Source organism: Girardinichthys multiradiatus, chromosome 20 (assembly GCF_021462225.1).
Source record: "Girardinichthys multiradiatus isolate DD_20200921_A chromosome 20, DD_fGirMul_XY1, whole genome shotgun sequence".
Taxonomy (NCBI): Eukaryota; Metazoa; Chordata; class Actinopteri; order Cyprinodontiformes; family Goodeidae; genus Girardinichthys; species Girardinichthys multiradiatus.
The window spans coordinates 42,821,574-43,109,931 of NC_061812.1; the positions used below are offsets into that span (position 1 = coordinate 42,821,574).

Below are 288,358 nucleotides of genomic sequence, written 5' to 3' on the forward strand. Positions count from 1 at the left end.
TGTGTGTGTGTGTGTGTGTGTGTTTGGATTGGCTATAATCTGCCCTGCAACTGTGAAGATATTTCTGTACATGTCTGTAGAATAACAGGAATGTTGTGAAGGTCCAAAAGTAGAATAGCAGGAATGTTGGGAAGGTCGAACAGACAGCTGAATGCCAGGTGTAAGAGTTCAACTGACACTCGCTAAAAATATGTATTTTTTCTTTGTAATTGTACACGCCTTGCTTTTGAATAAAAACCCTGTCTTTGGGGAGGAAAAGTCAGAAGTGGTCTGGTGACTCAGCTGACACGTCTCCCCGGCCGGGGGAAAGAAACTGTGTTTCCTTTTATTATTTAGTTTTACTAAAACAGTATAGCATAGGACTTAGCTTTACCAAAACAAACGAGCACGCAGGAGTTTCTGGGAACAACTCCATCAACTTGGTGACTCCCGACGTGATTTTGGGAAAAGCAGAGAGATTCGGATAAAACAGAGATCCACGAACGGACATCTGACACCAAGGGTACCCGACAAAACAACATACGGTAAGCAGGAACCTGTTTAAATCAAATTCTGCTTTGCATGAGTTTTAACCATTAAACTTCTGATAATGGCTTTTACAGCTTCCTCCTCTAATACAGATGTTCTGAGGAGTGAGGTAACCTAAAAGTCATACACTTTGGAACACTTAAGAAAATAATTTCCATTACAGCTCCTTTCTTCTGATTACAAGATAATCACAACTAAAGGAAAATTCTTCAAAACCATCACCCCTCTCAGCTAACAGACAAATCATAAGTTGTGACCGTAGGTAGTAAATGAGCTAGATAAAATACTCCAGACTAATTAGCAGGCAGATAGAAATATAATCTATTTCCACACATCCAAACCATGTTCTTAGGATATGAGTACCCATCTCATAAAGGAAAAGTAACAAAAACCCTGGTTCATTTACCTGCCTGGCCATACAATTTACCTCCATCCGGTAAGGCTGTCAGATTAAGAGTTAACACAAAGGGATCGGGGACCAAAGTTCCTGAAATAGTATAAGGATCAGTTCTGATAGGACATGACTCAAATTTATGTCTGTTGATTAAAGCACATAAAACAGATATAATAGCTTCGCAACCTACTGTCTTCCCAAGGAAATAAGGTCTACTTTCCTCCTGTGTAATACAAATATCTGAATGTTTAATTGGATTTCTATTACCCCGAATTCTATAAAGAGTTCCCGTAGACGCACATGTTAAATTAGTCTCACTAGAAAATCTACTAACATTTCTGCTTTCCCTTACACCCAAGGAAAAATGACCTCCACCTACTGGTTGTCTGGAAAGAAAGTAGCTAGGGTATAAGCAGTATCAATAGGAACAGGTACTAAAAATGGTTGATCATTAATAACACGTGGAATCAAACAACAAACATAGCAACTATCATTTCTTATCTTCCTCACAGTTTGATGCATCCGTTACCACCAGACATTATCAGTATGATCACGGTAGTCAGGAAAGTGATGAATCTCTCTTCGAATCCGCTGATGAGTATTATTAGCATAATTCCTCAGATTAGCCTTACATTATCTTTGCTGTACCTTTTCCCACATGAACACAAGAGTTATAAAAATACTTGCAATACCAATCATTAGCATCAGAACAGAACATCTTCCATATAGCTGCATCGTGACCTTGAAGTGGAATGTCCTTTCTTCTGGTACTGAAAGCAAACAGTTTTTTCCAAAGAAAACAAATTATAAACAAAACTTTAAAATCCTGCTGCCTCTCCTGAGTGGCTTCAAGCTGCCCTGTTACCAGTCTGGATCAGGTGGGCGGTCGTAGGAAGCTCCTCTAGAAATATGTTTAGAAACAGGAACTCTAACCTGCTGGAAGTTAGGCTTCCATAGTCCAACTAAACAACGGTGGAAATGAACACATTCAAATTTGTAATAATACCATAATGATAGATATCAAGCAATAACCATGAAAGTTAGATAAAAGCATCCGAGATTTCCTCCTCAGAGTCAGTTTCGCTGTCAAAGTGGGAGAAAAGAATTTGGCTAACCCTCGCTGTCCAGGCAAAGGAGCCTGGTAGCCACCAAATGTTAAGAAATTAAGGAGAATAAGCATCATGGCACATGTTTGACTATCTTTCTGTTGCAGACGTCGCCAGTCCATCATCCAGAGAAAGGTTATGTGCAAATGTGTAGAGGTCTTCCCTGTATGTTTCCTATGTGTCTCTCACTGTGGTGTGTGTGCAGTGAGGCAAATGACCTTATGATTTCTAACTTTCAGGCAATGCAATGGCCTTAAGTAGATTCTGAAATAACGTGGCACTGCCCAAGGGATTATTGTGCCCTTGTAAGAACAGTGTTCTTCAACCACCTCTTCAATCACTCGCCAGTGATCAGCTTACAGTTCTTTGTCTTGTGGTGGTCCGCTGTCCTCACACCTTTCAGGCCGTGGATGATCCAGTTGGAAGATGACTTGTGTCCTGGAAGCCAGATGAAGCTGGAGGAGCTTTCCTGCAGCTTTCCTGGGCGTCTAGTACGATCTGATATGGGCCATTCCAGCCCTGGACTTCCTGTGTTTTCTCCTAAATTCTCTGACCAGAATCCAGTCACCAGGAATAAAGGACTGGAGGGTGGAAGTGGCTGTTTCTGGTAATGCAGCCTTCACCGTCTGTTAAACTTGAGAAAACACAGTGGACAGGTTTTGACAGTAAAACAACATCCTATCTTCACACCAAGATGTGGAAGAAAATGATCTTGGCAATATCCCCATGTCCAAATTAGGAGACCTGCCACACAGCACTTCAAAAGGACTGAGATTTGCCTGTGTCCTTTGTCTCAATCTCATATAAGTGAGAACAGGGCCTTCACAACACTTGGCTAATTTTCAATTCAAAGTCCCATTCTCAAACCTAAGTGCTTAACTACATGAACTTCATCAAAACATCCAACAAAATCAAAAGAATTGATCTTCTGACTTCAGCTGATATACTAGCAGTGACCATCAGCTAAATATTCTGAATATCAAAAATGTGACCTGATGTTTGTGGAAGGCCTGATTACAGGTCAATATTCCCATAGTTTCAGAATACCCAAAAATAATTTCAAAAATGGTCTAATCTGTAGAGATGTAAAATTTCACAAAAGAATCAACACCATAATTTCAGACAGGTTTTCAGAATGTGGTCTTAGGGAGCTATGCACCATTTATATAAACAAAGTACAACGTCTCTCTCGCATTGTCACTAAGTCCTCACTGGAGGTCTGAGCTACCCTTTTTCCCATGAGTGCTAAAACTTTTGGAACCCCATGTTACTTTATTCTGACATTCCCCTCTCCTGGCGCAGGGTCCAACCCATGCGACAATCCAGCAAAAGTTTGTACAAAAATGTTCTAGTAACCAAGATCACATTACCTAGAACCAAAGAAATGAATTCTGACATAACTATGTGTCACTATGAATTTAACGAAAGCAACATAAAGAAAATCCAGATGTTTTTAACTGCAATTCAGTTCCATTAACAACAAAACACAAACTTTAGTTATTCAGTTCATCAATGTCTCACTTAGAAATTAGTCACATATCATCCTGATTTGTCTTGTATGAAGATGAGTATTAGATTAATGGACATCTAATGTAATTCAGATGCATAAATCCTACAAATTCTAATCTAATAAATAATTCCCACCAAGTATAAAGTCATGACTCAGATTCTTTATCAAAAATATATTCCTTACTTTTGCATATCTTGAACTGTCAGCTAGCATAATGGCACCAGGTAAACTTTCAATCTAATAAATCACCAATGATTCTGCATGCAAAACTAATTCTTCAAACTAGTTTAAACTATTTCATTAACCTTTTAATGGTAAAACACATAAATCTAAAAGTCATGCTACATCCAAAAAAACATGTTATTAAGGCAACAATCACTACAAGCATTTTGATTCTATTGTCTCTTAAACAGTGTTAAAACTCAGGAAGGGAGGTACTGAGCGTTACCATGGGAGCAAAGGTGTGAACCAACCTGGTAGGTGGGCGGAGTCAGGCAGAACTAACCTCTGATGGGCATTATGGGCGGACCCACAGTTTCTCCATTCAAACCCATCTTAGTGTACCTTAAACTGCAAAACTGTTAACATGCACCTACCTCAGAAACAAGCTGCTTCTTAACTCTCCTGAAAACTCAAAGTTTAATCAATCTGGGATTTAGAAACATTATTCTAAACATGGATTATTGTGTCATGCAACATATAAACAAACATTAATTCCGACAAAACAAACACAAAACATCAAAGACAGACAAATGGCCAAATTTGAAGCTTCAAGAATTCAAATAAATTTTTAACAATCTCTTTTCAGAATATGTTTTCTCAACCATATATTTTAATGCTATAATTGATCAATTTTGTTATGACAATCTTCAGGATCCTTTTTTCAGATGAGTGCACATGTGCACAATGTTTGGACCATGTAGAACCCTCTTTTGTACATGGCCCCTTCTCCGGATGAAGATGGGGCTGGTTGGGGTCAGGGGGGGTTCGGGTAAGGGGCCGGGGTCGCTCAGGTTCAGCAGGCATGAGCCTGGGCTAGCCCGGACCAGGTTCAAGTGCTGGGTGGTCTGCCTGTCTCCACCCCCGGAGGGAAGGGGACTACCTACTGGGTCCGGGGGCTGGTTGTCCCTATGGGGTATCAGGCACCTGGACCTGGGAGTATAGAGTATGTATGGAGAGTTTGAGTGAGTGTACGACGTCCATTGTTGTTTGTCTTTACGTTGGGTACGTGGGTGTGAGTGTTTTTATGTGTACGCATGAGGGTGGGATTGTGTGATTGTGATTGTGTGCCTGTTTTTTTGTGTCAGGTTGAGTCTTGGGCTGCTCCCTCTCCTGGATCAGTTTAGGCCCCCATCAAATCTGGGGCCTGTTCCCTCCTCGCCACATTACTTGTTGGTGTCTCTGCCCACCGATGTACTTGTGGTTCTCTGTATCCGGGGCTGGGTGCTTTGGTGTGTGTTGGCTAACTCCCGGTGGCTGCTTGGCCACCTGGACCCCTGGGCTCAGTCGGGCCTCTGCTTAGGGAGTGATATGTCCCAGGGTCTCGGGTCCATGGCTGGATCTGCTCGGGCGTAGACGGCTGCCGGCGGGGCCTGTGGGCTCGTCATTGCAGCTCCCTGGGGCTTCTGCACTGTGGCTGCTGAATGGTTCCCCTGGGATTCTCCCCTGCTCCTCTCTGGGGGGTTACTGTAGTCCCGGCGGTGGTTCTCCTGGGGTTCCTGTGCTCTGGGGGGCCTTTGGATGTCTGTGGCTCAGATCTCCTCCGTATCTGTCCCGGGTCCAGGGGGCTCTTGTGGCTCCTCACACTCACTATTGCATATTTTTATGGAAAAACCTTGTATACACAAGCGCGCTCACACTCGGACCCACAGGTGTATAGATTCACGTGTTAACCAGTGGTGATTGCTCTAAGACTGCAAATGAAGCTCAGCTTCTCCTAAAGTGTCAAAAAAATAGGTGATCAAATATATACTGTTGTGTGTACATGTCATTGACTAAATATGCGCTACAATGCGCTCAACTTTTGTTCAGAATCAGCTTCTTATCACTGGTAACGACGCATTATTACTGGTAACGACGCAGCTTTCCTCTCACTCATTCCGCAGCTTCACAGTGCTTTAAACAGTGAGTTCAATAGCGAAGCAAAAATGCTGGGCTTTGTCCCACCCATCGGAAACTCAGCGTCTCTGGGGGTCTATGGGGCAGTGGACTGGCCCCGGCTGGCTTGGACGCTCAGCTTCTGCATGATGATTGGATGATCTGTCTGAGGCTGAATCCCTTTTTGATTGAAAGCGAAATGAGCAAATCAGCGATCTTGAAATTGAGCTTCCCCTCCTTGAAAGACCAGCATCCGCCACTGGTGTTTACAGATAAAGAAATGTTCTATATTATGCCGCATTTACCACTAGATACATCTTGCGTTCATAAGTACCGTGCACTTTTTGGTAAAAAAGCTGGTATGGAATGTTTCTGCAGGTGTAGAAGCAAGCAGGGTGTTATCCTGTATTCTCTTCATCCTTCTTTCTTTCCTCCATTCTATTCTTCTTCTCTTCCCTTTTCCTTTTTGCCCCCTTTCTCTCTTTCGTGCTTCTATTTTTCCTTTTCATTTCTGTCTCCAAGTCCGTAACAATTGAAATAATCCCAAAGCAGTTTCTAATAAAGTTTCTTTTTATGAATATCAAGCAGAGCTTTAAAGCGTTAGCTGTAATGCTCCACTTGTGAAAGTAAATCTGTTGGGCTTTTTCTTGGCACTCAGACAACAATTGTGACACGGTTCAGGACACGGTTAACAATAAATAAAAATAAAAAAATAAACAAATTCATAAACCCAGCGGAGCAAAACAATCCAGCAGAGAATCAGTTTCAGGACAACCTGCAAGGATGCTGACCTCCCAATAAACTTGGATTATGTTTATTTTTTTGATGTCTTCATAAGTAAATTGGTCGTCACTTTTACAATACAGGAGTTCTTATCCTCTTAGTCTCAAGAAAAGTATTTCTTGCAGCCAGTTTTTGAGAGCTGGAAAAACTATCATTTTTATTTAAATGTAGATTAGGAGATAGGACATATGATGACCAAACAGAGAAGAGGGGCTTTGGTAAGGTAAAAACTGAACAGGGATCATGTATTTGCCTCTAAATTTCCCTCTAGTAGGGACTGAAATTGGTATTTTATTGTCCTTATTATCTAAACAGATTAAAATATGTGTTACTTAACATTGGCATGTGTTACCCCTCTGTGGTCCCTGTACTGGCCATAATTATTTAAATAGCAAGAAATATGCTTTTAAAAATGTTATGAAAATTATTATTTGTGGAACTAAGTATGTGGTTTATTCAATAAAAATGCTTTTGTGGTATATCTTATCTTGTTTTAGTGTAGATTAGCGCAATTTTAATATCACACTACTATATAATTTATTAGGTAAATCAGTCTCATATATTTCACCAATAATAACACTATTTATCAATGTGATATGATCCTTTCGCATTGAACGATCAGTTAATATACATTAGTTAATCTAAGTGTCAGCACTGAAACCTATTCCTGTCACAGATAATGTCAAGTCACCCAAAGCCTAGGAGAAAAAAAATTTTTTTTTAAATCACATAAAATGTTGCCTTAATATTTCCAAATAATGTTCTTTCCTCCTGATGCAATCTATTCTGTCAAGTGTACCAATCCCTTCATCAGTAAAACATCCCCACAACATGAAGTTGCTACCCGTGTACTTCACACCTGGGATAGTGTCCTCAGGCTTACAAGCGTCCCACTTTCTACTCTAAATGTGTTGGTTTCATCAAACCACAGGGTATGTCACCAAAAATGTAATTGCATTTGCACTGTAAGCTGGTTTTATTGGATGCTTTTGAACTAACGGCTTCCTCCTCGCTGAGAGGCCTTTCAGTCCATGTTGGTGTAGTAGTTGTTTCAAGTCATAACATCTTAAACTGGACTCTCATGGACTGCTTCAAGGCATCAACAGTCTCTCCTGCTTATTGTTTTGGCATTTAGCCACCAGAAAGCATGTTGGTTTTCTTAAAGGGAAAAAGCCTAATTCAAGGTTCTATTTACCTCATCTGAACATAAGTGATGTACATCATGTAACATTTCATAGTCTTTATGGAAGAGCCCTTCTATTATTCAGATTTATCAGAGTATAATAAAATATTGCTTGAGTTGATCGAGTGTACAATTGTTTGTTGCAGGGATGAGAAGCTTAGAAGCTGTACTGTAACTAACCTTGATGTCCCAATTAGATCCAGTGTTTGCTTTTTTAAACACAGAGTGCACTGTTAGTGATGTTTTATACTTGTTAAACTTATCCATGATGACATTCATTAATATGAAATAAATGTAAAATAAACAAGAAAGAGCATATCAGTTTTAGATTAAAAGAGAATTAAAGGATTTAGTCATAAAATCAAAGGATGGATTTAATAACAAATATGTTTTATGTTTCAGTGCTCAGTAATCATTTAATACAACATATGATGACTTCTTAAAGAGTCCAGTTTGTAGCGTTCTGTTTTGAGGTGAGCAGATGGAAATGATTATCTTGGCAGGATGTAAGACAAAATGCCTGATCAGTCAAAGACCAGCAGAAATGATGAACCACGCCTTAACATACATTTAAAAAGAACCAGAGATGTGCCATGGCATATCAATCAGGGTGAACATCGTGATGATTTTTAAATTACTCTGATGTTCATGTATCAACTGCAATTGACTTTTTCTTTCCTCTTTTTTTTTGGTACTATGTATTTATCGGTTAAATGTCTTTCATGAACTCACTTTGACCTTAAGTGAAAAAAGAAAACAGGCCAAGTTAGAATTCCTTTAAAAAGTTTTTGTCACTCTATTCCTGCAGTTAAAACTCTTTTTATTGGGATTCTTGAGACATTGGGGGGCTATCTCCTGTTTAATGGGCTCTCCCCTACCTGTTGCTGCATAACTTTCCAGCAGCTGTTTTCATCCATCCATCCATCCATCCATCCATCCATCCATCCATCCATCTTCGTTACCTGCTTCTTTTGTACAGGGGAGCTGGTGCCTATCTCCAGTGGTCTACAGGCAAGAGGTACACCCTGGACAGGTTGTCAGTCCATTGCAGAGAAATAGAAACATTTCCAGAAAGTATTACCTCATTGAAAATGAAAATTCTAATCAGGGACATCACTGGGATAGAATGTCGGACCAGGAGAAATGTTCGTCCTCATTCGATTCAAAGAATTTTCAGGCTATATTAATTCTTTTAGTCAACAAATTTTAAAGACTTATTTAGCAGAACAGTGTCATTGTTTTAATTAGGTTTCATGTTTTCAGTTTATGTAGTGTGGGGAACCAGCCATGTGAACAAGCAAAAGACTGTGTCATTTTAAATGCCTGACTGCATGGCATCAGAACAAAGGAACTGGTCAAATACTCCTGATCCTTTGCTGAAAGCCCTAAATTGGGTTCCCTCGTGACATCATAAAGGTATAAAAGTGCAGCACTTCACTTAACACTTGTCATGTGAGGACGTTTAGAACTACATTGCAAAAATCTAGGTAGATAATTATCCTGAACTTGCTAGCCAAGTGAAACACCTCCCTGTTTTTAATTAACTTTTCAGCCGAATCAAGATCAGCTGTTTGTGTACCCGGTGATCTTGAAAACCATCTCTAGATAAACCCAGATCATCAAAGGAGAATCTCTGTGGCTGTCTCCTGTCAACATATACTTTCCCTGCTGTCTGGGAAACGAGCTACCCTGGAACCACAGATGGCGTCCTGTCTCGGTCCATACACCTCCAGCCAGTCTACCCGGAGTCTATTCCTGAGGAACCACAAGCTTCAATGTCTAGCAGGAGCGATCACAAGATGAAGGCTTTGTTTCTGGACAAAGACATTAGCTTAGAAAAAACAAAACACAATGAGCTATAGATATTTTTGATTTCCTGAGTTCCTTGTTTTCTATGTTGTTGCTTAAAGTGCTTCTATTTTACTAAACAGGACCGCCCACAAGGCGAAGTATGATAAGATACTGTACTCTTGCTCTACATTATCTGTTAGTTATTGGTAGTTTTAATGCTCATTGAGTTTGTTCTTTTTTGTGTTTTAATTTGTTCTGTCGCAGCATTTCAGGCAGACCAAATGGAGCAGATGGTTGCCTACATGTGCCATGGCAGTTTTTGTAATTGTATGAATAAATGATTAATTCCAGATTCAACCCAGCATCAGAGTAGGCAGGTCACATTGGTGTTATAGTAACCTTTGCTTGTGTGACCTTCAACTATTTAAGTAATTGTGTGTGTGTGTGTGTGTGTGTGTGTGTGTGTGTGTGTGTGTGTGTGTGTGTGTGTGTGTGTGTGTGTGTGTGTGTGTGTGTGTGTGTGTGTGTGTGTGTGTGTGAGAGAGTGATTTGGTGAATATGGCTCTAGATGCTTGTGGTCGTATGACTAGAAAAGTGCTTTTATCTCCAAATGGAATTTAAGGCTTACATTATGGAACTTGTGATGGAAAAATGTTGCTGTTATTCAGTCTGCTACCCCATTGTGTTTTCTGTGGCTGATGTTAATTTCAGTTACCTATATGTTTATTTAGTTATGTCTTTCAACATGTTCTTAGTAGCATGATTACTCAGTGTAGATATTGTTCTTCATCTGTGTGTCTCACCTAACTCACTGATTTTGTCCACCATCTTGTCTTTCAGCTAGCATACAGAACGCCGGTGCTCGGATTCACTTCTTCATTCATTGCTCTATAATAGCGCACCTCATCCAGGCTGGGGCCTACTGCACAATTAACTACATACTCTCATCGTGTTGGCTGTTGATTCCTAATAAGGAGGTGGTCATGATAAGAAAGAAAGTCCAACTTTTTTCAATTCTGTGGTTTTTGCACTTGGACACATTTAAAAAAGATTTTCTTTACAGGTTCTAAAATTATTTAATTGTAACCGCAACTGAAAAAAAGTACTGTACAGATCCCAAACTTTCATTATTAAACAACAATGAAGCCAAAATGAAAAAGCTGGGTGTGGAAAAACTCAATACACCCTTGCTGCTTCCTGCTTTGAGAGGGATAAAAAGAGTCGGGTGCTGCTCCTCAAGGCACTTCCATAACTTGATCATCCTCAGAGAGTGCATCTTTGTTAAAGCAGAAGTATAACAGTGATGCAAGGGGTAATTTCAGCAAACTACCACAATGGTCCAGTTCAGGTCCAGACCCTTACCTGACTGAAATACTGTGATGGAACCTGTGTTGGATCATGGGGTGGAAGGTTTTCTTTTGTAGCTTTCCATATTGGCATCATTTTTGAGTAATAAACAATGACAGAGATAAATCTCTTGTGGATTTTTACATTTCAGGTTAGATTTAAACAACTGTTGACCAGTTAAAATTCTGATTGCTATTATTCGGTTCTAATATATAAATTTCTAGCAGGGTGTGTTTACTTTTTGTCATTATTGTATGACTTGTTACTAAACTTAATTTGGTTTTATTTGCTTGCAGTTGGTCAGTTGAATATGACATATTTTTGGGCTTTGGTGACCAGACTCTAAAATTCAACATTTTAGAAAAAAAAACACACTCACAATTGCCATCCTGTAGAGCTCTACTGTCCTCCATCATGCAACCTCCATCAGCATTAACTGCTCTGTCCGCCTCCAGCCTCTGCCTCAGTCTTAGAAGCATTCTTAAGACTTAGGGAGGGATTGCTTAAAGGTCTGAGCTGCCTGCCGGTTGGCACCTGCAAGGCTGTGAAAAGTCTTCAGCTGTATTTCATCAGATTTATGGCGAGCGAGAGAGGTGTAACATAAATTTAACAATTAGTTTAAATACTTATTTTTGGTTTGCTAGATAAAAAAGTAAGCACTTTATAAATGTGTTAAACTGCAGGAAGTGATTGGATTTATTTGGTTTAAAACAAATGTGTGACCTGAAACATATATTTGCTTCTCCACTCTTAAAAATGAGGGAGCAGCTGCTCCACCCGCTCTGTAGTTCCAGTACTCAGGAAACTGTCAGGAATACTCACAGTTTCACTTTGTGTTTTGTTCAGTAGAAAGTCATTCTCGTGTTCAGTTACTGCTGACCGTTCTGCAATGTTACACAGCTTCTGCCTGGTTCCTAATGTCCACCTTCACAACAAGCCCCACAAGAAAATGACCAGAACCAGATATTCAATCTAATTATACAGCAGCCAGTTAAAATAATTTTTAAAAATCTTGTATTATTATTCAGTTGATTTATAGCCTTGCTGCTTCATATAAGTTACATGACTGCACTGGTTTCTTGCTTGACAGAAATATTACTGGTAGAATTATAGGGGCGCTTCGGAACATTTGAGAAATGCTGAAGCCTCCCCTAAATCAGACCTAATTTTGTCCATGATTTCTCATGTTTTTTGCAATTTTCTAGTAGCGATAAAGAGCAACAGTCAACCTCCAGAGGAGTGACAGATCAGCCCTTTAAAAGGTAGCAGTGTCTTGAAAGGCATGTTTAGCCCTTGTGCAAAAAAAGTTCAGTTCCTAAGAAATGCTATGAAAATATTATATATCAATAAATTTTTTTAGTTTCACTACATTAAATCTTTTGGCCATGTCAGGTAGCGAAGGACCCCAGAATGCAGACGAGCAGGAAGCAACCTAGCGAGGTAAAAGAAAAGATTTAATAAATGCAACTCACTTCGTCAGGTGGTGGCAAAAACAGGCATGAACCGACAAGCAAGACAGGCTTGGCATGAACAGGACTTGACAGGAATCGAAATAACAGAGTGATGTGATCTGAAATGTTTCTGGGAAGAATGAACAGAATGAGGGTGTATATGTATGGCAAGACACAGGTGAAAAACAAAATCTGATTGATATGGTGCAGGTGGGCCGAATGAAGCTGACTGCTTAACAGCAGTGATGTCAAAATGAGGCTTTTTGAAGCATAGAATCATTTGTAACCATTGTGTCATAAAGTGGTTCACTACCCGAAGCTTCATTCAATTCCTTTAAGTGACATCTACTCGCAGTAGTTATTGTTGCACCAAATGAAACCCTGCAAATGTGATGCACCTCTTGTGTGAATAATAGCACTTATGTATGTATATATGCGTGTTGTACATATGTGTTTTTGGTCTGGCCTCCCCGGTGGCCCCGCGCCGTTCCGGACCCTTTGTGGGGTGCCTTGAGACGACTTTGTTGTAAATAAGCGCTATATAAATAAATAAACTGAAACTGAAACTATCTCTGTAGTTATGCTGCTATAGGCTTAGGCTGCTGGAGGACATAATGACCACTTTCACCCTCTTCGCTACATTCTCACACTACTCTCCAATTTTGCATTATATGTTGTTATTTCAGTTTTTAACTTTATGTTTTCTCTTTTCTCTTTCTAGAAGCTACACCTGGCCTGACTCTGTGTCTACCTGTGACAACTTTCTGGAGAGGGGCATCGTCCAAGCATCTGCTGGCAACTACTTAATGCTCACCTTCTACAGATGATCCACATAGCCCTCTCTTTCAGTGTTTAACCCTTTCTCTCTCCTAGATATAGCAATTGACTGAGCTTTTACTGTAACTAATTATATGTGCTCTCTTTCAGACTCTATCCTTGAAAACTGGCTCAAAGTTTATCTGTCCTTTCTTTCTAGATGAAACGCCTAAAGGAGCTACATCCACTAACATTTACTTTTCCTTCCCATTGAAAGTACTCCTGGATCAGTGCTTCTGTATTCTTTGTGTGTCTCTGCTCTGTTCTCTCAAACCCCCAGTCGGTCATAGCAGATGGCCGCTCACACTGAGCCTGGTTCTGCTGGAGGTTTCTTCCTGTTAAAAGGGAGTTTTTCCTCTCCACTGTCGCTACATGCGTGCTCAGTATGAGGGATTGCTGCAAAGTCAACGCCAGTGACTGTCCACTGTCTCTACATGCTCATCCAGGAGGAGTGACTGCTACAAGTCTCTGACTCGATGCAATCTGCTGGGTTTCCTTAGATAGAAAAACGTTTTATCCAATTTGAATAAATAACTGAATCTGACGGCACTGTTCAATGGTTAGGATTAATTGGAATGTATGTACCTGACTTTTGTGAAGTGCCTTGAGACGACATGTGTTGTGAATTAGCGCTATATAAATAAACTGAATTGAATTGAATTGAATTAAACTAACCCATTAAAGATTCTGAGTAAATAACTCATTAAAAACAACGTGAACTGTAGGGGATTAAGGATAAAAAATAGCCATTAGGCTAATTCTGGATTCTTTAAATTGAATTTTCATTTGTTATATGAAATTCCACTGTCCCATTTTAAATAAATAACTAAACAAAATAAATGAAGTGAAAATTTTTGATTTGTCATTCATATTTTCTTTGGGATTGTGCTTGGTGTACTGAGTGTTTTTGGACATTGTGCTTGGTGAAATAAAGAGGGTGTTTGTGTTACTTCAGGTGTTTGTATTCAAGAAAAGTAATTTTTGCACAGTAGAAGGGCTCAAACGGTTTCTTTTTTTCAGAACATTTCTCCAGCTTTGGAAAATACTCTTTCACAGGGAACAGAGGAGGCTGGTGTGACAAGGAACTGTTTGGCTGGGTGGTATAGGTTTGGATACAGTGAAAGGCTGGGAGTCCTTCACCATGAAGTCCACAAGAGCTTCATCAGACTCTTGCTTCTAAAATAATAAATAAAGAAAAGTAACTTGAATTTAACTTACAACCATTTAACTGTCATTCTTTCTAATTCTGTATGTATGTCTATGTTATGCTGACCTTGATTGGTGGCACAAGGCTGAGTGTTCTCGTGTTTGGCTCTATAATGCCTCAGCTTTGATGACGTATTATTATTATATGTCAGCAGCTGCAGGCAAAGCAAACACTGCACCTGTAAAACCAAGATAACAACCCGTTACCGCACCTCTTGCATAACATGATACCATGACTATGACACCACTGCATAGTATAGGCTATAGGCTTTCTAATAAACAATTTGAATGTACATTACCTTATTAGGTGGCACCAAATCGAAATATTCCCACACTTGGGAACACTTCTTAGATGGTTGCTCCATGACAGAATAATCCACCAAAACTCCAAATATCCAAAAACGAGAGCTGTTCGTAACGTATAACACGTGTAGAACGGGGATGTGAACTGGGGCTTGAGCCATCATAAATACACTGAATCGCGCCAAATGTTTGAAACTGACTCGGTCTGAATGAAGCAGTGAAGTGGTTCACACGTCATCGGGGACGTCACATGAAGCGAGCTCCGACCCACTCTTTCACCATAACTACCCTGTAGAGTTTGAAGCGTGCTTTGAAGCCTTGATGTTAGAGGTAACATCACTAGTAACAGCTAGACCTCTGCTTCTATGCAGTCCTGCTTCCAAGCAGTTTTTCTGATCTCCTTGTTTTTCTCCCCCAGCCTTGCAGATCGCCTTTTGCTGAAGGAAGTCGTGGAACCTTTCTGGTCTTAGTTTTCACTCGTGTCATGTTCAAAGAAGTTTGGGAACTCCAGCCTTGACACCTCAGCCCTTAGCCTCCTCTCTGCATTAATACTTTAGTAATACAGCTGCAAGTCTTTTTGAGTGTATCTCTACAAGCTTTACATGTCTAGAAGATATTGTTCATTCTTCTTTGCCTAAATGGCTCAAACTCAGTGGGACTTGCTGGAAATCATTTGTGAACATCAGTTTTCAAGTCACCGTAGCAACAGCTTCTCTATTGGATGTACAGGGGTTGGACAATGAAACTGAAACACCTGGTTTTAGACCACAATAATTTATTAGTATGGTGTAGGGCCTCCCTTTGTGGCCAATACAGCGTCAATTCGTCTTGGGAATGACATATACAAGTCCTGCACAGTGGTCAGAGGGATTTTAAGCCATTCTTCTTGCAGCAGAGTGGCCAGGTCACTACGTGATACTGGTGGAGGAAAACGTTTCCTGACTCGCTCCTCCAAAACACCCCAAAGTGGCTAAATAATATTTAGTCTGGTGACTGTGCAGGCCATGGGAGATGTTCAACTTCACTTTCATGTTCATCAAACCAATCTTTCACCAGTCTTGCTGTGTGTATTGGTGCATTGTCATCCTGATACACGGCACCGCCTTCAGGATACAATGTTTCAACCATTGGATGCACATGGTCCTCAAGAATGGTTCAGTAGTCCTTGGCAGTGATGCGCCCATCTAGCACAAGTATTGGGCCAAGGGAATACCATGATATGGCAGCCCAAACATCACTGATCCACCCCCATGCTTCACTCTGGGCATGCAACAGTCTGGGTGCTACGCTTCTTTGGGGCTTCTCCACACCGTAACTCTCCTGGATGTGGGGAAAACAGTAAAGGTGGACTCATCAGAGAACAATACATGTTTCACATTGTCCACAACTCAATATTTGCACTCCTTGCACCATTGAAACCGACGTTTGGCATTGGCATGAGTGACCAAAGGTTTGGCAATAGCAGCCCAGCCATGTATATTGACCCTGTGGAGCTCCTGATGGACAGTTCTGGTGGAAACAGGAGAGTTGAGGTGCACATTTAATTCTGCCGTGATTTGGGCAGCCGTGGTTTTATGTTTTTTGGATATAATCCGGGTTAGCACCCAAACATCCCTTTCAGACAGCTTGCGTCCACAGTTAATCCTGTTGGATGTGGTTCGTCCTTCTTGGTGGTATGCTGACATTACCCTGGATACCGTGGCTCTTGATACATCACAAAGACTTGCTGTCTTGGTCACAGATGCGCCAGCAAGACGTGCACCAACAATTTGTCCTCTTGTCACCCATAATGTTGTGTGCATTTCAATATTTTGAGCAAAACTGTGCTCTTACCCTGCTAATTGAACCTTCACTCTCTGTTCTTACTGGTGCAATGTGCAATCAATGAAGATTGGCTACCAGGCTGGTCCAATTTAGCCATGAAACCTCCCACACTAAAATGACAGGTGTTTCAGTTTCATTGTCCAACCCCTATAGGTCTGGACTTTGTTTGTGACATTCTAACACATGCTTTGAACTAAGCCGCTCCATTACAGCTCTGGCTGTGTGTTTAGTCTTGTTGTTCTGCTGGAAGACAAAACTCTGCTTCAGTCTCAAGTCTACCAGCAGCTTCCCAGTCCCTGCTATGGAAACATATCTCTGCAACATAATGCTGCCACCATCGTGTTTCACTGTGAGAATGATGTGTTCAGGGTGATGTGCATTGTTAGTTTTCCTCCACTCGTTGTGTTTTATGTGTAGGCCACACCATTCAAATTTAGTCACATCTTACCAGACAGCCCACATCCACATGTTTGCTATGTCCCCAGCATTGCATTTCCATTAGATTTAGTTCTGGATTCATGTTGATTCTGAAGTCTTCCGCATCTTGAGCTTTCAAACAAAAAAGCCTAGGGCTTCCTTTAGGGCCAAAACTGACTGATATTTAAAACTCTTCCGTATCCATCCGCCTTGACAAGCAGTCTTGCTTCAGCTGAAGAAAAGTAACCCCAGAGCATGATGCTGCCACAACCACATTTCAGCAGTTGTGTTGTTTTGGTCATATGCTGCAATGATTTTCTGCCCATTCATTTTAGAATTATGACCCAAAGTTACAACTTGTTTCTTTCAGACCATAAGACATTATTCCACTAGATTTCAGAAGATTTTTATTCACTTTTAGGTTGTCTCTTCAGACTTTCTATATGATATCATGCAAAGTGTGTGAAGATGAGTGTTAACCTTTCTATTGTTTTCAGTTTAGCTAAATAACGCTAACAACTACCTTTTGCTACCCTAAGGAGCTGAAGTCAGTATACAATTTGTAGGCCTCTTCACCAGCTAGATGAAAGTCCGCTACTCTAACTCGACTGCTTGCATGGTAACTTGAAATCAGAGGCTAACCTCACTGTCATGTTTCTTGCTAAAATAGCTATGAACTCATTATAGGGCATCCTTCCAGGAGTTTTCAATTCAAGGTTGGATTATTTTTCCTCTGTTAGAAATGCCAAGGAGAACACTTTCTAGGTTAAAAATAAGTAAATGATGTTTTTTTCAAAGGTTATAACTTTCTATTTACTCTAGCTAAGACCCATCATTATTTGCATTTTGTAGCTTCTATTAGTCATAATAATTGGATCTATCTGTCTGTCTGTCTGTCTGTCTGTCTGTCTGTCTAGACATGAAATCACTGGACAATGACTGTATTGATAGTGAGGAACAGAGCTGCTGTGATGGCTGTTTAGTAGGAACATCTCAGTCTGTCATGTTGATGGAGACTTTTTGATGTAGGACATACATCTGCTCTTTTTGTCTGTTCTGGGTCTGTTTTTCCCTCATTATCATTATTAGTAAGCGACGTCTGAATACAAAGGTTATTGTATTGTTCATGCCCTCTGTACTGCTGGGCTGAATATAATAACAAATATAAATGTCAAACGTCCTGTTAAAACAACCCTCCTGATTGTTTTGGAGCACTCAGCCTGTGTTTAAGGTTCAGGCAATCACTTGAAAAATAAAAATGAATGTGACGGTGACATCTCAGCAAAAGTAGACCTGGGTACAGCAGCTCCGCTGTTCCCTATCAACACAGACATTGTCCAATAAGACTGACACACATACTTTATATACATTTAGGCCCATATAAATTTAATTTTCATGTATGCCAACGTGTTGCAAGATAAGAAATGAGGAGATGGCCAGTTTTAGTTTCTCTTGACTTATTTATATATAATTTTATGATTGCTCCGTCCCGCTACCTTCTCCTCTCTACTGAACGTCAAACACCTCGGATATTCTGCCGCTCCGTCAGGTGACTGAGGTCATAGCCGTGTCTCAGTTGGCTGCCAAACACACAGCTAATAAAAAGGTAAAGATTCTTTTAAGGGAAAATTTCACTCAATTGTGCAGAGTTATGAAAGCATAGAGGCGGTTTTTCATGCCAATGCCTAAAATGATGTTGCAGAGCCATTTCACAGAAATATGGTGTTCTTCCTTCAGACAGAAAATAACCAGGAGGTTATTTTAATCAAAGCATGCAAAAATTGTATCCTTTCATGTCTGAGTGGTCTGCAATGAACCATGTTTTTTTCTAATATTTTTTAGCTGCTCCTACAGGCTTTTTGAATTACTGCATGCAGGAGACAAAATATCACAGTTTTGCACTTAGCAACATGACAATACAGAGAGTGATGTGTTTATTTTACAAGAAAATAAAAAGGCTTCTGAGGTTCTAAAACAAGTTTTACAAAAAGCTCATAGGCAAGACAACAGCAGCTCAGAATAACAGTAGTTACACAATAACACAAACCATAGTCACAAAATACAGAGCAAATATGTATTTGCAGAAAATATTCAAACAAAATATTTTGCCATTGTCAGCTAAGAGAACAATATTTCATTTAGGTTCTGAATTATGTCATTAATCAGTGACAGCCTCAGAGGAAATCATATGTCTGATACAGATATGTACATTTATGTAATTTATATATAATTTGTATAATAATAATTTGTATATAATAAAGTTTAAAATACAGAAAATGACAGGTAATGACTGTTAACAACTACAGGGGTTGGACAATGAAACTGAAACACCTGTCATTTTAATGTGGGAGGTTTCATGGCTAAATTGGACCAGCCTGGTAGCCAGTCTTCATTGATTGCACATTGCACCAGTAAAAGCACAATGTGAAGGTTCAATTAGCAGGGTAAGAGCACAGTTTTGCTCAAAATATTGAAATGCACACAACATTATGGGTGACAAGAGGACAAATTGTTGGTGCACGTCTTGCTGGCGCATCTGTGACTAAGACAGCAAGTCTTTGTGATGTATCAAGAGCCACGGTATCCAGGGTAATGTCAGCATACCACCAAGAAGGACGAACCACATCCAACAGGATTAACTGTGGATGCAAGAGGAAGCTGTCTGAAAGGGATGTTCGGGTGCTAACCCGGATTGTATCCAAAAAACATAAAATCACGGCACAATTAAATGTGCACCTCAACTCTCTTGTTTGCACAAGAACTGTCTGTCGGGAGCTCCACAGGGTCAATATACATGGTCAGGCTGCTATTGCCAAACCTTTGGTCTCTCATGCCAATGTCAAACGTCAGTTTCAATGGTGCAAGGAGCGCAAATCTTGGGCTGTGGACAATGTGAAACATGTATTGTTCTCTGATGAGTCCACCTTTACTGTTTTACCCACATCTGGGAGAGTTACGGTGTGGAGAAGCCCCAAAGAAGCGTACCACCCAGACTGTTGCATGCCCAGAGTGAAGCATGGGGGTGGATCAGTGATGGTTTGGGCTGCCATATCATGGTATTCCCTTGGCCCAATACTTGTGCTAGATGGGCACATCACTGCCAAGGACTACCGAACCATTCTTGAGGACCATGTGCATCCAATGGTTCAAACATTGTATCCTGAAGACGGTGCCGTCTATCAGGATGACAATGCACCAATACACACAGCAAGACTGGTGAAAGATTGGTTTGATGAACATGAAAGTGAAGTTGAACATCTCCCATGGCCTGCACAGTCACCAGATCTAAATACAGGTCCTTCTCAAAAAATTAGCATATTGCGATTAAGTTTATTATTTTCCATAATGTCATGATGAAAATTTAACATTCATATATTTTAGATTCATTGCACACTAACTGAAATATTTCAGGTCTTTTATTGTCTTAATACAGATGATTTTGGCATACAGCTCATGAAAACCCAAAATTCCTATCTCACAAAATTAGCATATTTCATCCAACCAATAAAAGAAAAGTGTTTTTAATACAAGAAACGTCAACCTTCAAATAATCATGTACAGTTATGCACTCAATACTTGGTCGGGAATCCTTTTGCAGAAATGACTGCTTCAATGCGGCGTGGCATGGAGGCAATCAGCCTGTGGCACTGCTGAGGTCTTATGGAGGCCCAGGATGCTTCGATAGCGGCCTTTAGCTCATCCAGAGTGTTGGGTCTTGAGTCTCTCAACGTTCTCTTCACAATATCCCACAGATTCTCTATGGGGTTCAGGTCAGGAGAGTTGGCAGACCAATTGAGCACAGTGATACCATGGTCAGTAAACCATTTACCAGTGGTTTTGGCACTGTGAGCAGGTGCCAAGTCGTGCCGAAAAATTAAATCTTCATCTCCATAAAGCTTTTCAGCAGATGGAAGCATGAAGTGCTCCAAAATCTCCTGATAGCTAGCTGCATTGACCCTGCCCTTGATAAAACACAGTGGACCAACACCAGCAGCTGACACGGCACCCCAGACCATCACTGACTGTGGGTACTTGACACTGGACTTCGGGCATTTTGGCATTTCCTTCTCCCCAGTCTTCCTCCAGACTCTGGCACCTTGATTTCAGAATGACATGCAGAATTTGCTTTCATCCGAAAAAAGTACTTTGGACCACTGAGCAACAGTCCAGTGCTGCTTCTCTGTAGCCCAGGTCAGGTGCTTCTGCCGCTGTTTCTGCTTCAAAAGTGGCTTGACCTGGGGAATGCGGCACCTGTAGCCCATTTCCTGCACACGCCTGTGCACGGTGGCTCTGGATGTTTCTACTCCAGACTCAGTCCACTGCTTCCGCAGGTCCCCCAAGGTCTGGAATCGGCCCTTCTCCACAATCTTCCTCAGGGTCCGGTCACCTCTTCTCGTTGTGCAGCGTTTTCTGCCACACTTTTTCCTTCCCACAGACTTCCCACTGAGGTGCCTTGATACAGCACTCTGGGAACAGCCTATTCGTTCAGAAATTTCTTTCTGTGTCTTACCCTCTTGCTTGAGGGTGTCAATAGTGGCCTTCTGGACAGCAGTCAGGTCGGCAGTCTTACCCATGATTGGGGTTTTGAGTGATGAACCAGGCTGGGAGTTTTAAAGGCCTCAGGAATCTTTTGCAGGTGTTTAGAGTTAACTCGTTGATTCAGATGATTAGGTTCATAGCTCGTTTAGAGACCCTTTTAATGATATGCTAATTTTGTGAGATAGGAATTTTGGGTTTTCATGAGCTGTATGCCAAAATCATCCGTATTAAGACAATAAAAGACCTGAAATATTTCAGTTAGTGTGCAATGAATCTAAAATATATGAATGTTACATTTTCATCATTACATTATGGAAAATAATGAACTTTATCACAATATGCTAATATTTTGAGAAGGACCTGTATTATTGAGCCACTTTGGGGTGTTTTGGAGGAGCGAGTCAGGAAACGTTTTCCTCCACCAGTATCACGAAATGACCTGGCCACTATCCTGCAAGAAGAATGGCTTAAAATCCCTCTGACCACTGTGCAGGACTTGTATATGTCATTCCCAAGATGAATTGATGCTGTATTAGCCACAAAAGGAGGCCCTACACCATACTAATAAATTATTGTGGTCTAAAACCAGATGTTTCAGTTTCATTGTCCAACCTCTGTACAACACAAATATACTGTTTATAAGTACATAAAAATACAATGTAAATCCATATCACAAACACTTTGAAGACAGAATAAAGACAACCATCTTATAACACTCAGTCATCTAAAAGCAAAAACATTCCTGCAGAGAAAACCTTATGCAGATGGAGCTGCTTAATGACACTGATTGATGACATTTGGTTCATTCCTCTTATGGAATAAGCTGATCTAATCAGCATGTCCCAGTCAAATCCTGGGGTGTGTAGAAATATAAATGCCTTATCATTAGTAGCTAAAGCTAAGATATATTTGAGATTTGCTGCTTATAGATTGATTATTATTAGGAGTTTTTAGTTATGCTTTTGAGAGTTAGAAAAATCCTTAAACAGTAGCTTCTAATGTGGTCACACAATGAGTGTTTATTATTCAAGGTTAAAGCTTGCAGGTGTTTTCTGTCTGTATCGTGAGAAGCCAGCAGTGTATTGGGGAGGCATGGTACTCCTCTCCCTGAAGATTCCTGAAGACGTGTGTGAAACAATTCTTTAATTAAATGATGAAATGTATCTCTGTTTCTTTTATACTGTTGCTGGGGAGACATCCACAGACAGAATGATTGTGTATGTGTACTGCATAGCAGCGGGGGGCATAAAATGTAATGTAACGCAGCCCCCAGTGAGACAACACAGACATTTCCAGGTACCCGTGTGTGTGTCTCCCTCTCTGAATTCAGATTGGTTTTAATAAACTTGTGGAAACGTACAACTGATCTCTGACTGAGGATTGTCCTTTGGGGTGCCAAATAAAAAGAATCGATGAGAGGTGAGGAGTAATGTAAGAGTTAACTGACGGCCAGTAACGTTTTCCTACCTCGACAGGTCCTAATAGAAGCATGTTTAAATGAATGGTGTCAAAATGTCTGACTAAACTACTTTACACTCTGATATCTATTGTTTATGTATTCTTTCAGGCGTTTTTTCAGCAGCACCTGCAGTCATGCAAACACATATATGCCAGTGCCAATTTTTCTAAATCACGCTCTGTTTTGTGTGTATAGCTTGCAAAACTGTTTGGGCCCAATGCACATGTATTTTGTTAATCTCCCTAGGGTTGTCAACCAATTCTAGAAAAATCGTAGTAATCAATATGTCATCTATCTCATCTTTTTAGACAAAATATGTAGCTCTAGCACTTCAAAGTTAGATTTATTATCCACAAATGTAGAAAAATGAAACAGTGGCCGGTCTACCAACATTACTTCAAGAGAGCATTAACGACTCATTCAGGAGGACACAAAATAATCCAAAACAACTAAAGCTCTGCTGGTCTTACTTTAGATAAGGTCAGCGTTCATGATTCAACATTAAGAAAGAAACTTTGCAAAAATAGCGTCCATGGGTTAGTTTCAACGTCAAAACCAAAACACAAAGACATGTCTCACATTTCCCAAAAGCATCTTGGTGAAACCCAAGAACGTTGGAAAACCATTTAATGGACCGACATCACAAAAAAAAGTTTTAAAACGTGTGCGTCCAGTTACATCACACAGAAAACTTACACTTACAAGAACCAACACGAACATCATACAAACAGTTAAACACTGTTGTGGTTGTGTGATGGTCTGGGGTTGCTTTGCTGCTTCGAGGCCTGAACAACTTGCTGTGAGTAATGGCACCACGAATTCTGCTCTCTACCAGGAGAATGTCCGGCCATTCGTTTCTGACATTAAAGTGGAACCAAACCCGATGTAAAAGCACAAACATACCCCCAGACAAATGTTGAAAAATGCCACAAAAGTGGGCAGTGCCAAAAGAGACTGAGGGTTACGGCCGGGAGTGGGGATGAGCGGAGGGGGTTAAACAGGGTCAGGAGGACGAGGGAAAGTGGCCGCTAGCTTCATTTGACATATTGAAACATGGAGAGTGAGCAGAGTGGCGCTGGTAGTTTTCGTCACGGATAGATCTTTTGAGGCGGACGATTTTTCACTCCTCTCATCATCGGAAGTTAAAGGAGGCTGTGTGAAGCCCAGCAGGCCTGAGCCTTATCAGTTCGAGCTGCTGGCTCAAGGCGCTGACTCAGTGATGCCCAAAGCTGGTGCTGTCGAGGCAGTGCTGGACAGAATAGCTCCAATTTCTGAATGGTAAAGTGATGTTAGCAGCCTCGTTGCAAACATGGGGTACTGTTCAAAACCGTAACCGTTTACATTTACATGTAGATTTAAATTTAAATGATCTTGCAATGCAACTCAGAAAAATTCAAGTGCAGTAGCCACCCTCAAAACCAAAGAGGGCAGCACTAAGACGGTTTTGGGACAAAAATTGCAGAATTAAACAAGTTTACACAAAAATTTCAAAATCTACTCAGAAACATAAGAATAGCAGGATTAAAGCCCAATTTATAAAGTATATCTGCAAAAGACGTTGATTTGGAGTTTAGCTACACTTTAGGCTCAGTCTCACTTGGTTTATGCAGCAGAACAATCCAAATCCAAACTGGGTGGTACAATCAGTTATTCACTTTTATTTGGCAAATACTTCATACATATCACCAGATTGGCTTGGAGAGCTTTTTCCCCTAATAAATGAATTCATCATTTGAAAACTCTTTTTGAATAAACGCAGGTCATCTTTGTCAGACATAAAAATTCATTTAATAATTTGAAAAATGTAGGTGTGACAAACAAAGCCAAAAGAAAAGAAAGTGTGAGGAGGGGGGGGGGGGGGAAGTACTTTTTCACGGCACTGGACTGGAACTCTTTTTGCACACCCCAAAACTGTTATATGTAAAATAAATAAAGTAAATAAAAAACAGACTGCATATAAAAGGCTCTTGTTTTATGATAAATATGCAATAAAAATACTCAAAGCTTTGGAGTGGAGTAAATTATAGGGTATGAGAGTGATTTTCTTCTGCAAATCTTCATTTAATGCACACATTTATCATTCCCATTTTTAATATATGGTTGTTGCTGTCAAAATTATGTTTCTGATTAAACAATAAAAACAAAAAGAAGTAAAAAGTCATTTTTGTAGTTTTTCTAAGGCCCAAAGCCTTTTTCAAAGATTTGTTGTCCCAGCAGTTTCTAATTATCCTTTTCTAACCAAACACACTACAAAGGATTTATTCATCTTGGAAGTCCGATCTGAATGTTTGTTTAATTCACAACCTGTTTTTGTTCATAACATAGGGGAGACATTTTCTGTTGTTCTATGCAGTTTTTCAGCTTCAAATAGCTCTGCAATACAGCTTGTCAGACAGCAACATTAAAAAGGACAAATCAAAATGAAACGTTTTAATTGATTTAAAGCAGAAACGAAGATTTCCTTGTGATCTGAATGTTAAGGTATAAAATGGGCTTGTTTAAATAAGCAGCGTATCTTGATACTGGATGTTGGTGCCACCTGCCACATATTTGTGCTGAGAACTATAAAGCTGCAGACTGTAAATTTGCTTCTCTGTTCTGCAGGAGCATTTATCTCGCCCCTTCTTCAACTATTGTTGCACATAACCAGTCAGCTGGCTGAAAGGAAGGCTACCACACTTTCCCTGGCTTAGAAGAAAGAAAACTCACTGTGATGATGAAAACCAAGGGGAGCTGCACTTCTGCAGGCTTGCTACCTGAGCAGATACCCTGACTAACAGCTAGTATCAGTTGTATTCACAGGATTGTTGTATAAAGGTCAAAACAATAAGCATGTTTACCTGAAAACATTTGCAGAATGTTGCAGGTGTTTATTCTATATTTTAGCAAATGTCTATGTTCTAAAATAACAAATACAAATAAGATACTTTATTGAAACAGCTGCTGGAAAAATATTCGTTTTAAATAAAAGCAATTAGTGGTGAAATGTTTTTATTTTTTCTTTTGGTACCGTTTTACTGAAGTATTTTTCTGAAAATGCTGTCAAACCTTGAAATTCTCATACTGGCGTGCCGGCAAAACATACCCCGCTCACATGAAATTGTGTCAGCTTCTTTTAGCACCACTATTTTGCTGCTCCAACAAAAACTGATTGGGAATCTAGAGATTTTAGTTAAAAATATTTTTTGCAGCAGATTCACAGATTTACTTGACCCCAACTACCTGATGAAAAGACGAGCCTAATGACTAATACATTTACATTTCCAATTAAACACAAAGGACAACTGAAACAGACAAAAACTCCATCGGTCTCTCAGTAACGCTTTAAAAGCCAAGCTATCAGAGAAGTGAAAATTCAGTGCAACAGTTTCTTTGAAGAAAAAGCTTTTAGAAATTGACTACATTTATCTGCATGAGCCATAATTTATTACTCTTTTATTTAATAAGCAAATTGCCAGGAATTTCCATGTAACAGTGCAAAGATAGACTTTGGTAGTAAAGGCTCTATAGAACTGATTTTTTTTTGGAGACAACCAATGTCTAAATGTGTCAACTTTATTCTTATTTGTAAAATACATGAAGTAGTCAAGTTTACGAACCTGAATGTTAAACTCTTTCTGTGAAAGGTTTGGGGACGCCAACTCATTCGGTTTGACTGATTTCTGTCTCAGATGGTACCTTAGGGGCCTCTCTGCTCAAAACATTAGTTGTTCTCTTCCCAACTCATGTTGAACATCAATCATTTGTACAGCAGAGACCCTCCTGCTGAAGTATCATCACACCTTTTAGGAGATTTTGCCTGGTCCTGCCCCTCAACATGCAACAGGCAGCCATGAGGTACAAATAAAAAAAAATGGGATGTCTCTTGAACTTCTATCTGCAGTCTGACAGGCCTTTGAGGCTGATGTACAGGGAGCTGACCATGGTGGCCTCCTCCTGCATGGACTCCTTCAGATCAGGTTCATCCACACACATGAGGGCGACAAGCCTCTCAGGGAGCTTCCCGCTGAAAACCAAGTAAATGCAGGGGTTCGCGCAGCTGTTCAGGCTGGAAAGCAGCATCAGGACTGTGAAGGTGGCCGCTGGAAAGAGATGGGAGGGAATACTGAATGTAAGGTTGTCACACCACGTTATTATTTTTAAGAAATCTGAAGGTTTAAAAGCTTTATATGTTTTAGACATCTTAAGGGGATTACATTCAAATTAATAATGCATCTATTGCAGAGAAAGTGTTACGTAAAAATACCTCTGTGACATTTAACATGAACAATTTACTTTGCAGGTAAATCTGGATCCCACCGCTGCATAAATCAAATATATTTCAAGGGACATGCAGAGAAAGTCTGCTATATGCAGTGACTTGTAAAGTATATGTACCCCTTTAACTTTTCTACACTTCTACTTTGGGATTTTAAGTCATCTGCTACATTAAGGAAGTGCATAATGTGCAAAAATTGAGTTCTGGCTTTCATATTTTAAAACAAAATATACCCCCTAAATAAAATCCAATGTAACTAATTGCTTTTAAAATTTAGGTAATAATTAAAGAGAAGCCATGTGTAAATTTCTTCTAAGAATATATCCAGCTGTTCTGTGAATGCCTCATAGGTTTGGTAGGAAAACCTCAGTGAAGATAAAAGCATAATGAAACCAATGAACACAGCAGACGGGTCCATAGATCTAGCTGTAGGGAAGCATTGAAACTGGAAGGCCGGGTAATAAAGGAATAAATCATAGAAGGAGCCAAGAGTAGTATGGTAACTGTGGAGGAGCTCCAGAGATCTACGGCTCAGGGAAGAAAATTGGCTGGCGAAAACTATTTGTAATACACCCCACAACCTTGGCCTTTATGGAAGAATTGCAACAAAAAAGCCATTGTTGAAAGAACATCTTGAGAAGTTCCATTTCCAGTTGGCAACAAGTCAGTGGGGAAGACAGAAGCTCTGGTTGGGGGAGACCAGATCTGAACTTTTTGAGTATGGGCAAAATACACCATCCTCATAGTGGTGGCAGCATCATACTATGGGGATGCTTTTCTTCAATGGGGACACATGAGCTGGTTAGAGGTGATGGGAAGATGGATGGAGATAAATGCAAGTCAAACCTGGAAACAAAATACAGTCAGAATTAACATGAACTGGTTAGATTAAAGTAGGCCCAGAAGTCCAGGCTTAAATCCAGAGTTTGTGAGAATGTTTAGCAAGATATCACAGCAGCTGTTTACATATGCTCTCCAACCGATCTGACAGAGCTTGAGCCACATCGCAGAGAATGGGGAAATGTCTGCATCTAGATTTACTGTCTGGGGGGGACTGAATACAGATGCATGCCACACTTCTAAGATTTTTATTTATTTTCTTTTTAATCAGGTTTCATTCTCATTCTGCTTTATTATGCACTACTTTGTGTTGGCTTATTATATAAAACACTGAGGTTTGAGAATGTGATGTGAGCAAAAGTGGTTCAGTTCAAGGCATAACAAGATACTGCATTGGATTTTATTGTCGGCTCGGTAACATCTTACACTGGGTGGGCGCTTCTACGTCCCAGACAGACCACAGCTGCACGGTGAAGAATGGCGCCCAGCAGAGGATGTAGGCCATCACGATGACCACAGTCATCTTCACCGTCTTCACCCTCGCCTTCGACAGTCCTGCCACGCAGCTGGCCCGGGAAGACAGCGGCTTAGTCACCGCCTCCCCGGCGTGGTGCGTCTTCATGTGGATGCTGGTGTGCACGGCGCGGCAGATACGCACCTGGCACACGATCACGATGAGAATCGGCAAGACGAAAATCACCATAGTCGTCCAGGTCACGTAGGCTCTCAGACCCCACGGCATGACGAACTGACCCCAACAATCGTACACGCCAGGAGCGACCTCGACCCGGGAGAAGATGAAGACCTGCGGGAGGCTGCCGATGAAGGAGACGCACCAGGCGGCGCACACCGGACCGTTCCAGCGCGCTCTCCTTCTCTGAAAAGTCACCATGGGGTTGCAGATGGCTTGATATCTGTCGATGGTCATCACCACGATCATGTAAGTGGAGGCGAACATACCGACCACCTGCAGGTACTTCACCAGGCGACACAGTATGTCCGGACCAACGAATCTGTCCGTGATGTCCCACATGAGCTGGGGACACACTTGAAAGAATGTGACCACCAGATCTGCGACGCACAGGTGGAAGACGAAGACGCGCATCCTGGAGAGCTGCTTCCTGCGCTTCCACAACACCAAAAGGAGCCCAAAGTTGAGGAACCCTGCGGCGATGAAGATGATGGACAGCAGAGATATTTCCAGGCGAGCTAGGCGCTCATCACGGGGCTCATCCCCTGGCAGGACAGTCTCCAAACTGGTGTTACTGGTGTTCACACTGGACAAAGCCATGCCGTTACTGCAAATGCTTCCCAGAGGGGCTCAACACCATTGCACAGCAAGCACAGATGAAGCGGAGAGGAAACATGTGAATATTATAAACACAAAACAGACAGAATGAAACTCAACAAGGACATTAAAAAGTCAAAAGATGGCTGTAGGAGATTACAGATGATTTTTCCAATAACTGGCGAGCTGATCCGAACAAACTGGAGAGCTGAGAGGGGTGAACAGATGGCTTTATATCTCATCTGTGCAGGAGGGAGGAGCAACCTCTCAGAATGCAGTAGTCATCTCCAACAACAGAAGAGAGTATGGACACTAAGCATGGACCCAGCAAAAAAAAACCAGCAAAGTATGACCTTTTTATAGAACTTAAGGAAATAAGACTTTCTGTACAGAAAGCAAATAAGCTATGCTGCTCTAACTTCTGTTAAACTTTGAAAGTAACTCGTAGTGCCTTGCAGACGTGTCTGGGACCTTTATCCTAATTTGTCACATTACAAACACAAACCAATGTATTTTATTAGGATTTGTTGTGATAGATCAACACAAAGTAGCACACAATCCATTTGTATTCAGTCCTCTTTTACCCTGATGTCCCCAAATAAAATCACAGTTACTAATTAAGTATTTCATTTGATTAGCAATTAGAGCCCACCCGTGTGTAATTAAACCTCTGCGTAAATTCAAAGACTTTAAATCACAGTCGTCATCCCGTTAATGCTTGGAATATCACATTTGAAAATGACTTCTTGGATGCAATATTTGGTGTGATATTAGATTTTAAATGTCATGCATGACATTGATATTCTTTGGCCTGTTGGATGGACTTTTATGCTCACATTAAATGTATATTTTTATTGGCCAAAATGATAAATCTCAGAGTGGTGGGAACATAGTACCAAATAAAAAGTCAGAAAATAATGGGTTATCAGTAATCGATATTGTCATTGCAATAATCAGCAAGAGCATTGCAACTGCATGTTTTCCTGACATCTATGAATACAACTGTTCTGTGCCAGGCCTCATAAAAATCTCAAAAATGTAGCATGCATATGCTTTCTGCCATATTTTCTCTGATTCCCTTAAATAAAATCCAGGGCAACAAATTAACTATGGGTAATCTAATCTCAGTATGCATGCAGCTCCTAAGCTGGTCAGTTGATGGGTAAATGGATGGAAGTAAACACAATCAAATCCTGGAAGAAAACATGAGAGGCTGCAATAAACTTAAGACTGGAGCAGAGGTTCATTTTCCAGGAGAATAACCGTTTTAAGCATACAGCAAGAGTTACAATGGAACGGCTCAGATCAAACCTGGATCAAAGTTCAGAGCTAAAGATTCAACAGAGACTCCGAAGGCAGACTGATGAACAGACGCTCTCCATCCCATCTAGAGACTGATAGGTCATGAGATTGACCTATTTTACAAAGACGAATGGACAAGAATGTCACTCTTTAGATTAAAGCTGGTAGAGACATACTCTAAAAGACTTCCTGCTAGAATAACAAAGTGTTGACACAGGGGGCTAAATACACATGCATGACACACTTTTCAGGTTTTTCATTTCCTTCCACTCTATTATGCACAATTATGATGTTGGCCTATCACATGAAATCCTATTAAGGTCAATCAGTTTGTAGTTGTAATGTGACAAAATGTAAAAAACAAACAGAACAAAAAAAAACAAACTCAAATGGGGTGTGCATACTTTTGCAAGGCATGGTATCTGACATGGCATTTTAATCCACTAGCAAAAACCCTTTTCCTCTCCCATGTTTTGTCTTCCTATAGCATTTGGTCAGAAAGGAGTTTAATCATCAGCCTTTTCTAACCAAACTTTAAAGTTGATTCACATGTCACAAAGTTGCTGCTGTCGCACGTTTTCCCAATCAGACTGCTGCGATGCTGAGGCCACCTGGGAAAAGTGCTGCCTCTGCTGTTTTCCACTGAAGTGTGGATGAACAAAAGCGGTTAAAAGGTAATAAGTGCTTCCGCATTTCTTATTTCAGTAGTGTCCTTTTTTTCACAATATACACGAGATGCTTCATCCATATCTGGTAGCAGTGCAATTATAAAGTAGCGCAAAAACCCTTCTCTCATGTGATCTTTTAAATTATTTTTTTCATCTAAAATAAAAAGAACAATCTAAGTAACAATTGGGTACAGCTATTTAAATTAACATCAAACACCAGCTGCTGCTTTATTTGGTTGATTTAAGGTTTCACATGACTCAGCAGTTCATCTTTGTCCATTTGGTATCGACTTTTCTTCCAGACGTCCCGGAGCTTCTGCAGAGTGGCACCGATATCCTTCCCTGAGGTGATGCCCATCTTCCTCAGATCATGGCCGCTGATGGGGAAGCGAGGAACGGACCATCTTAGGAGGTCCGACAGCAGCTTCTCTTCACCTTGATACTTCAGTAATTCGCACACTTTACCCTGAGAGTCCGGCTCTCTGCTCTGAGGAGACACAATATGTTTGACATTTCAGTCCAGCTGAGACTGGCCCCCCCACAGGTGGCACAATAATTACTCCCCCCACTGGCAATACTACACAGCTATTCTATTGAACGTAGGTCTAGAGACTGAGATGGTACAAGGTGAATTTGTCTCTGGGGAACCTTTTCTATGTTGATTTGGCCAAATGTTTTTGATCATTATCCTGTTAAGTGACTAATGACGACCCATTTTCAATTTACTGGTAGAGGCCAGCAGATTTTTATTTCAAATGTAATATTTCCAAGAGCCGATGCTATGCACTTTAACAAGATTCCCAGGGCCTTTGGAAAAAAAATCAGGCCCACAGCATCACAAATCCTCCACCATGACCAACAGTAAGCACGAGTTACTTTTCCACAGAGGTGCCATCCTCCTTGGCTTTACACCTAACTCACCAGGAATGTTTGTTGTTGAATTGCTGTATCTTATTCTACTCTGACGAAAGCACATAGTTTCAGACAGAGTCCCAGTAGAGTAAAGAAAACTCCACATGTTGACATTAGATTGTGGTTGGATGAAAACATTTTTATGGTGGCATCCCTCGCAAACAACCATTTGGCCTGTAGATGGCATCAAATACTTGTTATGGAGACCTACTGACCCCAAGATTTATTTACATCCCTTGGCATCCTGCTCCCTGCACATGGTGGCAGGATTAATATTGGTCATCATCCAGCTTAAGGACAGTGGCTAAAAGGAATAGGCCTGTGTGTCGGGTCATATTTATACCCAGAGGGAAGTCAAGGATTACTAATTTAAAGTTTCTAGAAACTCTGATCAGCTTTAAAATAGTAGAAATAATAAAAAACACTTTGGTTATAATTATTTCAAAGGGATTATTAGGGGTGCTAATAACCATATGTGAATACGTTGTAATTATTTTTGAAACATTACCTAAAAATAGTCATATATAAGAAATTCAACGGTCTAAATTTCCTCCAAAACTTGCAACGAAATCAACAGAATATTTGCCCGTTTTGTGTCATTTGTGTTAATGAATTATAATAAAAACCCTAAGCAGATGAAAACAAAATCTGACATTTAAATAACAGCAAAGGCGTCTTACCAATCTGTGAATCAACCTTTCAAGGCACTAAATGGCTGCAATCATCCGCACAACAAATGTAGAACATTCACCAGAAAAAAGGATTGTAATTGTGAAATTGATGTCCTATTCAGAAAGAAATCATCACCTGTCTGCGTCTGACTAGCAAACTTACATCGATAATAAAGTCAGTGAAAGGTTTGAGCCTGTCTGGCTCTTCGTCGCTCTTGCAGAGCCCCCTGTGTTTGACCAGGAACAGAGCCAGGGTCTTCTCCTCTCTGGACACCTTCAGTCGGAGGTCCATCTTTTCCACGTCATCCGGGCTGTGGAACAGAGCCGCCAGGATGGTCATGGGTTTGGGAGAGTGAGTTTTGGCGTTCTGCCACACGCGCTTCATCTCGGCAACGTCGCCATTTGGAGGCAAACCTGAGATGTAGTAGGAGGACGAGCAGAACGGACGTAAATGGAAACTCAATAAGGAGGATTTGGTGCATGTTTGAAGTAAATCTGAAGAGCTGTGTAAAAAAAACTGAGACTTCAATTACTTGACAACAGCTGTCAATCTCATATTAATATATAAAATTACACACATTTACCGAGTCTCCCACTCATTACTTGATGGAGAAACAAAAGCACAGATGGAAGACCACACAAGCTGCCGAACTTATGAATGGAAAAGTAGGGATGGAACCTTTAGACAGCAGGATAACAAATGTTTTTCCATATTTCATTTTCTTTTCCCATACTTGAATCCAGATGAAGAAAATAAATTCCCAACTTTTTTTAGACTTTTCCAAACTACATAGGAACTCTGCGTTTAGAGCTCTGAAATGTAGTTTTTTTTTGCTAGTTTCTACACCAAAAGGAAAATGTGTTTTATGATGCCGGGCAACAAGAGGAAAACGCAAACTCTGCAAAACTATAATTCGGACAAAGTGACACTTAGGTACCAGTTCAATTTTTAACATAGAACATAATGGCATAAAGTGTGCTAAATATTGTGCTTCAAAACCTGCTGGAATTACTTCAAAAATCTTTTTAGAAAAAGGTCCAACAAAAAGTAGTTAGAAGCTGCTTTGATAGTGAACTGCATTTTTACAGTCACTTTAACTCAGACATAATAAAAAGAAATGTCTGTATCAAAACATGCTCTTGTATTAATACACTGCCTGGCCAAAAAAAAGTCATCACCAAAAAAAAAAAAAAAAGCTTTCATTACGGCACGCATTCTCTGTGGCATTGTTTTGAGAAGCCTCTGTAACGTCATAAGATTTATTTTCACCCAGTGTGGCATTAAGTTTTCACCAAGATCTTGCATTGATGATGGTAGATTCTGACCGCTGCTCAAAGCCTTCTCCAGCACATCTCAAAGATTCTTAATGGGGTTAAGGTCTGGACTCTGTGGTGGCCAATCCATACATGAGAATGATGTCTCATGCTCCCTGAACCACTCTTTCACAATTCAAGCCTGATGAATCCTGGCATTGTCATCTTGGAATATGCTCATACCCTCAGGAAGAAAAAATCCATTGATGGAATAACCTGGTCATTCAGTATATTCAGGTAGTCAGTTGACCTCGTTCTTTGAACACATGATGTTGCTGAACCCAGACCTGACCAACTGCAGCATTCCCAGATCATAGCACTGCCCCCACAGGCTGGTACAGTAGGCACTAGGCATGATGGGGGCATCACTTCACCTGCCTCTCTTCTTACCCTGATGCGCCAATCACTCTGAAACTGGGTAAATCTGGACTCATCAGTTTATATGACCTTCTTCCATTGCTCCAGAGTCCAATCTTTATGCTCCATAGCAAATGGAAGCCTTTATTTTCGGTTAGCCTCACTGATTAGTGGTTTTCTTGAGGCTACACAGCTGTTCAGTCCCAATCCCTTGAGTTCCCTTCGCATTGTGCGTGTGGAAATGCTCTTACTTTTACTATTAGACATAGCCCAGAGCTCTACTGTTGTTTTTCTTTGATTTGATTTCACCAAACATTTAAGTGATTGCTGATCATGATCATTCAGGCCAAATTTTCCGGCCACATTTCTTCCTCGAAGACAATGGGTCCCCACAATCCTTCCAGTTTTTAATAATGCGTTGGACAGTTCTTAACACAATTTTGGTAGTTTCTGCAATCTCCTTAGATGTTTTCTCTGATTGCTGCATGCCAATGATTTGACCCTTCTGAAACAGACTGACATTTTTTCCACGACCAAGGGATGTGTCTTTCAACATGGTTGTTTAAGAAATGAGAAGCAACTCATTGCACCAGTTGGGGTTAAATAACTTGTTGCCAGCTGAAACATAATCGCCCATGCAGTAATTATCCAAAGGGAGGCTCGTATATATATGCTTAGTTAAATCCAGGTGGCGACTTTTTTGTGGTCAGGCAGTGTATTTTCTAAAGCCCATCCCCGCCATGTCTCTCACCTATGTACTGAGCCAAGTCCAGATTATAGACGAGCTCCAGCAGATGAGCAGCATGGTTACCAACCACCATCTTCCTTAGTTCCACCCAGATTCTTTCTCCCGATATAGCTGCCAGACCTCTGCCATTTTCCCTGATGGCGGCCAGAGTCTCAGGCTCGTGCTCCTCTGGTCTTATAGCCACCCTGCCATAAAACCTGGGATGAAACAACAGGGCTGATGATCAATGGCTCCACTTCTAAATAACCACACACGCTCTCACTCTTTGCAGAAGTAAGGATGCCTACCTGAAATATCTCAGTATTCTCAGGTAGTCCTCTTGTATCCTCTGTTCAGCGCTACCAACGAACCGGACTTTATGGTTCTGCAGGTCTTCATAGCCTTTAAAATAGTCGTATAACGTTCCATCAAGCCCTGCGTGACAAAAATTGAAGAATTTGGGTATGTCTTTTATTTCCAGGGATCAATAAATGATCAATATCCACCAACAGAGTTGGTTTTCCGTCGGAGTGGAGTCACCTAAAAACATCGAGTTAATGGTGAGGTCTCTCCGCTCGGCGTCTTTCTGCCAGTCGGTGGTGAACTCTACCTCTGCATGTCGTCCATCTGTCTGAACATCAACTCGTAGTGTGGTCACCTCAAAGTTCTCATTGTGCAGCTGAAGAAGACAAAAGGTTAATGGACTAAAGGCACAAGAACATCTGCCCACTAATTGAAACCCAAATTTCAGTTGATCGGAAAATTGAAATCTAAGATCAATTAGTGATGTTATGTCCATATTATAGCCTACACAACTGTGGGAATGCCTGCTTCATTCTATGACTTTCACTCTTTGAATTGACTTACTAATAAAGCAATAACATTCCAAGTTATTAAGAACTGAATAAACAGCAGCTCTGTCACCATCTGTGTCATTACATGGATTAATTTAACATCTTCCAGGAATAAATGGTTCAACAAGTAGTGGAGCCTCGTGTTATGTGTCTGCTCATCACCGACTCCATCCCATCATCACGATGCACCAAACAGAACTCATTTTCAAACCTCATCATGTCCAGATTTTATGTTGTGTTGCAACAAACTTTTAAAAGAGCTCAAAGTTGGACTTTATTGTCATCCTCTTCTGAAACATTATTTTACTTCATTTCCTAAACCCTGATTGCTTTTCTGTTGTCCCATAACTTCAAACCAATGTTCAGAACTCTTCAAGCTGGCTGCTGTTTGGATTAGATGAGCTGAGGACAAAAATCAAAGTCCTCATGAGGCAGCACACACACACGCACGCACACACACACACACACACACACACACACAGTGTTATAGGCTACAATGATGCTGCTCAATTTTTCTGAGAACATCAGCTCAGCAAGGAAGCTGTCTGCGGCCGAAAAGCGAGATGAAACCAAATGTCATAAATGGAAGTGGAAGAAATGAAGCTGTACCACCAATGATCCAACTCCTGATTACTCCCAGATTTTACTCCAGTCCCTCTTTTGATTTCTCACATTCCTCCCCCCATAGCTTGAGCTGGAGTCAATTTAACAAAAAGGAAAAATAAGCAGGAGAGTAGAACTGCTTAAGATATTTAACAAAATGACTCTTCTGCCACTGAGCTTTCGTTTTAAAAGAATGTTCATTAAATATCATCTACAGGGGTTGGACAATGAAACTGAAACACCTGGTTTTAGACCACAATAATTTATTAGTATGGTGTAGGGCCACCATTTGCGGCTAATACAGCATCAATTCGTCTTGGGAATGACATATACCAGTCCTGCACAGTGGTCAGAGGGATTTTAAGCCATTCTTCTTGCAGGATAGTGGCCAGGTCACTACATGATACTGGTGGAGGAAAACGTTTCCTGACTCGCTCCTCCAAAACACCCCAAAGTGGCTCAATAATATTTAGATCTGGTGACTGTGCAGGCCATGGGAGATTTTCAACTTCGCTTTCATGTTCATCAAACCAATCTTTCACCAGTCTTGCGGTGTGTTTTGGTTCATTGTCATCCTGATACACGGCACCACCTTCAGGATACAATGTTTGAACCATTGGATGCACATGGTCCTCAAGAATGGTTCGGTAGTCCTTGGCCCATCTAGCACAAGTATTGGGCCAAGGGAATACCATGATATGGCAGCCCAAACCATCACTGATCCACCCCCATGCTTCACTCTGGGCATGCAACAGTCTGGTTGGTACGCTTCTTTGGGGCTTCTCCACACCGTAACTCTCTCGGATGTGGGGAAAACAGTAAAGTTGGACTCATCAGAGAACAATACATGTTTCACATTGTCCACAGCCCAAGATTTGCGCTCCTTGCACCATTGAAACCGACGTTTGGCATTGGCATGGAGTGACCAAAGGTTTGGCTATAGCAGCCCGGCCGTGTATATTGACCCTGTGGAGCTCCTGACGGACAGTTCTGGTGGAAACAGGAGAGTTGAGGTGCACATTTAATTCTGCCGTGATTTGGGCAGCCGTGGTTTTATGTTTTTTGGATATAATCCGGGTTAGCACCCGAACATCCCTTTCAGACAGCTTCCTCTTGCGTCCACAGTTAATCCTGTTGGATGTGGTTCGTCCTTCTTGGTGGTATGCTGACATTACCCTGGATACCGTGGCTCTTGATACATCACAAAGACTTGCTGTCTTGGTCACAGATGCGCCAGCAAGACGTGCACCAACAATTTGTCCTCTTTTGAACTCTGGTATGTCACCCATAATGTGTGCATTTCAATATTTTGAGCAAAACTGTGCTCTTACCCTGCTAATTGAACCTTCACACTCTGCTCTTACTGGTGCAATGTGCAATCAATGAAGACTGGCTACCAGGTTGGTCCAATTTAGCCATGAAACCTCCCACACTAAAATGACAGGTGTTTCAGTTTCATTGTACAACCCCTGTAGAGACCGACCTTTATTGTTGTAGAACCTGCTGCTGTTAGGTATGATTATGGCTGAATTAACAACAATGATGATTCTGGTTAAAGAAATAAGTTACCTACAGTTCACTAACTTTTCTAACATATTTAAACTTAATATGTTAATGGGATCAATTTCCTATCAAGTCAAACTGCAAAGGGAGGTTCTAAAGGCAGTTATAGGCAGTTAATACACTAGCTACAGTAGATGGTTCTCCGGATGGCTACATTTACTATGAAACCAGATTGGTTGGTCCAGCAGGCTGGAGCTAAAAGCTGGTCTAAGATCAGCCAAGACTAAAATAGACACTTAGGGTAATACAATCTCAAACTTGTTTTAGGGGATACTGCAAACATTAATGACGTTTACATGAGGCAGTTATTTAGGCAGAAGCAGATGATTATTTATGCAGGAAATTGAGGTAGACTGTGGTGTGCCCCAAGTGATGTACCTGTGCAAAACATGCGAAGTACAGAACATGTTAAATGTTTCCGGGTCTGTACAGAATGAAAAATCAATAAACAAGCGAGCTAAAAATTGCAAAAAGCTGGTCAGCAGTTATAAGAAGAGTCTGATTGCTGGAATACCAACAAAACTTTTTCCATTGGCTTTTAGTTGAATTAAAATAACTAAATGTTAATCTGCAATGGGACAGAAACACATGGTTATTTACATCCAAATTATGTGAATGATTTTGGCCGAACTGTAATCTGAATGTAAGCTCAATAAAGACGCCAAGAGATTTAATTCTGCAGGTCAGATAATAACTTGCTTATAAACCTCCAACAGTTTCGATACACTTTCGATTTGTCGAACTGGTTCTTTAACTATTTATACCAAAGTCTTCATACAACAATTTGCTGAGTACTTTTTGCTTCACCATATTTTTAGCTGTCCATCAACTAAAGCTTGAGGCGAGGGACACATGCTGACATCTACAAATCTTATATTAAAGATGTTTAATCAAACTGTCGAGAGTTTTACTCCTCAAACAAACTATATTTACAGGACAATGGATCCTTGGGTTCTTTAACACTAAAGAAAAAATTATTCTGCATTAATGTCAGTCAGTCAGTCATTTCTACCGCTTATTCCATAGTGGGTCACGGGGAAGTTGGTGCCTATCTCCAGCAGTCTATGGGCGAGAGGCTGGGTACACCCTGGACAGTTCACCAGTCTATCGCAGGGCAACACACATGCACACACTCATTCATACACCTAAGGCCAATTTAGAGTGACCAATTAACCTAACAGGCATGTCTTTGGACTGTGGGAGGAAGCCAGAGTACCTGGTGAGAGCCCACGCATGCACGGGGAGAACATGCAAACTCCATGCAGAAAGACCCCTGGCTGGGAATCAAACCCAGGACCTTCTTGCTGCAAGGCAACAGTGCTACCAACTGCTCCACCATGCAGCCCAATGGATCCTTGGGTTCTTTAACACTAAAGAAAAAATGATTCTGCATTAATGTTAAAGTTTTCTTAAAGAAACAGAAGACAAGAAGTCAGCGTCTATATGTTGAGGACAGTTGTTGCACAGTCAGATATTTTTAATCTAAAGCCATCTGGTTGTGCAACATTCCTGATGATGCTCTCATCTGCAGACACTTTCAGCTTCACGGTGTTGCTGTTCAAATAAACAGCATCATTCACCCGTTTACCTTTGTAAAGAAAAACGAAACTGATGCACACAATTCCAGTGAAATTTCATTAGAATCCAAATTTGATAACAACTCTTCTTTTATCACTGATGAAGGTTATGTTATGGAAACATTGCTTTATCAATGCTTCACTGTGATTTTAACACTATGGCGGTTCCTTTTGTTTCCTTGATGCAATTTGGTCTTTTGACCTATTTACCTTTATGTATCGTTGTTAAGGTATTTAGTCTAGCACTTTAGACTAAAGTAGGGGAGCTGGTATTAGGACGCCTTAAAGCAACTTTCAAATGCTCAGTAAAAATTCACATTTTTTTTGAGTATTCATGGTCACCAAGGATCAATGTGCCCTGAATCTTACTCGTGCAGTAATGGTCCCGTGCTTCTCTCCTTTATTGTTGATCATCCTGATTCCTGCAGCTTGGAACATGCACTTCATCTCCTCTGGAGTGGCTGTGGTGGCAAAGTCTACGTCCTCAGGCCGCTTCCCAGCAAGCAGATCCCGCACAGCGCCGCCAGCGATCCGGAGCTCATGCTTATGCTTCTCAAACAATTCTGGACAAACCAAAAACACGTTTAGTTGATTTAAACAAACTGTTCATTATTTTGTTTAACATATTTAGTAAAACATTTTGTTTACTGGTCAATATAACCTCATAATTAGCTTTAACTAGGCAGTATTCACAGGGTTAACATTTTTACTATTTTAGCAGGTAAATCATCCATATGCATAATTTACAACTCAGAGTTGTTGGTTTCACAAAGCCTTTATACAGACTTTATATAATAGATCAACAAAAAGTAGTGTGTTATTTTCTTAAATATACTCTTAAAAGTGTGGTGTGTATTTACATTCAGGCCCATTGATTCAGTACCTTGTAAACCCACAACTTACTGTAATTACAGCTGCAAGTCTGGTGGGGTATACGTCTCTAGCTGCTCTGGACATCCAGATAAAAGACGTTTTTGCCCATTTGTTGCTAAATAGATCAACCTCAGGCAGACTGGATAAAGAGCCTCTATGAACACAGTCCCGGACTCTCAAATGGATTTAGTTCTGGGCTTCGGGTGGTTCTAACATGTGGACATGAGGTAAGTCTCTGTCATTAAATCTAGTGTTTTTAAGTATCTAACAGGTTTTATTTCCAGGACTGGCCCTGTTTTTAGCTCCATCAATTTTCCTTCTCTGAGCAGCTTCCCTGTCGCTCCTGATGAAAAGCATCCCACACCATGATGCTGCCATCACCATGTTCCCCACATGTTTTTGCCACACACAGTAGGCCAGAACGTTTAATTTTTATCTCATCTGACTAGAGAACCTTCTTCCACTAGTGTGCTGTGTTTCATAAATGGCAAACATTAAAAGGTACTGCCTATCGCTTTCTGAATGTGAAAATATTCAAGAGGTACAAGGTACAGAAGCTGTAAATGTCAGCAGAACAGGCTGCGTAGGTGAGGGTTCAAGGAAGTGCAGCTGAACAATACAATCATTAAATTCGAGGGGAAAACAATTTTCTTTTGTGAACAGCATAAAAGAATGTGTGATGGATCATGGAAAGATGCCAAGATAAAAAGATTTTCCAGCTCTGTAACTGTAATATGAAGTAGGACAGGAGGTTAATTCTGTGCAGTTGATTCAGACTTGTCCTTAGGCAGCCAGCTTCAAAGTAAGATGAGCAAATTACCATCATGCAATATTATCCAATGAGAGGTCAAGGTAACCCTAACCCCAACCCTAAAGAAATGAAATGCTGTATAATGTCTTTTGCAAATGCACACAAAGAGAAAGGTCTTTAAAAGTGAAAGAGTTGCTTACTGTGAGTGCTTCAAGATCACTGGAGATCAGCAGAGGAATGTTGGTATTTATTGGGAGAAAATGGTGAAAGGCAAAGGAAAATGATTGGCTAGCCAGACATTATCCGCCTAGTAAAATTCCTCCTGTTGTCTTCAGACTGATGATATAATGTGCACAAAATAATAACCAAGCTCTATTCCAAGTCTTTTACTCCCACTCCTATTCGGCAACAAAACACGGATAATACTGATGTTAAATTGTTGATGCAAACATTTAGGATTTAGAAGGCATTTATATCTATTTAACATAAAGTGTGGATGTCCCTTTAACATTTCAAAATTTTGGCACGTTACAATTTAAATAATTTAAATGTACTGTAACTGAATTCTATGAGATAGATCAACAGAAAGAAGAACATAATTGTTCAGAGCTCAGTCAGATTGGATGGAGAGCATCTGTAAACATGAGTTTTCAAGTCTTGCCATAGAATGTTAGTTGGATTTGGCTTTGAACTGACTTTGACTGAGCCATCCCATTTTTGCTCTAGCTGTCTCTTTGGAGTGTACAGCTACAATGTGAACCTTAGCCCCAGTCTATTGTTAGGAATAACCTTAATTAATATGCTCATAGCTGTTTTTCCCATTTATACTACACTGAAATAAAATATAAGTTCTAATGTTTCCCTTTTGTTACAAGAGGCTAAGAATGCTCATAGACATACAGTACAAAGATAAATGGCCCAAGGGTTGTCATAAATGACCTGAAGCTGGGGCACTGGGGTAGATAGTGGAGCAGCTGGTATAACTGGGTTGATTAGAAACCTACAGCACACTTAGATTAAGGATGGACACCCGCTACTACACAATCTACCAGATAAACACCACAATGGTGACACAGTCTACTGATAATCACTGAGGAAGGGAACATCCATTGCATTGGAGTGCCAGATATAAAACTACATGTGACCTTCTATCGAGGCTCTTTGTCATCCTCTAACAGACGGCGACGGTCCGAGACGGGAGCCTCAGCGCTGATCTCTGTAATCATTCCTCTGCCTTAATTTAGATTAAAAGAACTAAAAGTTAGAAACTGGTTGACAGTCGTTCCTTTAAGAGTCTTTAGATAGAGTGGTGACTGTTTCCGGGGTCCAAGGACCAGTGGAGCTCCAAGGCATCTGACCGCCAACAGGGTGCGGTCGCTTTGGACACTATTCTTGGGCTTTTATTTCTTTCCATCCACTCTGACTACTACTTCTGTTCCTGCTTGGAGTAAACCACCCCCACAGCATGATGCTGCCACCACCATGTGTCACAATGGAGACAGTGTGCCCTGGGAAGCCTAACATTGCCTAACTCAACATTGCTTCTGAACCATTTGTTGTGTTTCTTGAAGTTTAAAATGTTTGTTCACTAATGTTCTCCAACAAACCTCTGAGGTCTTCGTTGAAATGCTATATAAATGCTGATTTTAAATTGCATATAGGAAAACTAAAGATGTTACTTCTCAAGGCAATTGGTTAGGGGCAGACTAAAGGGGACCGATTATACATACACGGCAAACAACCAAGAAATGAAGAGTGGCTGATATATACCGGTCTTGTATCCAGCTGCGTGTACTCACCCGCTATTCCATTCAGCCCATCAGTGAAGAGACACTGGAACTCGTTGGTCTTCAGCCTCATGGTGAACAGACTCCTCCATACACTTGAACTAATCACAGCAGGTCTAACTAATCTGCTCCACATCTACACACACAGAGAGAACAGAAATGGTCAGGTACTTCTGTTTGGGTCCGTTTGCTGTAACTGAGGAGCTAGCTGGCTAACACGTCACTGGACAACTGTTAACTGCGGTAAATAACGGTCTCCTGATAGTCAGTACATCAACGCTTTATCGAAAAAAATAACAAACAGAAACACTTTACAACTTTAAGGGACACTTTATGACCAAACAACATAGTTTTCACCGAAAATTATCCTTGTGTCATTTCGACTCCCCAAGAAGCGATACAAGAGTTTTACAAAACGTGCGCTCTTTGACCAATGGCGTGGGATTTCGTCAGCAACGTAAGGCGAGGTTTAAAATGTCTCTCGCGAGATTCTCATCTTTAAAGTTCCAGGCGTTGCCGCTGTCACAGAAATAAGTTCCAGGATGTCACTGCTCAGACATTGGAGTGACTTCTTTCCCGGCTGAAAAAGATTCGCCAGACCCACTGATTTCAGGAACTTTAACGACAGATTAATCAGCAATCTGCTTTATTATCAGACTAATTATCTGGTACTAAGTACTGTTGTTTTCGTCATTGCAGGGTTTTGTCATGCTGCTGTTGCAAAGCAGGATTTAACTTTTATGAGTAACATTTAAAAACTTTTAGAAAGATATGAGGAAGCTAAGACGAGCAGACAGATTTGTTTAAAATTGTATAATACAGGTTTAACGTTACATTGTTGATATTAACAAAAATTTTTTTCAAGAGGTCAATAAATACAAACATGATTTTGGAAAATTATTTTGTTTTTACAGCTAGTTTTGATGCTTGAAGTACAACAGGAAAACCAACTGGAGTGGAAAGACAGATTGTTTAGTTCTGAGGAAATCCTTCAGTTTGAAGAACTGGTCTGTTATCTAATAACATCAAAAAGAATGTGTTAATGCCACTGGAACAACCACACCCTTTAATGTGTCTGACTGGGTTTTTATATAAAAGGCCAACACAAAGTAGTGCAGAACTGTGGTCTTCAAATCTTTTTTGCAAATAAAAATATGAAGAGTGTAAAGTGCATACAAAGGGTATCTAAATTATATATGCCACTGTTTAAATTCCAGTGTTTTTTTGTTGTTGTTTTTTTTTAAGTCTTGAGGCCACGGTTAATGCACATTACAAAGAAAAAATAAGTTGAGATTATTATTCCAAATTGGTTAAAAAAAACTTGTTTACCTAAGGAAATCGACCCGATTGCATTCAGTCACTGACTTTGCAGCAATCACTCCTACTGAGCGATCACCTAGCGACAGTGGACAGCCAATTACATTGGGTCATTATCTTTGCAGCCGCCCCTCATAACAACAACAAGCATGAACAAGCATGCTGCCATTGTCATGGCATGCAAGGATTAAATATTTGCTCCATTTAAAGGCCAGACTAAAGTTTGCCAGAGAGAACATAAACATTGAACAGGACTTCTACAACAACATCCTTTGTACAAATGATTCTGACATTAAATTATTTGGACACCAGGGGAAAAAAATGTTTATTGGCATAAACCAAACAAATAACCTCTTATCAACTGTGAAACATGGAGGTTGTCATGGGGATAGTATGACCTGTCCAGAAACAGGCTGATCTCAGCAGGTTCTCCTTAATCACTGTGGCCCCCTTGGCTGCTTCTCTGATTAATACCAACCATGCCTGACCTGTCAATTAGTTGGACGACCACGTATTGGCGGGGTGTGCAGTTCTGTCATACTGTTTCCATTTTTGTATAATGGAAATGTGCTATGTCGGAAACCTTAGATATGATTTTATAACCTAACTACATTTTAAACTTCTCCACAACTATATGATACTTTTTGTTCACTAATGTTCTCTAACAAACCTCTGAGGCCTTCACAGAAAAGCTGGATTTATACTGAGATTAAATTACATATAGTCTGGACACAGTTTGTGGTGACCACAAGCTAGTGGCTTCTGGAGGCAGTTGGTTGTACTAGATTTTTGATGGGTATGAGAGCAAAGGGGCCTAAGAACATACACACCACACTTTTCACATTTTATTTGTAAAAGTAAAAACATCTGAAAACCATGTCTCATTTTCCATCAACTTCACGAAACACAGTTTGTGTTGCTTCACTACATAAAATCTTCAGCGGTTTTAAAGATGGCACCAGGAGAAACACTGGTATGTTTCGATGTCCCTTCACTGTTTACCTGTATACTCAGACCGGATGCAGTGGAAACAATCCGAAAAACAACTTCATGGGGCACAGCTGTGGCACAAGGTGAAAAGTAAGTAAAGCGTACCCATGTACGGAGGCCTTAGTCCTCGACACAGGCTGTCGCAGGTTCAAATTGCGGCCCGTTGATGTTTACTGGATGTCTTCCCACCATCTCTCCACCCAATTTCCTGTCAGCTCACTTTCAACTAAGAAAAATAAAGGCCAATAGCTCCTTAAAATAGAAAACAACTTAATCAAATGTGAACCTCAACAACAGGACCAGTTTCACCCCAGATGAAATCTGCACGCTGCTGAGCCGTTGCCTGTCTGCCACTTATTTTAAGTATAATGACAGTTTTACAGACAGAAGCATTGCTGTGCCATGGGATCTTCAGTGTCACAGATAGTGGTCAATTGAACACCACCGAGCCATTGGTTTCAGTATGTGGATGATACTTGGGTCAAAATCCAAGCAAAAGGACGTAGAAACGTTCTAACTCAGTAGACAACATCATGTTCCCAAGAGAGGACAACAACAACAAGCTGCCTTTTTTGGACCATTTGGTGCACATGGAAAGAGATGGAAGCCTCAACATTGAGATTTACAGGAAACCAACCCAAACAGATCACTACCTTCTGTTTGACTTTCACCACCCACTGGAACACAACCTTTCTGTCATCAGACCGCCACAACATGGGGCTGATCTACTCTCAGTTGCTGCTTCAAACATTTGTTTTCAGCAAGCGGTGCAGAGACCTCTGGAAGCAGAAAAGATGCACTGCATTAAAACAATTATTTAAACACTGATGGAAAAATGCATTACAGATCTAACTGCTCTTTACTTTATCTTTTGCAGTTGCGTGATTTAGAGTTCCGAAGGCAGCTGGATATTGGGAACCTCAGTATTGTAATTAGTGATGAACTTGCCACCAAAACTTAAATGCAAAATGGCATACGGACAGAAAAAAACTAATTATGGTGTCATATTTAGGTCAAATAATGGGGTTGAGATGGTGGGATCAGCAGAAACAGGATTTGAGCATGTGTCTGTTGGCTTGCCTTAAGGAAAACGCTTGAAAACGAACAACAAAATAGTTGCTCACATATCTCAAAATACTCACAGCAGTATATATAGCCAAGTAGATTTCGTGCCGCCATCGAGCAACCCATGGCAAGAATTTACGGATAAATATAGTATGTATTAGGAGTATAAATAATACATTAGCTACGTTTTAAACCCTTTGTGTAAAATCGGTATAGTGTTAACTGATCACAGCAAAGACTAAACTTACGCAACCAGAAGTTGCAATATACAAAACACACAAAATAAAGCACAACTAGCGTTAAACATTAACTTTTAATTTAGTCATATAATGTAATTGTGACAAAATTGCAGATTCGTTTGCAGTTAACTTCGTAAATCCCGACAATGTTGTCGGAAGAAAAGGGACTGCAATTCTTGCAGTCTCCAATGACAGCTTGGCACTCACAACATGGCGGACGCGCTGTAGTATAGTTTCTGCGGGGAAAAGAAACGCGTATGTCTTGACAAAACATAAGCCCCGCAGAAATTATTATTATTTAATTTAGAGGTATTCTGTGTGTCAAGGAAATACCTTAAAATACAAAGCAAACCACGTGTGCTTGCTATCCAATAGTGTGAGGTCTCCCCAGCTACCTCACGACTGGAGCAAGTCAACTCAATCTCGCGAGATTGATTTTGAAGCGTTGTCTGTTTATTTTCCTTGAGGTGGTGGTGAGCTCTGTGTGCTGTCAGAGAAAAAGTTACAGAACTCTGATGGCTAAACTAGAGCTGGTACCGCTGAGATCGTGGGATGACTTTTTCCCCGGCTCGGAAAGGTTCGCCAAACCGGACTTTGCAGATATGACGAGATGGAACAACCGAGTTGTCAGCAACCTGCTTTATTATCAGACTAATTACCTGGTACTCGCCATCGCCGTTTTCTTTATTGTCGGGTAAGAAATGTCATACGGTAAAAGCTTGAGTCCTTTTTCTTCTTATCCACGCAGTCTGGTCGCCTTGTTGACATAAATAAGGGTTTAACCTACTTTTAGGAAGATCAGCGGAAGCACAAACGGGGAGTTAACTCCGCTACAGCTGTTGCACCGAAAGGGTTGGCACAAAAACGAAGAAAAAAATTGCACAGGTTAAATGGTTAGTATGATCATTTTGGGAACTGGTCATGTGCTTAATATGACAATGGATGATTGATACAGACACTGGGATACAGTGCGAAATCCAGGAAACGGGCTGAACCAACTGGGCATGCCCAGACGTAAACCTGTAGGTGAGAATGCGGACTAATACTATCTGATGTCACCAAACACCAAAAGATCAGAGATTAATTGTCCTGTGTGTAAGATATTAGTTGTTACTTTGTATCAGTTAAAAATTGATAAACTAACAATAAACTTTTCAAAGCCGTGTTCATTGAGACTTGATAACATGTTTGTTTATTCAGCCAAGGAAAATGCCATATTAATGATAAACCGGCTGCCTCTGCGTTTCTGATTGGAGTCCAAAACCAGCAGTGGAAAATTGCATAGTGACTTCATCTTGACTCATCATCCCTGTAACAGCAAACCTGAACTTTGACGCTTTTTTGTTACTGGTTTGAGGAAGTCATGTGATGTTATCTTCATCCAGTGAGACAGCCTTTCAGAGTCCCTTAGTTAAGTACATTAACAGCATGTTGCAGTGAGCTTGTAGAGGTGTCCTGCATGCTTTGGATGTTTCCCTGCTTTAACACACCTAATTCAGGTGATTGCAGTTCAGCAAAAGCCTGTTAATCAGCCATGAATGGAAATCTGGGGAGCTAAAGCAGGAACACATCTAAAACATGCAGGACTCTGGCCTTTGAGGACAGACTGAACAACCCTGATATAAGACAACCCAGATATCCTGATCATTTAACCAAATCTACAGTGTACACTGAATATTTACCACGCTCACTGGATCAGGCAGTGTATGAGACAAGTTATAGTTTTCCTAACAAAATGTTCAAGCTTGCGAAGTACACAGTAATTATGAAAAAACAACTAAATACCAGTGTACCAATCAATTGACCACAGATCCAAATCAGCCAATTTTCACTTGATTGGCTCTGACTAATAATTGGCAAGTCAAATACTGATAATTCAGATTATTTTTATTCCCCTGCTCATTAAATCCATCTTAACTAAAAACCTACGCTAGCAGTGGATCTCTGCAGCTCTTCCAGAGTCACTATGGGGCTTTGGGCTGCTTCTCCAATTAATGCTCTTCCTGTCTCCTTGTCTTGTCAGTTAAGGTAGACAGCCATCTATTGGTAGTTTTTAGTTGTGTCCATGTCCAGATGATAGTATTTTCTAACCTAAATCTACTTTAAACTTCCTCACAACATTATTCCTGACCTGTCTGCTGTGGTCTTTGGTATTTATGATGCTCTGAAAACAGCTGTAGAGTTGATAGCTGGACTCTCTCATGTTATTAGACAACATCTAAATGCAGATGGTCACGGCTCTTTATTCAGAGGTATCAGAGTAAAGAGGATTGATTACATCCACCCACCACACTTTTCAGACTTTTATTTGTAGAAAAAAAGTTAAATCCACATTACTTTTTCTTTTCTACTGTATTCTTGTACCTTAGAAATTATAAATATCTTTATATTCTATGAACATTTGTGGAATCTTGTTGCCTTGAGCTTTTAGTTGCCAGAAGTGCAAATGCTCCCTCCAAGCAGTCATTACATAGTTGATGTTGTTTTTGTAGGTCGCACTTCTAACCACTAGGTGGAGCCAGTGGCTACAGCATAACCTGTACAATAAATCTTCGGGAGCCTAAGAACTCTTTTAAACTAACTTGTGTTGCCTCGCTGTGGTCCTACAGGTTCCTCAACCCTCTGGGAATGTTCACAGCCATGGTTGTGGTGTCGGCCGTCTTCCTGGGCTCGGTTTGGGCCGGAGAAAACCGAGCCGTAATCAAGAACTTCAAGAGGCAGAACCCCACAGTTTTTGTGATTGCCGTCATGGTGGCCAGTTACATGCTAATCTCTCTGCTGGGGAGTGTCATGACATTTATGACAGCAATCACTTTACCTTTGACTTGTAAGTTAAATACAGGTCCTTCTCAAAAAATTAGCATATTGTGATAAAGTTCATTATTTTCCATAATGTCATGATGAAAATTTAACATTCATATATTTTAGATTCATTGCACACTAACTGAAATATTTCAGGTCTTTTATTGTCTTAATACGGATGATTTTGGCATACAGCTCATGAAAACCCAAAATTCCTATCTCACAAAATTAGCATATTTCATCCGACCAATAAAAGAAAAGTGTTTTTAATACAAAAAACGTCAACCTTCAAATAATCATGTACAGTTATGCACTCAATACTTGGTCGGGAATCCTTTTGCAGAAATGACTGCTTCAATGCGGCGTGGCATGGAGGCAATCAGCCTGTGGCACTGCTGAGGTCTTATGGAGGCCCAGGATGCTTTGATAGCGGCCTTTAGCTCATCCAGAGTGTTGGGTCTTGAGTCTCTCAACGTTCTCTTCACAATATCCCACAGATTCTCTATGGGGTTCAGGTCAGGAGAGTTGGCAGGCCAATTGAGCACAGTGATACCATGGTCAGTAAACCATTTACCAGTGGTTTTGGCACTGTGAGCAGGTGCCAGGTCATGCTGAAAAATGAAATCTTCATCTCCATAAAGCTTTTCAGCAGATGGAAGCATGAAGTGCTCCAAAATCTCCTGATAGCTAGCTGCATTGACCCTGCCCTTGATAAAACACAGTGGACCAACACCAGCAGCTGACACGGCACCCCAGACCATCACTGACTGTGGGTACTTGACACTGGACTTCTGGCATTTTGGCATTTCCTTCTCCCCAGTCTTCCTCCAGACTCTGGCACCTTGATTTCCAAATGACATGCAGAATTTGCTTTCATCCGAAAAAAGTACTTTGGACCACTGAGCAACAGTCCAGTGCTGCTTCTCTGTAGCCCAGGTCAGGCGCTTCTGTCGCTGTTTCTGGTTCAAAAGTGGCTTGACCTGGGGAATGCGGCACCTGTAGCCCATTTCCTTCACACGCCTGTGCACGGTGGCTCTAGATGTTTCTACTCCAGACTCAGTCCACTGCTTCCGCAGGTCCCCCAAGGTCTGGAATCGGCCCTTCTCCACAATCTTCCTCAGGGTCCGGTCACCTCTTCTCGTTGTGCAGCGTTTTCTGCCACACTTTTTCCTTCCCACAGACTTCCCACTGAGGTGCCTTGATACAGCACTCTGGGAACAGCCTATTTGTTCAGAAATGTATTTCTGTGTCTTACCCTCTTGCTTGAGGGTGTCAATAGTGGCCTTCTGGACAGCAGTCAGGTCGGCAGTCTTACCCATGATTGGGGTTTTGAGTGATGAACCAGGCTGGGAGTTTTAAAGGCCTCAGGAATCTTTTGCAGGTGTTTAGAGTTAACTCGTTTATTCAGATGATTAGGTTCAAAGCTTGTTTAGAGACCCTTTTAATGATATGCTAATTTTGTGAGATAGGAATTTTGGGTTTTCATGAGCTGTATGCCACAATCATCCGTATTAAGACAATAAAAGACCTGAAATATTTCAGTTAGTGTGCAATGAATCTAAAATATATGAGTGTTAAATTTTCATCATGACATTATGGAAAATAATGAACTTTATCACAATATGCTAATTTTTTGAGAAGGACCTGTACAAAGTCTTCATGTGACACACAAATTCATGAAGGCTTCCCGGGGTTATGATTTATGGCTTAGCTGGTTGATTTATTGCATTTTAAAGGGAAGTGATCTGTACATTTGAAGTCTTATGAAATATTGTGAATTCTCACAGAATCAGAGCATGGTTTGAGTTTATTTCTGAATATGTTGTTGCCAAATGTATAAACCTTAACATTTGCTTTTCCATCTGCATTGCAGTGATAGTCGCACACGCTTCGTTTCGCCTCCGCAACATGAAGAACAAACTGGAAAACAAAATGGAAGGCGCAGGGCTGAAGAGGTCTCCGATGGGCATTTTTCTTGAGGCTCTGGGACAGCAAGAGGAAAGCCTTCAAAAGATTCAGACTTTTCTGGAGGGAAAAGTGAAGGAGTAACTGCCTTTTTCTCCAAAATGCAACCACTTTGAGTTTCTCTGTTGTCTGACATGTGGTGTTAAAGAAAGGACTGCAAACCAACAAATGTTATCTCCTCCTCAGGGTATCTTGTGTTATTCCAATCAGAACTTGTCAGGGCGCTTTCCCCCCACAGCGATCAGGGCATGCCTCACGTCTCTGCTGTGCAGCTCATCATATTGTGTCCTGTGCAGCTGTAGGCTTCTTGTTTATGAAATCTGGGTTTAATCAGTCTCAGAAAGTCCTCAGTTTGCACTTGAGTGAAATTGTGAAAGCAGCGCAAGTGTTGCCTTTTAACAGAGGCTGAAAAGTGCACACTCAACATGCATCGCTGCCAAGACCAGAGCGTTTCAAGTTCATGAGGGAAATCTCTTCACATTCAGAGTAACTGTTTACTTCAGTGCAGAGTTGCTCTTGCAAATAAAGAGAATCATGCAAAAGAGTGAGTCCTGCTTTGACTCCAGTCTGATCATTTTGTCAATATATGAAAGGAAAACTTGAAAGGCAAGCCATGCCTATCAGGACCTCTCCTGTTTATCTTGACAGTGCCTCCTGGGTGATGGATTGGCTAATTGTGCTTTCCCTTCCACTTATCCAACATACTAACCAATGGCCATGCAGCAGATTATAGTGCAGAGGTTGACCTTTTGACAGAGGGGATTCATCTGCAGTCAATAAGGCCCTGAACTCGGATCAGATACTTTGATGCTGCTTCATTTGATAACATCTGAAATGGACTCCAGATAACAAGAGTACACTGTTAACAAAACTGTAATTTTAGAGAGGTGTAAAGAAGAAATATAAGTGTTAAAACATGGCTTTCAGATGGCTAAAACGGTTTTTAAAATGGGCAAATGTTGCAAGTTTATATACAAAGTTTGGTTTCAGGGATTGGGGTGCGCTAATCTCTACAGCCAGCTTTTTAGAGCTCTACGTCCTGTGAAATCGACCTTATTGTGCGTTCTGTTTATCCTTGGAAGATGATTGGCCGTTTGACAGAAAAGATTCATCTGCATTCAAGATTATATACTCGTTCTGCTGGTTTGGTGCTTAAAAAAAATGTATACTGTTTGCAACTGACAGCAGATGTCAGGAATACAGGCTGAACATAAAAACAAAAACAACAAAGATAAAAGTGTTAAAAGTTTAAATAGCTAAATAACGTCTTCAGCATAATGGTCAGTTATTTAGGTCCAGTGGAACAAATGTGTTCATTAGCTGGCAAAATGTGGTGTACACTGAAAAAAATAATGTTCTGCACAGATATATGTTAATGAGATGTCTGTGTACAAGAGTTTAGAATTTCACTCAGTTGTACCTAAAATTAAAATTTGCATTGAAGTTTTCTGTTATTGGTTGCTTAAAAAAGGTTTATTTCATATTTAAGTCCAGCTGACATGTTGCTAGTTGTTGAAAAAGTACATCCATTGAAGTGTTTGTTGGAACCTAATGGTCATTCATCCAACATCAGTGGAACAAAACTAAAAGAATTAAAACAAAGCGTTAACACATGGCATTTAAAAGGGTTAAAATTAGTTTGAAGATTACAGTACCACAGCACTCCTCCCTAACCGGTCTTTGCAGCTGCGTCTACAGTGGCTGGTTTCTCCACCCTCACCTTGCTGGGGTCTGTCTCTTTTGAGGTCCTCCTTACAGCTTTGTACTTCTGTACCAGTTTTTCTACAAATTTTCTTTAAAACATTTTAAAGTTCATCTTTGGGTTTTTTCAGTGGCAAACAAGAACTATCCAACAAAATTATATGAAATCATAAAACGTATAAAGTGCCACAGTGTAATAAGTAAATAATTATTTCTATATGTAATGACAAAAATTACATGCAAAATGAATTATTCTTAATTGTTTAAATGTATCAAGCTATTAGATACAGAACTAAATAAATGTTAATTAAAACTTGACTTTATACCATTAAAACCGTATGTATTAAAATTGTTTTACATGTCACTATGTACACTAGCTACATATGTTTAATTGGATTAACCTGCAATAACAATAACATTGACCATAGCAGCCAGTAACCATTCATTCTGTTCAATGACTAAAACAATAAGTATGTATTAGTTTTTTTTTTTTTATTCAGTGCATATTTTCAGTGACTTTGATATATTTATTTGGATTTTGCATTTGTATTGAATATTAAAATATAATAATAAAATGTTAAAATTTTGCATTAAGGAAATAATTTTAGGATGTGTTTATTTATTCAACAGTGGGATTTTTGGACCTCCATAAATAAGAAGATGGATTTCCTAATTGTTTTATAATAAGTTAGAAAAAATTCTGAAAAACTAAACCCAACATCTGAGGTCCAGCTAATGGAACAGGATTTAATGTTGGGAGGAAATCGAAATGGAAAGGCTGGATAGTGCTTCTCTTAACTGGTCCTGTGATGCAAAATGGGTCGACCAAATCAGAACGGCTCACCAGCTCTTCACATGTAGCGGTTAGTCTTTTTTTAATCAACACATTGTGATTTCTGTGTAAAACCTAGAACACACGACACCCAGACTCACCTTTAGTCCAGTTAGTCCTCCTCTGAGCTACAGCAGTGATTTACGTCCCCTGCTGCCTCATCCCGTCCATATTGGGAAACTTGGAATGAACACAAGCACCGTTGGCAACAAGTTCAAGTAAAGTCATGTCTCAGGACGTCTTTGCTCTTCCCGGAGCAGCAGCTGCACGTATCCCCTCAACACGTGCGCCGCCCACTGCTCACTCAACAGGTGTGTGTCATTGGTGATGTCGACTCAGCAGAAGAGAAAGGAGAAAAAACGTCAGAATTCTGATATGCATTCGGGTTCCGACGGCAGGATTGAGTGAAGCACCAAAATGTGCTACATGTACAACACAAACTTGTTATTAGGGCCTTGCAAAAGTATTCCCCTTCCTATTCTGAAAAACGTCAATGTTTTATGTGACAGACTATTCGTTGCAAAACAGTTCACCCTCAATCCAGCTGGATGGAGATCATCTGTAAACAATCATTTTCAAGTCTCGCCACACATTCTCAATTAGATTTAGCTCTGGACTTTGACTAGATCTAACACACAAATAAGCTTTGATCTACACCATTATATTGTAGATCTGGCTGCATGTTGAGTGTTGTTCTGCTGGAAGGTGAACCTTTGCCCCCGCCCTAAGTCTTTTTTTTAGGTTTTCTTTCAGGACTGCCATGTACTTCCAGTATTTAGCTCTACTGATCTCCCAATCAACTCTGACCAGCATCTCTGTCCCTGCTGAAGAAAAGCAACCCCACAGGATGATACTGGCACTACCATGGTTGGCCATGAGGATGATGTGTTCATGGCAATGAGCAGTGACAGTTTTCTGCCAAACAGCATTTCACATAAAGAGTAGCTTTTCCTTCTTTGTCACGATTTTGTTCTGTTGGTCTATCACATAAAATCCTAATAAAATAAATGCATTGAAGTTTGTGGTTGTTAAGGGTCAAATGTGAAATTTCAAGGGGTGAAAATGCTGCTGCAAGCCAATGTCGCTCATCGTGAAAGCCCCCCTTAACTCCTTTATGTGTTTATGAGCAAATAACTCTATTAGCTTCTGAAGAGATTTTTTATAGGAAACTGCTAGTTATAAGGTTGACTCAAACATTTAACTTGTGAGGTTGTCACATACAGGTCCTTCTAAAAAAATTAGCATATTGTGATAAAGTTCATTATTTTCCATAATGTCATGATGAAAATTTAACATTCATATATTTTAGATTCATTGCAGACTAACTGAAATATTTCAGGTCTTTTATTGTCTTAATGCGGATGATTTTGGCATACAGCTCATGAAAACCCAAAATTCCTATCTCACAAAATTAGCATATCATTAAAAGGGTCTCTAAACGAGCTATGAACCTAATCATCTGAATCAACGAGTTAACTCTAAACACCTGCAAAAGATTCCTGAGGCCTTTAAAACTCCCAGCCTGGTTCATCACTCAAAACCCCAATCATGGGTAAGACTGCCGACCTGACTGCTGTCCAGAAGGCCACTATTGACACCCTCAAGCAAGAGGGTAAGACACAGAAAGAAATTTCTGAACGAATAGGCTGTTCCCAGAGTGCTGTATCAAGGCACCTCAGTGGGAAGTCTGTGGGAAGGAAAAAGTGTGGCAGAAAACGCTGCACAACGAGAAGAGGTGACCGGACCCTGAGGAAGATTGTGGAGAAGGGCCGATTCCAGACCTTGGGGGACCTGCGGAAGCAGTGGACTGAGTCTGGAGTAGAAACATCCAGAGCCACCGTGCACAGGCGTGTGCAGGAAATGGGCTACAGGTGCCACATTCCCCAGTCCTGGGCTACAGAGAAGCAGCACTGGACTGTTGCTCAGTGGTCCAAAGTACTTTTTTCGGATGAAAGCAAATTCTGCATGTCATTCGGAAATCAAGGTGCCAGAGTCTGGAGGAAGACTGGGGAGAAGGAAATGCCAAAATGCCAGAAGTCCAGTGTCAAGTACCCACAGTGATGGTCTGGGGTGCCGTGTCAGCTGCTGGTGTTGGTCCACTGTGTTTTATCAAGGGCAGGGTCAATGCAGCTAGCTATCAGGAGATTTTGGAGCACATCATGCTTCCATCTGCTAAAAAGCTTTATGGAGATGAAGATTTCATTTTTCTGCAGGACCTGGCACCTGCTCACAGTGCCAAAACCACTGGTAAATGGTTTACTGACCATGGTATCAATGTGCTCAATTGGCCTGCCAACTCTCCTGACCTGAACCCCATAGAGAATCTGTGGGATATTGTGAAGAGAACGTTGAGAGACTCAAGACCCAACACTCTGGATGAGCTAAAGGCCGCTATCGAAGCATCCTGGGCCTCCATAAGACCTCAGCAGTGCCACAGGCTGATTGCCTCCATGCCACGCCGCATAGAAGCAGTCATTTCTGCAAAAGGATTCCCGACCAAGTATTGAGTGCATAACTGTACATGATTATTTGAAGGTTGACGTTTTTTGTATTAAAAACACTTTTCTTTTATTCTTTGGATGAAATATGCTAATTTTGTGAGATAGGAATTTTGGGTTTTCATGAGCTGTATGCCAAAATCATCCGTATTAAGACAATAAAAGACCTGAAATATTTCAGTTAGTGTGCAATGAATCTAAAATATATGAATGTTAAATTTTCATCATTACATTATAGAAAATAATGAACTTTATCACAATATGCTAATTTTTTGAGAAGGACCTGTACAATAAGGACCTAAAATACTCCCCAAAGGTAAGGGGGCAGCGGAGTTTTGTGATTTTCTTTGTGGTGCTCATACCTGATGAACAATAGGTACTGAGTGCACCATCAGACATTTGATGCGAGTGCTTCAGTTCTTTGTGTGGTGGAGACATCTCTGTCTGAATCCAAATTACTGTGGTTGACACCAAGCCTTATTCCACTCTCCACATTAGAGTTCTGTCTGCGCTGTGAAATGAAGGGTAAGTACATAGGGGGGCTTTGTTTTTGTAGTGGAACGTCAGCTGGAACAGCCCCCCGCCCCGATGTCTGGCTGCAGCTGATGTGAAGCAGCAGAGATAGAGGGAGACAGCTGGATGAGATGCTCTCAACCTTCGGTCACTGCCGAAGTCCTGAAGGCATCCAAGACCTCCCCTGAGCTTGCCTATGACGCACATCACCAAGAGGCGCTGTGAATCAATAAATCTGCTCAGTGGCAGGAAAGTGTGCGTTCTGAGGAAGGAAGGAAGGAAGGAAGGAAGGAATGGAGGGAAAGGAGGTAAAGGCTTGTAGTACAGTGCTGTTCGTGGGATTTATGGACAACATGTGTACAACAGGCTCCTCTTACAGAAAGGCCTGCAGGGAGGACTGTGCTGTAAACTCGTTTGTCATTTACAGGGTTGACAGGAGAGGTTATATAGGGTGTGGTGGGTTTTAAATACTGGTTTGGTTGGTTTACAGCTTCAGAACGCACAAAACCCGCCCGACAACTCAGCACAGCAATGAGAAAACACCTGAGCACCAGGTCTCAGTGTTTACAATACTCTTTTAGTCATACTTGTATTACTTGACAATGGTACTCATACGCCTTGAACCTTTCCACATTTTGCAATCTTCCAACCATAAACTTCAATGACTTTATGTTTAACTAACACAAAATAGTTATTTAATACTATCCCAAGCTTTGACCACCTTACAGAGCACCGTTGAACTGATCAGTTGAAGTGGAAATAGTACGGCACAACTGCAAACCTACCATCCACCAAAACAGACCAGCAGGCCAAGGAGGACATTAATCAGAGAAGCAGCCAAGAGGCCCATGGTAGCTGTGGAGGAGCTGCTGAGTTCCCCAGCTCAAGTGGCAGTAAATCTGTGGCAGAAAACTAACACTACACATCACCCTGAAGACACCATCTCCAATGAGGAGGATTTTCTTCTACAGCTGGTCAGAGTTCATGGGAAAACAGATGGTGTTAAACACGAGGCAACCCTGGGGAAAAGCCTGTTAAAACCTGCAAAAGACTAAATGACAATGACCATAAACACACCGAACCATATGGAAATGGCTTAAATCAAAGTTTGTTCATTTGTTAGAATGGCCTAGTCACATTCGAACTAATAGTAATTTTTAAGCTTCGAAAATTGATGTTCACACACGCTCCATCCAATATGACCGAGTTAAAGCTATGTTGCTAAGAATCGGCATAAATGTCAGTCTGTAGATGTGCAAAACTAGTAGAAACATACAGGTCCTTCTCAAAAAATTAGCATATTGTGATAAAGTTCATTATTTTCCATAATGTCATGATGAAAATTTAACATTCATATATTTTAGATTCATTGCACACTAACTGAAATATTTCAGGTCTTTTATTGTCTTAATACGGATGATTTTGGCATACAGCTCATGAAAACCCAAAATTCCTATCTCACAAAATTAGCATATCATTAAAAGGGTCTCTAAACGAGCTATGAACCTAATCATCTGAATCAACGAGTTAACTCTAAACACCTGCAAAAGATTCCTGAGGCCTTTAAAACTCCCAGCCTGGTTCATCACTCAAAACCCCAATCATGGGTAAGACTGCCGACCTGACTGCTGTCCAGAAGGCCACTATTGACACCCTCAAGCAAGAGGGTAAGACACAGAAAGAAATTTCTGAACGACTAGGCTGTTCCCAGAGTGCTGTATCAAGGCACCTCAGTGGGAAGTCTGTGGGAAGGAAAAAGTGTGGCAGAAAACGCTGCACAACGAGAAGAGGTGACCGGACCCTGAGGAAGATTGTGGAGAAGGGCCGATTCCAGACCTTGGGGGACCTGCGGAAGCAGTGGACTGAGTCTGGAGTAGAAACATCCAGAGCCAGCGTGCACAGGCGTGTGCAGGAAATGGGCTACAGGTGCCACATTCCCCAGTCCTGGGCTACAGAGAAGCAGCACTGGACTGTTGCTCAGTGGTCCAAAGTACTTTTTTCAGATGAAAGCAAATTCTGCATGTCATTCGGAAATCAAGGTGCCAGAGCCTGGAGGAAGACTGGGGAGAAGGAAATGCCAAAATGCCAGAAGTCCAGTATCAAGTACCCACAGTCAGTGATGGTCTGGGGTGCCGTGTCAGCTGCTGGTGTTGGTCCACTGTGTTTTATCAAGGGCAGGGTCAATGCAGCTAGCTATCAGGAGATTTTGGAGCACTTCATGCTTCCATCTGCTGAAAAGCTTTATGGAGATGAAGATTTCATTTTTCAGCACGACCTGGCACCTGCTCACAGTGCCAAAACCACTGGTAAATGGTTTACTGACCATGGTATCACTGTGCTTAATTGGCCTGCCAACTCTCCTGACCTGAACCCCACAGAGAATCTGTGGGATATTGTGAAGAGAACGTTGAGAGACTCAAGACCCAACACTCTGGATGAGCTAAAGGCCGCCATCGAAGCATCCTGGGCCTCCATAAGACCTCAGCAGTGCCACAGGCTGGTTGCCTCCATGCCACGCCGCATTGAAGCAGTCATTTCTGCAAAAGGATTCCCGACCAAGTATTGAGTGCATAACTGTACATGATTATTTGAAGGTTGACGTTTTTTGTATTAAAAACACTTTTCTTTTTTTGGTCGGATGAAATATGCTAATTTTGTGAGATAGGAATTTTGGGTTTTCATGAGCTGTATGCCAAAATCATCCGTATTAAGACAATAAAAGACCTGAAATATTTCAGTTAGTGTGCAATGAATCTAAAATATATGAATGTTAAATTTTCATCATTACATTATGGAAAATAATGAACTTTATCACAATATGCTAATATTTTGAGAAGGACCTGTATTACTAAAGGCCTGCAGTCATAAATGCAGTGAAAGATGAAACTACAAGACATTGACTTAAGGAGGCGGAATATAAATGTACGCCACGCTTTCCAGATTGTTATCCGTAAAAGAAAATTATTTTTCCTCAACTTCACAATAATGCACTACTTTGTCACATAAAATTTCAATTAAAAAATTAAAAATGTTTTCTGTCTACTTTAAATACATAAGTGACAAAAACACTGGCTCAAATACCTTTTATTGCAAACAAATGCACAATTATACAAATAACTAAGAACCAGCTTAACAATTATTGTTCACTATATATTACATGTGCCTTTTTGTCAAATATACAAAAAAACGCTCTACAAAGGAGAGAACAACTCTATTTACAATAACAACACTTACATACGGGTTCATTCTCTAGTGAGAAAAGACAAGCACCGGCCCATGATTTCCAGCATGGATCAAATAACCATGTTATAACAAACACAAAACAGTAGTGGCAGTAATCTCAAACCTATTACCTGCTGTAATACTCACATGGTGCTACAAATAAGGATTTGGCTCTTTTATTTTGTATTTAGTGATAAATGGAACGACTAAATGGGTAGTGGAGGAGATGCTGTGATAATCTGCATTAAGTATCGTTTTTATTAACTCATCTTGAGTTTAATCCTTTATCTCGATACATGAAGGATTCGTGTATCAACATGAACGCTGAAGATGATCGTGAACGCTGGAACCTCCTTTGTGGTTCCAGCGTTCATACAAGACAGTCAGGAAGAGAAACGGGTCAGTCATTCATGTTGTTCGTCATCGTTCAGGTTCCTTTTTGCAGAGACAGACTCAGTTCTGTGTGAAGGCTTGTATCTCTGGAGGTAAACATCGTCAAAGTGTATTCTGATTTCCGTTTGGCTGAAACATACAGTCCATAGTAGGTTTAGTTTCAGTGCAGGGCTGATACCACCACAAACACTTCCAACCCTCATATGCACACTCCACTGAGGTTGGATTGAACTTCATCTGAGGCCTTTTATCAGTCTGCAAACTGCATTCAAGAGAAGTTTGAAACTGAAAGCACTTCATTTGTTTCATTCCATTAAGTTTCTTCATTCTTGTAGGGCTCTTCCAACAAAAAAAAAACGAAAATAAAAACAAAAAAAAAAAACAGGTAAGTGCAGTCTAAGGCACAATGACAGCTTGCCAATGCAAACAAATCCCACACAACACGACACCCAACTAGACTATAGTTCCTTGTTTGGAGCCTTCATGCCAGAAAATCTGCTCATCTGGGTCCACACTGTGCGTTGGGTTGTTCATTTGGGAGTCCATGTGTCTTACATCTACATAGGACCTGGAAGAAACACAAAGGATTGGAGGACATTTGGTGAGGTAGCCAAGGGATCAAAAATAGAATCAATGAACGTTACACAAAACGTTTTGGATAGAGATGCACCGAGAAATCAGCTGGTGACCAGAACTGGCTGATTTTACCCATGACTGACCCTGATCGGCTGGTCAAAAAAATCTAAATCTTTCATTTTTTTTTTATCTGTCATCATACCATACCTAAGCACTAACTGGTAAGATGTTTAGGTGTGGAAGTTGTTCCTCAAGGAAGAACACCGTTAGCCATTTTGAGTTTTAGATAAGGTATACAAAAGCTAAAAGCAGCTTCTAGAAAGGAAAATATTTTTTATGAAGGCCTGTTGGTTGTTCACTAAGGCTGCTACAACAGAGAGGAACACTTCAAGAAGTAACAGGAAGCTGAACACATTACAGCAATGTTCCTCCGTTATATCCATTTAAAGAGAGCAATTCCATCGGTTCTAAAATGTTGGATTAGAAACTGTCAGCATCCTTCCTGAACCCTGGGTACGGTAGTGGCGCAGAGGTAAACCATGTAGCTCGTATAGAGTGGCTACAGTCCTCGACACAGCGGTCACGGGTTCACCTGGACTGGCTCTGTGTCTACCTGTGACACCTTTCTGAAGAAGGGCATCATCCAAGCTTCTGCTGGCAACAACTTAATGCTCACCCTCTACCGATGATCCACATAGCCCTGTCTTTTAGTGTTTAACCCTTTCTCTCTCCTAGACATGGAAATTGACTGAGCTTTTACTGTGACTAACTCTATGTGCTCTCTTTCAGACTCTAACCTTGAAAACTGGCTCAGAGTTTATCTGTTCTTTCTTTCTAGATGAAACGACTAAAGGAGCTACATCCATTAACATTTACTTTTCCTTCCCATAGAAAGTACTCCTGGATCAGTGCTTCTGTGTTCTTTTTGTGTCTCTGCTCTGTTCTCTCAAACCCCCAGTTGGTCGTGACAGATGGCCGCTCACATTGACCCTGGTTCTGCTGGAGGTTTCTTCCTGTTAAAAGGGAGTTTTTCCTCTTCACTTTCGCTACATGCATGCTCAGTATGAGGGATTGCTGCAAAGTCAACGCCAGTGACTGTCCACTGTCTCTACATGCTCATCCTGGAGGAGTGAATGCTGTGGGTCACTGACTGGATGCAATCTGCTGGGTTTCCTTAGATAGAAAAACTTTTTATCCAATTTGAATAAATAACTAACTCCGACTGCACTGTTCAATTGTTAGGATTAATAGGAATGTATGTACCTGACTGTTGTGAAGTGCCTTGAGACAACATCTGTTGTGAATTGGCGCTATATAAATAAAACTGAATTGAATTGAATGTACAGGCCGCTGACCTTTGCTACATGTCTTTCCCTTTCTGTCTCCACCCCATTTCCTGTTGGTTAACTTACAAAAATGAAGGCCACTAGTGCCACTGTTACATTTTGAGATGTAAAGAAAGGATTTATTTGAGCTACATTTTTTCTTGTGAAGGAGTAACTTAGATTTGTTGTAATCCTTTTTGGTTGGCTTTTATAGACTTTTTGCTGTAACCTGATGAGAGAATAATTTCTTTTTTTAAGTAAATACACATTTTATTGTTAAGACAGTTTTATGTTTATTTATTAAGAAAATAGAAAAAATAAATTTTTTTAATTCTTTTAAAAATAATTTGAAATTGACAGTAATTGGTCACAAGAATCTCAGATCGGTGCATCTCTAATTTTGGGTTTGTTAATTGTAGGGTCAGTTTTAAATCCAGAGTCAAATTTAGTCACACATTAAAAGTAAAAGCAGGCCAACATTACAAACATGCACAGATTTCAATGCCATAATGTTCAGAGGTCACATATTTCCTCTGCCACACAGGTGCTCTCCCGCCACCATAAAACACCCAGCTTAATGAATCAAAAGAAGTGGTTGGAAGTGATTGGAGCGTTCTGTTAAACCCTGTTGCATAACTAAAACCACACATCACCATCACCACGATATCCATGATGGCAGCTTCTTCTTGTCTCTCACCCTTTCTGGTCTGCTGTGACTGATAATTAGGGGGTTAATTTTCCTGGTCAGTGGCATAGGCACCAGCAGCAAACCTCTCTAAAGGCCCTGCAGGGCCCATCATCCTATGAATGCTCCGCCACTGAATTTCTGGGAGGCATCTGTGCATGAGAAGGGGCAAAGGTCATGGTTGATTGACAGAATGTGGGCAGGGAGTTTCTGTGTGTATCAACAGGACAGCAAGATGCAGAAGAGAACAAAGGAAAAAAAAAAGACTGCAGTTAAGGCACGCTGTGAAATGTGACCACTGGATGAAAATATGCCATCTGACAAGTGTTGCAAGGCAGGCATATTTTAATTAAGCCATGCAATAACCGTATTATACACGACAAAGATGCAGTAAATATCTCAAAAATGAAAAGGTTACTCAAAAACATCAACAAGCAAAACTCTGGGGACACACCAACAGAGGCAAAGGCACAGACTCAGGCTACCAATGCATTGCCGTTTACTTACTATGAGCTACCTTCTGCAAAAGACACCTTACTGAGCCTGTGGGCCAAGGGGAGCTGTTGCTGCGCAGGGCCAGAAACCACTTGCCTGACTCGACAGCCAGGGGAGTACGAAGAAGAGGACAGGGAGGAATCGTAAGGGGGAATGGAGGAGGAGGAAGGACTAGTGGGAGAAAAAGTACAGCGCCTCTGGCTGTCAGGACTGTACCAACAGCCTTTTAAAAGCTGGGAGGTGGCGGATCTATAAGAGAGCAGGGGCCAGAGGACAGTTAAACAGAGCAGGGCCAGAAAGCTCTGAGGAAAACCTGACTGATGGCAACACAAATCCTATAATCCTGCCACACCAGACCATCATTTATCAAACAGCCGGATGTTTGTGGAACACGTTTAATCATTTACAGGAGAATCAAAAGATAATATTTATATATTATTAGTTTAGAGTATTGTGTGCAAAATATAACACAAATAAACAGTAGTTTCTTAATTCTTTAGCAAATGAAACAGTAACACTTAGCTCTGGGGATCAGGAGGATCAGGGAGTGGCTTATTGGATAAGAAAAGCTGAAGCCAAGTTTTTTTTTCCCTCACCTGCTGTGAACCGGGTGGCTGTAGGGGGCTGCGCTGTACGGGTAGGAGATCGACTCGCGGATGGGCATGTCATTATCTGATATACCACGATTACTCATGCGCCAGTTTCCACTGGAGGAGGTTGACGACGCTGGAGAAAAATGGTACAGATTAATGACTGAACAAGCTAAATGAGAAACTAACGCACGGTGCAACAGACCAACCTGAGGAGTAACACACATTCCTGTGGTTCTGAGGATAAGGTGCAGGCATGCTCAGGCCCTGCTGGGAGCCTCTGTCGTAGTCACAGTTATATATTCCCTGTTTTTGCGGAGCCTTGCGTTGGTACCAGCCTTTCAGGTGTTCCGCCACCAGTGCCCTCTGGATGTTCTTGCTGACCTGCTCGGTGCTGTGGTGTGCCGGACGGTTCCTGGACGGCCGTAGCGTGCCATAAACGTTGTGTGAAACGACGTCTATCCCGTCTGAGGTGTACTGAGAGCGGACGTCGTGGCTGTAGTAAGCTGCCTGAGTGTGGTGGTAGGAAGGGTTGATGTTGTAGTGTCCCTCAATCTCATCCTCGTACATGTAAACTCTGCTGGAGTAAGGTTCTGGCTCCACGTAGTTTGGATAGCCGGTGACATAATAGGCCGTGGTGGTGGGCCGCCCTTGGGGCTGGTAGGTGTTGTAGCGGGTGTCCGGCTGAGCCAGGTTGGGCATGCTGCCAGTGTTGGCGTACAGGTCTTTTCTGTGGCGGCCCCGAGCTCGCTGCCTGTGGGTGTGGTTGCCGGCGGCGCTGTACTCCATGCTGGACTGGCTTGTGTGTGACGAGCCGTCGTCGATGACCTCCGTGCTGTTGCAGCGTCGGGATGGGGAGACAGGGATCGACGGTACTAGCAGTTTGGTCTCCATCATGAGCCGAGACACCGATTCCAAACTCCCACTTCTCTGATGGAGATGTTGGGGAGCATCCTCTAATCTACAAAGATAATCAAAGTTGATTAATAGGACTGTTTTGATTGATACAACAAAAGCTGTTTCTGAAGCAAACATGAAACACAACCAAGGCAAAAACATGAACTGTGAGATCTGATGTACTGATGCTGATTTCTTTTTTTTTTATCAAAGCACCATGACACATACAGGAAATAAAAAGTCCTATGGCTTCTTTATTAGTGGTAGCAGTTTTGAATTCAACAGAAAATAATGGAATTACAACATTATCTCCACATTTGCTTCAAAACATATGTCCATAAACTTTAAATCTATTCAAACTTAAAAACTGCATGTTGTTGGCTGATGTGTTTATGGACACAGTATTGTGGTATTTCTTAGGTTTTAATCAATTTTCTCAATAGGGAGAAAAAAAAACAGATTTTTCTTTGTTGACCTACTAATCACTGATCAAATCACATATCATTTGAGAAATTGTCTGATTCTAATCTCTGGGGGGGATCAGTAGCTATACATTTTCATTTCTAAATTCCAAGATTTTCCAAACCTAGTTTTTTTTTTTTTTTTAGATTTCTAAGTTTATTTTCTGCTGCTTTTGTTTATTTAAATACAAATATTCCCCATAAATTTACAGAAAAATATTTATTTTTTAAACTTAAAATAATGTGATATCCACAGAAGTTTTTTTTAAATTCCATTTTCAGCCTTTAGTTGCAAATAGACACAGTAACAGACAAATATCTGAATGAATTTGTGAATGTGAATTTCGCCACTTTTTAGCAGTCTATTCAAAATTAAACTAAACTAAAATCACAAGCTTTCATTTGACCCGAAAAACAATAAAAGGATGAAAATTTTTTCTCATATTCCATTATCTTTTTCCCCAGTCTTACCCAGAGTTAATTCATGCAGTAAAACCCTGTATGAATTAGGCGATTCATCTTCGAGGCCTTACCTTAGCTGTGTGCTGCTGTAGGCATTGCGGGTGAGGAGAGGGGTGGGAGGCATGCTGCGGGCATCATAGGGCTGTCTGGACGGCAGTCTGAGTGGGTTGTTGCAGCTTGATAAGGCATCACTGGGACTATGATGGAGTGATTCCTGGACTTGGTCATAATTTAGCCTGGAACAGAGATAAGAACTTCATTTTGTAGGCCATTCAACTCTTTGGGGCAAAGTCTTTTTTTTCTTTTACAGAATAAATGTAACTTCTCTATAAGAACGATAAAGCTGGCTTTGCTTGACAGGAGGACACTGACGTAATTTCTCACACGAGTGATTCCCATTAAAAGGTGAACTGAAAGCTCTTTTCATGCTATTAGCAAGAATTCTGGGTGTTTAAAAATATTTTTTAGCCTAACTGCCATCGGTTATGCAGCAGCTGCCATTTGAACTAAATATCCAACACCACTTTTTCCTGTGTTCCTCTCTCTTTCTCTCAGCTTGGGACTGTTGTCTACTCATTTGCATGCACAACGTGTTTTTTTCTTCTATTTTTAAAACCAGAGCTTTTGGCTGATAAGAGGGAGGTAGCTGGAGAGGCAGGAAGAGGAGGGAGGTGACTGGCAGGAATTTAGCTCTTGATATGCTCTGCAGGTCTCAACTAGTTCTCTGCTTTGGGTTATCAAAGCTACAGCAGTAACCACATATTAACACACAGAGCCTATCAGTTGTGTTTTTCAATAGTCTGTCTGATAACAGTGTATTTTGACCAGTTCTGTTGTCTACATAATCTTTGAGTTGTAAACACAAATGTCCTTTTCTGACATGAACCTTTATCAAAGCAACTGTGTTTGAAGGCTTTATTGTACTGGGCCCTCAAAAGACATGTTTTCCACATTTTGAACCATATTAATGTGTTCCATGAGTGTCAGTGCTGGCTCTATACCTTCTTTGTGAGTGCTGGTCATTAGCAGAGGCTCGTCTGTCTTTGCTGCAGGTGTCCAGAGTTTCTGCATGCTGCAGTCTTGGGGAGTACTGGACTGATCGGGAACGTTCCCTCTGAGAACCCAGTTCATCATCTAGAAGACAGAAAGTAAGACTGATCCACATTGGGTGAAGGGATGAAGGAAATAGATGCACTTACCGGCACACTTACCATCATCCAGAGTAAGGCTGTCAGAAAGAGAACTGAGGTCTGAACGTTGCACATCATCTGAGAAAGAGATAAATAAAAGCATTTTTATTAAATTACCAAAACATGAGCCATGTTGAACATCCTATGATGTGTAACCAGTCCTTACTGCTGATAAACTACCTGGTAGGATAATCGAGGTTCTCTGAGGTTTCCTTCCTATTTTCATCCTATAGTTATTTATCTCTTTCTCAATTTCATCCAGCTTCCTCATGGAGTCCAGGTGGTTGTGTCTTCTTTTCCTCTTCATTGTTTTGTCAAGGCCATTCTCTTTGGCAAGCTTATCGGCTGCCTCTACGATCCTTTGCTGCAAGGCACGCTTGCTCTCCAGATTTCTAAGATGTGGCTCCTGTAGGAAAACACCAAACACCCACTCAGTTAGAGGGGAGTTTCCAAAGAATACACAGAGATCTTCTCAAAAGCTCTCCTTGGAACAAAGAAACAGACTTTGAACATCCCTGACTAGAGTTAGACAAAGCCAGTATTTTAACTAGGAAAATAATTAATTGTGTCAGCTAAAATATTCATATTTGTATTTTGTTACATGTTATTAACGGAGCTGGAAGTGGTAACCAGCTAAAGCCTGACCCTGAAGTGTTTAACTTAAAGGATTATGTTCATTTAAGACACAAAACATATGTTAAACTCTTAATCCAAATTTCAACAGTACACTGGATTTAAATGACTGAAACAAACACAGTGTAGAAATAACACTGTTGAACAAACCACACTAGCTTCATAACAAACAGCAACACAGCAAAACAATATATTTACAAACCTCGTCATACAGGTTAAGATCATCCAGCTTGAAAGCTGCACCAACACGGCGACGCACATGAGGTGGTTTCTCGCCTGTGGCCAAGGGATATTCTTTAGGCAGTTTGCCTGTGAGCTCCTGCAAATCAAAACCAGACGTCAGTCTGGATACTGAAGATCTGAATCGAAATCAAGAGTCAGAGACACTTACAGCTTCCCTCATGCAGATCTTTTTCAGTTCTTCAAGTTTTTGTGTCAGTGCATCTTGAAGGTCCTTTTCCTTCTTTTTTAATTCGGCGATCTTTTCTTTCTTCTGCTCTTCACTGACTTCAGAGTCTGCAGAACCTGGAATAGGCATATGTTCAATTAACCACAGCTTATCACCATAAATCATCCCTCATAAATCTGATGTAAAACTGATGAGCTGTGAGTACCAGTTGAAATGAGGCTGCCGTTACTGGCCATGATGAGTGGATTATTGCTCTCAACACTGGAGAGTTTACTGATCTTCGGAGCACTGATCACTGTGAGGTCCATTGCAATGTCTCCTGAGCTTCTGGTTGTGGTCATGTTGGACTGTGAGGAGAAGACACAGACAGATGAAATATGCTGGAAAAGAACAGACATTAAACTGGGACTGTGAGTATTTCATGTCAAAGTGCAAAAGCCCGGAGATGTAAGCAGCTATTTAAAAGAGACAAGTCAACATGTGGAGGGAACTTTTGAGAGTCAGACACTGAGCAGATAACAGGAAGGCTGAATGAAGCACAGCACAGGTGTACTGTTTGTTTCCTTCCAACATTGATCTTTTATGCCACATGTTAAATTTTTGGACATCTCCCAAGTTAGTTTTATGATCTATACTCTACAGGAAATAAACACAGAAAATGCATTTTAGTAATCCTAGTCAAGCTAATCAAGCCAATATAAGATGTTCCGGTGATTTGAAATTTTCAAATTTAACATTTTTTCTTTTGTTTTCAAATAATTGTAAAACCCTGTTTTACAGCAACTGCTCTCAAAGCTGTCCTCTGCTCCCGATATAAATAACTAATGTCTGCTAATGACAGGACATCTTGAAAAAGCTAATCATAGAGCACCTTTATTTTTGCTAAGAGAAATTAGAATAAAACTCTAAAGCGGCATCAGTATTGGCTGGTTAAAGCTTAAAATCCAGAGATCATTGCATCCTCACTAATAACTTCTAACCTAGGTATATGCTCCCAACAGTGAGCCAGTGTTCTAACAGTTGTACAAGGAGGCAAACACAGTTTCTTTTTTTTCTTTTTCTGAACAATGGTATTGAACATACAATGGCCTTCCAAACAAAAAACAACAAAAAAACGTTTATTTTTTGCGATAAAGTATATTTGTTTTTCTTCTTTTAGTTGTTTATCAGAAGAATGGTAGGAAAACTCTTTTTGTAAGAATATTTATACATGTCTTTTTCTAATATTTAAGAAACACAGGATGACGAGCACTCAAGCTGGAACCCTGGTCAACACATTTACTCAAGTCTTCAATTATACAGATGTAGATCAGAATAATCTCTGATCACATCATTGCAACAAATCCAATCTTCTTTCTCCAGGTCAAACTAAGCCTGTGATCAGATTATTTATTTCACAGTCAGGTGGAAAAAGGCCACACACACACAGATGAAACCAGTCAAATGCTGCCAAAATGACCCTCCTTGTATCGAACCATTGCTTGACAAACCAAAAACAACACTTTAGCATGTTACAAGTCTACGTGCTGCTTCACAAACACGCACTTGGGCTTGCAGTGCCATCCTTATTAAGTCATTCAGTGACTTCCTTGTCTTCCTCATAGACAACTACACCCAAATCTTATCAGTGATCTTCACCATAACCAGATCATACCTAACCTCAGCTCACGCTTTAACCCAAAAAAAGATCACAACACTCAAGCAGACAAAGCCCTGACTGGCCCTGATCACAAGGTGGCTGACCCATAAAGGTCACTAGAGATCATGCAAGGTCTCTGACTGTGTCCTATGGTGCAAGATGTGGGTGCAAAGTTAGTAATAGAGAAACTCACTTTAGTTTGTTTCATGTCCAGATAGAACTGGTGCTGACTAATGGCCATTGCCCAGATGGTTTTGATCAGAGAGTGGCTGGCATACCAGGAGTGAATAACCAGGCCGGTTTGTCCGAATGTCCGTTTGGTTACTGCTCTTCTGCACAGGAAATAAAACAAACAGAAAAAATCTTTAACCTGCTGTTTCTAAATATTCTCTGATTAAAATAGAATTTTAATCCAATTAGACACATGGTGTTTATACAACACGGAGAAGATGATTAGCAGAACCTTTAAAGTCTGTGTGATTTATTAACAGCTTTAATAGCTGAAGCCTTCAAACTAGAGCATGTGTTAGGTGTAGGCGTCCCCTTACAACCTGAGAATAACAAAATAGCTTTTGAAGAGCAGGAAACCCCCCCATTAAACAGACAGGCTCCAGCTATTAACAGTAGGGTCTAAATGGGCCACTGGCTGAAGATGCCCTTCACAATGATAGGACATCTGATACAAGGGCAGCAACTAAAATAGGAACACTTGAGAACACAAGAGAAGCATCTCTTAAGATCAGTACAGATACATGAAGTGGTCCATCTGCTAACCTGTGTGGGTTGTTCACTTCTACTGCAAATTTCTTCTCACGGAAGTACAAGTTCTCCAACTGCTTCCACTGAAACAACTGTGAAACAAACAGAGAGATGGTTAGACTGACGGGGAGGGGCGGCTGCAGAGGCATTACATATGACTGAGTACACAAGTCAGGAGTATTGACTGAAAAGTGGGCTTGCAGCACATAAACATTAAAGTCATGTGATGCACAAAGGTTGTTAAACTAATGTACTCTGAAAACCTAAAGGTCCTGTCACATGAGAGCCCAGAAAGACAACAGACCAAAGCAAATATTAAAGTAACTCGGTTTATCTTGACACTGTAGCTAGCTTTTGGTGCAGTTCACAGGAACCCAGTGTGACAGATAGCCAGGTGTCAGTGCAAGCTCCAATCTGTACATTTTCTATAAGCACTTATTAGGGTGAAGGGTCACAGGGGGCTGGTTCCTATCTCCAGCTGTCAATGGCCGAGAGGTGCGGTGCAAGAGCTACCATAAGAGTTATTATAAAGATTTTCACAATAACAGTTGATTTCTTTGGTAAGAAATCACTGAAAGCTTCAAATGTGAATACTACATTTACATAAACAGCAACACCAAAGATATCTTCAGCTTCAAATTCAAATGCCGTATTTACACCAATAGCGATGCCAAACCTATGTGTCAGGACACAGATTAACTCCATGCACATCACAGCACTCTAAAACCATTCAGATATATATTTAGAAAGTTGACAACCAAAAATATTTAAACTTTTTTAAGTGTTTAAGACACCGGGAAAGGGACTTTTAGTAAACAGTAGCAAGTCTTACCGCGAAGGGTATTTTGTGTCAGATCCTTGTGGAATTTTCCTCGGTTTATATTAAATCCTTTGACTGTGACTTTCCCACAGGGCTAGAGCTTCATCGAACAATACCCTCTCTTGTCTGTTCTGAGGGAACCAGATAGGTGTTGCAAGTTTCAGCTGAGGTAACCACACCTCCTTAACTTCAGCTCCTCCCACCCTGACATCACCCACACCTCGTTCTGCTTCCAGCTTTCCAGTGAACTGTTGCGCCGGTTTCCTCTTCCTTTTTCTCAATCAGACCTGATGAGCAGGTTGTGGACAGGTTTTTACTAGGACAGGCTTTTTCCTTGTTAGGGGACATTTAAATGCCGGGTCTGCTTCTGGTCACCCAGACTGAATGCTTTAGAGAGAAAACTGCTTTTGACTTTTGAGCCTACACAAGCCTGGGATAACGTTGCGGAAAATGTTAAGCTACAGTTAGGATATAAAACTATTTCCCACAGTTTTGCACATGAGTACAAATCTGGTCTTTATTTAATACTGGCAAGAAGAAAGTGCTATCTGCAGTTTGCCACAAGCCATATAAGAAATCAAACAGTGGAAGAAGGTGTTCCAGCCGGATGAGACCAAAATTCAACTTTTTGGCCTACATGCAAAGTGTTGAAAATCTAACACTGTACAATATCCTGCAGCACACCATCTCCACGGTAAAACACAGTGGTGGCAGCATCATGCTGTGGAGACAGCAGGGACAGCAATCTGTTCAGAGCTAATGGGATGGATGAATAGGACTAGGGACTGAGGTTCACCTTCCACCAGGACAACTAGCAGAACTACAGTGGACTGGTTTGGATAAAGCATGTTTCTGTGTTAGAATGGTGATATATCACATATAATCCCAATAAAATAAATCAAAATTTGTGCTTACAATGTGAAAAAGTGTTAGGGGTATGAATACTTATCAAGGCATTTGTTAGTATGGTCTAATCTAATAATAGCAGATACTTCCTTTAGCACCATATCAGGGTATTTGCTCACACAGCACAACCTTTCACCGACCTCCAAAGTTGGAATGTTCTACACTATAACTAGATCGCCCCACTTTGAACATAGGAGCAGGTTTAATACATAGTATCACAGCATTCTGGATATTTACACACAAGATTGGAGCCAAAACGGCAATTCTCAGCCAACTGCTGATGAGCAAAGAGTTAAACTTAATGAACCACAGGAACCAGGCAGCAGGATGCATAAAAAAACCTAATCCCATTGTGAAGGATTCCCACACCAATTCACACAAGCTCCCACAAGCTCCTCGCAATCACTTTGCATCATTAACATGACAAAAGAGACAAGGACAACAATAAATACTTCAATGGATCATCATACCATTAGAGAAACTCCACTCTTGTAAAAGTAAGACAATCCACTCCTGGCTGGAAAAGCTGCTGTAGAGATATGTCAGTGATGAGACACACCTCAAACACTACAGTCATAAGATGACTTTATACTGGAAGCAGTCCAAGAAATCATCCAGTGACTCAACAACATCATTTCTAAATAAATAAATTTCCTAAACAAAAAAACAGCACAAAAAACGTACTCATCTTTTCTATTTACGTTTTTCTTGTAATTGCCAAACATCTGGAAGTGGAAGTTTGCCAGAAATGCCTGTGGTTTTGGTTGGGATCAGCCCGTTCAGATCCAGCTCACACCCACAACCCAAAGACCCCCAGGGCCACGAGCCTACCAACAAGTCAGGCATAGATGTTTGATTTGAGAGCATAATCCAAAAAGAAAAATGTGTCAAAGGTCATTTGTAACTTGCCTGTGCAGAGTAAGATCAGCCCCACCCTTCACATAGCACGTCACATACCAGTTTCAGCTGCATGGCAACACTGTACATTTCCGGAGAATGACACATAGCATCAAGTTTTGAAATCCTGAACAGATGGTTAACCATCAGATAAATTTTCCAAATATTATGTAATAAATAATGACTGAAGGGAACATCTTCCTTTCACCATTTTAATGTTTGTAGCAAAGACTCCTACAACTCTTCACCTTCTCTGATTAGAAACTAAAGCCATGTTTTACTTTAATAAATTAGTCAGACTTGTGTAGTAGTAAGTGGTCTTAAGGACTATTACCTGCTTTAAAAGCCCAAGTGGCAGAAGAAAGAAGGAATAGTCATGAATCTCATCTTAACCTAAGGAGAGACATCGCTGGCAGAACTCACCTCACTACCTCTAAGCTTGCAATTTAAAAAGCCTGCGTTTTTAAATGTAAGACAAAGTCCCATAACGCTGTTGTAAAGAGCTATGCTGCCTGAGACAGTGCTGTGCACAGAAACGTTGTAACTTTTCGAACATTGTGCACACTTTTTTGATGGCTCTGGAAGAGAGCACCGCTACTGTCTGCTGGTTTGTGTGCCGGGCAGACAAAAAGCACAGGTAGAAAAAGTGAACATGTAGCCGATTGTGGAGCAAACAGGACACAACAAGACCAGGGTGACAAGAGGCGCACAGGGGTCTAACTCGTGCTCTGGATCTGGCGTTTGAAAATGACATTCCAGACCTCCATATTCAGAGAGAAATTCATAGTTTGAGCAGACAAAATATTCAGATGTGTTTGCAATTTGAGTTTCAACTGCACTTAACTACTGAGTTTCAGTTTATTCCTTCTGAAAGTTATATTCTTTTGCTAAAATAACTACAAAAAAACTAATGTCATCGCATATTTTCTGAAGAATTTAATTTACACTATTTCTTGTGGTTCTGATCCAGTTAGGGTCAGCTGACTCATAAAATGTGAGCGATTGCCTTCTGATATAACCAAAAGAATTACAAATGGCTCCCTGCTGGTGGACATGATTTATTGGAGTCACATAACATTAGACTACGAGCATTTTAAATAATTGGTTCTTAAAGCGGGTACCAAACGTCCTTAGGATGGAGACAAAAAATAAAACAAAACTGGAGAAGCAAAAATGTCAAGAGGGGGAAATGACCAGAATCCATCCTAACTGATTAATTAGAATGAATATAAACTAATTCAATGCACACAAGTCGATCCCACCAGATGTAGATTTGTTTTCTTCTTATTACTGTGAGCTGAGTAGTAGCATTTTAAAGCACTATCATTTGATTTGAATGTAAATTGTAGCACAATTCGGCTTTATATGCATCTACAAGCACAACAATGTGAGCAATCAGATGACCTTGCATTGGTAATAACGTGAAATTCAGGAAAATCCACACCTTCACCCCCCAAACCACCCCTAGTAACTGTTTTGTATTGTTTGATCAATTGTGTTCTCTTCCAGGCCCAAACAGACACATTACAGTAATGAATGCAGCCTGCTGAGAGGGGCTGGCCAGAGGGCAAGAAGGAATGGCTTGGGTCGAAAACAAAGAATTAAAGCAAGGGCAGAAGCCTCTATCCATACTACCCAGGAAACTCTAATAAGGTTCTAATTTAACTGATACCACAATGTGCCGAGGAGATAGAAATGGCACAGTCTGGTTTCTATGAACCATTCCAGCACCTCAACACGTTCACTGCTGTCCCCCAGCTCTCACCTACACCCTCCTCTAGAGCCGGCAAAGGCCCAAACCTGTCCCAGAGCTCAGCAGTTTCCCATGGAGGACCATATTTACAGGTCCAGGAGGAGCAATGAGGAGAAGCATGCTGTGCCACTGTTCATTAATGACTCAGAATTCAGCATAACAGCACACCCTGCCATGTCAACAGGTTCGGCAGCAGCAGCTACGGTGAGTCTTAATAAAACAGGCTGGGGACCGAATAAACAACACTTCCCTGACAAAAGAAGCAGCAAAAACAGAAAAACCAAAGTTGTGGCACAAGACAAGAGAACCTTTATACAAATTTGAGATGTATTTTATAAAATAATTCTGGTTAATATAAGAGCTTTACAAAAAAGAACTGACCAGTGAATCACAGCTATTATAATGTAAAACTCCCTGTAGTGATCTTAGTAAAAAGAAGTTCAACATTAAAACTTTTTTTTTCAACTATTTTTCTTTTTTATAAACACAGCAAGCAGAGTTGTTTTCTATTCGTGTTGCTGGTTTTGCTGGTATTGATCCCGTCTGTTTGCTCCGACACTTGCAGCCTTGACAGTGACTCACCAAACATTTTTTCCCATCCATTTCCCTCTTCTTTCTAGCATGGGAACCAGAAACCTAATTACACCAATTTAAAGTATTGATGAATCATTAACCCTCTAACATAAAAGCATCATGATGACAGCTGAGGCGTTCATCAGGAAATGTAGAATGTCAGTATTATTTCATTATTTTCCATAATTTACTTTAATCTGTTGTCTTCAGTACTGAATGTCATTTGTTTATAACCCATTACGCTTCATTTTAAAACTCTAGGTAAAAAGTTGATCCAAGAATAACTATCGTAGGAATACAAATTGGTATAAGAAAACTTCAGAAGGTACACAAGTAATGAGATATGTTTTAAAATGTACAGCTTTTCACCCAAAAATTGGGATATATGAAAAAAATACAACAGCTGTAAACAATTCTACCTTTCTTGGTTTCAGTTTATCCTGCAAATCATACTGGCCGATGCCTTTATAGCTGACTCCCAGCCACCATGGTATTCCTTGCTTGTCCTGCATGAAAACACACAGACAACAATCATTAGAGCAAGCTTTATTGGTGGATTCTGAAAATAAGAGGCCTATTACCAAAGCTATTATCTCATTAACATCACAGAAATGGTAACGCAAGAAGAGATCAAACACATTAATGGTCTTAAAAACAACCTGCAAAGCTGACTGGGCGGTTTTAACACCACTGTTTGATCTTTTTAAAACACCTTAATTTAATAAGGTCTGGTAGGAGAAAGGCAGATTAGTACATTTCACTAAACTGTGCTCATACAGATTTTTAAACCTGCAGTCTGAGAACGAAGTGCTCTGTTAGGAACGTATGGAACAATCAGATCTCTGATGTATGATGGAGCTAGATCATTAAGGGCTTTATATGTGAGGAGGAGAATTTTAAATTCTATTCTAAATTTAATAGGGAGCCAATAAAGGGAAGCTAAAATAGGAGAAATATGATCTCTCTTTTTAATTTTCATCAGAACTCTTTCTGCAGCATTTTGAATCAGCTGAAGGCTTTTAACTGCATTTTGTGGACATCCTGATAGTAAAGAATTACAATAGTCCAGCCTTGAAGTAACAAATGCATGGACTAGTTTTTCAGCGTCACTCCTAGATAGGATATTTCTAATTTTGGCAATGTTCCTGAGATGAAAGAATGAAACCCTAGAAACTTGTTTAATATGGGATTTAAATGACATGTTCTGGTCAAAAATAACACCAAGGTTTTTTACTTTATTATCGGAGGTCAATTTAATGCCATCCAGGTTAAGTGATTGACTAAGCAGTTTCTTTTTTAAAGACTCCGGTCCAAAGACGACAACTTCTGTCTTGTCTGAATTTAGAAGCAAAAAATTTAAAGTCATCCAAGTTTTTATATCTTCAAGACATGCTTGTAAATAACTAATTAAGCTCTGAAAAGGAGTGCCTTGGAAAAGTATTTATACCAAGTGACATTTTTCAGATATGTCTCATTAAAACCTTAATATTCAATGCATTTTATTAGGATTGTATGTAATTGGACAACACAAAGTTCAGCATAATTGGGAAGTGGAAGAACGATCATACATGGCTTTTAAAAACAATCAATATGTAAAGTGTGGTGTACATTTTTATTTATCTGTATCACCCTTTACTGTGAGAAACACAGTACAACTGCCTTCAGAATGTGCCTGACTAGTAAATAAGAGTCCACCTGTGTGTAATTTATTCTCAGTAGAAAAACAGCTGGCCTGAGAGGTTTGTTAGAGAACAAACAGCAACACAAGGACTAATGAACACAGCAGACAGGTCAAGGAGAACGTTGGGGCGAAGTTTAAACCAAAGTTGGATTACAAAAGAATATCCCAAGCTTTGAACAACTCATTGAGAGCTGGTCAATCCATCATCTGAAAACGGAAAGATTATGGCACAACTGTAAACCTACCAAGACATGGTCGTCCACCTAAACAGAGAAGCAGGGCGAGGAGAGGGTAACACTAGAGCAGCCACATAGATCAGATAAGCCGTCCACTCCACAAATTTGGTCTTTAAGAAACCCGGCAGAAAAAAAGTCAGCATTGAAAGCAGCCATAAGAAATGTTTTAATTTAAAAGTTGCCACAAAACAAACCAAACATGTAAAAGAAGACAAAAGATGAATTTTTTATCTACATGCAAAATACAAACTGCTGATGGTGCAATTTATCTGTAACACATCATCCCAATGTTGAAACATGTTGGTGGTAGCATCAGGCCGTGGGAATTTATTTTCCGTTTAGCAGGGACAGTAAACATGATCGGAAATGATGTGCATGCAACATTTTTGTTTGCAAACTATTTTAAATATTATGCACAGTTTCCTTCCACTTCACAATTATGTGTAACTTTGAGTTGGTCAATCACATAAAATTCCAATGAAACAAGTTGAAGTTTGAAATGAGAAAGGTTTGGCATATATTAATAGTTTTTCAAGGCATTGTACAACATTGTACAAAGGTTAAACTACTATATGTGTTAGGGCACTGCTGTTACCTTCACAGGGTAGTAATGGACTCCATATGTAGGCAGAGACTCCACCAGGGCCAGATATCTACAGTGAAAGAGGAACAGGTTAACAGAAATTCAGCTACTAACACTTCATCACTGTCACCTGATATCTGCACAGCTACTGACAGAGGGGGATTTAAGATCCAGCCATTGAGAGGCCGCAGTCATTTACAATGACAAACAGATCGATTTGCTTTAAAGCTGGAATTGGGGGGTGGTCCCAGGTAAAGCAGGATGGAAGACTTACATCCTCCCAAAGCTGGCAGCCAGCCTACTATAGAAGCAGCTCTTCTAATTAATGACAGTCTGGTACGTTGACAGCCACCTCTTATAACAGCAGCCACCACAGTACAGACATGAGGTTAAGATGAAGAGCTAAAGCAGACTCTAAGGATTGAGAAACAGAGGCAACACGTTTTCACACACACACACCCTGCTTGCTTTTCAAACTTACTTTACGATGGCTTGTCCTCTGGTCACTCCCTTCAGTTTCTCGTAGTGTTCAATCACTCTCTCCTCACTGCGGATGAGAGGATACAACATTTAATGAATAACCCATCAAGTGTAACACATTGTGGCCCCAGATGGACTGTTATAAGAGGGCTCTTTCTTTGAAACACATTCAGCCTGCTCATGCAGAAAATGCAGTCTAGCCCACTGGTCTGCTGATAACTTTAATCTGCTCACAAAGCTAATGCCTCCCATTTAACCCTCACTGTAATCAGATTTTTATAGCAATGACCAACAGCAGCATCGCAAACATAAAGACAGAACTAGATGTAAGCAGACGTCCACAGTCATTCCCAGTAAGACTTTACATTTTTTTAGGATGTTGCACTGATTCATCTGCTTGATGTCAGCAGGAGTGTCGTCTCCAGAGAGACAGGTTGCAAATCAACAACTGCAGTGTGGAATGGAGAGTCGGAGCAATGGCTATAACAATCAGCTGCTGACAGCACCTCCTAGTCGTCTCCTGGAGCTAATGGGTATATGTAATTAACAAAGTCCAGAGTCTAGTCAGCCCCTTTACAACAAAAACAACATCCAGCTCTGCAGAACAACAGTTAACTGACCCAAAAGCTTTTATTAATAGGTGCTCCCACGTCCAGTCCTAAATTATTGGCTGATATCTAGTAGTGGTTGTGATTTTCTGTCAGTCGCTACCCCCAATAAGCTGTACTACCATGTTTTGTGTGGACAGTTTTTGAAAATCATGGCTAGTTTTAATATGAACGACTTGCAGTGTTCCAGGCCTTGCAATTTATATTGCAGTTTAAGGACCCATCTACACTTTCCTCCATTTGCACCTCCCATCCACACACACACAGTTTTTGGTGAAAGAACTGAGACCTTTTGTTTGTGGTTTATATGTTTGGACTGGATACCCAGACATTACATGTGGGATGTATCAACTTCTGTGCTAAAAAACACAACAACAGCAAAGCCGTTTTTATTATTTCTTCCCACAAAAGTATAACTTTGTCCCGACTTTGTTTCCGTTAAACATCAAATGTAAGAAGAAATGACTGAGGGAAAATGAGGAACAATGTCAAAGAAAACACAAGGTAAAAATGTTTTCTGAGCGTCTTTAGCTCTAGAATCCAGATTAGTATTTTTCCCCATTTATTAATATGACATCCACAGAAACAGAAAAACTGTATTGGCTGCTATGGCTCCCTGTCGGTGTCATGTGACAAGCTCTGCGCACTCAGCTCAGACAGCCAGTCAATACGGTTTACAACATTTAAAGCGGACGTCTTTTATCTTCTTTCACTTTAAAGCTACTGCATATTTTACTGCAATATAAACATCATGTATGAAACTATTGGCAGATGTCTGTTCTTAAGAACTCAGATCATTATCAAGAGATCCAGATTGGGACTAGAAAAAACAAAAACTGTTCTGGTAAATCCCACACTCGTGTGGAACACATATAAACACAAACCACTATGCTTTACAAGATGTAAACATTAAACATATTTGGTAGATATCAACAACAAAGTAACCCTGCTGATCATGGATCATGTCTTGGAGAAAACATTCTCACATCTTTAGCCCATGTGTGTGTCTGCATGTGTTCATAGCTGAGCAGGGAGCCGGATTCTAGCAGCTGATAACAGCCTGAGACATTATAGGATGAAATAAAGGCTTCACATAGACCCCGTAAATGAATGGTGATTAGCGATGCCTGATACTGTTTCCAGCAATCCATTAACATCCAAACAGTCCTGATTGGAAGCTGATGTGACCTTCCAAGTATTACATAACATGCTGCGGCACTGAATGAACTCAGGGTGTCGAAAGGGCACCTCAGCATTAAGTCACCCATCACTCACCCTGTCACATTATCGGTTGCCAATACAATTTTTCATCATGACTAACCATATGATTTTCTGTAGATGACAATGCAACTCAACAGAACATTTTAAAATCTGGTTCTTACTTGTAAAATACATTCAACAAACATGCACTAGAATCTATCAGGTTATAATGAGCCTATGAGCTACTTTTGGATGTGAAACTCTAGCTGTGGAGAAAGATTATCAATAATTAGCCAGATTGACCCAAGCATCTTAATAATTATAATCAAAGTTTTATTGTCGTTTTTATTTAGTGTTGTATCAAACATAGAGGCAGGCCATACGGAAATATAATAATATAACAATGTTTTTACAGTAAAATTAAAATTTTCCCCGATGTGAAAAAACACAGCCCTAACAAATATAACACAGAACCTTTCTGAAATCAGCATTAATATGGCCATCGTATACAACTGACATTCCCCAAGACTTAAAATATACTCAGACTGCTTCAGAAAAAAACAAATAATCTACTTTCATTTAAAAAGTCAACAACAAAAACAACACATAGGTAAAGTGAACTCTTGCTGAATAAAGCTAGCTCATGGAGCTAAAGAAAGAGGAGGAAAATGAAATGTTACCACGTTGTGTTATTGTCCTATGAGGGACCAAAAATGACAAAATGGAAAATAAATATGTAAATAAATAAATACATAAATAAATACACATATAAATGTATAAATTAATAAATACATAAATATAAGAAGAAATAAATACACATATAAATATATAAATGCATAACAGCTTGCATTTATTTATGTATGTATTTATTTATATGTGTATTTATTTATTTACATATTTATTTTTCATTTTGTCATTTTTGGTCCCTCATACTGTTCCTCCTCATCAGTGCAGAGAGAAGGTGTCAGCTGTGTCAGCTACAGGTACATGCTTATATAATGTATGACTCATATTTACTGTAAATACTGCAGTATGTAATGATCAGGGAAGTGTTGTATTCCTATTGATTTACAGTATTATCACGCTGTATTGTTTGTAGCTGTGCAGTGCAAATCATTTCACATACAACACAGGTGACTGGTTCAATCAGTGGCAGCAGCTGATAGTAGTGCAATTCAGGTCACAGTATTGTAAAGTGGTCAGCTGTTATCTGCGGCTACGGTCATAGGCTTGGATGCCGTCTGCTTCTGGTTTGTATCCAGTGACCTAAAGACCACTCAGTCGTTTCTTATTTGCCATATGTACTGTAGCCATCAATAACCCCTGTGCTGTTTTTACCTATCTTACATTACTGGCCGCAGAGATTTTTCAGCTTTATCAGCCCTGACCAGTGACTTCCAGGCAAAAACTCAAAAATGCAGCCTTTTTCCCCAATCACCATGCCTAAGCATTTCCAGGTCCCACTGACCACAGCACACTTCGGTATGTAGGTTGATATCAAGGTAATAAAACTCTAAGTTAGTTATTGTTAGTTTCAGCAAGATGTTTAAATGAAGTCAGAAGAAGCCATAATAGGCGTAAGAAGCTAAGGAAGGAAACTGTACTTACTACTAAGCCAGTTTGGCTGTTTGTTTAGGCTGCCACAACACGGTGAGACATTAGCAGATAACTGGAAGGCTAAACATTTAACACAAAACTTGCCCTGTTTTATTCTCTTGAGCGTTTAACCTCCTGCCTTCATGGAATATGCTAGGTTTGTTGGCTGCGTTTTGAAAATTTCAGTTAAGGTAAGGATCCATGGAGTAACGTTGCCTATAACCATAATATGAATAATTAACAAACACTCATGCAGGAAGGCAAGAAAAGTACTTTGAATGCTGTTCATTGTAGTTCTTACAGAGAAATCAGAATCAGCTAAGATCTGTATTGGCAGGACGATTAGAAATGGACCACATAACTTTGGTCTGTGCATTTCAAAACCATATGAAAACATCTTTACATAAAACACAGAGAGAGCTATTGTTGAATTTTTGTTAATGAACTGAAAGCACATAAAGTTTTTCTGAAGCTTTTGGAGCTCACGTATCTTACCAGTAATTGAGTGATGGATGTTCCCTCAGGACTCTGGTGGGCAGAACTGGTAGCTGCTTCAGGTTTGATGCTGTCGTCTCAGCACTGGGGGAAAAGATACAGAAACTTTACAATCTAACGTACATCTTCATTCACCATTCCTGTGCGTTATTCCAAATCCTTTTTTTAAATCATCATATATCCTCACTTGCAAGAAGACTAACATAACTATAAAATCTCTACTCAACTTATCCTGGTTTGTCAAGAACCATTAAGGCTTCACAGGAGGTTCTCCTCTATATATGGCCTCAGTCAAAGACATTTTACTTCCCTTTATGATTCTAAATTAAGAGCCTGACATGCACATGTGGACAACAAAGGTAAACATTAACATAAAACATCTCAAGCCAAGTCCAAATATAAGACGATTTCTCCACATGTTCGGACGTTTAGTGCGCTTTGATTTCCTATCTTGAGGCATGGCAGCAATAACTCTTATTTGCAAACCTTTGTGGGAAGGCGAACTGACAGGATTTTGTTTTTATCTTTTTTATATGAAGTATAAAGAAACGTATTGCCTGCCAAGGCTAGACTTCACTTTTACTCATGTCTTGCCAGAGTTCATTTACAAAGGCTCATGCAAAGCCTTTAACTCATCAGGAGCCTCTCAAAGGACTTGGAGAGAAATATTTTTAAGCCTGCAGGCTCTCCACACTAATATTCCTTATGCTAATCTTATGTGCAGTGAAAGATTATTTAAGAGATAATAAAAATTAATGACTAAACTATATTACTTTTTATTCAGTGGGAGAGCCAAAGCTCATGATGACAACAATAGGTGCAGGTTCAGTCACCCATAATGTCTGTAAGTGGTTACCGTGTCTGTTTAGGGAAAACTGCGAACATTTTTCACCTAGTCCAGTTGAGCTATTAACGGAAGGCCTGGCACAACCTAAATGGTAAATAGTTCGAATTTACACAGCCTAGTCATACCGACCACTCAAAAGAGGAAGTAAATGACATTATTTTGTGTTCTCTGTATCCTACTTTAACACGTTTTTATTCTCTACTAAACTTTAAAACAATTATAAAAATTAAAAATCATGTATTTGTATCACAGTTGGTTTACTTTGCAGAATTTCAGTGGAATACACTAAGAAGTTCAGCATTGTCAGGGGATTAAAGATTGTCCTCAACTTTCATGTGCTCTACGTTGGCCGGATCCACTCCATTCAGCCCATTTTGCGACAGTTTCCATCACTGGCTTTTCAGGCCCGGTACTGGCTTTCTTGGTACCTGTTCATTAGCAGGTTTTATCAGGGCTGAGCAGGGCCGAAAAGTGACACGGCCAAATCACTGTTCACCGATTGGCCATGAGCATGGTCAGCCATATGTCAGCGGCATGAGAAAGTGTTTCCTGAGGTAGCGGAGAGAATGACTAGCCACATATTGTACAAAACACCTTAGCGCCGGGAAAAGCTCCAAAAACTTAAGAATGACTCCAAAAAAAGCTAAGGACAAACCGAAAGCTGTGGAAGTGGTTTGAAATCACTGTTGGAGAACATGATGTGCGACGGTGAGTATTTATTTTACTTTGCACGTTTGTACTTGAAACTTATGCCCACACAGAAACAAATATACGGCAAGGTCGACAACACTGACGGCAGGAGGCGGGACTTCAAGTCATAACGTCAGCCGTCAGCGAGTCAATGGAAACACAACAGCTTTCATGTGGAGTAGAGTGAGACTGGGTGGAGTGGAGCCATGAATGGAAAACAGGCATCAGTTCCTGTGAAAATATTGATAAAATCTAATTGCTGTTGAAAGATTGCTTAAAATCCCCCAAAATTGGTAGCATGACTGGAATAAATATTTTTGCTGTTTTACAGTTTATACAGCATCAATTAATTCCGTTTTTACATTTTAAAACATGTCTAAATGCAATTAGCTGTACAACTTCTAAATGGATCAAGCTCATTCCCACCCACCTTTCTCCCACATATTAACGCTTCTGACTGCCTGTTCGGACCACCATGTTTAGAAAATGTAGCTTCACAACTGAAAAGTTCAAGCCATTTCCTTTCACTGCTTCCTAATGAATGTAAAGTAAGATGTAAAACGTCGGGTTACAAAAGGGAGGCAGCCTGTACGAGAAAAATACTTTTCACTTGTTTCATGTTTTCCATGAGTTTACATACATTAAATATTTATCACTAGTAAGACCTGTTCCTCAACACAGTATTTATGTAGTAAAACTATGGCCTCACTTAAAAGAATAATTTTTAGCAGTTTTGAAACTGGAATTTTTTAAAGCCTTGGTGGAACTTGATACAATTAATGAGTCTATGCCTAACGTGGCTTAGCAGACAAGTTCAATGAAGAAAAACACATAAGTCTGGATCATAAGTCATAGATGATCTAGTATTATAGGCTGTGGCCTCTCAAACATGACCTCAGTGTACTGAGAAAATTAGACGTGATATAGAGCATCAGGATCATCCTCTGAAATGCCTCTAAACATAAACTTGACAAAACAAAATGGGACTACTGGATGATTCTAAGCTAAAAGCCGTATGACCTTAAGTTGACTTTAAGAGTATCAATTTATTTCTTCTTGAAAACAGTAATGTAATATAACAACCCTCCAACATGGTAGATATAATGATCCTGTTATGTGAACCAGCCTACTAAACAAAAAGCAGTCTTAGTTGCTGTAAGGCCACTCTCCCCTGTAGCTACCTCTCCTTGGTTGACTGGGTTTTGCTGCCACGGCACTTGGCTGCTAGTTTGATGGCATACATTTTATGTGGAACTATGGCCCTGCTGTTGTTGGGTTGATCTACTCTGCAGCCGAGCTGCCCTGTCAGCAGTCTGGAATTCATTACTATGTCTGTTATCTTCCCGCAGCATGGGGGTGATTTCTACACCCGGTGCAGCCCAGCCCAGCCCAGTCTACCCAGGGTGGGAGAGATAATACTTATGTGTCAGCTATTCCACAGGGCTGAGTCTTGGGGACGTCGGAGGGAGCACAATGAGAGAGCTGGTTGCTGTGAATGAGCCACTAATTACAAGCCACACCTGCAAATAGAACTGTGGACAAAAACTGGATGTGCTGGTGCATGTGTGGGAAATTTAGAATTCAACTTACTGAAGATAATTTAGAATCACAAGCAGTTAATATATATAGAGTGGAATAAACAAACCTCTTAACCCTATATTTGAGAGTGATTGCAATTATACATAAAGATTAAAAAAACCCTGGTCGCTCTTAAGGCATAATTAAAGGCATAAATCAATCGTGTGTTTTCCTATATTTTCTGTGATCCCTTAAACCAACTCCCACCGAACAACTCCAACATGCTGGGCTCAGCTGTGGGATTACAGCTGCAGGTGGTGAAACCAACAGCAATAAAGTCTGAATAAGTAAAGAATTGTGAGACAATGGATTTAACTAAGGGAGTTCTACAGCAGCAGAAGTACAATGAGCAACCTGATGGTGCTTTAATTCAGTCCACAGCAGGGGGTTGGCCCACATCACAACAATAACATGACTACAGTCAGTCCCCTCGACGCCAAGTTGTCTGCAATTGGACAGTGGGTCTGGCTGATCCCTCTTAAGGCAGCTGGCTGTAGGCAAGACCTCCCTGACTCCTCCACAGCTAATCTACTGCTCTAGGACCTGTGGCTGATACAAGGAAGGGAAGACATATTTATACTGTATGATTCATGGGGGATTTACTGGAACTGTTTTCACGAAAAGTAGAAATAAAGGGGATCGCTGACAACGTTGAAAAGTACTTTCACAGGACGATGTTGTAAGAGAAGTAAGTAAGAGAATCCTAAAAAAAATTATTTTTCACTGATTTTACAGTTTTCCAAAATAAGAGATTATATTGTGAAAACTGTTGTAACATCAAATACAACAAGGCATTGGATATGCAGGTAGTCATACATAATCAACTTCATCACAATACTCAATAAAAAACATTGTTATTGCATGTTGCCCTAATATAGCTCAGCCCTGATTTTACTGGGATTTCATGTAACGGACCACAACAATGTAGAAACATCCAGTGCCTTGCGAAAGTATTCGGCCCCCTTGAACTGGTCAACCTCTTGCCACATTTCAGGCTTCAACCATAAAGATATGAAATTATAATTTTTTGTGAAGAATCAACAACAAGTGGGACACAATCGTGAAGTGGAATGAAATTTATTGGATGTGTCAAACTTTTTTAACAAAAAAAAAAAAAACAGAAAAGTGGGGCGTGCAATATTATTTGGCCCCTTTACTTTCAGTGCAGCAAACTCACTCCAGAAGTTCAGTGAGGATTTCTGAATGATCCAATATTGTCCCAAATGACTGATGATGATAAATAGAATCCACCTGTGTGTAATCAAGTCTCCGTATAAATGCACCTGCTCTGTGATAGTCTCAGGGTTCTGTTCAAAGCACAGAGAGCATCATGAAGACCAAGGTGCACACCAGGCAGGTCCGAGATACTGTTGTGGAGAAGTTTAAAACGGATTTGGATACAAAAAAATTTCCCAAGCTTTAAACATCCCAAGGAGCACTGTGCAAGCAATCATATTGAAATGGAAGGAGTATCAGACCACTGCAAATCTACCAAGACCCGGCCGTTCCTCTAAACTCTCATCTCGAACAAGGAGAAGACTGATCAGAGATGCAGCCAAGAGGCCCATAATCACTCTGGATGAACTGCAGAGATCTACAGCTGAGGTGGGAGAATCTGTCAATAGGACAACAATCAGTCGTACACTGCACAAATCTGGCCTTTATGGAAGAGTGGCAAGAAGAAAGCCATTTCTCAAAGATATCCATAAAAAGTCTCGTATATAGTTTGCCACAAGCCACCTGGGAGACATACCAAACATGTGGAAGAAGGTGCTCTGGTCAGATGAAACCAAAATCGAACTGTTTGGCCACCATGCAAAACGATATGTTTGGCGTTAAAGCTACACAGCTCATCGCCCTGAACACACCATCCCCACTGTCAAACATGGTGGTGGCAGCATCATGGTGTGGACCTGCTTTTCATCAGCAGGGACAGGGAAGATGGTCAAAATTGATGGGAAGATGGATGGGGCCAAATACAGGACCATTCTGGAAGAAAACCTGTTGGAGTCTGCAAGAGACCTGAGACTGGGACAGAGATTTATCTTCCAACAAGACAATGATCCAAAACATAAAGCCAAATCTACAATGGAATGATTCACAAATAAACGTATCCAGGTGTTGGAATGGCCAAGTCAAAGTCCAGGCCTGAATCCAATCGAGAATCTGTGGAAAGAGCTGAAGACTGCTGTTCACGAACGCTCTCCATCCAACCTCACTGAGCTCGAGCTGTTTTGCAAAGAAGGATGGGCAAGAATTTCAGTCTCTCGATGTGCAAAACTGATAGAGACATACCCCAAGCGACTTGCAGCTGTAACTGCAGCAAAGGGTGGCGCTACAAAGTATTAACGCTAGGGGGCCGAATAATATTGCACACCCCACTTTTCAGTTTTTTATTTGTTAAACAGGTTTGACACATCCAATAAATTTAATTCCACTTCATGATTGTGTCCCACTTGCTGTTGATTCTTCACAAAAAAAATTTGAATTTTATAACTTTATGTTTGAAGCCTGAAATGTGGCAAGAGGTTGACCAGTTCAAGGGGGCCGAATAGTTTCGTAATGCACTGTAATTGTAAAATGAAGAGAAATGATAGATGGTGTTCAAAAGATATTACAAAGAAAAGTCTAAAAAGTGTGAAGTCCAATTGTTTTCAGGCCTACTAAGTCAATACTGTAATCCACCTTTTGCTTCATTTATAGCTGCCAGTCTAACACGAATGTTTTGATCTAAAGGACTGTTTGCTTAGGGCTGCTGGCTCGTCTCCACCCCAGCACGGTTCTCTCCCAGGACTGGCCTGTATTTAGTTCCATCCCTCTTCACATCAACTCTGACCAGCTTTCCTGCCCTTTCCATGTTTCACCATGGTGATGACGTGTTCAGGGTCATGCACATTAGTTTTCCTCCACGCAAATGTCTTGTGACTTATTATGTATTTTTTCCGCAACATTAGTTTCTTCTTCTTCCCACTCGTCCATAAAAGCCAGATTTTTGGAGTTCACAATTACAAGTTGAGTGCTGATACCAATTAGTTGCTTTAAACGTTATATCTGTTGGTGAAATGTTTGACAACCATGTTTAATTTTCCTTCCGCTTCACATTGATATGCTGATTTGTGTTGGTCTAAAATATGTTGACATTTGTGGTTAAAACCTAACAAAATGTAAAAAGGTTTCATGATATTATGCATGGAACTGCACAAAAAAGCTGAAAATGACAGCTTAACGTGGATGCAACCCTGCCCCAATGAATCTTACCAGAACATTTGGCGTGTTGTCTTCTATTGTGTTTTCAGAGTCAGACCAAAGTACGGCCCATCCCAACACCCACATAAAATGAAAGTTCAACATTCACACGGTGAACTTTTAGAGTTGAGGAGTTAACATTTTTAAACACTGAGGAATACATCTGAACACACTCTAACAATCTGTAATAATTATTCATCATGTCAGCTGTGTTTGTAGGTACAAAATTGTTTAATGACCACAAGCAGATGCTGCAAAGTTGTATTTTTCTTTTTGCAAGAGAATTAAAGGCAATGGTTTAACAAGAGGATGAACAGCATTGCACATTTTACCATTCAAAATGACATGAACTACATTCCTTAACGTGTGCAACATTTTGTTTTTGTATAATAGACAGAGAGGCCCTCAGAGGCATAGAGACAACACCGGTTTGGCTGCTTCAACCTGCTCAGATACCCTGCCAGCCTGAGCACTGTTTCTAACACCAGTGTCATTGACCAAATCATGGTTGATTATGGTCACACACAAAAATGTCAATTTGTCTCCTAAACTATATGTGCCATTTATTAAGAGATGATGCTGCCACAACATGTCAACATGAGTTGACTGCATTCCACATGTTGAAGGTGGACTTGCATTTGTATTCAGCCCTCCCTGAGTAAATATTTTGAGGAACCACCTTAGTACAACTACAGCTGCAGGTTTTGGGGTTTGTCTGCCAAATATAGCATTTTGCATGTAGGCCAAAAAGTTAAACTTGATGTAATCAGTGCACCTTCCTCCACTTGTTTGCTGTACCCCTACATGGCTTGTGGGAAACTGCAAACAAAACTTCTTATTGCTTTCTTTCAATAATTGCTTTCTTATTGTCACTCTTCCATAAAGGACAGGTTTGTGGAGTGCATGACAACTGGTTGTCCTGCAAGCAGATCCTGCAAACTGAGCTGAGAATCTCTGCAGCACACCCAGAGTTACCACAGACCTCTTGGCTGCTCCTCTGAAAAATACTCTCCTTATCCAGCTAGTCAACTGGATCGTGATAGGCTTGAAATTGTGCCCACACTCTTTCCATTACAAATTATGCTTTCAAGAGGTCAGTCAGTCAGTCATTTTCTACCGCTTATTCCATAGTGGGTCGCGGGGAAGCTGGTGCCTATCTCCAGCAGTCTATGGGCGAGAAGCGGGGTACACCCTGGACAGGTCGCCAGTCCATCACAGGGCAACACACAAACAACCATGCACACACTCATTCATACACCTAAGGGCAATTTAGAGAGACCAATTAACCTAACTGGCATGTCTTTGGACTGTGGGAGGAAGCCGGAGTACCCGGTGAGAACCCACGCATGCACGGGGAGAACATGCAAACTCCATGCAGAAAGACCCCCGGCTGGGAATTGAACCCAGGACCTTCTCGCTGCAAGGCAACAGTGCTACCAACTGCACCACCGTGCAGCCCGCTTTCAAGAGGTCTCTTTTAATATTAAATATATAATTTGATCTAATCCTGCTTTACTAATGGTCTCTAACAAGCCTCTGAGTCTTTAACAGATCAGCTGCATTAATACTGAAAATAAAATACACACAGCTGGACTTCTATGTCTATTAAAGTGGTTTCTCAAGGCAATGAGTTGCACTGGATTTTATTTAAAAGGGTTTCAGATTCAAGGGGCATAAATATGAATGCACGCTACACTTTTCAAATTTGTATTAGTAAAAAATTAAGAAAACTGCATCCTTTCTCTTTCGCTTCATAATTATACTCTATTTTGCATTAGCTAAGCACATAAACTCGCATGAAAATGTACTCAGGTGATGTTGTAACATGGTGGAAATTTCAAACAAATAAAAGTTTTAAAGTGTGTGAATACTTTCATTGTAGAAACACAGTGTAGACCATACAGATGGCAGAGAGTAAACAGGAGTTTAGCTCAATGTCACAAGCCAAAATGAAGGCAATTATTAACTGAGCTTAGGTTGAAGTTAAAATAAAATCTGAGCCAGTGAGGTTGTACATTAACAGATAGCTATCATTTATATTACTGAGCACTGACCAAACACTGCTTCCTTGTACATTACACTTAGAAACACATGAGAAATTGAGTGGAGGTTTTGTTCCCCTCTGTAATCCTACTGATTAACAGCATATGCCAATATTTCTGTTTGCAGATAATCTAAAGTAAAACAAAGCAAACACTGCACAGGTAACTTGCTTCCCTAATTTATGTAAACATATTTCTCAAACAGGAAAGTCTAACTATTCATAGTTAGTTAAATAAATACGAAATATGGCTGAAAAAATTTGATACATATCAAGTTATGACAAGAAAAACGTTATTTCTTACCTGCTATAATCTCCTTTGGCCTCCTTAAAGAAATAAGAATAACTCAGTGAGTGGAGACAGCCTTTAACAGCACTTGACCACTAAATATCTAGAGGGTTCATGTTAAAATGCACATTTCACAAGTTGTGTTTTCCTGTCCTTCACATCTAAAGCCAACATTTCGTTGTAGCTCCAACTCCTTTTTAGAGTTAACCGACTAGAGACCCCCAAGAGACAAAAGTTTTCAAATGTTCCGTCCTCTTTCACCGTCGGGGGTGAGTGACATTACAACTAGGAGGGACTGCGACAAAAATTCTTTCTTACCTGCAATGCGAAAGCGGCTAACTTGAAAACATTTTCGCTCGCCACTTCAATGGTTTCCTGTTGGCAGAAGAGGCGAAAACAGAAAGCTTTTTAAAAACATACAGACACTGCGCCGACTATCTGAAACACTTGACTCAAGAGAAAACCCTCCCGTCCCATACTTCGAGACCGTACCTCGGTTCCACCGTTACCGACTGAACCACCGCGGAAGCGACATTACGGTTGTTTAAACCGGCTATGAAGAGGATTTAACTATCTGTTTTGTTCGCATGGATTATATTGGAAATATCTATACAAAGAAAACCCAGAGTGCGGGATAGACGAACTAGTTTAAAGTTATGTCCGAAGTGAAAGCTCCCTCGCTAAAGTGGTACAGTCCATAAGCAGGTTCAACAGTCTCCGTCTCCCATGGTGACCAGTCAGCACTCCCGAACAAAAACTGCAACGTTTGATCTCATGCTGCCTTCACGTGCGTGTCGTAAATTTGTTTTCTCCACTTGTAAGAATTAATTGTAGACGACCAAAACCAGACACGTTAACTTGCATTTTTCTCTTAACTTTCTAAAGTCTAATATTAATACAGCTTTCACACTTTAGAGCGCATACTTTAGTTTCTATTTTACCAAAACGCAAAAGAAAAAAAACCTCTCGCTCCTTTTAAGAGTCAGTACACTCTACAAGCTGCTGGGTTAGAAAAGAACCCAATTTTGATTATTTAGTATGGAGGACCAGAAGTACCACAAAATACATAATGGAATTGTTGAACAAATAATTAAAGATGTGATAATCCTAATACATCTGTGACCAATAGAATAACATTTATACATTTATATTATTCCTATCAGATTAATGTCTCCATAATTTATTAGACAACCAATTTAATAACAGAGCTTAAAAAATTCGGATAGAATGTAAAACTTATTTCACTATTTTAATTTTTCAACTTGTGGCTGCAGTGGCCTTAACAGTAACAATAATCAGAAAAGACAATAGCAGAGAAAGAAAGGGGAATCCATAGAGCAAATGTCCCAAGGTCAGGACTTGAATCCTGAACAACTAGGTCAAGGGCTAACAGCCTTCCCACTGGGGGCACCCACTCTGCTGCTATGTCACCTGCCACTCCATTTTACTATTCGATGTTTTTCTATTTCCTGGCCAACAATCCAACATGAAATAATTCAAACTGTCAGCATACCTCATCTCATAGAACACAACATCTGATTGGTTAACCTAAACAGAAACTCTACTGCAGGCCAGTCGCCTACTTTATAGCACCGTTAGCTCCACCCTCTAACTTTGATGGGTTGATGGATTTTAGTTTAATTCTGCACTCAAAAAATGATCAAATAAAAAAAAAAGTCTACCAGCACATAATGTGTTTTTTATTGACACACTGTTGAATTTAGATAACAAAATTCATACCCTGTACATAACACTGTAAATATTATAACTGTATAGTGACTTTATGTCTAGTGCTAGCTTGCACTTACTTATCCAAATGTAAGGTAAGCAAGTAAAAGTTTGATGTCTTACCGAAACAAACTCATTAACACAACCCACTGACATAAACATTATTACAGAACATCAATTAATCTTCTTACCATTTTTTATTTCATCTTGTGGAAGAGGCTCAGTGAAGTCTTACTAAGATGTTGAATAGTTAAAAATGGCGGTGTGTAAAGAAGGATGAAGCTCCTTCGAGTCTCTTGTCTAACCCATTGAACAGGGTCACAGTTTTTGGCCAATAGTTTGTTACTACCCAGCTTCTGTCACAAGACCATGAACCTAGCCTTTGGGTTAAAGGAATTACCCGGCAGTTTTTGATGTGTTTGTATGGTGTGCAACATGTTTTTTGCTCAATGCCCTCTCAGTCCATAAAACCATTAAGAACCCTTATGAACAACAAATGATCAGTAATTTCACAGGGTATCAACCAAAAACACATCATTAGTGCAAAACATCTAACTTAAACATGTACCACTTTAGACAAATAACATATAATAACATATAACATAAAAAATATGACATTGCTTTAAATCCACTTACATTAAACACTAAAGATTTAGCGTTTAAGAAGAAAAGCTCCACTGTCGTATTCTCTTTCAACAGCGTGACCTTCTCAACGTAAAACCTGTAAAGAGTTAATTATTTGTCAGCAATAAAATAAATACTAAAACGGAGTATTCATACATGTGCTAGTGTTTAGCTTTATTTACAGATGATATCTATCTCATTTTGTTTCATCTGGCAGCATTGTTTGGAATTCTAACAGGAAAACTTTCATCATTGTGCTTCATTACTGCCATCTGCTGGTTGAGTGATGTCACTGATCTCAAAGGGAGGTTGTAAAAACACTACTTTGTTCCAGGCACTGTTCCAACAAAGTAGGAAAGGGGTGAAGTGGGGGCATTGATCTATGGAGGGATCAAAATATAATATATTTTTGAAAGGAATTTTGAAAAGTATCGGACACACTTCAATGAATTTCAACATTTATATAAGTTTTAATCCATATGTCATTTTAGTGTGCCAATTTTAGTGCCTATCACTCACTCCTGGCTCTGTCCCCCCACCCCTCAAACAGCCTATTACAACTCTCCAAATTCTGTTATAGCATTTAGTTTTGGTGTGCCACCTCAAGATGAAAAGTATATTACCTTGCAAAAGTATCCATACCACTCCATTTTGGCATATTACAATCTTAGACTCAAATGTATTTTATAAAGGTTTTATGTGAGACAAAGACAAAGTCAATATGCTGCCAGGGCCAGGTTTCAACATGGGAATACTGTGTTCAGAGTGGTGTGCAGTGTAAATTATTTGTCCAAAATTGCTTTTTGTCTCTCTTGTTTAAATGGCTGATTTGTGGGGTGCACTAGTTAAAGTTGTCCTGCTGATTCTCCCACCTGAGCTGTTGATCGTTGCATTTCCTCCAGAGTTACCATGAGCATCATCTGCTTCTTTTGGTGAATGGTCATATCTTGGTTTACATGCAGTTGACCCATACCGTTTCCATTGTCAATTTCATTTTCAATTGATTTTAAAAATTATGTTTAAAACTTCTCCATAACTTTCTCCTTGGCCTGTCTGCTGTGTCTTCATTTGTCTTCATTACACTGTTTGTTTACTAATGTTCTCTAAGATAACTCTGTGGCCTTCACAGAACATCTGGATTAATAGTGAGATTAAATTACACTCAGGTAGACTCTTAAATACTTAGCTGACTTCAGGATTAAAATAATTACCCCACAGTTTTTGTTTTGTTTGAATGGTGGGCAACATATTTTTTGCTGAATGACAGTGATTTCAAGAACCATCAGGTTGATCGGCTGGTCCACTGGTGTGCTCAGAACCACCTGGAGCTCAACCCACTCAAGACCGTGGAGATGAACTTCCGGAGAACAACCCCCACACTGCCTCTCCTCACCATCCTCAACAACTGTGTCTACTGTTGATCACTTCTGGTTCCTAGGAACCACACTTTTTCTGGACCTGAGCTGGTTCTCACACATAGGCAATGTTCAAAAGAAGGCCCAACAGAGACAGTACCTACTGCAACTCAAGAAGTACAACCTTCCACAGGAGTTGCTGGTCATCTTCTACAATGCCATTATTTAGTCTGTCCTGTGTTTCTCCATCACTGTGTGGTTTGGCTAATCCGCAAAGCAGAAAAGGTCCAGACTGCAAAAAACAATCAGGTCTGCAGAGAGAATCATCAGGGCTGACGTTCCCTCCATCCAGGACTTGTACAGGGTAGAGTCAGGAAAGGGGGAGCTAACATATCTGCCGACCAAACACATCCTGGACACAAACTGTTTAGACGTTTACCCTCGGGTTGGCACAGAGACAGTTTTTTCCCCCAGAATGTCTCTGATGAACACAATGAACGCCTTACAAGCAGAGTAGAAAAAAAAAAGCATGTTTGCACTATCAACCTGCATTTTTTTAAATTTATGTACAAAAAAAAGACAAATATGGCTGTAGATACACATACATGTAAATACTGCTCCTTTATCCTTAATGTTATTTCCTCTAAACATTATTTATTTAGTTCATGAAAACTGGAGTTAAATTCCTTGTTTGTGCACACAATAAAGCTGTTTCTGATTCTCATTCTGAAAACGTTTGAAAGCGCCTGATTTTATGTAAGGTTATCAGAGTAAAAGGGACTGAATACAAATACAAATGTATGCCACACTTTTCAAATTTCTACCGGAAAAAGTTAGAAAATCATGTATCATCTTCCTTTTACTTGCAATAACACCCAGTTCCATGTTGGCCTATCACATAAGATTCCAATAAAATATATTAAAGTTGTGGTTTAATGTGAGAAAATGTGAAAAATTTCAAGGAGCACAAATATGCTTGCAGCCTCCATATGGCCATGCCAGATGCAATCTTTCTGGAGGTGATCCTGATTTCAGGATGCAGTCTCCATTGCACAGTATTTAGAGCTTTGTGACAGACAGAATGCTGCATCTTGTTGATTAAACATTACATTAGTTCACATTTAGCAAGCTTTTAAAGTAATAACACTCACCTCACAAGAAACTTGAATTCTAATGGCCCGGGCGTCTTAGAAAAGGCATGATCAAGCACCTTGCGATCCAGCTGGAGCCAGTTATTGTGGCCACTGAGCAGCAATGAAATAATAAATGACATATCACACAATATTGCTATCTTCTTCTCCCCCACCATCACTAATTTAATATTGCAATATTATTATTTCTAATGTGATGTACTCACTTGTCATCTACGAAACACAAGCCGAAATATTCCTTCTCCTTCAGGTTAAAATGAGATGCCACCAGATCTAGCAGCTCTCTAGACAACAGCTTAGGCTGGAAGGTTTGGGGTAATATGAAGGGAAACAAAAAACAAAAGAAGGGAAACAGTTTGCCATGTGAGAGTGTTTAACTTCTTGCCAAAAAAAAACATTTCCCTGAAAATAAACCGAAAGTGTGGAGCTACCTGAACCAGCAGCTCCAGCTTCCTGCCATCGAGGAGGTGAACCTGGCACAGACGACCCTCTGTCATCTACAAAAAGTGAAAAAAATCAGCTGAGACAATTTCTACTAAACAATCTTTAAACTTTTTTTAAAAGAGATTTTAACCGAAGAAGAAGAATTTTAATAACAAATTAGCTTTTGGTTAAACCTTAAACCTCCAAATTTTGATATTTGGCTTCGGGATCACAAGTCTTTTATACTCATTTTCATTGTCATAACATATTTTCCTCTTGTGAAAAAGCAAAATGGAAACACAATGACATCTTGCTCCAGCATCCTGAATTTCCATTGTATTGTCAGTGATGAATGGTTTTAGGATCCATTCTGCTGCTGCAGTTTGCAGAAACACCCTATATCCCCCTAATTCATGTTTTATATTAATTTAGGAAAGCAAGATTCAGTGGGCTCCAAAGATTACTGCAGCAAATACATAAAAGTAGCTTTCACTCACTCTTCTGGGCAGAGTTGTTATAATACAGCAACACTGGAAGGTTTTCAAGCATATTGCACCACAGCATCTCAATTGGATTTTGGCCAAATTTGACAATTTAGACTTTCCTAATTGTATAAATTCTAATCTTTTAAAATTGATTTTTAAGTGTTTACATGGATATGCACCTACACCATTAAGCGATTGCATACAGAGACTGCAGGGCAATAGCAGATCTACCAGAGCAGCTTCAGATGGAAATTGTAAGGTCCCCTTTCGAAGAACCACTTTCGCTCAAAGTGCTCTGTCCGTGAGAGGAACTGCAGTTTGGAACTCACTTCCTGTTGATTTAAAGTCTGTAACCAGTTTCAGTACGTTCAAAAAACAAACAAAACTCTGGTTATGTCAAAAACAGAATTGTACCCATTTTTGATGTTTTATGTTTCACTGTTTGTTTGTTTGTAGATGTTGTCAACATTATGTTGTGCTATTTTAAATGATTATTACTTCAATTTTTAGAGGTACTTTTTAAAAAGCCCATCAAGGGACAAGTGCTGTGAATTAACTGTTGCTATTGCACTATGACTGAATATTTTCCATCAGGATGTTTTGGTGGTTCCATTAAACCTGCGTGAAGTATCCTCTCTTCTTCAAATTTAACATAATTGGTGTCAAACATTTGTGCTATGTTTGTGCTGCTTTATGCAGCAAAACCTTTATTTGTGCCGCTATCCTTTTTAAGATATTAATAAAGGTCTCCAGAGGTCAACAAAGGTCATCAATTTCCACCACATTAACCAAATCAAACACATATGGTGTCAGTTGATTTTGCTATTCTACTACTTTGAAGATTGTAAAGTTTAAGTCTTCCATGGTTCAACTCCATGAGCCACACCACCTAAAACCAGAAACCCGGTGAAACAGCATAACAGCATGAAGCTACCACCACCTTGTTTTACAAGAGGTCTTTGATTTGAAATCCTCAACTTAAGTCTTCCATACATTATTCTGTTTCTGTGGCTAAATAGTTCTTTAGTTGTCTCATCTGAGAGTAAAACCATTCCTTTGGGAGGTCTATGGAGGGCCCCCCAAGCCTAGGAATGACCCCCTCTGTTTTTAATAATGGCTCTCGCTGTGGGTTTTTTTGATTCAAAAACAGTTAACAAATATGCTATAAAAAGCTTGCTAACACTTTCCAGAGAGAGATAGAAGTTAATAACCTTATTTCTTATATGTTCTTGATTTTCTATAGACCAGCGCATGAGTTATTAATCTTGGACAATTTTCCCCTATTCATTTTACCATACAGCTTCAATTGAAGTTATTTACTGGTAAATCAAACCGAAAACTGTGGTTAATCCCAGGTAATGCAAGATTTAACAAGTGGGGCAGTTACTTTTTTGCATGGGGCCAGGTTTTCGAATGTCTTTTCACCCTTAATAAATGAATTTGATATTTGGAAGATGATTTCTGTATTTATTCACATTATTCTGTATGATAGTAACATTGGCAAAATGCAAAAATAAAAGAAATCTGTATTATAGCACTGTAATAGAGTGCCATTTTCAACTGAAGGACTTTTTAGAGGAAACCAAAGTACCCAGAGAGAACCCTTACATAGAATGCAAGTAAACTCCACCTATACACACACACACACACACACACACACATATATATATATATATATATATATATATATATATATATATATATACAGTACAGACCAAAGAGTTTTATTTATTTTCATGACTATGAATATTGTAGCTTCACACTGAAGGCATCAAAACTATGAATTAACACATGTGAAATTATATACTGAACAAAAAAGTGTGAAACAACTGAAAATATGTCTTATATTCTAGGTTCTTCAAAGTAGCCACCTTTTGCTTTGATTACTGCTCCGCACACTCTTGGCATTCTGTTGATGAGCTTCAAGAGGTAGTCACCTGAAATGGTTTTCCAACGGTCTTGAAGGAGTTCCCAGAGATGCTTAGCACTTGTTGGCCTTTTTGCCTTCACTCTGCGGTCCAGCTCACCCCAAACCATCTCGATTGGGGTTCAGGTCCGGTGACTGTGGAGGCCAGGTCATCTGGCGCAGCACCCCATCACTCTCCTTCTTGGTCAAATAGCCCTTACACAGCCTGGAGGTGTGTTTGGGGTCATTGTCCTGTTGAAAAATAAATGATGGTCCAACTAAACGCAAACCGGATGGAATAGCATGCCGCTGCAAGATGCTGTGGTAGCCATACTGGTTCAGTATGTCTTCAATTTTGAATAAATCCCCAACAGTGTCACCAGCAAAGCACCCCACACCATCACACCTCCTCCTCCATGCTTCACGGTGGGAACCAGACATGTAGAGTCCATCCGTTCACCTCTTCTGCGCCGCACAAAGGTTAGAACCAAAGATCTCAAACTTGGACTCATCAGACCAAAGCACAGATTTCCACTGGTCTAATGTCCATTCCTTGTGTTCTTTAGCCCAAACAAGTCTCTTCTGCTTGTTGCCTGTCCACAGCAGTGGTTTCCTAGCAGCTATTTTACCATGAAGGCCTGAGTCACACAGTCTCCTCTTAACAGTTGTTCTAGAGATGTGTCTGCTGCTAGAACTCTGTGTGACATTGACCTGTTCTCTAATCTGAGCTGCTGTTAACCTGCGATTTCTGAGGCTGGTGACTCAGATAAACTTATCGTCCGCCGCAGAGGTGACTCTTGGTCTTCCTTTCCTGGGACGGTCCTCATGTGAGCCAGTTTCTTTGTAGCGCTTGATGATTTTTGCGACTGCACTTGGGGACACTTCCAAAGTTTTCCCACTTGTTTGGACTGACTGACCTTCATTTCTTTAAAGTAATGATGGCCACTTGTTTTTCTTTACTTAGCTGCTTTTTTCTTGCCGTAATACAAATTCTAACAGTCTATTCAGTAGGACTATCAGCTGTGTACTGTATCTACCTCCAGCACAACACAACTGATGGTCCCAACCCCATTTATAAGGCTTGAAATCCCCCTTATTAAACCTGACAGGGCACACCTGTGAAGTGAAAACCATTTCAGATGACTACCTCTTGAAGCTCATCAACAGAATGCCAAGAGTGTGTGGAGCAGTAATCAAAGCCAAAGGTGGCTACTTTGAAGAACCTAGAATAAGCTGCCCACTGTCTCTGAATGTGTCCACAGTGTCGGTTAATTCTCTGACATCAGTGAAAAACACGGTGTTAAGCTAATTGTTCTGGGTGCTGGAAAGTCAGAGTCATATTAAAGTCCATTCACTTTGACCACAGGGCTGGGGGACGCCCTGTGGCTCGGTTTCTAAACTTCAGTCTCCCAGTACGTGTTGTTTTCAGTACCACAACAAAGCTGTTATTTCACTTTAACATAGCACAAGCTGCTTTTCCACTTTGTTGTTTTTCACCACCCAGAACCACAACAAGACATCTCTGCGAGCAGGGTTCAGCAACGTGATAGAGGCCATACCAACTTAGAACAATCCTAACTGTTACCCTCAGCTCCCAAACACCAGAGCTCTGTAAGCTGCACACAAGCAGGGCTTGAGCTTCAAAAGGTTTGCGTGTACAAAACCACATGTAAACCTTTTTGTATCCGTAAAGCTGATCTACAACCCAGGTGCTATTTGGATTGCATGTGTAAAATCAGTGGACGCAAAGTTTTTAGTGTGTTTGCCTTCATCAATATGCGGAACATATGATAATGATCCAAATGCGCAAATTTATGGGAGGGGGAAATGCAAACATAGTCCTTTAACATCCGCAAAGTGATTTCTCAAACCTCAAATGGATTGCGGGTGCTGTTTTTGCATCTAGATTTAACATTGAATTGCAGACGCTAACTGGGATGCAAAAATGTCTGCTGTCACTTTGGCCAGAAGGAGGCACAGATAGAATGACAGATGATGGGGAGAGATAATCTTCTCTACATGTGTTAACAGATTTGCATTGTCAGAAATATAAATAATAAAAATAGATGAGGATAGAGGATTCTATGTGGGATTGTCTAAGGTCTGATTTGGAGCCAATCACAAACTGAAGACATGGCATATCTCCTATAGTAAAACTCCTTGCAACACTTTTTTTCTAACGTCTGGATCATTCCAGCACCATCGCTGTTGGTGAGATCATCTGCTGCTGAAGCACAAACCTGATCGTGCAGAGGTGCACACATAACTGATCAAGTGTGGACAGCCTGTTAACTGTAATTACACATCATGTAAATGGCTCACTGTGCTGTGATGTTGATAATATAATTAATAGAAAAGAATTGAAGACATTATAAGGCAACTTTAGTCTTTCATTTGCAAACTGGATGCACTTCTTAGCAGATTACAAATCACAATTTTAGGGCGGCCTATTCCATGTGGTGAAAAAGAGTGTATACCTTAACCTTGTCACTAAACAAAACACATCAACATCAACTGGATCATTAATAATGATGCAGCACAATAACCACCGGATGCTTCAAGAAACACAGATTTGCTCGCTTTTCCTTTTGTTCTGCTGGGGGAATAGCAGCCAGTCAGTAGAACACTCAATTTCCCTATTTCAAAAGGGTGGTCTGCACCTCTTTTTCACCTGTTATCCATTACACACACAATTGCACGCAACACACCCACTTATTGCATTACATGCAATTAGCTTTTTTACAAGCAATTTCACACACCCTATTTGGAATCATTGAAGATCAGGCCCAATGAGCTCTTCCAGGCTTTACCTCTCAGTGCTTCACAGGAGGCAGAAAAATACGCCTTTTGGGAAATTGGGACTGCAGAGAGAAGTACATCAACATGTGCTTTTTATGCTTGGTATGAAGAATGATCATATCTCAGTAAACAACACTCTGTAAGCAGGATTAATCAGAAACAAGACCTTAAATCATGAGGTACTGCATCTGTGGAGGGCACAGTTCCTCCAAGGGCCTATCTATAAATGATGCACTGAAACCAAAAGCCTCCACACATGGAGAAAGAGACAAAGGCTTTTCTTCAGCAGGGACAGGGAAGCTAACCGGAGTTGATGAGGAGCTGAATGGAGCTAAATAAATTGACATCTTGGAACGAAAGGCTGCAAAAGACTTAAGAAAGAGCAGAGGTTCATAGAACAGAATATGTTGCAAAACTTCAAAATTGCTACAGTATTTGCAGATTATCTCCATCCAATGTGTATTACTTTAAACTATTTTGCAAAGAAGAATGGGGAAAAAATGTTAGTCTCTAGATATGCAAAAATGTAGATAAATACCACAAAAGACAATTAAAACGAAAGGTGGTTCTACAGACTACTGAATCAGGTCGGCTACTACATTTTAATGGTACAAAAAAATAATATATATTAAAAAACATGCATAATTTTCCTCTTATATCATACAAATACTTTTGCATATTATAAAGCTAATTTCAGATGCTCCACAAACCACCACTAAATAAAGCAGGGCTTATAAATGTTTCTCCCAGCTGAGGTGAGTACCAGGGCAATAGAATACAGAGAAGGGTCACAACTGTGTCAGGGAGGTCTGTGAAGACTGGTCATCATGAGCATGGAGCCCTGATGTTGACAGCTTTAGTATCATTGATGGTGTTATTACAAAGTGAGACCTCCTATCACCTCTGACTTGTTCTGTATCCCACCACTTCCCACAATAAATAAGAAACCACCATCTTAACAGTGACAGGGGTGTAACTGGGTAAAGGTATGCACTGGAGAGGAAAGCAGCCATTTAATTTATTCATGTACAACGCAATGGAGGCGCATATCTGGAGCAACAGAAACTCGCAGGCGACTTACTTTTTTCCTCCACACGGCTATTCCCGGAAGAGCTTGCAAGCTGGAATTCTCTCTGATACAAGAAGGTCAGAAGATTTATTTACTGACCAAAGACCCCGCGGACACTCCGGTGGAGGTGAAAACCCACAGAGGTTTGTTTCCAAGGAGATGAGTTATCCTCCTTGCTGATTCAGTTGACTGCAACTGTCCCTCATATTTTTCCTGTTTAGGACGTATAAGAAGTTTACCGTTTTTGAGTTGATCACGGACACATGTCACTCTTGTTGCTTGTTTGATCTTCATAGACACTCAATGCGCATATATATACTTTATTATTATTGTTAGGTAGTCATTTTTATCCCTTATGTGTAGAATAGTGCTTGTTAGTTAGTTGAACATTTTTGTACCAGAGTAGTAATTATATCAGGGCTATATGGCTTCAATAAATTTTCACATATGTATATATATATATATATATATATATATATACAGGTCCTTCTCAAAAAAGTAGCATATTGTGATAAAGTTCATTATTTTCCATAATGTCATGATGAAAATTTAACATTCATATATTTTAGATTCATTGCACACTAACTGAAATATTTCAGGTCTTTTATTGTCTTAATACGGATGATTTTGGCATACAGCTCATGAAAACCCAAAATTCCTATCTCACAAAATTAGCATATTTCATCCGACCAATAAAAGAAAAGTGTTTTTAATACAAAAAACGTCAACCTTCAAATAATCATGTACAGTTATGCACTCAATACTTGGTCGGGAATCCTTTTGCAGAAATAACTGCTTCAATGCGGCGTGGCATGGAGGCAATCAGCCTGTGGCACTGCTGAGGTCTTATGGAGGCCCAGGATGCTTCGATAGCGGCCTTTAGCTCATCCAGAGTGTTGGGTCTTGAGTCTCTCAACGTTCTCTTCACAATATCCCACAGATTCTCTATGGGGTTCAGGTCAGGAGAGTTGGCAGGCCAATTGAGCACAGTGATACCATGGTCAGTAAACCATTTACCAGTGGTTTTGGCACTGTGAGCAGGTGCTAGGTCGTGCTGAAAAATGAAATCTTCATCTCCATAAAGCTTTTCAGCAGATGGAAGCATGAAGTGCTCCAAAATCTCCTGATAGCTAGCTGCATTGACCCTGCCCTTGATAAAACACAGTGGACCAACACCAGCAGCTGACACGGCACCCCAGACCATCACTGACTGTGGGTACTTGACACTGGACTTCTGGCATTTTGGCATTTCCTTCTCCCCAGTCTTCCTCCAGACTCTGGCACCTTGATTTCCGAATGACATGCAGAATTTGCTTTCATCCGAAAAAAGTACTTTGGACTCAGTCCACTGCTTCCGCAGGTCCCCCAAGGTCTGGAATCGGCCCTTCTCCACAATCTTCCTCAGGGTCCGGTCACCTCTTCTCGTTGTGCAGCGTTTTCTGCCACACTTTTTCCTTCCCACAGACTTCCCACTGAGGTGCCTTGATACAGCACTCTGGGAACAGCCTATTCGTTCAGAAATTTCTTTCTGTGTCTTACCCTCTTGCTTGAGGGTGTCAATAGTGGCCTTCTGGACAGCAGTCAGGTCGGCAGTCTTACCCATGATTGGGGTTTTGAGTGATGAACCAGGCTGGGAGTTTTAAAGGCCTCAGGAATCTTTTGCAGGTGTTTAGAGTTAACTCGTTGATTCAGATGATTAGGTTCATAGCTCGTTTAGAGACCCTTTTAATGATATGCTAATTTTGTGAGATAGGAATTTTGGGTTTTCATGAGCTGTATGCCAAAATCATCCGTATTAAGACAATAAAAGACCTGAAATATTTCAGTTAGTGTGCAATGACTCTAAAATATATGAATGTTAAATTTTCATCATGACATTATGGAAAATAATGAACTTCATCACAATATGCTAATTTGTTGAGAAGGACCTGTATATATGAGGCAGCTGATTAAACAGTGACATTTAGCGGGGTTTGGTTAATAATTACCAATTGCTAATGAGAATTAACTAATTGTAATTATTAAGTGCTTTGAGCCCATAATCACAACACCAGAGGACATCTCTGACTTCTTTTCGTAAGCAATGATTTCTGGTTAAGAAAATAATTTTTCTGAACAACGATTTTTATTTATAATTTTTGATAAATATTCATTAATCAATAATCATAATTCTTACACGTCTTTTAATTTAAAAAAAAGTTAGGAGACAACTATTACAGCCATAATTTTACACATGCACTCAATGAGAGCGGAATAGAGTTGGATAATAGGTAATAAACAAAAGTAGGCCTAGGACGGACCCCTGGGGAACCCCACAGATGAGTGGTGAAGCTTGGGATCTAAACTGTTAGCTGAAAGTATAGATTACATACTGAGAGGCACAATTTAAGCAGGGATATGAAAAGCTAATGATACCAACTTTAGCTAATTTCTTTAGGAGAATATTATCAAATATTTTTAAAACTTGCCTATTTACCCTCATTTTTTAAATTTAACTTTTCCTATAAAACACCCTCATGACAAGCAGTATCCGGTAATTCTTTGAACAGTCATATAACCTGATACCGGAAAATATTTCAGGTTATATAATGGTGGTTTCGTCACATGATTAAAAGCAAAACAGAGAGAGCTCTCAAATCTCAGGTTTAGTCAAAAGTGGAACAACAGTCAGGTGTTTCAGCATCAACACAGCTCAGAGTTCCTCTCTTCAGCCAGACAGTGAGATCAAACAGCATTTCAAGCTGCTTTTAAATGACTGCCATATGTGAAGGCAGAGGGACCCTTGTTAAAAATATCTGCTTTTGTGACTCATCAAGAGGAAGCCTGGTCCTTGTAACAGTAAACAAAGCACATAATAATGACCAGAAAAAGGCGCATTATTCGAAGAAAGTTGAGCCACAAGAAAATTACCTGTCACAAAACTTTAAAGAAATTTCTCCTGATTTCATTGTTCTAAGAGGTGACATACCTGGAAGCATTTTCCTATCCTGAACCAGGATTCCAAGAGGCGCCTACATGGCATCAGCCCACGATGGTACCACGTCCTCAGCGTCTCATGTGCCAGGCTCCAGACAAGCTGGCTGCTTGACGCTACCAGGTCTTCCAGTCCACGTATGATGCGCACAGCCATGCCTACCTATAGCTTCCTCTCTGCTGGACTATTTTTATCTCTAGCAATGAGAATTCAGCTGATCTACAGACCAGTTTGTTTTGCTTCAAAGCAACAAGCTGAAGGGAGCATCTATGCTCCAGCACACACACTGGTCTACTATGTCTCCGTAGCTGATGTAATGTTAGTGTGAGTCGGCACTCTGGAGAGGCTGAAGCAGAGTAGTGTGTCTGAGGCTCGGTCCTGGGCCCCAGTCCAAAACACTGCCTCAGAGCGCAGGGGAGGGCTGGACAGAACCAAGAGGCCCCTGCCGCAAAGGCCCTGTCTGCCACTCCACATATAAACACTGTACACAAACAACAAATACAGAAACAAATTTCTAATCCTCCACACATTTAGTAGCTACATTGCTAGGATGTTGATAGGTTAAGTTTTTGTAAATGCAAACATTTCTTCACATTTTTCCATTTTTTTTTTCAACATGTTTAAATGTCATTGTCTGCATAGGGTGTGGGAGCAATTTCCTGAGCAGACCAGACATTCCCACCCATTGTGTTCTGTAGCAGCACTAAAAATAATTGGTTTTGTCTGAGCCAGCAGATACAGCTGACATGGCAAAAAATAAAAGGGAAACTACGAGGGAATAAAACACATATAGGTGTAAAAAAACAAAAAAAGAAAACATTGAGGAAAAGCGTCCCTGAGTCCCAATCAGACGTCTTTCTCTGCACAGCTACAGCTCATAAGCAAACATGTTGTGCACAAGCTGAACACCTGATTCAGCTAAAACAACTTATAGGAACGCTAAACAAATAGGATGAAGCATCGCATCTGGAAACACTATCTGGCAGGTTGTTTACGAGATCCCCAGACTCAAAGAGAGTTTATGAATCTAAACAACATGTACTAGAACATGATCTGTTGGAAGGGTTCACTCTTCCAACCCAACTCATGCAACTAATTCAAAAAATATGCAGAATTTACATCGATTTCCTCCTTGGGTTAAGAGCTTTTGTTCTGTATTATCCTACAACACCAGCAAATAATAAGCACAATATTGGAATCAGAACTTAGGGGCTGGGAAAAAGTCGACTCATCCAGATGAGGACATGGACACTTAATGGCGAACACAAGTACAATTAGGACCCTCTTGACTAAAGGAAAACATACACTACAGGGGTTGGACAATGAAACTGAAACACCTGTCATTTTAGTGTGGGAGGTTTCATAGCTAAATTGGACCAGCCTGGTAGCCAGTCTTCATTGATTGCACATTGCACCAGTAAGAGCAGAGTGTGAAGGTTCAATTAGCAGGGTAAGAGCACAGTTTTGCTCAAAATATTGAAATGCACACAACATTTTGGGTGACATACCAGAGTTCAAAAGAGGACAAATTGTTGGTGCACATCTTGCTGGCGCATCTGTGACCAAGACAGCAAGTCTTTGTGATGTATCAAGAGCCACGGTATCCAGGGTAATGTCAGCATACCACCAAGAAGGACAAAACACATCCAACAGGATTAACTGTGGATGCAAGAGGAAGTTGTCTGAAAGGGATGTTCGGGTGCTAACCCGGATTGTATCCAAAAAACATAAAACCACGGCTGCCCAAATCACTGCACAATTAAATGTCCACCTCAACTGTCCTGTTTCCACCAGAACTGTCCGTCAGAAGCTCCACAGGGTCAATATACACGGCCGGGCTGCTATAGCCAAACCTTTGGTCACTCATGCCAATGCCAAACGTCGGTTTCAATGGTCCAAGGAGTGCAAATCTTGGGCTGTGGACAATGTGAAACCTGTATTGTTCTCTGATGAGTCCACCTTTACTGTTTTCCCCACATCCGGGAGAGTTACGGTGTGGAGAAGCCCCAAAGAAGCGTACCACCCAGACTGTTGCATGCCCAGATTGAAGCATGGGGGTGGATCAGTGATAGTTTGGGCTGCCATATCATGGCATAGCCTTGGTCCAATACTTGTGCTAGATTGGCGCGTCACTGCCAAGGACTACAGAACCATTCTTGAGGACCATGTGCATCCAATGGTTCAAACATTGTATCCTTAAGGCGGTGCCTTGTATCAGGATGACAATGCACCAATACACACAGCAAAACTGGTGAAAGATTGGTTTGATGAACATGAAAGTGAAGTTGAACATCTCCCATGGCCTGCACAGTCACCAGATCTAAATATTATTGAGCCACTTTGGGGTGTTTTGGAGGAGCGAGTCAGGAAACGTTTTTCTCCACCAGTATCACGTAGTGACCTGGCCACTATCCTTCAAGAAGTATGGCTTAAAATCCCTCTGACCACTGTGCAGGACTTGTATATGTCATTCCCAAGATGAATTGACGCTGTATTGGCCGCAAAAGGAGGCCCTGCACCATACTAATAAATTATTGTGGTCTAAAACCAGGTGCTTCAGTTTCATTGTCCAACCCCTGTATATGCAGGCTGTGTAAAACTAAGCTGGAATTTTTGGAAACACAAAAAACATGCAAAACATATCACAAGGTTCCATCCAGAGGCAAAAGAAAAACAGCCAATCACACCCTGTCATCATTAACCAGAGGACTATTGAGCAAATTATGTAAAACCTGCTAAATAACATAGTTTATTGCAACGTTTAAGGCAGCCTACAGCCGATGAGAAACAGCTCTATTTCAATATAACATTCCGTTTTTCACTGACACAGCGTTTTCCACACAAAAATCAGTCCAAAGCAAAGTCACAGAATCACTTAACACAGGTGATGCATAAACACCCATAGCCACGGAATATTGTGTCACCGTCACAGTCCATGTCCAGCTAGCGTGTTGCGTGCTCCACACAAGAGCATTGAATGAGAGTCACATGTCCAAATAGGAATAAGCTGTAAAGGAATGTGGCAAAGAATACTAAGAAGGTTACTAAGAAGTAAGAGGTCTTGAAGTCATTATGTATTTTTGAATAAGGTTAATTGTTTATTTCTGTTTGAAATTTGCTGTCTGTACAGATTTGTGTATTCTTAATATAGTATAATGTTTTTATTTTCTATATTTTGTCTGAGGAATTCATTTTCCAGGTTTTGTTGGAATAAAAGATCTAACTTGTGTGTGTTTTGATCAACCAAATTGAAACTTTAAGTGCCTATAGATTCCTACCCCACCAGAGATGTACTGAGTAATTACCTGGTCACCAAAATCAGACAGTGACCTACCAGTTGGAAACTCCACAATGAGAACTTTTCTCCAATTAGTGACTACAGTTTTTGAAAGCGCCAACAGCTAAGAATGTGACTCTTAGCACAATACTCTTCAAAGTGGATGTTCTTACTGGGAGACGATGACTCAGTTTGATATTTTCTAGATAAGTGACATGTCAGAGGAGGCACAAAAAACATTAGAAGCTATTTAAAAAGAAACTACATTTTAAAATACAGTCAACTACAAGGATGATTGTATTCCAGCAAAGTTGCTCTGTTTTAGCCTTTGAGCTTTCAACCTGTGTCTGTCATGGAAAATGATTGATTTGGAAATGTTGGCAGCTTTTTAAAAACCTTACTAATGCTAAAATACCTTTAAGGTGTTTGGGGTATTACACCAAACTTGGAAGAAGGTACTCTGATCAAATAAGAATAAATCTGGACTATTTGGTTATGTGTGGTGGAAATAACAATGTCATTGTCCTGAACACAGCATCACCACTATGAAACATGTCAGTGACAGCATCATGCTGTGGGGATGCATTTATTCAGCTGGGACAATGGTCAAACATTTCAATCTCAAGATGTGTAAAGCTCATGGGCAAATAGCCAGGAAAACTTGTACTTGCAGCAACAATTGGTTCTACGAAATATTGACTTAGCTGCCTAAACACAAATGTTGCTACACTTAAAAAAAATGAAAGCCATCCATTCCTTTTCATTTAACTTTACAATTCTGCAATACTTTGTGTGTTCTATCACATAAAATCCCAGTAACATACAGTGAAGTTTGTCGTTGTAACGTAATTAAATGTGAAAACGTTCAAGGAAGATGAATACTATCCTGGCATCTTGTTCTTTTCTAAGATAAAACAGACCTACGGAATATCTTTCGACCATCCATTGCCATTGTATGTCATTATACAAGCTGTCTGTTGGCCTCTTCTTGTCTCGAGCCTGGTACAGAAGCGGTCAGCACTATGACTTCACACTGTAGTCATCCTAACTGTTGTGACTCCAGCGTCAACACATAAGTCACTTACTTAAAGGCTCATTCTTCTCAATGTGTCCTTATACTGCACTCATAATCACTTCATGATCAATTGTTGTGGATATGATGAAGGAATTGTTCAGATTTTGAATGTTTATTCTGCACAAACCTCACTCTGCCAGTAGGTGAAGAAATTGAGTATCACAACATATTGCCTCTTTGTCCCCAAGGACAAAGAGGCAATATGCACTGAAAAGTGCTGAAAATTAAATGATTCTGTCTAGAGTGTTTCCCTATGTCCCCTGTTTCTATTATTAATAGGGCTTCATGTCACTAGTGACTGAAACTGAAGGTTTCACTTAGAAAAAAGACCTGCAGGTTGTTACAGTGAAGCTCTGTTCTGTCCCTGAGGTTCAGAGTTAATAGGTCTGATTCTGCTGGGAATACAAGGCAGGCCATGACAGAAGCAACCATCCTGCAAATATCATCAGTTTCCAATCCTAGGGCATAGTTTCAACACTGAATGCCAATTACCTTGTCCAAAACGTGTCTGATTATCGTCTAAGTGGGGAAAGGCCCCCAAGTTAATGTAAATAGGATTGAAGAGCTAAAAAAGTGTGGGGTGAGGTGGGTTGTTGGCGGAGACAGCTGTCATCCACACAGGCCTGCAGCTATGTGCAGCTATATGCCACATACTGAGACTGCAGCTGACACGCTTAATGGAAGACATTCTGCGACTGTATGCCTGACGCAAACACACTTGCAGAACAACTTATAATGCCCATTCCACACAGCAACGTGGATACATGCATGCTTATTGTGCTTCCTGTAGATCGGCATAGCTGTCAGAGATTATGAGACCCTTTAGAAGGGTGATTGGTATTCATACATCAAAGATGAATTGAATGATTAAGTTCATTAAACATGAAAGATAGTGATCTTTGGTCATGCATAGAGACTATCCTCCTTTTCTAAGTGCTTTGCTGCATATGACCTCCACTTTCTTTTTTTTCTTTTTTTTACTTTTTTTAGCATCCAAAATAAATAATACATTCTGAATGGATCCAACTATTCCAACTACTCCAACTATTCATTTTTTAAATATTATTAGAACCAAACAAATCAAAAGGTACTATTTTTCATGTCTTGCCCAAAACTGTTAGATTGTACAACTGAGCCAGTAAGAAAGCCAGATAGTATTAGGCTCCCACTGAACATGCAGACAGAATATTTCACCACATCTGCTTAGAAAATCATAAGAAATTCTAATTGCAGCCAATTAACACCATGTGATTAGGCTGCTTGTAATAAATGAATGGAGACACTGAGTAGCTCATTGTATGTGTTTTGAAGGTACATTCAGGGTCAGCTTTGTGTGGCTAGGTGGGGGGTGGAAAAATAAATTAAAGTCAGGAAAAATGGCAAGGCTTCAGGCTGTCACCATCCACCTATTGGCTCACTGTGGGTGTCAGTGGGGGTATCTCTTGTTGGGTTTTCTTGTTGTACTTGACGGCACTCCGGGGCACTCTGAAGGCCAGAGGCCGTGACTAACCATGTGTGTGCATAACCCAAATGCTATGAAGAGTAGGAGGTCAAAGAGGGTGAGGATTGTGGGTGCGTGGTTACAGAGGCCACAATCGGCCAACAGCCTCGTACTCTCTGCTGCCCCAATTGACTGTGGATTCCTAGATTAGACACTTCTTGGAAGGTGAATGAAAGCCTGTGTCAGCCAGATATAGAGCAAATTGCCCGCACATCTTATATACTCAGGTAAATTCTGCAAAATACAAGTCACGGTCCTTTGATTTTGCTGTCTCAGCTGCATGACCTGAAATACAAACAGTCTGTGATCTCAGCAGAATACCTTGTATGATTCAATTCAATTCGATTCAAAAATACTTTATTAACCCCAAAGGGAAATTAAATGTTGTTGTAGCTCATTATGAAGGTTTCTTCAAAGAGCCGTTGTAGATGCTGATGGCTGTGGGCAGGAAGGATCTCCTGTAGTGCTCCGTCTTATAGCAGATCTGAAGAAGCCTCTGACTGAAGACACTCTGTTGTTGTAGGACAGTCTCATGAAGAGGATGCTCAGGGTTCTCCATAATGTTCTTAATTTTATGAATAGGATGTGATATGTGATAGGACATTGAGACAAATTGGGTTTGCCTTTTTATTGTGTAATCATAATCTAAAGGTGCTAAAGTTAGTTATTTTCAGTATCAGTAAAGTGTTTAAAAGAAAACCAGAAAAGGCTGCTCATTCAGGCAAAATTTTTTACTTTTCCAGTTTGAGTTGTTGTGTACCTAATTTTTTTGGGTCTGAAAAGGAGCTGTCTGCCACAAGATACTTTGGGGACTTTTTACTGAATTGGTGAAGGAGCAATTTGACCTGGAACCATCTTAGTTAGACGCCAGAATGCTGAATGTACTCGTACTCGTCGTCTTCCGCTTATCCAGGACCGGGTCGTGGGGGCAGCAGACTCAGCAGAGACACCCAGACGTCCCTCTCCCCAGACACCTCCTCCAGCTCCTCCGGGGGGAGCCCAAGGCATTCCCAGGCCAGCCGAGAGACATAGTCCCTCCAGCGTGTCCTGGGCCGTCCCCTGGGCCTCCTCCCGGTGAGACATGCCTGGAACACCCCCCCAGGAAGGCGTCCAGGAGGCATCCGGTATAGATGCCCGAGCCACCTCAACTGGCTCCTCTCGATGTGGAGGAGCAGCGGCTCTACTCCGAGCCCCTCCCGGATGGCCGAGCTCCTCACCCTATCTCTAACGGAGTGCCCGGCCACCCTACGGAGGAAGCTCATTTCAGCTGCTTATATCTGGGATCTCGTTGTTTCAGTCATGACCTAAGGTTCATGGCCGTAAGTGAGGGTAGGAACGTAGACCGACCGGTAAATCGAGAGCTTTGCTTTTTGCCTCAGCTCTCTCTTCACCACAATGGAGCGGCACAGACCCCCTCCGGCCTTTGGCTGCGTCTAGAAATCCTGTCCATAAAAGTTATGAACAGGACCGGTGACAAAGGGCAGCCCTGCCGGAGTCCAACATACGGACCAAAGTCCTCCGCTTGTACAGGGACCGTATAGCCCCTAATAAAGGGCCCCCGATTCCATACTCCTGGAGCACCCCCCACAGGGCATCACGAGGGACACAGTCAAATGCTTTCTCCAGGTCCACAAAACATATGTGGACCGGTTGGGCAAACTCCCATGAACCCTCAAGTACCCTGTAGAGGGTATAGAGCTGGTCCAGTGGTCCACGGCCGGGATGAAAACCATACTGCTCCTCCTGAAGCCGAGGGTCGACTATCGGCCAGACTCTCTTCTCCAATATCCTGACGTAGGCCTTACCAGGTCTTACCGAAGGTCTGATGATATGACAACAAAGTCGATCATTGACCTCCTACCTAGGGTGTCCTGGTGCCAAGTGCACTGATGGACACCCTTATGTTTGAACATGGTGTATGGACAATCCGTGACTAGCACGGAAGTCCAATAACAAAGCACCACTCGGATTCAGATCGGGGAGGCCATTCCTCCCGATCACGCCTCTCCAGGTGTCACTGTCGTATCCCACATGGGCGTTGAAGTCCCACAGCAGAATAACGGAGTCCCCAGCAGGGGCACTATCCAGCACCCCCGACAAGGATGCCAACAAGGCTGGGTACTCCACACTACTGCTTGGCCCGTAGGCCGAAACGAAAGTCAGAGACCTCTCCCCAACCCGAAGGCGCAGGGATGCGACCCTCTCATCCACTGGGGTAAACCCCAACACGAGAGGGCTGAGCTGAGGGGCAACAAGCAAACCCACCCCAGCCCACCGCCTCTCCCTGTGGGCCACTCCAGAGTAGAAGAGAGCCCAGCCCCTCTCGAGGAGATGGGTTCCAGAGCCCACACCTGTGCGTGGAGGCAAGCCCGACTATTTCTAGTCGATATCTCTCGACCTCCTGCACAAGCTCAGGCTCCTTCCCCCCAGCGAGGTGACATTCCACGTCCCTACAGCCAGCCTAAGCATCCGGGGATCGGGCCGCCGAGGTCTCCACCTTCGTTTGCTGCCCAATCCTCTTTGCAACCGATCCCTCACGGTTCCCCCTGCAGGTGGTGGGCCCACTGGGGGATGGCCTCGCGTCTCCCATTTGGGCTTAGCCCGGCCGGGTCTCGCGAGGAGCCACCCAGCCACCAGGCGCTCTCCGGCAAGTCACGACCCCAGTCCTGGCTCCAAGGTGGGACCCCGGCTCCGCCGCACCGGACATCGTCACATGCCTCGATCTACTAGTCCTCATGAAGGAATGCTGAATGTCTAACTAATAAAATCGTTCTGTTTAATATTTGAACTTTCAACCTTTGTCTTTAATGAAAGAAGGTGGATTTGGAAATGTTGTGTTACACAAACTTAAGGTAACTGTCTTCTCAATGAATACACACATAAACTGTTCTTTGCAGTTACTAATGCTAACCATGCTAAACCCCTAAAATAAGATGCTAAAGGCAGTTTAAAACATCAACTCCAAATCACTTGGTCATGCAAAAATACAGCCATGGGTGCATGAAGATAATCTTAACATAATGAGAATGGTTTGATATTTTGGCTTTTAGTTTATCGATGGTAACAGCAGCTATTCTAAATACATGTTTTACAATAAGATTGTAACGTCCTGTATATCTATTTTGATCATACTATACATGTTAATTTGGAGATTGGAAGGACTATCACTCTCTCCGTTTAGAGGTTTGTCTAATACAATATAATTCATTGAAGTATTATGTATGTTCAGAGGTGTCAAAAGTCCCTTCAAAAGTCAAATCCAACAGAAAAGCCTAAATCTGTTCTGCAGTCAAAGTCCATGATTAGTGGAGTCAAGGCAGTTGATCATATCTGCACATATGAGAGCTTCTGGCTTATCAGTCTCAATCCAATTTGGTGAACATATAATCACATCACTTACATGGCCTTATCTGACCACATGCCACATGTCCGTGTGAGTCGCCACAACAGATGTCGAGAGTTGTAAACTGCACAAGCCCTGTGCTCCGAAGGCACTCTACATAACCACCGGGGCTCCCACAGGTATCACCTTAAAAACCGGGATTTGTGGTCTTTTAGGGATAGTTAGCAGTGTTAAATCAGTGTTAGGCCACCGGTTTGCTTGACAACCTCTGTTTATATCCTGAACACAAAAGCTTTCATTGGGCCTAAAGTCCTCACACCTGCCATCACTGTCAGAGTTGCAGTGCACCAAGAGCCAAGGAGGGTTTTAAAAGTAGGTAGAGCTTGTAGAGCAAAAGGCTTGAAAACGGGAACATCTGTTCCTGCTTTTCTGTCCCAGAATGTTTTATTCAGTCAAATTACTGTTTACATATTCAGAGTTATTCTGAAACAGCTGCTGCACTGCTGATGGGCAACATTCCTTATGGCTTTTCAATATATCATTGGTTACAATGTACTTACAAAGCTGTTTTTATGAAAATGCTCTGAAGTGCAGACACTTTTAAAAATATATTTTACATGCATAGCAACAACTAATTTGTGCAATAATGATAAGCAATTTGACTATAATGCTTCTTCATAGCTCAACCAGTCTATAAAATGTAAATAAACAATAAAAGATGGTCACTGCCACCCTTAGAATCATTATAACGACAAAAACAAATACAGTGGGTTGAAAAGGTTCTTGACACCATCCAGATTTCTTTGTTTTTTTACATACATTTTTGTATCAATCATAATAGACAGGTTGAACACTAAGATAGTAAATACAAAAAGCCATTTTCAAATAAAATGTCAAGCTTTCTAAAGCAACTATGTGACCCTATGTGAAAACATTATTCTCCTCATTGTTACAGGCTTATAAGTCTGTTACTCCCAATCATGTTCAGAACGGACGACGCCTTTTAAATGAGAGGTACAAAGAGAGAAGTGCAGTGGTCTTCTCCCTAAACTAAAAAACATTTTTCAGGATATATATTTTAAGCTTTCTGCTGTGTGCCATATTTATTTCCTCACACTCAGTAACATAAAAATACATTTTTAGATCTTTGATGTATTCTCTGGAGTGGGAACTGCTCAACTATATTCAATTCATTTTGGCCATTTTTGAGGCCTAGGGTTTAAGAGGTTAAGCATTTAGTATTGTCTTGTGCTGGATGGCTGAGAATCTACACTAGCGTCTTCCCAGGAGTAGTCGGCCTACCGAATTGCTCCAGCATCTAAAGCCCTGTAGGCCTCATCTGCCTCAGTTATGGTCAGGACTCATTATTCAACAATAAGAGACTGGGAAAAAATGACATCCATGGTCTTCTTCCAAGGTGAAAAGCACTGCTGACCACAAAGAATACAAAAGGCCCGTCTCATATTTGTCAAAAAACATCTTGATGATCCCCAAGATTTTTAGGAGAATAATCTGTGGACTGACAAGACAAAAGGTGGGAGTTTTTGGACGGTGTAATGAATGGCTCAAAATTAACATGTCTTTTCAGAAAAAAAAAAACATCAAACCAACAGTCTATTGTTGTAGCGTGATGGTCTGAAGTGAAACAGGCCCATCATGCTTAAAAACCATCCACTGTGGCTGAATTAAAACTGCCGCATTGAAAACAGTGTACCAGACTGCCCTGGTAGACTTTTTTAATGTATTTGAAAAAACATGATTCTCACCAATGACATTTCTCATTAGTACAGCAAACACGACCGTGGGTTGAGGACACTCAGTATCATCTTTCTTCCATGTGTGCTGAACACCTGTTCTGACTGCTCCCTGCCCACCACCTACATATCAGCTTTCTGTTCCAGTCTCATTATCAGTCACACATTATCCTGACATCATTCATTTCTGACTGATGATGGCTCGCCATGGTTAAAGAGAGTCACATTACTGTCTTTGCTGATGTAATGTTGCTTAGCATGCCTCTGTAAATGATACCCTTAAACATGCTGCGGAAGCAAGTGAACAAACTCGTATAGTTGGGCAGTCCCATAAACCTGTAGGCCGGTCTCCAGTTTCAAGCTATATGGGTATAAACAGTAATGGTTTCAACACCGCAACCATTAGCCTTAAAACATTCCTTTACTTTAAATTCCCTTTATTTAAATGTGACAAACACCACAGGGCTGTGTGATCTAGAGAGCATAGAGTAACCGTTCACTTTCCAACCTGTTGCTGCACACTTTCATTCAGCTGAACATGTAAGCACAAGGTCACGAATTCACAGAAAAAAGACAAGTTCACTGGTTTGAATGCCTTTGTGGTATTAAAAAGCACAGATAGTCATGGTTTGGCTACTAGAAGAAGATGAGTTATTTTGAAAAACTTGCTGTCCACAAGCTGAGTAAGTTTTTTGTTGCTGTCAACAAGAAACGTACGCATTACTGGCATACAGAAAGTAGTGACGTCAATGCCTGATTGCCACTAATATTAAAAAAATTCAGCATTATTGGAGCAAATTTGTAATGCCACATAATTTAGCCTTAATATTGAAAGTTACTATCAGACAACCAATTATGCTACACAATCTCATTTGGAACTTTGCAAACTCTCAGTCTGCACTTCCAAGCTTCACTTCCATGACCTGCCAAAGTCTCAATGGTTAAACACTTAAAGTGGCTGACAGGTCATCTGTAGCCTCTCATTTTGTCTTGGCTGCTTCTGATCTGGGTGTCATAAATGTTGGTTACTCTTGGTTACCACTGCTGCTGCCATGACGGACTTGCCTTTATCCTTGGTCTATGTAGATCTTGATTTATTTGGTAGTACGTTGTTTATCCAATGCAAAGGTGGTGCCAGTTTTTTCAATACTTTCTCTGGTTTGGATCAAAACAAACACATCTTGGACCTCCACATTTACGCACTTGTGAATGCAAGTGGTTTGCAGGAATGCCACATTAATGGAAATAGCAAGATAATAATGCCAAAGCAAACTAGAATGCACTGTCAATGCTTAACAGACATTATTTGTAAAGGAGACTTATTATGAATTATTTATTTTACTTTATTTAAAAGGGATAGCTTAAACATAAATGTCACCATTTGATGCACTGTACCAGATTATAGCATAATCTAATTCGAGTCTGCAGTACCTCAATGACATATCAGATACATCACTAAACGTAACGCTTCACAAATGAGGTTCATCTCTTCAAGTTTAAACCCAGGTTAAAAGGATATGCCAGCATGCATATCAAAATCAGAAACAGTGTGAGAGTAGCTTTATTATATGAAGACAATGTATTCTTGCTGAAGCTGACATTAAAATTTTATCTCAGAATCTCAGAAAGTGAAATATAGGTTTCAACTTTAACTGTAAAAATATCCACAGATTTTAAACAGATTTTAATTTTAAACAGAGTGGCTGTTGACACACTCATCCGTGGTTTCTTATTGTGAATCTCAACATTTAAATCAAAATAACTATAAATAAATATTTTAAATAACGTTGAAATTGAAATATCTGATGTTATTTTAGCCATAGTACTAAAAAAAAGCTCTTTTTCTGCTTAAAAAAATTTAATTAGATCAGGGTAGGAGTGTTTGTTAAAGCCGCTTAATATATAAAGTGATACTATTATATAGTTTTATTTTAAATAATTTTTACATACCATAATACAGTCAAGAGACTATGGTACCATCAGAATTTTACCCCACTCCATGCCTTATACTAAGCATGTCGAGGGGAAGCATCCAAACTTCTTGGCAGAACAATGGATGTTTAAAAATTTATAAATAAACACTTTTTAATGGGCAAACGTTTTCCTTTTCCCTTAAATTTCTGCTAACATTCACACCTTTGTCCTTGTCCATGATCTGAGCCCGGTCAGACTGGATCAGCGGGGGGCTCGGTTTTGGTCCACAGGGCAGGTGATAATGACTTTCCACACTTCCCTGCTCCTCCACCACCCAATCTCCAATGTGACTGCAGCTGGATGATTTCTGGCCATCTAAACTGCAGGCAATAAGAGCTGTGGTGGTGCTGTGTTCCACTAGAGCTGAGATGAAGCCAAAGCTGGTTTGACACTACGTTGATGATGGGCAAATAACCTTAGGCATTTAACAATAAGAGCAAGACAACAACAAACCAATCAAAAGAAGCTTGGAATATTAAAAGAAAAAAATATATATAAAAATGACTTTGCATTGGATTCTCAGTGCATATTTATGGTCTCCATGTTTTCACCCCTTCTGGCAGTAGATGTTTGAATCATTCACATGGGGTTTTATGAGCTGTGCACTATTGATCACGACGGATATGAGGCTGCGGGGTATGTCTGCTGTGGAAGCACGGTTGTTTTTTCCAGGCTCTAGACCATGAACCTCTTTTTTCAAGCCTGAGAGGGTATTAATAGCACCTCCGGCCTGGTACTCCCATCCCCTTAATCTGCTTGTTCACCGTGTAGGGAGACTGTGTCTGATCAGTACAATCAGGCTTTTAAGACCAACCGCAGTGCCACTCGGTGTTATGTGTGCAAATGTGTATTCAAGAAGAGAATAGTGAAACAAGAGAATAGAGCAATGGATAAATACATGGAGAGAGGCTCACCAGCAGCCCAACGTCAGAAATGACCACTCCCTATCCATCTCTCAAAAACCTCTCAGGTGAGTCAGCAGGAGCAGAACCAGAGGTGGTGGAGGTTCCTGTATTGTTATTTTTATTTTATCAGCCTCACAGCATTCACTTCCCAGTCACTGAGACATGTGGAGGAGGAGAAGGACCAAAACAGGGTTATCCTGGAGACTAACATTGAGTACAGACTTATCAAGTTCAAGGTGCCATCTTCTGCCTGGGGCAATAAGTTAACCAACATGAAGACAGGTGTTCCACACTTGTATTTTGCTTGTATACATTTCATCTGCTCACCTGTGCTGTAAAGAATTTCATATACATTACCAAGAAAAGGTATAAACAGAAAAGAAGAAAGCTAAATGTAAACAGATTTAATCTCTTTTTGTTTTTCAGTTACACCTAAATATTTCAACAAACTAATTATTAATCACAGACAAAGATAACCTGGGTAAATACAGAATACAGATTTCAGATGATGGTTAAATTTATTAAGGGAAAAGGCTATTCAACCCAACCGGACCCTTTGTCCATTTGTTTTGTTCCACTTAGTTAAATCCTGATTTAACTGTGATTAACCACATTTTTTTGGTTGAGTTTCATTAGCCACATTTGGGCCCGGGAGAATCGATAAATTACTTAAATAGAACCTAACAGCATGAAATAGACTATACCATCTCAAGAAGCAACATATCATGCCCTGAGTTAAAGATATTTAAGAACAGAAAATAAACAAAGAAATTGACATTACAGTCTAGAAAGGGTTACAAAGCCATTTCAAATACTTTGGGACTATGGCGAACCACAGTGAGAGCCATTACCCACAAATGAAGAAAAAAACAAAACAGTGGTGAATCTACCAAGGAGAAGATCTAAGTCTCATCCAGGATGTCACAAAATAACCCTGATCTCTCCATAGGAGAGTTCTACAGCAATAGCAACTGCTGACCAACACAGATGCACCCATCTAATAGTTTACAGATAACACTGTGATTATCCCTTCTGGAAAAAACGTCCATAGACTGACAAGCACAAGGGGGAACTTTCTGAGAGGTGTGTGTCCTGTTACATGTGGCACAAAACAAACACAGGATTTCAGAACATAGTGGTGGTAGTGTGATGGCTGGGCGCTTATATGCTGCTTTAAGATAGGGACAAGTTGTCCTATTTGATGGAACAACGAACTGTGTTCTCTAGCAAAGAACCCAGAAGGAGAACGTCAGGCTCAATTGGGTTATACAGTAGGAAATGATTTGAAGCACCACAGAAAGCCCATCTCTCAATACCTAGAAAACATCTGAATGAAGGATTTAGAGTGGCCAAGTCAAAGTCTAGACGGCAAGCACTGAGGGATGTATTGCTGCCAAATGTGGTTCTAGCAGTATATATATATACATATATATATATATATACATATATATATATATATATATATATATATATATATATATATATATATATATATATATGTCATACATACGTTCTGAACAACAGCAAACAGAGACTGCAAGTCAAAATTCAAAACTGAATAACTAGGTATAACAAATGAAGAAATAAAATTTTGTATACAGATCAACATCAATTGTTAATCATTTCCAAGTTGATCCATGCATCACATCTACTAAAATCTTCATTCAACTCCACTAACTTAATCCACTAACTTAACTCATTTAGTGATATTCCTTTTTTTAAAACTATTGTATATGTTATTTCTAATACATTTCTCTAAATTGAGGTTTTCAACTTCCTCATTAAAACAAATCATCTTAAAATAAATAGATTCTTATAAAACACCAACTTGTAGCTTCCCCTAAATGTGTATTGCTTGCTAAACTGGAAATATTAGGCACAGTTAAAATTGTTATATCTTCATAATAGTCCCCTGGGAAACTTAAGTTCCTGGGTCATTAGTCACTGATGCACATGGATAACCTATGAACCCATCCTTGTGTCCAGTTTTAAAATAGTACACCAAGAGCTGGACTGATTGCTGCATTTTAAGTAATATTTTGTCTGCAAACTGTCAAGTAGCTGTCCTTTAATAGATTTGAGCTTGACTTAATGTAGTGTCTTTTAGATAAAAACAATTCCCAGATGAATTCCCAACCAGCTGAAAACCTCCTTTCAGGCTTGTAATTTCTGATTAATTTTAAGGGGACATAAACACAAAAGCAAGTCTGAGCATTCCCACAGCGCCACACTCATTTGATGTTTTTTTTGTTCTGCCATTATCAAATCATAAATTTTAGAACACAAAACGAGTTGGAAAAATTTCCCCATAGTCTGTGTTTAGCGTAAATAAGGTCCAGACTCTTTGTTTTAGTCAGGATGTCCTGTCAGAGGACACAAAGCAGACATGAAACAAGGAAGAGAAAAGAAGAGTCGCCTCCACTGCTGAGCCAATGAGGAACTGAGTCCTGTTGACACAACAGTCACAGCGAGTCACGTTTGCAGTGAAAATGCTGCAGAAAAACAACACAGGAACTATTAGAATATAAACATCTTTATGTAGATTATTTAATTGTGACAACCTCTTTGCTCAGCAGCTAGTGCATTCTGAATTGATTTTCACTCCCAAACCTATAGATTACTGGTGACCCACAAAGACTGACTAGAAAGCCCCCACCCTCCCCATTGCCTGACCCTGAATTAGGGTTCAAGCAGGAAGCCTAAAAGGGCTAATCCACAACATTCCTGTTGGTCCAGTTCTGAAAACAGGCTGTTTTTTAACCTCGTGCTTACCTTGTTTTTACTTGTCATCTAATCTAATCTGGTGAAGTACAAATCCTTTAGTTTTATGACCTTATGCTGCCCATCTCTCTACAAAATCTTTTTGTGCAGTAAAGCACAACCATCGGCGACCATGCCTCTGGATGCAGGCTAAAAAACATGTGGTACATTGGTCTGAACTAAATCAATGACGAGAATCTTGAATGTCGAGTACCGTTGTCTATGAAGTCTGTGCGTCGCTTTGGAGGCACCCCAATAGTACTACTGCAGGAGTGGCTACGTTTCTTTCACTGTGATATCATTATCTTGTTTAATTGTTTTTTAATATTTAAAGATGAGCTTATGATATGGACAGGAGACATTAGCAAATACTCTATAAGTGCTCCCAAGGGATTGAATAGTCATTTGATGAATTAATCATAAAATTGGTTAGGCTGTTGGATTCTGATGGCAAGGTGACTAAATCTTCATTAGTGTAGACAGAGCGTCTAATTAGCATAGCCTGAGTTTAGCTGTGACACGCACGTCTGGTATATGTGGCGTCTCAGGGAATAATACGCTCATGTCTAAAACATTTTCAAGATGTCCAAAATTTTTTTGCCAGACTGGTTCTAAAGGGCAGAACATGGCCAGGCGTACTGTGAGCAGTGTGGACACTGAGCGATCTCCAGCACACCAATTTCCTTCTGGTGACAAATTCTGACACTTCCTTTCTGCCATGGCATCATCAGACGAGGATGCAGAACTAATTTGCTGTGTAGCTTTGGAAAAACAAAAAGAAAAGAAGGTGGTGTTAAAGGCTATTAAACCACAAGAGGGATGAAAAAGAGGAATACACCTGTGCGAGGCAGAGAGTGGCTGTTGCGCTGCAAGTAGTTGAAACCGGCTGCTCCACAGTTCGACGTGGAGCCTTTTTCCCGCTGAGCAGTTTATTGTGTGGCATCGCGTATGCGGTCATAAAAATTTAGCTTTGCGTGGACATGTCCACACAAAGCTCATACAAAGCTTTTACGTCCACGGAGTCAAGTACGCGTGTCTATATTTCGCTCTTAATACAGGGTTTGGCTGAACTGATTATCAAAGTGTTCTGCTATTGTGTTAAATCCACAAGAAGGCTACGAGAAGCTGAGAATATTTCTAAACAACTGAAACACAAGTCAAATAGGGAATATACTGTTTAGGGAATAGTTGGATAGTATAAAGCAAGTCATTGTGCTGCTTTGGCAACAAAATGGGGCAAGAGTGCAAAATCTGACTTATAAAAAAACACAAAAAAGAATTTCAATATTGCCAAGCAGAGGCTTTTATAATGTTGTTGGTGTAAGCACAAGGGAATTTTAGCAAAGGTAAAACATTTATCCACTTTTTACTTAAAACCCATGATGCTTTGCATAAACAAAATTCATGCAAAGAATATGTTAAGATTTATCAACCTTATTCCTAAAACCCATGATACTTTGTGTGCATTTGGTTCACAATTCTCAAACTGGCATTCTCACATATAGACAAATAGTCTCTCCAAGAGCAAATTTGCATTACAACATGTCGAATGATCAACATTTACACTTTAAATGAGATAATATAATCACAGCTCCACCTTCATCTTTTAAAAATGCAGAAGATCCCCTGAACAAATAAGCTCTGATTAGCAACATATTTAGCTGTTTTGTAAAATTGCTATGGATAGAGAATAGAGGTAAAATGTAATGTTAATTGCCTATATCATGTGTTTTCTATGCTTTTAAATGACTGAGAGCTCAGTAATTGTGCATTTGACCATTTTCAGGTAGACATTTTGTTTTAGGGATGAAAAGACCGGAAAGTCATGCACCCATGACATCTTACCGTAAATAAGAGATCACTTCCCTGCTGATTGTGTCTTAATAGACATCATAGATCTGCTCTCAGCAACTTTGCTAATCCCTTTCAGATGGTGGCGTTGCTTCTCAAGTGGATGCAGCCAACTATGACACAGGAAAAAGATTTTCTTCTATTGGCTTTTTGTTGCTTAAGTGACATGAGTGTGTTGAAGCCACATGTTAAGCTTAGTCTGATTATCGAATAGCAACATGCAGGCATGTTTAGCTATGCCCTTGCAAAGCTCAGACATGACAAGTGTGATTATCAAAACAGACAAAAAAAAAGAAAAAATAGCTGAACTGCAAATCAGTTACCTGAAAATAAGGAATAGCAACCAAAATGGCTTTACTGTAACATTTGCTGCACAATGAATCCTACAGAATCACAGCCAGTTTTTGTTTCATAGTAGACATGATAGTACACTAGCCACAACAGTTATTCATCCAGTCATCCTCTCTACCCAATTAATAGCCTACTTGCAAGGTTAAGGATGGGCTGCTGTCTAGATTAGTCAAGTAGTAAGAGACGGTACAATGTGGACCTGTAGCTGCAATTCAGAGTTGGGTCCAGATATTCTTTTACAGCTCAGCTTTATGCTTTCACATTTCTTTTTAAGCTAAAAGCTTAAGTTGAAATTAAATTGCATTATTATATTTAGTAATATTACTCTGGTATTTTTATTCTTTATATGTCTTTTTTTTTATTGTAAATATAAAAATATGAACACTGTGTATTTTTGACTGTGTATGTGAATTGCATATTGAAATGTGATCTAAATAATAAATTTGGTGTAACAGGTGACCCTCTCACTGCACTTCACATCAACACAAATTGCATTTCAAATAACAGTTAACAAATTACCTATTCATTTTACTCTAATTTGGACTGTGGTTGTTACTGTTAAAATGGTTTATATTACGGTCTGAAAATTCACCTTTTTATTCCACTTGATGATGTCTTTCATTATATTTCTTGTTTATGCTGCTGTGCAGTATTACACTTCAGGATTAATAAACCATCTACCTGTGTACCTAGCTAGAATTAATGCTCTTGGTAGCTGCAGGTGGAAAGCCATTGGGAACAGGGAGAGGCGTTTTTTTTAAGGTGAGCCAAGTCAAATCATTTGAATCTTGGAAAAGAGCCCTGATTTCCATCACTGGTCTTATAATGTTGTCAAAAAATCTTAAGAATTATTGGTCCAACATTCTCACACCAACAAAAATATGTTTTAAGCAACGTTTCCAACCTTATGAGCTTGCACCAACGGAATGCTGAATTTTAGTTTTAATCCTGAACTTAAAACCAAGTTCCTCATTCAGCTAACAAAGATTTTACCTTACACTGTCACCTGACACAGGCAACAGTCAAGGGCTTGATCTTTCTGGGTGGAGGATCTTTACACACATAACCAGTCCGACCTGAATTACAGCAAGTGTTGAATTGTACAGATCAGGAAAAATGCTGTATCATATAGTCTAACTGGCAAAGGTTCTCACCCATATCTGAACAAAGATCCTTACAATGACAATGTGTGGGGAAGCAGGCAAACTGCTGATGAACAACTTATCACACTAAACAGGGGCTTTGAGGAAAGGTGGGAACTCATCGTCGGCTTACGTCACACTTCTCAGGTTGAATGTTTATGCTTCTAAAAACGCCTTCTACAGATAAAACTGGGCCAAACTGAGCAGCCATGTTGGAATAGTCTGTAGCGGTTGATAGCTTTATTGAATCGAAAATGCTGACCTCATTAAAAAGCAGAGGAACATCCCAGACTGAGAGTCAACACAAAAAGCAGCGCTGCCTTTGCAGTTTGTCCCTCTGACAGAGAAAGGGAGGCAGCACATGTTGCTCCCATGAAGCACAAATTCAGTATAGTCACCTACATAAAGAAAGCAGGCCTGGCCCTTTGTTCTGTATCTGTCTCTCACATCATCCTGTCTCTGGATTTCCTCATACCTGACCTGTAGCTATCACAACTCATATGAGGCAGTGAAAGAAAGACAACCTCTCACTGTGTCAGACTAAAACACCTCATATTTTCAGAGCCTTGCAATAGTATTCCTGCCCCTCGAACTTATTCACAAATATTTAATACATTTTATTGGAGAGATCCACAAAGAGTAGTGCAAATTTGGGATTTTGATCAGGCTCAGTCAGAATGAATAGAAAGAAAAACTACAAACATTCATTTTCAATTCTTGCCACAGATTCTCGCTTGGATTTAGGTCTGGACTTTGACTGGACCGTTTTAACCCATAACTATGCTTTGACTGAAACCATTCAATAACATCTCTGGCTATATGGTTAGTGTTGTTGTCCTGCTCTAAAGTGAACCTCCATTACATTCTCAAGTTTTTTGAGGCCTCTATGAGGTTTTATTTTATAATTTACCTGCATTTGGCTCCATTTATCTTCCCATCAACCATGACCAGCTTTCTTTCTTTGATAAGAAATAGCATTACTCACAACATTATGCTGTCTCCACCACAGATTGCTATGGAAAAGATGTGCAACATTAGTTTTCAGCCACACATAGGGTTTGGGGTGCAAACTAAAATGTTATATTTTGGTGTCACCTAGATCTGCACAATGTATCAAATTGCATTTTCCATCCTCATATCATATCAATGTTTGTAAAATAAAATTACAATCACAAAAAAACTACTTGGATGTAACATTTGCTTGAATATTGTGCTTCAAGTGTGATCCATTACGGTTCTGCATGCCAAAAATAAATTTGGCTTGGTTGGACTTTCACTGCCCTTGATACCCAGACCTGATGTAGATTTTTGGTCATTAGGATTCCTATGTTCATAGAGAGGGTTGTAGAAAATACGGAGAAAAGTCAGCAAAATGTGGGTTGATTGTAATCAATAACACAAATCACAATTTTCAGCCATATTATCAGCTCTAGTCCCATCTGGCACATACTGTATCTTATTTAGGGGTGTTATGGAAAAGGGGCATGAATACTGAATTTTGGGTCTGTGTTGTATTAGTGTATTCATGAGCCAGAGGTGACAGAAGACCCACACAGGATATTACATGTCTGTCTATCCTATTGTGTAGTGTCCAGGAAACAGGATATTCACACAGAGAGCAGGCAAGCTGACCTTAGCTGAGTTTTCATTGTAAAAGGTTCAGGGGAGACTGCCTGTTCCTTCTTTGTTTTGAAGTTTTCACGCTCTAAATTTTCCATCACCATTATGATCAGCCAGGCACTGGTGTTGATATGCCAACACTTTATCCAGCTGGAGTCTGCTGACCTATAACACGTGTAAGCTATACACAGTCTCTGTGTTTCTGGATTCATATTAAACAGAGACATAAAAAACATCAGATTCACTGGAAAAGTGAACATGAAGAGTAGCTGGTCCATTGTGCATTAACCATGAAAAATCATGTAACAAAACGTTGTTCCTCCACGTTAACAAATAATTACAATCCTACGCGTTATTTGTAAGAAGATATTAAATAATAAGAGTTGTTTCTCACCTTGTGTCTTTTGTTGTGATCTGATCGCTCACACTTTTATTGTCTGGTCGAAAAGCGCCTCAGCCGGCGCCGGTCACTCAGAACCCTTTTCTTCCACAACAAAAAGCCCCAAAAAACCTCCCCGCAGTAAAATGTCTAAATGAGGAGCCGCTTCCCCGGAGTTAAAATGGTCCACAAAGTCCGAGAGCGGAATCTGTTGCCTGTTCGTCATAATAAGCTCCGCAGAAAGCCATCCACTCGCTCCCCGCCTGCCCCGCCTCCGCGCTGCTTCCTTCGGATGGGACAGTTGAATGTCCCTCTGCCGCCGCATCAACGCAGCGCCGCTGGCCAATAGAAAGGCGCGCTCTGCTGCCAAACCCTCGGCTGGTTCACGGGAGGAAAAATCAAGAACAAAGCATGGCGGCACGAATCAACCAGTGCTAATAACAGAAAGCTTTGACTGTCAGCTCATTGCCTAACTATTTATAAACCACGTTTTCAGATTTTGTCACATTGCAACTAATAAGGCATGTCATTGCTATTTTCTGTGATATTTACCATAATGTGGTAAATAATGTGGGGAGAAAGGAAAATAATACATGACTATACAATAATGCAATCAAAAATATGAAAAGCACAGCATGCAGTTTTAAAAAGCTCCCTTTATCCAGAGTAGGGTTAGGTTATCCTCTGTCCCAGTCTCCAGTTTTTTGTTTCCTTCCAGGATTGCCCTTCTTCTTCTGAGATTTTCTCATACAACAATCTTCCAGGCTTACAAAATATTTTCCTGAAAAAATACTTATTGGCAGTTATGTGGATAACAATGTTTTGTTGATGTCAAAAGTCGTTGGAGAACAGGCGGAGACTGGCTTGAGAAGACAGAGAGGTTAAACTAGCTCAAGTAACCATTAATTACAACCGAGGTACGCAGAATACCATGTACAGCATGTGGAATCTTGGACAAGATGGGCTACAGCAGCAGAGGACCTCATTGAGTACCACTTCTGTCAGCTAAAAACAGGAAACTGAGGCTGGAATTCACACAGACTCTGCAAAATTGGACACTAAGAGATTGATAAATGTTCGGCTGGTCAGATGAGTCTCAATTTCAGCTGCAACATTCAGATGTAGGCTCAGAATTTGATGTAAATAACATCAACGCATGGATCCATCCTACCTTGTTTCAACAATTCAGGCGGTGGTGATGGTGTACCTGGGTGGGTGATATTTTCTTGGCACACAGTGAGCCTTAAGTACAATTTAAACACCACAGCTTATATGAGTATTGTTGCTGACCATGTGCATACCTTATGACAACAGTGTTCCCATCCTCCAATGGCTTCTTCCAGCAGGATAATGTATGGTGGCCCAAACTCATATAGCCTCATACCAGTTTCTGGAACATGACAACAAGTTCACTGAACTCCAGTGGCTTTTACAGTCACCAATACAGCTGAGCACCTTCAGGTAGGCGTTACAGAGCGCTCTCTTCTACAACCAGCCGCCACAGAGACAGTTTCTTCCCCCAGTCTGTTTCTCTGGTAAACACTTGACAGTCAGAGTTCCAGAACAACACCATGCATACTTGGACTGATCTCACATTACAGGTCCTTCTCAAAATATTAGCATATTGTGATGAAGGTCATTATTTTCCATAATGTCATGATGTAAATTTAACATTCATATATTTTAGATTCATTGCACACTAACTGAAATATTTCAGGTCTTTTATTGTCTTAATACGGATGATTTTGGCATACAGCTCATGAAAACCCAAAATTCCTATCTCACAAAATTAGCATATTTCATCTGACCAATAAAAGAAAAGTGTTTTTAATACAAAAAACGTCAACCTTCTAATAATCATGTACAGTTATGCACTCAATACTTGGTCGGGAATTATTTTGCAGAAATGACTGCTTCAATGCGGCGTGGCATGGAGGCAATCAGCCTGTGGCACTGCTGAGGTCTTATGGAGGCCCAGGATGCTTCGATAGCGGCCTTTAGCTCATCCAGAGTGTTGGGTCTTTAGTCTCTCAACGTTCTTTTCACAATATCCCACAGATTCTCTATGGGGTTCAGGTCAGGAGAGTTGGCAGGCCAATTGAGCACAGTGATACCATGGTCAGTAAACCATTTACCAGTGGTTTTGGCACTGTGAGCAGGTGCCAGGTCGTGCTGAAAAATGAAATCTTCATCTCCATAAAGCTTTTCAGCAGATGGAAGCATGAAGTGCTCCAAAATCTCCTGATAGCTAGCTGCATTGACCCTGCCCTTGATAAAACACAGTGGACCAACACCAGCAGCTGACACGGCACCCCAGACCATCACTGACTGTGGGTACTTTACAGTGGACTTCTGGCATTTTGGCATTTCCTTCTCCCCAGTCTTCCTCCAGACTCTGGCACCTTGATTTCCGAATGACATGCAGAATTTGCTTTCATCAGAAAAAAGTACTTTGGACCACTGAGCAACAGTCCAGTGCTGCTTCTCTGTAGCCCAGGTCAGGCGCTTCTGCCGCTGTTTCTGGTTCAAAAGTGGCTTGACCTGGGGAATGCGGTACCTGTAGCCCATTTCCTGCACACGCCTGTGCACAGGGGCTCTGGATGTTTCTACTCCAGACTCAGTCCACTGCTTCCGCAGGTCCCCCAAGGTCTGGAATCGGCCCTTCTCCACAATCTTCCTCAGGGTCCGGTCACCTCTTCTCGTTGTGCAGCGTTTTCTGCCACACGTTTTCCTTCCCACAGATTTCCCACTGAGGTGCCTTGATGCAGCATTCTGGGAACAGCCTATTCGTTCAGAAATTTCTTTCTGTGTCTTACCCTCTTGCTTGAGGGTGTCAATAGTGGCCTTCTGGACAGCAGTCAGGTCGGCAGTCTTACCCATGATTGGGGTTTTGAGTGATGAACCAGGCTGGGAGTTTTAAAGGCCTCAGGAATCTTTTGCAGGTGTTTAGAGTTAACTCGTTGATTCAGATGATTAGGTTCATAGCTCGTTTAGAGACCCTTTTAATGATATGCTAATTTTGTGAGATAGGAATTTTGGGTTTTCATGAGCTGTACGCCAAAATCATCCGTATTAAGACAATAAAAGACCTGAAATATTTCAGTTAGTGTGCAATGAATCTAAAATATATGAATGTTAAATTTTCATCATGACATTATGGAAAATAATGAACTTTATCACAATATGCTAATATTTTGAGAAGGACCTGTATATTCCATTGTAAAGTTAATTGTGTATATATGTACATTTAAAAATATACTCTTTATTATTGAGAGCAAAGTGTACCGGAGTCTAATAACTTGTTTGTCTGTACAAACATGGCAATAAAGCTGATTCTGATTCTGAAAGATGTTTAACTGACATATATGGAGGAACTGCATTACCCTAAATCAAAATGGACAAAAATATCTGAGGAATATTTATGGCACCTTGTTGAATCTATGCAACAAAGCAAGAGCTTCATCATTCAGCTCAGCTCCTTCACCAGAGTGAGTCTGGATCAGTTTATTTATCTCTTGCCACCACTCATGATCAGCATACTAAGATATTTAAACTCTGCCTCTGATCGAGATTCCTAATCCAGACCTTGAGGTAGTATTTCTAGATATAAATATACAATTTAAATGTACACTTCATACCAGATATTTTGCCTGTTCGTCCATCTGTCAAATGTATAAAAACAGTGAAGAGATCATTCTAAAAGCAGACATAGTTAAAGTTTTACAAGCTTTTATTAAAAATATTACATGTACTACTTTAACTAGATGACCAACTTTCCAGTGACTGCACTATAAAGGAAACGAGTGCCACGCTGTTGTGGGCTCATAGTAGACTCAACAATGGAAAATCCCCGTAATCCACGCAAACTGCAAGAGAAAGGAAATGGGAGGGATAAAACTGTCCAGAAGTTCAACACAGAGTAAGGGCAACAACAATGTGACACTCCTGTGTCTATGCCCACCATGCATACACGAGGAAGAAAGATCATGAAGAAGAAAACAGGATGAGTCCTAAGCACAGGCTGGCTATGATGCTCACACCTAAATGAGTCACCCTGGGGACCGCCCCCATCCCCCTAGCCCTTTGTGACGGTTTCTGCGAGCCTGTGATTAGGCTCAACCTAGTGCCATGTGTGCACCATGTAGCCCACCACAGCTCCCCCTTAAACATGCACTGAAAATCTGTGCTAAGCCTCAGCTCCTGCTGAGATTAGCCCTGCAGCTATTGTCCTGATGACACTTCATATAAGCTATTAAGATAATGCAACAACAGCCTTGCATTGGTTGATTTAGACTTTAAGAATAGATCTGGTTTTGTGGTGCTTTGCCTAAACTGAGCCAAAAGGAATGTTTTAAGAAAGCTCACTTTTGCACCTTTTAATACATTTTCATGTCTCAGAAGTTGCAAATATAATCAGTTTCTATTTGAGATTAAACTGAAAAGTTAAGGGGTCCAAATGAGGGGACATTTGCTTGTTCAAAAGGTGGGGGGCAATAAATACATTTTAAGTACAAGGGGATTATGTGGTGCTCATGGAACAGATGTTAACACAGAGAGGTCTGTCCTCCTGAGAGCAGCTCCTGACTGACACAGTCTCAATGGCCCATCGCCAATGGGCATCTCATCCTCTGAGTCTTTACTTTACTTTACCATGTTGCCCCCCACCTCTTCAACGGCAGATTAACACAGCCCACCCCTCGTTTAGCCTTGACCTTGATGGGCTAGTACTGCCTTTGTCCTTTATACTCTGATAGACATCACATCTTGGCCAACTTTCCTGGCCTTTCTTTCCAGAGCAAACTTAATACATTCATGAACAGCTTGATGAACTGAGGAAGGGGAATAAACAATAAGTGGGCACTGACCCCTTCCATCCCATCTCATCCTTTCAGTCTTTTAAGCAGGTCAGCTGTTGTGTTGCAGCTCCTATACCACCAGCCGTTGTTCTATAGCCTAATAATTTCATATATCTTTTCATATTTTCCAGGTCAGAATGAATCGATGTGAAATGTCTCCACAATGCATTCGCCATACAGTACCAGCAACAGTAGCAGACTACTTGAACTTTTTATGTGATGGGCCAACACAAAGTAGTGCATGTTGTGAAGAGGAAGAAAAAAAAGGCATGGTTTTCAACATTCGAAAAATCGAATAAGTATAAGAACTAACATTTCTGCTCCCTATAATCTGATGCCCTAAAAATCCAGCGCAATCGGTTGCCTTCAGAAGTCACCCAGTCAGTAAAACATGCATGTTATTTAATGTCATTATAAATCCAGTTGTTCTGTGAAGGCCTCAGAGGTTTATTGGAGAACATTAGTAAACAAAGAAAATCATGAACACTTAGGAACACAACAAACAGGTCAAAGATAAAACTATAAGGCAGGATCAGAATTTTAAGCAGTATCCCAAGCTTTGAATATACTCTATATTGCCAAAGGTATTCACTCACCTGCCTTGACTCATTTATGAACTGAAGTGACATCATATTCTTAATCCATAGGGTTCAATATGACGTTTGGCCACCCTTTGCAACAACTTCAACTCTTCTAGGAAGGCTGTCCACAAGATTTAGGAGAGTGAGGAAAGGGAATGGTTGGCCATGGAATGGGTTTCCATTCCATGGCCAACCATTCATGACTTAGTTGCTGTCGTTCCCAATCACCTCCGCTATTTTATAATACCCCTCAAAGTTCACGGTAGAATATTTAGGAGCGAGGAAATTTCACAACTAGACTTGTTGCACAAATGGCATCCTATCACAGTACCAAGCTAGAATTTACTGAGCTCCTGTGAGCGACCCATTCATTCACAAATGTTTGTCAAAACAGTCTGCATGCCTAGGTGCTTTATTTGTTTTACCTGTGGCCATGGAAATAATTGGAAAACCTTATTTCAATTATTTGAATGGTTGAGTGAATACTTTTAGCAATACATTGTATGTAAGTTACTGTTCAGCCAGTCACTTGAAAATGGAAAAAGTTTGGTACAACTGCAAACCTACCAAACATGGCCGTTCCTCTAAGTGACAATTCATGCAAGGAGAAGAGAAGCAGCCAGGAGGTCCATCATACCTCAGTCCTGTTTGCAGTTTGTCACAAGCCATGTATGGGACACAGCAAACAGGTGGAAGAAGCTGCTTTGGTCAGATGAGACCAAAACTAGAACCAAACTTTTGGATCTCCATACAATGATGACGATACAGGGATGGAAATACTGCACATCCCCCTGAACCCACTATTCTCACACTGAAGCATAGTGGTGGCAGCATCATGCTTTGGAGATGCTTTTTTTTAGCAGGGACAAGGATGCTGCCCAGAGTTAAGATGGATGGAGCTAAATACTGGATATTCTTGGAAGAAAACCTGTTAGAGTCAGGGAATACCATCCCACAGAATAATGAATGATACTAACATTCTGCCAGAACTATAATGGAATGATTTGGACCAAAGAATATTAATTTGTTATGACTGCCCAAAGTTTAGACCTAAATCCAATTGAATATTTTTAGCAAGATTTTAACATTCCTGTTCACAGATACTGTCCATGTTATTCTGTGTAAAGCAGGTAGAGACAAATGACTTGCTGCTTCAATTTTATCAAATGGTGGTTCTGCAAATTATTTACTCAGGGGGGCTAAATACTTATGCACACTCACTTCTCTGTTGTAAACAAATGTAATCTGTCACACAAAATCCATCCCAGTAAAATACATTGATGTTGGTGTCGTTTTTGCAAGGCGCTGTAAACAATAGCTTGTTAGGAGGTCGAGGCAGATTTGTTTTGCAGAATGACAAACATGCTGTTCAATTTAGTTTGCTGTAATCACATGCTATGACAACTGATCTTTTTGAAAACTTCTGTACGTCTTGTATTACAGCTGCCTGTGAAGCATAGTCAGAAGTGACATACAGTATTTACCACTTTACTACCGTTTGGCTCTCATGTTTTAACAATGGAAGTGCAATTGCGCAATTACAGAGCAGAAATTTTCTACAGATTTATTTCGCAATTCTTACACTCACACGGCCCTGTTCTCCTATTATTTTTTCATTTTATTTTTGCGTGGCTTTCTGGTAACAACAAATTTGGTAAAGCTTTCAGATACTTTTGGTTTAAATACAGTATTTAATCCTTTTGATTTTTATAATATTTCTTATACAACAGGCTTTTCATGTGGTGTTAAGGACCTGAATGACATCATCCAAATGTTTTTATTCACCTTACTTGACCTGCCTCGTCCTCTTCAAGAAGGAGCTGAAACAGATCCAAGCGCAGGATGCATGAGGTCTCCTGTCAGTTGAAGGGCTAACTATCTATGCACCCACACACTCACATGTAGGGCCAACTTGAAATCTTCAACATGCATGTGTATGGGCTGCGGGAGGAAACTGGACCACACATAGAGAACCTGCAATATGACCTGCATTGCTCAGATTTGAACTAACGTAGGTGATTCAGCCAACTGATTTGATTTTCTATAGGAGGAACGCATCCAAAACATGAAGAACACCAGCCCTTGAGGACTTAAGTTGGATGTCGACTGTCTTATTTTTTTTACCTAACAAATGGCTTTTTGAGAGGGTTTAAGGAAAAGGGTTTTATTGGAAAATATGTACAGCTGTAAGTTTTTCTTGGTTCTAGGACTAGATTCCAGTGTGGCAACAGACACAGTAGAGGCTGACATTTTTTCCGGAGTCCCACGGGTCACGGGATTCCCACGGGAATCCCGCGGGACGGGAGACAGCATCAGTAAAGATCACGTGATTGGGACGGTACAGGTTAAAAAATGAACGGGAGCAGACGGGAGCGGGAGCTAACCAATAGGAGGGAAAACAAACTAGGATCAATTGTCCTTGGAAATGTTAAACTGAGACTTTGTTATAAACTCTAAGAAAAAAAAAACTTGAATCGACGCCGCCATTGTGTAGTTTTTTTCCAAGAAGCCTAAACTATAATGCGAGTCAAACGAACTACACGACCCACAAGCCAACAGTGCTTCTGATCGATGTTTTCCACCTGCGTTCAGGATGGAGGGAGCAAACGCAGGTGGAGAACTGGACGTGGTGAAATTGGATTTGTAACGTAAAGTCAGAAATAAGGACTTACAGGTCCTTCTCAAAATATTAGCATATTGTGATAAAGTTCATTATTTTCCATAATGTCATGATGAAAATTTAACATTCATATATTTTAGATTCATTGCACACTAACTGAAATATTTCAGGTCTTTTATTGTCTTAATACGGATGATTTTGGCATACAGCTCATGAAAACCCAAAATTCCTATCTCACAAAATTAGCATATTTAATCCGACCAATAAAAGAAAAGTGTTTTTAATACAAAAAACGTCAACCTTCAAATAATCATGTACAGTTATGCACTCAATACTTGGTCGGGAATCCTTTGGTAGAAATGACTGCTTCAATGCGGCGTGGCATGGAGGCAATCAGCCTGTGGCACTGCTGAGGTCTTATGGAGGCCCAGGATGCTTCGATAGCGGCCTTTAGCTCATCCAGAGTGTTGGGTCTTGAGCCTCTCAACGTTCTCTTCACAATATCCCACAGATTCTCTATGGGGTTCAGGTCAGGAGAGTTGGCAGGCCAATTGAGCACAGTGATACCATGGTCAGTAAACCATTTACCAGTGGTTTTGGCACTGTGAGCAGGTGCCAGGTCATGTTGAAAAATGAAATCTTCATCTCCATAAAGCTTTTCAGCAGATGGAAGCATTAAGTGCTCCAAAATCTCCTGATAGCTAGCTGCATTGACCCTGCCCTTGATAAAACACAGTGGACCAACACCAGCAGCTGACACGGCACCCCAGACCATCACTGACTGTGGGTACTTGACACTGGACTTCTGGCATTTTGGCATTTCCTTCTCCCCAGTCTTCCTCCAGACTCTGGCACCTTGATTTCCGAATGACATGCAGAATTTGCTTTCATCCGAAAAAAGTACTTTGGACCACTGAGCAACAGTCCAGTGCTGCTTCTCTGTAGCCCAGGTCAGGCGCTACTGCCGCTGTTTCTGGTTCAAAAGTGGCTTGACCTGGGGAATGCGGCACCTGCATGGTGGCTCTGGATGTTTCTACTCCAGACTCAGTCCACTGCTTCCGCAGGTCCCCCAAGGTCTGGAATCGGCCCTTCTCCACAATCTTCCTCAGGGTCCGGTCACCTCTTCTCGTTGTGCAGCGTTTTCTGCCACACTTTGTCCTTCCCACAGACTTCCCACTGAGGTGCCTTGATACAGCACTCTGGGAACAGCCTATTCGTTCAGAAATTTCTTTCTGTGTCTTACCCTCTTGCTTGAGGGTGTCAATAGTGGCCTTCTGGACAGCAGTCAGGTCGGCAGTCTTACCCATGATTGGGGTTTTGAGTGATGAACCAGGCTGGGAGTTTTAAAGGCCTCAGGAATCTTTTGCAGGTGTTTAGAGTTAACTCGTTGATTCAGATGATTAGGTTTATAGCTCGTTTAGAGACCCTTTTAATGATATGCTAATTTTGTGAGATAGGAATTTTGGGTTTTCATGAGTTGTATGCCAAAATCATCCGTATTAAGACAATAAAAGACCTGAAATATTTCAGTTAGTGTGCAATGAATCTAAAATATATGAATGTTAAATTTTCATCATTACATTATGGAAAATAATTAACTTTATCACAATATGCTAATATTTTGAGAAGGACCTGTATCTATTAAACTCATAGAGCTGACAGGAAAGTCACAAATATTACCGAACTTCAGGAAAGTTGAATGTAGCGGTGTTAACACGCAGTCTGCTGCTTGTAAAACGTGTTTAGTCGTAATCAAGTTCACCAGTGATTAAGGGACACTTGTTTGGCAAATTCTGGATTAAATCAACCCTGCATCTCTTCATTCATCAAACCAAAAGTATCGTCATGTGTCAAGTCTCATCTGACCAACAAAATTGCTGCATGTGCACTAAAGATTTAAGAGGTAAGGTACGGAAGCCCGAGAGGGGACATGGGGAAATTTATTTATTTTGCGTCCCCACGCAATACTTTTGCGTTCGGCATTTTGGAGCAACAGCACAGATGATAAACTGCTCATAAAACCAACACTGATATGTCATTGATATGGTTTATTTGTCATATGCAGGTTAACACGCAGTAAACAATGCAATGAAATGCTTAGGATAAGAAGAACCGTTCAAATCACGATAAAAACAAAAACACTAATGGCGTACAAAAAAAAGTACACATCATGCAGCAGTAATAAGCAAACAAAGTGTCACAGATGTGGTTTTGTGCAGTTTTATGGTCCAGAGTTCAGTAGTTTCTTTGACAGCTTGTGGATAAAAACTGTCTTTTAGTCTTTGAAGATAATTTTATTTAAGGCTGATTTCAAAATAAAACTCAATAAATCTCAAAACGGGTGTAGTGTTTGTTTCATTTTTGCACTTATCTGGTTTGGAAACTATCCCACAAAGTATTGCGAAATAACGCAAAGACTATTGCGTGGGGACACAAAAGAGAAAACAATTCCCCCATGTCCCCTCGCGGACTCCGTATAGAAAGGCTTCATCAAGGGAAGATATTAAATAAATATGTTGTGAAATAGAAAAAAATTTAATGTACCATTAAATGTACAATTTATTTAATACATCATTAAATATTAAGTGTACCACTAATTACACCATGTCGTCTTTAAAATTATACTTAATTATTCAGTGGCACATTTAATTACATAATAGTCCATTTCATGATATAATGGTACATTTATTGTTTCTAATGATGTATTAAATAAATAAATGGTACCTTTAATTTAATGGCACATTTAATGTTACATTTCTTTCATGTTACATTTACTTCACTTATGGGACATTAACAACATTTATTTATTTAATGATGATTTTATTGTATTAATTTTGTCCAGTTTGACCCTCCATTCTTGATGCCTGTATAAGAGGTCATGTCAGAATTTAAATCAGGTGTTCTGGAGCAGACACACATCTAAAACCTGCAGGGAAGGGGTCCCTGAGGACCAGGGCTGTGAACCATTGAGCTACAGTTTCTAAATTATGAAGATAATGCCTTTTTGTCCTTTTGTTCACCAAGTACAGTTCTCTTACTAGGTGCATTTTTCTTTTGTTTCAGCAACTTGAAACGTAAAAGTAATGTCATTGTTCAAAGGAACCGATCACTTAATAAATGAGTAAAATACAACTATGTACATTTTGTTTATTCAGCTAAGATAGGCATGGTCTGTTTCCTTGTTTGATATTTTATTATTTCTTCATTATTATTCTTTTTACTTTAACTGGCCTTTATTACAACTAAAAACAGGGACCTAACTGGTCCTTCAAAGAAACAAATTGCCAAAAGACTAAATGAAGAAAACAAAAATGGGAGTGGCACAGGAGTGGGAGTCGTTCTGAATGGGAGCGGGATGGGAGTGGGAGTCAATTTACCAGGAGTGGGACGGGACAGAATTTTTTTTGTTATGCTGGCCTGGGATTGGGATGGGACAAGACATTTTTCTGTGGGAGCAGGATGGGACAGGAGAGAAAATCCACTCCCGTGTCACCCTCTAAGACACAGGGAATTAAAAAACAGTCTCTGGAGTCCATATACTGAGCACAGCAAGGGAAACAGGTTACTGTCAAAAAGAGACAACAAGAGGTAAGTAACAGAACCCGAAGACCTGACAGTGAGGAGAGAGCCAAATTGTCACTCATGTAAGCAAAATAATCTGGCATGTGCCTCATGGAACCAGCTCCTTTTTAAGCTACTCCTGATGAGCTTTATGAGCTCCAGCTGTGGGAGCTGCAGCTGTCGGTCACGCCCTGCAACGAGAGAAATAAGGAGAGACACACAAACACCAACCTGCACACAGCTCTGTAGATATGACAATGTAGCGCGAAAAAAGGGCATAAATAGTAGTTTAACAGTCAAAAACTTTTGATATTCCTTACAATGCCCTGCATCACATATTCTCAACAAAGTCAATTTGGTTCAATATTTGAGCAGTGAGGACAATAATCCTCCCTGATGCACTGTTTTTGGAGTCACAGGACGTTTATCTCCCAGAGAACCTGCGGTGAGATGCATGTTCTCCCTTTCTTTTCGTCCGCTGCATTTTTCCATCAGCAGTTGTTACTCTGAGGTGCTGACCACCACACAACTGTGCTTCCATAGTCCAGATCTGTGAAGTAAAATCTAAATAAAATCATGACAGACCTTATGGAAACCAATACCTGGTCCCACCTCCTATGGTGGATCCCCTTTGTTATGGTTAGGGGTTTAGAGGTATGGTGTGAATTAGATGTGGATTAGGTTTAGGAATACACTGGTAATGTTTAGGGTTAGGATACGGCATGATTTCAGTTACTAAAATGAGTTGAAGTCACTACCAGTTCCTAATACAGCTAGAAATACAAACTTGTGTGTGTGTGAGTGGCAGAACACTGGTTAGATCGCCTTGGATGTGCAGCACTAAAACGTGATCACACTGGTGGAGAAGTGAAACTTTTGAAAGGTTACAGCGTTATCGGAAAACAGATTTAAATGACTGTGACTCACCAGGAAGCTGAGCATGGAAGAAAAGAATAACAAAAGTGCAATAAAGTGAAAGCGAGTAAGGATATGACAAAACTTTTTCATCCTCTGGTAGCTCTCTGCTTTTAGTTTCAATTTAGCTCTTGTTTGAAGCATTTAACTGTTTATATTTTAATCATGGAATTTTTATTGTATTGATAGGTTATCACTCCAAAAAAAAAAAAAAACATACTGTACTACATTCGTTTTTTATATATTTATTAAAGCAGCATTGATTCCTTATACAGCACCTAAATCTTTCATTTGATCCTGTTTTGTGTTGGATGTGATTGTATTCATTGGGAATGTGTGCAAGTGTGAGCGTTTTAGTATGAGGAGGTTAACTCTGTAACAAAGAATGCTGGTTTATGCAAAGCCCCTGAATCTTATTGTGTGTTTATCACTTAGAGAAGACTAATTAATTACATGCAACTACGTAGGTATTTTGTTATATTAATGAATGTACCTGCATTTTCAATTTAGTGCTGCAATATCACCACCTTGTGGGATACATTTGTTCTGCAGTTTACAATAATGAGATCTCAATTTTTCAAATGTCCAAATCTACATTTATAAAGCACATTTATAAACAGCCATTTTGCCAAAGTGCTGCACATACTAAAATAATAAAAAAAAAAGATAAAGCAAGACATCCAACAGACATTTAAAACACACTAAATACAATAAGTACAATAGAAGAGCATGTCAAGTCACAACTGGTCGAATGCTATTGAGAAAAGATGTGTTTTAAAAAGAAACTTAAAAATATGAAGAGAAGATGCTGGTCTGATGTTTAAAGGCAATGTTTTCCAAAGTTTGGGAGCCATAACAGAAAAGGATTGATCTCTACATTTCTGCCTAGTTTTTTGGGACAACTAAAAGCAGCTGGTTGACTGATCTAAGCCCCTGTGATGGAAAATAAGGCTGGAGTAGATCCGAGAGGTACAGAGAAGCAAGACAATTCAAGCATTTACAAGCAAACAATAAAGTTTTTTAATTAATTCAGTAATGCACAGGGAGCCAAATGATATGTTAGATGTGTTCATATCTCTGCATGCCAGTAAGAAGACGGCCAACAGAAATTTTGAACAAGCTGAAGAGGATAGGTGCTTGTGTGACACCAGCATAAAGTGCGTCACAGTATTAGAGACGAGTTGAGATAAAAGTATGAATAATTTTCTCCAGGTCATGCATTGACAAAATTGGCTTGAGCTTTGCTACTTAACTGAAAAAAATAACTTTTTTTTGTTAAACAGATCTGATTTGTTTAGATTCGTTACATTCTGTCTACATACGACTCAAGGGAACCAAATTTAACAGGCGGGTTGAGTGAGGTACTGTTGGATTAATGCAGTCAGACGCAGGGAGTTCCAAACGGGTGTAGTTTAATCTTTTCTCTGCTGGCCATAAACACAGTGAAAACTCATTCAGCGCACTACTTTTAAGATTTCCCTCTGAATGTTTCAGGATCTGCCGCCGTGAAATTGTAACACGAACAGGAAATGAAGCATTACATAAAAACCACGAAGAAGAAAAAACTGCGCACTTTAAAAGAAAACCATAACAGACCACAAAGTGTCACTGTAGGACAAACCAACAAGCAGGAGGATGTTGACCATTTAGTAAACATTTACATTCCCATCAAATCCTTTCACAAAGAATGAACGAATACGCAAAGAGTAAGCACAGGATTTCTTGATTCTACTAAATGAATAACTTCGCATTTAACTATTATGAGGTACACAGATAAACTGTATAAAAGTTATGAGTCTGTCTGTACTAACCAATTTTCAAGGAGAAGCACTAATTTCTGGATAATAACTGAGGGTCTAGAAGAAGAATCTGGCTTTCGCTTCCCAACTTGTACTTTAACTCAACGGACCAAGCCATTACTGCCTTTAACAGTTTCAACCACTCGCCCTAGTTGCCACTGATTTCTTGGTAGGTTGTCATCTCTGACAATGACAATATCATTTACCTTGACGTTGCGCTGAGGTAAGTGCTATTTCTGTCTCGTGAATATGTTCAGCAGATATTCTCTTTTCCAGCGACTCCAGAATTGTTCTATGAGATGCTGCACTCTCCCCCATCTCTTTGTTGCACACAGGTCCTCCTTAACAAATACTCCTGGGGGTGGAAGAGCAACCTTAGATTTCCTCATAATGAGGTGGTTCGGTGTATAGGCTCCAGTGCTTGAGGATTATTGATTCCATCCACTGTTAAAGAGGGGCTGTTGACAATGGCCAAAGCCTTATATATCAATGTCCTGAGGGAGGCGTCATCAAGTCGACCTGTGCACTGTGCAAGGTGGCGTTCAACACATTTTGGATGGTTCTGATTTTTCTTACCCAGACACCGCCTGCATGACTGGCAGAAGGGGAATTGAAGACAAATTCACACTGGTCATTGGTGGGAGAAGCCACCAGCTTACTCCCACCAATGACCCAGAATCAATTGGCCCTAAGCTCCATTTGTGTCTGGCTTTGACCCTGATGGTACATTTTATCATGGTAGTGGAACACAATCAGCTTAGTAATATGACTGCCATTCGGCAAGATCACTCTGTGTTTAACTTTGTGACACCTACATGGAGAAGTCCTTCAGACCAAATGGGATCAAGACTATGAAGTGAGCTGGAGTTTAAAAGTTCTTTTTTACTTTGAAGCATCTTTGTCTCATTGGGGAAGGCTTGCTTTTGTATGATTTTATTTACGTCCTTAGCATATTCTCTGTATCATTTTTATCTAGATCCCTGCCGTTTGATTCTTGCAACCACCTTAAGAAGTGCTGACCAAGAAGAAAACCAACTTAGACATTCAAGGATGTCATTACAGCTACTGACTTCAGTTGCAAGCACCTCAATAGTCTTAACTTCAGGATCACCAACTAGAAATTCTGTTGGAGTACTGGGTGTTAGATGTAGCTCATGCTCCCATAGAAACTGTCCCCTCTCGGCCAGCTTGTCGAATGAATGTCTGAAGCACAAAGGCCTCGGGAAGCATGATCGTCTGGGTTTTCTGAGGTCTCCACATAATGCCACTGATGAGTATCACTGTTATCTCTAATCAGTTGAACACGGTTTGCAACGCATATGTGAAACCTACGAGCTTCATTGTTGACATACCCGAGCACCACTTGCGAGTCTGTCCAGAAAAATTCTTGATCAATCTTCATGTCAAGTTCACATCTTAGCGTTACCCTGACTTTTGTAGAAACCACTGCCGCTGCAAGTTCTAATCTCGGTATACTTTCGACCTTTGAGGGAGCAACCCTTGCTTTTGTTATCACAAGACTGCTATGGACTTCAAACCCTTGTCATTTTTGTACCTGAGGTAAGAACATGCACAATATCCTACATAGCTGGCATCTGAAAAATGGTGCAACTCTACTCTGACAATGTCATCAAAGTTGTGTGGGTGGTAACATCTTGGAATTGAGGCTTCTTTCAACTTCAGTAGACCATTTATCCATTCCTCCCACCATGGCTTAATATCTTCTGGAAGCGGATCATCCCATCCGATGCCTCTGTGACAAAGCTCTTGAAGGATAAGCTTTCCACTTAAAGTGAATGGAGCAATGAATCCAAGTGGATCGTAAAGAGACAACAACAGACAAGCAACCACAGCTGGTTAAAGGTTGGTCTTTCAAGCTGATGGTGGAGAAGAAGGTGTCATTTTTATCAGCCACTAAATGCAGAGTGCACGTTCTGATGGGGTTGGATCCAAACTTAGAAGTTCAATGGTTGTTGCTCTTTCTGAAGGGTCCAAGCAGGCGAGAAAAGGTTCCTCATTTGAGTTGAATTTATAAAGGTGTAACCCTCCTTGCTCACATAACTCTTGTGACTCAGTAATCAGCTTCTTGCCTTCTTTAACTGATGAAATTTATCAACAGCGGAGAGGCAATGGGATTACAAGCTATTTTTGCCTCTTTGCTCAGGAACTTTGTGAAGCATTTCAAATCTGGGAAGCTGCCTGATGTGTCAAGTTCGTCCACAATTATTCGACTCCTCTTGTGCACAACCCATTCCAGCAGCTTTTTAAGTAACCTATTGTTTTCTTCACAGTCATTAAGGATAGATAGTCCCCACTAGCACTCTCGTAGTGCTAGTGGGTCATTTGGCTGATCTTTGGCCATCGTGTGACATTATCACAGAAAGCTTTCTGTATAATAAACTGGTTCCCATATCTGTCCTCTAAAACTTTCCATGCTCCAATGTATACACTTTCTAGCAAAAGAAGAGGCGATGTTTTCTAAAGATGGACCCCAAAGGGAGTAGGTATAAACAAAGCAGAAGAGGACCAAGAACTAAACCCTGAGGAATCCCGTAAGAAAAAGGGGCAGATGCAGATGTAAAAATTTTCAATAATAACACTAAGTTTGTTTTCATTACAAATGTGTGCAAAATGTTGTCGATATTCTGCTAATGTAAAAACAAACACAATTTACCAATTGCGGTGTTTCCATTAAATTAGAAATGCAATTAAAATCACACGTGAATAAGTTCGTTCATGCGATAACATAATCCTACTGCTTCCTGTCATCTTCGTCTTTTTCGCCAGTTGTAACATCGTTTCAAACCAGACTGGCAAATCTCCCCAATGTCATTAGTGCACACAAAAGCATTCAATTGGGTAAAAAAAATTATTTTCTCCAATATTTTTGAAATAAATGGGAGTTTTGAGATTTGTCTAAAATTTGAGCAGACTGATGTGTCAAGGCCAGGTTTTTTTTAATCAAAGGATTGACAATTGAACGTTTAAAAACATCGGGGACCACACTGGAAGTGATGCTGCTATTTATTGAAATTTCTTTAATTAGACTTTATTAATCAGATGTGATAACACAGGAGAGTTAAAGGAAAGCCATATGGAACCACTATGGACTCAAATTCTCTTTCAAATGAAATATTGCCCTATCTGACTTGTATGGATGCAAAATTTGATTTTGACATTGAAATAACATATATATAGATACATATCAATCTATATATCTATATATATATCTATATATATATATATATATATATATATATATATATATATATATATATACATAAATATATATGAAATGTAACTAGAACTCTTTAATTTATTGACGTTTGGCTCCCTCTAGTGGATACTACCAAGAACTATGTCTCAATACTTCCATCGTATAATATTTAAAAGAATAGACATTTTTAGAGGACTTCAGTTTTAAAGCTGATCTGCTTCAAATGGTTAATCAAATTTGTGCTTCTGTTAGTAAATATGTTGCCTGAAGCTGTAGTTTGGCTGATGTTGTAGGAATACCCCATAAAATCCTGCCTTGTGTATGTAACTCTGGATGACCGAACAGAACCTGGAAGTAGGGAAAGTAACTAGAGAACGACCTAAAAGTAGCTGAATGGATGTTCATTCATATTCTTAAGTGAGGTTTTATATGGTAAGTTGTCAGTCAAACTCATGTAGACATTGAACAGCAGAAAATACCAAGCACTTGAAGATTAGATTTCCAGCCTCACTCCACACCATGGCCCAGTCATCTCCATAAATACCATCACCGCTGTGCTTCTCCAGCTTTCTCTGAGGCTTCACCCACCACAGCACCTCTAGAATCATCATTAGAAGCAGCAGCTTCCTTTTTAATTTTTAATTTTAGGCACTAGTGGCCTTTATTTTTCACCGTTTTTTAAAAGGGAGGTGACAAGAAAGAGGGTGGAGAGGGTAGGACATGCAGTAAACATCCATGGGCCAGGACTCGAACCGACAATAGCCTGCTTTGAAGACTAAGGTATCCATACATGGGTTGCGCGCTAAGTTGAGTGGACCTGAGTGAGCAGTGCAGTTATTTCTTTGGAAAAATTATATATTTTTGAAATCCAAGGCTGTTAAGCAGGCTCTAGAAAATAAAAATAAAATAAAATAACAACCCTACTTACTAAAAGAATCACTGGATTGTAAATCGGTCACATAGATTATACTCAAGTAAAAGTTTATTTCTATAGCACATTTAAAAAAACGACAGTTGATTAAAGTCCTGCGCAGGTAAAAATCCTCAGCAGCGTAAACAGTAAAAAACCTAAAGTAGAATAAAAACCATAAAAACCACAACAAGGTGAATAGGTTGTAAAATAGATCCAATAAGTATGACAGGTACCAGAATAAAGGCTAAAATAATCTGTTAACCTAGAACTAATAGCCAAAGTGTAAAAGTGAGTTTTTTTAAAGTGCATTAAAATGATTCGCAGTCTGTGCAGCTCGGATGCACATAAGCAGGGTTCTTTCACAGGTTTGGCGTGACGACTGAGAAAGCTTGATCAGCTCAACTTTTGAGCCTGGCATACTGTAATAACAGTTGGTTTTTCTATTAAATTATAGCAAACATGCATCTTGACTACTAAACATATGTTTTAGGTTAATTAAGGAGCAAAATTAAGGAGCAAAGTGACATTGAAAAATATACAACGCAAAACAAGTATACAGTGCAACAAAAGTATTTTTAGGTCTTGGCAGGTAGTATTCCACGCTCTTTGACCCTGCATATGTTGGTTAGGAAAAGGAAGTATTATTTGTGCTCTGGTGCAGTAGATCCGGTGAATAACTCATTATCATTGGTAGAGAACACAAGATAGTGCCATGAATTGTCCCTCTGTGCACTAACAAATAGCCTTCTGACAAGTAGCATCCTCACACATTAAACAGCAAAATTAATTTATATGCCCCCACCATTCATGACGGGGAGCCCCATCTAGACAGTGGAGCACGGAGTTAGGAACATTTGACATGCCATTCTTTCTTCTGTGACAGACATTATTGTTAATAGACATGTTAAATGCCAGATGTTAGTTTTTCCCCAGCAGAGAGCCTATTAAAAACATATTTGATAGTAGGTGACTGCAAATTGGCTTGGTGAAGGTATTATACAGACTTAACTGGAGGAAGGTGATGAAAGAGACTGGAAAAGAAACCAATTTTAGAGCCAGGTTTTAGGATGGAAATGGTTGAATCACTATTTATCCTTCCTCTTTTCAGTGACTGCAATTGACATCTTAAGCTTGCAAAATTTAGGCTTGTAATGGAACACTGGGGTTTGTCTTTTTTCTTGATTTTGGGGTCTATTTCTGTTTCTCTATATCTCTGTTGTTTTGGAGCTAGGAATCCTAATAAGAAGTTTAGTTTGTAAATGAAACGATACAGGGTGTTTTTTGACAATGGTTTCTACTGAAAGGGCTGCTGAATGAGGACAATGACCCTGTGGAATAAATGTCACAGACTGTTATACGGTTCACGATATTCCAGTGAAACTAACAGCCATGGAAAACCTGAGCACATTTAATCTGATTACATACATTATGTAGAGACATCTACAATGAGATAGACACAAAAGGAAAGATAAGAAGTTAGCATCCTGTACAAGATCTTCTGCATACTGGTCATTAATAATGTACAACTACATGCACCTACTCTGGACTGGTGCAAGGCACACTGTTACTTTTTTGGCACCAGAGGCTAAACTATGCATTTTACCTCTGGCTGTATATTTAGGGTTGTCCTGCTGGAAGGTGAGCTCCTGCCCAAGTCCCATGTAAGCTCAATTACTTTTGTTTTATTTTTATTTCTGGCTTTTATTTAGCTCCACCAATCTCCCAGTTGATTCTGAACTGGTTGCCCATTGAAGAAAAGCCTGATGCTGCAACCACCATATTTCATCATGGAAATGGTGTGTTCAGGAGATGTGCAGTGTCTCACATAGCAGTTTGCATGCTGACCTAGTTGTTCGGTCTCATCTTCCACACATGTTCTGTGTCTGTACCTCTGAGTGCATATTTGGTGTCATCTTGCTGGAGAGTGAACCTATGTCCCAAGTCTTTTGCACTCTCTAACAGCTTTTCTTCCAGGATTTAGCTACATCTATTTTCCCATCGAGTCTGATCAGCTTTTCTTTAACTGCTGAGGAAAATAATTCCCACAGCATGATGCTACCTTCACCATTTGTCACAGTGGGCATGGTGCCACACATAGCATCCTCCTTGTTGGACAACAAATTCAATATGGGTCTCATCTGACCAGTCCACCTTCTTCCACGTGTTTACTGTCTTCTGCATGGCTTGTTTGAGAAACAGCAAAAGGAAAGTTTTTTCAACAGTTGCTTTCATCCTGCCACTGAAGCCAGATTTCTGGAGTTCACCTCTATTTGTTATGGTGTCAACAATGTCGCCTCGGCTGTAGATCTTGACTTTCCTCCTGAAACAGAAAGAAAAAGATCTAAAATAAATTAGAGTATATGTTTATTGTACATTTTATCATAAATGTATGAGATTTAGAGGGGAACAGTTTCTTATACTGCAACTAATAATTAGATAATTGAATGCATTCAGTAGATTGCTAGCCTAATTGTAAAGACATTCTTTTGGTACTTTGTTCAGTATTTATTGGGTTGTTCCATCTGTCCAGATAAGGCCGAGACCCAACAGCTGAATGGAGTAACAAACACAACAGTAAACCAGTCACAGAGGGAGTCCTCTTAGGAGATTCTTTATTTAGTGATAACAGTCTATTGCACATAACATTAAGACAGAAAAGTAATTCCCGACACACAGCTAACATACTGAAGATTATTTTTCTCTATGCAAGAACAAGTTTCTCTTTAAATGACCATGAAACTAAGCTAAAGAGGTTAAGCTAAGAAGTCAATAAACAAAATTACAAACAATTGTGTAGAAAACACTAAGAATGTATATGGCTTGATGAAAAAGCAGACAAAGTACGAATGGTTTACCTGATACCTGGTACACTCTAACTCAATCTACCAGTGCAGCATTTATCTCCACTGTGTTCACTTAAACTCCCTAATTATATTAAGACCTGAATTATACACAACCCAGTTTTATTCATTTTAGTTTTCACAGCATACAGATGTTGCAAATGCACCTTTTTATTATATATGTGTATATTGTACATTGTAAATATGTATATTCTGTAATGCAAAAACAAAACATAAGAGCAAAGTGTACCGGAGTCAAATTCCTTGTTTGTATGTACGAACTTGGCAATAAAGCTGATTCTGATGTCTACAGAATTGTTAGAAATTATTAATTTTATGGTATTTTGGACAACTTAATCTCTCAGTATTTGGCAGTTCTTCAGTTTCACTGTGCTCTTTTCACTGTTTAAAAGCAAACCAAAATAAAAACACATGCCAAGTTTGGTCTGATGGAATGGTTTAAAGAAATAGTAAAGGGGCATGGCGCAGGTGGCATAGGGGGTGACCGGTTTACAGAGGCCTTAGTCCTCGATGCGGCTGTCCCGGGTTCGAGTCCCAGCCCCAGCCATGTCTTCCTCTTTCTCTCTGCCCCCATTTTCTGTCTATCTGCTGTCAAAAAAAACCCAGAAAAATAAAGGCAACTGGCGCAGCAAAAAAAACAAAAAACAAATTTGAGTAAAGACAGAGCAACCCCCCAGGTTTTAATAATAATCATTAAACTGCAAATCTGATAAAAAAAAAAAAAAAAAAAAAAAAAACTTCTTACTCCAGAGGAGTGATTCCTGGTTGTGGGGGAGACAGTGGAAGGAGTTTGTCCTGTAACCGGTGGGTTGCCGGTTTGAACCCCTGCTCTGTCAGTCTAAGTTGTTGTGTTCTTGGGCAAAGCACTTCACCCTCCTTATCTGCTGAAGGTGGTCAGAGGTCTCGGTGGCACCTGTGCATGGCAGCCTCACTTCTGCCAGTCTGCCCCAGGGCAGCTGTGGCTACAATGTAGCTCACCACAATCAGTGAGTGAATGTGTGGATGACTGATTTCAGTGTAAAGCGGTTTGGGGTCTCTGGGGACTTGATAAAGCGCTATACAAGTGCAGGCCATTTAAAATTCCTCAAGTTTGGGTCAGGAATAAAATTTTATAATTTTGAGACAGTTCTTCCTCCAGGCTGTTGCTGTGATGAATGCAATAAACACATAAAAGCTAGAGTACTCAGCTACTCCACTCTGAAATAAAAATCAGCATGTTTGCACAATTCCAGCCTGCTTTTTAGAAACAAAATTAATGGGTGTACATACAGGTCCTTCTCAAAATATTAGCATATTGTGATAAAGTTCATTATTTTCCATAATGTCATGATGAAAATTTAACATTCATACATTTTAGATTCATTGCACACTAACTGAAATATTTCAGGTCTTTTATTGTCTTAATACGGATGATTTTGGCATACAGCTCATGAAAACCCAAAATTCCTATCTCACAAAATTAGCATATCATTAAAAGGGTCTCTAAACGAGCTATGATCCTAATCATCTGAATCAACGAGTTAACTCTAAACACCTGCAAAAGATTCCTGAGGCCTTTAAAACTCCCAGCCTGGTTCATCACTCAAAACCCCAATCATGGGTAAGACTGCCGACCTGACTGCTGTCCAGAAGGCCACTATTGACACCCTCAAGCAAGAGGGTAAGACACAGAAAGAAATTTCTGAACGAATAGGCTGTTCCCAGAGTGCTGTATCAAGGCACCTCAGTGGGAAGTCTGTGGGAAGGAAAAAGTGTGGCAGAAAACGCTGCGCAATGAGAAGAGGTGACCGGACCCTGAGGAAGATTGTGGAGAAGGGCCAATTCCAGACCTTGGGGGACCTGCGGAAGCAGTGGACTGAGTCTGGAGTAGAAACATCCAGAGCCACAGGCGTGTGCAGGAAATGGGCTACAGGTGCTGCATTCCCCAGACCTGGGCTACAGAGAAGCAGCACTGGACTGTTGCTCAGTGGTCCAAAGTACTTTTTTCGGATGAAAGCAAATTCTGCATGTCATTCGGAAATCAAGGTGCCAGAGTCTGGAGGAAGACTGGAGAGAAGGAAATGCCAAAATGCCAGAAGTCCAGTATCAAGTACCCACAGTCAGTGATGGTCTGGGGTGCCGTGTCAGCTGCTGGTGTTGGTCCACTGTGTTTTATCAAGGGCAGGGTCAATGCAGCTAGCTATCAGGAGATTTTGGAGCACTTCATGCTTCCATCTGCTGAAAAGCTTTATGGAGATTTCATTTTTCAGCACAACCTGGCACCTGCTCACAGTGCCAAAACCACTGGTAAATGGTTTACTGACCATGGTATCACTGTGCTCAATTGGCCTGCCAACTCTCCTGACCTGAACCCCATAGAGAATCTGTGGGATATTGTGAAGAGAACGTTGAGAGACTCAAGACCCAACACTCTGGCTGAGCTAAAGGCCGCTATCGAAGTATCCTGGGCCTCCATAAGACCTCAGCAGTGCCACAAGCTGATTGCCTCCATGCCACGCCGCATTGAAGCAGTCATTTCTGCAAAAGGATTCCCGACCAAGTATTGAGTGCATAACTGTACATGATTATTTGAAGGTTGACGTTTTTTGTATTAAAAACATTTTCTTTTATTGGTCAGATGAAATATGCAAATTTTGTGAGATAGGAATCTTGGGTTTTCATGAGCTGTATGCCAAAATCATCCGTATTAAGACAATAAAAGACCTGAAATATTTCAGTTAGTGTGCAATGAATCTAAAATATATGAATGTTAAATTTTCATCATTACATTATAGAAAATAATAATATGGAATAAGCGGTATAGAAGATGAATGAATAAATCAATATGCTCCCATCAAATTATCCTAGTAGCATTGGTTTTTTGGTATGTACATCAGTAGTTTGGGTTACATACAGGGGTTAGACAATGAAACTGAAACACCTGTCATTTTAGTGTGGGAGGATTCATGGCTATATTGGACCAGCCTGGTAGCCAGTCTTCATTGATTACACATTGCACCAGTAAGAGCAGAGTGTGAAGGTTCAATTAGCAGGGTAAGAGCACAGTTTTGCTCAAAATATTGAAATGCACACAACATTATGGGTGACATACCAGAGTTCAAAAGAGGACAAATTGTTGGTGCACGTCTTGCTAGCGCATCTGTGACCAAGACAGCAAGTCTTTGAGCCACGGTATCCAGGGTAATGTCAGCATACCACCAAGAAGGACGAACCACATCCAACAGGACTAACTGTGGACGCAAGAGGAAGCTGTCTGAAAGGGATATTCGGGTGCTAACCTGGATTGTATCTAAAAAACATAAAACCTCTGCTGCCCAAATCACGGCAGAATTAAATATGCACCTCAACTCTCCTGTTTCCACCAGAACTGTCCGTCGGGAGCTCCACAGGGTCAATATACACAGCCGGGCTGCTATAGCCAAACCTTTGGTCACTCATGCCAATGCCAAACGTCGGTTTCAATGGTGCAAGGAGCGCAAATCTTGGGCTGTGGACAATGTGAAACATGTATTGTTCTTTGATGAGTCCACCTTTACTGTTTTCCCCACATCCGGGAGAGTTACGGTGTGGAGAAGCCCCAAAGAAGCGTACCACCCAGACTGTTGCATGCCCAGATTGAAGCATGGGGGTGGATCAGTGATGGTTTGGGCTGCCATATCATGGCATTCTCTTGGCCCAATACCTGTGCTAGATGGGCGCGTCACTGCCAAGGACTACCAAACCATTCTTGAGGACCATGTGCATCCAATGGTTCAAACATTGTATCCTGAAGGCGGTGCCGTGTATCAGGATGACAATGCACCAATACACACAGCAAGACTGGTGAAAGATTGGTTTGATGAACATGAAAGTGAAGTTGAACATCTCCCATGGCCTGCACAGTCACCAGATCTAAATATTATTGAGCCACATTGGGGTGTTTTGGAGGAGCGAGTCAGGAAATGTTTTCTTCCACCAGTATCACGTAGTGACCTGGCCACTATCCTGCAAGAAGAATGGCTTAAAATCCCTTTTACCACTGTGCAGGACTTGTATATGTCATTCCCATGACGAATTGACGCTGTATTGGCCGCAAAAGGAGGCCCTACACCATACTAATAAATGATTGTGGTCTAAAACCAGGTGTTTCAGTTTCATTGTCCAACCCCTGTATATCTGCTACAGTTTTTTGTGGTCATGGGATTTCTGGAATCATCTGTGAATGGAATAATTTCAATTTAAGGCCTTAAATTATGTAATTTTCTAGCCCATCTTTTAAGAAGACTCTGAAGTCAGGTAATCTAAACATAAAAGCACCGAAATCATATGTCAGAGTGAGGAAAATACACTTGTATATTGACAAAGTTCTATTTGACTCAAGAACATGACATTGGGCCATTATTGTTGGTGAATAATAATATGGTTTTTGTGTGGATGTTTTTTTTTTTTTTTTTCTGCAAAAGCTCAAACACACAAGTAAAACAACAAAGTCCTTTGTTTAAAATTTTTTTAAAAAGGTCTGTTTTGTTCTTTGAACTGTTCAGACTTTTCTCAAAATAACTTCTGGAGATTTTGATGGTAAAACACTGAGGGTCATGCTGAAAAACACCCAGAAACTGGCCACATATCTGCTGAGATTGCCAGCAGTGATATTGTGCACGATAAAGGTCGTTGGCTATTCCTTCTTTCCTAAAGCTGCAGGCTTAACTAAACCCCAGAATAACTTGACAAAAAGTCATAACATGTGAGGTTCATTATTGTGTCATCAGCAAATGAGACATTGTTGTGTCAGACCAGGAAGTTCCTACATTTCTGAGTTCTTTAAAAGGACCTAATTCCTCAAAGTGGAGCAATACTGATTTCTGCAACTTTGGATAAAAGCCAATGAAAATAAAAAGGTAAGGACGCTATTCTCTTTTTGTCAACAAAAGTATAAATCTTGTCAACCAACAGTTATATATTTCAATGGTTGAAGAGCTGTTTTATGCTTGACCCTGCAACATTCTTACATTGTCAGAAAGGTCAACGCATTAGTTACATGAGCAGCTCATTCATGGCAATCTTTTTGTAGCCTCTGTTAAGTCACGACTGCATGAAAATGGCTTTCTGTGGAACCAACAAGATCTAAAGGCAATTTCTCTGAGACAAAAGGGTAAAGTTTACCACTTTTAACCCAGGTCAGTGGAACAAATTTAGTTGTAGACACAGACTGTTTAAAATGCTGCATCAGCGTCTTGGTGTTTCAGTTGTTGACAACAACAGTCAGAAAAAACATGCAAGAATAGGCAAAGCTAATGTTAAATGATCGCATGACATTTTTGTGTCAAATAAAGGTAGCTGCTTTAAAATAAGCATTATATAAATACCAGATATTCTAAATGCAAATGCTCTGATCAGGTTTGGTGGATGGACCTTGCTTAGCACTCAGTCCTAATCTTGTTTACAGGCCAAAAGATTTCAAAAAAGAAACTCTACTATCTACAAGATGAAGATGAAAAAAAGTATCTGGAATTGTTGCAACTTTAGTACTGAGGTAGGGGTTTGTGTAGAAAAGCTTTATCTAGAACGACGTAATTTTTGTAGAAACGTTCATCAAATGTAGTGCATATGTTTACTACGGATTGATGTGCTAATAAAAAATGAACACATGCAACTTATACAACATTTTTATACATGGCAGCCTGCTCGGAGACCTTCGACCTTCCCTGTTGGAGTACCAGTTTCAGAGGGCATTCTTGCAATATTTCACTGGGAACTCAGAAAATCTGAGTATAGTACACACACAATAACCTCTGAGAAGTGACGTAATAAGAAGACAGTCCTTAATGATTTTTGTTCTTCCAGAAATCTCTCTTAATATACCACATTAACTGTGTGGTATTTTGTTTTGCGAACATTAGGAAAAGCACTAAATAATGTGGCTGCAGTGTTATTTTGTTTCACCAACATTCAAAGTGGCAGACAGGAAGGCAGTTAAGGTGTCGGGTTGAAGGCAGCATCTGTTTAAGTGAATAGTTGTTGGGGCACACTGCAATTTATGAAAATATGAAGGCTTTGGACGAGCACCGTGTGGAAATTCAGAATTTTAAAAACTTTTTATTTATTCATTTTGAACATGTTGAAAGACGACAAATCTGACATCAATAAATAAATCATTTCATTAGTTCAAAAAAGAGTAGCAAGAAGTTTAAACTTATTAAATCCTATTAATTACCAGTCAACAATGACTATCAACTCAATTTTACAGAAACACAGAAAGAAATAATGAACAGATCTCAGTTTCAAAATAAATTTCACTGAACCAGTGACTTAACAATGACTTATATGATACTCCCGCTTATAGTGACTGTTTAAAATAATAATAAAATGCCGCCATTGTACCTTAAAAAACCTTTTTTGTAATTTATTTTAAATTCAATAATATTTGTACACTGTAAACACTTCTATGGAAGCATCTAAAGGCCAGAAATGGAGGACAATATTAGGATATCTGTTATAATGATATGTATCAAATGTCTTCCTTTGGTTGTAAAAGTGGTTAACATGCTAAGCTAGCTTGTCATACTGTACGACCACACAGCCAATTCAAGCTCACAATCAAAGATTTGTTTTGAACCCGGCTATAAATAGAATTTGTAGTAAAGATGCACCGATCAGGCCACTCTGACCTGCTGGCAGTTTTTATGACACTTCTTTCACTAAATGATTGTCATAATGTAAAGACAAGACCCTCTCTGAGCAGCTTCTAGTCATAAATTGCCACGCAAACCGATGAGATCTTAAAAACCAAGGTGTTGTCATGGAACCAGGATGTAGTGGAAGCAATCAGAGTCCATATAGAGCATTACGCAAAAAAAACTTGCGTCAGACATTTTTTTATTCTAAAGGGTCAAACAGATCGGTGGCTTATGACTCCTCATCAGTTCTGCTCTGTTCTGTTTAATTTTTAGTCAATGCTTAAAAACCTCCCATGACTGAAGTCCTATGATCTTTTCCATCTTGCCGCACTTCAGAGTGACCGGTTTAATGTTTGTAAGATTCTGATAATTTTTCACTTTATCTGTAAAATGCCGCCAATATCAAAACACCCCTGGGCTTTATGCCTGAAGGACGCCTGTGTCTGAGCTCACGGATAAGATATTGCTCTTCCTTTAAAAGCCTGGACTTTCCTCAGGTGGCACTGGTTTTACTGAAACTGTAAGCAAAACACTCCAGATCAACTGAGCTGGGTTTGCCAGACATCTTACACATGGCTAGCAATAACAGTGGCAGAAAGCAAATCATTCATTCACTAAAAATAAGATTTGCCATACATCCTCTCAAGTTCTTTTTATGTTCCTGCAAAAACCCTGAAGAAACGAGCTGAGCTCCATTCTGGTGATAGAACTGGGCTTCTGTCAGCCATTGTAGTTTTGTTACATGGTTGGATCAGGGAGGTAAGGGTGGGTTTCAGTTAGATGCTATGCCTTTATATGCTACAGCATGACTAAGCTGTGTACACCCACACAAGATCTTTAACACATTTATTTGACAAATAGTGATGTTGAGGTCATGCCTGCGTAACTTTTTAGAGCCATGACAAATGTAGCAAGATCAGCTGATTGGGCTATAATGAAATTGGTGTTTTCTTTAAAACGTGATTGCCACCCATTGTTACCATTTCCCTTAGGTACAAGATACGCTCTCATTCAACGGACCTAAATATAGGTATATTGGAGCTCAATAGTTTCAGATATCATTGACTGTCTGGAGATTTTCTAAGACGAAATTTAGTAATAGTATTTATGCATTTCTTTTCCCATTTTAGAGCCAAATATAGTACTAATAAAATAGTAATAATAGTAATAATAAAATGGCCCTTGATGGCATCATGTCATCCTCTTTTTATTACCAATTATTCTTTACATTTTGGAACCTGGATTACTAACCTAAGCAGGTTTTTAAAGGTGAATTGTCCATTGTTGCCTCTCACTAGATTTCACTCCTCAAATATTAGTGGTCATAACTGCCTGTATGTCTTCCTCATAATAGATAATGCAATCAGAGTACACTGCAGGTGGTACAGCAGACAAGCCCGACAAGTACAATTTGTCCACAGTCTTGTTGCCTACCTAATCTGGCAATGAACATGGAGGCACGTCTGCACAAAGTTGTTGTATGTCTCTGTCCTTTATTAATAGAGTTCAGAGTAGTGGTTGAACACAGTTAAAAATAACATTATTAAATATTGAATAACTTGGCTACAAATACAGTATAGTCGTCCAAAGTGTTTATACATACACTCACCAGCCACTTTATTAGGTACACGTAACAGCTTGTTAATGCAAATTTCTAATCAGCCAATCACATGGCAGCACAATGCATTTAGACATGTAGACATGATAAAGACGATCTGCTGCAGTTCAAACCGAGCATCAGAATGGGGAAGAAAGGTGATTTAAGTGACTTTGAACGTGGCATGGTTGTTTGTGCCTGACAGGCAGGTCTGAGTATTTCAGAAACTGCTGATCTACTGGGATTTTAACACACTACCATCTCTAGGGTTTACAGAGAATGGTCCAAAAAAGACAAAATATCCAGTGAGCGGCAACAGTAACTCAAATAACCACTCGTTACAACCAAGGCATGCAGAAGAGCATCTCTGAACACACAACACGTCGAACCTTGAGATGGATGGGCTACAGCAGCAGAAGACCACACTGGGTGCCACTCCTGTCATTTAAGAACAGGAAACTTGAGGCTACAATTCGCACAGGCTCACCAAAATTGGACAATAGAAGATTGGAAAAATGTTGTCTGGTCTGATGAGTCTCGATTTCTGCTGTGACATTCGGATGGTAGGGTCAGAATTTGGCTTCAACAACATGAAAGCATGGATCCATCCTGCCTTGTATCAACGGTTCAGGCTGGTGGTGGTGGTGTAATGGGATGGGAGATATTTTCTTGGCACACTTTGGGCCCCTTAGTACCAATTGAGCATCGTGTCAACGCCACAGCCTACCTGAATATTGTTGCTGACCATGTCCATCCCTTTATGACCACAGTGTACCGATCTTCTGATGGTTATTTCCAGCAGGATAACGAGCCATGTCATAAAGCACGAATCATCTCAGACTGGTTTCTTGAACATGACAATGAGTTCACTGTACTCAAATGGCCTCCGCAGTCACCAGATCTCAATCCAATAGAGCACCTTTGGGATGTGGTGGAACGGGAGATTCGCATCATGGATGTGCAGCCGACAAATCTGCAGCATCTGTGTGATGCTATCATGTCAATATGGACCAAACTCTCTGAGGAATGTTTCCAGTACCTTGTTGAATCTATGTCACGAAGGATTAAGGCAGTTCTGAAGGCAAAAGGGGGTCCCACTCGGTACTAACAAGGTGTACCTAATAAAGTGGCCAGTGAGTGTATTATTTTTCAGTTCAGAAGACTACCAAACATTGTTGGATATTTGTTTTTATATATTTTCTTCCGGAAATATTGGAAAAAAAAGATTTATGTTGTTTTTGTAATTATTTTCATAAAGAACATTGGCCCAAAATGTTCAGCAATTAGAACCTATTTCAACAACAACAAAAATATATAAATAAACTCCACAGTAACATGAGTTAAACAGTTATGGGCTTTACTGGCCACACTAGCAATTAAACTTTCCTTGTTAATCTGATTGGTTTCATGGAGAGCCTTCTGTGTAGAAGAACTGGGGCGCAGTGTTGAGCACAGTGAGAAAAACAGTCATAGCCAGAACAACAGGATAAACACTTAACATTGCTAAACCATTCAGGAAAGTCAGTGAATTGCACTTTTGTCCTAGCCTGAGAATACAATGCATATAAGTAGGTTATATGGCCATGGGCAAGAGCTGAAAAATTCTTCAGATTTAAAAACTGAGTCATTTTCTGTAACCTAATAATATTGGTGTTGTCCTGCTGGACAATTTAAAAACAAACATGAAAAAAAGACTTAGCTGGTCTTGAAGCTGTGCCACTGGCAATGTTGAAGCAAAAGCTGTAGCCTGGGCTTAGATTTGACATGCCTGCCTAATTAGTACGATTATCACACAGCTGCACAGGTTGAGAGGATTTGAAGTGGTTTTATCAAAAGAATCATTTGTTGGTGAATGTCTCATACTGACAGCGTGTGCACTCCCAGATCCATTTCAGTTTGGGATGGCAACTGTTGTCTGCTTTAATATGAAGGGGATTTGAAAAGGTGAACTCAGCAAGAACTTTTTTTTGTTCAGAGTATTATTACACATGAGTAAATCCATAAAGTGATTAGATGCATTTCAGATGGCCTCAAATCACACAGCAGATCACTTATAGAAAGTGGCACATACAGGATTCCTGTTATTAATGTCTGAATTTCACTTTTCCATGCTCAAATTTCCAGCGCCACAAGTGCTTTTTGGACCATTTTGGATGGAGTTTTCAGACTGTTGGAACTCTGTTTATAAGCCATTATTCTCTTTTTTGGCAGAGGAGTTTTCAAGATTTGATCCAGCATTAATACCAAACTCTTTTGGCCATTGGTGTTAGAATAATTAGCAAAGGCATTTGGTGAAATAATTCATAAACTGAATATTTGGCTTTTAATTCCATTGAAATGGAGGCAAGGCAGGATCATGTGTATAGCAGCGTTCATACGCAAAGCTCTTTAAAGAAAAATAAAGGAAGAGATTAAAAAAGGAAAATGTATGCAGACATGAAGCCTTGGGCATCAGTCCTGTTTTAAAGGAGCCAACAATGTCTGCACATCTAATGTTTCTAGGTTGTTTGTATCAGCAATGAGGAGCATAGAGGATTAAATGAAATACTACTACTTGGGTCTACATGGGTCCATACCACACCAGGAACTATGAAATGTATTTAGGCTTGAGACCATATAAACCATTGACAAAATTCTAATGCTCTGACCAACAGGGAGCTGGTGCAGTGATGCCGGGACTGGTATGATGTGATCTATGTATTTGGTTTTAGTCAGGACTCTGACAGCAGTTTGGATGAACTGCAGCTACCTGACTGATTTTTTTTTACACAGATCTGTGTAAACACTAACACAATATCTAACCTTATTCACCAGTTCTTCTGTGTCCTGTTTGTGTGGGAAACCTTTTATTCCGGCATTTTTTTCAGGTGATTGTAGGCTGATTTAATAATAAAGTAGTTAAAGTTGGACGTCATGATGACACCTTGGTTTTTTTGCCTTCTCTGTGGTCTTCAGCGTCATAGATTTTAGATTTATGTTTAGACTTTAGAGTTTTGATATCTGGCCTCTATTTTTGGAACCAAAACAATGTATGCCTTTTCTGCATAAAGTTGATGGAAATTCTGACCAATACTGACTCAGTTACTGTTGTGAACTATGGCCAGTTTTGTGACACAGAAATATAAAATTGCATGTCATCACCATAAATATTGTAGATATTGTAGTATGTATATGTTAAATAAAAGTGGCAAAAGAATGGATCCTTGAGAAACCTCACATACCATCTTTGAGATCACATCCACTCTTTCAGTCTGTCGATCTGTCATATCCAGCCAGTGTTGGAGTTTTGTGTTTGGTTTTTGTTCATTTCACTTAGTCCGGTCCTTTGTTTACCTTATGTTCTTTTCTAATCTTGCTAATTGGTCACACACTCCCTCTGTCTCCCTGCAGCATGGTCCAACCCCTTTCATTGTTCCCCCTGATTACCTTGTCTCACGGTTCATTGGTTTACACTCCACTCCCCTCTGTATTTAAGCTCTCTGGTTGTCATTATTCTTTACTGGTTCCTACAGTTATGTTCCCACTCGTTACTCTGTGTCCTTGCCTGGTTCCAGTCCTATATGCTCCTTGTTTCCATCAGCTGTGTATCATTTGAAGCCTGCCTGGTCTGTGAGTGAAGATCATTAAATTCAACACTTACCTTGTTTCCGAGATCTTTCCTGCACTTTGGTCGTACACCCAGCAACACCCAGCATAACAAGATCAGGATAATGATCAGCTGTTTCTAATGCAGCATTGAGATCCAGTGAAACCAACACAAATGTTTTTGATGTATCTCTGTGAGACGTTCACCAAGGCAGTGGTGTTGTGTTGTCGAAGAAGCTTGCTAGAAAGCATTGAACCGGCAGGTGTTGTTTTATGAAAAAGGAGTAAATATGGTGATAAATTACTTAGATTGGAAACAGGCTTGTAAATACACATTATTGAGGCATTAATATTAGGTTTTTTAAATAAGAGCGTTGATCACTTTCAGGGCCAAAAAAATGAACAAATTATATTAAATAATTAAAGAAAATTGAGGGGCTTCACAGCAGCATCTGCTGTAATGATTGAATCAGTTACATATTTTAGCAGCGATGTAATAAAATGCTGTTGATACTATTTATTTTCCTTTGACTAAAATTCCCCAGGCTAATCCTGACTACATTCCAAATCCGTAAGGTATTGAATGCATGTTTCACTCTTATTCTAAATACAATAACATATTCTTAGTAAAAGAATTTCTGGTTTTCCTTCATTCAATCATCACATTGTACTCCACTACAATACTTCACGTTGCGCTTAGACTCAGGGTGGCTCAAAAAAATGGCAGCAGCTACTTTAGCCTGGCATGTTTAACTCCTCCTTCTGCATGCATCCTTGGGTGGGCTGGGGTCTTCAGTTCTCACCCAGACCTGCATGGCTTCTACAAACACTCTCAAAGAAACCCTCCTTCCACATCCGAGACTCCACTGGTCCGGATCAGAGAGAGACTGACGCTTACCAATCACCTGGGTCAAGAGAGTGGGGATTTCTGTGAGTGGTGAAGCAGCGACCCTCTGCTTCCCAACGCCCACCACACCTTCACTGTTCCTGTCACACCTGCAGTCTGTCGGAGCCAGATGTTCATGGAAGTGCTGAAGGTAGGCTCATTGTGTAAGTGTTTCTTTAACTTTTTGGTTGTTGATTCTACATCTTATGAAAGGCTTTCTCATTTTAAAATTTGCTAATTTGCTCTGATTAAGGTCTTTGTCTTCAGAACTTTCTGTATCAGCTCTTGAGACACAAACACAGTTCTTTGAGAGTGGGCTATATTAAATCCTCAGGGGATTATCTCCTGAGAGAATTCCTATTTCCAGACATTTGGCATGCAAACCACCTAATCCTATTTGCTCCACTACACTGCCAAATTTTCATTCATTTGAGTACTGTTGTAGCCACATGGAATCTAACTCTATGAGAATATGAATATGATCATAATCATAAATCTTAAAAAACAAATTTCAGTTTCTAAATGTAACACTAGACGATTGCTTGTTGCATTTGTGAGTTAAAAATCATACAGCCAGTGTTTCAGATTTGTGGTAGTGAATGTTCCCAGAAAATTCCAGCTGTCAGACACTTTTCATATAGCTGATTGCGCTGGGGTTTCTTTGATTTTCTGCACAAATGGGTCAAAGAAAAATCTCATCATCATTTCCGCTAATTATCACAGATACGCATGTGATGGCATTAGGCTGGATACAATCTGCTCGTGGTTGACGGAGACATTTAAGTTGTTGACTTGTCTGGAGAACAGGTTGTTTCTCTTCAGCTTTGTGGTTTTTGATAGCTGTGCAACACAATCTTCAGCTCTATACCCCTTCAACTTTGGCATGAAAATCAAATCCTGCTACAGTGGTTTTCGGCACGTGGCTTTTCAATTTCACATGGCTTTTTAATTGTGTATGATGTAGAAACTTGGTTTGAGCAAATTATATCTTAATAAATATATTTTGTCTGCAATAAGCAAGACATTAATTTCCTTGTAAGCTTGTTAGCTTGTCATAGCAAAGCATAGCATAGATTAGAATATTATACAAAAAAGCATTTAGTGAAACTGAGGTTTAACACATTCATTTCACCTGTGTGGATGGTCAAGGAAATCACATTGCTCCAAACCCTTATTTTAATAGGCAGCAAAAAAAGAGCAAGAGCCAACATAGTGAATCGGTTCACTGAATTACATTTGAAACAATGAAGCACCATAGACCAGCATGCTTGAATATGTCAGAACAAACTCATAACTAAAACACAGGCCTGTTTCGCAGTGAAGAACATGATGTTCTTTGGACCTGTGGTAAGGCTAATCTTTGAGAATCATTAGCCTGTTATTTCATTCCAACAATGAACAAAATCAGCTAAAATTAAAGACAAAATTCTCTGTATTACTCAGGAACGTTTGTTTTAACTCCTCTGGCCAAAATTGAGCTGCCTTGATTACTAAATATAAAAAAAAGAGATTTTGATGCAGAAGACTAACCTGAAATATGTTGCCTTAGCCTGAAAAAATTGTTTTGATATGTAAATAGTGAGCAAAACCAAAACTAATTAAACCAACTAAGTTAAAGAAGAATAAGGTTCTTATTTGGTCTTATTTAGCAAATATGTCCCACTGCATCACTTTACTGTGTATAAATAGCAGTTTTTTGAGAGTGAATCATTTTTGCCAAATTCACATCATTTGTACTGACAGGAGAAAATAATTTAATAAATGATTTTTTTTAAAGCTTGTAAACGTATACAGTTGTTTTTAGAATTACAGCATGCTAATATTATTAACCAGATCAGTCACTCAATGTTTTTGGTAGAAATAATATTTCTATTTGGCAACTGATTTACCATTACACGTAGTACAGTAATAGAAGACCAACAGAGCCAACAGTCAAGACATGCATGCAGCTGATTCTGTATCAGTGAATATTTAATTCAAAGGGGACTGTTCTAAGTAATAGCAGTGTGTAGTTCAATCAGTGAGGTGACTCACTCTGTAAACAAACAGACAGCTCATATGTAAGCTACAAATGCAGCAAATATTGTACATGATGGTTATAGAGTGTTCTTTGTTGAAATTTGGCTCTCTTGTCTGGGGGGGAGGGAGGAGGGAGCAGCGGTAGGCTGGAGAGTGATGTGGAAGGGGGTTGTGCCCTCTTTTTGCATGTGTGGTCACCGATATTTGAATCGGCTGAGCAGCGACCGTGGACCTGAGCTGGTTGGTGTTTCTCCCTGAGCTGTCGTTGCAGTGGCGGTGATGTGGTTTGTTTGTGTGGTTGCGGCGGCCTGGTGGGGGCCGCCGTCCTTGGGTGCGTGCCGCTGGCCAGGAACCTCTTGCCGGGTGAGTTTGTCCGGTCTTGGTGTGGGATCAGGGAGTCTGTTGTGAGCATGGTGCTCGATGGTGTCTGCTCTGTTGCGCTTGTGGGTGGAGGCTGGTTGGTGTTGCACGGGGCCCTTGCCTGGCCATTATGGTGCCCTGTGTAGTGATGGGCAGGATGCAGCGGGGGTGCTTGGAGTGGGGCTGTGTGTGGAGCTTGCACTGTATGGATGTGTCTTCATTGGTTTTTTGGGGGTGGAGCTCATCTGTGGGGGTGTGGCCCTGTGGGGAGGGGATTCCTGGCATTTGGGTTCGAAGGCATGTATTTGATGTCTATGTCCTGGTTGGGGATGGCCCTGTATTGGCGCTGTATTGGCCGCAAAAGGAGGCCCTACACCATACTAATAAATTATTGTGGTCTAAAACCAGGTGTTTCAGTTTCATTGTCCAACCCCTGTACATCTTGCATTCATTAGTACCGTGCACTTTCGGTAAAAATGCTGTTGTTATACATTTTTTCTGGAGTTGTGGAAGCAGTCATTAGGGTTTTATCTTGTATTTTCTTCACCCTTCTTTCTCTCCTTTATTTTTCTCATTCTCTCCCTTTTTCCTTTTTGCCCAACCTCTCCCTCTTTCTTCCTTTTTTTTTCCTTTTCATTTCCGTCTCCGTGTCCATTGCAATTGAATTAATCCCAAAGTAGTTTCTAATAAAATTTCTTTTATAAATATTAAGCGGAGCATTTGAGCGTTAGCCGTAATTCTCCACTTGTAAAAGTAAATCTGCGGGGCTTCTTCTTGGCACTCAGACAACATCTCTGAGTGCTTCTCTGCCAGACAGAACATGGTTTAAAAAAAAAAAAAAAAAAATGTATTTATTATTTCTATTTGTTTTTGATGTGATGCTCCTAAATCGTTTTTCTGACGGAAGTGGGACAAACAGTGCATTGCCCCAGTGGGTGTGGACTGTAGCAATGTGTCTGGCCCTTTTCTGGACTTGTGCAGCATAAATCCAGTAGTCCAGATCCAGTAGACGACATCCAACAATCCCCTGTGCTGTCCTTCAGTAGTCTTTACCACCAGTCCTTTCTCTCCTGTGCAGTGCAGCTCCTATACCACACTGTCACATACATTCACTAATATTTGTATTAATGATACTTAAAAGTGCATGTGGGCCTTAGAGGGTTGCTAAATAAATATTGTCTTTGTGTTAGCTGAACCACTAACATGATGTAACATCATCATGCTGTGTCTTTGTTTGCCAAATTGTGATTATATCTGCTTTAAGCTGCCATTTTTAGCAATCCATCACAGCCTGTGATGGTTGATTACACTTTATTAAGAATCAATTGTCCAAAAGGCAATGGATTTCTGATTTGGCAAATTATTCTTTAAACAGTCTTTTACTAAAGTTATGTTTTTTTTTTTACCCTTCTGATTTGCATTGTAAACAGGTTGTGTGTACACATACAAATTGTTGTTCCTAATTAGTTCAAACTAATGTGACCTTATTCCAAATTCCTGACAACGAACCCATGTTCTTAATAGAGGGTATTCACACTGAATTTTGATATTGCATATTAGTTTTAGTTTTACTCTTGTGTTTCCTTTTTGTGTAAATTATTAGTTTCCTTCATTCTTTTTAATTTTTCCTTAATAGTCTAGTTGAATGTTACTAACCTAGTTAAAGAGATTGTTGACCAAAGTATTTTCACCTGAAGTTGAATTATTTTTGATAATACATTTTTATATTTTGAAAGGTTTTGTGTTTATTTTATATATGTGTGCACAAATTCACTCTTTTGTCGTTCACTGATCTACAATACTGCCACCATGGCCTGGAATTCACAGGGCAATATCTGACAAACTAAAAGTTGTTTGGCTAAATAAAAAAATTAAACTTTGTTAATGACTTGGTTAATTATTATTAGTTATAATAATAGAGCTGGGGTCCCACCCTGGAGCCAGGCCTGCGGTCAAGACTCGTCAGACAGCGCCTGGTGGCCGGTTTGCCCGAACGAGAGATGCGAGGCCATTCACAAGTGGGCCCACCACCTGCAGGGTGAACCATGAGGGATCGGGCTGCAGACGAATGTGGAGACCTCGGCGACCCGATCTCCGGCTGCTTAGACTGGCTCTAGGGACATGGAATGTCACCTCGCTGTGGGGGAAGGAGTCTGAGCTTGTGTGGGAGGTTGAGAGATATCCACTAGAAATAGTCGGGCTCACCTCCATGCACAGCCTGTGCTCTGGAACCCAGCTCCTCGAGAGAGGTTGGACTCTCTTCTACTCTGGAGTGGTGCGCGGGGAGAGGCGGTCGGCAGGGGTGGGTTTGCTTGTTGCCCCACAGCTCAGCCGTCTCGTGTTGGGGTTTACCCCGGTGGATGAGAGGGTTGCATCCCTGCACCTTCGGGTCAGGAACAGGTCTCTGACTGTCGTTTTGGCCTATGGACCGAGAGGTAGTACGGAGTAACCGGCCTTCTTGGCGTCCCTGTTGGGGGTGCTGCATAGTGCCCCTCTTGGGGACTCTGTTATTCTGCTGTGGGACTTCAATGCCCATGTGGGAAACGACAGTGACACCTGGAGAGACGTGATTGGGAAGAATGGCCTCCCCGATCTGAATCCGAGTGTTGTTTTGTTATTGGACTTCTGTGCTAGTCACGGATTGCCCATAATGGACACCATGTTCAAGCATAAGGGTGTTCATCAGTGCACTTTGCACCAGGACACCCTAGGCAGGAGGCCGATGATTGACTTTGTCGTGTTGTCAGACTTTCGGCCGCACGTTTTCGACACCCGGGTGAAGAGAGGGGCTGAGCTGTCCACTGATTACCACCTGGTGGTGTGTTGGATCCGCTGGAAGAAGAAAGCCGGACAGACGTGGCAGGCTCTAGCACACAGTGAGGCAGGGCTGCCCTTTGTCAATGGTCCTGTTCATAACTTTTATGGACAGGATTTCTAGGTGCAGCCAAGAGCCGGAGAGGGTCCGGTTTGGGGACCAGTGGATTTCGTCTCTTCTTTTTGCAGATGACATGGTGCTGCTGGCCCCCCCTAGGTGGGACCTACAGCATGCGCCGGGGCGGTTTGCAGCCAAGTGTGAAGCGTCTGGCATGAAGATCAGTCCCTCCAAGTCCAAGGCCATGGTTCTCGACCAGAAAATGGTGGCTTGTCCTCTTCAGGGGAGTTCCTGCCTTAAGTGGAGGAGTTCAAGTATCTTGGGGTCTTGTTCACGAGTGAGGGAAGAATGGAGCGGGAGATCGACAGATGGATCGGTGCGGCTGCCACAGTAATGGGGGCGCTGTGCCGGTCCGTTGTGGTCAAGAGAGAGCTGAGCCGAAAAGCGTTCCTACCCTCACCTACGGCCATGAACTTTGGGTCATTACCGAAAGAACGAGATCCTGGAAACAAGCGGCTGAAATGAGCTTCTTCCGTAGGGTGGCCGGGCATTCCCTTAGAGATAGGGTGAGGAGTTGGGCCTTCCGGGAGGAGCTTGAAGCAGAGCCGCTGCTCCTCCACAGAGAGCAGCCAGTTGAGGTGCCTGGACGCCTTCCTCAGGAAGTGTTCCAGGCACGTCCCACCGGGGAGGAGGCACAGGGGACGGCCCAGGACATACTGGAGAGACTATGCCTGGGAACGCCTTTGGCTCCCCCCGGAGGAGCTGGAGGAGGTGTCTGGGGAGAAGGAAGTCTGGGTGTCTCTATTGAGTCTGCTGCCCCATCGACCCAGTTCCGGAAAAAGTGGAAGACGATGAGTACGAGTACGATAATTATTAACAGTTGCTAAACCATAACCTATACTTCACAACTGTCCTACAGCACAGAAATTAGGTAGTTATCAGAAACAGTGGTTATACAACAAAATATTAGTTCAGTGATTCATAGCAAAATCTTCAGCATCTTTCAGTTTATACAATAAAGATTTGAGTCCTGATGGGCATTTGTTAAGCAACGGGCCAAACATTCATTTCCCCTAATGTTTTTGCAGGGTTAAAACAGATTTGATCAAATTTTCTTCATGTTTTGCTTTGGAATGTAATTTCTCATACTCCCAGTGAATTTGGGTAAATGGAAATAAAAAAATATTTGAGCTTTACTTAAGTTTCAAAACAGGCTGCTATTACTTTGAACACAACTGTTGTTGTTGATATTTTGTGTAGAAATATCCAGGATTTATCATTGAGGCTTCATGCTCTTGTTTATGAGTTTCCAGAGTGCACAGCAGTGAGAAGAGCCTTTGTGTGCCTGTGAGCTCAGTGTGTTTTCTTCTGAGTTGTTTTGTGTGCTTCTTAAGATGGTATCAGTGCAGCTAGAGTTGACCGTTGTGGGGCTTCACAACTTATCTAAATTAGGCAGATGCATGTCAGAAAACGGTCAAATTGCCACAAAAATAAGGCCAAGTTATGTGTCATTTGGACTTTCTCTAATCAGCACAGGGTCAAAATTGTACATATTATACTACTGCTATTTGATTTAAAGGTTCTTAGAAAGCTGCTTTTAAACCCCACTCTTTATAGTCATCAACAACTTCCCGAGAAACTTCTGGTTGAATATTTGGCTACACTTCTATTCGAATAGGTAGAGTTTATGTAAATAGATCTGTCTGCCAGCATTGACCTAGCTTTTTGAGATTAGTCGACAAATTTCCAAAGGTACAGGTGAGGGAATTGGGAAATCTATTCCTAAACCTTTGTCCAGGCATAGGTTCCTGGACTCCACAGGAACCTATGCCAGGATCCTGTTTGTGGATTTCAGCTCTGCCTTCAACACCATCGTCCCAGTTCTGCTACAGGAGAAGCTCTCGCAGCTGAGTGTGTCCGACTCCACCTGCAGGTGGATCACTGACTTCCTGTCTGACAGGAAGCAGCGCGTGAGGCTGGGGAAGCACGTCTCTGACTCCCTGACCATCAGCACCGGTTCCCCCCAAGGCTGTGTTCTCTCTCCTCTGCTCTTCTCCCTGTACACCAACAGCTGCACCTCCAGTCACCAGTCTGTCAAGCTTCTGAAGTTTGCGGACGACACCACCCTGATCTGACTCATTTCTGATGGTGACGAGTCCGCGTACAGATGGGAGGTGGACCATCTGTTGGACTGGTGCTGCCAGAACAACCTTGAGCTCAACGCTCTAAAGACAGTGGAGATGGTTGTGGACTTCAGGCAGAACCCAGCCCCACCTGCCCCCATCATCCTCTGTGACTCCACAATTGACACTGTGGAATCTTTCTGCTTCCTGGGAACCATCATCTCCCAGGATCTCAAGTGGGAGCCAAACATCAGCTCCCTCATCAAGAAAGCCCAGCAGAGGATGTTCTTCCTGTGGCAGCTGAAGAAATTCAACCTGCCAAAGACTATGATGGTGCACTTCTACACAGCCATCATTGAGTCCATCCTCACCTCCTCCATCACCATCTGGTACGCCGCTGCTACAGCCGAGGATAAGGGCAGGCTGCAGCGTGTCATTCGGTCTGCTGAGAAGGTGATTGGCTGCAGTCTACTGTCGCTCCAGGAACTGTACACCTCCAGGACCCTGAAGCGGGCAGGGAAGATTCTGGCTGATCCCTCCCACCCCGGTCACAGACTCTTTGAGACTCTTCCCTCTGGCAGGAGGCTGCGGTCCATCCGGACCAAAACCTCACGCCACAAGAACAGTTTTTTCCCATCTGCCACCAGCCTGCTTAACAAAGCCCGGAAACCACCCTGACACTCTCCCTTTCCCCCACACCCCCCCCCCCCCTTTTTTGCTGACAGGACACCTGTAACCTGTAACTCTATGCGTTACATTAACGCTCAGCATGGATTCCTGCTTTACTTGCACTGCCATACTTGCACAATGATCACCTGCACTGTTGTATTGCTCTTGCATCTTATACTGCTCTATATTTACTCTCACTCACTTAAAACTGTGCACATTTATATTATATTGTAGATATGTTTATACTGTTTAATTTGTACTGTATTGCACTGACTACGCCAAAACAAATTCCTTGTATGTCCAAAAACGTACTTGGCAATAAAGCTTTTCTGAGTCTGATTCTGAGTGTTAGGGCTTGTGAGATAGAGGACCCCGGAATGCAGACTAGCAGGCAGCATGATGGTAAGTGCAAAACGATTTAATAAAAAACAAAAACTCAATCTCAGAAAAGGCAGGAACAAAACAATAAACGGACAGGCAGGACAGTCTTGGCATGATCCACAAAACAAGACGTGAGCATGATTTGGCAACAAGACATGATTTGAGAGATGTTTCCGCGAGGAATAAACAGGACAGGTGTGTATATATGGAGTGTGACCAGGTGAAACAAGAAGACAGATTAAATAGGTGCAGGTGAACCGGATAAAGTTAATTAACAGACAGAGCAAAACGTGGCTGGAGCAAAAACAGAGACTTTTGAATACAAACAAACAAAAACTAAAGCATGACCAGAACCATAAACCAAAATTGACAAAACATGAACAAGACTAAAACATGACCAGAAAAATAAACAGAAACATGATTCAAAACTTGAACTGTGAATAAGACCAACAAAAACCCAAAAACATCCACAAATCATAACAGAGAGCCTACTTTATTCATTGTAAAACTAGTTTTAGTTTGGAACCCTTAACACTGTCCATTTCAACCTTCTAGCTACTAAATTTAGGGCAAATTTGTGTAGCTAACTAACCCCTCAGCATCATGCGCCCATCACCATGATAGACAGTACTGTGTTCTTAGGTTTGAAAGCCCAACATGACTCTTCCTGGCTATTTAACTTCTCCCCGATCTGAATCCGAGTGGTGTTTTGTTATTGGACTTCTGTGCTAGTCACGGATTGTCCATAACGAACACCATGTTCAAACATAAGGGTGTCCATCAGTGCACTTGGCACCAGGACACCCTAGGCAGGAGGTCGATTATCGACTTTGTTGTCGTATCATCAGACCTTCGGCCGCATGTTTTGGACACTCGGGTGAAGAGAGGGGCTGAGCTGTCCGCTGATCATCACCTGGTGGTGAGTTGGATCCGCTGGAGGAGGAGAAAGCCGGACAGACTCGGCAGGCCCAAGCGCATAGTGAGGGTCTGCTGGGAACGCCTGGCGGAGCCCTCGGCCAGGGATGTATTCAACTCCCACCTCCGGGAGAGCTTCGACCAGATCCCGGGGGATGTTGGAGACATAGAGTCCGAGTGGACCATGTTCTCTGCATCTATTGTCGATGCTGCTGCCCATAGCTGCGGCCGTAAGGTCTGCGGTGCCTGTCGTGGCGGCAATCCCAGAACCCGGTGGTGGACACCGGCAGTAAGGGATGCTGTTAAGCTGAAGAAGGAGTCCTATCGGCTGTGGTTGGCTTGTGGGACTCCTGAGGCGGCTGACGGGTACCGTGAGGCCAAGCGTGATGCGGCCCGGGCTGTGGCAGAGGCAAAAACTCGGGCCTGGGAAGAGTTCGGTGAGGCCATGAAGAAGGACTACCGGTTGGTTCTGGCAAACCGTCCGGCGCCTCAGGAGGGGGAAGCAGTGCTTTGCCAACACTGTTTATAGTGGGGGCGGGAGACTGCTGACCTAGACTGAGGACATTATCGGGCGGTGGAAGGAGTACTTCGAGGATCTCCTCAATCCTGCCATCACGCATTCCGTGGTGGAAACAGAGGCTGGGGACTCGGGGTTGGACTCTTTCATCACCCAGGCTGAAGTCACCGAGGTGGTTAAAAAGCTCCGCGGTGGCAAGGCTTCGGGGGTGGATGAGATCCGCCCTGAGTACCTCAAGTGTCTGGATGTTGTAGGGCTGTCATGGTTGACACGCCTCTTCAACATTGCGTGGCGGTCGGGGACAGTGCCTCTGGACTGGCAGACTGGGGTGGTGGTCCCCCTTTATAAGAAGGGGGACCGGAGGGTGTGTTCCAACTACAGGGGGATCACACTCCTCAGCCTCCCTGGTAAGGCCTACGCCAGGGTATTGGAGAGGAGAGTCCGACCGATAGTCGAACCTCGGCTTCAGGAGGAACAGTGTGGTTTTCGTCCCAGCCGTAGAACACTGGACCAGCTCTATACCCTCTACAGGGTGCTCGAGGGTTCATGGGAGTTTGCCCAACCGGTTCACATGTGTTTTGTGGACCTGGAGAAGGCATTCGACTGTGTCCCTCGTGATGCCCTGTGGGGGGAGCTCCAGGAGTATGGAATCGGGGGCCCTTTATTAGGGGCCATCCGGTCCCTGTACGAGCGGAGCAGGAGTATGGTCCGCATTGCCGGCACTAAGTCGGACCTGTTCCCAGTGCATGTTGGACTCCGGCAGGGCTGCCCTTTGTCGCCGGTCCTGTTCATAACTTTTATGGACAGGATTTCTAGACGCAGCCAAGGGCCGGAGGGGGTCTGGTTTGGGGACCAGTGGATTTGGTCTCTTCTTTTTGCGGATGACGGGGTCCTGCTGGCCCCCTCTAGCCAAGACCTACAGCATGCGCTGTGGCGGTTCGCAGCCGAGTGTGAAGCGCCTGGGATGAGTATCAGCTCCTCCAAGTCCGAGGCCATGGTACTCGACCGGAAAAGGGTGGCTTGTCCTCTGCAGGTTGGAGGGGAGTTCCTGCCTCAAGTGGAGGAGTTTAAGTATCTCGGGGTCTTGTTCACGTGTGAGGGAAGAATGGAGCGGGAGATCGACAGACGGATCGGTGCAGCTGCCACAGTAATGGACCGCTGTGCCGGTCCATTGTGGTGAAGAGAGAGCTGAGCCGAAAAGCAAAGCTCTCAATTTACTGGTCGGTCTACGTTCCTACCCTCACCTATGGCCATGAACTTTGGGTCATGACCGAAAGAACGAGATCACGGATACAAGCGGCTGAAATGAGCTTCCTCCGTAGGGTGGCCGGGCACTCCCTTAGAGATAGGGTGAGGAGCTCGGCCATCCGGGAGGAGCTCGGAGTAGAGCCGCTGCTCCTCCACATTGAGAGGAGCCAGTTGAGGTGGCTCGGGCATCTATACCGGATGCCTCCTGGACGCCTTCCTCGGGAGGTGTTCCAGGCACGTCCCACCGGGAGGAGGCCCAGGGGACGGCCCAGGACACGCTGGAGGGACTATGTCTCTCGGCTGGCCTGGGAACGCCTTGGGCTCCCCCTGGAGGAGCTGGAGGAGGTGTCTGGAGAGAGGGACGTCTGGGCGTCTCTGCTGAGTCTGCTGCCCCCGCGACCCGGTCCTGGATAAGCGGAAGACGAAGAACGAACGAACGAACGAACGAATGATTCAAAACTTGAACTGTGAATAAGACCAACAAAAACCCAAAAACATCCACAAATCATAACAGTGAGCCTACTTTATTCATTGTAAAACTAGTTTTATTTTGGAACCCTTAACACTGTCCATTTCAACCTTCTAGCTACTAAATTTAGGGCAAATTTGTGTAGCTAACTAACCCCTCAGCATCATGCGCCCATCACCATGATAGACAGTACTGTGTTCTTAGGTTTGAAAGCCCAACATGACTCTTCCTGGCTATTTAACTTCTCCACATTAGGCATTTGGCTTGAACATGTGAGAAACTGCATATTTCAGTTGAGGTTGGCAGAAATAGACACTTCTTTCTTGGTCGCCACTCTCTCAGTTCATGTCAAAATTGTTCTTGGTTCAGGGTGACTTTGGACAGTTACACAGGTGTTCCAGGAGTATCCAATACATGGAAGGATTGAGCCTTGGTACTTCCTGGGGGTTTTATAAAGATACTAACAAATATTCTTTCATCTGAGGGGTGCTTTTAGCTTCTTTTTGGAGATATTAATAAAGATATAAAACACCCAAATAACTTGCATTTAGATATAAACGTTTGAACTGATGTAATCTGCATTTTAGAAACTACTCTAAACGGCTTTACCACCTCATGTAACACCAAAATTTCTGTTTCTTACTGCTTCACTAAGTTCCTTCTCTGTTGTTCTGAGATTTGGTCAGTCCAATAAATCCTATCAAACAAAAAATTTCTGTGCTAATAAGGAGAATATATCCCCCTTTTCCACTTGTCCCTATTCGGCGGGTTTCAGTTTTCGCCTTTTTTTACTTTTCTATTAGAAATGGTTATGTAGAACCATTACTATTTTTTGTACCTGCTTGGATGCAGTTCCAACCTGGCCTGACCCAGAGTCCATACTAATGAAAAAGAGCCAATAGCAGTTGTAGTCAATTATGGCCATTAAAATCTGAAATTTTTAGAAAATGTAGCCTTTGTTGGTAGTTTATTCTGTTGACTAAATTCTGTGATGGTTTGGCCATATGTTTTTTCTTTATCCTGCTGATAATGATCCCGTCTCAGTTTTATGATGGAAGTCACAAGATGTTCGTTTAAAGATGTTCGTTCAGCTGCTCCCAATTCCTTCTTATTAGTCTTCCTTGTTCATTGGTCCATTCTCCTCCCTTCCTCAGTATTTATACTTTCTGGTTTCATTGTTCTCTACTGCTGCTGCCCGCGTCCTCACTAAAACTAAGAAAGCGGAGCACATCACCCCAGTTCTAAAGTCCTTACACTGGCTCCTCGTATCTCAGAAAACAGACTTTAAAATACATCTGTTAGTCTATAAATCACTGAATAGCTTAGCACCAAAATTTACAACAGATTTGTTGTAAGTGTATGAACCACCCAGACCTCTCAGGTCTTCTGGCTCAAATCTACTCAAAACATGGAGAAGCAGCTTTTAGTTCTTAGGCTCCACTAATCTGGAATAAACTCCCAGAAAACTGTAAAAGCGCTGAAACTCTAATTTGCTTTAAATCAAAATAAAAACTTAGTTGTTTAGAGTGGCCTTTGACTGTGCTATCTAAACATTATTAAAGTTTTCAGTCCAAAATTCCTTTCATTTTTTATCAATCATTTTATCATCAATTTTTATTTTATAAATTTTTTATCATCTTTTTAATTGTTCAATTTTTATTCTCTTTAATTATTTAATTACCTTTATGCTACTGCAATGTACTTTTCCGATTATGTCTCTTTTTCTTTTTTTTCCATGTACAGCACTTTGAATTGTCTTGCTACTGATGTGTGCTATATAAATAAACTTGCCTTGCCTACTGGTTCCTCCTGTAATTTGCCCTGTTTTCTGCCCGCTCCATGTCTGCTACCCAGTCTACGTTTTCAGTCCTGGATCTACCATGTAAGCCTGCATTTATTTATTAAAGAAACCATCTTTCCTCACCTTTTGACTCTTCATCCTTGTCTGCATTTTGGTCCGACACTCCAACCTATGACAAACTGGAGTGTTTGATGCAGACATCTTGATCCTAGTCTGACCAAAACAGACTTCACCATTTACATGTGTGAGGTTAAGACAAACAGTAGTTAGGCATTTAAACTGTTACTAGGGATTGATACAGAGCACTGGTGACTCCGTAGCCTCCGTTGCCTACCATATTGATGACTCTCAATTAAAACGTTATATCCATGATGATATACATGAAACTACATGTTCTAAAATGATAGGAATATTAAAATGGTTTAAAATTTGAAAATATCATTTTGAAAAATGTATATTAATATTAAACATAATATGCTGGAACTGCAAAATAGTTTTCATTTGTCAGGCATGGGTCCTATTCCCCCACCCCCCTCCTTGAACCGCCACCTTAACGTGGTGGAGGGGTGCTCGAATGATCCTAGAAGCTATGTTGTCTGGGGCTTAAATGCCCCTGGTAGGGTCTCCCTTGGCAAACAGGCTCTAGGTGACGGGTCAGGCAAAGAGCGGTTCAAGAACCCCTCATGACGACTACAAAATCGAGGCACGTGACAAACCGTCCGATGCCTCAGAAGGGGGAAGCAGTGCTTCGCCAGCACTGTTTACAGTGGGGATGGGGAGCTGCTGACCTCGACTGGGGACATTATCGGCCGGTGGAAGGAATACTTCGAGGATCTCCTCAATCCTGCCATCACGCATTCCCTGGTGGAAACAGAGGCTGGGGATTCGGGGTTGGACTCTTTCATCACCCAGGCTGAAGTCACCGAGGTGGTTAAAAAGCTCCGCGGTGGCAGGGCTTCGGGGTTGGATGAGATCTGCCCTGAGTATCTCAAGTCTTTGGATGTTGTGGGGCTGTCATGGTTGACACGCCTCTTCAACATTGCGTGGCAGACGGGGACAGTGCCTTTGGATTGGCAGACTGGGGTGGTGGTCCCCCTGACCGGAGGGTGTGTTCCAACTACAGGGGGGATCACACTCCTCAGCCTCCCTGGTAAGGCCTACGCCAGGGTATTGGTGAGGAGAGTCCGGCCGATAGTCGAACCCCGGCTTCAGGAGGAGCAGTGTGGTTTTCGTCCCGGCCGTGGAACACTGGACCAGCTCTATACCCTCTACAGGGTACTCGAGGGTTCATGGGAGTTTGCCCAATCGGTCCACATGTGTTTTGTGGACCTGGAGAAAGCATTCGACTGTGTCCCTCGTGATGCTCTGTGGGGGGTGCTCCAGGAGTATGGAATCGGGGGCCCTTTACTAGGGGCCATCCGATCTCTGTACAAGCGGAGCAGGAGTTTGGTACGCATTGCCGGCACTAAGTTGGACCTGTTCCCAGTGCATGTTGGACTCCGGCAGGGCTGCCCTTTGTCACTGGTCCTGTTCATAACTTTTATGGACAAGATTTTTAGGCACAGCCAAGGGCCGGAGGGGGTCTGGTTTGGGGACCAGAGGATTTGGTCTCTTCTTTTTGCAGATGACGTGGTCCTGCCAGCCCCCTCTAGCCAAGACCTACAGCATGCACTGGGGCGGTTCGCAGCCGAGTGTGAAGCGGCTGGTATGACGATCAGCTCCTCCAAGTCCGAGGCCATGGTTCTCGACCGGAAAAGGGTGGCTTGTCCTCTTCAGGTTGGAGGGGAGTTCCTGCCTCAAGTGGAGGAGTTTAAGTATCTCGGGGTCTTGTTCACAAGTGAGGGAAGAATGGAGTGGGAGATCGCCAGACGGATCGGTGCGGCTGCCACAGTAATGGGGGCACTGTGCCGGTCCGTTGTGGTGAAGAGAGAGCTGAGCCGAAAAGCGAAGCTCTCGATTTACCGGTCGGTCTACGTTCCTACCCTCACCTATGGCCATGAACTTTGGGTCATGACTCCTCCACATCGAGAGGAGCCAGTTGAGGTGGCTCGGGCATCTATACCGGATGCCTCCTGGACGCCTTCCTCGGGAGGTGTTCCAGGCACGTCCCCCCGGAAGGAGGCCCAGGGGACGGCCCAGGACACGCTGCAGGGACTATGTCTCTCGGCTGGCCTGGGAATGCCTTGGGCTCCCCCCGGAGGAGCTGGAGGAGGTGTCTGGGGAGAGGGACGTCTGGGCATCTCTGCTGAGTCTGCCCCCGCGACCTGGTCCCGGATAAAGCGGAAGACGACAAGTACGAGTACGGGTCCTATCCCTTAGTGTACAAGTCTCAATTTCCATGGGCTACTAAGCTGTTTCCCTTAGCCCTCCCTTACTCGCCCCCCCCCCAAAAAAAAACCTACCACTTGGAACGTAAGGGGGAAGAGAGAGGAGGTATGAGATGAAATTGGATTCCGCCTAAGTTTCAGAGTTTTGATTTATATTTAAATATTTTCCTTACGTTAAGATACAAACCTTTGACCAAAGCTTCACATTAATCAGTTTGCAAACTGTTGCCTCTAATTTGGGCTTTAGATTTTGTTTTGAATTCACTCTACAGAGGAATCAAATACTTTTAAATATAATTTCATGGCCTTAAAAAAAGCCCAGACTTTAAAATGTATCTGATTTAATTCCACGTGCAGCTGTTTGCGGCTTACACTGACCTTTGCTTCAGACTCCAGGCACATTGAGCGAAATAATGCCGCATCTTTGTGCTCTTTGATATTCTGTGCAGGCATAAACGGAGCTGTAGTCGAGCTAAGAGAGAGCCTTTTGTTGATGAAACCCAGAGTACACCTAGAGCTCTGTGTTATCTGTGTGATCTGTGTGATCTCTGTGTTCTCCATTTTGAATAACCTGTAGAATCTTCAAGATAATGTTTTCAAAGATAAAGGACATGTCTCTGCATGTTTCCAGAATTTGTGTTAAATAAAGCTATATCCATGTTCTCTGTTCATTTTTTAACCACTTCTCCTACTGATATGAAAACCTACAGATGGCCATTTAATTTGAGATTTTTCACTCTGTTGTTCAGCATGTTTTATTGCTCTGCAAGCAGCTGTGATAATAGGGCTCTGTGCGTTTATGTGGCCTCTAAATTAAGCACAATTGTCTGCAACTTAAGCAAGTGCATGTTCCAAATCCCACAGTGGCAAGACAATGTGTCTGATTCTTGGAATGGGATGTTACATTCTTGCTACTGTTACCCAAAGGCTTCAGGGTGAATAACAGAGAAGACATCTCTTTGTCCTAAGCTCCTCCTTTTGATGAAGTGGCCTGTCTCAGCTGTAGCTGCAGACAGTTGGGAAATCAAACTTAGGGAATAAGGCAAGGGAGCAAAATGCCTCAAGGCATTAGTGGAACTCGGCACATGTTGCTGTAAAATAAATAAATAAAACAAATCTCATTCTTTTAATCACTTTGTTGCCTTTTTTCCTGCACTCTTTGGAGTCAGTGCATTTAATGATCTGGAAAATAAACATTTTCTCTTAAGTCACATGTTTTATATGGATTTTATGAGACTTAACTTTAGATTTGTAAAGGAGAGGAAGCAAGGAAGCTACAGTGGAGTGGTCACGGTCCATACTGTTAATAATTTTCACGATGCCAATTTTTCCAGTCACTGACTGTGAAAAATGGACACATTGTGTTCTGTAGATTTGAATTTTGAATGCCCTTTTGTCTTAAGAAGTGTCCAAGGAGTTTCCCATGTTTCTTTAAGAAGACAGTATTTCACGTTTTTACTGGAACAGAAAAGTGAGTAGATTTTCTGATACTGCTGGCTCCACGTGGAACCTGAAGGAAGAAGCAAATCAGGCAGAACATAGAGCTGATAAAATAATTATATATTAAAAATACAAAACAAAGGGTGCAGCATTATCAGAAATCCATTCGTCGTGTTTCCATACCTACTTATTTGTGCTCAAGGTCATGCTGGTGCTTATTTCCAATGATCAAAGGTCAAAATCTTGAGCTTTTACATTGTATCATATCACATCTGCACTTGATTGTATTTTATTTGGATATTATGTGAAAGACCAATGCAAAGTAGTGCATAAGTGTGAAGTGGAAAGTAAATGCATTGGCATATGCATTCTTATTAACATGATTTACAAATAAAATGTTGAGATTAGTGCCTTGAATTTGTATTTAGCCTCTTGTGAAATAACCATGTTACAATCCTAATCAGCGGATCTTCATCCGCACCAGAAGGGCTGGAAAACAGGACGTAAACACAGCTTGTAGAGCAAGATTTATAAACACCACCTGGTGTTATCAAAAGGACAGACAGTGTTATAGAACCGGGTCAGAAATCAGCTGTATGCAGGGCATTGACCTACCTAAACTATGTGTCAGGTAATACCCAAATAAAAATGAGTAACATACTGGCAAAACTGACAGCTTGTGTTATTCTGATGCTAAGCCGACATTTTATTATTATTGTATTGCTGTTTTTTTTATATTTCATGCTTTAAATTTGACAGATCCAAAGCTAAACTAAAATCCAGCGTCTTAAACATGGCGCTCTGAATGTTTTGGTTAGCTGCTGTTCCCAATGAGCCCGCCTCTAGCTCCTGTTGAAAACAGATCTTTCCCCTGGTCCAGTAGCTATGCTAGCAGCAGAAACACAAAGAGCAGCTTAGAACTGGAACCTGTTTGGTGGAAAATGCCATTAAAGGGTTGCCCATTATTTATCTTTATCCATCTTCTCATTGGTTAGACAAAGCTTCATTTTCCCTGCTCAGGAGAAGCATGCTGACAGCATGATTATACCACCACCATGTTTTACTATGGGAATGGTTACTTCAGAGTGATATGCAGTGTAAGTTTTCTGCAACACATACCATTTTGCATGTAGACCAAAAAGGTTACATTTTGGTCTCATCAGAGCACCTACCACTTTATGTTGGCTTTCCCCCTACATGACTTATGGCACACTATAAGCGGGACTTATTATGCCTTTCTTCTTCTTATCAGTTTACGTGCATCAGCTGGCACCTTTAATGCATACTGATTTCACTAAAACAGAAACGATTACTGGACTTCAGCTGTTGCTAGTTTTATTAAAACCATCAACGCTGAATTTTTACTAAGGTTTGATTACACACAGGTGACTTCTAAGGGGAGATGATGCCTATTTGGGGGTATCAGAGGTGGCTGAGTACCAATGCAAACCCAATTGTTTACATTTTAATTAGTAAAGAATTCTGAAAAAAACGTTAGCATTTTTCTTCTACTTTATATGTATGCTCTACAGGGGTTGGACAATGAAACTGAAACACCTGGTTTTAGACCACAATAATTTATTAGTATGGTGTAGGGCCTCCATTTGCGGCAAATACAGCGTCAATTTGTCTTGGGAATCACATATACAAGTCCTGCACAGTAGTCAGAGGGATTTTAAGCCATTCTTCTTGCAGGATAGTGGCCAGGTCACTACGTGATACTGGTGGAGGAAAACATTTCCTGACTCGCTCCTCCAAAACACCCCAAAGTGGCTCAATAATATTTAGATCTGGTGACTGTGCAGGCCATGGGAGATGTTCAACTTCACTTTCATGTTCATCAAACCAATCTTTCACCAGTCTTGCTGTCTGTATTGGTGCATTGTTATCCTGATACACAGCACCGCCTTCAGGATACAATGTTTGAATCATTGGATGCACATGGTCCTCAAGAATGGTTCAGTAGTCCTTGGCAGTGATGTGCCCATCTAGCACAAGTATTGGGCCAAGGGAATGCCATGATATGGCAGCCCAAACCATCACTGATCCACCCTCATGCTTTACTCTGGGCATGCAACAGTCTGGGTGGTACGCTTCTTTGGGGCTTCTCCACACCGTAACTCTCCCAGATGTGGGGAAAACAGTAAAGGAGGACTCATCAGAGAACAATACATGTTTCACATTGTCCACAGCCCAAGATTTGGGCACCATTGAAACCGACGTTTGGCATTGGCATGAGTGACCAAAGGCTTGGCTGTAGCAGCCCGGCCGTGTATATTGACCCTGTGGATCTCCCGACGGACAGTTCTGGTGCAAACAGGAGAGTTGAGGTGCACATTTAATTCTGCCGTGATTTGGGCAGCCGTGGTTTTATGTTTTTTGGATACAATCCGGGTTAGCACCCGAACATCCCTTTCAGACAGCTTCCTCTTGCGTCCACAGTTAATCCTGTTGGATGTGGTTTGTCCTTCTTGGTGGTATGCTGACATTACCCTGGATACCGTGGCTCTTGACACATCACAAAGACTTGCTATCTTGGTCACAGATGCGCCAGCAAGACGTGCACCAACAATTTGTCCTCTTTTGAATTCTGGTATGTCACCCATAATGTTGTGTGCATTTCAATATTTTGAGCAAAACTGTGCTCTTACCCTGCTAATTGAACCTTCACACTCTGCTCTTACTGGTGCAATGTGCAATCAATGAAGACTGGCTACCAGGCTGGTCCAATTTAGCCATGAAACCTCCCACACTAAAATGACAGGTGTTTCATTTTCATTGTCTAACCCCTGTACTTTGGTCGCAAAAAATCCCTATAATAATGTACATAGAACATGTGGTTCTAAAATGACAAAAGCTGTAAATGTTCACGAGATCTTACTACTCTTGCAAGACACTACATAGTATTTATAGGTGTGGTCTGGATAAGGAAGTGATTTTCTTTCTGGCCTTGTCTTGTCTTGTTCTTGTTTTCCTCATGTGAAAAATTGCTACAGGTGTATAGTTATTATTTTTGGTTTCTTTATTGCTTTTCCTGGCATTCTTTGTTAAAGAACACTGCGTTTATTCAATCCAGAGGTTATTAAAGTAAAATTTTGAGCTATATTTTGGTAATTACTCAACGTTTTGATCTGTTAATGATACCACACTGATCATACCACTAAAGAACACCAGATCATCAGTAAGAAGAGACGTAAAAACTGAAACATTATCGTTACAGTTTGGAAGTCACACATGGGGAACAGATGTTAGCATTTAGATTGGGGAAAGTCCTCTTTTCTCGTTAATTTATTCAACATAAATCGGAGAAATACAGTAGAGTGTAACAGTCCTTTCATAACCAGTTCATCACTAGGTTTCAGCCATTAAAACTCAACAGATGAGTGAAAAAAAAGATTACATCATATTTCCTTTAGAAGCCAATCTCTTCTCTACATAATCCCACTTTGAAATAATTTACAGTAAGGTTAATTAAAGTATTTGGCAGTAAGACTCTTAATTGCTGTTTGATGTGTTATATTGTTCAATTGTTCATTCATTGTTATTGTATCTATGCTTATGTCAAATCATTACTTGTTACAGCTTGATGTTGAGAAGATTCACCTTTAACTTCAGATAAACTAGCTCCTTCTTCAACCACAACACTATTAATATTCATAGCAATTAAACAGCTAAAACCTTTCCTTGCTAACCTGCTGTCGTATTGTATTATAATATTTGGCAGACGGCTACAATTTCAGGCCCCATCAGTACCTCCCCCTCAACGACCGCACTCGGCGGTCTTGAAGATCCGGCCTGGGAGTCCCAGTAGTCCCGGACGAGCGTCGGGTCCAGGATGAAAGATCGCGGGGCCTAGGAGCGATCCTCTGGACCGTATCCCTCCCAGTCAATGAGGTACTGCCATCCTCGGCCCTGTCGACGGACCGAATGGGCTGGGTGGCCCTGGAAGTCCCGGGGCGCTGGCGGAGGCACAGCTGGGGGGCAAAGGATGCTGGTCTGGACCGGCTTAATTTGGGAGACGTGAAAAACCGGATGAATCCGGAAACTGGCAGGCAAACGAAGTTGTACTGAGGCAGGCCCAACCAGGGACTCGATGGAGTAAGGACCGATGAACCTGGGAGATAGTTTTCGGGAGAGGGACTTGAGAGGCACGTCCCGTATGGAGAGCCAAACCTGCTGACCCGGATGGTAGGTCGGGGCCGAGATGCGGCGCCTGTCGGCGTAACGCTTGTTCTGAGCTGCCGTCCAATGCAGCGCCTTTGTAGCTGCGGTCCAGATGCGCTTGCTCCTGCGGATGTGTTGACGCGCAGACGTCACCGTGATTTCCCTCTCATCGGACGGAAACAGGGGCGGTTGATAACCCAGGGAGACCTCAAACGGGGTAAATCCAGTTGCTGCTGAGACGTGCGAGTTATGCGAGTACTCGACCCAAGACAGGTGGGTGCTCCACTCGACGGGGTCGGAGGATGCAATACAATGGAGCGCCGCCTCCAGCTCTTGGTTGATCCTCTCTACCTGCCCGTTGGTTTGAGGGTGGAAACCGGAAGTCAGAGAAACCTTTGCCCCCAGAGCCGTGCAGAACTCCTTCCAGAGCCGGGCGGTGAACTGGGGTCCCCGATCTGACAGTATGTCCTGGGGTATTCCATGGAGCCGGAATACATGTTTTACCAAGAGCTGTGCGGTCTGGAGGGCTGATGGCAATCTCCTAAGAGGAATCAGATGACAGGCTTTGGAAAACCTGTCCACAATAGTCATAATGGCTGTCATACCGCGAGAAGATGGTAATCCTGTGACGAAGTCTACTGCAATGTGGGACCAAGGGCGGAGAGGTACAGCAAGCGGTTGCAGGAGGCCCGCGGGTGGTCGGCTCGACGTCTTGTTCCGTGCACATACTGGGCAGGCAGATACAAATTCTCTGACATCATGATGCAGTGTGGGCCACCAGAATTGCCTGGCAACAGCTGCGACAGTTCAACTGGCCCCCGGGTGAATGGCAATTCTTGAAGAGTGGAACCAGGCACTCAACCGGCCCCAAACTGCTGCAGGAACGAACATGCGGTTAGGCGGACCGGTCCCCTGGCCCGGGTCAGCGAGGAGGGCCTGTCGCACGCAGTCCTCTATCTCCCAAGTTACGGCTCCTACGGTGCAGCTTGGGGGCAGGATGGTTGCGGCATCAGAAGTCGTCAGAAGTGAATTGCTGAGACAGAGCATCGGGCTAAACGTTCTTAGTGCCAGGTCTGTAAGAAATTAACAGGTTAAATCGAGAAAAAAAAAGAGACCAACATGACTGACGGGGATTTAAACGTTTGGCTGACTGGATATATGACAGGTTCTTATGATTGGTCCAAACCAGCACAGGCAACTCAGACCCCTCCAGCCAATGCCGCCACTACTCCAAGGCGAGTTTAATGGCCAGCAGCTCCTTGTCCCAACATCATAATTCCTCTCTGCAGGCCCCAGGCGACGGGAGAAAAATGCACAGGGGTGAAGCTTGCCGTCCTGTCTCTGACGCTGGGAGAGCACCGCTCCCACCCCAGTGTCAGAAGCATCCACTTCCAAGGTGAATTGCACTCCAGGATCAGGATGAATGAGCATCGGCGCTTGAGCAAACTTGTTCTTCAGCAGGCTGAAAGCTGCTTCAGCTTCGGGAGACCAGGTGAAGCGTACTCTGATGGATGTTAATGCTGTTAGAGGGCTGGCAATGCGGCTGTAGTTCTGGATAAACCTCCTATAGAAATTAGCGAACCCCAAAAAGTGCTGCAACTGCTTTCGAGTGGTTGGAGTTGGCCAGTTCTCCACAGCCTTCACCTTGTCCGGATCAGCACGAACCTGCCCACCCTCAAGGATAAAACCTAAAAAGCTGATGGAAGTTTGGTGGAAGAGCAACTTCTCCGCCTTAATGAATAGTTGGTTTTCCAGGAGGCGCTGCAGGACCAAGCATACATGACGGCGGTGCTCTTCAACAGTTCTGGAAAAAATCAAGATGTCGTCCAGATATACAAAAACAAATACATCCAAAAAATCTCTTAAGACGTCATTTACAAGAGTCTGAAAAACTGCAGGTGCGTTGCACAATTCAAACAGCATCACCAAATATTCAAAGTGCCCGAGAGGTGTCTTGAACGCCGTCTTCCACTCATCCCCTCGTCGGATCCTAACTAAATGATATGCGTTTCTAAGGTCGAGCTTGGTAAAGATAGTAGCCCCATGAACAGGCTCAAAATCCGCTGAGAGAAGAGGTAATGGGTACCTATTTTTAACTGTAATGGCGCTAAGCCCCCTATATTCGATGCAGGGGCGTAGGGAGCCATCCTTTTTACCGACAAAGAAAAAACCCGCACCGAGCGGGGACGAGGATGGCCGAATGATGCCGGCTACGAGCGATTCTCCAATATATTTGGAGGGGCGCCTGGCAGAAGATTGATTGCGCAATCATAGGGGCAGTGAGGTGGTAGAGAAAGGGCCCGTGTCTTACTGAAAACGGGGCTAAGGTCATGGTATTCATGCGGCACCTGGGTGAGGTCTGAAAGGTCGTCCCCCACCTTCTCCTCAGAAGATCTGGGAGTAACAGCTGATTGAAAGCAGGTAGATAAACACTGGGGTGACCAGGATTCGACTCTTAATTCAGTCCAATTCAGGTGAGGATTGTGGTTCTGTAGCCACGGGAAACCCAGGACTAATGAGGCCTGGGAAATGGGAAAAACAAATAATGTAATGCGTTCTCCCCTCCTTGAACCGCCACCTTAACGTGGTGGAGGGGTTTGAGCGCTCAAATGATCCTAGAGGCTATGTTGTCTGGGGCCTAAATGCCCCTGGTAGGGTCTCCCATGGCAAACAGGCTCTAGGTGATGGGTCAGTCAAAGAGTGGTTCAAGAATCCCTCATGAAGAACAAAATATCGAGGCACGTGACGTCGCCCGGTACGGCGGAGCCGGGGTCCCACCCTGGAGCCAGGCCTGGGGTCGGGACTCATCGGAGAGCGCCCGGTGGCCGGGTTGCTCCTCGCGCCAAGCCCGAACGAGAGACGCGAGGCCATCCCCCAGTGGGCCCACCACCTGCTGGGGGAACCGTGAGGGACTGGTGCAAAGAGGATTGGGTGGCGGACGAAGGTGGAGACCTCAGCGGCCCGATCCCCGGATGCTTAGGCTGGCTCTAGGGACGTGGAATGTCACCTCGCCGGGGGGGAAGGAGCCTGAGCTTGTGCGGGAGGTCGAGAGATATCAACTAGAAATAGTCGGGCTCGCCTCCACGCACAGCGTGGGCTCTGGAACCCATCTCCTTGAGAGGGGTTGGACTCTCTTCTACTCTGGAGTGTTTCCCACAGGGAGAGGCGGCGGGCTGGTGCGGGTTTGCTTGTTTCCCCCCAGCTCAGCCGTCTTGTGTTGGGGTTTACCCCAGTGGATGAGAGGGTCGTATCCCTGCAACTTCGGGTTGGGGAGAGGTCTCTGACTATCATTTCAGCCTACGGGCCGAGTGGTAGTGCAGAGTACCCGGCCTTCTTGGCGTCCCTGTCGGGGGTGCTGGATAGTGCCCCTCCCGGGGACTCCATTATTCTGCTGGGGGACTTCAACGCCCACGTGGGGAACGACAGTGACACCTGGAGAGGCGTGATCGGGAGGAATGGCCTCCCCGATCTGAATCCGAGTGGTGTTTTGTTATTGGACTTCTGTGCTAGTCACGGATTGTCCATAACGAACACCATGTTCAAACATAAGGGTGTCAATCAGTGCACTTGGCACCAGGACACCCTAGGCAGGAGGTCGATGATCGACTTTGTTGTCGTATCATCAGACCTTCGGCCGCATGTTTTGGACACTCGGGTGAAGAGAGGGGCTGAGTTGTCCACTGATCACCACCTGGTGGTGAGTTGGATCCGCTGGAGGAGGAGAAAGCCGGACAGACTTGGCAGGCCCAAGCGCATATTGATGGTCTGCTGGCAACACCTGGCGGAGCCCTCGGCCAGGGATGTATTCAACTCCCACCTCCGGGAAAGCTTCGACCAGATCCCGGGGGATGTTGGAGACATAGAGTCCGAGTGGACCATGTTCTCCGCATCTATTGTCGGTGCTGCTGCCCGCAGCTGCGGCCGTAAGGTCTGCGGTGCCTGTCGCGGTGGCAATCCCAGAACCCGGTGGTGGACACCGGCAGTAAGGGATGCTGTCAAGCTGAAGAAGGAGTCCTATCGGCTGTGGTTGGCTTGTGGGACTCCTGAGGCGGCTGACGGGTACCTTGAGGCCAAGCGTGCTGCGGCCCGGGCTGTGGCAGAGGTAAAAACTCGGGCCTGTGAGGAGTTTGGTGAGGCCATGGAGAAGGACTACCGGTTGGCCTCGAAGCGATTCTGGCAAACCGTCCGGCGCCTCAGGAGGGGGAAGCAGTGCTTCGCCAACACTGTTTATAGTGGGGGCGGGAGACTGCTGACCTCGACTGAGGACATTATCGGGCAGTGGAAGGAGTACTTCGAGGATCTCCTCAATCCTGCCATCACGCATTCCGTGGTGGAAACAGAGGCTGGGGACTCGGGGTTGGACTCTTTCATCACCCAGGCTGAAGTCACCGATGTGGTTAAAAAGCTCCGCGGTGGCAAGGCTTCGAGGGTGGATGAGATCGGCCCTGAGTACCTCAAGTCTCTGGATGTTGTAGGGCTGTCATGGTTAACACGCCTCTTCAACATTGCGTGGCGGACGGGGACAGTGCCTTTGGATTGGCAGACTGGGGTGGTGAAGGGGGACCGGAGGGTGTGTTCCAACTACAGGGGGATCACACTCCTCAGCCTTCCTGGTAAGGCCTACGCCAGGGTATTGGATAGGAGAGTCCGGCCGATAGTTGAACCCCGGCTTCAGGAGGAGCAGTGTGGTTTTCGTCCCGGCTGTGGAACACTGGACCAGCTCTATACCCTCTACAGGGTACTCGATGGTTCATGGGAGTTTTCCCAACCAGTCCACATGTGTTTTGTGGACCTGGAGAAGGCATTCGATTGTGTCCCTCGTGATGCCCTGTGGGGGGTGCTCCAGGAGTATGGAATGGGGGGCCCTTTATTAGGGGCCATCCTGTACGAACGGAGCAGGAGTTTGGTCCGCATTGCCGGCAGTAAGTCGGACCTGTTGCCGGTGCATGTTGGACTCCGGCAGGGCTGCCCTTTGTCACCGGTACTGTTCATAACTTTTATGGACAGGATTTCTAGACGCAGCCAAGGGCCGGAGGGGGTCTGGTTTGGGGACCAGTGGATTTTGTCTCTTCTTTTTGCGGATGACGTGGTCCTGCTGGCCCCCTCTGGCCAGGGCCTACAGCATGCGCTGTGGCGGTTCGCAGCCGAGTGTGAAGCGGCAGGGATGAGGATCAGCTCCTCCAAGTCCGAGGCCATGGTACTCGACCGGAAAAGGGTGGCTTGTCCTCTTCATGTTGGAGGGGAGTTCCTGCCTCAAGTGGAGGAGTTTAAGTATCTCGGGGTCTTGTTCACGAGTGAGGGAAGAATGGAGCGGGAGATCGACAGACGGATCGGTGCGCTGCCAGAGTAATTGCGGCGCTGTGCCGGTCCGTTGTGGTGAAGAGAGAGCTGAGCCGAAAAGCAAAGCTCTCAATTTACCGGTCGGTCTACGTTCCTACCCTCACCTATGGCCATGAACTTTGGGTCATGACTGAAAGAACGAGATCCCAGATACAAGCAGCTGAAATGAGCTTCCTCCGTAGGGTGGCCGGGCACTCCCTTAGAGATAAGGTGAGGAGCTCGGCCATCCGGGAGGGGCTCGGAGTAGAGCCGCTGCTCCTCCACATCGAGAGGAGCCAGTTGAGGTGGCTCGGGCATCTATACCGGATGCCTCCTGGACGCCTTCCTCGGGAGGTGTTCCAGGCACGTCCCACCGGGAGGAGGCCCAGGGACGGCCCAGGACACACTGGAGGGACTATGTCTCTCGGCTGGCCTGGGAACGCCTAGGGCTCCCCCTGGAGGAACTGGAGGAGGTGTCTGGAGAGAGGGACGTCTGGGCCTCTCTGCTGAGTCTGCTGCCCCCGCGACCCGGTCCCGGATAAAGCGGAAGACGACGAGTACGAGTACGAGTAATGCGTTCTCTGTGATTCCCTGAAAACACTAATTCTACAGGTTCAGTTCTGTGTGTAATACAATGGAGAGTCTGGCCATCCACAGTCAGATCCCGTTGTGGGATAGGCAAAACCTCGGTCTTAATGCGTTCTTTTCTGACAAACTCCTGATCTATCAGGTCTAGCTCACAACCAGAATCTAATAAAGTAGACAAAAGAATAGTACGTCGATCTAACAGCAACGTAGCTGATAAAGTGAAGCGGGAGGGCAAGGGTGGTTGTCGGTCCGCCGGGTGCCCCATCAAAACCGGCGGACTGGGCAAGCAGAAATCAAGTGCTCAGCAGATCCACAGTAAAAGCATTGCCCGGCCTCCCTGCGGCGCTGCTGCACATCATCGGGAAACTGGGTCCTTCCCAACTGCATGGGCTCGGGCTCAGACTGGCTGGGGCTTGCACTGGCTGGGACAGAGACAACGGAGGAGAGACGAGATGCGGTCTAGCGGCGGACCGCTCAGAGCGGGTCCGCTTCCTCTCCCTCATCCGGTTGTCCAGGCGGATGGCCAGATTTATGTAATCTTCTATTTCCTCGGGCTCCTCCAGAAGGGTGAGCTCGTCTTTCAAACTCTCATCTAGAGTCTGGAAAAAGGTAGATTTTAGCACCCTGGAGTTCCAACCCGACGCAACTGCCAGCGTGCGGAAATCGATAGTGAACTCTGTCAGCGGTCGGCCATGCTGCTTTAACGCTCGCAAACGGCGAGCCACAGTAGATCGGTCCATGTCAATGTCAAACGTCAACCTAAATTCTTTAATGAACTCGTCATAGGAACAGCCAAAACTATTGTGATTTGAAAACCTAGCCTCAGCCCACCGCAGTGCTCTGCTGGTGAGTAGGCCCAACACATAGGAAATTCTCACATCGTCATGGGGAAATGACTGTGGAGACCTATTAAAGACGAGGGCACACTGTAAGAGAAACCCCCGGTAGCTACCAACTTCTCCAGAAAACTTTTCCGAGCTAGGGCAAACTACTTCCCGACTATGAGGAAGTTGCTGGGACTCAGGAGGTGCCTCAGCGCCCTCCGGCGGTGAGGCGGGCGTAACTCCCAGATTGTGCTGCATTAAGGCTGTGAGCTGTTCCAACTGCTGACTAACCTGCCGCTGTTTGCCGCTGTTGGTCGAGGAAAGAGTGGAGGATCGAACCATGAGCCTGGATAAGATGACCATGCTCGGAAACGGTTCTCTGGAGTGCCTCTGCAGGATCCGGCTGGCCTGAGTGTTCTGTCATAGTTTTTAAGGCCGACTTGACCCACATGCAGAGGACACTCAGACAGAGAAGAGTAAATTTAAAGTTTTTATTTCTTTTCAGTCTCAGGAACGAGGTGAGCAGAGTGATCAGAGTGATCAGGAGTCAGGCTGTAAAAGAAGAACAGAGGTGAGCGGAGGAACAGATTGGATAATTCAAGCAAAGATCTATGCTCATTTTTGGGAGGCGATCGATCCGCCAGGGGGAAAGAGCCGGTTCAAGTCTGGGGTGTGAGCCTGCGCGGAAACGGTTGGAGCGTTCTGATGTTCCAGGTAGCAAGGTGGTTGGACAGGTTGCGCTTTCAGCTGGAGGACTTGCAAGGGCAGTTGCCAAATGCAGCAGATTCCAATCTTGACGGGAGGTGAGTTCACGAGGGGGAAACCCAGCTTGGCGTGAACAGCCTATGATGAAGGGAAGAGACAGATAGTTAATCAAGGCTCAAAAAAACAAGTGGAGCTTCCAGAATTCAGAAGATGCTGGCCAGGTAAACACGGTAGGCAAAACACTCAGGCGTAGAAAAGCCAGCAAACCACCCTCATATAGTCCTCCAGCTGATGAAGCAACGACGTACACCTGTCAAAACTCCGGTCTGCAGCTCCAGCGCCTCTTAGGGGTGAGAGAACGTTAGTAGCAGGCAAGTTGACAAGTTGACAAATATTTGTCATTACATTTGGTTTAAACACTGGCGTAAAGCTAACTGTAACCCTGACTGGTAACCATGACCCTTGCCTTAAAAACAACTACATTTAGAAGGCATTTATCTTCTAATTGTTTATTAGCCTATGCACCATTGTGATATAGAAGAGAAGTGCACAAGTTTTCCTTTTCACAAGTTCAAACCAGAGGAAGTGTCACGCATGCACTGGGAGGGGGTGTGCATCCATCCATCCATTCTTGTATCCATCCATCCATCCATCCATCCATCCATCCATCCATCCATCCATCCATTGTTTCTCATAAGAAATGAGGCAGACATTATTACTAAAGATAATAAAATTATTTAAATAACACATCCACTGACAATAAGGTTGTTTAGACACCCTCCAAGAGTTTTCATCAGTATATTTTAAGGGGTGCCCTGACGAAAACACAAGAAGGTACCATGTTACTGTTTCTATTGGCATGAGCACCATATTAGAAATTGTCAAGCACTAAAAATGCAACAGATGAACTAGTCAACCTGTACTAGAATAATATACACTGACTAGAGATTTTTTTAAACCTTGGTTAAGATATGTGAAATCTTTACTATTTGTGAAAACATGAAATCATGAACTGGATGTATCGTTTAAACCCCTATTTAGTACAATTTTGAGATGTGACGTGATAACGTGTTGGAGTATGAAAATTAAACAAAAGTCCACGGTAAAGCCCAGTTACTCATTTCTATTTTTACACTAGTTTACAGCTACAAATAATCCAGTGGTAAAAATTATTCAGTGTAGTGTTGTGCAACAGGTTTTGCTGGTCTGGTTTTAGCTGCTTGTCAGTCATCCTTTCCCCATAGACATGATTAAAGACAACTCCATCACATTTCTCAAAATCTTCCTGATTTATTTATTTATTTGGTCTTAACTTATTTGTCTTTAAACTAGCCACTGACCACTATATCATAATCAGAACCACTTCTTATCACTAGTTTTTTGTGAGTTACTCATCTTTGTTGGGATTCAAAAGCACAGCATTTAGTCATATAAACAGCTCTTCCAAAGTAGCAGTTTAACAGTAAATGTTAAATGTCTTCTTTTGTTGAAATGCCCCGAAGAGTGGCCAGTTGCAAGGGAAATGGGAATGCGAGTATGGAGAAGAGCTGGTGGAGAGATGTGAATGGATCCGTTTCATTTCAGGGGTCAAAGAGTGACGACTATCTCTTGAAATGTTGTTGGTCCTAAAGGCATAAGTCTAGAACACAGACCCATGTGCTTTCCCTGAGAAGGTAATAAACCCCTGTCTCACAAAGAGTCTATAAATAAAGTAAGAAGCAGGGTTTGCTCAAGGGATTGATGCAATACATGTCTTTTTGATAGTTCGCTTTAAACCCAAAGGTTTTGCTGAAGGAAAAGGGCAGACTGCAAAGCAGAAACAAAGAAACACTCTACTATGAGTTTACAAAGAATGCCTTTTCAGTTTTATCATATTAAACTATGTGCAGCCAACGGGCACTTCCCCTGTATTTGTGTTCACCTCTACAATTACAGAGTTTCCAACCATCCAGAAACAGGAATAAAACTTTCTGTTTATGGAGAGTCACACAAGATCTAAATAGCAGACATTTGCGTTATTAAATGACTAATTGATAACAATTCAGGGCACGGTTTGCTGTTTCTAATGCCTTGACTAAATGCAATAAACTTTAAAGACTGAACTTTTTTCACTATTGTGAATAAAGAAGCATAAAAAAATCTCTCTGTATCAGGGGCGAAAATCCCATTTTATTTTTTGGGGGGGGACACTAAACAGACAAATTTCAGAGAGTAATTCTTGGGGGGACATGAAAAAAAACCCTCTCTCTCTCTCTTTCCTGCTCCTTGGCAATTTTTCAGCATGTTAAAATTAAGTAATTGAAAGTAATATTTGTAGTTATAGCATTGCTGTTTATTAGTCCATATTTTACGCTTATACAGGTTTTTCTATGTTCAAGCAGCAATGTCAACAGTAGTATTAGATGGAAGGTAGAAATGGTCCATCTTTATGATTACATCTAACAGAACTTATTTGCATCCTGCTCTAATTTAAACTTTAGTCCATCAAAGCTTTAGAGAAAATTAAAGCTCAAAGTTCAAAACTTTAAAGGAAATGCCTTCAAAAATAATCAAACAAAATCAAACTCCTCCTCAGAAATATATATTTACTTTAGTTTTTAGTTACCCTGACCTTAGAGCAAAAACAATTAGTCATGAGCATTAGCATCAGAGCTGAATTGTACAGACAGAACTGAAAAAGTTTTTAATAACATTTGCATTGATGGATTACTTACAACAGTTTATTCAATAACAACAGTCAATCAATTTCTATACAGCTTCTTCCAAAGTGGGTTGCGGGGAAGGTGGTGCCTATCTCCAGCAGTCTATGGGCGGGAGGCGGGGTACACCCTGGACTGGACGCCAATCCATCACAGGGCAATTTAGAGAGACCAATTAACCTAACAGGCATGTCTTTGGACTGTGGGACCCAGAGAGAACCCACGCATGTACGGGGAGAACATACAAACTCCATGCAGAAAGACCCCGGCCGGGAGTCGAACGCAGGACCTTTATTATTTTGAAGTAAAAAAGTTGTTATTCAATTAAGCAGATAAGAATATCTTTCTATTCCAAAGGTATTGTAAGTAAGAAATTCCCAACTTCTTCTGGTTTAGCTATTTCGTCAAACGTACATGTTTAGGGCGATCAAGCAAATTTTAATATCAGACAAAGATGCTAGTAAATACAAACTGCCGTTTTCAAATCATAATTTCATTTATTAAAACAAAAAATGTATTCAAACCAACTTGCCCCTATGTAAAATAGTAGTTACCTCCCTACACCTAATAACTGGGTTTACCACCCCTGCTGCAACAGGATTTAAATTTGAACTTTGCCTAGGCCACACAAAAAACTTTTTTTTTTTTGTTTTTGTTTGTATGTCTCATTCAGAGGTGGACCTGTTGGTATGCTTTGGATTATTTGCCTGCTGCATAATCCAAGCGGGCTAGAACTTAATGTCACTAAGCCACTAAGCCCATGGATGCTGCTTTTGTAAAGTCTTTGTTTTATTGTTGAATCATGAACAGTAAATTTAACTGAGGCAAGTGAGGCTTGCAGTGCTTTCAGTGCTGTTCCAAAGTTCTTTTATGACCTCTTAGAGGAGGTTTTGATGTGCTATTGAACCGATTTTGGTAGCTCAGTCACTCTCGGGAACGTTTGCTACTGTGTCTTTGCCATTTGTGGACAGGTTTTATTTGAGTTAATCAGAAATAGGCAGCTCCCCTTCCATGTAAGCCAATTCAAGCAGTCAGCATGTCAATGTTAGTGATTCTTCATCAGTGCAGACAGAGTGTCATATTGTCCTATTAAATTAAGCAATTTTCTTCTGGTGTCATTGCTGTTGCATTTGCACAGAAATGTACATTTAATATGTGTTCTCTGACTTGTGATGGTCATACTAAAGAATTGTGTGAAGTGTCCAAAACAATCTGAGTATTTGGCTGTTTTTCTGGCTATAGATCATAATCAGATGTGTAGAAAAGCCATGCTAGGTCGTTTTTACTTAAAGCCATATAAACAAAATGCAGATAAACATTTGAAGGACATGAACAGGTTCGACAATAAATAGCTGAGGCTCATTGCTGAATATTTGCCAGAGTTTCCTCAATCTTATTTACCTGTTTTCTAAGGACCTCATTTTTTTAATATATTGATAAGTATACACTTTTTTCCCGGCTGCTACCTATTGTTTTGTTCTCCAGCCATCCATTGTCTACACCCACTTGTCCTCTCAGGGTCGGGATGCCCATTTCCTGTAGTCTTTGGGCAGGTGGTAGGATACACCCTGGACAGGTTGCTAGTCCATCACAGTGAAACCCAGAGACTCTCAGGACCGACAATAATGCATGCACTCACTCACATCTAAGGGTAATTAAGAGTAACCAGTTAACCTAACAGTCATGCTGGGTTTCCTCAGACAGAAACACTTTTTATCCAATTTGAATAAATAACTGAATCTGACTGCACTGTTCAATGATTAGGATTAATTGGAATGTATGTACCTCACTTTTGTGAAGTGCCTTGAGACGACATGTGTTGTGAATTGGCGCTATATAAATAAACTGAATTGAATTGAATATTTTTGTAATTTTATTTCTACTCCTATGAAAGAGCAATAATCTCTCCATGTTTTCTTCTTGGCATCTTTAATTGATCCTCTGCCCTTTTCTTCTTATGTTCAATAAGATTTTGTCCTGTCATATTTTCTGTAATTTGTTTAAAAGCTTAATTTTATTCTTTAATGACTCTACTACAATCCTATTTCCACCATGGTACCATTTCTGCCTTTCCTTTAATTGTTGCTTTTGGTATGCTAGGTTCTGCAGCATTTAGTATATGTTCTGTTACCTGTTTAATGCATTCATCAATGTTTACTTTTAATTTTACTAAGCGACTTGCCTTATAACATATTGTTTAAAAATTCTACCATTTCGCTTTATTAAAGCACCATCTTGTTAATATGAATTCTTCTTGTAATAAATTATCTTAAATAATTGTGCTTACTGGAAAATGAGTAGACTCGTCCTTCTCACCCCACTCATATGAACTAACAATCAAACTAGAGGCTTATGTAAGATGAAGGCGTGACATTGTACCATTATTTATGTCACTTCTTGCTCCCTGGTCGTTGTTAAGGGACATCAGTGATCTTTCATCCATCATTTCTTCCACTATTTTGCCATTTTTGTCTGTCTGTCTGCTTCCCTATAGGCTGTTATGTGCATTGAAGTCACCACACCAAACTTCTCTGCTTGTTGTTGTTCCTGAATTTTTTTGAAATACCTGGATTTTTACATGGGTTATAACTGTTACATATTTTATATTTCCAATCCTTTCTAAGTTAAATATTTCTACACTAACATATTCATAATCTCCTGGGATATGGTTTCTTGTATATGCCAATCTAACTTTAATGAACGTTGCACACCCTCCTCCACTACTATTGTTACTTCTACCTTTTCTGACTCAACTGTGTTCTGGAATTATAAAAATCTAACGATGGGTTTAACCTAGTCTCTTGAACACAAATAACCTCTGGAGCCATTTCTAATTCATTCACATCATTTTTAAGTTCTTGTCCATTTGCTGTTAGACTTCTAGCATTCCATTGAAGTATATGGACAACCATAATTAATATTTCAGTCCTTTTCTTGACCATTTTCCAGAAGGAAAGGATATAGATTTGATTTGCTTGGATATTTCTCATGTCAAGAAGTTTTCCTGCTGCTTCTACTATCTTCTTGGTTTTATCACTTTTATTTTTCATTTGCAATGTTGCATTAACAATGTGACATATTAATGCCACAAAGTGTTCTTTCTTCACCATGTTTGAGTTTTCATCCACATTACATTTGTGCATACAAGCATTACGTTTAGTTGTAGAATTGAAAAGAGTTTGCTTCTGTTTACCGTGTGTATCTTTGGTGCTCTGACTTATATCTCCTTGATTTGTTTCTCAAGATCTTTTTTGTGCCTTCTTGTCCAACTCTCTTTAATGCCTCAGCAAATGAAACCTTTTCTGTGAAGTTAATTCTTTGAGCTTCTCTGGACAATACACCCACCATATGCTGCACTATGCTCTCCTCCACAGTAACAGCACTTTATTTTGGCATCCTTGTCACACTTTCTGCATTCGTGCAAACCTTCACATCTTGCACACCTTACTTTTCCTTTGAACTCCTTTGCTACATATCCCATTCTTTGACAAATAAAACACCTTATTGGATTCAGAATATATTCTCTGACTCTGACGTTTATGTAGCCAATCCGCACTGATTCTGGAACATTTTCAAACTGCAAAATTATTCCCATGGTGTCTTTAACAACTCCATTTCTTTTGTGTTTTATCCTTGTTGCTTCAGTTACTCTTCCTCCTTTGATATCTTGTTTGACATCATCAATTGTCATATCAAGAGGGACTCCGGAAATTACAGTTTGAGAATTAGTTTCTGTTGTTGTTTGCTTACAGCATGAATTATTATTGTTCTGCTGTTTATTAGTCTGGCTAGCTTGATTCTTCCAATTTCCTTCTCAATTGCTTTGGTTAGTTTAATCGGATGGAAATGTCTTCCCTCTTATTTGAACTCGACCATAACTTTCCAAACCTCCTCCTCATTTTGCTCTGCCGGATTAGCTTTTTCTGACATGCTTTAGTTTTTGACTTTTTGTAAATGCAACAGGTGAGTTTAAATACTGAGTGATGAATGGAGACAAGAGAATGCATGTGTGAGTAATAAGAAGGATATGAGGAACAGCTGAGACCAATGAAATGAGAGGCAGAGGGAGAGAAGAGTAATGAGCAGGATCAGGCAGAGGGGAACGCAGGAAGGAAATCTAACAGAGAATATCTAAATGTACAGAATAAACTAAGAAATAAGTAAACAATGGGATGAACTAAAATAGTAACACAGAATATAAACAACAAGGCAGAAACTGACATCTACAGAGATTCAAAACTCAAACACTTAAGGATGTGACAAATCTGGCTCAAAATACAATAAAAAACTTATTTTTGACATATTGTCTAAACTCATCAAAATTTTAATTTATTTACTCCTGTTCATTTTTATTTGTGTCGTGGTGAAAATAGCTTTTAGATTCATTTTAGTGTACTTACATTGTTACACATATTTTGTTATAAACATTTTCTGTTTCTTCTTCAACTTTTTTCCATCTGGTATTGTACAATTTGCACTTATTATTTAATGGCACCATATGATTTCAAAATCCACGGTTCCAGGATGTTTTATCTGTGCAACTCTCTCAGCATGTACAGTATCTCCTCACCACATTGTCCCACACCTAATCAGTGCACTCTCAGTGGCCCTTACAGTGCATACCTGAATGTGCTCGATGCCCTGATCAACAACTACTGCTGCGTTCCATTTACCTCCAAGGTTGAAACTTGAATATCCAACCAAACTAGACAGTGTTCCAGTTCCAAGGTAGAAAACCTGTGGGATTTGCTAGCTCATGTGTTCAGGCCAACAGCTAATAGCGATACTAGCTAAGTACAATGTATTTCTCAATGTTTTGTACTTTTAAAAACTGTAGCAATATGTTCACTAAATCAAGTTGCACAATACAACATATTTAAAGAGATGCAAATTATCAGATATGTAAATAAACAGTTTATTCAAATACTATTAGCAAGTTGTTTTATGCAAGTTCGGCCATATTGGATTTTCAAGTAGGAATTGGAGAAAAATGTCCTACTTTCCCAGTTGGAATTCAGACTCCCATGGCCCTTTCTGTTAATTTTAAACTTCGAACTGGGATAAATGGATGAATGAAAGTTGTTTTTTTCTTTGGTTGCTTTGTGACATAACACAATACAAATAAAAATCCAAATCCTGTTGATTTTAAAAAGACTGTCAAATTGCTTGTAGTAGTGAAACTTTTACATAGTCAAATAAAGTTTCATCTTCTTTACTTAGCATATGCACCAGTTCATAGTTACAACACATATTTAACCTCTAGAAGTCCTGAGTGAACACGGTTTTTGTACACCGTATACATTTGAGGTTTTATCTGGCTTGTTTGTCAGGAGACAGTGGTGTCAATTGTGTTTCTGGCACTCAGAACAAATGATGTTTTATACTAGATGAGCAGAACTAAAGATTAAATGTTAGTTGGCCTTAAGCAAACTTCAGTTTGCAGACCACTGGCCAATCAACAAAAAGACTCCTTTGTGAGCTGGAGGCTGTGACGTCAAATGGGCTCTATAAAGACACAAATTCATAGTTTAATTTGGAACAACACAGAGCTGGGAGGATTAGTGTTGATGTCCTCCTCCTTTTCTTAACGTGCATATCTAATGAGGCTTATTCCTTGGATAAATAAAGTAGGACTAAAGTCTGCTGTCAGATTTACACTAGCTAGCCTGCTGGGCACGGTCCATGGTGTCAACATAAAGGGATTAAACCATTATTTCCTTTGTTCATTATAATATACATTCACAAAATGCTGGAGATGCTTGAATACAGCCACTATCAGGTGAGATAGCATTTTATTTTCTGTTTTTTCTTATTACAATTTAAAGAAATATGACAATTTTAATTTTAAAAATGCCTGAAGATGTAATTTGTTTGAAAGATATGTTGGTCACTTTCCACTTAAAAATGATAAAAATGGAATTTAAAGAAAAATACATTGTTCTGACATGTTCACAGTTTATCAGAGCAATTAAGTAATATATATATCGGTCTGGAATGTGGTTACAGAAGTTTCTTTTAAAACTAAGACTGGTTCTAATCATCTGAAAACTACAACTGGAATTATTGGTTTGGTTGGGAATTTTAATGTGGTTTTCATGAATTGTTGGATATCAGAGATTTCTACTGGACCTTTTATAAATGCATTGAAATTTTTTATATTTGATCATTAAATCACCAACCAGATTAATCTGGACAAAAGCTTTACATTACGTAGAAAATGCAATCCAGATTTTTATATAACTACTCCTCACAGGTGCAGTCCCACCTGGAAAGTCCGACCAAATACCACATCCAGCCAGCTCAGAGGCAGCAGGTGAGGCAGTATCTGTCCTCCAGTCTATGTGGGAAAGCTGGCAACCAGTGTCCAAGCCAGCCCACTGAGCACAGCATGCCACCCGGGCCCGCAGGCAGCGCACCCAACAGTCCAATGGCCTTGCTCAACCTCGGCACCAACTGTGAAAAAGAAGTATGAATGTTTATAACTGAAAACCTTTCATTCCAATCAGACACCATGATACATGCAGGACGTTTTTGCTTACTTTTTCTCTCTCAAACAGATGGACGATGTCATTGATGATATTATTAGCTTGGAGTCGAGTTACAACGATGATGTTCTTGGACTGATGGACCCAGCTTTTCAAATCAACAACCCGGTAATCTTCACAAACCTTACTTTACCTTTTTGGTTTTTAGATTTCTTTCAACAAGCTAATGATTTGTCTGTATCCTCCAGCTCCCTGTGTCGGGTAATTTACTGGATGTGTACAACAATCAGGGGCTTCCTCTCCCTGGCATTCCAATCGGCAACTCGTGTGCACCCAACATCAAAAGGGAATTCACAGGTAATAAAAAAAAGAGGGTACACATCTAAACCATAGTACCATGCTTTAAACACAGATTCTAAAAACTTTAATTGCATGTTTTCCTGATCGTTTACTCTCATCATGTGATTTAAAATAGCCTTCAAGAAGATGGATAACAATGGAATAGAGTCAAGGACAAATCCTTCTTATTGTTAGAAAATAAAACATGAGATGATTACTGTGGGATTGTGTGAACATTGTGTGTAATTTGGAAGTGCACAAGATACTATTAAGACAATGCTTTGCTAAATAACTACTCCAGCTCCTGGCATGAAGCAAGTACTGGACAAGCCGGGATCCTGTGGCCAGTTTGAAAGCTATCAAAGGCCAGACGGCTTTCCAGTAGGTAAGCAAATCAAGAATAAAAGTTTTCCCATCAGACAATGTATTTTGTGTACAAATAAATCGCACACAATAAAAATCCTTTGCAATTACCAAAAAAGAACCTAAGAAACATTTTTTTTTGTCCCAATCACATAATGTGGATGAAAAGCTCTTGGCTGTGATTAAGAATTTAAAATGCACCAACAAACTCAGTTAAAACCATTTTCCTTCCTTTTGTTTCACAGAAGCTGAAGTTCGTGCTCTTGCTAAAGAGAGACAAAAGAAGGACAATCACAACCTTAGTAAGTCAGTTCTATTATTTGTTTTATCATACTGTAAGAAAGAAGAGTATTATAAAAAATAACATGTAAATTAACCTCTTAAAAATTTATCTTTATGTTCATTCATTTGGATAAATTATAGTTGAGCGAAGACGAAGGTTCAACATCAATGATCGCATAAAAGAGCTGGGAACCTTAATACCCAAGTCAAATGATCCGTAAGTGTTATTTTCTGCATTTGGAATGAGTGTTCTGTAAATGTAAAGTATAGTGTAGTTTGCATACTTTTGCAATTACTTTTTCGCCTTTTTCAAATTGGGATTTTATGTAACACCCCCAAATAAAATCTATTGCAAATAACTGCCCACTTACGTAGTCATCTACTTCCTACGACAATTTTAAATTATTTAAGTATGAATCCAGCTGTTTTGTGAAGGCCTCCGAGGTTTGTTAAAAGAACATTAGTGAACAAACAGAATCATGGAACAACAAGCAAAACAAATGGCGTGTCAGGGAGAAAGTTGTGCTTAAGTTTAAAGCAGGTTATAAAACAACAGAGTTAGCAGGAAAACTAGTAGTTGTATTAAGAAAAAAACCATTAGAAGTCTGTTATCCCAAAAGCCCTGAAGGGGCACAGCAAAAATGTGGGAGGAGGTGCTCTGATCAGATAGAGACCAAAACTGAACTTACTGTGTACGTGCAAAATGCTTCACGCTGTGAGCGTTTTTTTTTCTCCTAAAGAAACAGATAGCATGTTAGAGGCTGTAAACATGCAGTCAGAAACACAATGCTTAGCTCAAGGCATAGTCATGGTTTTGGAGTGGCCCTAACAAAGTCCAGACTTAAATTCACCTGATTTGTTGGAAAACAAAAAAATTATTGTTATTTAATGGCACTCTTAATTCAGTCTGATTGAGATTGAGCTTTTTGGAAAGAAAAATGGACACAAATACAGCCTGTGGAAGCACAAACTCCAAAAAAGAAGTTGCTGTTATAGCAACCAAAGGGGGTTTCACAAAGTATGGACAGTGGGACTGAATACATATGCAAGCAAGGGGAAAAAAGTTCAAAATATATAAATCATTTGGCGAGACAATGTATAAATTACTTTATTATTACAGATTATATAAAACAACAAACTAACTTTTAAAATCTGAAATACTTTCTACATTCAAATTCAACTGAAATTTAAAAATACTCTATTGATCCCAAAGGGAAATTAAATGTTGTTGTATCTCATTTACATAAAAGATCAGAACCTAATCTAATAAGAATTCTGTTTTAGTTAGTAAATTATTCATTCTGTCTTCTCATGTTCACATTTTAATTATTAATTGACTGAATTTGTTTAAAGATGTTTCTTTTTGAAAATGCCGTGCCAAAAAAATTCAAGAAGTAACGTTTAGAAAAACTAGCGTCACTCCATTGAAATCAATTCCAGTCCTGTATTTATCCTTACGAATCCACGTGCCTTGACATTTATCTATCTGCCTGTTGACCTTTTCAATAGTAAACTTTGTTTGTAACATTCTCCTCTTCATGTGTGTTCTTAAAGTGCATGACTTATTGACCCAGATGATCCGTAAAGAATCCTGTGTTGTTTTGGTCAGCTGGTCAGCTGCGTCTCACTGTAGATCTTTGTCTCCTGTATACCCCAGAGACATGCGCTGGAATAAGGGCACCATTCTGAAAGCCTCTGTGGACTACATCAGGAAGTTACAGCGGGAGCAGGAGAGAGCCAAGGAGCTCGAGTGCAGACAGAGAAAACTGGAGCACGCCAACCGCCATCTGATGCTTCGTATACAGGTGGGTCAATCCTGCCTGGGTACCAGTGACGTCAGCCACAGGTTTCAATGTTGGTAGTGTGGCTGGTGGCCTCCATGCCACAACAAGTTGGTATCACTATAAAGATGATTTTACACATGATTAATAATCAAAGTAACAATAACACTAACCATTTTGTGAATAATTTATAACCCCACTCAAGAATTTTCCCCATGTCAAACTCAATGACATACTAGTAATAATAAGATATAATAACTTAATAAAAGATAATAACTTAATAATCTTGTGCAATGAATAAAAAACATAAATAATAGGTTATTGCATACAGTTCATGTTATGTCACCGACTATAGCCTTGCAAAATAAAAAGACATATGTTGCTCACAAGTGAACTAATCTGAAAAAAAACAACTTGCTTGGTATCAAAGGAAACCCTGTTAATTACAGTCTGATAAAGATATTCTTTTCACTGCAGAAACATTTACATCTGTTGAAATATTTTCAAGAACAATGTAGTCAAAGTAGTGGTCAAAATGTCAGGTAATGAAGCCATTAATGCATATTGTTCATTTAACTGGTCAGACAATTAACTGCAATTTCCTTCAAACTTAAGATGCGTTCCTTATAAAATTATATGAGTCCTAAGCTGATGATTAATGTTACCAGTATTTTTTACCTGTAGAAGTACGCATGGATGGCAATTAGGTGGCAGTGAGTCCAATAGATAAATTCAACAAATGGGGGTCAATGTAATTTCTGTGGGTTTTGGTCCAATAAAAGTGAAAAATTAGCTAACAAATTTATTTTGGTTGTTTTAGGGTCTTAAATGTCATGACAGATGCTATAAACTATTTTAAAATGCTAAATGGAAAGATTAGACATAACAACTTCAAAGTAATAGGAGCAGCCTAAATCTGTCTCCATAGTGACTAATGTTTGCCCTTCATGAGGTGTAGGGTGTAAGTTCACAATCAATTCAGGACGTTCTTGCTGTAAGGCAAAAAGGGTTAGGGTTAAAGGTTTGAATTCCAGCCTGGTATCTTTATACATGGAATCGGCAAGTTTTTATTGTGCATACATGGGTTCCCACAATCCTAAAACTTACTTACAGTTTAACTTAACTTAGTTAAGTTAAACTGCCCTTAGGAGAGAGCATGTGTGTGCATGGTTATTTGTTTTGTCTGTCTATGTAAATTAATACATTTTATTAAAGTGGGGTCATTATTAAAAAAAAATCTAAATATTATATTTATTATAAATTAAGAATATTTGATAATAGTAAATAACCTGGAACTTAACTGAATTTGGTGACCAGATGTAAAGTCTGGGCCTCTGCTTAGGTTGTTTATTCCCTTAAATGGATGAAGACTGAAGTTTTTATTAATAACGTTCCAAGTCTGCCACCAACAGCAATGTCATATATTTATTAAAACGTATATAACTCATCCACATGCTTATTTGACATTTTTAATGGACTCCAGACATTGTACTAATTATTAGACAAAAAAGAAACCCACCTTTCACCCAATGACCACAGCAGATGGCACCAGCCCCCTTGCGACCCAGCAAGAATAAGGAGCTATAGGCAGTGCATGAATGTGTATTTGTTTATGTTAATATAGTAATATATGCAAGTGATTAATATACCACATTTTTTTGTATTTGTCTAGGAGTTGGAGATCCAAGCCCGGGCTCATGGTCTCACAGTCGTATCATCCCCATCGGTCTGCACTTCAGAGCTGATGGCTCGAGCCATCAAGCAAGAACCCATTCTCGGGGACTGTCCATCTGAGCTCTACCAGCACAGCTGCACCCCTGACATGTCTCCTCCAACCACGCTGGACCTCAACAATGGCACCATCACCTTTGACCACATCCCTGCAGACGCTGGGGACTCCAGCCCCAACAGAAACTCCAGGACCTGTAAATTGAAGGAGCTGGTTAGGGATAACAGCCTGGGGCCAATTTCCCCAAGCGACCCCCTGCTGTCCTCGATGTCCCCAGATGTTTCTAACAGTGTCAGCAGCCGCCACAGTTCCAGCTCTAGCATGGAGGAGAAAGATCATGGATGTTAGCCAAACGCCATGACTGGCTTAGAGGATGAAGGAACTCAGAGGTTATTAGCATGAAACTTTTTTTTTCCATTTATTGCTGTTAATTATTACTGTGAGCCAAGACTCTTTAGATGCTATCTCTATGTTCTTTACATAGTCATTTTATGTTCATGGACGCTCAGAAATACTTGACAAACATATAACATAAAACCGGCATACTTTAAAAACTTCAAAGTGTCTATTCTGTTTAATATTTAATATTATGTATTTTACTGTTTATGAAAAAATATAAACCATGCAGTATACAAAAATGTGCATAATAAAAGTACCATGTTGTTGAAATTGCATTATAAGGCAAATACATTTTATCAGTTTGAAACTGTAGAGCATGTCATTAATTACCACACATTCAAGAAAGGAATAGCTAATCAAATCAAACAGAGAGCTTACTAAGAGGTTTATATAGAATATTTATTTATTGTTACTTTTTTTGTGTCTTCCCACATATCTCTTTCTGTTTTAGGTCCATCAGTATGTGCACAATCATTTTTCAAAATTTGGTCATGTTTACAGATTTAAAGCAAATTGTGCAATTGCATCTGATCATTATGCATTCATAAACAATTATAAACAAATCTGTATAAACAACCATAATAAATTAAATCTCTATGATAAAGGCTTTTTCCATAAAGGTTCTGTGCAGCCTTTCATTTCAACGGCATTTGAAGCCAAAAGGCTATGAGAAAATGACACCCCCACATCTGCTTCCTAAGCATTTTAAAATGTGAAAAATCATGTAAAAAATGCGAACTACTACTATAAAATCAACATAACTGTGACTTCATTATTGCAGCAATGACCCAATAATAACATCACTTAATTTCAGGCAACCCATTGGAAATGCTTTACTCCCCTCAGTAAGATTAATTCTTCACTTGATGTTATGTGACCTACTTTATGATTAATTGGGCTAATAATTTACATACATCCCAATCTGGATTTGACGTAGGTGCACACAATGGCGTAACTTTGGGTCTAGCATTGTAGGGGTCAAACTCTCTGCATAGTTATTTATTTATTTATTGAATCACTTACTTTTGTAAAAGGAGTCAGGCAAATTTGGCGTTCCTGTTATAAAAAAATCATACATATGCTTTTACTGTTTTTACTTAACTTTCTTGTTTTCTTCGTATTTACCCTGCAGTTTTTCTGTTCCACATCAGTTCAGCATTTAATAAAAGGCTTAATTTCACTTTTTTCAACACAGAACCAAATATTTAACATTTTTAAAGCACCTTCATATTCATGAATGCTGCATTGTGGTGTTTTGGGGGTCTGGAATTGATTATGTTTATTTCAGTTCATTTACATGACTACTTGGAGGCATTCATGGAGCATCAAATTGTTATTCCCATTTGGTCAGTTGGTCATGTCTTACAAAGAAACGTTATAAAATAAAGCAACCCAGAAAAGTAACCTATGTGCTCATGATGCAGCAGAACATTGAATGCCACACCCTTGATCCCACTGTACATGCATTCAGGACAGGGACACATCAAAAGCAGCAGGCATACTCCAAAGACATGACAGGGCTTGACATTAAACAAAATGCTCTTAATTTCTCCACCCTTAGAACCGTTTAACATGTGCTGTTTAACACGCTAGCACACGTGCTAAGAAAAGAAACAGTGTGACAACAGCAGTTAAATTGTTACTTAGTACTTATTTCAGCCCGCACTGAAGTTTTCAGATGTTGATACATGGTACTGTAGACTTCCATACAGGGTTGCTATTCGCAAAATGTCAATGCGAAAAGGTATAACATGTCAAACAAAGTGCAGGGGTTTATTTTGGGCTAGCGTGCAAAATAGTCAAGCCCCTTGAACTTGAATGTATTTTATTGGGACTTTATGTAATATGGCAACACAAAACTGCATAATTGTGAAGTTGACTGAAACAGTTACATGGTTTTCAAAATGTTTTACAAATTCAAATCCTTCCCATCCCCATTTTCTTTGATATCCAAAAATAAAATCCAGATTAAACAATTGTCTTAACAGTTCTTCTAATTAGTAAACAGAGTCCCCCAGTGTGAAATTTAATCTCACTGTAAATCTAGCTGTTCATGAATACCAAAGAACAAAGCAGATAGGTCAGGCATAGGTTTAAAGCAGAGCTAGGTTATGAAATTAATACATCCTGACCTTTGGACTTGTCACTTAGCGCTGTTCAATTCATCATCTTAAAATGTCAATAACATAGCACACAAGACAAGACATCCAGGGGTTGGACAATGAAACTGAAACACCTGTCATTTTAGTGTGGGAGGTTTCATGGCTAAATTGGACCAGCCTGGTAGCCAGTCTTCATTGATTGCACATTGCACCAGTAAGAGCAGAGTGTGAAGGTTCAATTAGCAGGGTAACAGCACAGTTTTGCTCAAAATATTGAAATGCACACAACATTATGGGTGACATACCAGAGTTCAAAAGAGGACAAATTGTTGGTGCACGTCTTGCTGGTACATCTGTGACCAAGACAGCAAGTCTTTGTGATATATCAAGAGCCACGGTATCCAGGGTAATGTCAGCATACCACCAATAAGGATGAACTACATCCAACAAGATTAACTGTGGACGCAAGAGGAAGCTGTCTGAAAGGGATGTTCGGGTGCTAACCTGGATTGTATCCAAAAAACATAAAACCACGGCTGCCCAAATCACGGCAGAATTAAATGTGCACCTCAACTCTCCTGTTTCCACCAGAACTGTCCGTTGGGAACTCCACAGTGTCAATATACATGGCCGGGCTGCTATAGCCAAACCTTTGGTCACTTATGCCAATGCCAAACGTCGATTTAAATGGTGCAAGGAGCGCAAATCTTGGGCTGTGGACAATGTGAAACATGTATTGTTCTCTGATGAGTCCACCTTTACTGTTTTCCTCACATCCGGGAGAGTTACGGTGTGGAGAAGCCCCAAAGAAGCGTACCACCCAGACTGTTGCATGCCCAGAGTAAAGCATGGGGGTGGATCAGTGATGTTTGGGCTGCCATATCATGGTATTCCCTTGGCCCAATACTTGTGCTAGATGGGCGCATCACTGCCAAGGACTACCGAACCATTCTTGAGGACCATGTGCATCCAATGGTTCAAACATTGTATCCTGAAGGCGGTGCTGTGTATCAGGATGACAATGCACCAATACACACAGCAAGATTGGTGAAAGATTGGTTTGATGAACATGAAAGTGAAATATTAACTATCTCTGTGTGTAACTGGCATGTGTACATAGAGCATAGGGGGGGTCAAGCTTAGGGAGTGAAGCATAGAAAGTGCAAGGTCCTTGGGGAGGGAAGTAGAGAGTCCAAAGTCATAAATTAGTGAAGGACAAGGAATCACTGATGGGGGAGAAGAAGACAGGGGAGAACAGCGCACAGAGAGGGCAAGGTCATAAATTGGGCCAGACACGATAAGTTTGTTATAAGAGAAGAACCAGAAGTACTCCTTTGGATATGAGGTTATATGGTTGCTGGGGAGATATCCACAGATAGAATGATTGTGTATGTGTACTGCATAGCAGCGAGGGGTATATAAAGGTGTTTGTGGCCCCTCCAAAACGGACAGCACACAGATGTTTCTAGGTACCAGTGTGAGTGTGTGTCCCCTCTCTGAATTCAGATTGGTTTTTTATAAACTTGTGGAAGCGTACAACTGATCTCTGACTGAGGATTGTCCTTTGGGTGCCAAATATAAGAGTCGGGGAGAGGTGAGGAGTAATGTAAGAGTTAACTGACGGCCAGTAAAGTTTTCCTACCTCAACAATTGGTGCCGTGACCCGGATTGGCACTAACTAAAGGATAATTCATTGACTACGAGGCAGACGTCGTTCTACAACACCGCAGGGTCGACCCAAAACCAAAATGGTAAGGAGATCTATATTTATTCTCCTTTTGCCTGCTAATAGTGTAGGTGGTGTTGTGGAATAGATATCTGTTTTCTCTTAATTTTACAGTCTTGATCAGTTTTGGGTAAAATATCTGTTGGTTGAAATAATGGATTACGGTAAAGGAATGATATATTGCGTAAAAATATTTGTTGATTGAGACAAGAAAAATTTTAGCCGAGATACTTGAATGTTGAGGCTGTAACATACATTTCACCGAAGATACTTAAATGGTGACGGTGTTGAAGCAAATAAGTTCCGGATTTGGCAATCCAAACTCAGTCCTGACGAGGACTGGGGTGTTTAGGCTGGGGTTAGTAAGAGCCTCCCCGAGGGATTGGGACACCTCAAAGTGGCCAGTAAATAAGTTCCGGATTTGGCAATCCAAACTCAGTCCTGACGAGGACTGGGGTATTTAGGCTGGGGTTAATAAGAGCCTCCCCGAGGCTTTCGGACACCTCAAAGTGGCCAGGGATAGGACCCCGAGACCCTGAACTGGCAGGTGAGGGAAGACAGTTGAGATACTTAAATGGTGAAACTGTAATAATAAGATTAAGTAAAAGGAATTCCAGGGAGTCAACGGAGGGTTGATTCCTAGGTGTCAAACTGGGTTTGGCATCACAGCGGTCGGACCAGGAGAGATTGAAAAAGTCCCGCTGAGTGGAAGGGTTCAAGGCCCTCTGCGATTGTGTTAAATATGCTTTAATTTGGGAAGATAAGTTTGGTTTTTCAGAGAGTGGAAGTTTTAGGGTAAATAAGTTAAATAGTTTAAAGAGTTTCAAGTAAAACAGTTGATGGATGGAGATGAGAAAAATAAGAAACATAAGAAAAAGATTAAAAAGCACAGAGTGCATCAATTAAGGTGTTAAAGAGTTAAAACTTTCCTGCAGGAAGTTTCGTTTGTCTTAAATATTGCGATCAGTCGGAAAAGAAAGGAGTATAGTGCATGTTATGGTGGACAACTGACTGACTGACTGATAATATTTCTGTGTGCAAAATCTGAACCTATACTAAACTTTTAATCTGCCTCTCACACACACACACACACACACACACATACATACATGTATGGGATTTGAGTGTAACATCTGCGTTTTTGAGTCTGGACTTTAGTAATATGCCCTTCCCATGGCCACTCGACGCTTCTCCAGCATGTCTGCTGTAAATCACAGTGTGAGTTTCCACAGAACGAAACTCAGAAGTAGTCTGGCCCAAACCCACTGAAATGGACAACGATCCATGCTGCTGCAGAGCCAGAAGAGCGATACACTGGATTTATATTGGAAGCACATCTTATGCGGAGAAACAGTCCGGAGCAAAGTTCTTTCTCCCTCCTGGAGAAGTTAAAAGCGGACAAAGAAGGATTGAATGTCTCACCAACAGACCTGAAGGGCCTGGGTTGTTTTTTTGGACTGATAGAGGACTGTGTGACATGACAGTCTGACTCTGGAGCGATTAAGAAACTGAGGGGGGTAATGTACAAACACACACACATTTGCATAAATCTTTTCCTATTTTCTGCAATGAAGAACGCTTATTAACCGCTGCTCATGTGACGCTTGCTTGACGTTGACAGATATAGCGGGTTAAAATAATATTTTAGGGTTAGAAAAGTATCTTCAAAAGGGTGATAACTTAACTCATTTGATACTTTCCAGTTAATTCTTTTAGAGAAACAAGTTCGCTTTTGTCGTGGAATATTCAGGGTCAATTATTATAGTTATTAAACGTTATTAAAAAGCAGAGGAAGTTACATCTCCAAAACTCAGCAGTAACCATGTGTTTTCTATGTTATTCTCGGGACACATCTCATGAAGGAGCATTTTTAAAACCCATTGCATGCGTAAAACCTGATGGGTTTCTCCTTCAGGTATTATTTTCTGTTGTCAGAGTTTGTATTCCATAAATCTAATGGGTAGAGACCTCATTAAAACAGGCTTAGTTCTACTGCAGATGGTCTTCATACAGTCTTTGACACAGTACTTACAGTTTGGTGCAGTTTTGTCCGCAAGTGCTAACTGACGCTTGTGGAAAGTACAAATTCATTGTTTTTCACAGCAGCTGCTGGGAAGAGGTTATATTAATTTTTCCTTCCCTCTTCTGATTCATGCAGCGTGTGGATTTACACTGTACCTTATATCAGATCCTGACAAAAACTATGAAAGGCTTGGTTCTGCAGTTTCTTTCCCTTTGGGGAAGGAAAGGACACCTAATCAGTTCTGTGCTGCACAGAAATATTAAAACACTTGTTGTTTTCTAAGATATCACCAACTAAAACTTTTAAAACTTTTGAGAGTAATTGGTTTTGTTAAACACATTTTCCTTGGTAAAACAAACCTTTAAAATGAAAATGGGAAAAATTGGGTTATTTTTGAAGGTAAGAAAGATTCTGATTGGACAGTGGTACCACACAAAAAATTTAACTAATCTTATGTTCCCTAAAAGACTCTGCATAGAAAAGGCCTTCAGAACCGTGGAGTTATTTTCCACCACAGTACCAAGTTTTTTAAAGCATGCTTTTTCTTTATTTTAAAACAGATCTGTATTTTTGTTTTGTTTTTGGCTTTTTAGTATAATGATGTCTGAAGCTGCTTATGATCTGGGTTAGGAGCAAATATGACCTGAGGTAACAGGAGCTGTGAACTAATAATTTTAAATCTGATTATTGTCCAAGCAGAAAAAATACACTAACAGGTCTGGGGATATTTAGCCAATCCTCTCTTCAATCTGCAGAGAGCTAACATCATTGTTCAATGGAGTAGTACTCAACCTGTGGTTTCTGGACTCCTGAAGCCCATGAGCCATAGATTTTGGGTCCATAAAATTATAATACTTAATTAAAGGTAGACTGATTACCTATTAAAATAGATCTAAGCCAATGATGAGTTCCAGTCATTTGGTGGCTTTGAAATGCAATAATACTCAGAATTTCTACTCTGGGTGACACAGATTGGGGTTGAAGAGTTTTGTTTTGGAACCAAGGTTAGGATTTTTATAACGAAATAAAAATAAAGAAAATCCTTCATTTTAGGAAAAGAAAAGAAATAAAGGTTCCTTGTTTGATTTCTTAGGGTTTAAAGATTAAAACAATACATAGGAGTAGAAAGGTACACAAGGTAATTTCAGATTACTAAAATAAAATATTGGAACATTTATCAGCATTTGGATTATTAAAGAGGGGTTCTAGTAATAATTTTCTCCCCAACTCTCAAAATTTAAATAGCCAAATTAAGGAAAATTATGTGTGTCTTCCCTTTGAAACACTATGTGGAAAAGTCCAGTTTGGAGTCAAGTTTCTTATCTTAATTTCTGATTAAGTCAAACACTGCAGTTTTTGTTTTGTTTGGGTATACCATAAAAATGTCAATGCCGGCTTAAAATACTTCTTTGCATTTAACCTGAGCAGAGAAATTCTTGAATGCAGCTGCGATCAAAATTGAGCAAAACAAAAAGAGAATTATAACAATAACTCTCAGGATAGTAGTTATTATTACAGAGTTACAGTACAAAGAATTGGCAAAAGGTTTCAGCATCAGTGAATTTGGATTAATTTAAGTGAAAACTGTTGCTGTGCTTCTAAATAGTTTGTGCACTCATCTTAAAAACGGATCCTGAAGATTGTCATAACAAAATTGATCAATTACAGCATTAAAAGATATTGCTGAGAAAACATATTCTGAAAAGAGATTGTTAAACATTTCTTTGAATTCTTGAAGCTTCAAATTTGGCCATTTGTTTGTCTTTGATGTTTTGTCTTTGTTTTGTTGGAATGAATGTTTGTTTATATGTTGCATGAAACAATAATCCATGTTTAGAATAATGTTTCTAAATCCCAGATTGATTAAAACTTTGAGTTTTCAGGAGAATTAAGAAGCAGCTTGTTTCTGAGGTAGGTGCATGTTGACAGTTTTGCAGTTTAAGGTACACTAAGATGGGTTTGAATGAAGAAACTGTGGGTCCGCCCATAGGCTGTCCATCAGAGGTTGGTTCTGCCTGACTCCGCCCACCTATCAGGTTGGTTCACGCCTTTGTTGTCATGGTGACGCATAGCACCTCCCTTCCTGAGTTTTAACATTGTTCAAGAGACAATAGAATCAAAATGCTTGTAGTGATTGTTGCCTTAAAAACATGTTTTTTTGTATAATAATTAAGGATGTAGCATGACATTTGGATTTATGTGTTTTACTATAAAAAGGTTAATGAAATAGTTTACACTAGTTTGAAGAATTAGTTTTGCATGCAGAATCATTGGTGCTTTATTAGATTGAAAGTTTTCCCTGGTGCCATTACGCTAACTGACAGTTCAAGATATGCCAAAAGTAAGGAATATATTTTTGATAAAGAATCAGAGTTATGATTTCATATTTGACAGGAATTATTTATTAGATTTAATTTGTAGAGTGTATGCATCAGAATTGCATTAGATTTACATTAATCTCAAACTTATCTTCATGCAAGACAAATCAGGATGATATGTGACTTATTTCTAAGTGAAATATTGATGAACTGTACAACGACTGAAGTTTGTGTTTTGTTGTTAATGGAACTGAGTTATAGTTAAAAACATCTGGATTTTATTTATGTTGTTTTCGTTAAATTCATAGAGACACAGTTATGTCAGAATTCATTTCTTTGGTTCTATGTAATGTGATCTTGGTTACTAGAACATTCCTGTTTAAACCTTTTTCTGGATTGTCGCAGGGGTTGGACCCTGCGCCAAAAGGGGGGAAGTGTCAGAATAAAGTAACATGGAGATATTACCAAGATCATTTTCTTCCACATCTTTGTGGGAAGATAGGACGTTGTTTTACTGTCAAAACCTGTCCACTGTGTTTTCTCAAGTTTCACAGACGGTGAAGGCTGCATTACCAGAAACAGCCACTTCCACCCTCCAGTCCTTTATCCCTGGCGACTGGATTCTGGTCAGAGAACTTAGGAGAAAACACTGGAAGTCACAGGCGCTGGAAAGGCCCATATCAGATCCTACTAGACACCCAGGAAAGCTGCAGGAAAGCTGCAGGAAAGCTCCAGCTTCCCCAGCTTCGTCTGGCTTCCAGGACACAAGTCATCTTCCAACTGGATCATCCACGGCCTGAAAGGTGTGAGGACAGCAGACCACCACAAGACAAAGAACTGTAAGCGGATCACTGGCGAGTGATTGAAGAGGTGGTTGAATAACACTGTTCTTACAAGGGCACAATAATCTCTTGGGCAGTGCAACATTATTTCAGAATCTACTTAAGGCCATCACATTGCCTGAAAGTTAGAAATCATAAGGTAATTTGCCTCACTGCACACACATCACAGTGAGAGACACATAGAAAACATACAGGGAAGACCTCTACACATTTGCACATAACCTTTCTCTGGATGATGGACTGGCGACGTCTGCAACAGAGAGACAGTCAAACATGTGCCATGATGCTTATTCTCCTTAATTTCTTAACATTTGGTGGCTATTAGGCTCCTTTGCCTGGACAGCAAGGGTCAACCAAATTCTTTTCTCCCACTTTGACAGTGAAACTGACTCTGAGAAGGAAATCTCGAATGCTTTTATCCAACTTTCATGTTTATTGCTTGATATCTAGCATTATGGTAGTAATTTGAAATGTGTTCATTTCCGCCGTTGTTATAATTTTTTTTCAGTACCAGAAGAAAGGAGTTCTAATGTAAATTCTTGTATTAAGTGCTCTAAGGTGTTCCAAAGTGTATGACCTTTAGGTTACCTTTCTTTTTGCAGAACATCTGTGTTAGTGGAGAAAGCTGTCAAAACCAGGAGCAGCTGGGTCTGCTCATAGATAACGTTGTTACACCTGACCCGAGGACGGTTCAGGGTCATAAAGCATAAACTCTTTTAAGTGGAGATAACACCCACATACTCTTTAAATACTGTGTGTAAATGTTGACACCACACTGAACCCAAAGACAGAAGAAGAGGCGAAATGATTGAGTTGCTCTCACTGGGAGTGGTGGAACTTCCTTCCCCCCAGAAGACACCGTTTGGCGAACATTTTATATTTTATATTACATTTTGATGTTTCTGTATCTTTTTCAGGTTATGATTTAACTTTGTGTGGATGAAGACTCAGTGTATAAATTCATGGACGCATAATATGATGGATGCATGTTTTCTTAATGATTTTCTCTTTTACAGGTAGTACAGTAATATTTTTACTTATTTCTACTTATTTTTAGAAGGACATTTTAGATTGTGAACTCTTTTATGAGAGTTCAAAAGGGGGATTGTAGAATATAAACTATTTATGTGTGTAATATTAACTATCTCTGTGTGTAACAGGCATGTGTACATAGAGCATAGGGGGGGTCAAGCTTAGGGAGTGAAGCATAGAAAGTGCAAGGTCCTTGGGGAGGGAAGTAGAGAGTCCAAAGTCATAAATTAGTGAAGGACAAGGAATCACTGATGGGGGAGAAGAAGACAGGGGAGAACAGCGCACAGAGAGGGCAAGGTCATAAATTGGGCCAGACACGATAAGTTTGTTATAAGAGAAGAACCAGAAGTACTCCTTATTTGGATATGAGGTTATATGGTTGCTGGGGAGATATCCACAGATAGAATGATTGTGTATGTGTACTGCATAGCAGCGAGGGGTATATAAAGGTGTTTGTGGCCCCTCCAAAACGGACAGCACACAGATGTTTCTAGGTACCAGTGTGAGTGTGTGTCCCCTCTCTGAATTCAGATTGGTTTTTTATAAACTTGTGGAAGCGTACAACTGATCTCTGACTGAGGATTGTCCTTTGGGTGCCAAATATAAGAGTCGGGGAGAGGTGAGGAGTAATGTAAGAGTTAACTGACGGCCAGTAAAGTTTTCCTACCTCAACAGCCTGCACAGTCACCAGATCTAAATATTATTGAGCCACTTTGGGGTGTTTTGGAGGAGCGAGTCAGGAAACGTTTTCCTCCACCAGTATCACGTAGTGACCTGGCCACTATCCTGCAAGAAGAATGGCTTAAAATCCCTCTGACCACTGTGCAGGACTTGTATATGTCATTCCCAAGACGAATTGATGCTGTATTGGCCGCAAAAGAAGGCCCTACACCATACTAAAAAATTGTTGTGATCTTAAACCAGGTGTTTCAGTTTCATTGTCCAACTCCTGTAGACATCCACCTAAACTAACAGGTTGAGCAGGGACAGCAATAATCACAGAAGTAGCTAAGAGAGCCTAAGTAATTCCGGAAGAGCTGCAGGGATCCACAGTTTAGGTGAGAGAATATGTTGAAGGACAGTTGGTTATCCTGGTTTTGGTGGAAGTGTGGTAGGAACAAAGCCATTCTTGAAAGAAGGCCTGAAGAATTGTTAGCCATGTTAACCTTGTTAGAACAAGCCATGTTCGGGACACAGTAAATATTTAGTAGTAGGTGGTCTGTTCAGATGAGACAGAAATTTTACTTTTTGGCCTACTTGCACATCACCCTGAATGGACCAACCACACAGCAAAACACTGAGGGAAATATGGATGGAGCTAAATACAGAGCAAACCTTAAGGCAAACATGTTAAAAGCTGCAAAAGACTTGAGACAGGAACAGAGGTGACAACACAAAATGTACTGCCACTGCTACAATCAAAGTGTATGAATGGCCCAGTCAAAGTCCAGACCTAAATCCAAGTAAATATTGGTACCACAATGTAAAAACTAATGTTGACAGATGCTGGCCGTTCAATGTGACTGCTGAGCTTGAGCTGTTTTTCAAAAAAGAATGGGCAAGAATTCAGTCACTAGATCTGTAAAGGTGGTAGAAACAAAAGACCTGCATGTGCTACTGCAATGAAAGGAGGTTCCAAGAATTGACTCAGTTGGGCTGTATACAAATGCATGCCCCTCTTGTTTTATTTGTAAAACAATGTGTATAGACTGTTTTTATTACACTTCACAATTGGTTAGATAACTTTAGCCAGAGTTCAACTGAAAAAACAGGGAAAACCGGCTAGACAATAATCAATGTTGACTGCAAGCAAAGCTCTTCCAGGTAAATGGAGGTTTTATCCAGGAATATCTTAAAATTTTAATTGAATTTCCAAGAATAAATGAAACAAACAATATATTTGGTGCATACTATTAGTTGTAGTTGATTCATGGAAATTAACAGCAGGTGGTGCCAACTTTCCAGAAAGGGTCTATCCTGAGGATGTTTTAAGCAATAGTCTAAAACAGTGGTAAAGCCTGATGGACAGCTTGAAAACAGAGAGCACAGCAGTTACGTGAGGCTACTGTCCTTTAGATGTTCTTAGGCAGAAAAAAATATTTTTACAGCTTTTTTGTTGTTTGTTTTTGTGTACATGATGTTTTAATTGAATGTTTTTTGAACATGCACACATGTAGCTTTTCTTAATTGATGTGATTGGATTTTCATGATTTTTTTAATTAGTTTCTCAGTATTTTATAGAAAAACATGAGCTCGAAAGAGAAAATAAAGATAAGGTAATGAATTACTAATTAAATGTTTAAGTGTATTTATTCAATAGTTAAGGGTGGGGTAAGTATGACATTATTCTACTGCATAATGTCATACTTACCCTGTTATTATGCTACAGCCAAAAAGATTAATTTATTTGAAGGCTTTTTACACATCTTTACAAGGGTTTTCAATAAGCATGCTGGATGCTGGACATGAATTGCTTTTCAGATGAAGGCAGGGACTTCATCCATGGATCAAACTTGGCAAATGGATCAAGTTTTCTGGAACAGTTGTATTGTATAAAAAGTAAACAAATGCACTTGAATGACTTACTAGTGGAGATACCTTTTTAAACAGCCTGTTTATTTGAGAAATCTTATCTATATCTTGTAAAATGTACAATTCATGCACTATCACTCGGGCCAATTTGTGGGTTCTGTCCCATGCTCAAGGCTAGAATAGCTAGTAGAGGCGCCCCCTCTGACTTCCTTTGTCAGTTGTCAGCACTTGTGTGTACTTTGCCTGCTGCTCATGCTACTTTGACTTTGGAGAATGTTACATGCTTTTTGTTTGTCTGTTTTAAATGTTGTCCTGAGATGCCTGCCTAATCTTGTGCTCAGTGATGTTTTATGTTCTTTTGCACTTTGTTAAATTTCATAAGCTTATCTCAAGCTGATTTATTGTTTATCAACGCATCTTTCTGTGTTTCTTTCTCACCTTTAAAGCAATGTCTGTAAATAGGCTGAGCTATACCCTATGGCACGCTTGCTTTAAACATGGTTTAAGGTAGGCATATACCTGACTCTAGTGATCAGCTGTGTGCCAGCTTAACTCTCTTCTTTGAAAAGCTTTCTTTGCCAAGATAGGTATCGGATAGATTCAGTATACCCAAATATATGCAGTAGTAAAAAGTACTTGGAATAATTAACAGAGGTGACAGTCCAAGACCTTTTCAACTTCTCTGTTGGATTTAAACTTTTTGCACATTTAGAAGAAGGTAGGAGATTTTAAGAACAACTTTTCCAGGCAATATTTCTTATATATGGAACTGTGGCTCTAAAGTAGTTCATCTGCAAATCTGGTGGTGAACATAAGGTGAAGGCTAAAGAAGTTGTCTATGAGAGTTAAAGTAGCTTTTGGGACTCCTTAAGAAACCGACTGGCAAAATTGATTACAGCCTGAGCAATAACTGGAGGAAACTGTTGTTTGGGATTTTCTGAGATTTTGGACAACCGCCTGGCAGGGAAAGTGGCGGTACACTGACAATGTTTCCATTAGGGGCAGAGTGCTGCAGACATATGAGTATATAGTCCTTTTGTATTTAATTATTTTGGAAAAAAGAGGCTTGGGACTTGCTGTACCTATCACCATCAGTGCAGAGGTTGCTCAGCTAGGTAAACAAGCTTGTAGCTGCAAGGCTTCCAGGGGAGATGAGATTTCTGCTTGGTACTTAGAAGCCCTGGATATTGTCTGTTCGGTCTTTTTTGACAAGTCTGTCCAACATTGAATATATCCTGGAACTAATGGCTTCAAACTGGATGGTCAAAGATGTGGTGTTCTCAGAGTAGACAAGAATCAGTTACCTGTGCTAAAGACTAAAAAGACTGAAGTAAGTTCTGTTTTTTTTTTTAACCGTTGAAAAGCACAGCACTGGCCGCCCCCACCTTTTGCTGTATGATGTCAGTTAGCTGGCTGAAAGAAGGCTACTACTATTCGGGCTAAAAACAAAGACAGTCAAGATGTAGAAACCATAGATCACCCTCCATCAATCTTACTCAGATAACACCATGCATTGCTCAGACTTGAAAATGGTGTTACTTAGCTTACCTCTCTTTGAAAAATCAATGCCATGACACTGGAGCATATGCTTTGTTGACGTGGCGGGAACCTAGGTTTACCCCACAAACCTACATAAGGGACACAATGGGTGTCTTGGTTCCATTTGAACTTGGTTCTTCATCCTTGTGATACACCTGGCTCTTTCATAATGGGGGCAGTTTGGATTGGAGGTGCAGGACCAAAGCGTAAGCAGGATGACAGGAGTTGCATGGTGAGTAGAAGAATCTTGCCTTGTGACTTATGGAGAACACGGAACTCAGGCAGGAACACAACACATGGAAACGGGAAGTGAGTAGAACGTAACCAGAACATAGAAATACTAGGGTAGGAATCAGAATGGACCAATGAACAAAGCAGTTAATCATAAGGAATCAAGAGCAGCTGCTAGAAAATACATGACAACTGAAGGAGTGAGGTTAATTAACGCAGATGATCAGGAAATCCAGGGGAAAACAAAACAACCAAGTGGACAGAAGTAAGTAAACAATGGAACCAACTAAAGAACATTAACAGGGAGAATCAGATCTACAAGGAAATACAAACTAAAACATCTAATTCAGGAATCCCAGGATGTGATCTAAATGCATGAATGAAATCTAATAATTCTGAATGAACTGAAACAAAGCTAGTGAAAACATGGCAGTGCAGATAAAGTTAGAAGAACTCAAATTCAAAACCCCAAACACAGTCAGATTATGACAGGCTTATTTCTGGTAAATGTTGGAATCAATCATGGGTGCCCTTGGTCACAGACCTTGTACATACATTTTCTGTACATCAGTTTTATGAGCAGCAAAGTGGAAAAGAGTTTACAGTTCAGAATGCTTTGAATGTAATCAATGTCGTCCTGTTGGCTACATTAAGCAGACCTCCTGGAGGAACTGAAGCAGTCAGTTTGTTGTCATCAGGAAGCAGCCAAGATGCTTAAAAAAACTTACTCTGTAGATGTCAGGCTCTGTCTATGTTAGTGTTTTGTATTTTACTTTTCTCAGTCAGGTTTTTTTCTGTTCATCCAGGTCATTAGATTACTTCTGTTAGTTGTTACTCCTGAGATTCTTGTGTGTCGTTTGTTTGTTTATATTTTCCTATAGATCTGTTTTTCCCTTGGTTTGGTTATTTAGTCTGGTTTCCGTGTTTTCTGCTCAGTTCCTCATGTCCCTGCTTTACCTCTGATCATTAGTTTAATTAGACACATTCCGCTCAGTCTCCCTGCAGCCTGATCCACACCTGTGTCATGTGTCCCCTGATTACCTGTCTCCCTGTCCCATTGGCTCATACTTCACTTCCTTTAGTATATTAGCTTCCTGATTTCCATTGTTCCTGGCTGGTTCCTCCTGTTCACACCCTGATTGCTACACTGAATGCTTCGCTGTTGCTACCTGGCTCCATGTCACTGTCCCTGTACTGGCTTACCCTTGTAAGTTGTTATTATTATTTTATTATTATTATTATTAAAAGAAGAAACCTTTCTACTCACCATGCGACTCACGAGCATCAGTCTGCACATTGATCCAAACACACCAAAACATTTTATGACAGTAGATTACTGTACAAAGTTGGCAAGTAAGTGAAAAATACATGTTTCTTTATGTGCATGTATTCATAGAAAGTGTTATTGTTGATCTATAATATACTTTAATAAAAAGCATTAACGCTTTAGGATCTGTAATACTGATTAGTTTAGCAATGATGAAAAAATCTGTTCCCAACAGATGCAACAAATATGGCTTGTGTCACACAACAGCACAGAACGTCCAGGGGCCTCATGTACAAAAGAGTGTGCAGCTTTCATACTAAAAGTTTGTGATAGGAAGAACTTTTGAAACTTGCAGCGCACAAAAACATTGAGCTGTACGAAACTGTACATGTGGGCTTCATACATCCCAATCTGCGGTGGATTTGATGTAGCTGCACACAATGGCGTACCTTTGGATCTAGCATTGTAGGGGTCAAACTCTCTGCCTAGTTATTTATTTATTTATTGAATCACTTACTTTTGTAAAAGGAGTCAGGCAAATTTGGCATTCCTGTTATAAAAAATCATACATATGCTTTTACTGTTTTTACTTAACTTTCCTGTTTTCTTCATATTTACCTTGCAGTTTTTCTGTTCCACATCAGTTCAGCATTTAATAAAAGGCTTACTTTCACTTCATCTTTTTTTCAACACAGAACCAAATATTTAACATTTTTAAAGCACCTTCATATTCATGAATGCTGCATTGTGGTGTTTCGGGGGTCTGGAATTGTTTATTTTTATTTCAATTCATTTCAATGACTCCACATATGAATAATTCCAGTTAAGAGCCCCATCATGGAACAAATGAACTTATAAAGCAGAGGCACCACTGGGGGTATTCTTAGGGTGTGAACCATTGGGGTCTTTAGCCCAGGCACTAAATTATTTAATTTTCATCAGACAGCAGCCCAGTTTATAAATCACTTAAAGTTAAAGTAACACAGGACATGTTGTAGCAGCTCTCTACTTTAGCTGGGTTTTCATTGATTGTAAATTATTGTGAATCAAACAAAAAAGCTTCACAATAATTTGACCTGGTTTTAATTTTTTGTTAGTAGTTTAAGTGAAGGATGAAGATTAACAGTTTATAACTGATGAAAAGCATTTGGCTAAAGCAGATAATGAAACATTTTGTGATATTAAGAAAAAACCTTCTGCTCAGTCCGTCGGACTAAAGTTGTTCTTAAACTCAGAGAAACTATGTTTACTGTGGCTCAAATAAATGTGCTTCTTTTCTTCTTTATGTAAATTACTTTTTTTAAATTGTACTCTCTCCCACCACTGAGGCTCCATTGTCATAATTTCTTACATTTATAAAAAGAAAACTGTTATAAAATTAATTTTCTTAGATTTTAATGGAATGGTAAGATCCTAAAAAACACATTTATTTATTTTAATTATACTGTGAGCTAGCCCAACATTCCATTAAAATGTTTTTTCTTTCATGAACCTGTTTTACTGCCATCTTTCCAGCCCTTCATTCCACTTAGTTTGTTCTCCACTGAGCATGTGAGCCATTAGTTCAGTCTTTACTATTAAACACTTTCTGTAGAGAAAAAGGTGTTCAAAATAAAACATGGAGCCTTATCCTGGACCTTTCTCAAGATCTTACCTTTTGTCCTGTTATGACTACTAATATTACAGTGATTAATAAATGAATACATAAAGTGGTATGTTAGTATTACATTGAGTAAAACAGTATCCTTGTTTAATGAGTTTAGTGTGTATATTACATGTATTTTGTTTAGAAAAATAAAACATTTAACTAATTAATGATCCACCTGTGATTAACTATGATTCTTGTTAATTCTGCACATTTAAAAATACAAAACAAAAACCAAACAGAGCAGTATGTTTAAGATCAGAAGATATGAAGGAGAAGAGGGAGGTTTACTGTTGCTCTTTCTATTCTTGTCTTACTGGAACCAAGAGATATATTCCTGGTTTACTGAGCAACACCTGATTGTGTCTACATGTAGAACTAGACTATAGTACCAGCTGCAGCCTTGAGATGGAATGTGGTGATCTTAAGGACGGTTTAATGTGTTCAGTAACTTTCAGATGAAATGCTTTGATTTTTACTAAGGTAAAGGATCAGATATTTTTCACATCCTGATGCAGATCCAGCTAGAAGCTCGCAGAGAGGGTTCCTACTGCTTTCTACCACAGTCAGGCCATTTAACTTCACCTGTAGCTCAGGTGAAAGTCCCTTATCATGACCCTGATGATGCTCATTAGTGAACCTTCACCTCATGTCTTGCTGGTGAATCAGTGATTAGCGCTAGCTTACAATTAGCCCATTCTGAGCCAGCTCTCAGGTTTAACGTTAACTTCAGTCTGGGTTAAGCCGCTCTGCCTCCACCTGTTCCTGGGCGAACACACCCACCAGGCTCCCACTCTCTGGTTGGCTCCTCCCTGTTGTAGCCCTGTTTGATGCACTCAATGTAACTTCTCGGGTACTTAATGAGGCAGACCGACGCTCCTGGACTGAACAGCCGTTCTGGACTTCGCCAAAATGGACAAATTGCCAGTCCGCCTGAGCCTGTGGACGTAGTTGCGCAGTCGCGATACCGCGTTTGCGCAAATAACCACTTTTTGTCTTCTTTTCGTTTAGACTCGCTGTCAGGTTAGGTGGAGCGGGCAGTGAATATATGGAACACAATATAAACAAATCTGATTGTTTTTGAATAAAAATGTGAGGTCTGTCATTTTCAATCGTCAGCCCAAGGTCCAAATGACAGGTCTAACAAAGCACAGTCTGGGAACCACTATATTTCGGAGCTAGTGTTTGCACCGCCATTCAGTGTGCGTGTACAGGCGTGTGCGAACGACTTAGAAAACAAATATTCAGCAAACTTAACAATACATAGATATTTACCTCATTTTGATTTTTGCTCTTTTTACAAGGGGTTGTTGTTGCTGGCGACTGAATCAACAGTACAGTAACTAGTGAATGCTTGGTGGAGAAAGCGGGTTGGGTGACACCAAGATTTGGAAGGGTGTGGGAGTGGGGGAGAGTGGGGGGGTACATTACCAGATGATGCTATTTTGCTGGCAAATGAAATTAAAATAAAATCAACCAGTTATTCATGCAGGAAATTTATTTGTAAATCGAAATGATGTTATTTTATTCTGTAACAGTAAAATAACCGGTTCCTGTCGGAGGAAAAACGCTAAGCGACACTGTGTCTACACATCATGTGGGATTTTGTAGTGAATTACAGCAAACCAACAACTTCTTGAATGACATCAGCGACTCACAACAACTTGAAATAAAAAGGTTGTCGGCTCGAACCCGTTTAGTTATAAAATGTCTGCATCAAATCCACACGGGACTCTAGCTGCTGTACTAAGCTAAATTACAGCTCAATGCTGATCATTATAATGACGTGAAAGTTCCGGGAGGAACCTATTGGGAAGACCGTCACCACACACACTACTTTAAATCTTTATAACCATTTAGTACGTCACATAAAAAAATAGAAAATGGCCTAGAAGCCAGCCATCATGCACGGAATCTGCTTAAGGTTGTCCAAAGCTACCGCACCCTGTTGGCGGTCAGACGCCAACAGATGTGTGTCTGAAATTTAAATGATTAAAATATCGCAAATAGATGATAATGCCCTGTTGAAAAATTTAAAACAACAAAAATAATAAAAACCTAGAAGCACAGTGGAAACGAGCAGCACAATATGTATCAGTATATTGTAGACCCTGAATTGTAAACCCTTTTCAATTATCTATTGCAGTTGCCGGGTCCTTCTCTTAGCACAGTATCATCATTTCTCCAACACTTTGGTTTGGTTCCATGAGATCCACATCATCACTTGTGCTTAAATATTCAGTGGACAACATCAGTGTACTCTGGCACCACATCCATTTGATATTCTGGTAATCTCAAACCTCTGGTATCACTGGAACCAATCGCACAATCAATACACCTGGGGATGAGAGCTGGAATACACGTTGCACAACAGCATACACAACCTGCGATCACCACAACAGTCAATGAAGTGAATATACTCACCAGTAGGTTTCCCCATTTTCTAAACCACGTCTCAAACATATTGGTGAATTGTTCATTGATTCCTGAGCGCGATTTTAATTCAATGGACAGTGATTGCAATCCTTTTAGGGCCTTCGTTAGAGATCCATCAGGTGCTGTAATTGTTGGGAATAAAAGAACAACAAGCCTCTCCAAAAACACCACAAAACCGTCTTCTTTTGCTAGGATCATATCCAAAGCTTTTCTATTTTGACAAGAAATAATTTCAACATCCTGTTTACACAGCCTTCAGCTGTCTCTCCTCTTTTGCCTTGGTGTCATTTAAAAAATTAGAATCGGTTCTAACAGGAAGCAGTTTGTATTCTAGCGGACATATCAAATTCAAAAACACATTTTCTGAAAGGTTCCCCGTGACGAAGTAGGCCAATCGGTGTCAGGACATCCTGGAGGGAGAAGGTAACCAGGGCACATCTTTCCTGTCCAGTCAATAGCAATTATTAATAATTATTAAAGCAATTATTCCCCATAAATCTGTTCTGTTCAGCAGCAAGTAAACTTTCAAGGCCTTGTATCAAGTTAATTTACAATCTAAGTTGCAAACGACATCATCTATAAAGAAATAACTCAGAAGCACATAAGAAGTTATAATTTCTACTCATGAAGTTATTCAAATTGATTAAATAGTTGAACACTCCTTTAACCCTTCATGCAAATTATTCCACAATTTCCCACATTCACAGAACTTTTTGTTGTTGTTGTTGTTCATTATTCACAGTTTTACTTTAGAAATCCTTCTCCTCTCTGTGATTTTTGATTTTGTGACCTTATTTAAAATTTACCAGGACATACTCCTTCAAGCTTTAACCCAACAAATATAATTTTTATTGTTTAATCTTTATCACGTTCCCTCTGTTGAAGTAACCCAGCCCACTCAAACATTTATGAAACAGGTTCCACATAATTGCATTTTGTTAGTTGAAAGCAAAAAGATGAGTTAATCTTACCTTTTGACGTTATGGTTTCTGGAATAAATTAATTTAGTTTCACAAGCACATTGTTGATGTGTTAGCTTAGTTTTGCCCTCATCCAGAGCTCCATTTGTTTCTCCTGTTGGTTCTCTGTTTAGAGCCTCCTGTGTGTTATGAGACAAAATCTTTACAGCAGATTAGAATTGTTGAGCATAGTGTGTCAGTTGCTCTCTCTGTGAATCCAGACTGGGTGCACAACCCGACTGAAGAGAGGAGGTGAAAGGTCAGGGTATGGTTCTTCCTGTCAGCAGCTCATGGGGAGTTAAACCCTTGAGCTCAGTGGGTGATGATCTTATGTAAAACATCACCAAGGGCAGCGCATCCAGCCACTTAATTGTTGTATTGCTTTAGTCAATCTTTTTTTGATTGTGTGATTATCTCTCTCAGCCGACCTGGTGAAAGTGTCAAGAACATCTCTACATCCTTTCACTCTGTTGTCAGAACCCATAAAATTAATAACAGTTTCCTTTAGGGCTTGTTAGGAAACAGGAAATGATCCAGTACCTGGTTTCAAGAAAATCTTATATGTAGATAATATAACAGTCATCTTCTCACCTTTAACCAAAAATCATATTTATATTGTAACCCAGTTAGTTGCTTCTTTATTGTCCGTTAACTAGTAGCCAAGATATGTACAAACCGTTAATGTCCATAAAAAGTTTTTGAAATCATCCCCAGAACAAAGTATTTACATCATTTACCATGAAGGTGTCCAGTGTTTTGGACAACCTACTTTTCAAGCACATTGATAATTTGATTATATCTACCTAAATTAGACCTTTAGGGTCCTTTCCCGTAACCTCTACCCCCAATACTAGAAAAAAGTAATTTGCATATTCTGTACAACCATAATCATACCATTATTTAGTTATTAATTCCTGTTAAACATTTGATCACAATAACCAGTCATTTTTTTCCTAATAAATTCCTTTCCATTTTTCCATCCTATTATTATCATTATTTCTTTTTGTTTTCTCTGAAGTCTAAAGGTTAGTCAGACAAACATTTGAGACAAACATTGAAACATAAATTTAGACAAACACTTAAGACACACAACACATGCCGGCTTCAGCCCCCCCTCTTAAAGAAGTTTGCTGCCAAATCTTTAACCATCAAATTATTCAACCAGAACCCTATGGCAGAATGACAGGTTCTATTTAGTTCTGTTCCCATCCCAAAGAGAATTTAGATTCAATTTCACCTGAAGAAAATTCATAAGAAGTTTAAGTTTTCACCCTCTGAATTAAAACCCAGAAAATTGTTCCAACTTGCGAGCATCTGAACACATACAGGGAACACCGACATTAGAGAAAAAACAAATGAAAAACAAAACCTGGTGCGCTCTAAAACGTTCATTAGTTGTCCGAACACAACTATGAATCAAAACCCAGAACAAATAATGAGCTCACAGAAACTAAAACATAACATTCATTCCATGAACCTTTCACTCATGTGGCCCACATCATCCATTATTCATACCTTGGGCCTTCATTCATTTCCGTCACACTCTTCTCAACCACACATTTTCAACCCTCAACCACAATCTTTGGATTCCTATTGTTCCTGAACCCCAGAGATCTCATATTCTAAGTAATAATGTGTAAATGGACCCATTTGTCAGGCTGGTCCCAGCCACCTTTTCAGGCCTTCTTCACCTAGGAGAAAATTATATGTTTATGGTTATCACTCACATTATCAGGCAATATAGTGGGACGACTCTTCATCAACCTTTCCAGAGAAATCATGAGTATTGTGACGGACAATGCCTGAAAATAAATAATTTGATCATACAGTCATCTCAGTACAACAAATTAACACAAACAAGAAGTCACAAACTGGGGTAGTGAAATCAGCATTTTTCTTTCTTTCACCATCTTCATTTCACAACGCATAATCATATTTGTACCTTGTTATTTCCATCATTATTATATACAAAGAAGACAAAAATAAACAACATTACAGTCTTGCTGTGTACCACCTTATTAAGGAGCAAATAGATTAGTTATAAACAGAATCATTTCGTACAGAAAAAGGAAAGGATAGCCTACCTTTGTAGCACCTGGTGGTCTGACACAAAAACTATGGATACTTGGCCTCTTGTCAATCTTTTTGCAGCATCAAGTAGTGAAAGTTGAAAAATTAATTTGTACTTCTGCCTACCTCAATAAACCTATTCATGCATAAATAATGACTCTGACATCTAAACATTATTAGTTAAGTTTTCAGTCCAACTTTCCTTTTCATTTTCTTATCCATCGTTCTATTCTTACCTCTGTTATTTGATTTTGCATCACTGCAATGCCCCTCCTTATGCACAGTGTCCTGAGTGCCTTGTTGCTGGAAAGCGCTATATAAATAAATTTGACTTGACATAAATCAGTATGTACAATTCGCCTGGCATTTTATTGCTTTTAATTCCATCAATTAAATCAACTCTATCATTTAATGCAACTACTACTTTTGGTGAAAACCAAATTTTAATATATATGACATTAATTTTAATCTTGTCAGAAGGCAGTGATAGATTTATTCTGTTCAAATTACATAAAGTTAACAGCATTTTTCCTCCTGCTGAAAGTCTTAAATGAGTGAAAGTTTTTCCAAGTTTAATCACTGCAATTAATTGTTGTAAAGTTTTCGACAAATAATCCTTTGGAGTCAGATACAATCTGAGTCTAACTGGTCGAGTTAAAATCCTAAATTTAATATTGTTTGAAAGCCTGTTGCCTTAAAATTGTCACATTATCGTTCTGAGAATGTTTTCCCTTCCAGCTCGTAAAAGAGTTTTCCACAACTGGTGCTGCCAATCCTAGAACACGCTGATGTTATTTATGGCCATGCCACAGAAACTAATCTACATCCCCTCAAACTTTGAAATACTGCGTATTTAGAAATACTTAATCCAATTTAATTCACAATATGGCCTGAGAAAAACTGATCAGTTATCTTTATGTGTTTTACACCAAGAATTAGGAAAATGAGATGTTTTCCATTTCAGTTTAAAGCTTCATCAGTTGAATACTTTGCCTCATTTACTTAGCTGTATTACTGCTATTCATATTTACTTTATTGTAAAACATCTTTCTCTTGCTTTCAGTAAAAATAAAGGTTCATTTATTCTGGACTTAATCCTCACAGAGATGTGCACAGGAACTCTGCATCTGTATGTTGTCTTATTTTGTGTCTTGTGATGTGTGTCATGCAGTTGCTATGCTGGTGGTTGTGAGAGTGTGTGTTTGTGTGCGTGTGTATTCTTGAGAATGTTGTGGGTATTCCTGTGTGATTTGTTTTTTTATTTATATTTGTTTGATTCATTTTACAGAACATCTTCTATTCTGCAAGGACTCTGTCAAAAATTAGATGGTCCATTTCAAGGGGTTACCCTTGAAATAATCAGGTGTCAGTGCTGGCAATTATACCTTTTATTTCTTTCCATACATAATATGTGCCATGATAGGGTTAAATAAAGTCAAAATCAGGTCGAAGGACATTGGGTATGCTCTACAAATGTTTCTATTTGGCCATGATAAAGCTGTTCCCTCGTAATCATCTGGTTCCATAACAATGTTTGTGGTAATTGTCAGCAAGATTATAACGGCTCTGAATGTTCTATTCTAATCTAGCTTTATTTAGATCTATCTATATTTTCTAATGCAGTAAGTCCTTATTATATTTAAGAGTGGGGTCACTTCTAATAATGCAAAGTGCTAATTTCAATTGTTCTGTGCTTCTTTTAATCTCTTTCCATACCTCGATTGGTCTCTTTCTGTGTGTAGAGTAGGCATCAAAAAGGGTCAGCGTATTGTGTTCATTTAATTGTGAATGTAAGTATTAAATCTGAACCATAGATACCATTTAAAAAAAAATCTTGTTCACTTACATTTAACTGTAACTGAGTCCTGTGGAAAAAACTCACTCCTCATCCATTTAGAAGGCTTAATGAATTTGATGAACACAAAAATGAAGGGCATATTATGTCTTATAATCTTAGTTTGTCTTACCCAGTTTTATAAACACACTGTACAGTTTCCTTTTTAATCACACTTTGTATTTATTTCAAGTAACTAAAGTTTGTTTCATTTAGCTAAAGTTTTGTTTATTTAGTCCAGTCCAGTGATTCTGTTAAGGTGCATTTCATCTTGTGTTAAATTTCAGTCTAATTGGATCATTCTGACTGGAACAAGTCAAACCATCTGTTAAAATCATGTATTGAGGGGAAAGATTGTCCCTTCCTGGCACTTCCTTTTGTGTTATCATAAAGAACTGACCTAATATTATTATGGTACTCTTGAGGATTAGACCTGCTCTTGTAGTCTCTAATTATTATTGTGATACCTTATTTAATAAATAACACCGAGTGTCAGATAGTTTAAAATGTTTTTACCTTTCAAGCAGGCGGTCCATGGTCAGGACTGCTTCTCCAGCCCTAAAAACTCAAAATTCCAATTAGTTTTATATCAGAAAACAATTTAAATTAAATGTATCCTGCCACATATCCCCTAATTCTTTACATAACATGAAACAGACATTCATTTCACAAAAACAGACAGACAAAATGGACAAACATTGGCCACATAAAGTTTGATTACCCTGTAAATACAGCATTTTTAGAGTGGAACCACTTTGTGTCACTTAATGGTTAAAATTTATTTCTTACCCTTTTCTGGTGAGTCGACAATTATTTCCAGGACCCAAACGAGCTCCATCAAACTGTTGTTTTAACTTGTTAAAGCATCTTTGTGGTTGAAACTTGCTACTATATTTCTCCTCCCTGTCTCTAAGCATTGCTCCTACAGAACAAGCAAGGAGCTCATTTTCTAGTGACGTCTCAGTCATTCTCTCCCTCACACACACTTTCACACACTCTGGCCAACCAGGCGGTACAGCACCGTTTCCTGGTCCAAATGAGAGCTTATTTTGTTATCTCTCAGACACCAAAGTTTATTCACAATAGAGTTTATTCAGTGAGCTCGGGTCTGTTAGCTTGGCATTTAGCAGTCAAGGTCCGTCAGTCTAATGTGTCCCTCGTCACTTCTGTCTGCTCACTGTTATGACTCACACACATCCACACTGGCCAGTTGATGTTACACTTTTATCTTTATACAGCTGTTCATTCACAAAGGAGCCAGAGGCTTTTAAATTTTTCTTATGGAAAAATTAGAGAGCTATCGAAACTCAAGACTCCCTCTCGGTGGTGGCTTTTGTGCTCTTTATGAGAGCAAACAGGGACCATCGAAACCTAAACCAAGGATGCGCATTTATCTCTGCGTGTTTTACTCACAAGGAAGTAAGCGGCTTTTAGGGCTTTTAAGAAGTCCAAGGAGCTTACGAAACCTAATACATCCCCCTTGGCGGCGCTTTCAAATTCTGTTAAGCGGAACTCAGGACCCATTCAAACCTTAGCCAAGTATTGCGTGCCTCATTCGGGAAGGTAGTTTTTATGTTGTGTGCGAGGGAAACCGATCTTCCCTTGCATACAACAAAGGAACTCAAAACCTACTTCCTTAGATTTTAGCTGTCTTTTAGAAGAATGTACCGTTCTTCCCGGGCTGTCACCGTTAAAATCGCACCGCCTATTAACACGTCTTATCACTTATTAATACGTACGCAACAATTATTCTGAACCATTTCTCTGCCTCCAAGAATTACAAAAACAGCTCACTCAGGACTAACAACACAGCCAGAGTGTTTTTACAGGAAAAACACTGGAGATTTTTAATAGGTATCTCCTTACCTGTTGCGGCCGCAGCTGTGATGTGTTGTTCTTCCGTGGCAACCCTATGGTATCCAAAAGTGGTTTCTGCTTCCAGGGCGCGGGCGGGAACACCAATTTGTCCAAAGCTGTTGGCGGTCAGACGCCTTGGAGCTCCACCGGTCCTTGGAACCCGGAAACAGTCACCACTCTATCTAAAGACTCTTAAAGGAACGACTCTCAAACAGTTTCTAACTTTTAGCTCCTTTAATCTAAATTAAGCAGAGAAATGATTACAGAGATCAGCGCTGAGGCTCCCGTCTCGGACCGTCGCCGTCTGTTAGAAGATGACGACGAGCCTCGATAGAAGGTCACATATAGTTTTATATCTGGTACTCCAATGCAATGGATGTACACTCCCTCAGTGGTTATCAGTAGACTGTGTGTCACCATTGTGGTGTCTATCTGTTAGATTGTGTAGTAGCAGGTGTCCATCCTTAATCTAAGTGTGCTGTAGCTTTCTAATCAAACCAGTTATACCAGTTCCCCAGCTTCAGGTCATTTATGACAATCCTTGGGCCATTTATCCTTGTACTGTATGTTTATGAGCATTCTTATCCTATTCTAACAAAAGGGAAACATTAGAACTTATACTTTACTTCAGTATAAATGGGAAAAACAGCTATGAGCATATTAATAAAGTTTATTCCTAACAAGGTTGGTTCCCAACACATATATTTATTATAGTATAAAGTAATCATGAGTTGAGGAGGCCAATGTGCCATTGCATTAGTGAGACACATCAGCGCATCATAAATAGTTTGCACATATATTGAACGAAAATGCCTTATATTAATAAATTAATATTCACTTACAGATGGGGCCCTTATAGCAGTATGATTACATTCAAAATTTGGCCCCTTGCTGCAAATGAGAGCCACAGTTTATGGTAACTTTTTATAGATGAGCAACATACGGATGAGACCAACCCATATGGCTGACATGGCATGACTCGGGGATGACTGTTAAATACTCGACCTGTCAGTCCGCTCCCTCTAAAAAAGCTCCAGTAAAGGACCGCAGTGTAGTGAGAACTGGAACTGGCACCGTAGACGCCTGATTCCTCCTGGTTTCCCTCTGTAACACTGAGGCCAGCTCCATGCAGAACTCCAAAATAATTGCCCTAGGCATTCTATTTTCACTGCATGTCAAATGTTTGCGTGGACTTTCATGCAACGTTCATTTTTGAACATGCCAAGTTGTGCGTAAAACAGTGTGTCGCAAGATTTAAGTGCGTAAGTACGCTTTGTACATCAGGCCCTTGATGTTTAGAAAAGTCTACTTCAGAGAATTAAACACTCCAAGGAATCTTAAAGCACTGAAAATACACAATGTCAAAAATACAACAAATTGAACTGATAAAAATACATATTATACAATTCACAGAAAAGGCTAAACTAACATAAAATAATATTATAGAAATTTAGCACATTATATTATAAAATAAGCAAAAATACTAACACAACTGCACATATACTAGCCTGTTTATTTTGGAAGACAACCTTGTCTTCCAAAACCTTTCACTCATATACGAAAGGTATTTTGGGTGAGACAAACTTGTGTAGACTTGACAAACTAAAATTCTGAGGAAAGGCAGTCTACTCCACCAAAGCACAGTGGTGCTTTGTACGCTAAAAATGAAAACAAGAATATTTTTTTTACATATCTTATTCATATGGGAAGAGTTGGGCTCACCTTGACCCCCAATACTTTCACCGTGTGATGAGAAGGTTAATAGTGGCATAGCAAAAGAAGGTTCTGCTATTCTTGGAGAATCACTAGTCTCAGAATTATGTCCAACCACTGGTGTGGAACAAATAGGTAATTGTTTTTTTCTTATTTTCTGCATCTCTGCAGAGCAGTTTCTGTAGATCTCATGATTTCAGGGAGTTTGTTCTGGACCAGAGCAGCATGAAAACTAAATGCATCCTCAGCCTGTTTATTCCTGGTTCTCAGAACAATGATTAAGCAAGTCTCGTAAGAGTTGACGTGTCTACATGGTTCATACTTGACAAGAAATTTGACCACACCTTTTTTTTTTTTTTGCTCTGCTCTCAGCGGAGGACGCACACGTTTTCTCTCTCTCCCTCTTGCCTGCTTCTGCATCTACTTTTGTCTGTGTTTTTCTCAGAGCCTCACTTTACATATCTTCCAAACTTGCAAATTATGGATTTGGTCAGGTGGTCTCTCAAGGCAATTGATCAAATTTTTTCCACAGGAAGACAGGGTAAAGGAGAACCCTCTTGCCCAGCCGTACATTCTTCTGTGGATACACAATAGATTCTGGGCAACAGTGGAAGATTGTGTGCCTGACTACAATGTCGGTTGAGGACGCAGAAGACGTTTAGATATTTGGATTTTTGATAACAGGATTTCTGCTTTTTGGAGCCGGCGGTTACCTGACTAATCGAGTGAGTAGCAAAACGTGGGCAGCTGTTCAAAGCATCCTAAAGCTGTCTGCGATGCTGGATGGAATTTGCAGAGTGATCAATGCTCAGACTGAATTGTTAAGAGAGCTAAGCCACAAGCTCGATACGGTTCTTGAACAGGATTGTAGCCTGGAAGCGGCTTTTGGACTCAGAGGTGAAAGGATGTAATCATGGAGAAGGTTGTTCGCTTCAGAACTGCGGGAAAGTCCCAGAAATTTGGATATTTGGATTCGCAATTGAGAGATGATTACTTTATTCAACAAACTCATGGTCCACAAGAAAACAACAACACGACATATAAAAAAGAGAAGAGAGAAACAAAAAAATTATAAAAGACTTGCATACCAATGTTTCCACAGAACCGACTGGTATCTTAGCGCACTAAGAGAAGGATGTGAAAATATTACAATAAGACTGTTCAATGAGATGCACAAACGACACATAAACTTATATATCAGATTTCTCACAAGTGCCTGGAATGTTCTGACATGTGCATTACAAAACATCTCACTTGCACTGCCTGGGTTTCTTGAGCAGAATTCTCAAAGAGTCATTATAGGCAACCTTAAGTTTCTGCATACTAGCTTTTTTAAATTTACACCACAAAGGAGCTGTATACAAGGATGTACAGTAAGCTTTAAATAGGCTTATTTTTACCTCATAAGTGCACATATGGAATTTCCTCCCCAGAATGTTATCTGGGCGTACAACATGTGACACTGCCGATAAATGTCATCATCATCACAGAGCTGGTCTGTGATGTAGTGATCCAGATATTTAGTTTTGGAACAAACATTTAACTTTTGCCCTGACAGAAAAAAATCAGGGAAGCAAAGTTGTTTGTCAGCTTTAGTCCTACAAACTAGTACAACAGTTTTCTTAGCATTATACTGCACATCAAAACTCAACCCATAATCAGAGCAGATGTTCAGTAACTGCTGAAAACCTGCACTGCTTGGTGAGAAGACAGCCAGGCCATCAGCATACATGAAGTGATTGACCAACGTATCACCAATCATACATCCAGTTTTACAGAAGTTCATTTCTTGTGACAGGTCATCCATATACAAGTTAAACAAAGCAGGCGAAAGAAGTCCACCCTGACGCACACCATTACTAACAGTAAAAAATCTTAAAGTTGTTGGAAATAAGTGTTCTGCATGAACCAGAACACTTATTGTTTTTCTAAATCTGGTGCCCCAACGTGGCTTTGGCAACTTCTGCTAAGTGGCTATCGACAAAATATCTCCTGGATGTTATGTAAACATGGCGTTCTTTCCCAGCACCCCCAAACCGCTGTGACCCAGATAAGAATTTGTGGCTGATTGAGAAAACGTCCATCTCTCTCCTCAAGGACAATGGCGCTCTAGCTGTGTTGACAGTCTAATTCTTACACATACACTCAGTTATACATTCGCACCCCAGGATTCCACCACACTCTTGCAAAATCTTTTCTTCTTGTGTGTTGCTTAGCCCTGCACCAAATTGCGTGATTTCAATACTTTTTCATAGATTTTTAGTTTTATCAGAAGGATTACCAGCGAAAACCAAACATTATTAGTAACATTATTAGTGGACTATAGCTGCTCTTACACCAATGACCCAGCTTTCTTAGTTAGACTACAATGGACTGTTATTACTTAGTTCAACTTCAGTACCAATAAAAGCAATATATTAGCACCTGAAAATGTGGATTAAAGCTGTTTTGTACCAGTGACTCAGCTTCCCTAGTTAGAATTCAGTGGAATGATGAGACTAACAATATTATCATCTTCTTTTAGCATAATATGTTTTATTATTAAGAGTGGCTTGGAACCAATTGCTACCAGTAAACCCGGAAGGATTATTAATTATTATTACTCCCAAGGATTGTTAGTGTCATTTGATTTGTTTTTTCTTTCTTTTTTTGTGTGTTTGCTGTGTGATTGTATTGTAATTGTTTCTCATGTACAGCACTTTGAATGTCTTGTTACTGAAAAGCGCTATGTAAATAAACTTACCTTACCTTACCTTACCTTACCTTACCTTACCTTACCTTACCTTACCTTACCTTACCTTACCTTACCTTACCTTACCTTACCTTACCTTACCTTACCTTACCTTACCTTACCTTACCTTATCTTACCTTACCTTACCTTACCTTACCTTACCTTACCTTACCTTACCTTACCTTACCTTACCTTACCTTACCTTACCTAGAGTCTCAGGCTATACATTAGACAGTTAAAAATCTCACAGTCTGTCCTTTGGGAAACATCGAGCCAGTGTAGTGATTTAGCAACTGGTTTTATATGATCAATTTTCCTGGTGTATGTTAGGTGTCTGTTTCCAGAATTTTGGGTGAGCTGCAGCTGCCTAAGTTATTTTTTACAGAGACCATTAAGACACTATTACAGTAATTTCACCTACTAAAAACAAAGGTGCTGTTTGGACAGGAAACCCTTTATTCTGGCTACGTTTTAAAGAGGATCGCAAGAAGATTTTGCAACAGACTTTATGTGGTTGTTAGAATTAGGTCAGAGTCCAAAACTACACTCAGGTTCCTTGCATGCTATGTGGTCTTCATCCCCGTCGAGTCTAATTCAGCGCTGATTTCGATCCTCACATTTTTTAGACCAAACAGTGGATTTTGTCTTATCTGCACTATGCTGGTGGAAATTCTGACCCATCATCTCATTTATATCATTGGCCCATAGACTTATTATTATGTATGGTAGACACAGGTCATACGTCACATGGAGATATCAGAAATGGTAGACTGGATATTTGCCTGGAATTACTTGGGCTGCATGGTGGCGCAGTTGGTGGCACTGTTGCATTGCAGCAAGAAGGCACTCAGTTCAAAACCCGGCCGGGTTGCATATTCTTCCTGTGCATGTGTGGGTTCTCTCCGGGTTCTCCGGCCACCTCCCACAGTCCAAAAACATAACTGTCAGGTTAATTGGTCTCTCTAAATTACCCTTAGATGTGAATGAGTGTGTGCATGATCGTTTGTCCTGTATGTTGCACCTGCGATGGACTTGCGACCTGTCCAAGGTGTACCCTGCCTCTCGCCCGTAGACCACTAGAGATAGGCACCGGCTCCCCCGCGACCCGGTATGGAAGAAGTGCGTATAGAAAATGGATAGATGGATATCTGTAATTATTTTCTTCTTAATAAGAGGTTTGATCATTACAGTTTTCAGAACCTGTGGAAACTGACCTGACTGGACAGAAGTATTTACTACCTGTAATATTTCAGGGGAATCACAGCTATAAAACAGCTTTCAAAAACCTGATGGGCAAATTAGGGCAACCAGGTGTGGATTTTAGGCTATGAGCTATTTTTGACAGTTTTGTGGGTGTATTGTAGCGGTAGGGTGTCCCATATACAGAAGTTATAGTCCTAGACTTGGCCTCCCTGGGTTGATTCTCGACCTTGAGACCTGTGCTGCATCAGTGCATCAGTCTTCCCCCCTTTGTCTCTCTCTGCCCATTTCCTGTTTTGCAACGGTCAATATAGGCCACTGGTGCCAAAAAAATATTTTGAAAAACTCATATAGATTTTGTAATGATTTTCGTGGCACAGGAGTAATCACCAGTGTATCAGAGGTGGTATTCTCTGAATTTTGTCTTTGAAAAATAATCTGCAAAGAGATTAAATGAATTGTTTGACAAGAGTTCAGGAGGGACAGGTGATGAGGGTTTGTCAGCTTGTTAGCATTAGTAAATAAGTTTTGGGCATCATTAGTGGTTTTATTGATAATATGAAAAATGTATAACTTCATTGCTCCTTTTTACTTCTGATTATTGATATGAAGATTTTGTTTATAAATTTCATAGTGAAGGTTTGTATTTCTCCACAGGCTCTAAGCATCACAATATACTGACTAAAGTTATTTACACAGTCATCAATACAGGCTGTGTTGAAGGGGAACAGACCCTGGGCAAACATTGCAGATGTGTTATTAGTAGTGCATCATTTTCTAATGACCTCTGCTCTGGTTCTGTGATTCCAGGGATTAATCAATTTTAATAGTAAACAGAAATGGTCATACAAACATCTGTTTCAACAACAACAGCAATGTTTAGACCTCTTGAAATAACCAGATCTAGCATCTGGTTTTTACTGTTCCTATAGCAAAGACAGGATACTCGCCTATCAGTGTCAGAGTGTGACTTTTTTTGGACTGTGTTTGTGACTTTGTTGTTTCCTCTTTGCTTAGTTGTTTCACTTAGAATAGTTTCTTTATGTCTGTCATTATTATAGTTCTTTGTCTCCCTTGGATTCTCTCTGTTTATTTATGTTAGGCAATTTGTTCCCTCTCCTAGTTTAGTCCGTTAGGTTTAGTTCTAGTTATGTCAGCTTTAGTTATTGTTTACATCTTTGTTTATCCTTGTTTCATCTGCTTTATTCTGTTTGTTCTATCACTGTTGGGTTAGGTTTGTTTACTTTTGTAGTCTGGGTTTCTTTATGATTTCTTTGTTTAGTCCTTAGGTCTTAGGTGGTGGTTACCTCTATCTTCTCAGTTTCCTTTTAGTTCATGTTCATGTTTATTCTTGATTCTATGTTTTATTTATTTTGGTCTATAGTTTTTGTTCGGGTCTGTTTCACTGTTTTGTTAATTAGTCCTTTTCCTCATGTCTCAGTTTTATTAGGTTCACCTGTTCCCTCTGCCTTCCTGCCTCCTTGTCTCACCTGTTCTTAGTTCCTTTTGATTACTTGCCTTTGTCTCTCTCTGTATATTAGTTGGTTTTGTTTCATTATGCTTTGTTGGTTCCTTGCGTTCACTACCCTGTGCACTATCCGCATCCTTGCCTTGAGTACCTGCAGTGCTTAGGTAAGTTTGGATCTGACTCTGGTTTGTACCTGCAGTGTTTTTGTTACGGTTTTTTGATATTTTGAATAAAGCTGAAGACTGCTTTGAAATGCTCCTTCCAAGCTCTTGTCTGCGCTTTGGTCCAACCCCAAACCACACAGTGACAATCAGTGCACCACCAGAACTGTGAGAGGCTTGCCTACGTGAATTTCAGTGTGTGGTCACATGATAGCCCCACCAACTACAACTGGTTCTTAGGAAAACATAATCTCAGACTTTCTATGTCATATTCATGTTTCGTAAGTAAACAATAGACAAGATTCCATGAATTTTCCTTGCCATTTGTATAGCACCATCTGTATAGCACCTTTGCCTCACACCAAGAAGGTTCTTGGATGGATGGATGGTCCCCCAGGTGAGCCACTTATTCTGCTTACGAGTCTAACACTTCTCTATCCCCCATCACTCCACACACCAAAATGAACATAAGTTTCTAAAAGAGCATCTTCTAGATAGAAAAAAAAATCAACAACTTTTCACTGTATAACATTAAAAACTATAAAGAATCTGGAATTATTTATCTGTTTGATGCTATAGAATGACTGGGATGGATGGATGAAACTACTTAATTGAAGAGAATTAGTAAAGAACTAATTGCAGCTGATATATTGGTTGTTTGGTGACATTTGATCCCCCAGAAATATTTTAATGTATGTATAAACTTTTATTTTACAAAAATAAAAAATATGCTTGGCAATTTTACATTTCCAGCAATGCTAGATTTAGCACAAAAAGCCAGAAAATGTCTGTTTGGTAGATTATTGCTTTGTTGTAAATGTGCATTTATGGGGTGAGAAGAAAAGATGAGTATGTCGACTGAACCCAGAAAAAACTTGCCAAATTTCACTACCAATGAAAAACAGCTTTGGGTGGAGGCAGTATGATGGTGTGGGGTGGCGTCTCCCTTGAAAAACAAGGCCAGTCATCATTGAAGGCAATCATAGTGCAGAGAACTATCAAGATGAAATTCTGCAACCATTGGTAAACGTAAATCTCCACTCTAAGACCAAATGCATACTTCCTAGACTTTTTTATTGTCCACTTGACCACCAAGCGTGTTTGACGTAAATGTCATTATCTGTATCCAGGACCCACTAAGGGTTTCTGCGGATGTCCGTGTGCACACTAGACTTTTAAGGCCATGTTAGAGTAAAACATTGTTTACAATATTTGTTTATGCTCCTGTCCACAAACTGTCTTCAGTTTGGCACAGTGTAGATCTTACTGCTTAAAATGAAAGACAATGTTCAGTACATTCTTAGTTAGTAAATAAACACACATTTGTAATTGTTTAAAAAAATTTATTTCATATTGTATGTGAGAATATTTGACATCAGGAATAAGCAATACATCTTGCTTTTACTGCACTTAAATGATGATTACAAAAAAGTTCAATAAGAACTGACAAAATAAACAATAGTCATTTAAAACTATTTTTTTAACCTATGAAACAAAATCTGTATTATTTACTATTCAAAGAGAAAACATGGTATCAATAATGCTGACCGACTGATGTCGGCTTAAACCGCTCTATGGAAATACTCTATGGAAATAAAGCTGCCCCACCTTTGCCCTTTATGGTTGTTCCAGGAAAATACAGTGGATATATTTTCCAGGTCAGCCTGTACTGACAACAGTGTCCCCCATCCATGTGAACCATGCAGCACCAGAATACCTAATACTAGATATACTTTTCTAAGTAGAAACATGTTTGTTTTAAAAAATGCACAGAGGCAGACTCGGGATATGAAAATCAAACATCACAGGTGCTGTCAGAAGAGACACTCAGCTCCTCACTCCACTTGATGTAGGCTCTGTGCAGAATGTCAAATGAGGTGTTGTTAAAAATGTCTACAGAGGGAGACAAGAGAACAAATTAAATACACTTTGCCTGAAGTGTTCAATGTTAAATCTAAAGTAAGTATTAAAAATAGTTTGGGCCATTGGATTCTTACCTGCTTGCCCTAAACCAGCAGGTAGCGGCATTCTGACCAAACCACCAGAATGCTTCAGCCTGTCCTGCAGAGATTTCTGAATCAGCTCCATGGTAAACTCTTCATGCCAGACAGGTAGCTCCAGACCAACCATGCAGCTTATGATCCTTTGCTTTTCTTTTTCTGTTAGTAGGCCACTCTCATGGGACACGTATACCATATAAGACATGTCAATGTTTACTGCTTCACCGTGCAGTAGAGATGGAAGAACTTTCTGAAAAAAACGATAAAAGATAAGATCATAAAAAGTTGGATCTACTTGCCAACGAGCCTTTTTTAGTTTAAAATACATCTGTAATTGTCCAAATGGTCCTTAGACATTAGGGCTGAAGAGCATTTGGTCCTGAATTTAAATTCAATTTTCGCACATTTTTTATAAGTCCTAATGACAATCTGTTTTGGCCAAAATTGAAAAAGTTTCTTTAATGTTTTTTTGTGGCACTAGTGGCCTGTACTTTTGTCAATTGTTTCTGCAGTAAGCTGACAGGAAAGGGCTGTAGAGATGGGTAAGACATGCAGCAAAGGTCACCTGGGCCGGGTGTCAAACCTGCAATGGACTGATTCAAGGACGTATGGGTCTCAGTAAATTCAATTCAGTTAACCATACCGAGCAAACACAAATGAGGGTTTCCATTACAGTGGGTATTTTACAAGGGAATCATTTGATTAAACAGCAACAGAGTGCTAACAGAATGAGACCAATTAAGAATAGAAACATAGATATTTAAGATTTAGTAAGAGCAGAAGTAGTTATAAAAAGTGGAATTTGTCTTACATCATACAGTTTAACTCACCATCTCTAATGCTGGACTTATAAGATGGCCAAAATCCACAAGTCTGTTTAGGTCATCTTCCCAAAGGTTTGGGGCTAGCTCTTCCAGCATTGTTGTAATAGCTATACGGGTTGACTGTGATGCAGTCTTAATGCTGCTGTGCCCGTATAAAGTATTGTCAACCTGAAATTTTGTGTCCAACAACATACAGCCATGTTCCTCAAGAAGCTCGAAGAGGCCCCGATGCTTCATCAAAGCCATCTGTAATCAATAAATACTTGATTGAACAAATGAGACATAAAGAACATATTAAAAACTTTCAACTGAAAGTAGATTATCTTTTACATAATATGTAAAACTATTTTATTTTTTCTCAACCTTACCATGATAATCTCATACAGGCCCATGCCTAGTTGCTATGGCAGTTTTATGTCAGTAATTTTAGACAGCTGATCCCAGTTACAGATGAGGGGTCCTACCTTTAACATCTCTGCAAGCCCGTTGGAAATGTGTCTTCGTGGAACAGTTTGTATAAATGACAGGTCAAGGAAGGCAGCAGCAGGTGGTATATAAGCCCCGAGCTTATTCTTGCAGTTGGCAAAGTTTACCCCAGTCTTTGCCCCTACACTGGCATCAATATAGGACAGAAGTGTGGTGGGGACCCTAATATAAGGGGTGCGCCTGCGGTACAGGGAAGCTGCCAAGCCTACTATGTCTAGACAAACCCCACCACCAATGGCAATAATGGGCTCTGTTCGGCGGTCGAGAGCGAAGTTGTTAACATCGTCTAAGATCTTTAGAGCTGTTTCCATGGATTTGTTCTCCTCAGTGGTTGGAAGAGCCAAGATCTTGTAGACTACATCATTAGCTTCTAGGTATTCGGTGAGCTTGGCACCATAGATTTGAAAGACTTCTTGGTCGATGACCACAAAACGCCTGATGGGTTTATTTGATGTTTTAATGTCCTCCAACTGCTGTGGGTCAGTGATGTGGCCCAACAAGAGAGTGTCGTTGCTTGGGTCCAGTAAGCCATAAGTCTCGGTGACCTTGTAAGTAAAGGTGATAGGGCTGACCACGGTCCAAGAGGTGCCCCTATCCGTGATGCTTTCGTAGCTGTTGCAGAAGACACAGAAAACTTAATTTTACCATGAGTCGTCAGATAAGTTCTAAGATGTACAGGTCCTTCTCAAAATATTAGCATATTGTGATAAAGTTCATTATTTTCCATAATGTCATGATGAAAATTTAACATTCATATATTTTAGATTCATTGCACACTAACTGAAATATTTCAGGTCTTTTATTGTCTTAATACGGATGATTTTGGCATACAGCTCATGAAAACCCAAAATTCCAATCTCACAAAATTAGCATATTTCATCCGACCAATAAAAGAAAAGTGTTTTTAATACAAAAAACGTCAACCTTCAAATAATCATGTACAGTTATGCACTCAATACTTGGTCGGGAATCCTTTTGCAGAAATGACTGCTTCAATGCGGCGTGACATGGAGGCAATCAGCCTGTGGCACTGCTGAGGTCTTATGGAGGCCCAGGATGCTTCGATAGCGGCCTTTAGCTCAGCCAGAGTGTTGGGTCTTGAGTCTCTCAACGTTCTCTTCACAATATCCCACAGATTCTCTATGGGGTTCAGGTCAGGAGAGATGGCAGGCCAATTGAGCACAGTGATACCATGGTCAGTAAACCATTTACCAGTGGTTTTGGCACTGTGAGCAGGTGCCAGGTCGTGCTGAAAAATGAAATCTTCATCTCCATAAAGCTTTTCAGCAGATGGAAGCATGAAGTGCTCCAAAATCTCCTGATAGCTAGCTGTATTGACCCTGCCCTTGATAAAACACAGTGGACCAACACCAGCAGCTGACGCGGCACCCCAGACCATCACTGACTGTGGGTACTTGACACTGGACTTCTGGCATTTTGGCATTTCCTTCTCCCCAGTCTTCCTTCAGACTCTGGCACCTTGATTTCCGAATGACATGCAGAATTTGCTTTCATCCGAAAAAAGTACTTTGGACCACTGAGCAACAGTCCAGTGCTGCTTCTCTGTAGCCCAGGTCAGGCGCTTCTGCCGCTGTTTCTGGTTCAAAAGTGGCTTGACCTGGGGAATGCGGCACCTGCAGCCCATTTCCTGCACACGCCGGTGCACGGTGACTCAGGATGTTTCTACTCCAGACTCAGTCCACTGCTTCCGCAGGTCCCCCAAGGTCTGGAATCGGCCCTTCTCCACAATCTTCCTCAGGGTCCGGTCACCTCTTCTCGTTGTGCAGCGTTTTCTGCCACACTTTTTCCTTCCCACAGACTTCCCAGTGAGGTGCCTTGATACAGCACTCTGGGAACAGCCTATTCGTTCAGAAATTTCTTTCTGTGTCTTACCCTCTTGATTGAGGGTGTCAATAGTGGCCTTCTGGACAGCAGTCAAGTCGGCAGTCTTACCCATGATTGCGGTTTTGAGTGATGAACCAGGCTGGGAGTTTTAAAGGCCTCAGGAATCTTTTGCAGGTGTTTAGAGTTAACTCGTTGATTCAGATGATTAGGTTCATAGCTCATTTAGAGACCCTTTTAATGATATGCTAATTTTGTGAGATAGGAATTTTGGGTTTTCATGAGCTGTATGCCAAAATCATCCGTATTAAGACAATAAAAGACCTGAAATATTTCAGTTAGTGTGCAATGAATCTAAAATATATGAATGTTAAATTTTCATCATGACATTATGGAAAATAATGAACTTTATCACAATATGCTAATATTTTGAGAAGGACCTGTAAATGTTTTTAATTGATCCCGGTCTTTTCCTTTTTCCTCAAACTCTAAAGGTTCATATCTGTGGGATACAACAGTATTTAAGCCAATATTTCTAGGTCTGCTACTGTTGCTTCAGCAAGACAACATCTGTGTTACTATGGAAAATTATGTTAATCAAGGCTGGTAGATATATTAATCTGCCTGATTATGGGTGTGGCTAGTTGTTTTCCAAACAACTATGAGACCTGGAAAAGCATAGGAACACACTATCTTCAATGTTGGTGCACAAGGGAAAAAATTCAAAAGTTTATTCTTTGGAGGACCGGTTCTGTTTACCTGTATCTCATCTAATGTTCAACCTCATTCAAATTAATTTTATTGAATTAGGTTTAAATTTTTTTGAACAGTAACTTATTTTTGTGTAGATGTTTAATTTAGGTAACCTAGTGTTGTATCCCATGGATTTTCACTTTCAGTTGTTTTCATTCATTTTCTTTACCTGCTTCTCCTGATTGTGGGGAGCTGGTGCCTATCTCCCATGGTCTATGGGTGAGAAACCCTGGTCAGGCTGCCAGTCCATCACAGGGGGACGAAAAGACACAGAACATACAACTATGCACACACCCATTTCCACCTAAGGGCGATTTAGAGAGACCAATTAACCTAACTCATGTTTTTGGACTGTGGGATGAATTAGGTCAAAGATTCTAACTAAAAAAATGTATATATTCCATTTAAATTAAAAAACCTAAATATTTTCTGTTTATTTGTTTTGAACATCTGTCTCTGGAAAGGGAATTCGAAACTACTTTCTTTTACTCTTACAGATAAATTAATAGCACAATAATAAGGAAAATGCTGTACAAAGAGCGAGAGAGAGAAAAAAGTGCGTATTTGCAATGTGCAAACAATGAAAGAGCTCACAGCCTCCTGGCTAGAGGTCGTGACAGATGGCCGAGATTACAAAATATGTGACAGAAGGTGAAAAATGTCATGTGAATATATATCCTAATTCTGATATCTATGAAATTTTGCAAGAAGTCAAATTTTCTTTATTTACCTCACCTTCTTTTTTTTTACCACATACTTAATCACTACTACAACATACATATGGTGAATAAAACCACATCGTATTTATGCCAAATGATCCCGGTCACACCCAGACACAGAGGATTGAATTCTAGTCAGCAGTGCCAAACTATCTTGTGATGTCCTCTGACATGGGTGCACGGTGACAGGTTGAGCTCCTCTCTAGCACACTGTCAATCCAAGACAACAAACTGCCTAACTTGTCAGTAATTACTTACTTCCCTCAAAGTGTAAAGTGTTTATATCTATTTTGACTAGTCGAAGCCACAATGTGATGTCTTGCTACAGTAGTCCTAAACATCTGCATAATAGTTTGTAATTGCATCAAACCTCAGTTAGAGCAGAAGTATTAGTGTCTATGTACGGTAAAACTGTGATTTTAGTGAGGAGTTTGCCAAAATAAATAAAAAATTATTCATTGACACAAGACAGAAGGATATTTTATGAGAAATGTAGCTCTGCTGTGGCAGAGAACATAGAACATTTAAATATGATATGCTATTAGATTGTCCATTTATTTTAAATGGTTATCCAATTACTTAATTTAATGATTTGCACCAAATAAACCCATTTTTATCATAAAAGCAAACATAATCATTTACAAAATGAATCACATAAAGCTTCACGGTGTATAGTTTTTAGCTAGAAATAGTTTTTAACTAGAAATTCCAATAAAACCATTCCTGCTACAGCACCGTTGCTGTTTCCAGGAGTACCTTTTTGGACGTGGCAATTCACACACATACACATTTATTCCATATTTTAAATCCCCATGAGGATACCCTTTTGACAAGTTTCTTAAAGTTTTACCTTAACTTTATTGGTTAAAACTGAATACCAACAACTAATTCTAATCTAAAGATTTAATGGGAACACAGCCTTCCTCATACTATTTTGAAAACATAATCAACCAATTGTCAATCATGCAATTAATCTGAAGTTTCCCTCTAAATTTGAAACGAATTATGGTTGTTTTTCACATGAATATTCATTACAAATATTTTTAATTTTCTCCCATTTAGCATAAAATAGACAAATATAAGGGCTTTTCTTCATTAATCCCCGATTCCAATAGCAAACATGTGAAAGCTGCTGTTGTGATATCCATCAGCATGCGTGTGTCAGACAGTAAATTGCATACACAATAGCAATATTTTTTAAATAATTCATGACTCAAGGAAGTATATATTTGCACAAACTGAATCCATCTACGCTAAACAGAAAACTGAAAACATGAACTGTACAAACATCTTAAGTTTCAGTTATTACATCACTGTAAACCAAACACACACACACAAATACACACTGGTCTACTTACATTTTTGCAGCTGAGACACAGTCAACTGCGTCGTTATTGATCTTTCCCAGTTTGCTCTTCCATGTACTTTTGACCCGCACTAAGCTAAACTCTGTTTTCTTGTCTTTGGCATCACTGTTCCCCTCATGAACTTTTCCCATTTTTGCAGTGATCAACGGTAGGCAGTTGACCGGGGAAGAGCTTGTAACAGTTTTTATAAAGATCCTGCCCAGAAAAGCTTTATATACCGAATAGAATTTAGAGGATGTCACAGAGACTAGGGAGGAGCGACTCCTTTGATTCCTATCACATGCCAACACATGTACCTGTTTTGCAAACTGTAAATGTGACTTATTTTTCACACAAATGCACCCTGTTAATTATTAAATGAGGTCACTGACGAATAGGAAACTATATTGGAAAATCACATTTTGAATTGCATAAAAAATATTTGTAGTAGTGATTAGGAATTGGCCTCTCACTACAGTGTACATAATTGCACAATTTTACAATATTCCAAAGTGATGAAAACAAGGATTAGATATCGATTTAAATGCATCTGTTGTGTAAAATGTTATGTCATGCTTTCATAAAGAATCGTCATGTAACCATCCAATGGAGCGACGGAACCACTTTCATAACTGGTTTGTCAAGCTACGGAGGTCCGCCTGTTCTCATAAGCTGGGACGTAACAAAAATGTGAAACTTAATACCTGACTGTACTGATATCTACAGTCAGAAAGGCACTCATTTATTCAGAATCCAGGAAAATTTATTTGATACATCTTTACTGAATAGAATTATTATATGAACATAGAACATAGAACCTCTCTTTGAATTCTTGGTGTACAATTTCCAGAATACGTGACCAAAGTTTCTTTAAACTAGATAGATTTGTCTCTCAATGATTAGATACATGGATTGATGCTTTTTCAAAAAATGTTTGATAACCTTGAGTTATTGACAGGTGAAGATGAGACATTTTCAGAGGTGCAATACACTGCCAATGCTATAACGAGTGGAAAGAACTTTATTTATTTTGTCCTTCTATCATTTTAAAATGGTTTTGTCACTGATAAAAAGTTTGTCTGGTTCTGCTACTGTATTTAACAGTAGAGTGCAAGGCTGTAAAAGCTTAGAAATCCCTGCCCTTTATCTTTCTCATTCGTAGCGTTTAAAGGTAACTGCAAAAACACGAACAACTTCAGGGCAAATTCCAACCTCCGTTGGGACAGCTTCACTTATCAATACGGCTGAATGTTTGATGTATTTTCAAAAAGAACATAAATTGTATTGCTAACACTGTTTGAGTTCTGCAAGTTCAATCTCTTATTTTTTCCCCCACAAGTAAAAGCCCTAGAGGGTCTGTAAATCTCCCAGATTTGCTAAATTTAGGTTTTTCTTTAAATATGAAGCTAAGCAGGAGTAGATATTTACAGTGCCTTGCAAAAGTATTCATACTCCTAGCAATGTAGTTTGCAACTACAAACATCAGTTTATTTAGTGGGATATTATGTGATAGCCCGATATCAAGTGCATAATTATTATGTGAAAAAGGGGAAATGATAGATGGTTTTCGGCATTTATTTGTATACAAATGAAAACAAAAATGCATGCACTTGTTTTAAGCCCATGAATAAAATCCAGTGCCACGAAAGTCACCTAGTTAGGTGGTGGTGTCAGAATCATGTTATGCAGATGCTTTTTGTCAGCATGGACAGATGTTGAGCAAGATGGGCCTTTCCTGGAAGAAAACCTGTTGGAAGCAGCAAAAGACAAGGAGTTCATCTGTGTGTAATGTAATGTAATGTCAGTATGCAGTCATTTCAATACATTAGAATATTCTTAAAAAGTTAATTTATTTCAGTAACTCAGTTCACTAACTCATATAAAGTGAAACTACAATGCTTTGGTCTGAATTTCTTGTTATAGTAGCTCCACAGGCCATTCATTTTTGGTCAGAGGGCTCGTTGGCACCTATGTATGGCAGCCTCACTTCTGTCAGTTACAATGTACAATGCTACAGTGTAGCTTACCACAGTCAGTGTGTGAATGTGTGTACAAACAGGTGGATGACTAATTGTAGTGTAAAGCGCTTTAGGGTCTCTGGGGACTTGATAAAACAACATACAAGTGCAGGCTATTTACCATTTTACCTGTTCTGAGGTGCGTCTGAAAGCAACTCGTTTTGGGTGCAGTCTCTTTAAATGCTGATGAAGCACTTCAAACCCCTTCACAAAACTGAGCTTGAGCAATTTTGTGAAGAAGAACTGCTAAAAATTGTGTAAAGCTGGTATACCCTGAGAAACATGCAGCTGTCATTGCAGTAAAAGTATGGAGGACCGATCCAAAATTAAAAATAAAAGTATAAATATATATATTTTGTTTTTCCTTTTCCTTAGACATGCATTTTCATCAAGAAATGTATATATTTTGTTTTTCCTTTTCCTTACACATGCCTTTGTTCTTTTTACATTTCCTCGTCTCTCTCAGCCAACAATTGTGTCCTTCTTTTGCCCGATTTGAAGGATGCGTTGTGAGTATCCTTCGCGGCCCATCTTTTCCCATGATTCATTGTGGGTCGAAGCGGTTTGGTCAAACAGGGGCAGCCATGGCGGACCACAGTATGGAGGACCGATCCTGACAAAATTAAAAATAAAAGCAGAAATATATATATATTTTGTTTTTCCTTTTCCTTACACATAAGTATTCATCAAGAAATGTAAATGTTTTGTTTTTCCTTTTCCTTAGACATGCATTTCATCAAGAAATGTAAATGGTTTGTTTTTCCTTTTCCTTACACATGCCTTTGTTCTTTTGACATTTCCTCGTCTCTCTTTTTCCTTTACCGTATGCATTTCTGCTTCATTGTGCAAATGAGGAGAGCTGCATTCTTCTCTCCAGCTCCTCTCCTATTGGTCAATATACAGGAAGGAGGAGGATCCGTGTGCAGGCCAAGGGTGTGTCCCAATTCAGGGGCTGGATCCTTCCAAGTGCGTACTTGTGGACTGATTACGTCCCAGCGTGGCACGTAAGGTCTGTCAGATGCTGCCGACAAAAGTGTCCTTCTTTTGCCCGATTTGAAGGATGACTTGTGAGTATCCTTCGCGGTCAATCTTTTCCCATGATTCATTGCGGGTCGAAGCAGTTTGGTCAAACAGGGGCAACCATGGCGGACCACAGTGGCAAAAGCTGTGAGTAAACTGTGAAAAATTACACTTTCTGTGACACAAATGAACTTTTACAATGTTTTTAGTGGGGGAATATAACTGTGTAGACATGAAAAATCTGCTTGATTTATCAAGACATCGCTTAATTTCAAACCTGCTCCGACGTGTTCGGAGTTTTCCGCTCCCACCGTAGTAACTGCCGGCTTGCCCCGCCAGCCCTACCGGCGGTGGGGCGAGCTAGCCCGGTAGAGATCTGACCGGACTATCGGCACTGAGCTCCGGCTGCCAGTCATCAAAGTGAACGTTAAACACAAATGATTTCTAACAGTTTATGTTAGTATTATTTTAATGTATTGTGTCATTTGTTCATGTAAGTTGATTTGACATTACAGGTGATATTAAAGTTAACCTGAATAAATGGACAATTTTATCTAATCCTACCGTATCGCTGGAGAGTGTGATTGAGAATAAATAAGCTTTTAAATATTCATTTTTGATGAAGAAATGTGCTATATTTGTTTTTAAAAGTGTATTTATAATTCAGCTAGCATTATAAGTCGTGATTCCAGGTACAGCTGAAGAGAAGCCCCGGGAATCCCGCGGGACGGGAGACAGCTGGGTTGTTGCCCTCCTACGGCCTCCTCCACATCTCCTGGTGTACTGGCCTGTCTCCTGGTAGCGCCTCCAGGCTCTGGACACTACGCTGATAGACACAGCAAACCTTCTTGCCACAGCTTGCATTGATGTACCATCCTGGATGAGCTGTACTACCTGAGCCACTTGTGTGGGTTGTAGAGTCCGTCTCATGATACCACGAGTGTGAAAACACCACCAACATTCAAAAGTGACCAAAACATCAGCCAGAAATCATAGGTACTGAGAAATGGTCTGTGGTCCCCACCTGCAGAACCACTCCTTTATTGAGTGTGTTTTGCTAATCGCCAAAGATTTCCCCCTGTTGTCTATTCAATTTGCACAACAGCTTGTAAAATTGATTGTCAATCAGTGTTGCTTCCTAAGTGGACAGTTTGATTTCACAGAAGTTTGATTTATTTGGAGTTATATTGTGTTGTTTAAGGGTTCCCTTTATTTTTTTCAGCAGTGTATATATATATATATATATATATATATATATATATATATATATATATATATATATATATACAGGGGTTGGACAATGAAACTGAAACACCTGGTTTTAGACCACAATAATTTATTAAAATGGTGTAGGGCCTCCTTTTGTGGCCAATACAGCGTCAATTCGTCTTGGGAATGACATATACAAGTCCTGCACAGTGGTCAGAGGGATTTTAAGCCATTCTTCTTGCAGGATAGTGGCCAGGTCACTACGTGATACTGGTGGAGGAAAAAATTTCCTGACACGCTCCTCCAAAACACCCCAAAGTGGCTCAATAATATTTAGATCTGGTGACTGTGCAGGCCATGGGAGATGTTCAACTTCACTTTCATGTTCATCAAACCAATCTTTCACCAATCTTGCTGTGTGTATTGGTGCATTTTCATCCTGATACACGGCACCGCCTTCAGGATACAATGTTTGAAAGATTGGATGCACATGGTCCTCAGGAATGGTTCGGTAGTCCTTGGCAGTGACACGCCCAACTAGCACAAGTATTGGGCCAAGGGAATGCCATGATATGGCAGCCCAAACCATCACTGATCCACCCCCATGCTTCACTCTGGGCATGCAACAGTCTGGGTGGTACGCTTCTTTGGGGCTTCTCCACACCGTAACTCTCCCGGATGTGGGGAAAACAGTAAAGGTGGACTCATCAGAGAACAATACATGTTTCACTTTGTCCACAGCCCAAGATTTGCGCTCCTAGCACCATTGAAACCAACGTTTGACATTGGCATGAGTGACCAAAGGTTGAGTAAACTGTGAAAAATTACACTTTCTGTGAAACAAATGAACTTTTATAATGTTTTTAGTGCGGGAATATAACTGTGTAGACGTGAAAAATCTGCTTGATTCATCAAGACGTCGCTTAATTTCAAACTTGCTCCGACGTGTTCAGAGTTTTCCGCTCCCACCGTATTAACTCCTGGCTTGCCTCGCCAGCCCTACCGGCGGTGGGGCGAGCTAGCCCGGTAGAGATCTGACCGGACTGTCGGCACTGAGCTCCTGCTGGCAGTCATCACAGTGAACGTTAAACACAAGTGATTCCTAACAGTTTATGTTAGTATTATTTTAATGTATTGTGTCATTTGTTCATGTAAGTCGATTTGACATTACAGGTGATATTAAAGTTAACCTGAATAAATGGACAATTTTATCTAATCCTACTGTATCGCTGGAGAGTGTGATTGAGAATAAATAAGCTTTTAAATATTCATTTTTGATGAAGAAATGTGCTATATTTGTTTTTAAAAGTGTATTTATAATTCAGCTAGCATTATAAGTCGTGATTCCAGGTACAGCTGAAGAGAAATACACTTTCAAATGCAAGCAAATATCAGTAAAGAAGTGAAAAGTTTGAAAGAGCTTGTTTTAGGCATTTGCATAGAAATATTTTAATATGTTCTGCAAATTAAGACAAATGTAAAATTAAAAAAGTCTTTTTTTACACTGATATTAAGGAAGATGTTTTTTTGTTGTTGTTTTTATTGTTTAGGGACAAAGGAGCAGATGGGCCAGTTTATTAAGCTCAGGGGTGAGAATGACCACCTTTTTACTGGAGCTAAAAACTCAGCCACCGTGGCTTGGAGGTACAATAACAACATTCTTTGTAGTCAGTTTCTGTCCAGTTTCAATAACTCCTATCTTTCTAAAATCCATCCAGTGATTAACATACTTCTTTTGGTTTTCCCTCTTTCCTTTTGCTTGTTTAGGACAGTTCTGGAGAAGATGGGCCAACAGGGGAAGGTCACCCCCTTGCAGGGCCAAAAAAAAGTGGGACAATATGAAAAGGAAATATAAAGTTTGTTCAGAACTTCTCATGTCACGCACAAATAAAAAATATTTCTAAAAGTCTTATTGGTTTCTCTATTTAGTCAACTCTTTTTTTCTTCCTTCTAACTTTAGGATTGTAAGTATCCAGGGTCAGGAGAGGGAGTCAGTGAAAAGCCCACTGCTGCTACTTGGCCCTGGTTTGTCCTTATGGATGAGGTGTTGGGACAGAGGTCTTCCACAACACCTCCTGTCCTAATTGCCTCCATCCCTGAGGACACTCCAGGGCCAAGCGGAGCGGTGAGCAACCAGATGGAGAAGGAAGACAGTGAGCCAGCAAGAAGGGGTCAGAAAAGAAAGAAGGACAGAGATGAGGAGGTGATGGAGTTGATCAGGGAGGACATGAGGGTACAGAGAATGGACAGACTGTTTTCCATCTTTGAAAGAATGGTACTGAAATAAGGTGCTATATAAGAAATAATATTAAGTTTTGTTCAGATAGTTTCTTAAAGTTTTAAGCTGTTCTAATAAATTTCAATATTGTTTTTGTCACCAATGTATTTTATTTCCATTTTACCTAACAATACATCAACTTCATTTAAATTTCTAAACACAGTTTATTTTGAAAATAACAAATAGTATTTTAAACAAAATGTGGAAAAAAGAACATTCAAACAGATCCAGATTACAAGACAAAAGGCATAAAATAAAACTATGTACAAGTATTTCCAATGGCGACAGCAGGATCAACCTGAGTGACTGGTTCCTGGAACACCTCTTCAACAGAACAAAAAGGCAGATGTCTTTCTGAACAGAAAGTCTCTGGCGGTGTGGCTAAATCTCTCTCAAGGTCAGAGACTTGGATGGGATGCTGCAATGGAGACCTGTGGTTTGTCTTTCTGGATGGTGAGCGAAGCATCACACAAGTGGTCTGCAGATGTTTGTGATGCCTCTTTCATCCATCAAGTTTAAAGGGCTGGCTGGACCACATCACTAAGATGTAATCAGGAATATGCAGAATTAGAAGATGGTGCTCACAAAATATGACAATTAGTTATACCCCTCAAACATTAATCACATCTATAATATTATACTTGCCTGCATACAGTAGTCATGTTCTGGTGGTGTGTATATATATATACACTGCTGAAGTGAGCCGGTACGGTCCGGTACTGCGTACCATTAAAAGATTCTGCACCGGTACACAGTACCGGGAAGAGGGAAGAACGGCTGTCTGCTATGAAGCCGTCATCCAGAACTAGTTACGGCTGCAAAAATTCACGAGCACACAAAGAATATCAGATCTGCCACCAACAGGCAGTCTAAAACACAACTTAATCTGCTTATAAATATAGCTATTTTCCCCTCATTCCAAATTGTTTCTGAACTGTTCGTGCTATGCTGGAGCCTCAATGCTCCTGCTTTGCTTCTCTCCCCTCGGAGCTTGAGGCTGAACGGCCAGCCTTTAAAACGAGCACCGCTACGTTTAATGTCTGTCTGCTCGCTGCTAAATACCCCATTTAAAAGCAAAGGGAGAGTAACTAGTTGTGTTTCATGTTATTTTGCTGAATTACAACAACACAGTACAGCTCGAAAACACGTCTTGTGACCAGAGATTTCACATACACTACACAAGAGCACATGCGTGCTCACCTCCAAAACAGAGCGGTTGCCAAGGAGATCGGTGCGTTCGATTTAATGGACTGGAAGATTTTACACAGGTGTTGCACAGACATAAAAAAAAATGCGGAAAAAACCAAACTGTCCGATTTTTAATTTAAATGAAATCAAAACTTGACCACAATGCGTAGAACAATAACTTCTTTGTTCAAAAGAAAACAAACTGAAGATGAAAAGTTGTGCATCAGAAAGTGGTTTATCATTGTTTCATACAAGGCGGTTCTTTAACAATTGATATATATATACATATATTCTACACTGTCAAGTGATTCTAATTTCGGCCTTATACAGAAAGCCTACAGTATATATACATTTGCATGCATATATGCCCCCAGTGCCTCCCCAGCCCCCTCTCTGTGAGTGAATGCTGCAAGTCACTGACTGGATGCAATTTGCTGGGTTTCCTTAGACAGAAAAACTTTTTATCCAATTTGAATAAATAACTGAATCTGACTGCACTGTTCAATGATTAGGATTAAGTGCAATGTATGTACCTGACATTTGTGAAGTGCCTTGAGACAACATGTGTTGTGAATTGGCGCTATATAAATAAACAGAATTGAATTGAATTGAATTGACGGGCTCGCAGGCCTGCTCTGGCTTCACCTTCCTGAGCAATGGGTAAGTACCCTCGTGACATTGCTGGCATAAGTCATCCACTTTATTTACTGCTACTCACAGTCAGGAAGGAATGAAACAGAACAGAAGTTACAGTGTAACTATGGTTATGTGAATTCTGGGATGACTGCCAGTCACACTGGTCACTTGGAACTTCTACTCAGCGAGAAGATCCTAGGAGACCGGACGTAGCCCCCAGGTGCTACTTATAGACACGGCAGCCATGTAGGTTGCACGTCAAGTACGTGACTTTCTTTACATAAAACCTCAACCTGCGCGGAGCACAAGGAGATATATACACTTTGTTTACGTCTACTGGCATTCATTCACAGAACCACAATTCACAGAACCATAGTTACAGCGTAACTTCCATTGGTTCATGCTATATGAAAAAGACTGATTCAGAAGTAAAGTTTAACCAACACACTGACTTTTGCATAAGGGCTGCACAAGATATTGCACTTTGTTTCACAATCTGTAGGTGTTTGTTTTTTTTTAGTTTGATCTCTGTTTCTTCCCTGTTCTTTGCGCTCTCTAGTTACTCTTTCCTTAATTTATTTTTGTATTCCTGTACATACTTGTATCCGTGTGCATTTAGATTTCTGTAAGATTTCTCCTAGTGTTTCTATGTTCCTCTCATTTTCTTTCCTCCATCATCTCTATCTCCCCTCTTTGATCTCAGCTGTTACTCATTCTCACCTGATAACTCTCACCTGCTTGCCATGCCTTTCTCCTCACTTCTCCCCATTTAATGTTTTCTACTCTTGCCTGTATGTTCATGTCTGTTATCGCCTGAACCCCCTGTCTATGTTCTGTGTCCTTCTTCTCCATGTGACTTTATTGTTTTATCATTAAAATGGCTCAACTCATATGTGCCTCCGAAGTCCTTCATTGTTCCTGCAAGAAACCACCACCTTATGACACTTTGCATGCCAATAAGATATTCCGCCTCACTCTAGAAGATGCCCACATTTAATACATATTATTCACTTTATTTCTGTCAGTGTTGCTCTAGGATAAATAGTATGCAACTTCCAGTGACATAGCAGAAGTTACAGTCAAGCAGTTTGTTTTGGTAGTTAATGAAAAGTAGTGAGTAGGATTTATTAAGTCACAGATTTGGAGTTTAGCTATATGTACATAAAAGTTAAAATTAATTTAGTGATTTAGGCCTTTAACGTGTGTCTTGGAGACTCAGGTACATAATACTTTCTTTGTTTCAATTTCTGACCATTTATGAGATTGTATCACATCTAAGCACAATATTAAACTTCTGTCACATCTATCCTGTGACCTGGTGGCCTTGGGATTGAGAGAGATAGTAGGAACATGAACTGTTTTTCCTTCTATAAGTGTAATCTTGAAATATTATTTCTCATTGTTGCAACTCTCAGTGTTGAAAGCTACAATATTGCAGTCCTACATCTATACATATTCGAACCCTACTCCTAAATTTTTTGTTGTTGAAGTCAAACATGTGTCTGTGTAGATAAGACTTGTTCTCAGGGAATGAAGTTTCAGACTGAACTTGCAAAATAACTGACATTAACTTTCTATGACATAATTACATGTTTTTTTTTGGCAGCAGCTGTGCCCCAAATATTTATAAAACCTAAACGTTTCTTTCAGTCTTTTCTGTCATTGTGTTTAGACTTTAAACGAAGAGCAAACTTTTTGTCGAATATTTTTAAGCAAAGAAGTCATAAGCAGTGTGTTATAAAAGCAGACACCATGCAAGACTCATTAGACGTTTGGAGCTCTCCCAAAAAACTGGGTTTACATTCAGCCCCCGGGCAGAGTCGTGACCAGACATGGCTATATAATACGTCATCGATGCCCGTGGAGAAAACTGGATGTGTTCAGACTAGGTGCTTCCACGAGTGAAGCCGTCACGTGTCACGTGGAGTTGGATAATGGTCGCGTTCACGTGTTGTGGGTAACAGAGGCAGCTGTCACTCCTCCTCCCCTCTGCGGGTTCCATGATATAACTGAAATCTCTAAAACCCCGTAGCACGTATATACCTGCCGTGTCTGCCAGCAGCAGGAACCGTCCCGCCCATAAACTCTAAGCATGCTGCACGAAAAAGGTAAGACTGATACTCCACGTTTTTTCTGTTTGTTTTTTTTTTTTTTGCACCGAGAGGGGGTCAAAGGAGGCACTGATCGAGTGGTCAGAGGAGTTCTGACTGTGGGAGTCCAGAGAGAGTCCAGTCTGTGTTCAAGTGAAGTTTAAGACTGGCAGTTGCTTACGATGAGTAAAACATCAGCATTCAGTTACACTCTAGTTATAAACTTCGCTGATCGCTTATTTTTTATTATATTTTAATAAACTATTTTAGAGTTGTATTTGAGTATATTAGGTTTTGCATTGACGAGCAACAGTGAGCGAAAATAATTTGCAATATTTTCATGTGTTTAGACTTCTGCTATATGTTTAAAGATTAATCTGCGCACCTAATGCCTTTTATCTCAGTAAATTATACGTTATACACTGTTCTTGACACGTCAGCTTCGTAGTGAATAAAGCACTGCAGCCATGCATTACCTTACAGTGTCAGTATGATGTTCGCTGCAGAAATAAACTGCAGAAACCAGCAGAAGTCAGTTAGCTGACAAGCTCTTGTGATTCTCCTAGTTCCTGACACCCCTGTGGAAGTCATAGTGGATCTGTTGACAAAGGCTAAGGGCATAGCTGCAACATGTGCTGCTGTTCCAGAGGAACTGAAAACTCACCTGAAGAAGGCTCTGGACATCGCCAGCGGACTGGATGACTACTTGGAGAAGATGACCACCAAAGAAAGTGAACATCTAGCAGAGCTTTATGAGTAGGAGTTTATTATTTTTTTTCTGCACTTGATCAACTGAAAATAAAAGTGTTTCCTGTGTGAAATGCAGGGCCTTGCAGAAGTATTCATACCCCTTAAAGCTTTTCACAATTTATGTTATGATCACAAACAACTGTGTTTTCATGGGATTTAACGCACTAGACTAACATAAAGTAAGTACATTTTGTTTTTATAGCCCCTTTCACAGATTTAAAGAAAAAAAATCGAAGTGTTCCACAAAAACAGCAGAAAAATTAAAACATGATTAAAATAAAACATCAGTTAAAAGACAAAAACTAATTGAAATGGACATATAGTTAAAAACCATCATATTTAGTTAGATTAACTACTGATTAAATGGTGAAAGGAAAGGACAATAATACCTGGTTCAACCAGTGTTTTACAAATAAAATCAGAAAAGTGTTACAAACATTTGTATTCAGACATTCTGTGCCAATGAACCCTGTCTCCAGTCTCAAGCCCTTTGCTAACCTCTTCCTCGATGGCCCTGTTACTTAGCTCCATTAGCCTTCCAGTCAGTTCTGACCAGCTTCCATATCACTGCTTAAGAAAAGTATCCCGACACCATGAGGCTGCCACCACCATGTTTTGCTGTGGGATTGTTTGCAGAGTTAGGTTTTCTCCATACATAGTTTTGGATCTAGGCCATAAAGTTTAAGTTTTGTCTCATCTGACCAGAGTTCCTACTTCCAGAGTTCCGCTGAGTTTCATGTATTTTGGTAAGCTAAAAACTGAACTACTTATGTCTTTCTTTCAACAATGGTTTTCATAATGATGCTTTTACATAAAGACCAGATTTGTCAAGTGTTCTCCTAATAGTTGTCCTATCAACAGATCACCTAGATGTGTTGTGGACCTCTGCAGTTGAGGTCTTTGCTTTCTTGCAGGACAGTCTGGAAAAGTATGGAATTAAAATTCTTTACATTTTCCATCTCTGGAGTAAAGGAAAACATGACAATTGTATATGGGAAAAATTTACAGACTTTGTCTTAATCCATTATCTTAAAGATACAAACCCTAATTTCTGGAAAACTAAAAAGGCTTTTTATAATAATTTATATTCAGATGATCACCTTTAGTTTTGTTTTACCACATCATAAATTCAGTTTGTCTAACAATAATCATTTTAGATTTTGAGTTACTAATAGATACATTACATTCATTCTGAAATAAAACTGTTAATTCCCGGATCTGTATTCTATCCAGGAAATTCCAGTATTAAGCATTTTAACCGATTTGAGTGTGTCCGAGGGGGGTGGGGGGACAACCCAACTTGGCAAATAGTTTGGAGCCATATGCCCATAATGTCATAAACATTGGTGAAAAAAATCAATAAAATTGAGTGTGGAATGTTGAAATGGAAATATCGGAGCAACCCATATCTTCATCCATCTTTCTAATACCTCTTCTCTTCTCTGTCCCTTCTTAAGAAAAGTAGCCCCGCAGTGTGATGCTCCCACCTCCATGTTTCACCCTACTAATTAGGGGAGATCTAAACTCTGTTATTGGGACTGTATTTAAAGGTGTGAATAGAAATGCACAGCACACCTTTCAGATTTTTCCTTGTACAATATTTGGAAGACCATGTTTACTTTTCTCCTCATCTCAGAATGATGCCCCGCTTTGTGTTTGTCACGTAAAATACAAATAAAACTCACTAATATTTGTAGTTGTAAGATAATATAACAGGATAATGTCCTAGGGGTGTGAATATTTTTGCAAGGCAGTGTCTATGATGCCAAAACAGTTATGCATATTTTATGATAGGAAGACGGTGTCTCATGACTGGGACCAAGTGTTTAAGGAGGGAAAGACTAAGTTTCAGCTTCCAAAGGAGTGCATCACTGGCCATGTTGAGGGTGGGACATTTATATGCACATTTATTAGTATTAAATTTGCTGCCACGCATGTTTCATTATGATATGCTCTTGGTGTGCTTTATGGCAGGCCAGGCACTTAAGATGCTGATTCACATGAGTCATGCTAGGAGGGTCCTGGAGATTGGGATGTTCACCGGCTATGGAGCTCTGTCCATGGCAGAGGGGCTTCCGGATGATGGCTGCTTGGTGGCCTGTGAGTTAGAACCGTACCTTAAAGAGTTCGCTCAGCCCATCTTCGACAAGTCCCCACATGGTAAAAAGATAACCGTCAAGACTGGACCTGCCATGGACACCCTAAAGGTGAGAGACAGTTACTGTCAGAGTTAAGGGTCATTTTGTAACTCTCCCATTGACTTTCTGAGGGATTCCATTGATATGCCACAGATCTTCAAATGGTCCTCCTGGTCCATATGCAGATGCCTCTATGCAGTCCAGATTTTTGAGATTTATCATTTGTTGCTACTTAGTGTGCTTCCATTTAAACTGTGGCACCTGTTCACAAGCAAGCTTTTTTTAAACTCTATTAGTGCTACCTGTTAGGCTGAACTGTGTTCCCATAGGGCCCATGCAGTTAAATTCTGGGGTTGACCTCATAAACGTATCCAGTCTAGAGAAAAGGTTTCCATGACAGGACATAACGTTATGGAAAAGACTAAGTACATCCTTGCTGCTACCATACGATTTAGGAGGGTAAGTTGCATACAGGTGCCTTATTAACAAATGTGACCATCTTTATAAAAGGGGTTTTGCCAGTTTGGTGTTTTGGAGCATATAGGTCTGTGTTAATATACTGTCAGGGGGGAAAGAGATCAGCAATCACCTTGGAAAGGCAGTTGTTGCTACCCAATAAACGTGGAAGGAATACAGGGACCTTTCCAAACAAATTGAAGTGTAAGCTAGAACAAAAATCTGAAACTTTACATTTTTCCAGGAGTGCACTACATATTCAGCCAAAGGTCAACATGCACAATCCTTAGATGTGTGTAAAAAAACTGCAACACCTCAAACCCTACAGGCCTCACTTTGCTTGTATAATTTTAACTGTTCATGACAGTACACTCACCCTGGGGATTGGCACCAGCCCTTCCACCAGCACCCCCTCGACCCTGCAAGGACAGGCGGGTCTAGACAATGGATATCTGACAGTAGAATTAGCAAAAGGTTGAACGGTTAGGCTTGTTTGAACAGGTTGCTAGGGGAAACAGCACAATGTAGATTCGCAAAATTGCATCATACTAATGCATAAGACTTCTAGAGCAATGTCCTTCAGACAGATTAGACCAAAGTAGGAAAGTTTGACCATACATCACAATTTTTTGGTCAAACTTGGAGCCTACATTTCCTTTCACCTGTCATGTATGGTGGTTGACAGGTGATTATTTGGGCCTGTATTCCAGCTATAGGATCTTGAAATTTAGCAGACATTAAATTACACATGAAATCCTCTTTGCAGGTATTCTGGAGACATATTTGAGGCCACTGTTCAACAGCTAAAGCTCAGTCTAATCTGAGTCAATAAGGCAACAAGACAATATTGTTAAAGGAAGAACGGGCTAATTTCCTCTACAATGATGTGGAAGACTTGAGAAGTAATTCATAAAACAACCACTTGCTGTAGGATGTTCTACAAGCTACATAATTAAGGGGTGTACTTACTTTTCTCTTTAGGTAGTAAATGTGGGCTTATGCTCATCATCAGCATGGTTCCAACTGGTTTGTGCAAACAGATATGAAATCTATCAGTCAATTAAGAAACCATAAGAACCAATTGAAAACAATACCTTAAGTTTAATATTGTTTCTTGTTGGACTGCATGAGACAAAATTTGCTCGGTTGATGGAGAAACATATTTAGAAAGAACAGACAGTGATCAATGTTCTTTCCCAACACAGAACATCTGGTGTATAACAAACCAAGTCAATCGAGCAAGGGTCACCTAAAGAATTTGCTTTGGGACTGGATTTTTGGAATTTTGGAAGCAAATAGTCTGGGCAGCGACCTTGGATGAGGCTTTTTCTGATAATTTGGGTGTTTTCTATTTAGGTCATGTCCTTATTTAGCCCTAAATATAGGTAGAGAACTGGTCTCAAATGTTCTAGCCAGAATTAGCCTAAAAAAACACATTAAAGGTTGGGCTTGCTTAGCTAATGCCCTTGACTGTAACATTTCAGTCACGTTTAGATAAGTGGACATAATCATAACGATAACCTTTCACCTTTCACTTTTAACCGCATTTCCAGATAGGTTAGTGAGACAGCATGGTTGTATTTCCTAAATTTTTTCAGCAAAATTTTGCTCAAGATATGGGCATATGGGCATTTAGCACAATTTTTATTATGAGCAGAAGTAAGAGTTTTTTGCTGGCTGCAATAAATATACTTTAAGGGAGTGACAATACATTCAGCTCACCAAACAGTCAGACAATACACAATACTGGGTTCCCAATGATGAGACAAGTCAGGTTTTTTACAATGTTTTAAGTAAACTACACATCCCCAACTTTTAAACTGGAATAAAATGTTTTATACATCACAAGCTGTGTTTTACAGTCCAGGTTTAACTTGCCTAAATATTGAAGTTTTTATGCTTGTATTTTTATATGATGAATCAGGTTGACCGTTGGTAATGGTTCACAAGTCTCTGTATTCTCAGCTCTTCAAGTTATTCATATCTTTTATGTCTTGGGGTCTCGGCCCCTTGACCTCCCTGGGGCTATCTGATTGGGATAGCCCCCATCCCGGTCTTTCTAAGTCCTAGCCATTGTGAATTGCTGATGCCTGTCTGTCAGGTTTGGGCCGCTTGTGGGGGTTGGGTGGTGTTTTTTCCTCTTGGTGGTGGGCGGTTCAACTGCTGGGGGCCTGGCTGCCCGTATGGCCGGGTTGCGGGCTTGATCTCCACTGGGGGACATGGCAGCAGGGTTGGGCGGGAGGGTTTGGTACCCTGTGTTTTTCTGTGCCTCTCTTGCTTGGGGGCTGCTGCTCCTTTGCTTTGCTGATGACCTGCCTACGTGTCAGAGTTGGTTCCTGGTATCTGTCTGCCTGGAGCTTCTGCAGCTTCCAGGAGCCGAGGCTACCTGCCCATTGCTGCTTTTGGACACTGAGTGCTGCGAGCTTACTGCTCCTCTCACCATTGGAACAATTCCAGGTGACTGTAAGGATTATGATTAGTGATTAATTAATATTCATCAAGAATTGTAATTTAAAATCATAACTTGAAAAAAAATTAATTTCTTAACCGAAAATCATTACTTACAAATAGAAATCAGAGATGTCCTCTGGTGTTGTAATTATGGGCTCAAAGCTCTTTAATAATTGCAAATTATTAACCAAACCACAAACTGTCACTGTTTATTCAACCACTTCACCGAAGGTGGGGGAACATCTACCTTGTTTTGACAGATAAATCACTCTTGCACGAAATAAACACAAACGCTTCTCTTAATTATATATATGAAGATTTATTGAAGCCGAATAATCCTGATATACCATTATTCTGGTCCAAAACCATGACCTAACTAACAAGCACTGTTCTACACAAAGGGAATAACAATGACTACCTAACAATAATAATAAAAGAAAAAGATATATGCGCATTTAGTGTCTATGAAGATCAAACCAGTAGTTTTATGGACAAAATGTGTAATTTGAGTTAAATGGAAAGAGAAGTCCTCCTGGTGCTGATGTCTTGATTGCAGCAATAAAACTGGAACAAAGAGTGGTCAGGCGAGGCCCAGACCGCAGTTGCTTTGAATGAAAAACTTTTAAAAGTCCAACTTTTAACTCCCGGCTGATTTGAGATCAGTCGGACAAAACATTAACCACGCACAATTCAGCAGCAGCAGACAAGCTCTGTTCTTGGGGAGGAGAGTTTGATGTAGAACTTCATCTGGTTCAGCAAAAGAGCAGCAGCTGGGATGATGGTGTCATTTGGTGCTGACTTAATGAAGCTGCATGTCACAGTTAGGAGGAATTTGTTACCTCCTGCTAATTTTGGAGCTGGTTCAACCCAGTTGGTCTGAAGGTGGAACCAAAGTAATGTAACCCCCCCTTCGCTGAAGCGGAGGTTGACCGATTGGCTGGGATGGTTGAAACTGGCAGCAGGTTAAGCATCCTTGGATGTAGACCTGAGTGTCGTGAGACGTTGGAGGCCACTACGCCATCTGTTGGAGGGTGTGGAGTGTGGCTTTGTAGCTCCTATGGCCCCCTACAGGAGAGTAATGGGCGTAGGCTAATGTGACCCCCCTTTGGTCGATTGGAACAATGCTGAAAGCATGGGAGAGCTGTTTGATGCCAATCTGCACACTGGAGCACACTCTGGCTGTCTTAAGGAGAGCGCGGAGCCTGTCTGCTAAGAGGAGTGTGTGGCTGTGTTGTGCCTGGCACACACGGTCATACAGCTCTCTACCAGTTGATAATTTCTCTTGCCAGAAAGCTAGAAGCACTTCTGGTATGAATATGGTTTCCAGGTGTACATCTTCCACCACTTTGGGGTTGTGAGGTTTCACACCTGGGTTCTTTAAAGAGTGAAGAAATGATGCATGACTGCATCTGGGAGGAGTTTTCTGGGTGGCTGGGTGCAACTGTGACCCAGAGGTGCCCCTGTTTGGCACTGACGAGGGCCTGAGAGGTTCTTTGGGCTCCTCTAAGCTGGCAACCTGGTTTGTCACCAAGGATGGTTTGGTGCTTGCACCCAGTGGTTTTTGCACCTCCGCCTGGACCCAGAGTTGGTCCTGGTGGCAGTCAATGAGTGGGGCCAGCCAGTCCAGCAGGTCCTGGCTACCAAGGAAAAGCTCTGTGTTCAATGTACACATATAGAAGGGGTGCACCAGAGTCATGTCTTTGAGTGTGATGTCCATCTCCACCCAGCTGGTGATGCTTACATCGCAAGCTTCAGCCTGAAATAGTTTAATGAGGGAGAGCATGGCTCTACTCGCCTCGAACAAGACTGAGCCCATCAGGTTGATATCTGATCCTGTTTTAAAATGGAAACTCAGTTTGACATGTCCTCCTATACTGGTGAGATAGTGTAGGTAACCTGTATGTTAATTTTGGTTCAGTTTACTTAAGGACCATGGAAAAGTGGTTTGTTGTGTTTCTCCTGGAAAGGTCGCAAGGGGTTCTTGGAGTTTACCAGGATTGTCTCCCCATCCGTGCAAGTAGACTCTGATGGCTGTGGAGACTGGGTCCACGCCCAGTCGTGCTGGCTGGGGTTTTAGATCCGGTTTCACTGGATGGTCAGCTGCCTCTAATGATGGTGGAGGTTGGGTGCATGCCTGGCGCACTGCTTCTGTCAGAATCTTGCGGATGCAACCTCCATCTCTCTCCTCAGGTTCCATCCTGCATGTTGACTCCAACCTTTACCATCAGGCTTACCTTTGGGCCTCATGTGATGGTCAGGTCGTCTGTTCGACCGGAAGTGGTCCGGCAACTTTGACTGTGGCTGGTACTCAGTACCAGTCCCTCGGTCCAGCTGACCAAACATACGTTGTTCCCTTAACCTGTTCTTAACATGGGTTCTGTTTGAAGGCATTTCTCGGCCTTCTAACGCAAGACTGTCTTCTTCTGTGTGCACCTGTAAAACTCTAGCCTCACCTTCTGATCCATTAGTAGGGCTTGCACGTGTTTCCCATGCCATCTGAGCGTATTTACGGATCTCCTGCATGGTGAGGGTTTTTGTTTTACAGTACATAGTATCATCGTAACGTACGGTTTCATGAAGGTTGTGGAGGAATAATGATTTAAAAGCATGTTCCTCCTCTATGCTGGGAGCATTACCGCCTTGGAAGTAAGCGGCTCTCAGGCGCTGGTAATACTCTCTGGGTGCTTTGCTTTTATTTTGCTGGATAGCCAAAGCACCAAGTGTTGTGGAAGCCCGGTCCGTGTACACAGAATATTCTTCCCTTAAAGCGTTGCAGAGGGTTGAATAACGGTCTCGGACAGCAGGGGGCAGGCTCTCCATGAAAATATGGACGCTCCTGGATGTTGTCTTCCAGATGAGCTTCAGCTTTTCCTGTGCTGATGGGCAGCACAGGTCTAAAAGGCAGCGTTCGACTTCCCTAAGATAATCATCAGTGTTTGATTCCTCATTATTAGGGTCAAAATGCTCTTATGTCTTGGGCAAGAGACTCAAGTTGGCGTGTGCACGATCCACTCTCAGGGATTGGTGCTGGCCCATCTGAGTCATCATCTGAAGGTTTACTCCTGCTGCATCCCTCGTGTGTCAGGGCATCAACCTTCACCCTTGGGGGAGGCACTGGAGGCTGCTCATGGTACAATGGTGGGCCCTGTGCTCCCTGGACTCGAGTCCTGGGCAGCGGTTGAGGGCGGTATGAACCAACTGAATCCCCGAGACGGCTCTCCTGTCGCCTTGGCGGAGATGAGGGATTGTAGAGCAGGGTCCTGCAAGTCAAGCGTGAAGGCTGCTCGCCCCTAAAACTTGAACCATTTACTTCTAGTGGGTCCACCGCCAGGTATTGTTCATGGCTGTCTACTACAGTGGGGTGGGACACCACACCACTGAATCTAATCTGCCTACTCATACCTGTTCTGGACTCTGTGGATGTGTGGGCAAAACCACTAGCTTTGGAAGATTGTCTCTGGAGAGTAGATTCTACGTCTTCCAGCTCTGAGTGGAAGGTTCTCTCAGGGTGTTGAACGTGTGGCTCAGCTTCAGAGGTTTCAACCTGTGAGACAGGATTTATCTCCACCCCTCAGTCCTCTGGGGATAGGGGTGTGTCCTGGCTACGCTCAGCTACCTCCAACCTTCTGGCTGCTCCCAACTTCTCTTTCTCTTCTAACAGTTCACACCTAGTTGCATCTATTGTCTGCAAAGCATTATTCAGCATAGACTGCAGATTAACACACTGGTCTCTTTCCAAAAGTACCCTTTGCTGATATAAAAGAGTGAGCTGTCCCAACACATCGGCCACCTGTGTGTCTTTTGGTGGGTTCTTAATGACCTGGAGCAATTCCTGTATCCTTGCTATAATCATTAAGAGCTTTACGCTCCTCTGATGACAATAAAATCAAAGCTCCAATTGCTTGCTGTGCCTGCATTTCTGTAGGGCCCTCCTGACTCACATCTCCAGCTGCAGTCTGGGATGTTTTCTCCATCTTTGGCCAAAATGCACAACAACAAACAAAGCTGTTCAGCTATGAATGACCACTAAAATTGCCAGTAGTGACAATTAGCAGTAACACAAACAGACTAAGCTCTTTAGTTTTGAATGATCGCTAAAATCAATTAGCAGCAACACAAACAGACTAAGCACTCAGCTAGCTGTGTGATTCATATATATATATCTTACAGGTGTATAGGTTTGTTTAAAATGGGCACACAGGTTTGACCGTTCAAACTGTGGCTTACCCAAGTTTATGCTTTAATGGAATTGATCAAGCAAAACACACACAAAAAATATTTTGAAACAAAACCCAAATTTTAAAATAAAATTTTAAAGTGGTATAAATAAAACTAAAACATTTAATGCTATTCTTAGCTTCAAATGGATATTAGTGATGCATACTATGGGTTATTTACTCTCTTGTAGGGCCAATCAAGTTAGACAACTAAAGTTAGTTATGCGAGTCTGGTTAAAACATGCTTCACACACACAAGAAAACCCAGCAAAAATACATAAATTTCAGAGCAGAAGTGGCAATGAATAATCAATAACTTGATTTTAACTCAAGCTATGTCCTTTGATCATCGGTGATGGAATTATTTGCCTGTGTTAATAAAACTAATCAAATTAGTTAAATTCTGTGGCAGCAACTGTAATTCTCACTAGCAACCGCAAGGTGGCACTAAATGCCTGTCTGCAGTGGAGAAAATCCTGTTGCAACAGCAATTCACTCAATGGCCATCAGAGTTGCTTCCTCCCTGACTGGGAGAGGTTGCCTCCTACTGTGCCAGGAAGTTTTGGTTGCTCTGGCAACAAGCTGACTGCGCTACAGCTCTAAACCAACAGGGCTTGCATTGACAAGCTGGCAATTTACATTGAATTTCACCATAAACTACACAAAACGTCCACCTTGCGTCCACAAAAGCACCTTAGAAAAACTATTATTACTATTTGGAGTATATTATTACTTCTCTGCAGTAGAATTGAGCCAATATTAGTCAAGATACATCCTCCAGCTTACAACTGCAAAATTTTACCAAATCTCACAACAGAGTTTCCAGGATATCACAAATGTATTATTTCGTGCAACAGTGGTATCTGTCATTTTAAGGCCCATCCAGGGATGCCAATTATGTAAGGATTATGGTTATTCATTAGTTAATATTCATCAAGAATTATAATTCAAAATCATAATTTGAAAAAATATTAATTTCTTAACCAAAAATCATTACTTACAAATAGAAATCAGAGATGTCCTCTGGTGTTGTGATTATGGGCTCAAAGCTCTTTAATAATTACAAATTATTAACCAAACCACAAACTGTCACTGTTTATTGAACCACTTCTCCGAAGGTGGGGGAACTTCGACCTTGTTTTGACAGATAAATCACTCTTGCGAAATAAACACAAACGCTTCTCTTAATTATATATATGAAGATTTATTGAAGCCGAATAATCCTGATATACCATTATTCTGGTACAAAACCATGACATAACTAACAAGCACTGTTCTACACAAAGGGAATAACAATAACAACCTAACAATAATAATAAAAGAAAAATATATATGCGCATTTAGCGTCTATGAAGATCAAACCAGTAGTTTTATGGACAAAATGTGTAATTTGAGTTAAATGGAAAGAGAAGTCCTCCTGGTGCTGATGTCTCGATTGCAGCAATAAAACTGGAACAAGGAGTGGTCGGGCGAGGCCCAGACCACAGTTGCTTTGAATGAAAAACTTTTAAAAGTCCAACTTTTAACTCCTGGCTGATTTGAGATCAGCCGGACAAAACATTAACCACGCACAATTCAGCAGCGCTTGCGCACCAAATCAAAACACAGCTCAGCATAACATAATTCAATCAGTATTGCATGCAACAAGATAATACCTTAGATTAACTACTGGTGATCCTACATCACTTTAACTGCCTCATCCTGCCCAGACTTCTAAATGCACCTATCCGGTTTAATATGAAAAGAACGAAATTACTTTGAAGTTGATTTCTGCTCTCCACCGGTTGAGGATCAGGTCTGAAGAAAAATGGAGGGGCGGGGGATCACGCGTCCGTGATCAAATTAAAGAAAAAAACGGTAATTTCTCATCCGTTCAGGAGGGGAAAAGATGAACCGTTTGTCGACTGCATTACATAAGGAGGAAAACTCACCTCCTTGGACATAGAACCTTTGTGGGTTTCCACCTGCGTCGGGTGTCGGCATGGTCTTCGATCGGTAAATAAATCTCCTGATCTTCTCGTATCAGACAGATTTCCAGCTTTCAAGCTCTTCCGGGCATGACCTTGTGGAGCAAAAGTTCGCCTGCAAGCTTTTGTCTCTCCAGATATGCGCCTCCGATGCGCTGTCCTGTGAGACAGGTGGGAAATGTCAACAAAGCTCTGCATCTCAGCTGGTTTATGCTCCCAGTGATGTCAGAGATGCGACGTCTGTTGAGCTGCGTGTGTCAAAATGTGCAACCAAAATGGATGGCCCCAACATGACAAGCTAACTCACACACCCATGCAAATAATCCAAAAGGTTGAAGGTGATATGAACACAGGTTTAGGTTTTATTAATGCTACTTTGATCCCAGATGCAACTCAGATTTCATAAAGTCAATCAAGCAATTAGGATACGATCTCCTGGTATTCTTTATAGAGCAGAGCTGCCCTGGCACACGTAGGCATCCAGCTACTCTAAATGGTATGCTGAATAGAAAAGAAAAAAAACATATGTGAGGCCTATAAAATTCACTCAGACTTGAGAAATATAATTTCACCCTTAATTAACATACGCATTTTTTAAATTTGTTCATTATTTTGATATGTTCCCACCCAGTTGACAGAGGCCTAGTTGTACATTTGCAGTTTGCATAATGTTGTAAAGGTCACTTCAAGTCCCTTGTTACCAATTAGCTAATGCGCATTGGCTATGTGTCACGTAAAATGTGAAGTAAGCAGTTTGCAACGGTGTTGATGTGAATGCATGGATGCAGCTGCATTGTATCAGCTAAAACACACTCTAACTCTTAGTTGGTGAAGCCAACGTTTGGCATCTCACGTTCTTGGTCAGATCCATCACATCCACGTACTTGGGTTCAAAAGCCATGTGACTCAGTGGTTATGTTTGCCTTTGGTACACATTCTATGGCTGTCATGTATAAATACCATGAGAAGGCTCCAAAGGTATCCCACAGAGATACAGGAAAGCTGAGGTCAACACTGAACAAATTAAACCAGAACATGTGATTTCACAGGCGGCTCAAAACCCAGGAAATCACGCACCTTCAATGTATAGTAGCCTTAAAATGACCTTTTGTGGGACATGCTTTATACTTCTAGAAGTGTAGTTTGGCATCTGGATTCAGCACAGTATTTGACCATTTATATGTGACTGCAGTCAAAATAAAGAAATCAATGTATTTACATGAAAGTAAACAAAACAAATCTGCTTAATCGAAGAAATCTTTGAATTCTAAATTATTCTTGAACAAGAACTGGTTTAATTGCACAGCATTCTTGGGGTTTTAAGGCAGGTTACAGCCCAGTGAGTGAAAAACCATAAGTTTTAGATTTCAAAAGAGTCTTATCGATAAACCAAATTTTGTCAGGCCTCCCAGATTTTTGTTTTAAAAAGCAGTTATTATTATTATTATTTTTTTTTTCAAAATGAAAAAAATATTTGACATGTTCTGGAAGAGTTATATAACCTGGTACGGAATGAACTGCTGGACTTCTACACCTCCTTACGTTTACGCTCACTGTTTGCTGTGTCACTTTGTTTTCATAAGCAGACTGGTCAGTGATTAACTTAGGGGACACCTGCCAGTTTTGTAATTTTTTTTTTTTTTTCAGGAATTAGTCGCCGCCGGTGACCAGTTTGACATGGTCTTCATTGATGCAGACAAGAGTAATTATATCAACTACTACAACTTTATCATGGACAACAACTTGTTGACATTGCAAGGGGTTATATGTGTCGATAACTCGCTCTTCAAAGCAAAGGTTTATCTTAAAGACACGACAGATAGCAACGGCCTGGCGCTTCGAGAGTTCAACCAGTTTATTGCAAATGATCCCCGGGTAGAGCAGGTATGCCTCTGTACTACATTCAAGTGTTTGATTGTTTATCCTTTTTAATGGTAATGTTCCTCCTTCTGTTTGAAAGGTCATCGTCCCTCTCAGAGATGGTATCAGCCTTATCCGGCGTGTATCTGTGGCCTCAACACATTTGCTGTCTCAGGTACTCTTGGCCTTCGTTGATACCTTCCTCTTGGTATGGTTCTCACTAAGCATGCCTGTGTGTTGGATGTTGTCCGTTAGGCTAACATAACAGACGACGAAGTTTTCCGTGGCGTCCAGGGTCGTTCCATACTAAATCGAATGCGCCTGGATGGAAAGGTAGCCTATGTGACTGGTGGCGGGCAGGGCATCGGCCGAGGGTTTGCTCACGCCCTGGGTGAGGCTGGTGCCAAGGTTGCTGTTGTGGACATGGACCGCACCAAAGCTCAGGCAGTGGTTAAGGAGCTCTTCCTTAAAGGTGAGCAGCATGGCCGTTAAAGGGAATTGTCTTGTAAAAGTTAGTCATATTTAGTCACGCTTAGTCACATTTAGTCATGTTTAGTCCCATGTAGTTACATGTAGTTGCTTTTAGTTGCGTTTAGTTATGTTTAGTCGCATTGAGTATTATTTAGTCACATTTAGTTGTATTTAGTCACATTTAGTCATATTTAGTCACGTGTAGTCGAGCTTAGTCGTGTTTGGTCACATTTAGTCGCATTAAATTACATATAGTCACATTCAGTCACGATTAGTCTCATTTAGTCATGTTTAGTCCCATGTAGTTACATGTAGTTGCTTTTAGTTGCGTTTAGTTATGTTTAGTCGCATTGAGTATTATTTAGTCACATTTAGTTGTATTTAGTCACATTTAGTCATATTTAGTCACGTGTAGTCGAGCTTAGTCGTGTTTGGTCACATTTAGTCGCATTAAATTACATATAGTCACATTCAGTCACGATTAGTCTCATTTAGTCATGTTTAGGTAAGTTTTTCTCACATTTTGTTATGTTAAGTCGCATTTATTCACATCGAGGTGAACTGTGTGGTATGCAAGTAAATTCACTTTGCTTTTGTTCAGTCATGACTGAAATAAAACAGTACCCCTTACAGGTAAAAGCTCCTTTTGTGTACGAGGCACTTGAAATATTTAAATGACACTTTGAAAGGAAAATGAAGCATCCTTGAGTCCCTGGAAGTGTCTTAGTGGACCTAAACTGGGTAAACGGGCTCTATGCTAGGGATAATGTAATGACTTGAACATTTAGCAGTAGGTAGTTTCAAAATTTATACATTTCAACTGACCACGTTTTGATGATAATTGCAGTTTTAAAATGTATTTTTAATGATAAATTGTGTTACCAGATTTAGTTTTTGGCCAGCAGATGGCAGCATACTAAAGGCTAAATTGTAGGTTCCTTGGTGCCTGTGGTGGTGTAATATTTTGTTTTTCTTTTATAGAATGAAACATCCCATAGATAAATTCTTTAATGTTTCTTATCAAAAGCAAACTGTCCATATTTCCCTTTTCCAGGCGTCCACGCCATTCCCATCAAAGCTGACATCAGCAAGTCAGACGACGTGCAGAGGATGGTTGACACCATCGTCTCTAAATGGGGAGCGATCCACATCGCCTGCAACAACGCTGGCATCAACAAGAACTCGGCCAGCGAAGACACCAGTTTAGAGGAGTGGGACCAGACCTTTAATGTAAACCTGAGGGGGACGTTCATGTGCTGTCAGGTGTGTGCAGGACGGCTGAGTTAAACTGTGTGGTGGTTTTGTGTAATCATGAGGGCTACATTTTAGCAATCAGTGTCTAGGTTTTTGGGTTAATCACTGAGCACTCAAAAAAATTACTCTAGCTTATAGAGGTAAAGTGACAGTACATAGTTGGGCTTAGATGCCAAGAACCTGACAGAGAACCTCTGATATTTTGATTCAAGTGTATTTGTTGGTTCCTCTGATAAAGTTCTTTTAAAAAGCCTTCTGATGAATCTTTGAAGTATCGAAGCTACACATGGAAACATTTTCTGTTACCTTTCCATGAGCTTTGTAATTTTATTTACATCCCTTGCCATCCTCCTCGCTGTGCATGGCGTCAAGATAGGTTCGAATCTTCTTAAAATTTTGATTTTCACAGTTCCAGTTGTTTAACACTTTTTAATTATTGTTTTGTAAAAATGGCCCAGTTAGATGAATAGCTATTTGATTAGGCAATTTAGTCTGAATTATGAAGAACAACACACACCTGTTTTTCTTGATTGACATGTTTTTTTGTCTTTTCCATTTTGAAGAGGGGCCTAAAAGAAATCAGGCATGTTTTTTAGATCATTCCCATACCATGAAGTCATGGTATAACATCATAAGAAATCCTAGACACCATGATCATCTTAGTGTAAAGCATAAATTACATTAATGCTTTAGTTAAATTGTTAGGGGCATCGATAACTGTGACACCAGTGAATTTGTTTGAAACTATGGTTTCCTAACGTAGGATATTTTTTTCCCAACAGAAAAAAGTAGCCAAACAGCAAAAGTCTGATTTTTCGAATGTTTTTTCTAATATTTCTCCATTGCATTACAAGATAATAATTCTGCAACGTTGGTCCTGATATTTGTCTTAGTGCTGCCCTCTTGGTGTTGAACGGTGGCTACTGCAGTTGAATTTTCCTATTTGTTCAAACGGTACAGCTTGGTACTTATTTATGTCACAGTCCACACGTTCGGGTAAAACCATCACTCTGACACGCCCCTGTAGCGAGTCAGGTGTCGCAATTCCTCTACTGCCTCGGGATCGCCGGCTTCAGACTTCGCTGAGTCAGCGCCTTGAGCCAGCAGCTCAAACTGATCAGACTCAGGCCCGCTGGGCTCCACAGAACTTTTCTAAACATCAGATAATGAGGGGGGTGCTGCCACTTTCCGTCGTCCTTCTGACCACACCCCTTCTTTACCACCCTTTGCTCATTGTCACTCTTGGCGCACATTTTTCAAAATTTGCCTGGTTGTGGGGGGTTTACTTTTGGTTTATGTCCAGTTCAACTATCCTGCAATAAGCATAGTCCAGTAATTAAGTTATATGGAGGTTTTAAAAAGTCTGGCTTCAAAATTGCTAAAATCTCTATGGTTTAAAGTCCTTTAATTTTCTTAGACTGTCTGAAGCACAGAATAATACAGCAGTGCCCCATACCAGCTTGTTGCTGTGCACTGCCACTCAGCTGGCTCAAAAGAAAGCCACTTCCTTTTTCTCTGGCCATGTTCAGCCACATATATCCCAGACAGGTGAAAGTGATGGTGCACCACACATCACTTTTAAGGTTAAGTTGTTTTAAAGCTAAAGCTGTTAATCTATGATCGGTGGTGCCTGTTGGGCAGCTGACTGCAGGCTGGCTACCAGATCGGGTAGGCCGACTGATTAACAGCTGATGTCCTGAGATGAATCAATCAGTTGGCCAATTGTTTTTTCATTTATTAAATACTTAAAAAACAAGAATGTCCCAGAATGTCATCTTTTTCTGAGTTTATTAATTAGTTTTTAGACGGTAGGGATATGTGCTTTGATGCATGAATGGGGATTTTTTTTTTTTGTTGGATTTAGAGTACTCCCTCTTTTGAGGCACCTGCAGCAGATTGTTTCTCCTTTTTCTTTTGGGGAAAAAAAACTTCTAATTCAGTTAAAAGTGGGATCGGCAGGTCAATAAATGTTCTGTGCAGTGAGGACTTGAAAACTATTATTAAACCTATTATAAATGTAGTACTTAGCATGTTAAGTTACACAGTTATAAGGAAAAGCTGTTAAATCACTTTTAACATTTTATTTCATATGTTAGTATAAATACAATGAAAGCATTTTTTACTCAGGGTTATCACAGCCAGGACTGCACAAAATCACCAATCAAAGGGTAAAGGAATGAAAGTATAAATATGTGCATGTTCTTCTTCTTTAGTTGTAACCACAGCACATTTAAATGCACAACCTACAAATCTACAGATCCTTTTCAACAGCGATCCTGCCTCCTGTGAAAAAACTCTGTGATGAAACTACATGTTTTCCTGTTGATCTGTGCTCAGCCTCTCGGTGCGGCTTGTAGTAATAAGGTCTCTCTTCCCCCCTGAATCCTTGCCTTAGGCGGCAGGTCGAGTGATGTTAAAGCAGGGATACGGAAAGATTATCAACACTGCCTCCATGGCCAGTCTAATAGGTGAGTAATGATTCTATTCTCCTTTCTCTCTCTTGTTCTCTAGAGCCGCTCGGTGTCGACATTTAATCTCTCGATTTGGCGTGGGGCGTTGGGCCAAGAAAAATGGGAGGAAGGAGGGTGTACACATCAAACTAAGTAGAAAGGTTGCAGTTTTTGTCTGTTTACAAGGCTCTTACTGCCAACTTGAAACAGGATTAGTCAGGTTTAACTCCAGTTCAGCGGTTCCAATAAGATGCATCCACCGCCTCTTACGATAAGAAACACAAAGTGTTGTGATTGCGTCTCTCTGAGGCGGTTTTGCATCATAATAAACATCCCCTCTCTGCGGAGCGTGTGGAGGATGTGGAAGGCAACCTGAGGTCCAACTTGGGAGGGGAGGGATCCTGTGCAGAGGCAAAAAGAAAAAACACCAACTTGCGCCGGGGGCCTCGTTCGAGCAGCAGAAGACACTTTGAGAGTTTGGCGAGAGTCTAGTCACACCTCTCCAACTGGTTACTCCGGAGGAGCAGCAACAGTTCATCAGCAGTATATTCAAATCGCCAGTAAAACCCAGTACCATATGGTCCCCGGTCCCGACTGCAGGGGCAATCAGTAAAATAAGAGATTGCTGGTAAATAGAGGCAGGCGTTAAGAAAATGATCAATTACTCGCATTACGTCTAGTCCTTCAGGAATTTACTTTATCGCTCTGGACATCTGTTATAATATTGTCATAATGTGTAATCAGATGGGAGCCGTACGAACTGAGTGGAAGCCAGAAATGCAGCTATAAACGTCCAATTAAAATGCACAATGACAGCTTTTTGTCCATCTGCTGGTTAAAAGAGTGTGTGTGTGCCCTCCTAAAACCACGCACACACATTCTGACCATCACAGCTCTATTCTTCCTTTCTTCAGTCACCTCTGGACAAAAAATATCTAATCTTATGTACAATTATTTCCCTCCTTAAAGACGTCTGCTTTTTATACCACTTTACATATTTCAGATTATTGAATATTTATTTATCAAAAAACTAAATACAAAAAATAGTTTTCAAATGATAATTTCATTTAACTAGGGGAAACAAACCAAACCAAACTGGCCAATGTGAAAATATTACCCTCCACTAAATTACATATTAATCATTTAAAAAAAATTGTTTTGGGTTCAGTTCCCCTTCTACACCCAGGCATATGGGCTGCGAGACCTGTAGAGTAAAAAAAAATTAAAAGAACCTGTCTGACAACATGAAGTAAGTTGAAATATCTCAAACACATCATGCCGTGATCTAAATAATTAAAAATCAAAAACGGATTAGAAACAAAATAACTAAAAATCGATATGTCTGGAAACGGGTTAGGAATATCTTTCAAGGGCTTTGGGACTCCAGAAAACCACAGTGAGAGGCATTATCTACAAATGGAGAAACGTGGAACAGTGCTGAACCTTCTGAAGAGTGGCTGGTATACCAAAATTACTCCAAGACAGCATTGATGACTCATCCAGGAGATCACACAAGAAGCCAGAACAACATTTAAAGCGCTGGAGGCCTGACTGGCTGCAGTTAGAGTCAGTGTTCAAGATTCAGCACTAAGAAAGAGAGACTGGACAAAAATGACAGTCAATGATGTCATTAAAACCACTGTTGAAGAACATAAAGGTCCATCTCACATTCCTCAGAAAGCATCTTGATAATACCCAAGACTTTTGTGAAAAAAATTCTTTGGACTGATGATATAAAAGTAAAATGTTTTGAAAGGTTTTTTCTGTTACATCTGACATGCAGATATTATTTCAGGCAAAGGACAACACACCGGCAATCAAATGAGGTGGTGGTAGTGGTGTGATGGTCTAGAGCTGCTTGGCTGCTTCAGAAGTTGAACGACTTGCTGTGATAGATGGAACCAGGAACTGATGAATGAAAATGATCCAAAACGCACAAGCAAGTTCTCTTCTGAATGGCTCAAAAACAGGTTTTAGAATGGTCTAATGAAAGTCCTGACATAGATATATTTGAGAATGCTATGGCATGGCCTTAAACAGTCTGTCCATTCTTGAACCCTTCCACCTAGTTTTCTTGGCTAAATTATAACAATTCTACAAGAAAGAGTGGCTCAAAATCCCTCCTCAGTAATGTAAAAGACTCATTCTTAGTTATCACAGACGTTTGATGGCAGTTGCTGCAAAGGGTGGAACAACTACTTATTAGGTTTTGTGTGCAATCCCTTTATCCCATAGGACCAGGTTGGTTTTTTTTTTTTTTATCTTAATACATAAAAGTATAATGCGAAAACTGTATTTTGTCTTATCATTGTCTAATATTAAAATTTGTTTGATGATCCGAAAAATAAAAAAATGACGAAAAAGCAATAAAGGAAGAAATCTATAAGGAGGCAAGTCTTTTTTCACAGCTCTGTACATATATAAAAACATTTCAGGCTGTGTGATGTTCTTCGTGACGGATTAATGGCTCGCTACCTCTCACCTGCACAGCTCAGCTGCATAGCAAAATGCTCCACGATGGCAGCTTTATTCAGCGAGAAGAGTGCATCATTTGAACTTCTTATCTGCTCAGAAGAATTCAAAATGTAAAGTCGTGCCCGATAAAGAGCATGTTTTTTCCCACTAGAAATGGGCAATAAGTAGCAGGGTGAATCTTAAAGAGGGCTTTGGAGAAGGCGCTCCTTCTACCTCTTTTTCCCTTCCTTGGGGGATTACTGCTCTTTAAGTCGGCGAAAACATCAATGCAGGTTTATTTAAAGGATGAAGGCATTTTCTGAATGGTATTTCGGGGCCGTATCATCGGGTCTTGAGCGAGGATTAGTGCTGTTAGGCATTTTGAGCTCTGTTTCCTGTCCTGATAAGTCGGATTTCACCTTCAATCTGTGTGTAAGCCGTGGGCTCTGCTCCTCCTCGCCTGCTCCTCCGAGGTCCTAGCCTGGCCTCATCCGGCCCAACCCAAACTCACTACTGCTATCCCTCCCACATTCCTGTGCGATCCACCTCGGCTCTGCTCGCAGCACCTGTGTCATCATCCCTCCATTTATTTCTTCATCGCTTCCTAACTTTTTACTTCTATCATGCACATTTTAACTGAACAATGTATACTGAATGCTTCAGCCGCCTTATTCCCCTAGATGGTTTTTTTACCTCTCCACAGCTGGCCGGTATTTATCATCCCGGTCTCACACTGAAACCATTTGGCAGTCAGATCGGTGGGTGATGAGGTTAACTACTAAAGTTGTATGTAACTTGGAGCCTTCCTTGTGATGATTAATCAACCAGCAGAAAATGAGCCCCTGTCTCGGCATCCCATGCAGTGTGCAGCATCTGTGATGGTCAGGGCAAACAAATGGCTCCCCGCTTTTGTTGCTGAGGACGGAGCATAACTGGGCATTATGAGCAATTAATTTTACATGACTTCATCCGCAGAGTCCCCAGCAGCGAATGGAAGACCGCGCACATGAACCTACATGCCTTAATATATAGCCAAATGCTGTTAGCTCTTTTTAGGAGAGTGTCTCTATCGTTTCTATCGGAGCTTTTATTTACATTTTTAATACTGGTCGTTTCATAAAATGTAGTCATTTTGTGGACAGTTTTACCTGTCTAACATTGAGCATTAGAATGTGAAGAGACAATATTTGAATATTGTTTAAAGAAAACAAAGAATGCCTATTTCTGTTTTCACAGGGTAAAGATTTCATGAATCACACCCTTGTGATTTCAAGAGTCTGTCATCGGTGTTAAATAGTTCTGTATATTTTATGCTCTAATTGTAAATTAAAAATCGTCTTTTTCTGTTTTCATCAACAGAAGAATAGTTATAAATCTCAAACTGTCTGTCTTTTCGGTGTAGAATTATCTAGGTCAGTTTTGTTGTTTTAGATTTTGACCTGGAAATGACGAAGCACAGTCCAGACTCATTAAGAACCAGTCAAAAGGCCATTTCAAGGCCAGTTGAAACCTGTAAGGGAGATGTTAGCGTCGTTAGCGACTAAAGGTTAGCCAGTGTTTATATTCTCACATGGCAAAAATAATTAATATGTTGTTGGTCATCATTTCTTTTTTTTTGTATTAACTTGTAAGCAGGCATGAAAAGCCAACACATGGCGTGACTTAAACAGGACATGCTGTGTGGATCCTGGAAGCCCTGCGAGAAGATACCTGCTGTAGTTGAATGGGCCTGTGCAGGTTGTTCTGAAATGCCCTAATGTAATATAATCAGATATTTCTGATTCTGGAAACTGCAAAACAACAAAAACAAACACAACCTCTTTATTTATCGAGTAACTCCAGTTTCTTGTAACCTTTGTTTGATCAGAAATTCAAAAGGAAGTTTTTTTAAACGTCTTGTTTGATTGATTGGCTCGGTTTATCTCTATATGAACAAGTCTGTAAGGTGTCTCCTTGTAAAAACTTCTAACATTATAAACTTTTCTTGCCTCTCTCTAGTCCCCCATCCTCAGAAGCAGCTTTCTTACAACGCTTCCAAAGCTGGTGTGGTCAAACTGACTCAGACTTTGGGAACCGAATGGATCGATAGAGGAGTGCGTGTCAACTGCATCTCACCGTGAGTGCACACTGTTCTTTGCTTACGGGCTGAAAAACACTTTTCCACCTTTTGATTGTTGTGAGGGACCGAGCGGCTAAACGAAGCGGTGATTAGCGTGTTTGCTTTGAGAGGAAGAGCTCCGCTTTGAGAGCGACTTGCTAATTTACGTCCGAGCACAATGCATCAGCGCTTAATTAGATGACGTCTTGAGGGATGAATCAACCAAGCACTTGCTCTGATTGTTCTGTTCAATTAGGGAATCAGATTCGGAACCTCACTCAAAACTGTAGCTGCAACAATGACATCTTGTTGAAGTCCATGTCCGCCTCTGAAAAGGTGGGAAAAAAAGAGGAGAAAAAAGGAAGAGTTTTTTTTATTTCATCTGTCTGTTAAAGCGAGAAAGAGGAGCGGGATTGATGCTAAGTGGAGCATCCCTTAGCCCAGCCATCCTGGGGCAAATCCGTCCGGCAACTCTGGGCAAACCAGGCCCAGTCACAGCCCCAGAACAAAGCCCTCGCACACATGCGATCAGCTTTATTTATCACAGGCTTGTTTGCTAATTTTAATTTGCAGAGAAGCAATTCTGTTTCTCTAACCCCTTCTCCCCCCTCCCCACCCTCTTTCTAACAGGGTGTCTCAATGGGCCGCTGATTTCTTTGAAGTGACGGTCGGCAAATATGCATAAAAAAGGGACACAATTAGCCCTCGCGAGGTTGACTGGAGCTCGATTCCATTGGCAACTTTAGCCGCAGCGGTGATAAGCTGCATTATCTAGAAAATTGGCTGAGGGAAAACAGCACCTCTGATTGCCAGGAAAGGTTCCAGATAACCGGGCAGCTGAAGAGAAATATAATTGAGGTGGAATATGTTAACCAGGGTGTCACACGTGCTCAATGGAAGCGTTAATTTAGCCAAATGTTGGAATTCTATATCAAGGCGGTGGGATGGATTGAACAATGATTCAGGCTTTATGGCTTTTAGTCACTGTCACGCTAATTGCGCTGGGAGTCAGAAGTCGCCTCATAATAGGTGGAGACACGCGTGTTGACATGTTTATTCAGATGGAAGCTCTGTGATATGTGACTAGATGGGGGAGACAGGGATGTCTGGTTTGAGATGAGCTCAGGGGCAGAAAGTCCCTTTTTTCTGGTAAATTGTACCCAAAAAGATGCTAAAGCTTCAGTTTCAGTTGAGAAATGTAAGCCTAAGCATAAGGGAGCTGAACACAGTTAGTAAAGGGCTGTAAGCAAATTACACCAGACATCTCATCATACCTGTGGGCTCCTCCTTGGATGAGCCAGTCAATAAAGTGCCCCCAGCCCCATGGTAAATATCAGAGATGCCATGTCACGGCCGTTCTTTGCGGGATAATTGGTTTTATTTATGTCACTGAAGTGGTGCCTCTGAAACAACGCTGTCACTCCTGGCTCTGCACTGTGATGCCTCTGATTTCATTGTATGTTTTTTTCTTCTCCTCTCTCTCCCTCTCTTTTTCAGGGGGATTGTTGACACCCCTCTCATCCACTCGGAGGATCTGAGGCCTCTGGTGCAGCGCTGGCTGTCAGATATTCCTGCTGGTAGACTGGCTCAAGTGACAGACCTGCAAGCCGCAGTGGTCTACTTGGCATCTGACGTCTCTGACTACATGACAGGGCATAACTTAGTCATAGAGGGTGGGCAAAGTCTGTGGTAGAAGCAGCACACGAAGAGCTGAAAACTTTTTTCTCTCTCTTGGCTCTCCTAGAATTAAACTCAGAAATATGAAGAGTTTTACAGGGTACTGCTTTTCTGTCTGGTGTCTTAAATGGTAAAACTCAATTGTAATGGATCAAAACAGCCAACATAAAAATTTTTATACTGTGCCTTGTGAAAGTATTCATACCTGTGGACATATTTTTTTTACGCTACAACCCAAATCCTGTATTTTATTGGAATGTTTTGTGAGAGACTTGTGCAAGAAAAACATCTGGAAAGTGTGGCGTGCTTGTAACCCTCTTTACTCTGACACTATACACTGCAACTAATTACCTTAGGAGTCACTCTATTAGTAGATGTAAATATGGTGGTGGCAGCAATGCTGTGGGGATATGTTCTTAGTTTAAATAGTTTACAGCAGGGTCAGGTTATTAAAAATTATTCCAAGCTTCAAAATCTCATAGAGAACTGTCCCATCCCTCATCTAATAAATGAAAAAGTATGGAACAACTGCAAACCAACCGATACATGGCAGTCCTAAACTGGCAGGCCAGGCAAAGAGAACATTAGAAAACGTAACTATGGAGGAGCTGCAGAAATAATCAGGTGGGAGAATACTGGCACATCATAAAATCTCACATTTATGGCAGTGTGGCAAGAGGAAATCCATTGCTGAAAGCAAGCCAAAAAAAGTCCCTTTTACAAATTCCGACAAGCCTAGTAGGAGACCCAGCAAAACATGTGGAAGAAAGTAATGTGTGGCCAAAGCCAAATTTAGCCTACACGCAACATTATTTGTGTTGGGAAAACAAACACTGGCCATCACCCATAAAATTCCTATCCCAACTGTAAAACATGGGGGTGGCAGCATCATTGGGGATGCTTTTTTTCATTAGGGACAGGGAAGCTGATAACGTGGGGCTAAAATACAGGATAATCCAATGAGAAAACCGGGTGGAGGCTGCAAAACCCTTGAGACAGACTTGAGCTGAGACATTTATCTTTCAGGAACTGAAGCCTAAACAGATTTGCAGATGTAACCGCTGCAGCAAAGGGTGGTCCTTCAAGGTATTGACTAAGGGGAGATGAATACAAACAAAAGAACACCACACTTCCAATATATATTATTTAAACATTGAAAACCATGTACGATATCCCTTTCACTTCTCAGTTATGCACTAATTGTTTCGGTCTATCAAATACAATTCTAATAAAATGCATTCAGGTTTGTGGTTGTAATGTGGCAACAAGGTCTCAATGAGTATGAATGATTTTTCAAGGCTACATGGACTGTTCCTGATATGTAACAAGATACAGGTTTTTGTTGTACTGTTTTATTGTTTTGGTAAATCAGACAAAAGATTGAATGACAGTAATTATAAATGTTGCTAAATGTCACTAAAATAAACAGTTTATGAGTTTATATTTGAATGTAGCCAAAGCAATTTGTCTGTAATAAAGTTAAAGGCCGTTTTTGGAGCTGTAATGCACAACGGAGGCACTTTCTCTCACTAAAACAGGAGAATAAAAGTTGCTTTGTTTACTGGCTTTGATATAACATGCGTCAGAATCAGAAGTCGATTTTTGCTGGTGATATAGCTCCTAAATTGGTTTATATTCACACCAAAATTATGTTTTGTGCCCGGTTTCCATGTCAACCCCACTGCTCTCTTTGGCTGAGGACTTATGGGTCTCATACGTGGTTTCAGCATCCCAGTCCACCTCTCTCTCCAGCTCTTTCTTGCCACAGGTTCCCCGCAAGTGGTGCTTTCCTGTACCGTCTTAATTGCTCCATTAACTGTTTGTGTGCTGGAAAAAAAACACCACTCAAAGGCGGGGTCAGCCGAGGACGCGACCCCAGCTGCTGTAATTATATGAAAAGTAGTGGCCAATTAGCGCTTTTTGCGTTGTTGACACCGTTGGTGTTTATGTGAGCGACTTCAGGTTCTCGCCGGTACTGACCGCTCTCTGATTTACATAATTGGGGGGTTTGTCATTAATGGGAATAGCGTGTGAGAGGATCCCATTAAGATATGGAGTGAGATCAGATCTCACTCCACAGCTCTGTGCTATTTATCTCAGGCTGGTCTGGCCATTTATTAGGATTCTTATCGTTTCATATTTTTTTTTTTTTGTAAAACACCAAACTTTGTCGCAGCACGGGTGCAAGACTTCAGAATTTGTTTTCAGGGAGTAGTTTATCACGTCGATGCTGTTTTGTTGTCTCGCCACTGAGGGGCAGCAGTGAGTCAGGCAGTTGCAGCATTCGATGACAAAGTTGGAAGAGGTGATCACATTATTGGCCCTCATGTACGGGTAAGAACAGCCAACTGTTGTATGTGTGAGTAGATTATCACAAGTTTAGGCAAATAAATACTCACATGTAAGTGAAATGTGGTTTTCAACTTTAGTTACATTCCAGAGAAAAAACAGTAAATGAAGTGAAAACCACTTGCTGTGAACTGAATAATTGTAGTTTAATAAAACGGTCTGAAAAAGGATTATCTATTGGGTTGTGAAAAAAATTAATTTATTCTGTTTTTGCTTTCTTGGCACACATGAATGTTTCAGGTCGTCAAGCTCTTTTTTATGTCAGTCAGAAATAACCTGATTAAACACAAAATGCACCTTTCAAATGATGATTTAATTTATAATGGGGGAAAAAAGTTATCTTAAACAACCAGACCTTGTGTGAAAAACATAGGATCCAACATATAAGTGAGTAAGTAAGTGTGCCACCTTTGAGTCTCTTACATCTTTGTGGAGGAGCTTTGGTCCACTCTAATTGGTAGGATTGACTTAATTCAGACACATCGGGAGAACGGGGGACGCTTTACCTCTTGTTTGAGGTAAAGCGTCTGCATTTTATGTCTAGACTTTGATTTCACTCTGAAACCTTTTTTTAACATTACAGAGGTAGATTTGCTTGTGTGCTTGGGATCATCACAAACTGATGGCCAGACATTTTTCTTCAGGATATTCTGGTACAAAAACAGAAGTCATGGTACCATCAATTATGGCAAGTTGTCCAGGTCCTGAAGCAGCACAGCAGCCCCAGACCGTCACGCTACCTCTCCCTTGTATAAATATTAGCATGATGTCGTTTTTCTGAAATTATGTATTAGTTTTATGCCAGATGTAATGAGACCAAAACCTGCTAAATGTTCTACTTTTGTAGCGAACATAAAAGAGATTGTGTTCTTTAGAGTCAACAACGGTTTTTACTTTTGGGCTCTCCCGTGAATGCCATTTTTGCCCAGTCTTTTTGATATTGTTGAATGCTTAAGACTGATCTGAAATGGATATCTTTTAGCCTTCTTTATGCCGGCAGACAGGTGATAATTAACTAAGTTGTGTTTCTACACATCTGGCAGTAATCAGGCATAGGTGTGACTAGTGGAATTGAACTAAAATGTGATTAATCACAGTTCACATAAAACCTGAATGGCTTAGATGGCTTTTTCCTCCTTATTGATTAAAATGATCATTTTAAAACTTTTTTGTGCCTACTTTGTCTGATGTCAAGATTTCTTTGATGATCTCAAACTTTAACTGTGACAAAGAAGGTAAAACCAGAAGAAACATGTAAGCAGGCAAATTATTTTTTTCACAGCAATATATTGGAATAGGTCAACTCATAAGGAACCAAATTTCATGTAAAAGGATGGGACAACCCAAGGCTTGATTAATGCAAACACAATGGTTGCCTCCAAAAGATGCAAAGCAGTCTTCACAAACTTCCAGCAATTGCATTTTTTACCCACAGTTATTTTTCCCATCGTCATTTAGTCAAAGTGTCTAAATTGTTGTTTTGCCGTCATGTTTTGCACCACATTAACCCCTTTCACAGCCCCATCGGAGAGGTCTTGTTTTGCTTTCCAACAGCCGCCAAAAGAGCCAAATCTGTAATTTGAGCGGCAACACATGATCTCTTGAATGCAATAACTGGCTCCACGAGGTGTAAGTGATCTTGAATCCATTATTTATCACCTCCTTTCGGTGCCATTACGCTGAAGAGTGGGACTCTGTTGTACAAAGTGCTGTTGTGCTAAACAGATCGGCAGCAGAAGAAGGGCACTCGCGCCCCCACTATTCAGCTCAACTTTGATTAATGCTCCGCTCTGTCTCGGCAAGAAACATTTAACAGCAGCGGCCGTGAGGAGGGAGACCCGGGTCGATGCAGAACAACATCATTGGGTCGTGTGTGTCCGGGTGACGGGGGGACCCAAGGGTTTATGGATGCCATATTAACATTTGACAATACCAATACAGTTTATAGATGGATTATGGCGTTATTTTACGTACCCACTCAGTTAACTATTTAAAGATGAAATGTTATCCTCTTATAAATTTAGCATCACCTGCTGATGCTAAATTTAACTGTGCCACACAAAATAAAAAAAAAAGAAAATGTCAACATTTCTCCTTTAAAAAGAGTGTAGAGTGCTATATGAAACTCAGACTTTAAAATCTAGGAAAGTTATTTGACTAAGATGCAATTAAAAACATTCATTGTTATGACCAAAACATTAATTTACATAAAAATATTGAGAAATTTAAAAGGTTGATCACTTTAGTAAACAGGTTGTGGTTTTAAAAAAAACTTTTCTGAATTTGATATACAGTGCACTTTTTTCAAAAATGTTACATTACATTCACAAACTTCAATGGGATTTTGGATGACAGAAAAACACAAAGCAGCAGAAAAACATGTGGAAGAAGATGCTATGGTCAGGTGACACTGAAATGTAACTTCTTGGCCAACATGCGAAGTGCAATGCATGGCAGAAAACTAACACTAGGTTCTGAAGACACCACCCATATGGTGGAAATGTAGTGGTGGTAGCATCATGCAGTGGGGATGCTTTTCTTCAACTAAGACAGTGCACCTGGTCAGACTTGTTGGGAAGATGGAGCTAAATACAGGACAGTCCTGGAAGAAAACCTGTTGGAGGCTGCAAAAGAAGGTGGAGGTCCACCTCTCAGCAAGATAACACTAAATATAACATAGGAAGATGTTCACAGATGGTCTACATGGAATTTGATTGAATTTCAGTTTTTTTGTAAAGAGTAATGGGTAAAATTTCTATCTCTAGATCCGAAAGACTTGCAGTTATGATTGCAGCAAAGGGGAGGCTGAATACAAATGCACATAACACTTTTTGATTATGTTTTGCAAAAAATATTGAAAGGCATGTATTATTTTCCTTCTTCACAATTATGCACTATTTTGTTGTTAGGGAGTATTTTTCTGATCGGAGTTTGAGCAATTTCAGCTAAATAATCATGGAGATGTTAAGTTAGAAGAATAAAATTACATCTCTGTCATCTAACTCAACTCAAGCCATGACATATCTTTAACTTTCCAAATGAGTACAATGTTATACATTTTTGCACTGCATGACTTTTTGCAATTTGATTGTAATTGGTATGCTTTTAACTGTGGACAAAGCCAGTTTTTACAACAAAGTTTTTGAAATAAACTACTGTAGAATATTTGGAAATTTGAGTTTATTTTATGTGTCAGAAATCAGTAAAAAAAAAATCTAAAATCATTAAGCTTGCTAACCTAGCTACCCCAATTAGCATTTGAAGCCAACAACTCTTTCTCTGTATTTTTTCAATCTAACACCATAGTAACATATTCCCTATTATAGGAAGGACAGTATTGTGGGTGTGACTGATTTAATGACTGTCAGAAATATGAATTAAGGCCTATTACATCCCCTTTTAAACGTTTAGTAGCCAAATCGGATTCTGAAGTTGGGATCACCAGGAAACCTCTCACTTTCTGAGTTGGTTTTTTTTCTTCATGGGACATTCCACTTAATTTTCTGATTTGGAATGCTGAAATTTCCACTTTTGAATAAATAAATGCATCATAAAATGGGACCTGTGTTTACAAGCTAAAAACTTGCACCCTGTTGAATGAGATGGCTTTGACCACTGCCCTATAGATCGGTACTACACTCAAACTCTGCATTAAAACTAGGTTAGTCAAGGCTACTGCAATAAGGGTAATTAGTGATTTTAGAGCATCTACCAGATCAGAAACAGAAGATATAAAGATGAAGGGGCTAAATGAAAATTTTCCTTTCTAGTACAGATTCAGCAAAACAAACTCAAAGCACACTTAAATTTTTAAAGCATAGTTATGTTTTACACTGCTTGAAGACTAGATGCAGATATCTCAAATGCCGCTGTTTTTACTGTTCTTTACAAAAAAAAATGTCCTAAATGAAAATCTTTGTAGCTGAGCAAACGTTCCTTTACAAAAGCACTGTAATGAACTATTAACTCCTGTTTCATTTTGATCACGCAGGTTGCATCAAGTTTGATTAGTCCTTTGTGTTCTCTTGTTATTGTGCGTTTGAATATGTGTTGCACTCGAGTCGCTGAAGGCTCTGGATCGTTGGCTACGTTTGTCAGCTCATGTGTTATTCATTGAAAAGCTGTTTTGCTGTTTGCTCTCAGCACGCTACCTGCTGACTTCACATGGGGTCACTTCAACTGGCAGCTGTGTGTACTCAGGTTTGCTGCTAAATAAAAGTCTGAGGCAATATTACATCTTATTTCCCTGGAATGCTCAGGAGGCAATTTGCATGATCTGGATTTATTGAAACCTTTCAACCACTTTGTGTTTTTCTTTTCTGTGTTCTTTGAAAGATTTTTGGCATTAAAACATTGGATGTTTCATAATCAAACCAAATATTTCATAATTAAATGAGTGGATGTTTTATCATTTCCCCATAACTGGAATGGTGCATAGGCATCCTTGCTTTACTGGTTTAGCATTCTATTTGCCCCCCTACAGATTTCTTCTGTTTATGTGTTTTTGCCACGTTTTAATTTTTCATATCAGACAGAAACAGCCTAAGTAAATGCAAATAGGTGATTTTATATGAAAAGTAATTTAATTAGTATAAAAGAGCTATCCAAACCAACTTGGCCCTATGTGATGAAAAAATTCCCCCTACATGCAATAACTGTTGTGCCACGCTTGGCAGCAGCAACTGCCATCAAGCATTTGTGATAACCAACAATAGGTTTTTTACGTCAATGTAGAGAAAATCTGGTCCATTTCTTTGCAGCATTTTTTTAATTTAGCCGAATTGGAGGGTTTTTGAACATCCTGTTTAAGGCATGCCTCATCATTTTGAAAGGATTTAAGTCTGGACTTTGACTAGAACACTCTAAAACCTTTATTTTGTGTTTTTTTTTTTTTTTAGCCATTCAGATGTCAACATTTTTGTGTTTTTGGTGTGTTACTGCAGATCCCAAGTGTGCTAGAGTTTAATGTCACCAACTGATGGCTGGACATTTCCTTTAGCATTTTATGCTGGAGAGCAGAATTCAATTGAGAAAAGTGACGTCTGCAGTGCTTTAGTTGTTCTGGGTTCTTTTTTGAACTCCTG

The 288,358-nt window shown here is 40.6% G+C and overlaps 7 protein-coding genes across 18 annotated transcripts; 3 read left to right on the forward strand and 4 right to left on the reverse strand.

Annotated features, from left to right (window-relative positions):
- Positions 1 to 24,392: 24,392 nt before the first annotated feature.
- avpr2b.1 (arginine vasopressin receptor 2b, tandem duplicate, 1) lies at positions 24,393 to 31,003 on the reverse strand. The gene is made up of 2 exons (XM_047346783.1): positions 28,279 to 31,003; positions 24,393 to 26,836 (listed from the first exon to the last, which is right to left on the reverse strand). The coding sequence occupies exons 1-2, from the start codon at positions 29,141 to 29,143 to the stop codon at positions 26,628 to 26,630; spliced, it is 1,074 nt and encodes a 357-aa protein (XP_047202739.1). The 5' UTR covers positions 29,144 to 31,003; the 3' UTR covers positions 24,393 to 26,627.
- A 296-nt stretch (positions 31,004 to 31,299) lies between these two features.
- trnt1 (tRNA nucleotidyl transferase, CCA-adding, 1) lies at positions 31,300 to 54,283 on the reverse strand. Of its 2 annotated transcripts, none has more exons than XM_047346782.1 (8): positions 54,112 to 54,283; positions 43,112 to 43,235; positions 40,058 to 40,251; positions 35,632 to 35,770; positions 35,400 to 35,526; positions 35,116 to 35,309; positions 32,857 to 33,107; positions 31,300 to 31,597 (listed from the first exon to the last, which is right to left on the reverse strand). In XM_047346782.1, the coding sequence occupies exons 2-8, from the start codon at positions 43,233 to 43,235 to the stop codon at positions 31,352 to 31,354; spliced, it is 1,275 nt and encodes a 424-aa protein (XP_047202738.1). In that variant the 5' UTR covers positions 54,112 to 54,283; the 3' UTR covers positions 31,300 to 31,351. The 2 variants fall into 2 exon arrangements, with proteins under 2 accessions (XP_047202738.1, XP_047202737.1); XM_047346781.1 differs by lacking the exon at positions 54,112 to 54,283 and adding an exon at positions 43,457 to 43,608.
- arl6ip5a (ADP-ribosylation factor-like 6 interacting protein 5a) lies at positions 47,147 to 52,025 on the forward strand. Its single transcript, XM_047346785.1, has 3 exons — positions 47,147 to 47,404; positions 49,320 to 49,537; positions 51,386 to 52,025. Exons 1-3 carry the CDS (start codon positions 47,226 to 47,228, stop codon positions 51,559 to 51,561), a joined length of 573 nt encoding a protein of 190 aa, XP_047202741.1. The 5' UTR covers positions 47,147 to 47,225; the 3' UTR covers positions 51,562 to 52,025.
- Positions 54,284 to 60,089: 5,806 nt separating the features above from the next.
- Positions 60,090 to 127,965, reverse strand: frmd4ba (FERM domain containing 4Ba). 5 transcript variants are annotated; one of them, XM_047348057.1, is made up of 24 exons: positions 127,738 to 127,965; positions 96,566 to 96,631; positions 96,341 to 96,435; positions 96,135 to 96,227; positions 93,641 to 93,725; positions 91,595 to 91,651; positions 91,292 to 91,314; positions 82,586 to 82,669; positions 78,688 to 78,753; positions 78,219 to 78,276; positions 76,126 to 76,212; positions 70,773 to 70,849; positions 70,192 to 70,330; positions 68,565 to 68,706; positions 68,342 to 68,475; positions 68,153 to 68,269; positions 67,498 to 67,723; positions 67,339 to 67,395; positions 67,129 to 67,261; positions 66,199 to 66,363; positions 64,517 to 65,268; positions 64,314 to 64,443; positions 63,730 to 63,966; positions 60,090 to 61,204 (listed from the first exon to the last, which is right to left on the reverse strand). In XM_047348057.1, coding segments are annotated over exons 2-24 (3,024 nt in total). In that variant the 5' UTR covers positions 127,738 to 127,965; the 3' UTR covers positions 60,090 to 61,203. The 5 variants fall into 5 exon arrangements, with proteins under 5 accessions (XP_047204013.1, XP_047204009.1, XP_047204012.1 ...); XM_047348053.1 differs by lacking the exon at positions 127,738 to 127,965 and adding an exon at positions 105,785 to 105,977; XM_047348056.1 differs by lacking the exons at positions 63,730 to 63,966; positions 127,738 to 127,965 and adding exons at positions 63,235 to 63,374; positions 105,785 to 105,974.
- A 25,897-nt stretch (positions 127,966 to 153,862) lies between these two features.
- mitfa (melanocyte inducing transcription factor a) lies at positions 153,863 to 205,206 on the forward strand. 3 transcript variants are annotated; one of them, XM_047346680.1, is made up of 9 exons: positions 153,863 to 153,922; positions 199,463 to 199,675; positions 199,767 to 199,862; positions 199,943 to 200,051; positions 200,335 to 200,418; positions 200,642 to 200,698; positions 200,820 to 200,895; positions 202,336 to 202,483; positions 204,132 to 205,206. In XM_047346680.1, exons 2-9 carry the CDS (start codon positions 199,598 to 199,600, stop codon positions 204,534 to 204,536), a joined length of 1,053 nt encoding a protein of 350 aa, XP_047202636.1. In that variant the 5' UTR covers positions 153,863 to 153,922; positions 199,463 to 199,597; the 3' UTR covers positions 204,537 to 205,206. The 3 variants fall into 3 exon arrangements, with proteins under 3 accessions (XP_047202636.1, XP_047202635.1, XP_047202634.1); XM_047346679.1 differs by lacking the exon at positions 153,863 to 153,922 and adding an exon at positions 161,355 to 161,920; XM_047346678.1 differs by lacking the exon at positions 153,863 to 153,922 and adding an exon at positions 198,517 to 198,988.
- A 34,395-nt stretch (positions 205,207 to 239,601) lies between these two features.
- On the reverse strand, positions 239,602 to 246,432 carry eevs (2-epi-5-epi-valiolone synthase). 2 transcript variants are annotated; one of them, XM_047348250.1, is made up of 6 exons: positions 246,256 to 246,316; positions 244,348 to 244,482; positions 241,562 to 242,195; positions 241,104 to 241,343; positions 240,271 to 240,523; positions 239,602 to 240,166 (listed from the first exon to the last, which is right to left on the reverse strand). In XM_047348250.1, the coding sequence occupies exons 2-6, from the start codon at positions 244,386 to 244,388 to the stop codon at positions 240,069 to 240,071; spliced, it is 1,266 nt and encodes a 421-aa protein (XP_047204206.1). In that variant the 5' UTR covers positions 244,389 to 244,482; positions 246,256 to 246,316; the 3' UTR covers positions 239,602 to 240,068. The 2 variants fall into 2 exon arrangements, with proteins under 2 accessions (XP_047204206.1, XP_047204205.1); XM_047348249.1 differs by lacking the exon at positions 244,348 to 244,482 and having other exon boundaries at positions 246,256 to 246,432.
- Positions 246,433 to 254,773: 8,341 nt separating this feature from the next.
- Positions 254,774 to 282,501, forward strand: zgc:113054 (uncharacterized protein LOC541322 homolog). 4 transcript variants are annotated; one of them, XR_007035517.1, is made up of 11 exons: positions 254,774 to 256,700; positions 257,249 to 257,438; positions 259,227 to 259,318; positions 259,407 to 259,639; positions 270,309 to 270,545; positions 270,622 to 270,696; positions 270,777 to 270,993; positions 272,047 to 272,255; positions 274,642 to 274,714; positions 276,084 to 278,696; positions 278,786 to 279,142. XR_007035517.1 is itself a non-coding variant. In XM_047348252.1 (11 exons), exons 1-11 carry the CDS (start codon positions 256,685 to 256,687, stop codon positions 280,939 to 280,941), a joined length of 1,656 nt encoding a protein of 551 aa, XP_047204208.1. In that variant the 5' UTR covers positions 254,788 to 256,684; the 3' UTR covers positions 280,942 to 282,501. The 4 variants fall into 4 exon arrangements, 3 of the variants coding, with proteins under 3 accessions (XP_047204210.1, XP_047204208.1, XP_047204209.1); XM_047348252.1 differs by lacking the exons at positions 276,084 to 278,696; positions 278,786 to 279,142 and adding exons at positions 279,149 to 279,266; positions 280,746 to 282,501 and having other exon boundaries at positions 254,788 to 256,700; XM_047348253.1 differs by lacking the exons at positions 254,774 to 256,700; positions 276,084 to 278,696; positions 278,786 to 279,142 and adding exons at positions 256,848 to 256,868; positions 279,149 to 279,266; positions 280,746 to 282,501.
- Positions 282,502 to 288,358: the final 5,857 nt, after the last annotated feature.

Coding starts and splice junctions, on each gene's coding strand:
- avpr2b.1 (XM_047346783.1), bottom strand. CDS start 29,143: ATGGCTTTGTCCAGTGTGAACACCAGTAACACCAGTTTGGAGACTGTC. Junction 26,837..28,278: donor CGTAGAAGCGCCCACCCAGT/GTAAGATGTTAC, acceptor ATCTCTTTCCAG/CGGCCACCTTCACAGTCCTG.
- trnt1 (XM_047346782.1), bottom strand. CDS start 43,235: ATGTGGAGCAGATTAGTTAGACCTGCTGTGATTAGTTCAAGTGTATGG. Junction 35,310..35,399: donor AGAATACTGAGATATTTCAG/GTAGGCATCCTT, acceptor GTTTCATCCCAG/GTTTTATGGCAGGGTGGCTA. Junction 31,598..32,856: donor TCACTGACTTTATTATCGAT/GTAAGTTTGCTA, acceptor GTGTCTCCTCAG/AGCAGAGAGCCGGACTCTCA.
- arl6ip5a (XM_047346785.1), top strand. CDS start 47,226: ATGGCTAAACTAGAGCTGGTACCGCTGAGATCGTGGGATGACTTTTTC. Junction 47,405..49,319: donor GCCGTTTTCTTTATTGTCGG/GTAAGAAATGTC, acceptor GTGGTCCTACAG/GTTCCTCAACCCTCTGGGAA. Junction 49,538..51,385: donor AATCACTTTACCTTTGACTT/GTAAGTTAAATA, acceptor TCTGCATTGCAG/TGATAGTCGCACACGCTTCG.
- frmd4ba (XM_047348053.1), bottom strand. CDS start 105,946: ATGGCTGTGCGCATCATACGTGGACTGGAAGACCTGGTAGCGTCAAGC. Junction 70,850..76,125: donor ATAAACTGAAACCAAGAAAG/GTAGAATTGTTT, acceptor TTTGTTTCACAG/TTGTTTCAGTGGAAGCAGTT. Junction 68,476..68,564: donor CGGCAGCCTCATTTCAACTG/GTACTCACAGCT, acceptor TGCCTATTCCAG/GTTCTGCAGACTCTGAAGTC.
- mitfa (XM_047346678.1), top strand. CDS start 198,956: ATGCTGGAGATGCTTGAATACAGCCACTATCAG. Junction 198,989..199,462: donor TTGAATACAGCCACTATCAG/GTGAGATAGCAT, acceptor TACTCCTCACAG/GTGCAGTCCCACCTGGAAAG. Junction 199,863..199,942: donor CTTTTCAAATCAACAACCCG/GTAATCTTCACA, acceptor TGTATCCTCCAG/CTCCCTGTGTCGGGTAATTT.
- eevs (XM_047348249.1), bottom strand. CDS start 246,395: ATGGGAAAAGTTCATGAGGGGAACAGTGATGCCAAAGACAAGAAAACA. Junction 241,344..241,561: donor GGCTTGCAGAGATGTTAAAG/GTAGGACCCCTC, acceptor TATTGATTACAG/ATGGCTTTGATGAAGCATCG. Junction 240,524..241,103: donor TAAGTCCAGCATTAGAGATG/GTGAGTTAAACT, acceptor CGTTTTTTTCAG/AAAGTTCTTCCATCTCTACT.
- zgc:113054 (XM_047348252.1), top strand. Junction 259,319..259,406: donor CATCACTGGCCATGTTGAGG/GTGGGACATTTA, acceptor GCTTTATGGCAG/GCCAGGCACTTAAGATGCTG. Junction 270,994..272,046: donor TAAGGAGCTCTTCCTTAAAG/GTGAGCAGCATG, acceptor TCCCTTTTCCAG/GCGTCCACGCCATTCCCATC.